This window comes from Pholis gunnellus, assembly GCF_910591455.1.
Source record: "Pholis gunnellus genome assembly, chromosome: 12".
NCBI classification, from domain to species: domain Eukaryota; kingdom Metazoa; phylum Chordata; class Actinopteri; order Perciformes; family Pholidae; genus Pholis; species Pholis gunnellus.
The window spans coordinates 11,092,086-11,334,042 of NC_136539.1; the positions used below are offsets into that span (position 1 = coordinate 11,092,086).

The 241,957-nt window shown below is 42.8% G+C and overlaps 17 protein-coding genes across 21 annotated transcripts; 11 read left to right on the top strand and 6 right to left on the bottom strand.

Moving 5' to 3' along the window:
- Nucleotides 1-17,679: 17,679 nt before the first annotated feature.
- Nucleotides 17,680-19,873, top strand: LOC306703808 (gap junction alpha-5 protein-like; the record flags this gene model as incomplete). Its single annotated transcript, XM_079169888.1, has 1 exon — nt 17,680-19,873. One exon carries the CDS (start codon nt 17,680-17,682, stop codon nt 18,817-18,819), a length of 1,140 nt encoding a protein of 379 aa, XP_079026014.1. The 3' UTR covers nt 18,820-19,873.
- Nucleotides 19,874-21,750: 1,877 nt separating this feature from the next.
- On the top strand, nt 21,751-27,597 carry acp6 (acid phosphatase 6, lysophosphatidic). Of its 2 annotated transcripts, none has more exons than XM_079169885.1 (11): nt 21,751-21,935; nt 23,394-23,604; nt 23,701-23,829; nt 24,531-24,661; nt 24,817-24,896; nt 24,988-25,075; nt 25,242-25,374; nt 26,064-26,164; nt 26,249-26,344; nt 26,450-26,615; nt 26,703-27,597. In XM_079169885.1, exons 2-11 carry the CDS (start codon nt 23,401-23,403, stop codon nt 26,835-26,837), a joined length of 1,263 nt encoding a protein of 420 aa, XP_079026011.1. In that variant the 5' UTR covers nt 21,751-21,935; nt 23,394-23,400; the 3' UTR covers nt 26,838-27,597. The 2 variants fall into 2 exon arrangements, with proteins under 2 accessions (XP_079026011.1, XP_079026012.1); XM_079169886.1 differs by having other exon boundaries at nt 21,751-21,843.
- A 406-nt stretch (nt 27,598-28,003) lies between these two features.
- On the bottom strand, nt 28,004-53,680 carry bcl9 (BCL9 transcription coactivator). Of its 2 annotated transcripts, none has more exons than XM_079170172.1 (10): nt 53,156-53,680; nt 51,421-51,590; nt 37,360-37,819; nt 35,387-35,700; nt 34,907-35,014; nt 34,574-34,760; nt 33,717-33,813; nt 31,395-33,615; nt 30,650-30,922; nt 28,004-30,537 (listed from the first exon to the last, which is right to left on the bottom strand). In XM_079170172.1, exons 3-10 carry the CDS (start codon nt 37,644-37,646, stop codon nt 29,393-29,395), a joined length of 4,632 nt encoding a protein of 1,543 aa, XP_079026298.1. In that variant the 5' UTR covers nt 37,647-37,819; nt 51,421-51,590; nt 53,156-53,680; the 3' UTR covers nt 28,004-29,392. The 2 variants fall into 2 exon arrangements, with proteins under 2 accessions (XP_079026298.1, XP_079026297.1); XM_079170171.1 differs by having other exon boundaries at nt 53,543-53,664.
- Nucleotides 53,681-70,681: 17,001 nt separating this feature from the next.
- LOC306703703 (uncharacterized protein) lies at nt 70,682-76,361 on the bottom strand. Of its 2 annotated transcripts, none has more exons than XM_079169757.1 (7): nt 75,952-76,361; nt 75,623-75,690; nt 75,219-75,447; nt 72,470-74,373; nt 72,089-72,301; nt 71,773-71,903; nt 70,682-71,626 (listed from the first exon to the last, which is right to left on the bottom strand). In XM_079169757.1, the coding sequence occupies exons 1-6, from the start codon at nt 76,295-76,297 to the stop codon at nt 71,799-71,801; spliced, it is 2,865 nt and encodes a 954-aa protein (XP_079025883.1). In that variant the 5' UTR covers nt 76,298-76,361; the 3' UTR covers nt 70,682-71,626; nt 71,773-71,798. The 2 variants fall into 2 exon arrangements, with proteins under 2 accessions (XP_079025883.1, XP_079025882.1); XM_079169756.1 differs by having other exon boundaries at nt 72,089-72,304.
- Nucleotides 76,362-78,975: 2,614 nt separating this feature from the next.
- chaf1b (chromatin assembly factor 1, subunit B) lies at nt 78,976-85,040 on the bottom strand. The gene is made up of 13 exons (XM_079170346.1): nt 84,900-85,040; nt 84,599-84,731; nt 84,334-84,454; nt 83,647-83,750; nt 83,429-83,525; nt 83,230-83,314; nt 82,936-83,029; nt 82,731-82,800; nt 82,565-82,656; nt 82,284-82,443; nt 81,564-82,151; nt 80,468-80,556; nt 78,976-79,528 (listed from the first exon to the last, which is right to left on the bottom strand). The coding sequence occupies exons 1-13, from the start codon at nt 85,023-85,025 to the stop codon at nt 79,428-79,430; spliced, it is 1,860 nt and encodes a 619-aa protein (XP_079026472.1). The 5' UTR covers nt 85,026-85,040; the 3' UTR covers nt 78,976-79,427.
- Nucleotides 85,041-87,376: 2,336 nt separating this feature from the next.
- On the bottom strand, nt 87,377-103,029 carry morc3a (MORC family CW-type zinc finger 3a). Its single transcript, XM_079169621.1, has 19 exons — nt 102,846-103,029; nt 94,842-94,914; nt 93,865-93,997; nt 93,455-93,681; nt 93,168-93,324; nt 92,564-92,708; nt 91,982-92,110; nt 91,773-91,892; nt 91,573-91,670; nt 91,307-91,411; nt 91,072-91,200; nt 90,703-90,777; nt 90,491-90,533; nt 90,267-90,344; nt 89,879-89,999; nt 89,685-89,754; nt 88,451-89,597; nt 87,883-88,085; nt 87,377-87,752 (listed from the first exon to the last, which is right to left on the bottom strand). Exons 1-19 carry the CDS (start codon nt 102,882-102,884, stop codon nt 87,578-87,580), a joined length of 3,267 nt encoding a protein of 1,088 aa, XP_079025747.1. The 5' UTR covers nt 102,885-103,029; the 3' UTR covers nt 87,377-87,577.
- Nucleotides 103,030-104,365: 1,336 nt separating this feature from the next.
- Nucleotides 104,366-125,208, bottom strand: dop1b (DOP1 leucine zipper like protein B). The gene is made up of 38 exons (XM_079170839.1): nt 125,044-125,208; nt 122,252-122,429; nt 121,573-121,754; nt 121,306-121,476; nt 120,414-120,603; nt 120,152-120,250; nt 119,709-119,832; nt 119,507-119,616; nt 118,681-118,792; nt 118,476-118,596; nt 118,231-118,350; nt 117,856-117,964; nt 117,278-117,514; nt 116,875-117,185; nt 116,375-116,778; nt 116,021-116,292; nt 115,775-115,927; nt 115,526-115,626; nt 114,849-115,039; nt 113,142-114,741; nt 112,661-112,760; nt 112,383-112,574; nt 112,085-112,207; nt 111,847-111,981; nt 111,686-111,741; nt 111,487-111,591; nt 110,759-110,825; nt 110,507-110,654; nt 109,636-109,718; nt 109,446-109,555; nt 109,216-109,365; nt 108,681-108,742; nt 108,159-108,287; nt 107,904-108,040; nt 107,758-107,813; nt 107,523-107,666; nt 107,261-107,393; nt 104,366-105,532 (listed from the first exon to the last, which is right to left on the bottom strand). Exons 2-38 carry the CDS (start codon nt 122,387-122,389, stop codon nt 105,275-105,277), a joined length of 6,933 nt encoding a protein of 2,310 aa, XP_079026965.1. The 5' UTR covers nt 122,390-122,429; nt 125,044-125,208; the 3' UTR covers nt 104,366-105,274.
- A 5,620-nt stretch (nt 125,209-130,828) lies between these two features.
- Nucleotides 130,829-137,625, top strand: slc5a3b (solute carrier family 5 member 3b). Its single transcript, XM_079169722.1, has 3 exons — nt 130,829-131,048; nt 133,047-133,102; nt 133,876-137,625. The coding sequence occupies exon 3, from the start codon at nt 134,152-134,154 to the stop codon at nt 136,282-136,284; it is 2,133 nt and encodes a 710-aa protein (XP_079025848.1). The 5' UTR covers nt 130,829-131,048; nt 133,047-133,102; nt 133,876-134,151; the 3' UTR covers nt 136,285-137,625.
- Nucleotides 137,626-145,508: 7,883 nt separating this feature from the next.
- casq2 (calsequestrin 2) lies at nt 145,509-151,621 on the top strand. Of its 2 annotated transcripts, none has more exons than XM_079170628.1 (11): nt 145,509-146,034; nt 147,866-147,950; nt 148,103-148,203; nt 148,303-148,414; nt 148,857-148,930; nt 149,003-149,133; nt 149,241-149,286; nt 149,387-149,441; nt 150,196-150,296; nt 150,389-150,463; nt 150,543-151,621. In XM_079170628.1, the coding sequence occupies exons 1-11, from the start codon at nt 145,798-145,800 to the stop codon at nt 150,816-150,818; spliced, it is 1,293 nt and encodes a 430-aa protein (XP_079026754.1). In that variant the 5' UTR covers nt 145,509-145,797; the 3' UTR covers nt 150,819-151,621. The 2 variants fall into 2 exon arrangements, with proteins under 2 accessions (XP_079026754.1, XP_079026753.1); XM_079170627.1 differs by having other exon boundaries at nt 145,509-146,033; nt 147,859-147,950.
- Nucleotides 151,622-154,289: 2,668 nt separating this feature from the next.
- On the bottom strand, nt 154,290-166,146 carry LOC306703679 (vang-like protein 1; the record flags this gene model as incomplete). Its single annotated transcript, XM_079169731.1, has 9 exons — nt 154,290-154,550; nt 154,719-154,953; nt 155,470-155,620; nt 157,116-157,151; nt 157,776-157,909; nt 158,689-158,864; nt 159,254-159,682; nt 165,079-165,250; nt 166,076-166,146. 9 exons carry the CDS (start codon nt 166,144-166,146, stop codon nt 154,290-154,292), a joined length of 1,665 nt encoding a protein of 554 aa, XP_079025857.1.
- Nucleotides 166,147-175,073: 8,927 nt separating this feature from the next.
- Nucleotides 175,074-179,849, top strand: LOC306704039 (NAD(P)H dehydrogenase [quinone] 1-like; the record flags this gene model as incomplete). Its single annotated transcript, XM_079170250.1, has 6 exons — nt 175,074-175,122; nt 178,456-178,623; nt 178,708-178,838; nt 178,920-179,033; nt 179,116-179,217; nt 179,550-179,849. 6 exons carry the CDS (start codon nt 175,074-175,076, stop codon nt 179,847-179,849), a joined length of 864 nt encoding a protein of 287 aa, XP_079026376.1.
- A 2,232-nt stretch (nt 179,850-182,081) lies between these two features.
- On the top strand, nt 182,082-183,631 carry LOC306704040 (NAD(P)H dehydrogenase [quinone] 1-like; the record flags this gene model as incomplete). The annotated part of the gene is made up of 6 exons (XM_079170251.1): nt 182,082-182,085; nt 182,235-182,402; nt 182,487-182,617; nt 182,695-182,808; nt 182,891-182,992; nt 183,332-183,631. The coding sequence occupies 6 exons, from the start codon at nt 182,082-182,084 to the stop codon at nt 183,629-183,631; spliced, it is 819 nt and encodes a 272-aa protein (XP_079026377.1).
- A 2,212-nt stretch (nt 183,632-185,843) lies between these two features.
- Nucleotides 185,844-187,453, top strand: LOC306704041 (NAD(P)H dehydrogenase [quinone] 1-like; the record flags this gene model as incomplete). Its single annotated transcript, XM_079170252.1, has 6 exons — nt 185,844-185,847; nt 185,985-186,152; nt 186,237-186,367; nt 186,439-186,552; nt 186,638-186,739; nt 187,154-187,453. The coding sequence occupies 6 exons, from the start codon at nt 185,844-185,846 to the stop codon at nt 187,451-187,453; spliced, it is 819 nt and encodes a 272-aa protein (XP_079026378.1).
- Nucleotides 187,454-189,637: 2,184 nt separating this feature from the next.
- Nucleotides 189,638-191,098, top strand: LOC306704042 (NAD(P)H dehydrogenase [quinone] 1-like; the record flags this gene model as incomplete). Its single annotated transcript, XM_079170253.1, has 6 exons — nt 189,638-189,641; nt 189,796-189,963; nt 190,044-190,174; nt 190,248-190,361; nt 190,447-190,548; nt 190,799-191,098. The coding sequence occupies 6 exons, from the start codon at nt 189,638-189,640 to the stop codon at nt 191,096-191,098; spliced, it is 819 nt and encodes a 272-aa protein (XP_079026379.1).
- A 9,644-nt stretch (nt 191,099-200,742) lies between these two features.
- Nucleotides 200,743-202,137, top strand: LOC306704043 (NAD(P)H dehydrogenase [quinone] 1-like; the record flags this gene model as incomplete). Its single annotated transcript, XM_079170254.1, has 6 exons — nt 200,743-200,746; nt 200,896-201,063; nt 201,147-201,277; nt 201,349-201,462; nt 201,548-201,649; nt 201,838-202,137. 6 exons carry the CDS (start codon nt 200,743-200,745, stop codon nt 202,135-202,137), a joined length of 819 nt encoding a protein of 272 aa, XP_079026380.1.
- A 4,218-nt stretch (nt 202,138-206,355) lies between these two features.
- On the top strand, nt 206,356-207,908 carry LOC306704044 (NAD(P)H dehydrogenase [quinone] 1-like; the record flags this gene model as incomplete). The annotated part of the gene is made up of 6 exons (XM_079170255.1): nt 206,356-206,359; nt 206,514-206,681; nt 206,770-206,900; nt 206,974-207,087; nt 207,173-207,274; nt 207,609-207,908. The coding sequence occupies 6 exons, from the start codon at nt 206,356-206,358 to the stop codon at nt 207,906-207,908; spliced, it is 819 nt and encodes a 272-aa protein (XP_079026381.1).
- A 10,356-nt stretch (nt 207,909-218,264) lies between these two features.
- On the top strand, nt 218,265-224,252 carry LOC306704136 (atypical chemokine receptor 3-like). Its single transcript, XM_079170352.1, has 2 exons — nt 218,265-218,389; nt 221,263-224,252. Exon 2 carries the CDS (start codon nt 221,332-221,334, stop codon nt 222,469-222,471), a length of 1,140 nt encoding a protein of 379 aa, XP_079026478.1. The 5' UTR covers nt 218,265-218,389; nt 221,263-221,331; the 3' UTR covers nt 222,472-224,252.
- The last annotated feature ends 17,705 nt before the right edge of the window (nt 224,253-241,957 follow it).

A 241,957-nucleotide genomic window follows, 5' to 3' on the forward strand; every position in this document is an offset into this window, starting at 1 on the left:
TTTGAAACTATTCTCAAAGGCATCCAAACTTTACTGAGTAAACAACGGTGACACTGCGGCCACTCGCTTCAGTATTAGCCAACGGAAAACTGGTGAGAAGATTGATAAAAAGCTGCAGTTTAGGACGTTGACCCTGTGATCTTAAACTGAGACAGAAAGCTACGCCGGTCATTCAGAATGAGTTTAAATACATGCTTAGACACGCATATGAGCTAAATGAATGCATATACACACACACACACACACACACTACATGTGTCACATCTGTTCCCCAGCCATAGCATGGTGTTCTTGCTACCCAGCTGGACTTGGGTTTGGTCATTGTGTTCCAGAGGTCACATTAGTTGAATTTGGTCCAGGCCACTGTCCCTCCTGTGCTGACCGGCTCACACGGACGCCAGTCTCATGAGCCAGGGTCGTTTGGAGCTTGGAAGTGCTTGGAAGTGTTAAACACACTTTACTACAGGAACTGGTGCACAAAAACACTCGCATACATACAATTTATGGAGAGCCAATAAAGTCAAATGCGTCATTATGAAGGAAAAGTGGTTTTCTTCATAAATTAAAGTTTATCCCTCCATAAATATTTTTCACCGGCTATTGTATGACAGTTTGTAGGAGAGTTAAATACAGATTGATCGCTGGTACGATTACAAAAGAGAGCGGTGTGTTTAAATGGTGAGAAGATTGGACTGTTTGGACTCACTACCTGCATTTGTGCTTAAGGTTTCCCCTTCCATGTCCTGTTACAACACCAGCGCACACCACCTCCTGTGTCTGTGAGGGGGCTCTGTTGTCTAAAGGGGCGACTATTGTCTTGTGCGTTCGCTTTGGGTGCGCGAGTCTCGTGTTCGCGTCTCAAATGCTTGGGATGATTCTCCAGGGAAGTTTGGTTATGTCTGTGAGGCTGTAAGCAAGACTAGCTGCCCCATCAATTGAGACCACCACATTTATTTTTAAAGTATCTGCCTCTCATTATTGTTATGGTGGAAAAGGTACATTAAAGAGCCTGATTTTCTGGTACACAAAATGTACAATAGCACTCCTAAATGTCAGATTCCAATTATTTGTCATAATATAATGTACTTTTATTTCCGTTAAAAAAAATAACAGAGCATAAAAAAGGGATTTGTCTCGTAAAATACTGGGGAGTTTAATCTATTGAAGCGTCTTTGGTTGAACTGAACTCAGTGTTTTATTTATTTTTGGGGGGTTTTGCTGTATGTTTTTGCGCTATGTTGTTTTGTCTGTCACTCATTGACATGTTCAGTGACTCGGGCAGCAGTCAATGTGATGATTTGTCAGGTCCCTCTTGATAATGACATGATGCATCTCAAACCTGGAAACAATACATTTGTTCAGTTTGATGGCTGATGTCTGACATCAGTCATAGTTTCTGAGCTGCATTATGTGTCAGTTGCGAGGCTTTACATTACACTCAGGAAAGAGCAATAAAAGAGAGTGTGTGTTTCAGACATGATATTTGTTGCTACCACAATATTTATGATAGTGCACCTTTCTCCTCAAATGTGATGCCCAGCTCACTATGTGAGGACATTTTGGGATTTGGTGGCACTTACAAGCACATTACCATCAGTGTCTTAAAATGCATTTTAGATTATTTCGTAGGGCCTCGTCGGGGATGAGGGGCCCTTAACCGCTCACATTACACCTGTTTTAAACACTGCACTGTTCATTTTAGAGCTGATTTTAAAATTGTATTGCTTCTTATATAGTATTGCATGAACTGGTACCTGGTTACATTACCAAACGTATCGCTCTCTATAATGCAAGAGTTGAGGCAAGACCAGAGTGACTGACCCAAAGACTCGGCTTCCACTTAGTGAAACTTAAATTCACTTTTTTTCCAACACTTTAATTTGATAACTTACTCTTATTTTAATAATTCTTTATACATGTTTAGCCAGTCATTTCTAACTGCTTTTGTCTTAAATATTGTCATGTGTTGTCATGTTTTCATGGTATTTCAATTGCTGTGTTTTTATGTTATAAAGGAACTTAATTCCCTTTGTAACTTTATAAGTATAGTGGATTAAAGTTATTAGTTTATTCATTAGTTTGTGTATGCGCCGAGACAGCTTTATAGAACAAAATAGGGGCAACAACACCTCTACGAACATGCTGGTCTCATTAAAGAAAGCCGCTTTATTTTACAATTTTTGTACACTTTCCCAGAACTATTTTGTCTCTTCTGGAGCCCTATGATGTATCGGATATGTCACACACAGCACTACATTTTTACAAGACCAGACCCTGCGTCAGAAAACCAAGTATCCTGGCAGCTTCATGCAGTCTGGGTTTAAGAGAGAGAGTGACAGGGTGAGACAAAAGGCATGAATTGTTCTCACCAGTGAAGAAGGAAGTGGAAGGGCAGCTTCCTCTCTGTGTAACGCCATGGGAGGGAGAGGAGAATCGATGTGCACACAATGGAGGAGGGCTGGGTGGAGGGCAGACGTGAGGCGTTAATGGAGAGAGGATGTAAGTGCTGCCTGGATACAAGAGGCTGGATGAGAGAGAGTGAAGTTCAGGATGACTAGTGAGGGATTGAGATGATGGTTGTAGACAGGCAGGAAGTTAAATGACCACCTCTCTCGGATTCCTGTAAATCAACATTGTTGTTTGTTTCTATGTTTTGTTTGTCGTTCCCACTTTCCCACAGCTTGACAAATCAACATATCAAGTGATTTCCTGGAAGTTTCATGACTCATGCCTTTTCCTCAAAGGTAAAACCACCAGACTATATGATACGATATGATGAATGTGGTGGATTTCCCCCTGTATGATTAATGAGAAATAAAAAGGTGATGATCCAAGAATGCTCCTAATAACCTAAGGGGTGATACATCATTGAAATACACTGATGTGTATATGAGCATTTAACTTTCCCATGGTGTCTTGACACACATAAGGCTGATGAAATCCCTTGTGTGAGATGACCTCATCAAAGAAAAACGTACTGGTTGTGTGCGTAGAAAGTAAGGAAGTAAGCGATTTAGAACTGTTGTGGGGATAGTTTGTTTTTTAGCACCTCATACCTTGATTTTATTGTTACCTGATGGTCAATTATGGTCCGGTTAGATGAGGCTAGAGAGAGACGTGCTCAGTGTTAGCAATTAAGCTGTATGAGAAATGCTACCAAACATGGAAATACTTTTCTTTAGTACGTGTGTAATTTCACCTAATTACTAAGAGTTGCTTCAGTCCATTTATCACTGCCAAAAAAGGCCTATTTCTATTTTTTTATTACATAAAAAGTTAAACTTCAAGAAATGCCACAAGAAATACAGATACAGACGATTAAAAAAAAAGTATTAGCAGTACCTTCGTTGTTATAGAAGGTTGTTTGACTGCATGGAAGTTCATGTGTTCTTTATTTATTATGTAAACTTGGGAGCCATAGAAACATGCTGTAAACACTCTGACATATTTTCACCTTTGTAAGTTGATATGGTGTACTTGTTAGCAAGTCGTTTACTTGTTTAAACATGCAGCAGACAGTAGTATTCAGTTGGATCTCTGCTTTTGTCTCCACCAACTTGTGAAGGAAATATCTGTCTGTGTAGCTGCTAAAAGCTCCGCTGTGTTCAACAGCTTGTCACTAGCGTTGTCTGTATGTGTCTGTGGTGCAGTAAAGTGACTAACATGCTCGATAGCACTGGGGGGAACTGCAGAGTTGCTTGTTGTCAACTGCGAAAGATTCTGTTTGAATTCTGCCAAGAATTACACATATAATGTTTGTCAGTTCAAAAGATAATTGTGCAAGTCAAGAAACATGGCCATTACCTTGGCTATCTAGAACAAACGAGGAAGACCCGTTGTTCTTGTAAGTGTTGTTCACAGCACCATTCAAATAGGATAAAAAAAATATTTTTCTCTCACCGTTAGCCACTGTACATATTTTTGGGTGAAATACGGTCCAATGGAGGCCCACTGTAAACGGACTCTCTATAAGTGACCCTTCACACATGCAAATAGTTACGATTTGAAGTTTTAAGGTGCTTTAATGTGATGCGCTTCATTACTCATTGATTCTCAGAACACTGGCCCTGGAAAGAATTCCGGTGTTAACAGACTTGTAAACATAAATACAATACACAAATAAAATAAAAGGAGGATGAAAGGAATTAAGATTTTTTAATTTATTATTTAGCTGCATGAAGGGTGATCAAATATCCTGAGAAATGCAGTGTAAGAGGGAGCACTGTGGGTGTGCATGTCGCTCAGGACAGGAAGAGCTGCCTGAAGGTCTGGAGGTAGATTTCAGTGAAGGTTAACACCCTCCTTGTCACTATCGGGGGAACACATGGCCCGACACAGGGTGATTTCATGCCTCCAGGTCCCCAAAGTCAGCCAGCCGCCCAACACAATGTTATCTACGGATAGGAGTGCCGGCACACACGGTCAACCATCCACTGGCGAACACCCAAAGGAGTTTCTCACACACGTTCAGTGGGTGAGAGAAATGATTTATAATTTAACGTTGCTTCCTCAAATGAAGCAGTCACTTTAACAATGACCAGGACCAACAGGAAGTCATAAAACATTGCCATAGTATAGTGTATAAGACAGAGAACATGCCAAGCTCCCCCCCCCCCAAAAATGCAAAAACGACCATTCATGATTTTATTTAATTTCTCAAATCGGCTGTAAATCCTTGACTTGTATTTATTTGATTTAGAATAATTCCAGTCAAAGGTTCAGCGCGGAGGAAGAGGCTGTATTGAAAGCCAGAATGGCTTTGTCGTTGCCCTTGGCCGCTGACTGCATGTTGCACGTCTGCTGGACCCGATGAACAATACCGTCCTTTCATTCACTTGTTTGTTTTCAGGGATGTATGGCGGGCACATAAACACACATACACCCCATGTCTGTCCTTCAATCATCGTACACACATAAAACATAAACGCTGGACAAAGTCAATCTGTTCACACACACACGCACACGCACACACATGACCCGTCTGTCTTCATGTCTGAGTTAGTTGGTTGTCTTGGGTGAAGGGTCTTGTAGATATCCCTCTTCCTGCATTTGTTTAGGCCGCTCCTTCTCCGCCGCTGCACACTGGGATGCTGTAACTCCACGGTGGTGATGGGTGGGGGGTGGGGGGGGGAAGTATGGCAGTAAGAGTCCATGTTTCCTCTGGCGCTCTCCATATCTTGATAACCTTGTTCTTAGTAGGGCGGAGGAGGAACATGCAAGGTTTTGTTTGCTCTCAGTTTGTTAAACCGTCGGTTACTGACCCTGCACAAAGAAACACAGTAATCTTATAAAAACGTTTGGAATAAAAACATCGATAGGTTTTATCTACAGCCCGACCGATACTGGATATTTGGGGCCAACAGGTTCTTTTCACAGCAGACATTTTGACTTGTCACACTAGGGAATGTGCAGGAGGTTCTAACTAAAATCAACAATGGCTCTGATGTGTCCCAATAAGCTGTGACAGTGAGTCAGCATGCATAATACCAAGACCTTGAAACTGATGCAGCTCAATGGAATTCATTCATCACCAGCCTTTTACTGAGCCTTTGGAGTAAGCAGAGTAAGCTCAACACTATAACAAAAATAGCAATCTGGGCATAAGAATATATATATATAACATAATACAGAATATTGAAACTTTAGATTAGCCATGCAATCATGTTTGAGTTTCTGTGGTGACCTGGAGGCCAACCATACTCATGTTTTCCAGAGTTGCACTTTACTAAAGCCTTTCTAATGCTGAGTTTACAGTTTTTGGAGATCGCAGACCAAAGCCGCAGATCGGAGGAAAATCGTCAGGTTGAATATCCAGATAGATACCTGGCATTATGTGGGTCATGCACAGTAATGCACGTGTGACCCGTATATGCCTTCATAAGCTCGTCATCATCAATGCTTCCAGTCTGGGACCGCCTTTCCATCAGCGGCAGGGTCAAAGAGGAGCTGGTCAGAATAGCATCAGTCTAAATCTGTAGACAGTGTTGGAAACAGATGGACAGAAGTCTAAAATACACAAAGAATGACACACGATCCCTCACCTGTTTTGTAAGCTTTGTCACTTTATAATAAGCAAACAGCACCAATATGCAATTGTTGCCCATGAACACGTGCTCGCTTCTCTGGGTCGGCTTGTCAACAGAGCAGCACTGGTTTTATTAATAAGTTGGCTTGAATGGTAAATATGTTGACTAGAAGAGAGAAGGGATTGATGGTGGTGTATGTTCTTTTACACCAAATAGACACTCGTACAGTTTGTGTCACTTGTCCTGTGCTGACCTGAGATATCTTACTCCTTTTGAATACTTCATTAAGGGTTTCTATATGGTCACAAATGGACTTATTCATTGTTAAATGATGTATTCATGCATTATTGATGAATGAGTAAAAATCCATGTGTAAGACATTTAATTGATCGCACTAACAATTATTGCCGGTGCAGTCAAAGCCTTATTCCTCTGGGTCATAGAACTCCATTGTTGTTCTAAAACATATCAATGGAGGCACACTGTGCAGGCACACTGTATCTACACGCAGAGCTGAAAATACTTCCCTTGGCCCTGAACCCATTTCATTCAGGGCCAAGTTCACAGACGTGGTAGGTAAGTTGAAAAGTATGGAGAAATATAGAACACCACCAGCCTCATCCCTCCTAATGTTTTAGGAAGACACCTCTACACTTTGTTCACGTTCCAGAAATCTATTAGTCAACAGTTTAAAATGTTAAAAAGTTGTAAATAATGTGGTCAACCTGTCCTCTAGAGATATTGATTCAGAGGGCTGAGACAAGGAAACTGTGCTGTAGGAAGATATCCACCAAGGAAATGAACTTTTAGATGACTTATTACTGCATAGAGGCATTCGATTTAGAAAGTATGCCTGATAAGAAAGTGATAACCTCGGTGCTTGAGCATTAGCACTTAAATTCATTTTAATGAAAGTAAAGTTTAAAAACGAAAAGAAAACCAGAATTTAAAGCTTCTGCAAAACACTTATGTATTCTGATGTACGTTTTTCCTTCTTTCCCACACAAGCGAGCATCAGCATTTCATTTATGCAAAAGATTAAATATTAATAAGGAAAATGTTAACAAGAAGACAATTGTGCAAAACAATAAAAGAAAAGAAGACGTAAAAAAAGATATATGTATATATTAATACAACTCAAAAGAACATATGAGGGAAGACAGAGACAGAAACAGGACGTTTTTGAATAATGACCACATGTCAACAGTCAACGCAAAGTACAGTAAATGTGTCGGATTGACAGGAAGTCTGCTATGACAACATGCTCGTGCTGTGGGTCAGGCCTGTCAGTGACTTAGTTTGTGTTGACGTCCACGAGCGAATATGTGTTCACCTCAGCTAAAATAAAATAATAGTTTCTCTCCTCAACCTTTCCCACTCTGGAGTTTCATACGACTGTCATATTAGCAGCCACCGGTGGATTACAGAGATGAGTTGGAGGGTTTACATGAGGTTGGGTTGGCCGTTCAGAAGCACATGTCCATCAGGCCTGGACTGAAATGAGTTTGTATCAGGAGCAGAATAGCAGGCAGGGGTCAGGCTGGTGGGCGGGTGGGGTGGGTTACACTAATGCATCCTGGCAGTGTGGGCTTTTTCCATCAAGTACACATCACACAGGGGCAAACACAAACACGTGCAGTTGTCCCTTTTTCTTGAGTTCTCCGTAACGCACACACAAACACACATTAATCAGACCTCATTCTGGCATCGCCGAGAAGCTGTAAGTGATGAGATTAAGTGAAGTCATGGAACATCACTTCTTTGTTACAAATCACTTCATGCTGTTCCTCTGTGTGAATGGTGTTCCACTTCTAAATCCAGTTTGATGAGCAGCACAATGGAAACGTCAGCGTGGACTTTAAACTGAGGATGGCTAAGTAATTAGGAATTAGCAACAGCTTTTCCATCCCTTCAAACACTCCATTAAACGGTGCCGCTGACTGAGAGGATGTTAGGTGCTCCATGCCACGGGCTTGTGTTTAAGGAAACTCGGAAATCACTGGCAATTCTTACCGACGCCTGGCAACCTTTTCAAGACGCAAAAGGGTGTTTGAGCATTAGTTCATGTAGACGGATCACTCTGACACAGTCTTCACAAAGAGGCTTCATTTAGTCTTTTAAGAGCAAGAACAGAGGGATACAGATGTAGCAGGGACATAGTTCCTGGCCAGAGATCTGGCAGGGCTGGTCATGAGATCCAGTTTGGTTTGGTTGCTCCTGATATTTGTACATGATAAAACATGTTCTCTGTTCCGTGGTCAAAGGCCCAGTTGTTGGAGAGGAGAATTTAGCCATTCAGATCACTGAGCGAGCCATTACATCAGCAGGAGGAAGACAAATTGAGTAAACAGCAAGCATGTGGGGCACATTTGACTTCACTGAAATAGCTTCATCATCAAAGGAATAGTTTGGGATTCATTTTGGGTAATGCACTTATTCACTTTTTTGCTGATAATTACATGTGAAAAACGACACCACTCTCATGTATGTTCATTACATACAGTTTACCTCCAGAAGTCGATTAGCCTAGCTTAGCACAGAGACTGGAAACAGGAAGAAACAGCTCACTTGACTCCCTCTCAAAAGCCCAACGAGCCTTCAACTTAAACAATGAGATAAATCATTCATTTCCTGATCTTACACCACTACACTGAAGGTTTGGTTAGGTTTAGATACAAAAACAACTTGGTTAAAATTTGGTGGTTTTTATTAGTTTTATTATTGTGGTTTGGATTAGTTTCCAAACGCATTAGCTATGCTAAGCTAACCAGCTTCTTCAAAATTCACCAGACAAGCATGCGAGTGGTAACATTCCTCTCTTAGCAAGACTATTCCTTTAAAGTCAAAACTTTAATGAAGCAATGGGAGGGAAGTCCAGAGAGTGAATTTGACACACCATCAGCAGAAGACAGATGTAACAATGGTCAAATCAAAGAACGATGCAATGTGGCTTTAAAGTTACATCATTTGTAAATGTCCATTAGAATTGTTTGTCCATGTGTGAGTGCCCATCCTGTGCCCTCGCCACATAATTAAAGCCATTTGACTGCACGTTGGCCCTTCAGCAAGGATAAATCTAACCTAAAAGATCCCCTTTATATAATGCAGTACGGATCTGCAGGCAGGCTGCGTTGCTGAGAGATTGTCCCGGGTTAAAACTCACACCCCATTCGGCACACAAGAAAACGGGGGGGAAGGACAGAACGAGGAGAAGGATGAGCTCTTTGAGTTTTGTCTGTGACTCTTTGTTCACATCCCACATTTCAGCAGACGGTTTCAGATCTGGCTGATCACCTGACTCTATGACTGTTTCTTCTGTTTCTATTGCTTTATTTTTAGACTGTGGAAATCCAGATTGGGGGATTTTTGGGTCTCCAAAATAAAGCTAAAAGCACATTTTTAAGAGATGTATCCCATTCTGTATCAGTTTGTCTTTGCATTAATTTGACATTTTATGAATATTGTTTTTTATATTTTATATTTGTATTCAAATCTTCCATTATAGGAATTTTGCCGCGCCTGGCACTGAACTGAACACAGCACAGACAACAGAGCTGTAAACCTGAAGGACCACGCAGTAAATAAGAGCACTCTGGAAGTTTACTCTGGGCGGAATTGCTATTGATCCCAGAAAACAATTCCACTTCCTTTCCCCGTTGCCGAAGAATGCTTCCCAGCAAAAAAATAGAGCACCAGGGATGTAAGAATAAAAGGTGGGGGGGAGGAGGAGGAGATGGAGGAGGAGAGACAGAAGGGAGGGCCGTTGGGGGAAACACTTGTGATGCCCCTGCCTTTCTTCTCTTGCCCCTTGAGTGGACTAACAGTTTGGTGTTGGGTCGACTCTCAGCTCAGACGCCGTCAACGAGAGCCAGATCTTGTTGATATTCACAAGAAGAAGAAGGCTGTCCCAACATCGCCGTCTGCTCATCTCTGCATCATCACCTGCCATTTGTCCACTGAGTTCAAGGAAGACTTGTCTCATCAGCGGACGGATAGAGAGCCGCTACTTGATCAGAAAAACAGCCTTCCAGACAGCAGCAGAGGAGCAGGTAAGCCATCAAGTTATCACAGAGCTACAACTCTTACTCAGGTGAAAGATTAGAAGGATGCAGACATTTAGATAAACACTGTGAGCATCCTACTACAAAACTACAGCAGCGGACACTTAGCGATGAAATCTGCGAGAAAGAGATGGAATGGGAAGCCTGGTGTTTGTTAGAGTCCCTGACCTCCACGGCAGGTACAGCTGTCGCCTTACTCGCTCTTACTCCCTTTCATCTCGCTCTGTCTCTCTCTCTCTCTCTCTCTCTCTCTCTCTCTCTCTCCATCCTCCACCAGCGATGTGTGCGTACTTTTTGAACACTTTGAGGAGTTGTTTGTTGTGTTAAACATTGTGAAGACATTGTCTCAAGAGCAAAAGTTGTTCATTACAAAATTTGTGAGCAAAAATGTTTTAACCAGTATGCCGAAATGTAAATGAATGCTGGAAAATGGATAAAGAGAACTGAAGGAAAATAAACACGTAAGGTGTGAAAGCCACACACTGACAAGTGTGTTTTACATTTTATAAACCAATGATGGAAGAAGTATTTACAATCTTTACTAAAGCAAAAGTATCAATATTACAGTGTCAAAGTCTTACAATGAAAATGTTGAAGTAGTGGAAGAATATTATCAGCAATAAGTAAAAGTATAGTATGCAGGTAATATGGCCTCGGTCAATGTTGTTTATTAATTATATCACTGGATTATTATTACCAATGCAACAATGGGTTTTATCTTATATCTTAACCTAAAAAGCAACAAGTAACTATAGCTATTAAATAAATATAGTATGGTTAGAAGCACAATATTTCCTACTGATATGCTGTGGAGTACAAGTAAAAAGTAGCAAAAACTTAAAAAACTCAAATAAAGTGGAAGTACCTCAGAACTGTACATTGGTTGAGTAAATTAGTTTAATTACTTTCCATATATAGCCTTCAGAAAACGGATACAACGAACTCGACAAATGAATCTAGACAAGATTACAAAAAGTCAATAAAGTGCCGCAACTCAAATGAGTTTCCACAACAAATCAAAGAGAAAGTAAATTCAGTCTGTTTTTTTTTGGTTTTTGTTTCAAACTACACACACACATCATCACTGAAAATTAACCAGCTCTGTGTCATCAGGGTGAATCCCACTTTGCCGCACAGTCATAAAAAAGACTTTATATTACAGAGGAATCAAAAACAAGAAGCGAAACAACAGGCGAGATTTGAGAAAAGATGCCTCACAACAAAAGATAAAAGATTACAGGCTCACTTATCAAATGATATTGTGTCCATTGCTAATAATTATTTTACATCACCTATTATAAAGATCTAAATAAAAGAAATCTAAATTAAAAAAAATCACAACAAGCCATGCACTTAATCTGTCACCCCCCCAGAAATAGCAGCTATCCAGGAGTTTCAGTCGGGAGAGTGTTAGTCAGAATTTTCCTCCATGAAACACCTTGCAGCTGTCTGGCCTGAGGGCTCCAGTGTAATGCCATATGCAGCTAAACAATACATCATAACAGGGCTGTGGGTCTGTGTACAGTAGTGGGCAGATGAAGAGCCAAGCAGCCATGTAAGGTAGCAGGCAGCACATCGGCCCGCTCGGCTTCTGCTGGTGAGACTGATATATGGCAGCCTGGATCCGTGCCGGCCCGAAAGCGGTGGCAACAGGTGACTCACATGAATGGGAAGCATTCTCCCCCTCATCCCGCATCGGATCCACTATCCCCAACTCACCCCTCCACCACGCCAATACTAAAACATGCCACGCTAAACTTAAACATGCTCATCTTTGATCGTAATCCCAGCACACATGGGAGAGATACGCACACCACCCCTGAAGTCCTGCAGCTAAACAGCTGCTGCAATATATACTGGGATTCACCCCATACACATTGTTATGGACAAGTTTAAAAGCTGTGTCACGTTTGTCTAATTAAAAAAATATATATTTCCATCAATCACTCCACTATATCCTAGATAAACTCATGAAGCTGCTTCAATCAACTTGAGAGTAAAAATAACAACAACTGAATCCTGGGTATGTTTGGCATCCTGTATGTCGGGTTTGTTGATGTCAGCTGAGACTGATGCAACCTCTGAATAAATGCGTTGGCCCAGAGCAGTTGTGTGGTAGGTCTGATGTGTTTTCTCTTACTCTGCCGTCGCTGTTCCACCGAAACGTTGCTGAGCTGTCACAACACTGCAAAGTGACCGGCAAAGATATTTTGGTTACATAGCTCCTGGCAGGGGCTTTTTGTTTGGGCTCATTTAATATGAGCTGAAATGTAGAGTTTATTTTACTGGGGAGTATCTTTTTCATGAGAGAATTTGGAACAAAAACACATTTGTATAGCCAGACAACCACACAACCTGCATACAAGAGAGACACTTGTCAGATAACCAATTATGGAGAAATAAAACAAAAAAATTATTTCAAGAGTGATAAAGAAAACTTCAGATAGTAAAGTTCTAACATCTCACCAAGGGAAATTGACAAATGTCGCTTGAGGGACGTTTATATTTCATTCCATTTGAAAGGTCCATAATACCTGAAACTACAGGAGGTTTATATGTACATATGGAACATCTAAGGTTAAGTAGTTCCCGGATCTGAACAATATTTCAATGAGACAATAGAAATAAGGTAGTTTTAAAGCTTTCATAGTAGACCGTATTCGATAAATAGCAATGGGAGCTTTAAATATCATATACCAGTAACGTATCATTTTTCTCAGCCATTACTACTGAGTTGGCAAATTCTACGACTTCTTTAGTCTTTTTAGTGCAGTCAAATAAACACTGAGGTGTTCGGCAGAGATGCAGTAAAATCATAATTAATGAAACTAAACAAAAACCCTCCCAGAGCATTAAGAGAGATCAAACTCCCGGCATGAGGGGTCGTATTGCGACATTAGCGGTGTTTAACAAAAACACACCTCAACACGAATGTCTCGGGTAATACATTTCTAAAGACTATTCATTTGTTGTTATTGTAATCCACTCACAGCAGAGACAATACAGCCATGAAGTCCAAGTATACAATTCTTTTCTTATCTGTAACAAACAATAGGTGTCGTGTAGTTATAAAGTCGTCCTACACCAGAATCTCCCGAGGCCAGCCGACCAAATTTGTCTCTGCACGTTTTTTTTAGTATCTAACTTCAGGCCCCTCCAGTGTGAGCCTGTGTGGCCCAATTAGTCCCTCTAGAATATGTCAAATACTGTAGACATTTTACTCTGAAATAAATGAGTTTCACTTTCTACTGAAAACTATTTCATTAGTTTGTCAGGGAATGGGTTTTTTAAGCCGGCGTTTCGAGATTGTTTGGGAGATTTGCTGAAAACATTTACTTCATCTCCAGCAAATCCTCTCGGACACTCATAATAACACTATTGTGCTTAATGCACAACACCGTGTCAATACTTTCCTGCACTGATGTTATTCTAAACATGCCCCATTAAAGGGAAGCTGGCCAAGAAAACGTATGCCCCGCCATCTAATTGTCCGTGTGTTTATGAGGACAGCGCAGAGGAGGCAGTGTATCCTGGTCCTCTATGAGGATGCAGAGTCTGTCAAACACGGCTCAGTGCTGAAAGGTCACTGATGGACTGTTTGAATCAACCCTGCCCCCTGTTGTTTCTGGCCTGTGGATACACTGCAGGCTGAGGGGGACCAGCTACTGTTGGCAGAGTTCAGTTTTTTAAACTCATCAACTCGATTCCAAAAGAGAAATTTAATCATCAGCAGTTTTTTTTATTTCGGTCTGAATATAAGTTTTTCTATCCTGAGCGTTAAAAACGACAACCTCGAACAGAGAAATAAGTGTCTCTCTCTGCACTCTTATGTTATGACTGAATTAGAAAAAAAAAACACTCAACGATTCTGTGCGAGACATAAATCTGAAATCATTGCTCCATGTGCCACCGTACAGCAATAAAAACATGGCTTAATGATCCTATAAAACCTCCATTCTGTCCAGAGGGTTTCTCCAGCCTGGTACACATCCCGACTGATTCTTGAAGCACAGTCACTGCCCTCTAAGGCAACACTGTGGCTGCTCCAACACACCAGAGGATTTATTGTTGTGTTGCAAGGGGGAGAAAACACACATAATTTATTCCTGTTGCTCCGCGGCGAGTCACAGCAGCAGCCGTCATTTCGTCAGTGATGCAGTTTAATAGCTGCTATTTCTCTCTTCTCTGAGCTGCCTGGCTGCTATCCAGACTAGCTCAATAACAGCATGCACTTCTGACTTGAAATTTAAATACACATTTCATTAGTCCAGTTTACGTTTTGAGATGACACTGAAGTGGTGAAATGACTGTAGTTCTTGGCTACAGTCGACTTTCATGCTCAGTTTGTCATAATACCTCTCGAACACTTTGTTTCCATGGAAATCTTTTAACTCAACAGCATTCTTCCTCTCTGCAGGACACACAAAGGCACAAGGAGACTCAGATATAATGTCAGACGGAGAATAACTCACAGGTGCATAATACCCCATTTGCGCAGTTCACCGCTTTGAATACCTTATAACCAGAATTTCCATTACTCTGCCACAGCGATTATCAAGAAATATGACAGCCATGATGGTCTACAGGCAAACCAGACCACTCAGCAAAGGGCACAATGTGTTCCAGTAAATTCATGGTTATTGTCAGAGGAACAACAGGACCACAGGTATGATAGACAACCAACAGCAAAAGGTGCTCTTTAGAGAAGAGAAATTGACTGGAACGTCTCGGCTGTAACCTCTCTGCCTCCCACTCCTTTTAATACCTTGTTACTTTTGTCCTTCGGAAATCATAATGTTTGAGATTGCTTCCTCTGACGACAGGAAGAAGCAGTCGAGGGAAGGAGACAGAGACTATGAGAATGTAGCCTCTCCCCAGTTGACCTAAGCACCACTTTGTCTAATATGTTATCATATATCGTATGTAGTATTATAATATTTTTGTGTATACAGTATGTATTATTTTATGTATGTTTCCAGATGACAAACCACAGTATTACCAATGGTGGAGAGTAACTATTTAAATACAGTGTTCAGGTCCTGGTTCCTTATTTTCACTTTATATCACTTGTGACTGTATTTCTACTTCTCTAAATTTGAGAGGGAAATGGTTTACTTCCTCTCAACTAAATGTATTTTGCAGCGGATGTTATTTGGTTGCATCAGCTTCTAAAATATGGTTATTTTTTGCAGCATGGCTCAGTCCACAGCTTTGGTCCATGGCTAAAATATCTGAACTACTGTTGAATGAATTGCAATGGAAATTTGTATCGGCATTCGTGGTTCCCAGAGGATGAATCCTGCTGACTTTGGTGTTCCCTTTAATGTTCATTCAGCTTCACCATAAGGTTTGCATGGTTTTCAAAGAAATGTTTGACTCTTGGATGGATGGGCCATGTCAATTGGTACAGACGTTCATGTTCAACTTGGGGTGAATTGTATAACTTCAGTGGTCCATACATTTTTACATAGTGAGATAGCTGTTAAATGTTCTGAAAATCATTGCACACCAGTGACAGATCAGTAAAACCGGACCTCTATTCAAGTTTTCACATTTTACCACTCACAGAATAGATGGCAAATAAACACATTGTAGTATAGGTTTGTTGTCTCCCACCTAGATCACTTGGATTTTCATTACAGAGTGTTGTACGTGATGCTAAATGAATAGTCATCATGATACAGATTCAAAACCATGTGATACTATCACAAAGGTGAACTTGAAATTAGTCCAGGGGGAGATGTATTGTTGTTAACAGGGTCTGCACGGGTGAGGAAAGCCTGTTGTCAGTGTTAGCTGATAAGAACATGGCTGTACCTCCTGCTATTGTGCTGGCAGGACTCTCACTCCCTTCCTCCTCCAGCTCTCTGCCTGTTTGTGATTTACTTCCAGCAAAGATCATCAGCTTCATCCGAGGAGGGCTTTAAGCCAGTTCCCTGAGTGGGACAGGGCCCGCTTCACTTACTCACAATCTCACTGGCCTCCAACTGTGACCAGTCAGACCTTTAGGTGCATGCTGGGAAACAAGTGTCAGACGATAAACTTTCCCATGCTATGTATTGGCCTATCAGCCTTGTCAATGGATAGAGATTGAACATTTCCTCTCCCACATTCTGATGGGGGTGTTTTGTTTCCCGCCTCTCCATGCTTCACACAGAACAAGAGCACAATGCTCTGATTTTCCATCTTATTGCCATATATATACTTCATAGAGACACGGAGGGAGGGGGAGAGACAGACTGAGGGTCATTTAGATCATCTATCTCTCACACATAACTACTGTCGGTGTCAGTGAGGCAAGTCAAAGCCCCGCACAGTGGACTATACAATGGGAGGAACTGCTTATGGAAGCAACTGCTTATGGATACCACTTGGAGGGAGTTGAGAGGTGGTAAGAGAGAATATTTAAATCTGTGTTTGGCTTTTGTGATTGTAGCGATTACGCTGTATATCCAACATGGCACATCTTTAAAATAACAGTTTGTTTTAACACCGCTTTTGAGGAATGTTTAGTATGTTTTCTGTAATCTTGCCAAGTAGGGCAGTAACTTCAGATGTGTGACGTGTCGGAAAAACCCGTCAAACTGTTACCTTCAGCCGTCGTAACAGTATGTTATAATGAATCTGGCTTTGATCTCTAATTGCTAAAGTAAGAGTTGACAGCAGGCAAAGGCACATAGTGCATTTAGATGTCAGAGGTCCCTCCTCAATGGAGTTTGATGGGTTTTCTTAACCCCTCAATGATGGGGGTCAGTTATTGCACTCATAAAGCTGTCTGGTCTACTGCCTTATAGGGTCATTCTTGGCTGAGGCTCGCCAGCCTGTCACTGCCATATTTGGGTCCTACCCAAACTCCCACCAACGCTGCAGGTGAAAGCGCACACGCACACACATTGGAAAGATGGAGAGATCTGATCGACGCTCTCAGATAGATCCAGAAAGTAGCGCGTAGGAGGTTTTCAGTATCGCAGAGAGGACAGGGGACATTAAAGCTGCTGTCGTTGTGAGTGAAGTCTGCTGGTCATGGGCCACAGGCAAGATAGAGACCGTGCAGCTCAGGCCGGGTCACGGCATTGAAAGGACAAAGTCTCCTAGCTTTGACTTGCCCTGTGGTGTCCTGTTACGCTCTCTGTCTCTCTGTCATACATAATTTGGAAATGGACATGGGGAATGTAAACCCACACATAATATATTTATTCAGTCATTTTTCTTAAAACAACCTCATTATTTACTTTTAAATGGCTCCCGAACTTCCTCTGCCCCCCGCTCTCTCTGGCTCATGGGAAAATGGTTGTTCTCATGCCACGGTATCCAGTACTCAAGCAATTCGCAGGCAGAGAAGCTATTTTTATGATGCCCCACAAACACTCAAAGTCATTTCATCCGCAGCAACATAGAGGACCTATCTGTCTATGACTGATTGTCTGTATTTCTCCTTTCTCCTTTTTTACCCTCCTCTCTGCTCAGCTCATCCTCCGACTCTCCCCCTCAGTGACTTCACCTTTTCACCTCTAGTGCACCTTCTTCTCTCACTTTCTCTCCTCCCGCTCCAGTCTTTGTGTCTCAGGTGCGTGTTCGGCCTGTGAGCAGTGATGGGGGACTGGAGTCTCCTGGGGAATTTCCTAGAGGAGGTCCAGGAACACTCTACCTCGGTCGGGAAGGTCTGGCTCACCGTCCTCTTCATCTTCCGCATCCTGGTGCTGGGCACGGCAGCCGAGTCGTCCTGGGGTGACGAGCAGAGCGATTTCCTGTGCGACACTAAGCAGCCCGGTTGCACCAACGTGTGCTATGACAACGCCTTCCCCATCGCTCACATCCGCTACTGGGTGTTGCAGATTGTTTTTGTCTCCACACCGTCCCTCATCTACATGGGCCACGCCATGCACATTGTGCGCAGGGAGGAGAAGCTGCGGAGGATGGAGCAGGACCAGAGGGAGGAGAGAGGGGAGGGCGGAGGAGACCTGGAGGGGGAGAAGGAATACCTTCAGCAGAAGGTGAGCGCAAGAATATTGGCATCTGACGGGACTGGCCGTTTTCGCCTGAGAGGAGCGCTGCTGCAGACATACATCCTGAGCATCCTGATCCGCACAGTGATGGAGGTGACATTTATCGTGGTGCAGTACATGATCTATGGGGTGTTCCTCAGGGCAATGTACCTGTGCAAGGCTTGGCCCTGCCCCAACCCCGTCAACTGCTACATGTCCCGGCCCACAGAGAAGAACGTCTTCATCATCTTCATGCTGGTGGTGGCCAGTGTGTCTCTGCTGCTCTCTGTGCTGGAGCTCTACCACCTTAGCTGGAAGAGCGCCAGGAGGTGTTTACACGACAGGAGGATGCAGAAGGGCAACCACAGAACCGTGACGGTGTCCGCGGCCTTGGAGCCCAACAGCCCACCTCGGCCCTCGGCCTCCTGCACCCCGCCTCCCGACTTCAGCCAGTGCCTGGCAGCTCCGAGCTCCATGAACCCCATGGCCTCTATGGCCTCTCATCCCTTCAACAACAGGATGGCGCTGCAGCAGAACTCAGTCAACTTGGCCACAGAGCGCCATCACAGCTGCGACAACCTGGAGGATGACTTCACGAGGATGAGATACGACCAAGTGCCCACAGAGCTGCCCAACAGCTGCTCCCCATCGCCGCTGCTGCACTCCAGCTACAGTAAGGACAAACGCCGCCTGAGCAAGACCAGTGGTACCAGCAGCCGGGCTCGTCCGGATGACCTGGCAGTATAGACTCACAACCAAGGAGAAGGGACAGAAAGATGAGTTTAGAAAGACCCAAAGAGGAGTTTTATTACTGAGTGAAGGGGTCAAAGCGTAAGGCTAATTATGCATCCTTTAGAAAGAGACACTGAGATCTGTAAGTGGACTGTGTGAACTTGACATGTGTGAGCTCTGTCAGCAGATAGAGTTTGTGAACCAATCTGCCCCAGAGCTCGAAAAAACTAACTGCAAAAGAAAAATATTTTCTAAATGAGAACAGGGTAACAGGTGTGATACCTGACTATTGCACATTTATGTTTTAGTAAAACAGTTAAAGCCAAAAACTAAGTGAGATTTTTTTTTAAAAAGACATGTAAGTGAAAATGACGTGACGCTTGGTGTGAGATGACAAACCATTTCTTTAGAAAGCAAAATACGGCTCAAATCTCAACTATTCCATGAATTACAATAGGTTTGTTCTGCCACTGCAAAAAAGATGAGAGATGAGAGATTTAGAGGAAACAGGGATTTAATATGCAATAAACTGTGAAGTTTGCCGGTATATAAATTAGTTTTTATGCAGTGAATCAAGGTAAAGTGCCTTAACAAGTGTGAAAATAAATCTCTTTACTATGACGTGTTTTTATACAGATTTTTCAAAAAGCCATTGCAAACACTGTACATTCAGATTAAGCCATGTGTTGACTTCCTAAACTGATTGCACTACACAGGTCGGCAAACATCAACTGTATCTCAAGAATAGTTACTGTACAATCTAAAAAAGAGGTGTGAGTAAAACTGTATTCATTAGTTATATATTTGACAGGAGTCTTGTGTGCAGAATGTAACCCGTTTTAGGACGTTCCTTATCAAGAGGGATTGAAGAGAAAAGAAGAAGAAGAGGTCCTGCTTGGATGCTGTTATGAGGAGACTCGGCCACTGGGTGGCAGCATTGCACTTGTGCTTTCAGTTTCTGTCCTGGAGCCATTGTTGTAAATAGTGAATTTCTCCCTATGCAATGTATGTTTCAGTTGATATCTTTGAATGTATGTTATTTCATTTCCGGTGTCTTGCAGAATCATTGAACAGGTTGTTTATGTTTATCTTACACAGCAAACATTCTTATAAAACCACAGAAATCTTTTTTTTGTTTGTTTTTTGGTTCTTTCACACAGACTTTTATGCAATAAATGTCATCACTAACTCATCACAAATAAATACATCTTCACCAGTACATTCTGCTCTGTTGTCCTCGAGGTGTGTGAATAATGTTCAATGTTAAAGTACTTCTTCGATCTTTATGAAACATCAGATGTGTGTTACTGATGTATTAAACGCACACTGAATAACACTGAGCTCAGAAAATCTTTTGGTTGATGCAGAAATGCTATGAACTAAATGATGAGTGGAAATAAACAAGATGATGTTGAACAGCAAACATATATGAAGGGTTTCCTGCATTTTTAGATCAGTATCCTCTCACCATTTGCATTTTCCAGTCTGTTCTCACCAGAAAGGACCTGCAGGGGACAGACTGCAGGGGATGTGCAGTATTTATACAAACAAAGACTGTCTCGCCATCACTGCCAGGAAGCTGAGCCCTAATATCCAACTTGGTCTGTCACAAGCTGAGTCGAAAGCAAAGCTACAGTAGATGCTGCCATTTTATTTGTTTGTTGCCGATCAGATTCACCTCTGCAGAGTTACCCGGATCTTATTATCATTGAATAAGATCATGCTATAAACAGCTTATATTTCAGAGCAGCAGCCAGAGTGATGACTTCACACTGCTGTCCAATAAAATCTTCTCTCTTTTAAATCACCCATGGGCAAAGCTGAGGCGATGCTTTTTATGATCTGATAGCGGTAAATATATTCAGTACAACCATTATCTCAGGATTTAGGCTGGTCGTCCACTGGTCGGAAGGTTGGTGGTTAAATCCCTGGCCCCTGTGGTCTACATGTCAACGTGTATTTGGGCAGGAGATCCCAAATTGTTGTGAGTATGCATGCGAATGTATATTACACAGGGGAAAACAGGCACCTTGCAGTCCATTTACCACCCCCATAGGTTTGGTTTTCCAAAAGCCTAACGTTACAACAATACGCAATAGTACAATAATATTCAGTGCTAACGCACCTTCTGTCACTTCTATATATAATTTCAATGTCCCTTCTCCGGGGATAAATGTTAGGTGAAAATATTTGCCACAGGGCTTTTAAATTAGAAGAATCTGCATTTAAGATGGAAGATTCAGGAGTGGAAGAAGTGATCATTACTTCATGAAAAGTAAATTTCACTCGAGTATAAGCGGTGAAATCTTGTCTCTGAGTTTTATATTAGACCTATTACAGATATGGTTGAACCATGATGCATTGACCTGTAGCAGCTATTTCTTACTATTTCATATACTGGGTAACTGGGTATGTAAACGTAAACGTATGGGTAACATGTATCTTATACGTATAATATGAATTGGAAATTTTAATCTGTAACATAGTAACTGTGGCTGTCAAAATCATGGTGTGGAGTAAAAACTACAATATTTCATTGTTGAATGTAGTGGAGTAAAAGTATAAATAAAAAAAACACAAGGGAGGATAAAATTTTAAATGATAAAGTTCAAAAGACATTACTCCCGAAGCAGCTTTCACATTCGATGTACACATGTGTTATTATTACTGTACCAAACAAAATTAAATGACGAATCATTTAAAAGCCTAGAATGATTAAGTCAAATAAAATTGTAAATGAACAGTTTTATATAATTCCTGGTTCTTATCTTAATAATGAAAATATTCTTTTGTCTTTGTTTGGGATTAGAAACTTTCACGCGCAATCAAATGGGGTGCAGACACACCTGTAGATGGCGTTAGCGCGCTTTGATGCACCTTTTCTACTTTTTTGTAGAAGAAGAAGAAGAAGAAGAAGAAGAAAGATCCCATTGTGGATACCGGGAAATGTAGTTACGTCCACATAGCTATCACCTTCACTTTCAACGTGCAGCGGCATTTGCCTCCCTGCAGTTCCCGACATGTCATTGACTTGAAGCGGTGAGAAGAGTTGCTTAATGTCAAGATAATCTGTTATTTACCGAGGGTTTTATTTTACTATCGAGAGGAGCGAAAGATCTTCGTTTCACAAAGTAAGTAGCTAGCTGTTAGCTTAGTTGGCTAACTCACAAGAGTGAGCTTCGTTGTCATGGTGCAGTTAGCTGGAGAGACTGTGGAGAGGTCAGACCTCATGTTGTCCCACTGTGGTGAAAGTAGCTAGCCGTGCGGTGGAAACGTGTTTTATTCACGTGCTTCAAGCAGCAACGGGGTTGTATTGAAACGAGTTAAGCAATGTTTGATGGGCAGCAAGAGACGGTGTGAATAGTCTTGATCTAGTTAACGTGTGAGTATAAATAGAAGCGTTAGAGCTCATCGTTTCATCCACGGCATCATTGGACTTGAGGGGATGTTACATGTCACATGTTCGTCCATCCATAACGCTGTTTTTAATAATTAAACAGAATTTGAGAAAATGTGATGAGCATTTCCAAACAAACTGTATATATGCTGCTATTCTATGCAATTATTGTAGTTATGTATGTAGTTGTACAACTTAACTTCCTGCTTTTGTAAGGGAGTTACATAACATCCGCTGTTAGTACCCAATGTGTGTGTCCGTGTTATATATATATATATATATATATATATATATATATATATATATATACAGACACACACGCACACACACACGATAACATAACTTTTATAGACAGTAAGACAATAGTGTGGACTTGTATGATAATGTAAACACGGAATGGTTAATGCAACAAGTTGCTAAATACATGAGGTAGGTGGATATGACTGTAGGATTTGTATTTGATGGTATTTACATGTTAAACAGAGTGTATTGGTATACAACAAAGTTAGTACTACTTATTATTATTATATATACCATTAAGTGCCTTCTGTGTGTATGTAAGTATTTAACTGGGGAGGTTTTACGCTGATGTGAATTATTTACCCTATTCACTTGTAGTGTATTGCAAAATGTACAATAGATATCTTTAAACGCTGTTTTCTTGAAAAAAAATGTTTTTAATACTTTAAGGCAGAAATCTCCTCGTCAGAAGCACTGACATACAGCAAACTTTACTCTTTCATTCTTGTCTATATTCTGAAGGTTTTTACAGAGGGGTTTGTTCAGATGTCATTAATATCTTGATTTATACAACATTGTAATACTTAAAACATGGTGAAAAACAAGTGTAAACCTTTTTTAATGCAGCGTATATAGTAGGAGTATATATATGATAAACTGCTCTAGCTGGTATTTGGAATAAGCATACTGTAGGTAAGAAAGCGACACTGTGGAAGGAGGACAAATCAACTTTGGTTCACCCAGATAAAGTGAGCTTAGGGAAAGAAACTAGTTCTACAAATCTGAGGACACGGTCAAGAGTTTTCTCAGCAAGGAATGTAACCGATTGTTCCTAACGCTGGATGTTCGTTGTGTCATTATAGAAGTCCTTCTTAATCTTCCTCTGAATATTAACCGTGATGCGTGTGTAGTTAATTCAGACGCTGATACAATACGTCTGTTTGTTTCACAGCTCGGCCATGAGGAATCTTTGGACCAAAGCAGGTGTTTTTGGTTCCGTGTCGGTGGCTTTCGGTTCAATGCTGTGGTCACAGAAGCAAGCTGAGGTGGCTTCCAGTTGCACCTCCGCTGATCCTAGTTCTCCCTACCAACTCAAATTGGTCCAAGTGCTGTTCCGACATGGTGCTCGAACGCCGCTAAAGTCAATACCCGGCGTTACGGAGGTAGAACTCTTTTTCTGTGTTTCCCCCGACTCGTTAAGTGTTCCGTGTACATTTTTAAAAAATGATCTCTGTATAACAATTATTTGTTGGTTCCAGGTCCAGTGGGTGCCGAAACTCTTGGAGCCTCCGGCACACACCCACATCAACTATGAAGTGACAGATCTTCATGGGGGCCCGAGACCTCCGGCTGCTATAGAAGACGGCTATCGGCAAAACGTCCTGAACGTAGGTGTGCTTTGTGGTGATCGAATGTGGTCTTATATGAACAGAGCGGAAGGAACAAATTCAGGTGCAGCAACTCGTTCCTTTGTGTGAGGATGCTTTAGAGGTGGAGCAGACATTTAAACGTGGTAACTGGAACAGTGGCTCTGACATTGAGCAAACTGGCATAGTTGAACCTTTTACTGGGCTTTTCCTGCTTTGACAAGTTTATACATGCTGTGGTAAAGGCCTGGTGTTTAAGGTTAGTTGATCTCTGCATATTTAGGTGTTCTTTTGCTTCATAGATGTGAAGCGCCTTGTGGATTCAGAAAGCTTCCCCCCTCTAGTGGCCTCTAGGACTCATTACAAAGCCTTACAGATGACGTGAAAGCGGCTTCATTCATTCAACAGCTCTCTGTAACGCTGCTGAACTGCGTGTAGAGCTTCCCAGTGAGATGTGTTTGCCAGCCTCTGTCCGTAGAGATGAGAGTTTTCTGCGCTGAGTTAGCTGCTTCGCTAAAGAGGTTTACTGTGCTGGATTTAGCTTAGAAAACCAAATCCCCACAATATGGACTCCCGCCATCCTCGTACCACATTCACTCTGGATTCCTGCACGCCATCGCAGGTGTGTGTGTGTGTGTGTGTGTGTGTGTGTGTGTTTGTTTGTTTGTTTGTTAGGCCACATGTGTGAGTATAACCGGATCCTGTTTTGTCGCCATTGGCAGGGTGGCACGTTCCCCGGTCAGCTGACCACATTGGGCATGCAGCAGCTGTATGAGCTGGGCGAGAAGCTACGGAGGAGATACGTTGAGGAGACCCATTTCCTCAGCGCCACCTTTAGCCCAGCTGAGGTCTAGTAAGTGTAGCATAGCAAGAGCCACTTGCCCTGTTTCTGCACACGACAGTTTTGATACATTGTGCTTATAAGCACAGTACAAAGGCTATCAGCCTAAATGCTTTACTTTTTTGAAGTTGGCTGCCTTCCATGACCTGTTTTTTCTCCATTTTTAGTGTGCGCTCCACAAACATCTTGAGGACCATTGAATCTGCCAAGTGCCTTGTAGCCGGGCTCTTCCTGCAAAAACAAACAGGTAGTTTAGAAAGCCACATGTGCACTATGTTGTTGTTCCTTTCTGGATCTCATCGAATCTGTTTTTTCGTAATCTTCTGTTCTATGTAAAGAAATTGTCCCCATATTAACAACGGAGTCAGCATCTGAAATCCTGTATCCTAACTTCCGTGGATGCAAGCTGCTCAAAATGCTTGGCAGGTATGTAAAGTACATTTTCATAGCAGGCCTCACAGCCTCCTTTGCACTCGCTACCCCCCCCCCCCCCCCAAAATAATAAAAACTGGAATCCAGAGTTGCGATGCCTCTGACAGGTTGTCACCGTGCGTCTGTGTTTCGTGGCTGACACTGTGTGTGTTCTGTGCAGCCACCTCTGGGCAGAGTCGTCCACTCTGCCAGACATTGCAGCAGACCTGCAGAGCATCCACAGCGCGCTGGGCATCGCCGCTCACCAGCACGTCGACTTCATCCTCATTAGGGACGACATGGTTGCCAGAGAGGTGACACCGCCGCATCATGATTCCTGTGACTTTTATTAGGTCTCACCACAAGCTATCAGAACACGTAGGATTATTGTGAGGACCTGGCTGGAGGCGGCCACCTGGCAAAGCTGCTAGTTATGCAAAATAAAAAAAACTCCACGACAGAGTTCATCAAGTTTCTAGACATTCGAGCAAGTTTAAACATTGAGGGAATTTACTTGTAATTCAAGATATCTTAAAATAAGTTATAATTCAGTGAGTGAAAGTAATTCATTACTGGATTGGAATATATCTGTTGTCATTATCAGACTACAGAGGGGCATTTTATGTCCAAATAACCGTCTTTTACTGTAAATGTCAATAATGGGGCCCCTACAAGTTCTGAAACAAAAATTCATAAATGTGCTGATTGCTTCCCCCAAACAAATACTGAAGCCCCACCCTAAAATTCTCTCTGATTGTGTTTGGATCCACCTGTTACAACTCATACAAACTAACAAACACATTGAAGCAATTACTGAAACCTTCGATACTGTAAGTTGCCCACAATAGACACCATTTTGGAAAATAACTATAATGAAGGGCAAACCTGTCAAACATATCTCATGACCAAAGACGGTGAGCAAATCTTCAGCCGTGTTGGTTTTACTTTTGAGGCTTGTGTGGCTCAGTGACACTGACTGTGTCGCGTGTCTGCACATTAACAGGCGCACGGCCTGGCCTGCCCATCAGCGCTGGACAACTGGAGGAACACCGTGGAGCAGAGAGCTGTGGAGATGATCTGCCACGTGTATGGATACAACAGCAGGTTGGATCAAACAGGAGGAGGGGCTTTTTTTTATTTGTATGTAAACCATTTGTTATGGGTTTAATTCGTCTGCTGTGTTTTTAGCACGGAGATCTTGCAGCTGTGTGTGGGAGCCCTGCTGCACTCATTCTTAACCAACATTGAGAAGAAACTTGAGGGCACCTTATCAGAGCCAGACAGGTGGGACCCCTCTGGATGGACTTACCCATTATTATTATTTTTGCACAAACTTCATTGTGTCTGGTCTTTTTAAACTGTCCACTGTTAATATTCTGTCTCCATCAGGAAGCTATTTTTGTACTCCGCACATGATACCACTTTGATCCCCTGTTTGATGGCTCTGGGGATTTTTGACATGAGATGGCCACCGTTTGCCGCCGATATCACTATGGAGCTGCACCAACACCAGGAGACCAAGAAGCCCTTCGTTAAAGTGTCCTACATAGGCCAGGTAGCGGATGACAATGTGTCTGTTCATTCGGTACGCGTTTGCATATTTCTTTTTGTGTTTTACTTTGAGTTGGTTATCTCTTTCTAGGATCAACTCATACCGGGTTGTAGTGGAGTCTACTGCCCCCTGGAGGAGTTCAAGCAGGTCCTCTCAGCATACTCCCTGAGCTTTGAAGCCTACCACTCACTTTGTACCAGCGGAGAGGGCCTGACCGAACCCTGAACCGTTAACTCACGTCTCACCGCAGTGCTATCCATGACGTTACACCCCGGCAGTCACCACACATCATGTTTCTGTTTCTTCTACATCCTCCTCCTCTCACGCCATCCAGCCACCGTCACCAGGGAAAGCTTTCTTGAGTGTGCAAGTCCTGGATTACAGCATCAGTTTACACAGACTCTCATTTCATAGTTCCTCATCTTCATGTAACATTTAGGTAGATGGATTTAATGGTTATGGCGTATTGACAAGTATGTGCAGAATAGTTTAGCCAAACAGTGTTTACGTGATATCAGATGCTTAGTGCGTATGTGTCTGTATGCAATTAACCCGTTTTGGCTCGATGATGAAGGCTCCATGTTTTTCTTATGGTCAACAAAACACCAAAACCAACAATGTCTGGCCTGTTTTAAAAGTAGATGAAAAATACATACTTTCATTTGTGGTGATACTTGTTTTAGGATAATGTGGCACCAATGCCGTAATCTGACTGCTGATGCAATTGTTCTGCCAATTTGGTTGTGTTCACAATCAAGTCTTTCACATTCAATCATTTTATTGCTCAAGAGACACTGATTAGTCCATGCACTGGATCTAATGTTCGGGGATTCAACTTTAGGTTGCCTTCTTGTGGGGATTTGTTGTCACCATCAGACCACAGTATAATGAATACATGAATATATAGAGCTGTGTTACAATAACACGCATTGTACCTCATCAGCGGGATTGTCCCGTGAGCTGCTGTTTAAAATACAAAGGTTTGCATTGGTGACTCATAAAGATTTCAAATCGATATTAAGTCTCTTTTTTTGGGGGGGGGGGGGTTCTCGTCGCGTGTACTATTCCTACCAGCCAAGTAAAACTTTAAGACATGGGTTACTAAAGCGCAACTAGTTCAGTTGAGTTCAACACGCTTACACCTATTTTGGAAGTGTGGTGTCCTCCGAAAGTAGCGCTTGCTAAATACCTCATGATAAAATGTCGACTTGGCAACGGCTGCTTTTCTGTATGACTTGCTCTCTTTGTTCTAGCTCAGTTTTTGGTAAACTGGTTTAACGTGTAGAATGAAAGACACCACCTGATCCACATGACTGACGAGATGTGAATAGTCGAGCCATGTGGACCTGTACATGCACACACGCGCACACACACACTCCATAGACAACATGTATGTACCAAAACAATATCTTTTATTTGTAGTCCATCACCACAGCCCTGGTAGGCTAATCTGCACCAAAGCCAATGGAGAAACACATGACAAGCTTATACAATAGAGAAAAGAGAGGAAGTCAGCTGGATGGTTGAGCAGTACGTGTTTACATTTTCGCGTGTCTCCCTCTGGACACCACACCTGCCTTTCTAAAAATTGTACCAGATCTACCTAACTCTAGTTCTATGATACCTGGCATACCTGCTGTGGCATGCAGCCACTCCTGTCCCATTCTGCTGACCATTGGGGGGGGAAGGGGGGAATTATTGCTGTGGGAATGATTATTACCCAGAGTCAACAAGAGAGTCAAAAGCAAAAACGGGAACAAGAAGAACACACAAAGCACATCTGGGTATTAGCGGTATTATTCACGCTGGCCAACGTTGAGTCCTGAAAGTTTTGGAGCACCGAGTCCAACGTTCATCTGGACCGGGGTTTATCGTTGTGCTGCAAAGCTGCCAGGACCCTCACTGTGTTGCTCTCAATGGTAAAAATAGAGAAAGAAGACGCTTTCTGCAGACGGTCCATGTTTGTGCTTTTTTAATAATACTATTATCTTAATGAGGTCATAGTTTGGTTTGTTATACACTGGAGTTACAAAGGAAATTAAAATAGACTAAAATTCGAATAGCCCACCAATGGTAAACAGTACAGTATTTTTAGGGGGCGTTCCTCCCCCCAATGAAAGTTGGGTAAGAGGAGTTGAGAGGTCACTGATAGAATGCCTATACATACAGACACATACATACCACACAAACATACAGTCTGTCAAGCACACGCACGCACTCTCACGTATATACTGTACAGAAACAGTCAAAACAATGGAGCGAGAGACAAGATGGAGTTCCACTAAAGTCTTCACAAAGCACAAATTCTTCTTATTCCTTTCTCTTGTTCCATACCACTTTCATGACAAATTTGTTTGTTTTTTTATTTGAAAAAAGTAGACATATACTGTAGCATCTCCACGCTGACTTTGAGTTAGGTTGATTCCTCTTTGATGTTGAAAGTCATCTTTATAGTCAGATAATCAAAAAAACACAAGAACAGTTTTTGCGAAATTGATGCACAACAATCCCATACATTCTGAAGTTCATGAGTCAAAATTAAATGTTCTTGTGGCAAAAGTACTCCAATCTGGGCCTGTCCCGAGTCTCCATTGGAAAAGTTCCCACAGGACATCACTCGGTGACTGGTTAGCTCCTTTCTGTTCGTTTCTGGGTACATCCTCTCTCCTGTATTATACTTCCTTTACTCGAGTTCATCAGAGTTTTCTGAACACACCATCACCTTTATTCCATCCTTGTGTATTGTCCAAGAACATTCTACATACAAGGTTTCTGTAGGATCAGAACATTCCAGGGCCCGGACTGAACCCCATGTCCATGTCACGTGGCCTCATCTGACCCCCCATCATCATTGTCTGCTGTGGAGGGCCGCCCATGCCCTGCAGTGACATCATCATGTTAGGTGAGCCACCGGGGCCTGGGTGGGCCATTTGTCTCCCCTGCATCATCCCTCCTGGACCCCCAGGAGACATCATCCGGTGCTGGGGGCCCATCATACCTTGGCCCATGAATCCTGGGGGCCGCATCGGGTTGTGGCCAGGGTTGCCCATTGGCATGTCTTGGGGGCCCATTCCCCCGCCGGGCCCCCCTGGCATCCCCCCCATCCCCTGCATGGACATCCCCATCCTCGGTGGACCATCGCCCATCATGCCCTGCATGGGGAAGCCGGAGGGGTGTGGTGGTTTCCCCCCAGGGTGTCCGGGGTGTCCGGGGTGCCCGGGGTGCCCGGGGTGTCCGGGATGCCCGGGATGTCCAGGATGTCCTGGGTGTCCGGGATGTCCGGGATGTCCGGGATGTCCAGGGTTGTCTCCCCCACCTCGGGGGAAGTAAGACAGAGTCTGGCTGGGCTTTTCTGATGGGATTATCCTGGACAGGTCAAATTCGGGAATGCCAGATGCTCCCGGCCGCATCACCTCATGAAGGTCCGCATCACTGAATCCACTTTGCATGTGGTTGAACTCCGGCCCTCCGGGGTTATTGGGCTTGCACATGCCTCCATCAACCCCTCCTCCGTGAGGCATGTTCCCCATCCGTCCTCCCATAGGCCCTTCTCCCTGGAAGCCCATGGGATGGCCAGGGAAACCTTGGGGACCAGGACCGTTGTGCGGGGAGAAAGGGCCCTGCTGGGAAGGGGACTGGGTGAGGGGGTATCCCTGGCCTCTGTGAGGGTAACCCATGCGTCCCTGGGACATCATCTGGGGGTTTCCCATACCAGGGTCCTGGGGGTTTGGCGGTATCATCATGCCATGAGGCATCATGCCTGGGCCCATATTAGGAGCATTGGGAGAGGGCATCTGTGGGGGCATGCCATGGGAGAGGGGCTGGGACGCCATTGGATTCATGCCCAGAGGGCTGAGGGCAGACATGGGTCCAGCATTTCCAGGTCCCATCATACGTGGGTTGACTTGGTGATTCATTGCCATACCTGCAAATGCACAACAAAAAGAAGTGATTATGTATTCTACACATGCACTAAGGTGGGTGCAATTGAAAGTTCAAATTCAACAACAAAGAAAAAGACATTTCAGATGTGTTACCGTTATTGTTTACTGAAGGCAGGTTAGGGGAGCGAGCTGGGGGCGAGTCGTCGTCAGAGCTAGCGACAGTCTTTATGGCATCGTGGTAGAGTGGGGTGGAGCTGGGCATTGCAAACTTGGACATGCGTGACATCATGATGGAGAGAGGGTTCTGGGATAGAGTTGGCTCAGGGGGGAGGGCGTACGGACTGCCAGACTGAACGTTGCCTGGTAGGGACATGGGGCCAGATGGAGCCCCTGATGAAGGAGGCGCTGAGGGAGGGCCGTTACCACCTAGAGGAGAGCATGGTGAGAAAGAGAAGACATGACAGAGATGATCAATCTTAGCAGTGGAGGCTTGAGATTGTTTTTTTTATCAGTAATGATAAAGTAGCAATAGTATTTGCTACTTCAGGCTCAGTGAGACTTAATTATGTGGCCACAAGAGGGAGCCACTGGACCATAACCCACCCAACCCCACCCCTCATACAGATGTGGTGACTTAAAGAGATGCACTTAATAAATAGCCTCCACATCTCTTTATTTGCATTTTCAGTATTGTAGACTAATTCTGACTAAAAGGGACAGATATTCTACATCATAAAAATAAACTCCAAACCATTTACAGAAGACATCCCAATATTAACTGTATTAAATGTAATAAAGATGCACTGAAAAGAGATGGGGAATAAAATCTATATTAACTATGAAGTAAGAAGAAGAAACAGGTGCTGCTTAACAGGAAATGGATGAAAGAGACTCGTACCTTGCTCCATGGCACCCATCATGTTTGGTGAGGTGATACTGAGGGGAGGTTTGCCACCCTGAGGTGGTACTCCGGGACTCTGCATGGGTGGCTTTGGTGAAGATGCCCATCCTGGAGAGGGGTTTGGAAGAGAAGGAGACCTCATGTGAACAGGAGAGGCACCAGCTGATCCCATCATGGAGTGGGGGGATTTCATTGGTGCTGAAGCTGGGGGAGGTGGAGGGACACTGGGGCCTGTGGGACCACTGAGCATGCCAGCCAGCTGGGACGGCGTCTGAGGGGATTTAAGGTTTCCAGAGGGAGAACCCATCATGGGGGACTGCACTTGCCTCAGAGGAGGGGACTTAAGCGGGTTGATACTGGGAGAGTTTCCTCCTCCTGCTTGGACATTCAGATCGGCTGGCTTGCGGCCCCTCTGAACTTGTGAAGGACCACCGGCAGGGGGGAGGTGGTTAATACGGCCATTGCCTCCTGTTGGTGTAGATCTGTGCTCTGGACCAAAAGCTTGGTCTACATGCGGACCCCTCATTCCGCCCGGACCCCCTGGGAAGGGCCGCCCAGGCCCCATAGGAAAGTCTCCTTGTTGTGACTGCTCAGGGAAGGGTGGACCCTGCATGGGCCGTCCTTGTGGACCCATGTTCTCCATTGGAGGTCCTCCACCTCCTCTCATTCTCATGATCTCCTCGGGACTCATATTCATGGAGGGATCTCGTAGCTTGGCAGGGTGCATATGAGGTCCAGGGCCAGGCCCCATGCCAAACTCAGGTCCCATTTCCCTTCCCCCCATCCCCTGGAGCCTAGAAGATGGACTCATAGGACCATCACCGGGCATTCTGGGAAACATGCCCATGCCATTACCAGGTTCCATTCCACCTCTTTGGTGCCCCATCATCCTTTGCATGTCCATCATCATCCCTGGAGGGATGCCCTTCTCTCCACCCATACCTTGGTGGAACATTGCTTCTTGGACTGACTGAGGATTTGGAAAACGCTCACCACGACCCCCTGGACCAGCAAACATCCCCCCAGGTCCGCCAGGGAAGCCTCGTGCATCTCCCATACGGGGAGGCATATCGTCAGGCCAGCCCATTCCGGGCCTTGGGGGCCCCTCCATCTCAGGATTCATCATACCAGAGAAGCCAGGCATTCTCTGCATATGTGGGGGCATACCCCTGGGGCCGGGGCCGGGGCCAGGGCCAGGGCCAGGGCCCATACCCATTCGCTCCTGGTAGTGCTCTGGTGGACCACCTGGTCCTCCCCACATCTCTCCTGGGCCCATCTGGTAGGGAGGCGGGGGGCCTCGCATCATGCCGCGTGGACCGTGGGGGTGCATCATCATGTCTGGAGGAAGTGGCCGGTGCTGCATTTCTTGTTTCTTCCGCTTCTCTTCATAAAACTCCTGCTGTAGCTTCAACCAAGCCACCTGTTCTGGAGTCATCTGATCTCCGTCTCCACAGCCCCCTGGACCCCCCATGTGTGCACCCATTTCATCTTGTGGAAACGGGGGCATGTCCCTGGGGCCGTGGGGCGGACCATGGGGTGGACCATGGGGTGGGCCAAAGGGTGGACCTTGTGGGCGAGGTCCTGGCCCACCTGGTGGTCCGAGACTCTGAGACTGTGCCATCATGGCCTGTAAGGGGCCCTGCTCAGACCTTCGGGGTGCACCATCAGGGCCTCCATCGTGGGGTCCACCGTGGGACTGTGGGGGCCCAGCTTGTGGGGCATCACGGTCATCGGGGAAAAGCATGCGCTGAATATCTCGCAAGGTCTGTAGGGAGCGCTGGCGATGCTCCAACTGTTCTTGGGACAGACCCTCCGTGTTGGCCTCCATGTTCAACAGCTCCTGGGCCAGCTGCTGCTGCTGTTGCTGCTGCTGGGGTGTCAGACCCGCTCCACCAGAGCCTCCACCCTGCCCTCCCTCAACTGCTGTTGGAGGGTTGAGGCCTGCCTCAGGTTGGGTGATAGGGGCCTGGTCAACTGGAGCAATAGCGTTGCTGGGGCTACCGCCGGGAAGATTTTTGGATTCCATGCCTGCAGAGGACGACCCTTCCTGCGGAAGAACACCAGACTGGCTCCCTTGGTTTGAAGGCTGGGGTGTGGTTGGCTCTGCCATGCCAGGTAAGGACGGCTTGGATCCAGGCTGGTGGCTCTGGTCTTGAGCATGGGACGGGGGCTGCTGAGGAGGCTTGGAGTCATTTCGAAGGGCGTTTGCTGCATTGTTCTTTAGCAGAAAGTGACAGAAAAAGGATTAAGTTATAGACACTCTCATGCGAGATGTTGGTGTATAAAAGTGCATACGTGTGCGTTAAAACGAGTCGTTACCAGGAGGAGGTGAGCTTTGTCCTTGCTGCTGGAGATGTTTTTCATGTGGAAGGCAATGATGTTTTCTGTATGGCCAGTTAGAACCGCATCAGCTGCCCTGTGGACGAGAAGGCAGACAGTCAGATATCCGTCATCAGACACAATACGTTTGTGTGTGTGTGTGTGTGTACGGGTCTATTTGAAGTGAGCTGGATGAACGAGTACTAAATGGGACTACGAAGGTAAAGCCAAGGTCAACAGACTAAGCAAACTATTTCACACACACTCACAACTTCCACTGTGCATCCACATCTTTGATCTCTAATTCCCGACAGAGTGTTAATCTAAGTGCACGCTCCCACTGAGAAACACACATGCTTGTGCAGATACACACAATGGATTTAGGCTATGACTGGGAACGTTGGAGGAAGGAAGAGAAGTGGTGGGAAGCAAGTATCTTAGTGCCATACACACAAACATCAAAGACAACAACCACCACTGATGACAGAGGCACAGAGATAAACTTCAGGCAATTGACATTGTTGGTAATTCCATTTAATTTTGAACTAAACTTCCTCAAAGGGGTTTTACTGTCTGTGGGTGTTTTGCTTGTGTGAAAAAAAAAAAAAGGGTTCAAAGTATTGAGATGATTTAATTAGCCTGTATAAACACATTCATATATAAAATGTGTAGAGATAAGCTTTAACTCACCAAACATAGCACCAAAACAGTGCATACGCTACACATACATGTACAATATGAGCACTAAAAATGTGAAAAGTGGCAAAATATGGCTAGAGAGAGCCGTTTCTGGGCTACAATATTATGGAAGACACAAGCCGTGACACACAATAAATGGTAACTCTTAGCTTTCTTACTTGTTGGCCATCTCCGTGGTGAAGACATAAACAAGTTTTGTGCCTGGTTTCTGGACACCCGCAGGTTCCGTTGTCGAGCCCTGGCCTCCCAGTGTATTGTGGGAAGGTGTGGAAGAGCGACTGAGTCCGGCATTGGAGGTAGAATGTGTGACGGAGTCCTGGGGCTTCACGTCACTGGAGTTACAGTCTGCAGAGAGACAAGAGGGAGGACAACGGCTTTAAGACCAGCGCAGGCCCATGGGTAACGTAGTTCTACGGAGGAGCTGCCATGAGTCAAGTTGATCAGCAGAGGGACTTCTAAGCATGCTCGAATGAACACGTTAACACACTTACTGAAGAATCCTTTGTCATCTTCGTCACTTTCTCCCCCAGAGCACCAGTCAGCTCCACTGTACGGCTGCCTCCTCTCTGCCACACACATCCTCTTCACCCTGCTGCTGTCTGTACACACATACACACACACATACACACACACACACACCCCCATCAGTGGGCTTCGGTTTATCTTTGCGAGTGACTGCAAAGTATCTTTTTTTCGAGATGTCCAACTGTTGCATTCTCTTGAGAACAAATATCTATACGTGCAGCACTTTTCATAATAAAGTCATGCGGTGGTGCAGGATAAAACGGTTTGGGAACAAAGCATGAAGGGATAGCTACTAAAGACGTCATCAAGTAACTCATGAGCCTTTGCGCGACTACCTTACTTCAACTCTTTTATCATTCTGGTGAGAATAAAAACATTTAACATAGTCTGAGATTTGAATCGACTGCCATTATAATGCGTACTGGGCTATAATGGTTGCTACTTACCCTTTTCCTCACTGGTGGGTGTGCCACCTTCTGGCTGCTCAAACGACTCCACCGAGGTGCTTCTCTCCCGTTTGACTTTGACCTTGGAGCTCGGGCCCGATGTCAGGCCCTGGCCGTTCTTCAGCCCCATGCCCCCGGTCACATTCTGAGCCCCTTTGGAGCCCAGGGTCTTGGGGTCGCAGGGTGAGGGCTGTGATTGGCTGCCAGTGCTCCCTGGTTTGCCCTGATTGGGCATTTTAGAGTCTATCTGGGTGGCAGTGGAGGGGGACATGACGGGAGGGGAGCGTACCATGGTCTCCGTCTTAGGTTTAGGGCTGACGGACAAGAGGAGGGAGAAAAAGACATAATTAATAGAGAAGACAGAAAGGAAAACATGCGTTCTTTTTACCTCTTTTTTGTCTTTGCAACTGGTAAACACAATGTCATTTGGTATGGATATCTATGAGCTCTATATTAAGCTATTGGTATTATAAATGACTTGTGCACAGTTAAACCTGAAGGAACAGACAGTAGAGACACAAGCCATCTATAAATGACTGCTGCTTACTGTTCTGAGAGCAGTTCAGTTCAGACAGGACACATCCAACTGGCAGAGGACACCCTTACCACACCCTAATCTGTCTCTCTCTCTCTCGCTCACTAATGTGCACGCACACACACACACACACACACGCACGCACACACGCACACACACGCACACACACCAGTAGCATGAAACAAATGCCAACATGTCCAAAAAGCACCGTTGCAGGCGAGCACACTTTCTGTACGTTCACACAGACACACAGCGAGCAGAATCTTGGCAGTCCAGACAGCTGTTTCCAGAGGCTCCAGAACCATGAGTCAGCAGGGAAAACTTCCAACCTCAGTGTACTCCCTGACCCTAGAACAGCTCTGGAGCATCAAGACCTTGCCGGTTTAAAGAATGATGTGCTGAAGCTGATCTTGGATCTGCATTACACCTGACCTACACCTGCTTGCTAAAAAGCACAGGTATGGCTAAAGTGCTCAGGTTTGTGTCAACTAAGACTTTCACTGCTGATCACATAGCATGTATACACCAACATCAAAAACATGTTCAGTGACATAGAGCCTTCCGCCACAGACCAAGCCCCTGGCTTTAGAGATGGTTGCTCGCTTACTCCACTTTAATAGTTGGGATGGGTTATATTTCCCCATAGGGATTTAGAAAGTATGACAGCTAATGCTGCTTTAGGGCCTTGGCTGCACAATGTGCACCTTGCAACGGTTAAGATATGAGTGAACATACCAAACACCGGCATCAGGGATGCACCAATCACTCTGCAACCAATCATATCAGCCAACAAGCGGCTTAACTTACCATCTGCTCTTGGCCAAACGGCACAAAATATATTTGTATTTTTACAGAAAATGGTTCCATACATTACAAGTAGCCTCTGTGAGTCGCTGTTTTACAGAGAACCGTTTCTTTCACTTCATTCTGTTTTGAACAGAGGGTTGAGTGTTTGTTCTCTCCTCCAAACTGTTAATAAACACTGACAGCTAATGTTTATTTATTTTTCAATAATGGGAGATGATTACTTGCAACAGGTTTATTTACTGGACAGAAGCGTGTGCTTGCCCAGTAAAGCGTTCTTTATGTTATTGATGTGGAAAGACACGACTGAGTACTTCAGTCATCGAGCTGTTAGAAGTACAAAACGACAACGGCGAGGATAAAAACGTGATTAAGTGTCACAACAATGTTATGCAGCCATAAAAATCATCTGTTTAACATAGTGCAGTTATAATTTTTAATTCTGCTAGTTGTGCAGTTGTTCATAGAAAGTCTGGATTAAATGCATAATCAACATTAATATCAGTGTTTGGCTGATTAGGCTGGTAAAACAATCATCAGGACCTCACACACACAAACACACGCACACACACAAACCAGTGCATGCTTATCATTACCACTGGCCCCACAGGTGGTCCAGTGTGCGTCCACTCACCTCTGCGTGTTGGTGGACGGGGAGTTCTTCAGCCTATTGGAGTGCATTGATGGGGCTCCCAGGACTACAGAACAGGGTGGAGTGATGAGCTGGTGAGGACTGCCGGTGTGCGTGAGCGGCGCTTTAGCGCGCACGTTCCTGGAGCCGGGCGCGGGATTCCCGATGTTGGAGAGGTTCCCACGACCGTCCTTGGCCTCCTCTCGCTCCTTCTTCCCTCGCTCCTTCTTGTTGAAGTGTGTCGCTGCTGTACCTGCCGCCGCTGGCCTCTCCTCTTGGACCTCCAACATTCTCTCTATGTCCTTGTCTGTGTGGGTGGTTTGTGCGCGAGAATGTATGTCTGTGTGTGTGTGTGTATGAGAGAAAGTGTGTAGAGATGATAACAATAGTCCAGAAGTCTTTTCTTGCTCGGTGTGTATTTATGAAACTCCCCCAAGGGGGCTTTCAACGGCCCTTGGGCACACTGTTGAGAGAGGAGAGAGGAAAAGGAACCGTTAACACAACTGGAAAAGAGGGCCACAGTCTGAACAAACTTAAAGTGACACACCACCCAAAATCTTTTTAGACTTGAAAGGTGGTTGTTAAAAGTTCATCATTATTCTTTCGTAGTGTCGTTGTTAAGCTTTAATTCACGTCAGCAGCAATGGATTAATATTTAATTTCCCGTATGATATGAATTTTTCACACACACCGTCATACCGGTGCATAGCCGAAACCACTGCTGTCACTCTTCAACAGGCAGCTAAATATATTATTCGCCGCTATGAGCGCTGCGGTTGGAGCTACTTGTCTTATGTGTATTGAGAGGGACCCCTAATCATGATTATAACTTTATAACACAACAATTAATAACCCACAACTAACGCTCTTTAACAGGGCAAAACACCACGGCATGCTGGGTACAGCTCGCTAGCTAACCCGCTAGCACAACAGTCTGTTAACAGACGGGAGAGGCTCCGTCGCTACAGTAACGTTACATTAAAGAACAGAAAAGAGCGATGCAGGATGAACAAAGACAGACCGGAGATGCACCGATAGTCTGTGCCCAAGAGAGGAGCTGTCTCCGCTGTCTGGAAGTGTTTTGGTTTTAAAGAATTCGACGTCCAAAAGACTATAAATTGCAAAGTGTGTCGAGCCGCTGTTGTTGATGCTGGTGGTAACACGAGCAACTTACTCCATCACCTCAGCAGAAAGCATGAGTTGGAATACCAAGAGTGTGATTACGGTCGTCAAACGGTAACGTTAGTGCGAGTGAAGCGGTGAAGCCAAAGGGTCAGACATCGCTTGAAGAGGCATTTGAGGCACTGCATATGACAAGAAAAGCAAGCGGTGGAGCGACATTATGAACGCAATAAGGATCCACCTCTGCAAGGACATGGTCCCGCTACAGACAGTCTAGAGACGGGCTCAGAGCAATGATTAAAACACTGGATTCAAGGTACGTCTTACCGGGGCGAAAATAATTCAGCCAAACTGCTATCCCAACATTATACGAACAAACAAGCACACCCTATAATAAGCAAAAGCCTTTGTACATGATGAAATTTAAATGTTTTTATATTCTATGTACTTCTGACAGTAGAGTAAGCCACTATAAACCTATATAAAAACACAGTCAAGGAAAAGAAAAAATACCGTGATACACATTTTTGGTCATACCGCCCAGCACTACTACTATATCACGTTAACTTTATAAATACTAAGTGTAGCAAAGGGTGAAGTGTGGTGATGGAGTGGGAGGACAGTATACTGGTCCAAACTAACCGCTGTGCATTTCTCTTTGTGTGCGTTTGGTACGAGAGTTGCATGAGAATCCTGTTCGAGGGAGCAGCCCAGTCAGTCAGATTACATTGTCATCCTGAAAATATTTAGGAGCTCTTCCAAAAACACTCAACATTGTAACTGGCTCCAGAGTTCCCCCTGGGGAGAAGGAGGTGGAGTGTTTGGGGGAGGGGGGGGGAGGGGTTAAGGGGGGGGGGGGGGGGGAGTGACTGGGAACCAGACAAATACACTTGACTCCTGCTACAGCAGCAACACTCATCACTCGCCGGTCTGAGGGGGGAAGTGATTTACAACCAGCAGGGCCCACATATCACTACTGCACGCGAGCAGAGGCCGGCTTCTCCACAGGGACAGAGGAGCCTTGTGTGTCCAAATTACACTGATTAGACGAACCTTTCTATCTTAACACACTCTGTGGTACAGGAGGGGGCGTTTCAGAGACGCCATGGGCAGTTTAATGACTGATGAACTTGCGATTTGTGCATTTACAACAGAACAGCTTGAAAGACCTCTATTATGGTGACATGACATGTATATATTTTTGCAACACAACAGGCTTTGATACATAACTGTGGAAATGATATTTTATATGAGAGTTATTCTGCAGTAGTGATGATACACAGCACACAGAAATTGACCGGAATTTCACACAAGGGCTTTGGCTCAAACTATAGTCGTCACAGTTTAAACTTTGTGTCTAAATAATTTAACAGCGTCAGTAAAACAGACGGTCTGCTCGTGTCGGATCAGTAGTTGTCGCTGGAGTTGGGTTTTGTTAGAGCAGACTTTTAAATATAAGTCAGAGAATGTGTGAGAGGATGAGAGCAGGAAGTGGCAGAAAACTGAGATGCCATTTGATTTTTCTGTTGACTGTAATGACTGACTTGGGTAAGTCACAGTGGTCCCCTGCCAGACAACCGCTCTGAACCAACACTGTCAATAACAACATCCAGGATTGTTTACTTGTGCCAAAGATGGGTAGACAAAAAAGGTCAGTGTGGACAAAAATCCTAATTCCTTACAAGACACGTTTGATGAATGGGGATTAAAACAGCACGCAGAAATCATAATCATACATGACATTAAAAGTGACTTACAATAAATGCTTTCAGTTTAGGTGGGAACAATAGGAATATACATATATACATTTATTTATTGCGTACGTTCCTCCAAAACAACTAAGAGTCGTCAGTGCTAATAAACAAGTGCTTAGAGTTTTGTTTTTAAGAAGAACATCGGTGAGTGTGGGTGCTAAGTGTGCATAAAGGCCACGTTATGCTTAAATAAGACTCGTTCAAACCACATGCTGTCCAATCACGTCTGAGGACAACAATGTGCAGAGCTATTCCAAGTGGCTACATTAGACGGTGGGGTGAAACGCCCGCCATCATAGAGACGGGCAAGAATTGCTCAAATATGGTGATACGGACACAAACTATTCAACAAAATGTTCTCATTTAATGCGTTTCCCTCAGTTGTACATTAAAATATATCAATTTAAACGGAGAGAGCTTGAGGGAGAAATTCAAATCCTGCTTACTTTTCCAGCTCTGCACACCTGGCCAATCCCTGCATGACGTAAGCGGGAATGTTGGATTTCTGATTTCAGCTATTTGCAAAAAATCGCCGCACGTAATCCTCTTATCCTGTTCCATCATAAGACCGAGAGGAAGGGGTTTAGATTCTGTTTTGACCATCTAAAAAGCACTTTGTTTGAAGCATTGTGTATAGGGTCAGTTTAAAAAAAAGGTGCGTTTCCGGCAAAATCTCATTTTACTAAAAATTAAAGCGGCACGCTCCCACCTCACTCAGCCCCAACTGGCGTTCTCTAAACCTAAACCCTAATCATACACAAATGTGCGCAATGTGAGCATGCACATGCATACTGACGCAAACAGCATGACCCGTCAATCACCCGCTCCTTCCAATCGCAAGCTAACAAGACACTAATTGGGGAGCTTGCTGACATGACTGTCATAAGGAACGCACACACACACACACACACACACACACACACACACACACACACACACACACACACACACACACACACACACACACACACACACACACACACACACACACACACACACACACACACGTGCACACTGCAGCCCACCATGCACAACAAAACACCGTAGAGGCAATCATAGAGATTTTTTTCTCTCTCTATCTCCAGTAAAGACGCTGAACTGTCTATCACAGCACACACGGAGAGCTGCCGTGAATGCAAGTCAATGGGAAACCAGTATAATGAGGCTATAAAGATGAGCTTCCTGCCTCTGATATAAATACGAGGTTCCACATGAAGAGAGGGCAGAAAATAGTTCAATTCAATTAGGTTTGGGTTTTTCGAATGCGGGTGGCATTAAAAGGGAGCATTTCATTTTTTGCTTATGTAACAGCCATCGTACGCCGGCTGAGCGCAGTGTAGACCTTCCCTGCTACGTCACCCAAATTCCTCTGAGGGGGAGATGAGAGGCTTTATACCAGTACAGGGTCCACTGGTATGGATTCGCTAGACCTAGACCAGTCCACTGGGTTGAATTTTTTACCCAACAATACTACAAAGGCATTATTTGAAAAAGATAGGGGGGAAAACACACACCGACTCTCAGCCCTGCTGCTGGCTGTAAAAGGGCCTGCTGATGTTTCAGCCTTATTTATGCAAATCCCATTTTGCAGTTCAGTCACAATGGAGTATTGCTCTCTCTTTCTCGCTCTCTAGCTCCTCTACGTGCTCTCCGTCTGCTCAGCCTCCATCTCGAGAATTTCTTTAGTCCATTATTTGTTTAGGCCAACATCAGACACATTATTTCCACCTCTCCTCTGGGTTTTTTTCTGCAAGAATATACAAATATGCACCAAGGAACCGTGCAGTCTGAAGAAGCATCTGCCAGCGCTCTTAAACAGAAACGCCTTTCAGTCTCTTTCTATAACTTACATGGACCCAATATGAATTAAAATCATATCACCACCGTATGAAGTCTCAAGTCAAAGTTTTGAAGCAGAAAAAAAAAAGAGCATGCGTAATAGGATCAAAAGCACGAGACAACAATCAAGTCTTCCCACGAGGTACGACGATGTGCGTTTGCTTTTGTGACATGAATCATTAATTTTATCTGATGAGGGTCTGAGAACTGAAACATCATAAATAAAGTATCGACAACTTAAATATTTTGCTTTTATTTAGAGAGTAAAATCATCAAGACTGGTTGTACCTGAACAAACACCATGAATTGATTTTTTATATTTAAACTTATTTGTACTTCTTTATTCTTCTTTAAAATGGGTAATGTATTTTATGTATACCAGTTTTAATTTCCCATATGATATGAACTTTTCACACACTGTCATACCGAAACAAAATAAATATATAAACAACTGCTGTCACTGCCTGTGACAGCAGTTGTTTATATATTTAGCTGCCTGTTCAACAGTATATATTGTTGAATAACAAATATATTGTTTGCCGCTGAGAGCACAACAGTCGGAGCTACTTGTCTTATGTGTATTGAGAGGGACCCCTAATCATGGTTATAACTTTATAACAACAATTAATAACCCACAACTAACGCTCTTTAACAGGGCAAAACACCACAGCTCACAACAGTTTGTGACACAAACAATTTGTAACACTAATAATTGTACATTTATAAAATTACACCACCGAACTGCATGCTGGGTACAGCTCGCTAGCCCGCTAGCACAACAGTTTGCTAACAGCTGGGAGAGGCTCCGTCGCAAAGTAACGACGTAACATTTTCTGGTAACGTTACCAGAAAAGAGCGATGCAGGATGAACAAAGACAGACCGGAGATGCACCAATAGTAACGGTAACAGTAACGTTAGCGCGAGTGAAAGATATTGAAGCCAAAGGGTCAGACATCGCTTGAAGAGGCATTTGCGCGAGGCAGCATATGGCATGAAAAGCAAGCGGTGGAGCGACATTACGAACGCAATAACGATCCAGCTCTGCAAGGACATGGTCCCGCTACAGACAGTCTAGAGACGGGCTCAGAGCAATGATTAAAACACTGGATTCAAGGTACGTCTTACCGGGGCGAAAATAATTCAGCCAAACTGCTATCCCAACATTATACGAACAAACAAGCAAACCCTCTAGTAAGCAAAGCCTTTATACATGATGACATTACAATGTTTTTATATACTATGTACTCCTGACAGTAGAGTAAGCCACTATATACCTATATAAAAACACAGTCAAGGAAAAGATAAAATACCGTGATACACATTTTTGGTCATACCGCCCAGCACTAGTTGAAATTCTCTTTAAATCAAATGCTCTGACAGGAATAAGCCCGCCCAGCTTCCTCCCTGCCTGTCCACTCATTCTGCATATCTTCTACAAGCTGCTAGCTTAAAAGCTATGACTACCAACAAAAGCTATGTTTGTTGTTTACATTCATTATGATATGTTAATGTTCATAATAATCATTTTGGGCCTGAAGGGACATGCTGTCCGTGTTGCTGACTTGGTGAAGGTCTCGTTAGATTTAGCGACTTTTGGAGCTAGCGCTGCTAGCTCCTTTCATTGGGAAATAGTTAGCATCACTATATATTTTCACCTTCAAGTCATGCTTGCTCTTGCTGGTTTCTACGACATCACGGACGGCAGCTTAGGAAGTAGTTTCACAAGATTTTTTTTGTTCTACCTTGGACACAACTAGTTCCCACACATACCTGTCTGGCTGCTAGTGAAGCAGTAACTAACCGCATACAGGACAAACAGTATTAACTCTACTTTAAGAAAGTACTCAAAAAAAAAAGGCAAGACTTCTGCTTTCCAAGCTAAGAGCGGTCGGACATCCCATAGTGACCTGGCTGAGGAAACACCTGTTGAGGTGGCTCCCTAAGAGAAACATGCCACACCCTGCAAGTTAGCAGTCACGGCTCACGCGTGGTTCTTACAGAATGTTAGGAATGCTAAGTGGCACTAAAGATAGCGCTGTGACGCCACAGAGTGAACATTTGACATAATGCATCTACCATGATGGGAACAAGGGCTGCCACACATGAACAACCCTCACATACAGTATGAATGAGCTACAAGCCACAGAAACATTTACAGTGAACATTTCCGCATTCTCCAAACTCTTAGCTGCTCCCGGAGTACAATAGCTACATATCTCCACCCAGGTTTTTTTTCTTCTGTGAGTGTTTTAGTCTTTACCCCTCACTGCTAGTGCCAGCTGTCTCTCTGCTGGTCTGACTGTCTGTCCTGCCTTTGTACGACAACTCCCGCTCCCTCGGTTCATCCTTTCCTGTGGTCTGCAGACGATGCCCCTCCATCCCCGGGGAGGCGACATGTGTGTAATGTCACATTCTGTCAAATCATATCACGGTGACAGAAGCCGAGCCGTGTCCATCACAATGATGGAAGTGGCAATGAAAGCAGAAGGGTAGGAAGAGGGTGGGATACAGATTTACCCGTAGCAGGGGGAGGGGGAGGGGGGGGGTATTACACAGGTCGCTCTCTTCACAGAGTGTGCGGGTGGGTGTCTGTGTCTGAAACACACACACACACGCACAGCTGACTCACTAGTGACACATCTGTTGGCGTAGCCTGGGCACCGTGCCATGTGTGGCAGCCAGCGCCAACAGCAGGACTGGCACTCAGCACTCCGGCCTGCTCTGATCTCCGTCTCACACACTTCACCCTGCACTTCCATCTCTGTCCATCTGCCCGGCGTCTCTGGATCTCTGGCTAAGTGGGTGTGTCTTGCTTACACACACACACCCACACACACACACACACCTTTCAACTCGATACAAGACAAAGAGACTGAGAAACCGGCAACAATGTGCCATTATTTCAAGCGTGGGTTCTAATTAAGGGGCGTGCCATTATCAAACGCTTACTAGTATCAAACGCTTAGAGTACAATGACTGTTGCCAAGATTGTAATGGTAAAATTAAGGTAAAAAACACATTTACTTTGGATTGTATTAGACAAACAGTAAAGCGTATATTGCAACTTTTGGACTCTGCAAAAACGTAAACATAACGCACACTATGCTGCTTGGTCAATTTCAAACAATTGAGTGGAAAATAACTTGAAATTCTCTCCTGCGCTAGTAGCGGATATGCGAGCAATAAAAGCCAAAATGAAAAATCCTGAACAGAGCTGAAGCAGACCTATGAAGATAAAAACCTATGCAATGTGTGCAGTCTACCTACCATTACAACTTTGCAATTCAAACTGTTAGCATAGCAGACCACGGCAGCAGTAGCTAGAACTAGATAGCGTCTGCTTGCTTTACTGTCCTACTGTGAAGCACAAGGGCATTTGTGGACTGTAATTGCAGTATAATTAGATCATTTACAGGTCTAACAAGTGAGACCCCACCCTGGACACAAGTTGGGACAGGTTCAGATTATGTTAAGTAAAATTGGGTCCAGGTAGGGTCTTGGGTCTCTGAATCAATATCTCTAATACACAAATGGACCCTAGCAAATTTGCAATCAGCTCTGATTATTTTGGTGCGTCAAACTGCATAATAAGAAGACTTATGAGATAAGATAAGACTTGTTAGGGTACAGCTACTTGTTGATATGGTCCTTATCATCCTCAGAGTATGAATCCTTTTGGGTTAAGTCCTTTTTTTGTATTATTTTATGCACATTAGGTTGAGGTAGGTTTACCTCAGGTTTGAAACACATGATGACCTCAAGCAGAGACGCTTTCTTCTCTCCGATTGATGGCTAACTGAGCAGCCAAACAGAAAGTCTGCTGCCCTCTGTGCAGACCCCTTCTTTGCTCCCTTCCCTTGACCATGCTCTCTGGTCCGTGACTCCCTCCCTCCATCCCGACGGTCGCTCCCACACTCAGGCCAAATTCCTCCCTTGTTCATGCTGGGAGGACGTCTCCCTGTGGCTAAATGCATTGTGGGAAATCCCAACGGCCAGGCCCCAAGCAGACCATTGAGGTAACGCGTAAAAGGAGGCTCATGGTCAAAAGGCTCTTTTTGCAACTTTATATTACACGAGTGTCAATGCGTTGATACGGAACCTCACAACAAACAAGCACAGAAACATCAAATGCCCACATTAGAAGCAGCCGTCAATGCAAGAGACACTGTGCAGAACCTCCATTTAGAACACTAAGAGCATTAGGCAAGAAACTAATGACATTTTAAGATTTTAAGAACTTTTTTTGGCACATTAAATCATTAAAGAAAGGGACTTCTCAACCTGTCAGACCTTGTTCAGGCGACGCCACTGACCTGGCAAGACAACAAACAAGCAGAGACGTGTTTCAGTCAAAGCAGAAAACTTCTCCCCCCGTACAACTAAATTAGCACTTTGGAGAGAATATGAGCCAGATTGTGTCCCTGAATTACCCCAGTTTGTGTGTGTGTGTGTGTGTGTGTGTGTGTGTGTGTCATTCCCGTGGAATTTTAAACACACTGGCTAAGACCTGCCCAATTAGATATACAGGCACAGAGCAATATACATGCACATACTCATACTGTTGCACATGGAAACACCCACATGCGGCAGTAGTTAGCCGTCCTAAAAATGGCTGAGACGCAGTGCAAACTGCTGTACGAGTTTATGGCAGCTGCTGCTCCCATGAGTCTGAGCTTGCGTGCCTCTGAAACTATGAACTGCTCTGGAACAAGACATGTCTGCCCAGCTATTACCCACATAATAACGTAGAAAGCATACACTATAGTGCCAGTGTAGCCCAAGTTTAAGTGGCTTAAAAAAATGCAATCTGCCCATTAATCAGAGACACATTGAACTTCCTCTCAACACCTAATCTTCTCAGTAAAGGAGGCGAGGATGTTGTCAGTCACACCTCTTGTACGGTTGTATAGTTCTTGGAGCTGCTCTCAAGACTTTCAACGGTGGCTAGGAGGGGGAATATACATTTAGGCTCTGTGTGTTTTGAGAAATATGATTGTTTTTCATTACGTTCGAGGTGTTTAAACCCCATTGAAAAGGCAAAGAAAATACATAAACTTCCTTTGTTTATGAGCATAAGGAGATGGTTCAAATTACTAGAAAACAAGCAAAAAGGTGTGGCACTATTTTGAAAGTCGCCGTGAATCTCGATAAGACTTCAGTTGTAACTATTGTAATTAAACAACTAACCAACCGGCAGCTCAACACCATCCACGACTAAACACTGCAGACGCAGAAAGGAGGGAATCTGCTCTCCATAATCCAATATTTAACCAGAAAACACCAAAAACAACAGAATTGGAGCACTCGAGGAACCACAACAGATGTTAGCTTGTTAGCATTAGTTCCTTAGGGATCAATATTGTATATTTTTGGGAGGTCCCTGCTGACTTACGAAGAAAACTACATGTAGCTTGTTCACGTCATATTGATCAGACTGTTATTACGTGCATGTGAGTGGGGAGCAGCGTTTGCGTCGGCTTCGTAGTTAGTTCTCTTAGCAAACAGAGCGACAGAGGTGTCAACAAACCGCTGGCAAAATGGCTGCAAAGCCAGAATCGTAAAATCGGATATAACCTAATTTAACTGTTTGTAGTAGTCTCGTTTATCAATAAACCACTGCTGCATACTGTGAACGCTTTGGGTTTTTTCTCTCACAAACTAATGTGACTTTCTGCAAAGCACAGCATTACATATCAGGGAAATAAAGGACTTGAACATACCAGAAGCTTCCTCTCACTTTACACCGGCAGTGTCGTCAAAGAACACTTGATAATGAGGATTTGTTGATGGATGCTCATCGCTGGTTTGTGAAATAAGCAAATTGATTTCAAATCAATCCTTGAATTGTGTGCCATGCACATAGTTTCATGGTACGTTGACAAATGGCAGAAAATCGGAAATCTTGTGTTCTAACTAATGGCGAGCACAACAGAAAATCCCAGGAGGTGTTGGAGGCAAAATCTCAATTCAAAACACTACAGCTTGACTGCAGTTTGCTCCCTCAACCTCTGCTGGTTACCACTACGTAATGGCGCTGCCTTACAGTGGGCTAACCAGCCGATCTGGCAGCTCTTAGATTTAGATAGTTGGGGTGACCGAGGGTCACCGTAGCCCCCGAGGTTCCACCTGAGAGCAGCGCGGTGTGAGAGGACCCCTCCCCTCAGGGCGGGAGGAGCAGCGTGTCTGTGCAGTAACTGTCAATCACAGCAGAGAAACATGAAAGCAGAATTATAGGTACACTCTGACTCAGCCAGACACGTCCCGGAGGATCCGGTACGGGCAGCTATCCCACCGCACATCCACACAGACTGAGACCTCCGCCTACACCGAGAGAGATATGAAAACATGTTCATATTTATAGCTGTAACTGTTTGGGGAAAGGCACAATAAGCTGTACAGACTTACTACTAAAAGGAGTCCTCAGAGTCCTAAAAGATTTGGTTTAAAAAGGACGTCCAGCAGCCAACTTCCTTTATTATTATAATAATGTATCCTTATAACACGTCCAAGTGATGACTGCTCAATCTTGGACAGCATAAGACTTGAACAAGTGAATAACTAAAGAAAACGACTGGCGCACTTATTGGTCGACTCGCTGAACATTTCGCACGGCACGGCTGTAAATGAAGTAATAGATATTTCTGTCATTTGATCTCTTCTAAAGCATTCAACACTAGTTTGGGTTTTACAGAACTGGCGTCCATGACCCTAAAAAAAACATGGCTTTACTTATTGAACACTTTGTGTTACTTTAATATAACCATAATATCCATCCATCATCTATCCATGGGTATGCTTTCTAAATTGTAATCACATTTTACTGTATTGCCTCCCATTTTATCTTATTGTGTTTGGTCCTGTGTTGCTTCTGCAATGTGAAGCTTGGTCCTTCACAAGTGCTATACATTTATTAATTGTTAGGGAACACGGATTCCCCCCTTTTTCTCTCTCTGCATACTAATTCTGATTCCTGAAATCAAGATATTGGCTGAGACGGAGAACCAACGCAACAACAGTTCACTTTTTTGGTTTCTCAATTGATTTTAAATATTTGGTGTTTAGAAGCTTTATAAAACTGTTTGGTCACAATGTTATACTAACGGTGATAGAAAGCAAATTGAATGTGGATTTGTCAAATCTGGCTGATTCATTTAACAAAGACACTATATGTACACACATAACAATGCTGATTTAATGTATTAGATAAGATCACCATTTAGCCTAATTTAAAGAAATGCCTATTTTGACTATTTGCAGAGAAAATGGATAATATTTGCAGCAATCAATAAATCAATAGACAGAAATCAACTCGTCAATATGTTCAGCCATACTTGCTTGGAACAGGGAAACAAATACACATTTTGCAAAACAAAAAGGGAGAAAGTTCCCTCCGTCCGTGTTTCATACTTACATATTTTCATGTCCTGCCGCCAAAGTAAACTGTACATAATTGTATTGTATTTACAGTAGTTCAGTAAAGTCACAGCAATATTTTAACGTCACTCTAAACTGCCAAACGAGTTGAATGTTAACGCGCAAACCCTCGATGGTTACAAAGCAAACAGTACTTTTGCTGCTACCTGGGGAATACCACAGAGTTACTGTACAATGGATGCCTGATTATTGTAGTCGTTCAGCTGACGAACTAAACTCCTTAAAATCAATTCTGAATGAACGTCTTACTCAAAACACTAAGCGCTAGTATTCACTTGCTGAATGTAGACTACTTAGTTTAGGTGATGAGACAGACTCTCCCTCCACGTCACACACAACACGAGCGTTGCGAGTTTTAATTAGAAAACCCATGAAGCAAACAAATGCATGGAAACATGAGAGGCCGATACACAAGAGGAGAAAGATAAATCCTCTGCCGCTTTACATCAATATCCATTTCCCTGCGCCCTTCACCTCACTGTGGTCTTTGGTTAACACGCGTTGGGATTAGATAGCAGATAAATAAACAGTGCGGACGGCGTTCTCAGGAAGAGCGGCCCTGACCGCGTGTTGTGTCCTCAGCGTGCGCAGATGTGAGAATGAGACCAAACATCGCACCGATAGACCAAAGCGGTGAGGTCATTTCCCCCTCCAAGCATGGAGAGAGCGGCTGTACAGGAGTAAAAGCTTCATATTCAAGGCCTCTCTCATCCGACTGCAGCCGTCAACGTGGGCACATCCACGGATACACGTCAAAGAGGTGGCGACGGACGTCAGGGGGGGGAGCCTGTGCTTGTTAATGCTCCATCAGAGCAGTGCTACGCTAACGAGTTATGGCACCAGCCAGTGAGAAAAGTTTGTCTTGGTTTTAGAAACATGATAGCGAGGAAGATGTGTGAACTGTTACAGTAGAAAACATGGCGGACGGATACATTTCAGTCCCTTTCATTCTGCTACACCGATTCCTACACATGGTGAAAACTGACTCTTGCTGTGGCTGTGTCCAAAATCACTCGTGTTCACTCGTTCACTACTCCCTTTGTGAGGTTTACTCTAGTGTGAAATGCTAAATAGAGATTTCAGATGGTAATAAATCATTGTCATTTTGCATCAAGCACTGACTGTCGCATATATTTGCATGCAAAATAATATATATATATATATATATATATATATATATATATATATATATATATATATATACACACACACTTATTGGTTTGGCGAAGCTAGGCAGTTTTAGAAACTATCGCTGCACTCAGTGTACTCCAGCTATAAAATGCACGACAGACTTCAAATTCTGTTTTAGTTATTATTATTTAGATATTATGCAAAAATGTATTGTTCTGGCAATAAGATTAGAAAACGTGGGCTAAAGCGTTGCCGTCCCGGGGAACAGCTGATTTTACAGCAAGCTGACAAGTGGTCCTCGTGTCATATCAGTTCATTTTCTCTTACAGATAATGCAGCCACGTAACTATCCATTCATGAAATTAAATCACACACTTTGGGATCCTCTTTACCCTGCGAATATGCATAAACATTAATGGTGAATAAGAGTGCCATTTAGCAATTTAACAGAAGTAATACCGGCTGGGTCAAAGGCCACAGAACAGTAAAGAAATAGAACATATTCCAACAATGCTAACGCAAGGCCGGAGCGTCGCCCGATTCGTGGCTATCGGCTTTCTTCCGTTACAAACTATGGTTATTATATCAGCCTTCGACCTGTGGTTATGAGAACTAAAGCAATGAAAAAATGGGGATGAGAGAACAGCATTTAGGTCCAGTCTGTCGTGGGTGTGCGCTTTGGAGAACAGGGTCGGTGTGTTTGTATGAAAGAAACTCTGTGATAAAAGTGAGAAGAGAAAAAAAAGAAGAAAAAAAAAGAGAGCATGAGTTGAGCTGGGTTACCTCAGAAGCCCCCCTGCCCTTTCAGCAGGGCCTCATATGGAGAACCAGGCCTCAGGTCCCCTGGGCACTGATGTCTGCTCTCCACTTGACTCCTCCCAGCAGTCAGGCTACTGAGGCTGTGCAGGAACCTGGCCCACTCACGACACCTTACAGCCACAAGTCATTCACACCTGGAACAGAGAGGAGACAACTTTGCTCATCGGGTGAAACGCAAAACAAGAAAAATGGCATGGAAAAGCACTCAGTCACTCGTGTTGACAAGACCAACATGTAGCAAACACGACCGGCGCAAAGCGTAGGTCATTAGGGGCTCACAGCAGTCGTGTCTAGTCGCCTTTCTTTAACCCGGACACTCATTTATACTTCAGTTATCGACCGCCGTGCACATAAGGGACTACAGAACAGCGTATGATACTCTACCGAGAGCTTCCTCGCGTCTTCGCATCAAAGAGGACTTCACTCCAAATATCCACCGTGGGAGTGAAAAGGAGACACCACGATATTTCAAAAGAAAATAAGAGTAGATGTAGTGGCCGTAGAAGAGAAATATAAAAAAAGAAACGTAGCGTTAAAGACTATGCAACAGATGCAACTCGGTGGCAGACAGCAGTGTCTGCCTAGCAATTGAAGAGACCAACCGGAGTCCTGGAACAGGAAGGTCTGCACTGCAATGTCAGCCACTGGCAGGTGAGCCTTAAGACGGCCCTCGGACATGACACCCTACCTGCTAACTCAGGGGGCCGCTCTGGACTAGAATGCAAACTGCAACAAAGCACAAAAGCCACTGGGGAAAAAAACACAGCATGGAGGCAAAATGATGCAGAATACACCTTTACCACGAGTTTATTTTTGAGTGCATGCAAAATGTTTTATTAAAAAAGGAAAAAAATAAATGACTTAGGGACACTTACTATCATCTGTTTGCCACCAGGTGTCATTTACTAAACCTTTTCACACTATAGGACCTGTGGATTGTGTTCCCTCGCAAGTCAATTACAAAAAAATAAAGAATAAGATTGGTAAAAACAAAAACACTCAAACACATTCTTTGCCATGTTTTGCTCTCTTGGTCTTGCCAAAGCAACACAGCACAAAGCCACACAAGTTACTCACAAACAGGCCTACTCGAGGAAGTCGTCCTAAAATACAGACATCTACGAACCTAAAACTCTGCAAATAAACCGTAAAGCAACAACTACTACACAGACTAGACTTCCCCCCCAGAAATCTCAGCGCCTCACTGGACAACTCTTGGCGGACAAAGTAATTCCATGGCGCTTGAAACTCCAGGAACTTTTTTTTTTTTTTTTTTTTTTCCTAAAAGAAGTTGTTCCTGTTTCGCCAGAGAAGTGGGGGGGAAGGGAGGACTTCAGCACTTGCATTCATGGAGCGTCGGCCAGCGCAAACAAAGTCTTCCCCGAAGAGGGAGGCACTGGACGGCGGCTGAGAGCGAGAACAACGACGTCGGCCACAAGCACACACACACACACGCACACACACACAAATCAAACACAAAATGAGATTCCTTTCATGGCTTTGTCCGCCAATAAAACAATTCAGGCCCTCCTTATGCAAACGTTCATTTTCAAGTTCTGCTAGCTCCGATAACAATGTAACAATTAAATCGCTCGGCAGATGATAGGGCTGGCCGACACAATCAGCAGCCGAGGCCTATAATGTCGCTACGCGTTTATAAATCATATCAAGCACATTTCTAATGAAGGAAATACAATACCAGCGGTGTGGTACGTCCCGAAGAATGCAGAACATGCATGCTGCATTGTATCCTTTTTTCATTTTCACGAAGCACGGGCGGTCCTCCAGTATAATGGGGTAAAAACCAATATTTCTCCGCGGCTTTTACACCATGCTGAAAACATCCTGAATAATCCGCTTTTGGTGCGCTGGGGGGGGAATCGGCATTTACGGTCGAAAGGATGCTCACTGTCTGCCACACCAGACACGACGTGGGTTCGCTAGCCAGCCTTCGGGGACAGAGGCAGGGAAGAACGGATACCGGAGTGAGATGTCCCCGGGAGGAGGACCCGCGTGTGCCCGTTGCCAGGAGGCGAGCTGTGGAACCGACACTTTCCACCTGAATTTGACAAAAAGGAAGACTCACCTGGAATGTTAGCTTAAATCCCGTTTTTCCTCGAACGACGGATTCATACCGTGCACTAATCAAATCACAACATTATCACGGGAACATTATAAAATAGAAATATGCCTCCCCCCTTTCGCCCGAGCTTTCCAGTGGTCCTACTCCATTACATCCCAGTCAAGATTTCCTGTCGTCTCTCCCCCTCCGTTCCAGCGCGATGGTTTAGCCCGAATTCTAAGTAGCAATTCTAGGTCAGGTCTGTGTGCCAGTGAGAACGTTACTGTCGGACAGCAGCGAGACGTCCACTCCATGTTACACGGTAAACACTATAGGCTAACATACAAATACACAAGAGGAGGGCTACAGACGTATACTGTAGTTTTAAAAAATTGCAAATGTTATTTGCGGAGTTGCACCATTGTCTTTGTGGAGATATCAAACTTCCCATCAAATAACTTTGCATTAGTTATAAGAATCAAACTTGAGGAAGTTCCCACATGACAATGTTTTTTAGTAAAGCAAATAAATAAATAAAGAGGTTTATCATTTTTCTTAAAGTTGATGATTTCCTTGTCATTTCATGTGATACCTTAAGGTTTCGACTGTTTGTCAAGACAGATGAAATGTCACCCGTTTTTAGGAATTTGTGATGGGCATTTTTCAGTGACCTCTGATAATAAAGATCAAATCATTAATCAAGAAAAAAAATGCAAGATTGATCTAAAATCCCTGCAGCGTTGCACTGTCACTGATGACATTTAGCCATTTTTAGAATTAACATTCTGGTTATTTTCTTTTCAGATGTTTTTCTCCATTAATGAAGCTTTCAATTTAGTCAGTGGTTAGTGTAAAGTTGTTTTTTTAAAGAAGTACTTACTGAGCTGTATTTGTATTAAAGGAGTCGTGCATACATCTAGTGTACTTCCAAGAAGCAAAAATCAAAGCAGCAAAGGTCGCAGTATCCAGTTTTTGTTTTTGCCCCACAGTATGGGTTCCAAAAACCCTTAATCCTACATTTCCCACAATGCAACCATTTTTTCATTGATCCTCCCTACCTGGCAAATGGCCATGTACTTCAAACTCCACCCCCAGTTTGTGACTTGTGTTTTCTTCTGTAAACCCTGATGAAACTAACCTTTAATGTGTAACATCACTTAGAGTTCCCCTTTAAGACACTCAGTATCAGTTTTTGTACTCTAACGAGTAACTTATCATTCATCATTTACTTGCTGGGTTTATAGCCCCAAAATCATAGTAGTGTTCAATATGATGCAAAATGTAATCATTCAAAGATAATTCACTTTTTTTTTTTAAATGGTGAAAGAAAGTATTTAATGCGTAAAAGCCCTGTAAGCATTTATAATTATAAACAATTGTTGTTGTGCTGTTGAATTGCATTGCATTGCAATGAGAGATGTTTGTTTGCATTTTGTCCCTCCTATTTATATCAATGAGAGGTGGAAGTCATTAATGATGCCAGTTTTACCCATTTAAGATGAAAAACAAATGTAAAAGACAAAAATCCTCATGATCATAGAGGATTCTCACGTTCCTTTTCTTCATGTGTCCGTTTTAAAAGTGTTATGATTAGCAAAGTACCTAAAGGCATGAAAAAATATATTGATCCTCCTTTGACAAATACAATAAAGTCTGGCTACAACACACACACACATACGCACACACACGCACACACACACACACACACACACACACACACACACACACACACACACACACACACATTCAGGCCAGCTAATATTGTGTGCAATTAAGCACAAATTCATTCAATCCCCAGTTGTCATGATTATACATTTGGGCTAGATTTGAAATGTATCTTGATTAAATATTGAGAAGGACCAATCTCACATTGCATGTTTTTAATGTTTCACTCTTCCTCTGAGGCTTGTGATAGTATAAGTGTGTGTGTGTGTGTGTGTGTGTGTGTGTGTGTGTTCCTGTACTTCTCTGAGAACTGATTCAGACTCTCAAAGTGAAGATGTATTTTCAAACTGAGACATTCTTCTTTAAGAGGCTGTTTGAGGGAGAGGGCTGGGTTTTATGTGTGAATAGCAAACTAACTGTACAAGGAGAGTGTATTATATCTTTTGACTTTTTGAGAGGAGTTGCATCACAAAATTTAAGTTCGCAACAGGGCTTCTTTTGCTCCCAATCTTCAAAAATAAGCCCAATGGCAGATTTCGACTGAACACATAAATAGGGGTGCCATGCTAAAAGTTGTTTGGGTTGCATGTTTTGTGCTCAATAATGTCATTCATCATTTAGGGCTCCAACCGACGATTATTTTCTTTACTTAAACAAGCAAATTCTTTTCTCTCGCTTGGTCAATAACATTTCAGACAATAAAATGATCCTCGCAATTTAAATTGCTTGTTTTGTCACACCAATGCATCCAAAATCCAAGACCGACTATAGACGTCAAAGACGACTATAACCCAACAAATACTCATTATAGCTGGCACCGCTTGATCTTTTGAATATTTAACTTGAAATCTTACATCATTATTACATAACTAGCTCCTTAATGAGTTCTTTGAGTCTTTGTTATCCTATTTAGTTATTTGGTTTGTTTGACAAACTTGTTAGGTGTGTTCACATCCCTCATGTCTCTCAGCAGATAACACACATGGCTGTAGAGCATCAGCAACGCGGGGGCCTTTTACGACAGTGAGCATTGTGGGATGACACACGGTACGTAGGACACAAAATAATGGGATGAGAGCCGCATATTTGTGACTTTTGACAAGCAGGCCATGGACGTGTTCGTGCATGCTAGCCGAGATCAGTGACACACCACAAAGCCCTGTTTCTCTTTCTGTCTTACACTCCCTCTCTCTCTGGTTCTGTGTGTGGGTTTGGGCATGTGTGTGTGTGTGTGTGTGTGTGTATGTGTGTGTGTGTGTGTGTGTGACAAACCCCACTGGTGGAGTAACAGTAGACTGGCAGTATTCCCAGACTGGGTTGCATTAGACATGCACACTAGCAAAGCTCTTCAGGTCGATGTTCTGGCTCTCCGGCCCTGAATCTCTCTGGTATGACTAACCCAGAATACTTTGGGCACGGGAAAACAAAATCCGAATTCTGCCCAGTGTTACATTAAAACAACTGGAGAAAAACCGAATCCTATTGATTGCGAATGGGAGCGTTATGTGTGGTTGTGTTTGCTCATCTGTCTGCCTGCCTGCATGTGTGGGGGTGTGTGCATCATCTGTGTGTGTGTATGTGTGTGTGTGTGTGTTTAAGCAGGACACCAACATTGACTGTTCACTCTTCATATTACCATCTGCATTATTTAAAGCTTCGATAAACAGTCTTGCGCGGTGGAGACACACTGTAGACACAGAGAGGAGGGGTGAGGTGGTGGGTTGGAGGTGCGATACATTTTATTGGTACAGACAGTGGCTCTGACAAGTTAACATGTAGATTATTAACAAATTACAGTAAAACACCTGGCTTCAGACCAGTGGCTGGAGGAAAACTAGGATCCCTGGTGGGTTTGAGTAACGGGGGCGTGTACTATATCTTTAGGGGCCCCCTGTGTGGGCCAACAACAGGCTACAGTTTATTCATCAACGGGTTTGGTGGCGGTGTGCTGCGTAGAACGCCAGGACCGGCTGGGTTATCAAAATACTGAGACAGTGAGCTCACTCACACAGCGGTGAGGTCACTTGCCAGAGTGTGGCAGCCTGACCAATCACCAGTCAGCCTATTATCATGGTATGCAGTGTTGCTATGAGTAACAGAGACAAGCACCGCCCTGCCTCCGGATCCTTAATGACGGTTGATGCACCGAGATGCTACCACTTGGCCTATCTTACTCTATTGTATTTCAACATAATTTCCTCCCTTTCTAACCTGCAGCCCCCCCCCCCCCCCCCCCCTACCCGTGTTTACTGTCCCCTGCAGCAGTGTTTTCTGACTTCCCCGTGGCAGGTGAGTGTAAACAAGCCGGAGGACTAAAACAATGTTAATTAACCGATCATTAACGAGTCAAGGCAGACCCCGGAGATCTAAGCAGTTGCCCACCCACCTGCGTCTCACCATTTCACTAACTGGACTGTTAATGACTAATCAGAGGCGAGAGTGATTAGATCGCCTCCTAACGAGAAGGATTTATGATTGCACGAGTCTGTTACACTTATACGGCTGAGGCCGGAAGTGAGCTCAGATCCCGTGGTGGAACAGTAATCAGGTCCTTTAATCCAGTAAAAGGAAAAAGAAAAAAAGGGAAAAAAGGGAAAAGTCCTGCATTTAAAATAAAGTGTTACAAGCTAAATATGCTTAAAGTATCAAACATGCAGACTGATATATTATGCATCTATGTGTTTGCATCATTCTGAAACACACTTTATGTACTGTTTGGTAGGTTAGTCCAGTGGTTCTCAACCTATAGGGGTTGGGCCCCTCCAAAGGGTCACAAGTTAAATCTGTGGGGTTGTGATTAAAAAGAAGGAAAGAAGAAAAGGCAGGCTAAGACCTCTTTGGGCCTCAAACAGTTAAGGGCAAAACTTCTCTTTGGTGTAACTGCTAATAACCCTATCTCTTAGAATTTTATACACAACGAATTTGCAGCAACAGATGTGTTTTGTAGAAAACATAATGCTACTATCGACATAATGAGGAAACGTTGTAAGTTGTTGATACTAAACGTATTAGTGACTACGGCACTAACTGGCTTCTATTAGATAAGATAGATAAATAGCTAGCTGCCAGGGATGGGCATAAGTAACCTTACTTGAGTACTTGAGTAGTCCTGATTGATTTAAACGTCAGTATTTGTTCAATGCAACATTATAGAGTAATCGTCACTTCAAAGTCAAAGTCAAACTTTCTGTCACATATTTCTGTCACACTGGTTGTTACAGAGGTAGTTACTAGCCGTGGCCAGTCCGGCCCTCCAGGGTGACTGATTGCAGTTAGCATGTGTTGGTACGCTGACGTTAGCACTAGTCGGGATCACTTCACCAGCTGTGTGTCTCAAACACTCGCTGCCTGGATAACCCAGCTGCACACGGACCACAGACAGATGTTCACGTCGCTAATGTTTAACTAGTAACTGGTTTCTTTTTTTATGTAGGCTAATCTCTACGATCAGTTTGTTTGCTTGCTTCAATAGCTGCGTTATTTTTGAATCGCACTTTTCTTGGCAAGACCCGCCCTGCGTAGAACTCAAGCGCTAGGATTGGCTCGGCGTGCTATGCGGGGCGGGTCTTGCCAAGATTCATCAATGGCATTTGTCTGCACCACATAATTGGAGACGCAGTTTAGTAATAAAACTGTTGTAACAAGGGGGCCCCAAGTAAACACAGTTGTTTGCTAGAGGTCACAAGCCATAAATGGCTGCAAACCACTGATTTAATATATAAAAACGCATTGCATATTTTATAATCATATCGTATGCTTTTTAATCGAACATCATCTGAAAGTAACCAAAAGGCCTGAATAAATGTGGTGGAGTAAAGTTGCACAATATCTTCCTTTGAATGTAGTGAAGTAGAAGTAGAAAGTAGCAGAAAATGGGAGTATACTCAAGTAAAGCTCAAGTATACCTCAATAATCAAACTGAAGCACAGTACCTGAGTAAACATACTTGTGTCTCTCAGGCAGACATCGGGGACACACAGATGACAATAGCTGTGAGTGTGTGCACCCACCTTCAAACGCCACCCAAACAGGAGGACGCCCTGGCTCGCTGAGCGTACGTTCCCTTCCTCTCGCCTATCGTTGTGTATGAATGCTTACAGAGAGGAAACGATAGATGCAGACATTCCACAACCCATATTCCCCCTCACTCTATCTTGTTGCCATGGGAACCAAAGCAGACGGGAGACAGGTTCATATCGGCCTCCCTCAGGTCTCCAGTCACAGTCTCCTTCTCTCTCTCTCTCTCTCTCTCTCTCTCTCTCTCTCTCCCTCTCTCTCTCTGTGTGTGTGCTGTCAGAGCCGGCTGCTCCTGTGTGGGCCACTGATACTCGCTGATTAAAGGAAGTTATAATTTGATTTTCTCAGCAGGCGCCGTTTAATAGAGCAGTTTAACTAAAGCTGTGCCATCCCCAGGGCTTATAGAAGGAGAGGGAGAGAAAGAAAAAGGGAGATATATATGGAGAGAGAGAGGGGGGGGGGAGAGGGAGTGTGGGTGAGAGAGTCACGCTAATCCCAAACACTGAGAAATCACCCCACCACTAAACTCTCCCACTCACTCTCCCTTTCTAATTCTGTTTGCCTATTTTACCGTCTCTCTCCCTCTCTCCCCCTCCATGCCTCCCTGTCTTTCTCTCTCTGTTTCTCTTGCTCTTCCTCCCCCTATTAATCTGTGCTTCCCTCTCCTCTCCTCTCCTCTCCCTCCCTCCCTCATTCCTTCCTCCCTCTTTTTAGCGAGGCAAACACGGGAGGGCTGGCTTCTCTATGTACGAGCTAGCTTTATTACTGGCCCATTGTGATAATCACGTTTAATTATCCTCCCAGCTAAAATCAGCCCCATCACTCTGCTTCTCCTTCCCTTACCACGCTTCCCTTCCCACTCCCCCCCCCCCCCCCCCCCCCCCCCCCCCCTCCACCTCTTCCCCCACCACCCGTCTGTGATGTGTCTAATACTTCCCCTTACAGCCCTCTCCCCCTCCGTGCATCTCTTCTTCTCTACCCTGCCGCCACCACCGCTCCCCCGCCCTGTTCTCCAGCTATTTCAGACCCATTTAGCGGGATAAGCATCTTGAGACAGACAGAGGGGTTTTTGCTCTCTTTCAGAGAGAAGCGAGGAGAGGATATGGAGACTGGCATCCTGGTGCCCGCCTCAGAATACCAAACAGGGGCCCGGGCATCTTAATATGCAGTGTGGGACAGAGGCTGAGATCAAAGAGAGCCACAGACAGACAGAGAGATGGGCTGGGGGGTGGGAGGGTGGGTGTTGGTGGGGATACAGAGACAGAGAGAGGAGGAGAGAGGCGGAGATGGAGAGAGAGGTGAGAAAGGGAGGGAGCGAGTCCTCTCGCTTCTCCTCATCTGAGCATCCTTTCCTTCACATCATCATTTCTGCCCTGCTCTCCTGCGTCACTCCCTTGACCCTAAGAAAAATCGACGACTTAATTACCACAAGCGTGCAAATCGGCATGTCTGCCCAATGCATTGGAGTGTTTTTGTTCAACTGCGTGGATGGCGGAGAGAGTGTATTTGTGCTCAAGTCTCCCTCCGTTTCATTCTCATATGCGTTTGATTGTGTACAGTGGGGGGTTGGCTGGTGGCTCTACCTCTGCCACCCTCCCAGCCCCTCTATCTCCTCAGTCAATTAAGATCGTGAGTAGCTGTCCCTGAAGCGGTGTAGACAGGCTAAATGAAAAGGCAGTGGATGTGAAATATGAATCATTAGAATACTGCAAGGACGGGCTGGGGGAAAGGCAGGAGGGGTGGGGTGGGGGTGGGGGGGGGAGGGAGGGAGGGAGGGTCTGTTAGAGAGATAAGGAGAAAAAGGAATGGAAGAGAAAGGGAGAGGAAGAATGAGAGAGCAGATAATAAAAGATTAACGTCACGCCTCTCAGAGTGGTGGAATTTCAAAACCCTCCAGATCAAATTATTTATCCCTGTCTATAAAGGCAGAGGAAGAGAGGGAAAAGAGGGGAAGATCAGGAAAAAAAAGGGGAGCCGGTAGAGGGGAACAGAAGGGAAAAACATGCGGGGAGAGGGAAATGGAGTAGAATGGAAGAATGGCGCGAAGATCTCTCTCACTCTCTTTGATGACGGTGCTGACAGCAAAACAAATACCCCGTGTGTGTGTGTGTGTGTGTGTGTGTGTGTGTGTGTGTGTGTGTGTGTGTGTGTGTGTGTGTGCATGTTTGTGTGTCAAGATAGAAAAAGAGTTAGAGAGACACAGAGAGAGAGAGAGAGAGAGAGAGAGAGAGAGAGAGTGTGCAGGCAGATGTCTGCATTCACTCTGTGGGAGGCTCAAGGCTGTTTGCCGAGGACGAAGAGACAAGAGAGGGAAAAGAGAAAAAGAAAGAAAGACGGAGAGAGACAGAGAGGGTAGGATTAAATGAAACCTGTTTCCCTTTGATTCTTCACTAATTTGCAGCGAGATGAAGAGCACAGAGAACAAACCACCTACGCATCACAGCGACACGCCAAACCACACACACGCATCACTTGCCTAAGTCTCAATAGAGTTCACTCTGCCACGCTGACACACAAACACACACACACACACACACACACACACACTGCCTCGCCGCCCTTCTCACCAATGACATTGACATTTCTCTACACGGGGCTGTGTAACCCCTGCTTGACTTCAGCTCTCTATTTTTAATTCCCCACTCATCCCTCCGCTCTCAAATGTTTTTTCTTTCCTCCGCTATCATCGTTTATATATTTCTTATTTTCCTGAGGTGTGAACCATTATACCACCAGTACTGGTGAGAATACCAGCAGACTGTGTTGCCCAGATACACATCGGCCAAACACGGGCGCGCACACACGCACGCGCAGGCGCAAAGTCCTTCCTCATTAGCCCTGATTCCCCCTGAGTGACATATTTAACAAAAGGATGCAGCCTCTGCCGCCATGGCAACAGCCTCCTCCATCTCTATGCGGTGCTTCAGACTGTTTACATGATGGGATCTCTTCTCCTCCATCTCTCTCTCTATCGGCGCCCTGCACTCTATCACTCCTCTCTTTGCCTCTTTTTTTCTTCTCTCTCTCTCTCTCTCTCACTCTATTTGTCTCTCTCTTGTCACAATTTCTCTACTCTTCTTCTCTACTTAGCTCCCTTATCTTTCTCTGGCTCTTCTTGCCTGCTGCCTTGCTGTTGGTGTTATCTTTACTAGGCCAGGTTTTTTTTCTTCTTCTTCTTTTTCCTGAACCCTTAAGGACATTAAGTAGAGCCCACCTGCTTGCCAATCAGACAGTGATATGTAGGAAGAGAGAGAGAGAGAGAGAGAGAGAGAGAGAGAGAGAGTGAGTGACACAGATGAGTTTGTACATGTGATTAAGTGTGTGTGTTTGTGTGTGTGACCATGCATGTGTGTGTGTGTGTGTGTGTGTGTGTGTGTGTGTGTGTGTGTGTGTGTGTGTGTGTGTGTGTGTGTGTGTGTGTGTGTGTGTGTGAAATAGAGTGTGAGGGGCTTCCAGGAGACTCTGATATCTAGGCCATGGGAGTCCAAGGCAGCCAGTGTGTCTGGTGTCACAGCAAATCAACTGTCAGCTGTACACCACCTGCCTGCCCACACATGCTCTCTCTCTCACACACACACACACACACACACACGTACACCCAAAGTCTGAGGAGAAGAGACTAAGAATAGAACACCCGGAGAGTGTTGCCGTTTCTCCTTCCACCTCCTCTTCCCTCACTCTCTCTCTCTCTCTCTCTCTCTCTCTCTGCTCTCCTCCTGCCACCGTCAGTGGCCTCCACCACGATAGGAATCATTTCTGTCTTCCACCCTTTTCCCCAGAGCTCGGCTCAGCCCAGCCCTCCTCTCCCACAGTGAAATGAGTCACCTGCACTCCTTCGCTCCTCTCGCCCGCTTCTGCAAGGTGTGCACAGTATAGCTGTTCGGGGGCCCCTCTTTTCTTAAAAGGGAAAAAGCAAAGCAAATCCATGGCCCCGCAGTGTGCTCTGCTTTTATTGACGGAACAGGAGGGAGGAAGGGGAACGCGAACGGTGAAAACACAGGAGAGACGCTTCTGAAGCGGGATTCGATCGGAGGCCAGCGGGGGTGCGTGGTGGTTTCGGGAGGCCTCAACCGCTAAATCATCCCTGGGGAGGATTGTCAGATTTTGTGTGCACATTATTTGTGTGCGACCCGGAGATATTAAGACAAGATGGAGCGCAATTGTCTCTGCTTTCAGCTCGAGGAATGGTTAGGCCCTCTGTAGCGTCTAAATCCACATAATACATACGCTCTGTGTGTGTGGGCACGTAGGCTACACAGAGGGATGTGTGAGTGTGTTTGTGTGTGTGTGTGTGTGTGTGTGTGTGTGTGTGTGTGCTGCTCTCAGTCTGGTCCCTCTGTTTCTCTGCTGTCTGTGGCCTCCTCTTCCCCATGAATACTAATGTGCTTCAAACCCCAGAGATCAACCCTCCTCCCTCTCCCTTCGCTCCCTCCCTCCCTCCCTCCCTCCCTCCTCCGCCAGCCTCCCTCCCTCCCTCCCTCCCTCTCTCCATCCCTGCCTTCCTCCACCACAGCCTTCATTCATTTCTCTGCCCCTTTTACCTTTCAACTTTCCCTCTCTTTCATGTATCCTTTTACTCCCCATCTTTTTCTCCTCCCCAAATGCCCTCCCCCTCTTCCTCTTTCCTTGTCTTATTTCCGCATCCTTCCCTCCCTCTTCCTTTTGCCTTTCCTCCCCTTCATTTTTATCTCTTACTCTGCTTCTTTTCATCCTCTCCTCTCCTCTCTCCTTTCCTGACCTCACCTCTCCTCACATCTCAGCCTTTCCTCCCCTTCATTTCACGTTACATTGCACAACTCTTCCTTTATCATCACCTCTTCAGTAACCTTTCTCTCCTCTCCTTTCCTCTCCTCTCCCCTTCTCCCCTCTGCTATCCTCGCTTCTCCACTCTCCTCCCGTTTCATTTCCTCCACTCTCTACCCTCTTTTTCTCTCTTCTCCTTTCCACACCTCTCTCCGTATCTCATCAAATCCCCTTTCTTCTTCTCTCCTTTTTTCTCCTTCTCTTCACTCCTCTCTTTTTCTTTTTCTCCACTCCATTCCTCTCATCTTCTCCACATCTTTCCTTTTCCTCCTCTCTTCTTTCCTCCCCTGCCTTTCTCTCTCACCACCTCTCCTTTCCCCTCCTTCTCCCTTTGTCTACTCTCTCCTCTCTGCCTTGTCCCCTCCGTTCTACGCCTCCTCAAGAGAGACATGTAAATGAGGTCAGCACTGTCGAGTTCATCAACCGCATCACTCAGGTGTGAGCGTAGGTGTGAACCAACACATACGTGCACAAATCAAACATGTGAGTCCACGGATGTGTGTGTACATTCATTAAGGGGTTGCTTGTGCGTGTGTGTGTGTGTGTGTGCGGTGCGTTTCAGTCCTAATAAAGAATTGCCTCTCTTAAGCTGCATACCAGTGAACCAAGTGCTCCAATTACATAAACGCCTTCACCCCAATACATTTTGACATCCTGAAAATTATTCACGGCCTAATTCATTTAAAATTGCATCCCGTTTCTTGGCTTCTTTTCTTCTTCTTTTTTTTTTACCACAAGGAAACAGATGATGAGCAGGGGTGAAGGGATGAGAGGAGCTTTCAGTTCCTTGTGTAACATAGAGGCTGCTGCCCTTTCGGTAGCCCGCTGCTGCTGCTGCTGCTGCTGCTGCTGCTGCTGCTGCTGCTGCTGACTGGACGTTCTGAAACTTTACTGCTTTTCCACACACAAAGGATGAGTGTGGAAATAAAACCCTGTGACTGCCAACAGCAGAGAGAGAGAGAGAGAGAGAGAAGAGAGACAGAGAGAGAGAGAGAGAGATGGGGGGGTGAAAGGGAAGAAAATGGGAGGCGATGAGGAGGAGAGTTTGTAGTTCAGTTATTTAGAGTAGAAAGAAAGTTTCTGGGAAGAAAAGAAGCCAACTGCTCGATGTGTGTTCGTCATCAATACCAGTCAGTTTAGATTGTAAAATATTCCTCTTTGTGTCAGAGAAGCAGCAGAAATGTGTGTGTGTGTGCGTGTGTGTGTGTGTGTGTGTGTGTGTGTGTGTGTGTGTGTGTGTGTGTGTGTGTGTGTTTGTTCAGCGGCAGCAGTGGGAATAAGGAAGCCAGAGAAGAGGAATCCTGCAGGAATCCATCTCAGTCTGCATTCCTCCTGATGCAGAGCTGAGAGCAGTCAGAAGCAGAAAGCAACAGGCTACTGGAGATTGACCCCATGCACAAGCGCGCACACACACACACACACACACACACACACACACACACACACACACACACACATATTCTTAGGACAATAACAGCCTCTACTGGGGAGAAAACACATAACATGACCACAGTCAAACACACAGAGACAATTGAATGCAGAAAGAAACCCACCCACAGACTGGGCTCAACACACACACACACACACACACACACACACAAATAGCACAGACAGGATACACACAGATTGTTAGTAAACAGATTAAATTGGAGAAGCTATTCACACTGGCATGCATGCAGAGACACACAAATATGTAGATGCAAACATGAGCATCCGTGTGTGTGTGTGTGTGTGTGTGTGTGTGTGTGTGTGTTCACACACACGCAATTCACACTGCAGGACCACTTCAGGTTTCATCATCTTCTTTTCCTTTTTTTTTGCTTTCTTTCTCTTGAGAGCTGGGGGGGGGGGGGGGGGGGGGCAAGGGGGGGTGTCTCATTCCCTCTCTTTTGTTGCTGCCGGGGAGAGAGAGCACATATCCATAGAGAACACTCTCTCCAGCCCCATTCACACCCACACACCGCTCCCTCCCTCTCACTACACACACACACACACACACACATCCACAAAGATACAACATCAAAGAGCCGCCACCGCCGAAGGATTACTTCAGCCACACATTGGCTCCTCAATCCGGGTCTGTTCCTCTCGCGGAACCCCCCTCTCGCCTGGCTACACTTGGTACAGCCCAAGCATTCCTGCCAAGTAGCTTTCACACATGGAGGGGAAGCTTGTCTCAAGCAATTGCTGACAAGCTACAAACAAGACAGCCTCCCTCTCTCCCTCTCTCTCCCTTTTTTCTCTCTCTTTCTCTCACCCCTTCAACCCAGGTCTGCTGTGCTCCCTACTTCTTACTCTTTCCACCCCCACCCCCCCCCACTCCCTCCCTTATTTTTCCTCATCTCTCCTTCTCCCCTATTCCTCCCTCCCCCCTCTTCCATCTCTCTCTCTCTGAGAATGTGGGGGCCCCACTAGCATAAATTGTCAGCTGTTCCTGGGCGTACTCTCCATGGCTCCCTAAACTCACATAAGCCCACATATGCAGTCGCTGGTGGGACAAGGGTAACCTAAGTAAGCCCTCTTGGTTATGAGTCTGAAAAAGTACACTGAGGCCCCTGAATACTGCTGCAGTGTGAAGGCACTGAGAGTTTTACTCTGTGGTGAGCTGCAACAGATACTCAGGCTAATGGTATTTTGGGGTTGACATCAACATATCTTCTTTTTGACCTTTTAAATTCATTTTTTGAAAACACCTCCACAATATTATTAGCCTTCGTGACATAAGGGCATTCTCACACGACGACTACCACTTCCTGAAAGTTTATTCAGCCACAAGGTCTCTCACGTTGACCCTATATGAGAGTCAAAAGTGCGTAAACCACAGTCATTTAACCTTTTTTCTGTGTTTTTATAATTATCAGTGTGATGCCCACTTGTATGGATAATTAAATGTAAGAACATGAAGGTAATTCATATTTGTACGCTTAGCCAGAAGTCGTGGAAGGGTTTCTGCTCAAAACATGACCACTTCCTGCGAGCCCTTTGGGTCAACTTGTTGTTTTTACTCGTGCCCCTCGCTCTCAGATACACCACACCAGAGGTAGGGGTTCATATGGATTGCATTTTAGTCTGATTGTTACCAAGCGGCCATTGTTATCCGCTAGTGCAGGCTGTCATCTAGTGTCAGGGTTAGGTACTGATGGTTTAAAGAAGCCACACCAAAGAGAGTCTTTAGATAAGCGCCAGTTCAAAACCATGTGCATTATAACAGCAAAAGGGCTGTTCATTCACTTCAGTCAGAGATAAGATAAGATAGAAAAACAATCATGTTTTTTGGTTTTAATGATGGACGAATTGGCAGTGAAACCTGAATAATCAAAGAAATGGGAAGTGATGCACTCAAAGGAGAGAGAAATGTGAACGCTTTTTGTAGAGTGTAACGCAGAGTGAACAAAGTAGTCCCTGCTTCCTCGGGTTTGACGAGCATTCTCATTACAGCAAATACGCCAGAGAGATTTCTCTGCTGAAATATTCTCTTTTGACGAGTATCTTTCGCAGCTTGTGAGAGCGAGATTCAGCTGCAGAGCAGTTTGGGTTTCAGCAACTTGCCTCAAAAAAACACTGATGAAGTTCCAACATGTGTCCTCAGCGATGCGCTCAAAGCGGGGTGGAAATAAAAGGAGGGAGAGAAATCTGTAGAAATGTGTGAAGACATTCTCACATCCACAAATACAACCCAACTTAAACCATTGGCAGGTATTCCTCGTACGTATCACCGGCCTGAAGCAGGTGCATTGAACAAAATGGGATTTTTACATTCTTCCCCATATATATGTCTAAAAAGCTTTTTTACATTTTGTTTACAAGTATTTACAGAGCCACCAGCACTTAAATGTAACTTTGTGGATCGCAGGATGTGAAAATGTCTAAATTCCAAACATTAGCAACCTGCCATGGGATTTGTGCATGCAGATCTAAAAATGGGTTTTTATTAGAGGAAAAATTTGATGAATTTGTATCCTGTTCTTTGCTGCCACAATACGTTGCTGTGCATGTAAGACTTCTCTTGCCTGATGAGGATGACATTGATCTAAACATTGCACGTCAACAGGGAATAAGCATGATTACAGAAACAACGAGCAGTCTGCAGATCCCAGTTTTGTATATGCACAAGAACCACATCAAAAGGAAATGCTGTTAGATTAATGGACTTCACATTGTAAATAAAATCCATGTTGAATACTTTATATTCAATCATTTATTGATCACAAATCTGTCATCAGTATTTAGATTTCACCGCATAGGGAGGCGGTTACTGAGGAAGGCAGCACCTTCAGAAGCTCTTCTCTCCAACCACACACAGTGTCTGTCAGCTTTACTTCACATTTATCTGAAATATATATTTTGTTATCCGTTCTTCTCTATATCCTCTCCATCCTTTAATGTTTTCTGATGCTAATATTAATGAGAACAGGGCAAGATGCAAATGTGTCTCGTCACTTTCTGTTTCTGTCCATTTACATCTGCTATTTTAATACATTTGATGTACACTCACCGGCCACTTTCTTAGGTACACCTTGCTGGTACCGGGCTGGACTCCCCCTTTTGCCTTCAGAACTGCCTTAATTCTTCGTAGCATAGATTCAACAAGGTGTTGGAAACATTCCTCACAGATTTTGCTCCATATTGACACGATAGCATCGCGCAGTTGCTGCAGATTTGTCGGCTGAAACATCCATGATGCTAATCTCCCGATCCAGCACATCCCTAAGCTGCTCTATTGGATTGAGATGTGGTGACTGTGGAGACTATTGGAGCACAGTGAACCCATCGTCATGTTCAAGAAAGCAGTTTGAGATGATTTGAGCTTTGTGACACGGTGCATTATCCTGCTGGAAGTAGCCATCAGGAGATGGGTACACCGTGGTCATAAAGGGATGGACATGGTCAGCAACAATACTCAGATAGGCCGTGGCGTTTTAAACGATGCTCAATTGGTACTAAGGGGCCCAAAGTGTGCCAAGAAAATATCCCCCGAACCATTAAACCACCACCACCAGCCTGAACCGTTGATACAAGGCAGGATGGATCCATGCTTTCATGTTGTTTATGTCAAATTCTGCCCCTACCATCTGAATGTCGCAGCTGAAATCGAGAGGCAACGTTTTTCCAATCTTCTATTGTCTAATGTTGGTGAGCCTGTGGGAATTGTAGCCTCGGTTTCCTGTTCTTAGCTGACAGGAGTGGCACCCGTTGTGGTCTTCCGCTGCTGTAGTCCGTCTGCTTCAAGGCTCCACGTGTTGTGCGTTCAGAGATGGTATTCTGCATTCCTTGGTTGTAACGAGTGGTTATTTGAGTTACTATTGCCTTTCTGTCATCTCCAACCACTCTGCCCATTCTCCTCTGACCTCTGACATCAACAAGGCATTTTCGTCCACACAACTGCTGCTCACTGGATATTTTCTGTTTTTCGGACCATTCTCTGTGAACCCTAGAGATGGTTGAGCGTGAAAATCACAGTAGATCAGCAGTTTTTGAAATACTCAGACCAGCCCGTCTGGCACCAACAACCCTGCTACGTTCAAAGTCACTTAAATCCCCTTTCTTCCCCATTCTGATGCTCGCTTTGAACTCCAGCGAGTCGTCTTCACCACGTCTAGAGGCCTAAATGCATTGAGTTGCTGCCATGTGATTGGCTGATTAGCTATTTGTGTTAACAAGCAATTTGGCCGGTGAGTGTATAATGCTGCACACCATACGTACTTCCCCCAAATTCATTATTATATGTGGACTCCCAGTATATTTTATTTCCATAATTTTCTCAAAATGCCTAATTGGAACTACTTTTATTTTGACTGTCCCATGTATCCAAATATTAGCTGCTCCTACCCGTCGGCGTACATTTTGTGTTCCAGCTTCTCGGTGTAACGACTAAACGCAGTCAGACGGCTCATCACGGGTTCTTCTTAAATTGGTTTAGCATGAGTCTGTACTTCAGCTCGTCTTGCTGCACACGTGATAACACAACAACCTTCATTTATGCTGCAGATGATAATCAGTCAGAAAGGATGCAAAGATGTGTGATTCATGTATAAAGCTCTTCCTCATTCCTCCTGGATCACGACGTCCACAGACAGAACTCCTCCTCCTCCTCCTCACGGGATAAATGTTCAGAGCTGAAGCCACTGCAGATTTATCAAACAACCCAGTGACTCGTTATCACCACCACTTTGTAACGGGAGTAGGTTTTTAATATTGTAGATGGAAATATTTTCACTCTAGGTTAAAAATTCTCTCTTGACATAATTATTTTCATGATCTATTAATGTGCTAGACCTTTTCTCAATTAATCGTTTGGTTTTTTAAATGATGAAACATTTCCTTAAGCTCAACGGACACCTTCTTGTGGCTTGTTTTGTCCAAACTAAATTAATTTAATATTAAGACAATGAAAAGCAGCTAATACGCCCATTTGAGAGGCTGGAACCACATGTTTTGCATTTTTGCTTGAAACCAATTAATTATCATAATAGACTAATAGCAGTTGATATTTTTTGGCAATAGAAATACAATCTCTACGTATGTATCTCTACATAATTTATCTCTATGGTTAGAATAATACAAATTGAATAAGTCAAGAATTGTGTCACACTGACTACACCGTCCTTTGTTCCCTTCAGTCACAGAAATAAAACATAAAACATGCAATTAAAGCCAGAACAACGAGATGTAAAAGGCAACAATTTATTCAGTCTTTTAACAGATAGCAATAGACAGCTCATTTATTTCTAAAATCAATTTGTGAAACTTAAATATCTCTTAATGTGACCATCATTCAGTAGGAGGGGGATTTTTAGTAGAACAAGACGACAAGGTTCTTTCTCTTGGATCAAAGTGGAAGAGATCAATAAAACATCTGTAATGACACAGCTGTGTTGATTACTAGCCAGAAATTCACATTAAAAACGACACACACATTTCCCTTTTTCAAAATTGGCAGCCTTAGAAAAGACAGTGGACCACAAACGGCCTGCGAATACACATGCAGTGGTGTCACCATACCGGCCCGGAGTCAAACCCCCGACCACGAGAGACGATGAGAGATAAATACGTAAGGAGGGGACAGACTGGTTAGCACACCAAGAGGACAAAAGACCCACTGAAGCACCCAAAGGACCGTCTCACTCCTAGGACCCCGCCCACTTCAAGTATTCCCTCCAGCTCTTTCATCACTTCAAGTTTTCCCGCCGCCGACTCCAAAACCTTCAATATCATCACCGCTTCTTAGGTTTACAACGTAAGCTATGACATAAGTGCACTCGAGATGCATCTATACATATAAAAATAATAACAATACGTAGCAGTAATAGTTATAACAATCACTTTACATTTCATTTTATACACAACCGTGACGTTAGATCACTTTATACCGTGGCACGACATTCCCCACCCCCTGAGTGTAATGTTCAAGTTTAACCCAAACAGGACCAGCAGCCTCGGTTTGGTTATTTAATTAACGTTAGCCATCGTTGGCGACAGCGATGATTAGAATCGGAGTAATTATGCCTTTCCACGGCCCCTTTGTGCTCGTGTGTGACAGATGCATTATGTACAAGCTGCTGATCGATCATGTGCCTCTGGCGTCAGCCGGGTCGCTGGTGTCACACAGCGAAAGCCTTCATCCTGGAAGACATAGTGTTAAGAAACAGACAAACAAACCTTTTAGGCAGCTCCACAAAAGACAACAGATGAGCGAGGCGAGCGTGAAGCACATTAGTGATTTGGTTAAGCGCAGCTCAGCCTTGAGAAGGTGTCAACTGTCCACTCACCTCAGTCTCGCTGCTGGAGCAGACCCTCAGGAACCGGCAGCAATGCAGCTCCGACATTTGTACAACTTGGGGTCGTGGGTGCGGATGTGGTTCCGTACGTTCCTCAGTCGAAAGAACGTCTTACTGCAGAGCTACGCAGCGGAGAGGGGAGGACGAAGGGTTAACGGCATGAACACGAAGGGAGAACTTATATTAAGGGCACACATGTGGCTGCTTTGTGCTAAGCTAACCGTCTCCTGGCTCCAGCTTCATATTTACAATACAGATATACATAGTGGAATAAATCTACTATAGTCTAACTCTACTTAGGTCTTACCAGACATGGCCAGTGTTTGCCCTCGATGTGCCTGAGGCGATGCATGATTAGAGCATCACAGTCCTTGTAGGAGGCCGGGCACTGCACACAGGCGTGGGCCGCTTTTGGGGCTTTGGGGACTTGACTCCGAGGCCCTCGGAGCCGCTTCAGCCTCGCCCGACGGACAGCGTCCGGCGTGACGCAGCTCCTTTTGCTCTGAGGGAGGTTACCTTGCTGCTGGTGATGCAGGAGAAAGGAAGGGATTTAAGCACATTTTGTAGATACATCATATACATTCAAAATCAAAAAGGTGACATTTTCTGCATCGTTCCCCTTTAACTGCTTTTTTCCCCTGGATGCTTTATGATCCCAAAATAAACCACTGCCCTCCCTTTCGTCTACCTTTGGCTTGGCCTTTGACCCGACAGGTTTGGCCAGGTGAGGAGTGCTGTGTCGGGAGTTTTGCCGGGGTCTCTGAGCCCTGCTTTGGCTCACGCTCCTCTCCTTCTTCACCACGGGCAGCCGGGTCGGCACTCTGGCTCTCAGCGCCCTGTGGGGGGACTCCTCCGCTCCAAATTTCTCCCCGACTTGTGACACGGAGCGCGTTAGGCAGATATCCACGCTCTCCTCCTCTTTCTTCAGGCCCACCATCGGGCCCCCTGCGGGCCGACAGAAGCTGAAAAGAAAGCCTGAGTCCAGTAGTTTGATGGGGGGCTTGCTCTGGCGCTTGCCCAGGTCCGACGAGGGAGACTCGGGGAAAGGTCCTCCCACTGGCACGGGGTCTGCGGGCTCCTCTTTGATGACTTTGTACAGAGGGTGGCTGTAGAGGGACGCCGGAGGTGCTCGCTCCGAAAACTGGAGCCCACCAGGTTCGTTGTCCATGACCCCGATCTTCCTGCCCTCCTCTCTGGTCTTCGTCTTCTCCAGCTCCACCGTAGAGCCCCGCCTAAGCTTGGCCTTGGGCGCCGGTCGGCTGCTGTTGTAACGCGGCGTTCTGACCGTCTCTACGGGGACCTGATTTTTGGCTTGTGTCCTGTGTGAAGGCGGCGATTTGTTGCATGAAAGAGGGAAGCCTGAGACGGAGTATTCAGTCGGCTCCGATTTGATCCTGACCGCGTTTCTCACGAGCGTTTTCTTGGTGTTGCGTTGCCGAGGCGGCTGGGCAGGAAGGCGGGCGCCGTCGCCCTTCCTCACCGACCGTCTGAGGTCCCTCCCACCATAGGGAGCCCTGCATGCGGGCTGGAACATGTCTGGCAACACACCTTGACTCCGCATGCTCCTGTCACTTGGAGGGATGCGTCGCGGGACGGCCTTTGGCCTCTTCGCCGTCATCTGCTCTTTGCTGACCGGACCCACGGGCCTGTTCTTCCCTGACTTGTTGAGGAGGTGGGTGTTAACGGGGTTACAGAGGGGAAGGGACAGTGTCAAAGGCCCGTACAGTAGTCCCGGGGAGGTGGGGCGTGGTTTCCGCCGATTTGTCAGTGAATAGTTGTTCGCCTTCAGCTTCCTCAGGCGTTTCTTCTGTCTCCAGCCAATCAGATCTTCCGGTCTAGGGAGGAGGGCGGTCCTCTGCAACCCGAGAACATTCATCAGCTCGTACTTCTCCTGTGCTCTCGCGTTATCCTGTTCATCCTCTCCGACCTCCTCCACTTCCTGCTTTATCCTCACGGGGCTGCGCACGGCGACCTTCTTAACCCTCGACATGGAGGTGCGGGAGAGCTGGGCGATAGAGTGAGCTTTTCGGTTTCGCCGAGGGCTCTCCGGCACGGGCAGCAACCTCAGAACCTCTTTGGCAGCCCCGGGAGTGGAGCGGAGGAGCCGGGTGTTCGGTGGCGATATGCGCGTGTAATTCTGCGGGTTGGTTGCGGTGTGTCGAGGCGTGGTGGCTTTCTTGAGTGAGGGAGATTTGAAGTCCATGAGCTTCATCCTGTGCGAGGGGCTAAGCGGGAGGCCGTTGTGGCCTTGGGCCTTCGGCATCCTACGCAAGTTTCGCCTCGGACTTCCTTCTATAGACTCATCGGATGCATCCAGCAGTCGACTGAAGCCGTTGTTCACATGGTTCTCCGATCCAAAAAGCCTTTTCCTTTTGCCTTCCCTCTGCTGGCAGCAACAGGCTGAGGCGAAGTCCTTGCGAGGGTGGAGTTTCTGCTCCTGCTCCTTCATGAGAGCGGAGCAGGCTTCCACCGCGGGCCACATGCCCAGGTGGCGGGCCATGGCGATGACTTCGGGTAGGTCCTGCTGGCGAACGCACAGAGTGGAGGAGTAGGAGAACTCCAGCAGAGACAGAAGGCTGTCCTCGCCAAAACCTGGAGGGGACAAAAAAATAAAAAAATAGGGGAGCAGCCTTTAAATTATACATGCTGCACCGCAGTCAATCAGTGAGTAAGATGAAAGTGACTGAGCAAACAGAGGATCAGAGAGACAGCAGGCAGAGTGGGAGCAGAGTGTAAACATGATGGTGGAGACAATATAACAACGGCTTTAATCAGGGCCACTTCTGCTCCTGTCTGACGGCACACATCAAAGACATGCGTAATGGAGAAGACAGACGATGGCTGTGTCCCAATTCAGGGTCTGGACCCTCCAACTCCGAATTTCTTGATTGAATTAAATCGTTGTCACGAACCGACAAGCCGGAAGCGCTTCAAAAGGACATTAAATACAGCCTCCTGTTGCCTGAAAGACCATTGTATGCATGCATCATCTGCAGCTCTCTGCTTCCTACAGACCATTGTTTGAATGATAATGAGAGATGAACCTCGTCAACAATTGTCATGTGACTTTATACAAAATGTCAGTCGTCACTGATAAATGCATCACATGAATCACTGGGTCGATGGGAAAGTCCCTGCACAAGCCAAATAAAGGAAACCATGCATAAACTATTCTGTTTGTACTAACCTGGACATGTTAATCACAGAAACATTGTTTATTATTATAATTCTCATCATTTCACAGAGAAAACGAAGATCAAATACTATGGAGATGAATTGATAACAGTCTGGTATCTTGAGGAACAGTGATGAACACTTCCTGGTGATGAACTTGACTTGAGTTAAAGAAGAACTTTTTTTTGGGGGGGGGGGGGTACATCTGGGGGCAATGAGAACTCAAGCAGCAGTGTTTTGTCAGTTGGGACCTCAAATCTTACCGGTGAGATCTATGTCTGCCTTCATGCTCGAGTCCATTTCCGTGAAGACTTCCTGGAAGTGATCGCTGACGGCCGCCAGGACGGCTCTGTGGGCCGAGTAGGACCTCCCGTTGGTCCGCAGCGTGATGTCACAGAACAGCCCCGCCTCCCGCTGACTCCTCAGCTTGCTCAGCATGTCGCCGCCGTGTGACACCATCGTCTTCGTGACACATCCTCTGCCACCCGGCTCCTGAGAGGCAGATAAGAGAGGCATCATTATAGGAATACAACGGTGCGAGACATCCGAGTGTGAGAGCACGACTAAGTGAGAATGAGAGTGTAAACTCAGAAGTGTGAGATGCAGACAAATTAGAAAAAGACTGAACGTTTGATGATTAAAATGAATACAGGATCTCATTACATACCTCTGTTTTCTTGATGCGCTGGCATTCTAGACAGCCCAGGACAAAATCTCTGATCTGGAAATACATCCCTGTGAAGAGAATACAGAGAACAATATTAACGGGTCCAAGCTAGTGAGAGCTTCAAGAGGAAATGTAGAAAAGCTGTCATTTATGTGTGAGTGCATGTCTTAATCTTTGATTGAGTTAATCACTAATGTGTGGACGTTTTAAATGCCATTCACTCCCCAACAATACAAACAGTCTCTAGATAAGATAACAGACAAGAAGCTGGTGTTCAGAGTCAGCTGTTCCTGGTATGTCAGACGTAAGGCCGGAAGGGAAGTCCTTACCTTCCCACCAGTAGTTTTCAGCCACGCATTTATACGTCTCCTCCAGGGAGAGGTGGCGCCGGCCGAGCCTCCGCCGGTGAAAGGTGGAGAGGGCCTCGGGTCTCCGATCCTCGTCCAAAACCTCCCGGTAGTTGACGAAGCCCCTTTCCAGCTTCTTGCGGTACAACAGCCCGTCTATCGTCTCGAAGTTGGGCGACCACCGTGCGGGAAGTCCACGCCCCTCAGAGTTCCCAGCGGACTCCATCCCTCCGGTTCCGACTCCGTCTCCGTCCGACCACGGCTTGGACGGACAAACCGTGTCTGCGTTCGCGTATCGGGCATTGGTGTGGGTGCAGTCGCCGGCCATTTTTTTTAATATTGTGATGTATAATTTAACTTTAGTAGGACCGCACCTGCCCACCCCCCCCCCCCCTCTCAAACACCCGGTAATGTTACACCGCCAAACTTTACACCACCGACCTGAAACAAAGTCCACGTGGATAGGGTGACAGTAGACAACAGCCCACCGACCCCAACACTAAGTGGCAACTATACACCCCGCTAACAGGCTGACATTTCCCGGTGGACGGCTACAAATTAGCCTGTTAGCTCAAACGCACCACAACGTCTCTCATTGCTTACAAAAGCTAGTTTTCCTCCAGTGGCGCTAACGAAGAAAGTCCCCACCAGGTGGGAGTGAGCAGCATTTCACTAGAGGGTCCTGCTTCGTAATGCACCCTAACTGTCAGTGAGAGCATCACTTCTCACTCTCCAAACAGTTGTGGCGAACATCCCTAAAACACGCATCCAGTTCCACTTTTCAGCGGTTGGTCATATTTTTTGTAAAAATTGCGCGTTTTTTTCTAACGCGACGCGAGACATCAATGGACGTCCATCCGATAGTGAACGTTAGGTAATAAATGCAGTATTATATAGTATATGTATATAACGCGCCAACAAAACGCTGAGCCAAGTGATGTAAAGTCACCAGTTTCACAGCGACACCGTAAGACCGGGTTTCACCGTGAGCCGCACACCAGCAGCTCGTCTTCCATCTATCTCAGGGGTCGGGAGTGGCCTCCGGCGGGGTGACGGCGGGCAGCCTCACCGCTGGCGTTAACTTGAGATTTCTTTTCGACAACTCGAGTCGGAAGCAACATGATGACGCAGCTATCGGCTCAGCATCGCCACTTGAAACGACCTGAACGCGAGGGGTTGTCTCCGCGATAAGCCCCCGAAATGTTGCGAAATCACCACCGGGGTTCCGCTCAAAAGCGACACAACAAGCTCCGGTTGGACATCCGACACAGTTAGCGCCGCTCTCGGTGCCGCAGAGACAGGCTGGCGGTCCAATTTCCCAATTTCTTAAACTCGTAACCTTTCTGTTTGTTGCTAATCAGCAGCCTAACCGAGACGAGTCCTCCCCGCCTTCACACAAAGGCCATTAGCAGAAGCGTTAAAGAGATTCTAGCAGACGACATGTGATTGGCTGACAGAGCTGCTACTCAAGTTAGTTTTCTTCCCGTTGCAGCAAGGTAGGTTGTTCGCACACGCCAGTAAACTAGTATTTGCTTCACTTGCTGCACAGTCAAGATAAATATATATGATCAATGTATTTTCCTCTCCACTGTCACGCAGATACTCTTAAAATACATGTGTCCAGTTTTTATCTTCCGAAATTGACCTGACGTTATTGAGCAAGAACAAACGGCATCCAATGAGCTCAGATTTTAAATTGTTGTCACTACCATCTTAAATCAGTTATAAATATTGAAATACAGCATTCATTTTACAATTACTTTTGGCTCAGTTTTCACAAAACTTTCAACACAAAATCTAACTCTCTGAGTTGTCCCCAATATTTGACATAAAACAGAAAATTAAAACATCTGTATCAAAATAATACATCACCCATTCGCCTATATGTCAACACCCAAACAATGTATGTTCAATAATTCATTTTAATCCCTGTAGCGTTTAAAAAAGAGGTTATTGAATACTGTTGTTGAACAGCAATTTTTGTTGATCGTTTGAAATGATCTAGAGTAACATTGACTTTCATTTGATGAATTGAATATTCTACATTCATAGAAGGCAAACATGACTGCGATGGTACTCCACTGCATCAGTTTACTGTTTGTATTTGCCACTAAGTTTGTCTTTAATTCAAGACACCAAATCTTATAATATATTCTAATCACATTTACAGTAATCACCTAAATTCATTAAACTAAAACCTTACTTTGGAAAGTGTATAACATTAAAACACCACCGCCACTAACAATTACCATGGTAAGAAAAGCTTGCAAACGTGCTGCAGTGAGTCAATAATCTGTACATTTGATTACAAGCACTGAACCATGGGCTACAATGAGACGTGTGCACTCTGAGCATTAGATGTGTTTTGTACTTTGCATGCATGAAGGTCATGTCTTCTGTGCTTTAGGGGTTTTAATGGAGTGGAATACATTCGACAAGGAAACAAACATGCATGTGCTCAATATGTTTAAAAATTACTTATTGTTGGACAATAAAGAAATATTCATTATTTATCCATCAGTTTTTCGACCTTCATGTAGATTAAATTCTATGAAAACAGTATATAGAACATTAACAGCTACATAAAAAAAAAACTAAGAAAGGAAAAAGTCTAGATCTTGTTGGTTTACAGTCAAAATCTTCCAACCTCAGAATAAGAAATAAAAATCCTGACCAGTCTTGAACATAAAGACAAATAGCCATGCATATCACGGCTGTACGTCTACTCAGCAAACGTTGCAGCATTATTTGTTTGCTGACAGTCGGTATTCTTCTTCTGTACGTCAGACTGGTTCTCACAAGGATTGAGTGCAAAAACAGCTTAATGACGCTTTTCCTAATAGACAATAACATGTTACGCAACAGTCAGCTGCTTGTAGCTAAGAAAGCATGAATCATCAGTTATTTTCTACAAACCACTCAAACACTCACTTTATATGAAACATCCTTTATTGGACAATATGACAAAAAGACAATTTTTTACTTTACACTCAAGTTGCCGGCCCACAGTCGGCATCAAATGAAGACTCGGGTTGTGTATTCAAAGCTCTCACAAGGCACTAAACCTGGAGGTTTTAGTTTCACAATCACATGTTTCTGAAAAAGAACGAGACAAACCATTCCTCTGGTGCAACCACACATAAGCATCTAAATGTAAATCAAATATAGTACAATTACCAGTTTACTGTACGATACAAAAACACACCAAAGACTAAAATAAGCATAAATCCAAGGACACTTACTGCAATGCTGTTTGTTGTATAACGACTACATTATGTGGGGTTAAAGCTTCACCGAGTTAAATCAATTACAGACCACATCCACACACACACGCACGCAATGCTGTTGCACGATGGCGTCGCATCCACGAGGAGCCGCAGTGGTTTTGTCGCTTCTGTAACGGTCACCCCTCTGCTGTATGGGCCGATATCACAGCACCACAATGTTCCGATGAGACACTAGGTCTGGGTGGCACTGGTCTTCACTGGGGGCTCACTGGTCTTCGGCCGTTTGGACTCTGGAGGCTTGCACACTGGATCAGAGGGAGGAGATGGACGTTCTGCGGGAATACAAGTGAACGGATCAGTGACGGCAGCGTTGCACATGGTAGCCGGGTTCTGTCGGTCTTCTGCTGAGATGTAAGAAACCGTATGTAGATATTCTGTCACATAGCAGATCAACTGACTAGTTAACACACTGGTAATGTGTCAGGACACAACTATAACTAAACGAACCCCCAGGTTAGCCAAATCTATTCCAAAGAAAACAAAAGCGAATGGCAGGTTTTATGCTCGCTGTAAACACTGATTACTGTTCACAGACTCCCTTCCTGGTTCAACTTTGACCTACTGTGCTTGCCATAGAAAAACAACTTTCCTGCACAATTAAGGACCATTACCAATGTTTCAGTTTGACCTCTGAACAAAGGGGTTTGGGTTATCAGAAATCAATGGTTAAAAACAAATGTAAACGGTAAAATATAAATGAAGAGTTTTTAAGCTCCTGCTTTTTGGCCAAGCTATAGAAATATATTCAAAGAGCAGAAAGTGTGGAATTATGTTTATCGAGGCACAAGTTCTCCGAATAATACACAGATTACAACCAGGGATGCACAAATCTGTTCTGCTGGATCTGTATTGGTCCCATTCTTCGGGACATGACTGTTTCCTTGCCAAGAGGTTGTTTCTATTGTTGGTCAGTTACATTCATTAGAAACACAAACCCCTGGCCTCATGCTACTTCTCATAACATGATTGTAAGGTGTTCGTTGCAGTTAGGAAAGAGAGAGTACTGGCATTGGATCACTGTTTTATTGTCAGATATCCTGCGTTGAGGTATTGGACTCAGCATCAGGAGAAAAACGTTGGACCGATACATCGTAACACAAATCAGACTGTGAGGGCGTCTATGAAGGATTATTGAGCGGTCTCACATTATTTTGTGTCTTTTGTGATATTTGCAACATGAAGGTCAACAGGAAGCAGTTGCACCCACTAACCATGTTTGGCCTTCTCGGTGGAGGAGGGAGTGCGGAAGAGTGAGCTAATAGCTGGAGACCGGGATGCAATGGGAGTCAGAGATACTCTCCTGTAAAGAAAACGGATGAGAGCATGAGAAAACACACAAGATAACACAATAACTTGTTCTCTTCTACACCGTTAATCACAGTTTGTTCCTCTGATTCAGTCTAAATGCAAACACTCCAAGCTACAGATATAAGGCAAACACAAACGCATGTGCAGACCTGCCATTGTCTAACGCTGTCTGTCAGTGATTATTGTTTTTATAGTCAGTGGGGGGTCCAACGGATCCCTCGTACCAGACAGGCTTTGTTCTCACTGCCAGTGCAGACAAAAACATCGCAAGCCCATTACGGCTATTTATATTTTTCCTGCTTCTTTAAAACATTCTGAATATCGCAGCTCTTTCTTGCGTTTAGTACTTTTAAACTGCATCTTTGGAGATAATCAGCTTAGTTACTTTAATCAGTCGGGGGAGGGAGGTGGACGCAGTGTGCTCTGAGTGTTACTTCCTCAGTCGGACGCCATTCAACACGCATTTGAAAAGTATTTCCATAAATAACCAGATGCAGTCCCGTAAGCGGCCGCTCCTGCATCCTTCACACCATCTACAGTGTTAAATACCCGGAGTGGATGAAAACGTTGAGGAAGATATTGCTGGTTCAGAAAATAAATGACATGAATTCTCCCGTGTGATCAATTAAATCACACAAATGACTTGAGTGCGTTGGGCAGTGTGCAGACTTATTTAAATGTGTGAGCGACTGAAACGGACAAAAACATCGCCGTCACTCGGGTGAATACCGACAATTATTGAAAACACATCAACGAACAATACATACAAAGAAAGCATGCTATGCACTCGTGCTTAAACGATTAATTGATTGGCAGTGAAGTCGCACATAGATCAAAGACTTTGAACAAAACATATATATATATATATATATATATATATATATTCAAAAGACTTTGAACAAAACATATATATATATATATATATATATATATATATATATAAATAAAATAAACTAATTCACTCTCACAGAATCAAATATAACTGTACTTTCGCATTACCGTGGGGTCGGCCCCTTTGGGGTGGTTGCACCCTTGGGAGTGGTGGAGCCAGCAGTATTACCACTGTTGCGGGCTTTCGGGGTGGAGGGAGTGAGGGGGGCGATGCGTGGCTGTGTCGTGGAGGAGGTGGTGGGGGGGGTGAGAGGGGTGACACAGGGTTGGGGAGTAGAGGGAGCGCTGCTGCTGCTTGCAGACGTTGGGGTCTGAGGTGCTGAAGGAGGAGCGGTGGTTTTAGCGGCGGAGGGCTTCCCCCAGCCCTCCAGGGTGTTCAGGGTGATCCTACGGGGCTGAGGTTTAGACTTGGCACTCGGGGTGCTCTTCTTCTCCTCTGGGGGGGTGACAGAGGGGACCTCTTTGCCGAGGCCGGTTTGGGATGTGGGAGTCTGTGCGGAGCTTGGCGTTTGGGTCAAAGGAGACGAGGTCTTGGCTGAGGACTTCTTGCCCCTTTTCTCCACACCAGTGCTTGGGACAAAGACCTCCAGGGTGGGGGGCTCCTTCAGGGGAGTGCCCAACTCCCCGGGAGAGAAGGACAGGAAGGAGCAGTAGCCGTCTGTGGAGGACACCGCCAGGAAGGAACCGTCTCGGGACCTAAAGGTGATACAAGACAAAAACGTGTCTAAAACAGAGGTCTACAACATCCTCCACAATTTATTCCTACAAATGAGGACTATTCGCTACGCGAGAAAGCACTACAGAAGAAGACGATAGAAGATAGTTCACCATGTAAGATCGCTGAGTGTGTGGTAGTGGATGTTAGACACCAGGCCGAACGGAATGGTCTGCTGCGTGTCATACAAGAAGATGGAGTCCTCGGATGCCACAGCAAACACCATGCGGTACGGCAGCTGGAATACGTTGGGAAGAACCTGAACCGAACCGTCTGTAGAGGAGAAACGGTAAAACAAACGGTAAGACAAACGGTGTAGACAATTAAAAAAAAAAAAGGGGGGAGGGCTTCATTATCCTTGTTGTCTGTTGACTAATGGGGCGTTTGTTCTTGCCTTCGTCCGTCTTGGTCCTCAGTTCAAAGTAGACGGGGCAGCAGCGCACAGCCAGCGTAGCTTTAGATGGACACGGCAAGTGGGCAATAGGCCTAAAACACAGTACATCAGTACATTACTACAGCCAAAAATGACTCGGAAAAACCAAACATGCAACAAAAGTTACCTCTTGAGGCTCTTCCTGGAAAAGATGTAGGTGGTATTTATGACGTTCTCCCCAAGCTCCACACATCCAGCTACGGTCACAAAGGGCGACAATGGAAGACGGAAATTAGTTTATATAAATGGCCTTAATTAGGATATTACAACAATCAAATGTTACCAGATAAATGGAAGCTGAAAGCCACACTTTGAGCAGGATGCGTATGTACCTGGGGCTAACAAGAAAGACCCATCAGGTGTGAAGGAAAGCCGTCGGAAAAACGACCTCATGCTGTCGTCGTGGAACATTCTGTACGGCTTGACCTGCAGCGACAAAGAGAAATGCAGCACTGAGAGAGTGTGTGTCACATGTCTCACTCTCTCTGAAGATATTACAGAGTAAATTCATAATTTAAGACCACATAAAGAAGACAAATATGTCTCGGTCAACAGAATTACTTTTTCAGAAACCTCAAAAAAAAATGATGATTTCAATCAGAACTATATACAAACATTCTACTGACCTCTCCTTCTGCGAGTGGCCCAGAGCTCATTTTACTGATACAGAAGGCTTTCTTTTTGGTGTGAGTGTTGTACACACGCATCACTCTGAAGGGGAGGGAAACACAGACATCTTAAGTATGAAGCTAAGCAACAGCAAACACATTCATTTAATGAAGATTAGATCCATCATGGGGCCATGAGGGACGACCAGGGTGCTACCTGTCACAGCTGAGAGTGGCTACGTATTGCCCCAGAGGATCCCAGGTCACTCCCTGCACGTAGCTCTTGTGGTCATTCAGGATGCACAGCTTCTGTCCTGAACACAAGAACCAAGATATTCAATTATATACTTTACAGTATGCTGTGGATTCATACGACTAAAATACAAATATAACAGATGGAACTGAATGGAATCAGATATCTGAGTCCTAACAAACCTTTGTTGATGTCCCACATAATAGCCGTGTTATCAACAGAGCCAGACACCATCATGTTTCCATCCCGGGTCCAGCAGACGTCATACACGTCCTCTATGTGTCCCCTGAAGACAAATTCAATAAGAAGAAATGTCTTTCTGTGACCACAGTATTGCAACACATTCACATCAAACAGATAGTACATTTTAAATGATTTTTGGGGTTAGCTGTGTGAAATAAGGTCTGTGGTTAAAACGCTTTTACGTGTCTTAAAAGAGGCGGTTGCTAACAAGTAGCTAAATGAGACCAAATGTCATCCCGCCTTCAAAGCCTCTTTTATGTTTATACTTGCGCTCATGCAGCCAGGGTGCAGTTCTTTTTAGAGGCTAACGTTAGCATTTCACCTCCGCCGATCGCATTTCACGCTTCAAAAAGTTAAAGTGGTTTTCATTTGTGAAGATTATCTTTCTGAACAAAACGTGTACGTATAATTAACTCAACGCAGCGTTACTGAATTGCGTTGTTAAGCCAGGTTTGAATACTTTCAGTTACTTGAACTATCAATGCCCGTCAAAAGGACTGGTGTTGGAAAACTAGAGTTACCTAAATATAAATCCACAGTACATCTGTCATTGTTTCTCTGTAAATAATATAGAATGAATAATAATAACAGTTTTGGGCCCCACAGTGCTTTTGACAGTTGTGTACCTTAACGTCTTGACCACAGACCAGCTCTCCTTGTTCAGCTGAGCATCTTCTTCCTCCTGGAACATGGGGGTCGGCTCCGGCTCCTTTGAGTCATTGAGCTTCCACAGCAGAATTGCTGCATCTGTACCAGATTAAAAAAAAACATTAATAAAAGGTCATTGTATTTGTAAATATCTGTTCTGTTTTGAGATTAACATCACCAGTGTGTTTCAGATACTGACATATTTCATCTAATGCATGTGTACTACTCCTACGTGTGACCTACCATCTCCTCCTGAGGCCAGCAGCTCTCCGTTGGGGCTAAAGCGCACGACGTTGACAGCCTTGGTGTGTCGAGCCAGATTAGACAGGAACTCCACCACCGCCTTCCCATCGGGGCCGCTGTCCACCCGCCACAGCTGCATGCACATCAGGGCAAAAAGTCATCAAGCACACAGTCTGTACATCAGCTGTGACCATATACAGCTGAACATAAACTATTCTTGTTTTGGTCAAAAGTGATCCTTGGTCTGACATGCATGTTTTCATACAACACTGTTTGCACTCATCCCTTCATCTCCACTCACTCTGACTGTAGTGTCCACTCCAGCTGTGGCCAGCCGATGAATACGTCCATCTGAGCCGTGCTGGAAGTCCAGACTATAGACCGGCTCCTTGTTGTGCCATGCGATCTCACACGTTACCACCTTCATCTTTTAATATCCAACACTGACCTCGGGAGGGGAAAAAGCACGTAAATGTGATAACGTTCCTACTGACGGTTTACAATGGACAGTCTGTGACACAGACTGTTATCTCCTCATGCTGGGACCATATGGAGCCCGTGTGGCAAGTTAAGATAGAAAATAATTGGACTTAACGACGTACTTGGCCACAAAGTCACTGGAAGCTAATGCTACAACTAGCTAACACCGTTAGCAATACATTTAGCGGGTTTGCTGGGATAAAGAAGCGCTGACATTACAAATGATAAAACCGGGTAAACATGTAACTCTACATTAGTTATTGTTTGCCAACAAACATGTTCGTTACAAACACCACCGACAAATATATGTGTTTATTCTTGGAACTGTATTTCTCTCGAAGTATATTATAGTGTCTTACCTCCACTGTTGACCAGCTGAAGCGCTTAGTAATTTCCCGCGTACAATTCGTTCTAAACTTCCGGCCGAGTAGAGTGCAGTGATTGGACGAAAACCCGGAAGAGGAGGGGCCTGTCTGACTTTACCGTGGATGTATTACTAACGTGTAAAACCCCCCACGGTCCCCTTTAGTTCATTCTCTCTTGCAAAACAGATACATAGATCTTTAGAAAGCGTTTAATTATGGTTACAAAGTAGAAAAGCTAAGCACGTGCTCTTTCACAAAACTATAATATAGTTACTCTGTTGTTTGTTTGGTTAAATCTTTGCGCTTGTTTAGTTAATTTAATATTATTCTATTTAATTGTATATATTGTGCATTTTTATATCTAATATTTTTACTGTTATTCTTATTGTATATATTGTGCATTTAATATTTTTACCGTTATTTTATTTACCTGTACCATAATTGCTGCTGTAGCGCAAAAATGTCCCCTTGCGTGATTAGTAAAGTAACTATCGATCTATCTTTTCTATGGGGAATATTCTATTCATAAATCAAGTATATTAAACAAAAATGTTTTCACGTATTAACCTGTAATATAGTTTATGCGATTCTTATTAAGCTGACAGTATCCTGTGCCATTTGAGACTTTTCAAAAATATAATTAACACATTAATTTCAGTTTTCGGTTAAATGTGATGGAAATGTGGTCTTCCGCATGTCAACTCACACTGTGTATTTTATTCTGAGCCCTTCCAAAGTCTTATTGAACTAGGCAGCTGGTATTTTATTACAAAGGATATTAAGATATCATGTATGAGTGGCATGTGATTTATTACCCAAGACAAAGGTCACACTCACCAGTGAGTTACATGAAAACGTACAATGGACCTTTCAGTGCGTCTGTGCATTTAATTTGCTCTCTCTTGCAAAATAAACAGATGAGCCTTCCTGAATAAATAATGCTCCAAAAATCTCCTCGTCACACATTGTGATTTGCAAACATGTCAAAATCTGACACCTGTAGTTTCTGTATGAAGAGGAATCCCCTCTCAGGGGAAGGAGTATTAGCCTGCAAGTACAACATGCTGATTGAGTCCTCTATCGCGGTCAGTGATGTAATGAAACTAAGTACGTTTACTCAAGTACTGTACTTGAAACCTTAGTAGTCAAGTATTTCCATTTTATGCTACTTTACTTCTACTCCACTAGACTACATCTTGGAAGGTAGTATTGTTCCTTTTACTCCACTACATATTTCACATTTGTTGCTATTTACTTTCCAGTTATCATTAATTATAAATCAACTGATACATTATGATGTATTATTATAGATTAAGACACCCAGAAGTAGATTAATTAGTTGAGATGAGCTCCTTAGTGATGCATCAATTGAACATTTCTATTCTGGGATTTAAGTATTGTTTCATGCTAAAACTTTTGTAGTTTTACTTAAGTCATATTTTGGATGTAGGACTTTTACTTGTAAGAGTAATTTTACACTGTGGTGTTAATATTATACTTAAGTAAAATATCCGATTCCTTCTTCAACCTGTGATCATGGTTGCCTATTAAACATCGCTCAAACAAGCCTGTTGAAAGACTTAGAGGGAGGTTCCTGATAACTCTTTCAGTTTACGTCACTCAGAAGACAGCCTCTTCTATGTTTGTCCTACCAGATGGGTTCACCAGGATACTAAGGATAATGTGCCATTGAGCATTTCATCACAGAGCAAAGACAGGAAATACAAAAATACATTTCATAGAAAACACATCAAATATGCTTAAATTCAAATCAAAGAGAAAACAGTTAGCTTTCATTGTGAAACAGAAACAAACATCAGATACAGAGCCTATTTTTTTCTGGAAAACATAAACAAAGGATTTGACTTCTATGATTCTACTAAAAATCTGATCAGCAAAGTGAATAAATAACATTTATTAATGTACACTGTGGTTGTATTGATATATATTTATTTCATAGCAGTTTTCATCTGTTGAGACAAAGAAAGATTGCAAAGCGGCTCATAATGTTGAATTGACTGTATATCAATAAGAAAACACCTTCAAATACATTTCATCACCCATGATTATAAAATTCTGGAGTTAATATTTACAGGTGGAATATGGTTCTTCATTCCAGGATCCTAGGAGCTGCTTAATCATTTATTGCGCTGTAGCTCTGCCCCACCCGTGCGATGGACTCCACATCAGAAAGAACCTGTTCGAGGATCTCATCAATTACATTGCACTCATAATTCACCTGTCCCAGGTCCAGAGCCGGCACGAAGGAGACGAGAAGACGCCCGATGTTGTGCCGCAGCTCGATCAAACTAAAGGGAGGAGAGAAAAGCGAAAATGTGATTTACGTCATCGTTTTTCTGGGTTGCCGAGTTCCTCGGTGGCTTTGTCAAATAGCAATAATTCAGTTACAATTCATTCAACGTGAAAGGGGAGGCCAACCTTTTTGATGTATCCGAGCTTGAATTTGTGCCAGACATCGCCGTCGCTCCTGCTTCCCCTGGATCCGTTTGTACCAGAGAGTCAGTGGTTCTGTGTGGAGCTTTACTTCCCCCTTGAGCACTTTCCCTCTCCTGCTGCTGGCTCGCCCTGAACTCTTCATACTCGGACACCAGGTTTGCCCTTTCGCCCTCCAGACGGTCCAACTGGTGGCGTAGCAGATCCCCAGGAGAAAATAAAAGGAATAAAAAGGAGGAAAGGTGAGCAGGTCAACATAATAAAATAAAAAAGGTGTATATTTAGAGAGTAAATTATGCAAAAGACAATAACAATATATACCCATACAACCTTTTACAACTCATTCTTTATGATTACTACCTATAAATAAAGTGCACAGTCAGATTCATGTTTGGATTTGAAAACTATTTGTTGGGTATATATGTGTGAGTCTGTCCAGAGGAACCAGACTTGGAAGCTGTTGGCTGTGGTCTTTTTATTTGTTGGCAATAAGAAAAATAAAGAGTATCACCGGTCTTGAACTTCAAGCTCTAAACACAGCGAGAACGCTGACCTGTGTGCGCAGTTCATCCCTCTCCTTGATTCTTTCTTCCAGGTCTCGCATCAGATTGTCAACTTGCAGTGCAATTTCATCAATGTCCATTTCTTCACATTGGGCCGCACCAGGCTTGGTCTCAGTAGCCGTCAGTGAAAGCTCTTTGTCCCGAATCAGTTCATCGACTTTCTGTTTGGCCCTCTCAAACAGAGCTTTGTAGTCCTTGCCCCCCTCAGTTTCCTCCGTCTGGCTGGCCTGGTGAGAACACTCCTTCTTCACATTGACCTGAGACAGCTCCTGCAGTTGGCCCTGCACGTCATGCAGTTGGCAGGTAAGTTTATGGACCTGCTCTTGAAAAGAGTCCCTCTGCACAGCTGTAGCCTGCATCAGCTCTAGGAGCTGGTCCTGCTGGTCCTGCTGCTCCTGTACCTGAGTGACACTGGGGTACGGAAGTGGAGAGTCTTCCACACCACAAGCAGTCGCACAGGGAGGTCCTGCAACTTTGTCGCTATCCAGGTGATGTGTCTCTCCGTTCTGCAAGGTCTGGTTTCCTTGATCGGCACTGTGAGTGTCTCCACTGTTCTCATTCTTCATTAATCTTTGCTCAGTAGTGCAGACACCGATGTCCACATATGAACTCTGTTCTCTCTCACTCGTAGTGGATGTACTCTGCCCGGCTCTCTCCTCCCCTTCAGTTTGAATTTGGACCTCCTCTTCCCTCTTCACTTTGGGTCCTGCTGTCTGGGTGGTGCTGCTGGCCACCTCTGCAGTGGGTGCCGGGGAGGGACTGGTTCCCACAGCTGCGGACCCTGAAGGGCCTGTTCCTGCAACATTTGTCTCCGGGGCGTCACCCACAGCCGCATCATCGCTGCACTCCAAAAGCATGCTGACATCAGCATCACTTTGCTCTTGCTCCGTCTTCACTAGACTCAAATCAAAGGCTGGCTTTTTTGGCTTGGGGGTACTGGTGATTTCAACGATGAAAATGTCATCATCAGTATCATCATCATCATCATCATCATCATCATCATCATCATTATTATCAATGAGCAGTGATGGGGAGGTCGGTGGGCCCACTTCCACTAATGTGGATGTATCCGCGTTGCCATTGATTTTAGGTCTTTTGGGCGTTGTTTGCGGAGTAGCAGGCTGTGTTCTTTTCCCCCTGCAATGCACACAAAGCACAATAAATATGCTTCTTAAACAAACTCAAATGGATATATTTAAGCTCACAAACAACACAACATCATACCTGGGGGTTGTTGACAGCGAGCGTACACTCGAAATAACTGGAAGGCCACTTTTACTGGAGGGGCTGCAAGCTAGAGAAAAATAAAAGAGACGTTTTTTTCTGTCTTTCTCACACACACACACACACACACACACACACACACACACACACACACACACACACACACACACACACACACACACACACGTTCTTACCAGCTTGTAACAGGGAAGGGGACCTACATGGAGAGGATTCAGCCCTCACAGCACCCCCTTGTGGTTTTGCAGTGTTAAACCTACTCCTTGAGGTAGTGGGGGTGGAGGGGGAATGGGCAGCCTGTCAACAAGCACAACAAAAAAGGAAGATTAGACTAGAAAGCTTTACTAATTCCCAATGGGGAAACTCACTTGCCACTAAATCAACTCATACAAACAATATAGACACTACATTCTGCATAAAAAGTGATTTAACAGCTAAAAGATCCACATCTAAATGGGTTCAAACATCGGGATATGTTTTTTTGTAATTACTAACAATCCTACAACATATCTACTTTCTGCTATTTATTTATTAAAACTTATTTTGACATAATAATTGTCGTACCTGCAGACGTCCACGGGCCTGTTTTTGCTTGACGAGAGTAGCCAGACGTTCTTCCTGGCGCTTTCTAGTCTCCTCCAACTAGAAAAATGAAAATTCCCAAACACACTGTTAATCACGTGTTAACCTTACTATCAGAAAAACAACTGTTTATTCTAAATCGTGCAGAAAAAACAAAAGCATGCAGAGAAACGGCAGGTGATTTACAGTATAGAAAGTGTTTTTACCTTTTGTCTTTTCTGCTCTTGAATCCGCCGCTCTTCCTTCTCTCTGTAAAATAAATAACCACAGGGGTAACGTAAGGCAAGTCCCTTCATTTATTATGCTCAGTTTAAGTATTAGTATTAATACAAAACATGCATTTCTTATTGAGTCCAAATATTCAATTACATTTGGGGGCCAAAGTTGTGTCAGTATCTTTAACTGAAATGGGACTCACTGTTGTTTATAGGTCTTGGAGTATGAAGGCTGCTCATTATCAGAGTCCTCAAGCTCCTCCTCCACCTGGCAGCTCCTGAGAGGGTAAAATAGATAAGAGATTGAAAAGATCCAGAGAGTCTTGAGCTGCGTTTGGGTTAAACTATTTTGGACCTTGATCTCAATAATGCGTATATGTGTTTTTGGCGCTTCCATTTATCAATACACAGAGAGAAAAGTGCCATTTTAGATGGAGTAACAGTAACGAATATATTGTAGACCTAGAAATACTTTTCCACAGTATAGTTTAGCATTTCCATTTTTAATTGGTTTATTTCATCACAGGAGATTACAATCATTGCAACAGGTGTTTTGATAACGCTCTAGTTACCTGAACTGAGGATCAGGGTTCATACGGCAGTACCATTGCTCTGGCAGCTTGTTGCGGTCGATCCCATCCGGGAGTTTGCGCCAGCGCAAACATTCATCACACTGCACCCAGTTCTGATCTGGGCTCTTCCTGAGGACATAGACAGAGACACGTTTTAGAGCATGCAGGAAGTCCACATGGTTAGACATATATGCGTGTAGAATACATGATGTCAGTCACTGCAAAATCTACTAACGTGGTATCTTCCATCGGTGTGGTGGCGTTTGGATCCTTTCTTTTTCTGTGGTGCATTTCATTCCAGTACTCCTCCAGTTTGGTCCCCAAATTGGTCATAGTTTTCCTGTACCAAGAAACCAGACCTCTGTATTACTGGCCCCGTGCTGAGAAATAATCCAGTAACATGATTGATACTGTACAAATATTGTTTGTGTGCAAGGTTCAAGCTGAAACCTTAATCAGACTGATGTGATCAAGATAGGAATTTGGCATTGGTGCCATTACCTGTACTTTTCCGTTTCATCAAAGCTCTGTTTGTTGTGGGTAGGTTCCAGAAAGTAACACTCTATGACCCCAATGACCCCAACACCTTTGTTGTTGGCCTGCAGAAGGCAACATTTCAGAAACATGGTTAATACAATTCATAAAAAAACCCTTGATATGTGTCCTAAACAAGCACACTCATCAAAACAAACACAACTCACCTTGAGCTGGCAGCCCACACGTTCGTAGGCTTTGATGAGCCGGTTCTTGTGATACATCATAATGCCATACTGGTCTTTACTTTTGGTGTTATAGCCAAAAGTAATAGGAATACGTTTGTTCTGAAATAATATTTAAGGAAAACTTCCTGCGCACATACCAAATGTCCCGAATTAAATGCATTTATCAATTCTCTGCGATGAAAGGATACCAGGAAAGTGGGCTTGTAGTGGTCCTTTTCGACGTAGGCAAGACTCTTAGCAATGAGCTGAGATTTCACCTTTTGACCACGAATGATGATCTGCATCCTTGGCTTCAGGTACAGAATACTGCAATAGGCCTGCATGCAGTAAAAAAAAAACAATTATCAAACATTTACTCATGCAAATGGGAAGTGATATCAACAGATTACCTATAAAAGTGATATGGACTCCACTAAAACAGCTGGCTCAGCTTCAACAACAACGCATGTTTTAAGATGTGCCTGACATGGTTTTTAAACAGAAAGTTACATTACTTGGTTAAAAGGTCTTAAAACTACATCTCCTATTTGAATAATACAGAATCTGTGAATCCAAAAGTTCAACTGCTGGACACAAGATGTCTCCTACTTATTATTTGTGACCTGGAGGCTTAAAGTCGGCACATGACTCTCGTGTAAGGCCTCAATTTCGTTGCTTGTACACTTAACATTACAGAATTCGTGACTGTGTGTGGATAAGGCACATACAATGATGGCTGAGGTATAACTCAATCACTACTGTTTGAAGACGTACACATTACTGCTCCTTACCCGCAGTGAGTACAAACTCTCAGGGATGTGTGACGTGACCCTGTTTGGATTCTGAGTGTCATTCATTTCCTCGTAGACGTCGGATGGAATTCGGATATCGTAACGATCCTTCTCAAAATCAAACTCTGTCTTTCTAGTAGATGTCCTGTTGAAAACATAAACATGTCTTACAGTCTTTGGATTATCTGGGCTCCCTAAGGCTAACATTGATTATTCTTGAATCACAGGGAAACAGCCCATCTGTAACAAACAGACAATCAAATGCAACACTGGTGTTATTGATTATTGATAACTAAGTTGAACAACCGCCCTGCTGTTTGTTGGAAGCACGGCCTAAAAGCCGGAGAGGACAAACGGTCGAGCAACAAACAATTTGTACAGTTTGATGCACACATGTAGCTGAATGCTGTTTATTACCTCTGACTGTAATTGTGTTCATGTTAGTTTGCTGTAGGAACGATGTCCTGAGCGTTCAATGGTTACTAGTTAGGGTGTCGACATATCTCCTTTATCTGATCGTTGTACAACTCTGAGGCACATACAGGCATTAGCACCTGGTTACTGAAATAAAACATGTGCTTGTATGTGGGAACTACAGACAGACCTGCGGAGATTCCAGATGATGATCCGTGTGCCAGTTTTGTTTGTGGACCAGTCGGGGCTGATGGCATTGATCTCAATAAGCAAGTCTTCCTGTGTCTTGAAAGGGGAATAGCGCAGGATGTCCTGCAGACTGGCTTTGTGCTCCTCTCTTACACTGAGTAAAGCCAAAGTTAAGGACAACTTACAACGAAAAATAAGGAGAAATGGGAAAATATGACAGTCGGGTGTAGGATTGAGAGAAAATGTGCTTCTCTAAAACATGTCTTAATGCAGTAGATTGAAGGATATACTCGTTTCCCTCTCTCTGTTCAAAGCACACAATAGGTACACTTATTTGCTCAGCACCAGTCTCTGTCAGGTAGGTTTGAGAGAGCATCCCGACGCACGAAGCCCTCTCCGACTTCGAAAACACGATGGTGTCCTTGCCAAGGCGCATGGATCCAGACTTGAAACCGTTGCCATACATACCAATCGGCTTTACACCCTTTATAGTAGGCTTGTCACTGTACCCAAAGCTGGAAGGGGAACATGGATATATCATTCAGTGAGTATACACACACCTCAATGCAGCATCATGTATGACATTCACCTGTAAAAGGTTTAAGCAATGGTCGTCATGTATGCCATTGTTGGCAGCGCAATGTCAATGTCCAGTGGGCCTTTACACATTTTCCAAATAAAATACCAAGTGACAGTACCTGAGCATCTTATGCAGTGTTTCAAGATCCAGACCGTTTCCATTATCCATGAAGCTGAGGCAATCTTGTCCTTGGACCACAATCCGATCAATCCAGAACTGTTTGGCACTGACATCTGGATCATAGGCATTGTCTGTTAAAAGAAACAATTCAGGGGCAAATTAATTTCACATAACAATCTCAACCTCGAGCATTTAAAGTTCACACTACTCTGCGTCTGACATTTAAGCAACTGCACAAACTGTATAATAGGTGGAGTACTACCTGCTACGGAAATCTAGTATATGCACCACATGTTTATGTTTTTCTACAGAGCTCTTGTTACAACAACAAAGGAGGCAACGAGTTGAGATTTGTATTGTGGTAAACTTAGGATTTGAACTACAGGCTAGCCACTGCACTCTTTTGATACCATATTTCATGACCTCATAGCTATTCAAAAGCGTTCACATACCAGTGAGAGAGGTGACTCAAGCAGGCAGTAAATGTTTCATTATAGTCAGAAATATGCAATTCAAGGGACATTTAATTTAACTAAATTCCTCCACATACATTAAAGTCCGGCTAAAATAAAATCAGAGAAAACATTTGCTGAAAACATGTGAAAAGACCGAAGTATATCGTACGGTATTAGAATCAGGCTCTTTTCAGAGTATTGTTAACTTCAAACCTATATGCTGCAGGCTAGTCGGTTGTTTGTTTGCTGGGAAAGAGATATTTAATACTTTAAATATCTTATGTAAATCTGTCCTGGTGGTGGAAAAAAAATGAATCTCAATTGCATTTTAATGCACTTAAACATCGCTGCTAGTTTAATTCCCTTAATAGGATTATCATTGTTTGTGTCATCCAAGACACCCAACTATGCAAATCAACTGGGGACATCACTAGTAAATAGAGACTCATAGAGGCAGCCTGAGAGACTCATAGAGGCAGCCTGTTTCACTTGCAAACACAACCACGTGACGATGACTCACCTATGAGCTCAGCTATAGCGCCGAAGGGCCAGGTGTGGCTGGTGGAGTTCGCATGAAGATACTTGGGACAAAGCTGCAAGGAAGAGGTACAGAATGGTTAGCCTGCATCAAAGTGGCCTTATTTCCATACATCAATCTATTTAAATTCAATCACTGTGTCCTTGACCCTAAAGCTACTACAAGGAACTACAAGGAACCTGTAGACGAAAGGTGTCGTGCTTTCTGAGTACTAGAGTCCCGTTTGAGACAATTTCATAACAAGTTTAACCATAACTTTAATCGATGCAGTCAAATGATGAGTAAACTCGCAGACACTGATTTTAGCACTTCATTAGCACTTCATTAGCACTTCACAAAGAACGGATTGAGTTCAAAGGGCCGCAACATTTAAAAGCTGAATCTGTTCTTCAAAAGGGTTTCGACACAACTCACTCCCCGATATGCTCAGACAATGTGTCTCCGTCTTCACCCACTTTTGCCACATGGCCCTGCTCTTAGCCAAATCAGGTATTGTGACAAGTAGCGCAGGGTTGTGCGGAGGTGTGAGAGTGTCACTTAAAAACGGCCATCTGGTGTTTTTTTACACCGCAACGTCTGGTTTGGTGCATTTAGTGCATTCACTTCTCAGAGCGTGTGCTGGGCAGCTTGCAGGAGTGTAATCTAATCTTTCATTAAGGTTGTTGAAGGTGCCCAACCTACGGAAGACTTCATGCCTTGTTCCACTGCCAAAGAAAGGACGTCTCGGCACTCTCAACGACTACAGACCTGTGGCACTCACGCCACATGTCAGGAAGACCTTTGAGAGGCTGGACCCAAATATACAACTATCTGTTCGTTGGGATTCGGTTTCTAATTTTGGGATTTGGATATTAACATGTATGAGCGGAAGCCTGGCTGCCTTGCACAGGTTTCTGTTTCAAACAGAATGAGGATTGTAGGATCGGCATACAAATCGACATGCAAATCTAGCATAAATATAGAATAATGTGTCATGTCTGTGTTTCTTATATGTCGTAGCTAGCCCTACCAACATAAGAATTCATGCACTTTTGACAATGTACATCGATGTGGATTGTAGTTAAGAGAAATTCTGGAGCTAATGATCTGGGAGCTGAGTCACAACACTTGTGTTTATGGTTGGAAAATGATTCGGTCTCCTTCATTGTTTTCTTCTTTTGACATTTGAAAGGGGGGAGAGAGCGAGAGAGAGAGAGAGAGAGAGAGAGAGAGACAGGAAATGTGGGAAGAGAGAGAAAGAGAGTGGGTCCTTTGTCAGAGGATGCCCCCACAAATACTTTTACTCTGAATGGCTTTATACAAACCAGCACATGTCTTAAGTAATCTGTGCTGATACACCTGAAAGTGTGTTTTGCTTTCACAAATGTGCTAACAGCAATATGCATTGAACGTGGTGTCTTAGATAAGAGAATGGGAGATAAGTACTGAAGAATGTAAGTACTGTTCATTTTGCATGAAGGTGAGACCAACACTGAATAACATGAATAAAAGATCAAAGAAGATAAACAATAGGGTTTAGCGATGAGGGAGTCTTTAGGAGGGTCTAAACAAATGGCATAACAGAGAATGTATTGCAGGATGAAGTTACGTGCTCCATGGACCAGCTGTGTTTACACACACTATGTTTATTTTGCAGTAAATAAATATCATGTTGAACAATACTTGTATGAATTATTTACTTATGGGTCTCTCGTGATGTCTCGTAATGACTCGAGATGACTCGTGATGTCCCACGGTGTAAACACAAATTGATGAACCTAAACTGTGAAAGTACTAAATGATTGGGAACTCTTTTTTTCCCCCCTTCCACATTACACATCTGTAATATTTGAAAAATACAGTTTGATTGATGTTTGTGAATTGATTTACAGGCTACGAGCAATAATATATTGTACATAGAGTACCGTTGGATGCTGACGCACCGTTTGCAACCATACATCGCTGTATAGAGTTTAAACTGTTACGCTAGAGAGGCTAACGTATTTATAAATAAGTCATAACGTAAATACGCGCGCTATTTTCTGTCAACAGGGCACTTGAAACAGCACGCGGGCGGTTTATGTAACCCCACTGATCACGTAAGCTATAGCCGCAGTAGTTGACCACATATTACAACGTTACATGTCAAAATATAAATAAAGATTAAAGCTGCAAGCAGCATTGACCGGGCCCTCGCACATTCACGCACGTCGAGGGTACTGGCAGGACTCTGGAGGACGCTGCCGTGCGTTTCTTTGACCATCAAACACTGCGTGCATGAGTTAGATGATATTTCCTGCGTCGACCAGCAGCGTAACAAGATCGCGTTGACAGGTCTTAAGCCTCAAATGTGTTGAGGGTACCTCCAATACAATCATAAATGAAAGCCTGTTAAGATCATCAAGAAAATGAATGTGCGTGAATGCGCTTCAGGGTTAGTAACATAACAGACTGTCACTTTACTGGGATGGGGTTCAACTCCCTGCAGTGTCCTGATTTTATTTGGACTTACATGAAAGTTAAGAAAACAGTAGTATCATTTGCTTTTACTTGAACACTTTAATTTAACACCGTTTTCTTTTTAAGCTTTTCTGTAACTTTAGACTGTTTTGTGAAGCATTCATTGTGACATTTAACCTGATTCTCGTGTAGACGCTCCGGACAGATCATTTATACTAATGTCGACTGATATGGTTTGGATAACCTACTGTTATCTAACTTTTGCTCTCCAAGCATCTTAGTTTGCACATATTTAGATCAGAGAAGTCTTTTTCTCATGGTGTGCCCACAAACCCTTTTAATAAGTTCAGTGTTTGGTCCGCTGTAATTATAGAATCCTGATTACGTCCGTGCTTATCAGTAGGTGGCGCTATGACTATGAGTTAATATTGGCATGCAGAAGTCCTAAAGTCATGACAGTCAACAACCATGTCAAGTTTGGGACAGTTTTGACAAAGTACAGTAGAGTTACAACAGCTTGATGGATGATGGTGAACCATGTAAAATGGCTGCCACACCAAATCCACGTCGTTTGATGAAACCTAAAGCTTTTAGTAACTTTTAATCACTAAGGTCTTGAGATTGTTCCAATCAAATTCTAAGTTGATCTGATTAATTCCCTAGGAGGAGTTCGTTAAAGTAGAGCGCCTGGAAATTGCACAAACGACGCTATAAATTCATACAAAATTAAAAATGGCTGACTTCTGGTGGGGTTTAGAGCTTAGAGCCCTAAGACCTTTTTTTAAGTCTATATGTGATACACCTACTTCCCAATTGATATACATCTAGGTGAGACGTACTGCGAGGGCTGCATCGGCGAAATATTGTAGGGGGCGCTATCGAGCCGACTTGTCACTCTGAAACATTAAAGTCATATCAGATAACTACATTCAGGATTGTAAATGTGTTTGACAAGTTTTGTTATGTTTTGAGCATTTTTAGCCACTCAAAAACACCTTCATTTTTCATGGCGAAGAATGCGTCGCTACGGCAACAGCTTTTCACGAAACAACAAGCTTTGAGTAACTTTTCATCACAAAGGTCTTTAGATTGTACTGACCAATTTTGAAGTTGATTCGATTATTTCCCTAGGAGGAGTTCGTTAAAGTGCAGCGCATGGAAATGACAAAAACGACACTAGAAATTCAAAATTAATTCAAAATGGGTGACTTCCGGTTGGGTTTAGAGCATGGTCCCAAGAGACTTTTATTTAAGTCCACATGTGATACATGTGCCCACCAAATTTTGTAAATCTATGTGAAACGTAGTGCGAGGGCTGCTTCGGCGAAATGTTGTAGGGGGCGCTATTGAGCCGATTTGCCACTCTGAACGAATAAAAGCATATTATATAACTACATTTTGGGATTGTAATCTGCGTACAGAGTTTGCTTATGTTTCGAGGTTTTTTAGCCTCTCAAAATGAGCTTCGTTTTTCACGGCGAAGACTGCGTTGCCACGGCAACGGCGTTTGACGAAACATCAAAAGCTTCATGAACTGGCATTATGAACTTCTTATATTTGTGTGGAAGTAGTTTGATGTTGATCTGATTTACCTACTAAGAGAAACAAGGCAAAGTATAAAGACTTTAACTTACTGTTACCAGTAGGTGGCGCTATGACTATGATTAAAAATTGGCCTGCAGATGTCTTCAGGCCTGGAGTCTAATCAAACATGTGAAACCTGGTAAAGATCTGATGATGTGGAGTCAAGTTACATCAGTTTATTCGTTCATGGCGAAGGATCGAAATTCGCCGAGCCGCCACGTCGCCGCCCTTCGACAACTTCTTACAATCTTCACAATGAAGCATGATCAAGGTCTTAAGGCTTACCTGGCAACATTTGAGAGGGATCTGATTAATCTGTGAGGAGCAGGATGTCAAAGTACAAAACGTACAACTTCCAGTTGCCAATAGGTGGCGCTCTTACTATGATTCAAAATTTTCATATAGATGTGCTCTGAGTCAGGATGATATGACATATGAGAGATTTGGAGCAGATTAGACAATGTACGGCCGAGTTACAACAACTTCCTTTTTCATGGCGAATGGTGTTTTTTTAACGCCACGCCACGGATACATAGTACGATAACTTTTTGATCTTTGAGTAACATTTCACTGCCAAGGTCTCAAGAGCATACTGACCAAGTCTGAAGTCGATCGGGTTCAATCTCTAGGAGGAGTTCGTTAAAGTATGATGCCTTGAAACGGTCCAAAAACGTCATACACTTCAAAATGGCCGACTTCCTGTTTGGTTTAGTGAAAAATTCCAAGAGGATTTTTTGTACGCCCCATCACGTTCCACATACCTACCAAATTTCATACAGCTAGGTGAAACCCAATGTTGGGGCTACTCAATAGGGGGCGCTAGCGAGCCAATATTTCATAACGCAGCTGGTCAACCCAATCAGATTGCAATTTTCACAAATTCTGGCTTGCATGCAAAATTTCAAATTTCTGCCATTATCCCAAGCACCTCCTTTTTACGAGGAAACACCAAAAATAATAATAAGAATAATTAAAGCTGCAAGCAGCATTGACCGGGCCCTCGCACATTCACGCACGTCGAGGGTACTGGCAGGACTCTGGAGGACGCTGCCGTGCGTTTCTTTGACCATCAAACACTGCGTGCATGAGTTAGATGATATTTCCTGCGTCGACCAGCAGCGTAACAAGATCGCGTTGACAGGTCTTAGGCCTCAAATGTGTTGAGGGTACCTCCAATACAATCATAAATGAAAGCCTGTTAAGATCATCAAGAAAATGAATGTGCGTGAATGCGCTTCAGTGTTAGTAACATAACAGACTGTCAGTTTACTGGGATGGGGTTCAACTCCCTGCAGTGTCCTGATTTTATTTGGACTTACATGAAAGTTAAGAAAACAGTAGTATCATTTGCTTTTACTTGAACACTTTAATTTAACACCGTTTTCATTTTAAGCTCTTCTGCAACATAAGATTGTAGTCTGAAGCATTCACTCTGACATTTAACCTGATTCTCAAGTAGAAGCTCTGGACAGATCATTTATATTAATGTCGACTGACATGGTTTGAAAACCCACTGTTATCTAACTTTTGCTCTCCAAGCATCTTAGTTTGCACATATTTAGATCAGAGAAGTCTTTTTCTCATGGTGTGCCCACAAACCCTTTTAATAAGTTCAGTGTTTGGTCCGCTGTAATTATAGAATCCTGCTTACGTCCGTGCTTATCAGTAGGTGGCGCTATGACTATGAGTTAATATTGGCATGCAGAAGTCCTAAAGTCATGACAGTCAACAACCATGTCAAGTTTGGGACAGTTTTGACAAAGTACAGTAGAGTTACAACAGCTTGATGGATGATGGTGAACCATGTAAAATGGCTGCCACACCAAATCCACGTCGTTTGATGAAACCTCAAGCTTTTAGTAACTTTTAATCACTAAGGTCTTGAGATAGTTCCGACGAAATTCTAAGTTGATCTGATTAATTCCCTAGGAGGAGTTCGTTAAAGTAGAGCGCCTGGAAATTGCACAAACGACACTATAAATTCATACAAAATTCAAAATGGCTGACTTCTGGTTGGGTTTAGAGCTTAGACCCCTAAGACCTTTTTTTAAGTCTATATGTGATACACCTACTTCCCAAATTTTATACATCTAGGTGAGACGTACTGCGAGGGCTGCATCGGCGAAATATTGTAGGGGGCGCTATTGAGCCGACTTGCCACTCTGACACATTAAAGTCATATCAGATAACTACATTCAGGATTGTAAATGTGTTTGACAAGTTTTGTTATGTTTTGAGCATTTTTAGCCACTCAAAAACACCTTCATTTTTCATGGCGAAGAATGCGTCGCTACGGCAACAGCTTTTCACGAAACAACAAGCTTTGAGTAACTTTTCATCACAAAGGTCTTTAGATTGTACTGACCAATTTTGAAGTTGATTCGATTATTTCCCTAGGAGGAGTTCGTTAAAGTGCAGCGCCTGGAAATGACAAAAACGACACTAGAAATTCAAAATAAATTGAAAATGGGTGACTTCCGGTTGGGTTTAGAGCATGGTCCCAAGAGACTTTTATTTAAGTCCACATGTGATACATGTGCCCACCAAATTTTGTAAATCTATGTGAAACGTAGTGCGAGGGCTGCTTCGGCGAAATGTTGTAGGGGGCGCTATTGAGCCGATTTGCCACTCTGACCGAATAAAAGCGTATTATATAACTACATTTTGGGATTGTAATCTGCGTACAGAGTTTGCTTATGTTTCGAGCTTTTTTAGCCTCTCAAAATGAGCTTTGTTTTTCACGGCGAAGAATGCGTTGCCACGGCAACGGCGTTTGACGAAACATCAAAAGCTTCATGAACTGGCATTATGAACTTCTTATATTTGTGTGGAAGTAGTTTGATGTTGATCTGATTTACCTACTAAGAGAAACAAGGCAAAGTATAAAGACTTTAACTTACTGTTACCAGTAGGTGGCGCTATGACTATGATTAAAAATTGGCCTGCAGATGTCTTCAGGCCTGGAGTCTAATCAAACATGTGAAACCTGGTAAAGATCTGATGATGTGGAGTCGAGTTACATCAGTTTATTCGTTCATGGCGAAGGATCGAAATTCGCCGAGCCACCACGTCGCCGCCCTTCGACAACTTCTTACAATCTTCACAATGAAGCATGATCAAGGTCTTAAGGCTTTCCTGGCAACATTTGAGAGGGATCTGATTAATCTGTGAGGAGCAGGATGTCAAAGTACAAAACGTACAACTTCCAGTTGCCAATAGGTGGCGCTCTTACTATGATTCTACATTTTCATATAGATGTGTTCTGAGTCAGGATGATATGACATATGAGAGATTTGGAGCAGATTAGACAATGTACGGCCGAGTTACAACTACTTCCTTTTTCATGGCGAATGGTGTTTTTTTGACGCCACGCCACGGATACATAGTACGATAACTTTTTGATCTTTGAGTAACATTTCACTGCCAAGGTCTCAAGAGCATACTGACCAAGTCTGAAGTCGATCGGGTTCAATCTCTAGGAGGAGTTCATTAAAGTATGATGCCTTGAAACGGTCCAAAAACGTCATACACTTCAAAATGGCCGACTTCCTGTTTGGTTTAGTGAAAAATTCCAAGAGGATTTTTTGTACGCCCCATCACGTTCCACATACCTACCAAATTTCATACAGCTAGGTGAAACCCAATGTTGGGGCTACTCAATAGGGGGCGCTAGCGAGCCAATATTTCAAAACGCAGCTGGACACCCCAATCAGACTGCAATTTTCAAAAATTCTGGCTTGCGTGCAAAATTTCAAAATGTTGCCAGAATCCCAAGCACCTCCTTTTTGCGACGAAACATGAAAAATAATCGGAAGAATAATAATAATAATAAACATTACGATTACAATAGGTCCTCCGCTCCGACTACGTCGGTGCTCGGGCCCTAATAATAAACATTAGAAAAACAATAGGTCCTCCGCTCCGACTACGTCGGTGCTCGGGCCCTAATTATATTCTACTCACCGTACTGAGCGGGACACCGCGGTCCGTCTGTGCCGCCATCTTTCAGTAAACATGGATGTCGGTAGGAGCGGTTACAAAGTGCAAAGCCAGGCGCGGCTTAGGTTTCGATTATTGTATCTTCCTCACTCATTTCTAAAAAAAAAGTTGCTCGGTAGTACGTCAATTTAAAAAAAAGTTGTCAACAGAGCCATTAAACGGATGTTCCGGCGCACTTCCGCATCCATGACAACTAGGCCTGTTAAATGAAGGCTGGGACAGCTGTGGGGTACGACGCATGCGCAGTTACAGTCCATACCAAACCATCCCTGAACCGTGGAAAGAAAATAACTTTGGATTTGGCGAATCGTGCATTTTACAACTGTTAGGACCCAATGATTTAAATAAGGTTTATGCAAGTGATCGTACTGAAAAAAACCTCAAATATTATCCATTGAGTTACAGGCGTCTCTTTCCCAATTTAAGTTTATGGTTAAAGGCAACTTTGGGCCCCATGGCATCACTTGACAAGCTTGAAAATTGTAATTCCAGCTTTTGGACACTGTAAAATGTGATTCAAAGCCTAGCGTTCTTCCTGCGGGCTCAGTCTATTCGTGGTGTTACGGTACAGGTGTAGGGCGCTGGAATGAGCGAGGTGGAGGAGGAGAGGATGGAGAAGGGAGTGAGCTGTGAGGTCAGACAGAGAGTATGGGTGGGAGGCCAAAATTAGAGGCAGCAATTGTACTCGCTCTCCTTTATTGTCAAATTTCACACTACAATATGAGACTAAATGTAAAAAAAGTTCTGTCAAAATGCCACTTCCCATTCTCATCTGCTCACATTGTGTGCTCAGTTTTATTCTGAATTCAACTAATATGCATTGTAATAGTTATTTTTCATAATACATTTGCTAATAGGATCACTTCTGGTTCAATATTGTCCAAATTAATAGCGCTACCTTTATAAATTACTAAACTATAAACACTTGACTAAAAAGTAATTAGCAGTACAAGCAATACGTTCTTTACAGTTTCTTGGTGCTGAATTGTACCCATCAACCTCATTTGTGCAGATATTTGTCTATTTTCTTTGGCTTTCACAGGTTCGTGTCATAGCTGATTAAAAAAAAGGTAGTCAAACACTTCCCCGCAGCTACGTCCTCCAGCCCTTCCTGGGGGTTTTCAAATTGTTGCAACATTTGTTGTACGGTGAACAGCTTTGTTATGGAAAAGACATGTTTCTGCCGGTGGTCGTCATTGAGCCATATGGACTAAAAGGTTCTGATGATTGTGTGCAGTGATGTGACTTTGAATTTTGTGTGAATGATGTGCATGAAAGGCAACGCTTTACCTGTTGGTAAAATGGTAACTACATGTAAGGCAGGAGGGTTTAGTGTTCGGTGTCTCGCCCGCGGACACTTCAGCATGTGGGCAGGAGGGATCGGGGATAATGTTTGTCCAATACAAACGCAGAGAAACAAGCAGCTGAAGCTGTAAAGTAAAAACACAGTATTTAAGCTTAATATTGATTTTTAATACGTCTTCTTTCTGTTCATTCATAAAACATGACATGGTCCTTTAAACATCCAAAAATAAATTACTTAAGCATTCAGCATTGTGGAAAAAAAAGACAACAGGCAGTTGTAAAAACTGATTTCCCTTGAACACCAGAAATGGCAAGCATGTATTTTAGCAGGGTACACCATAGAATACTTCAAAGGGTTTTCAAGGTGTACACAAATCACATCCAGTAACTTACTCATACAACTCTTAGCGTAAATCTTAGCGAAAGGGTTGTGAGGTCCCATAATGATGTATCCACTAACAATTAAAGAGAAAGTACTAACAGCAGCCATATACAGTAGATTCTACATTCTCAGAGTCACACAGACATTACGCACGCACCAGAAGGTGGTTATGTAAAAGTCAAAAGATCACATCAACAATACTTAATGAGGTTCTTCACAGGAATCCGCTATTTGTTGACAAACTTTAAAATATTTACTGGAACTTATATTATTATAAAGGTGCATGGCGCCTAATTAGAACATATTATACCTAAAAGCATATAAAATGAGAGTGTAGACACTGACACTAAATGTGTAAATATTTTTTAACCAAGATGATACTTGTCCTTGAGAGAGAAACAAGCATTCCACAGAAATGTGTAATTAATACTTCTACCATTTTTTCAGATAACCAAAACACCCACTGGAATAACTACAACAAAAGTCCCTTGGCTTTTCCAATACAGAGTCAGTGTGAGAGCACCTCAGAGGTACACGTATTTATGTAGAGATCAAGTTAAAACATAAAAAAAACTGAATTCCTAAACATTTCCTTTCTAGTTCACAATACACCGGCTGTGCTTATTTTAAGTATTCCAATTGTATGGCTGCAAGTCAAAGAGCTCGAGAAGAGGACTTATTCCATTAAACGCTTCAAGCTTGAGTTCTAACTCTCCATGGAGTCCAGGAACTCCTCTTCAGTGATGTGCTCCAGCCTCTTCAGGACCATGCCTGCACTGGCTGCTGGGTAGTCTGCTACGGGGAGGTGGGGCACGGGGGGGCTGTCGGGAGGAGGGCTCTGGAAAGAACAGCAAAGGGTGCCAAGGAAAGGCCACAGCTGGGTGATGGAGGACAGTGAGCGTTGGGTGAGGAGGGGGAACTCCAGGTGCTCTGTGGAAGATTCCTCACTCAGCTCATTCAGAGTCTGGAATATCAAGACAAGACTTCATCATCAGAACGAGATGTGGTCATTCACAAAACACAACTTGAATGAATGTGACTTTGTATGTTCATTTGTAAGACAATATTAACGGTGTTCAGTTTGGGCTGGAGTTTATCACAGACACTAGAATATAAATTAAAATGACGCAATTTCAATGATAACACATCAGGGTTTAAGGCCTGAAATCCCCAAAGACTTAAAGAAGTATTTCACTGATAGAAAGATGGTCTATGAAGTAGAAAGGCAAAATATGTTTTGAAATTGGTGCTACATGACCAGAGAAAACGGGCTGTGGTATGACCTCGCGCTCAAAATTGAGAAAACCAACAACACCCAGAATGCACTGGGCTTGTTGCTTAGATGTCACTTGGTAAATACTAGTAGAAAGCTTTAGAATTGGCTGGGACAGCACTTTGTGGTGAATTATCACGTTACCTTCCAGACTCCTGCCTTATGAGACAAGATTATCAAATAATGGGTTTCTGATTTAATGTGTTTTGATGTAACATTAAAAAATCCTTAGTGTTAATGCATCTGTTAAAACGCCTCCGGGTATCCCCTGGAACCCTGTGTTAAATCTCACACAGCTGTGAATTGTGGTGGGTAATTCCCTCAGGTAAAGTCTGCACAAATGTCTTTCAGAAAGTGTGCCTTAAGGGCTCAACATTTCTGCGAGAGAGTCCTCAAGAACTTCAACATTTGACAGCAGCACAGCCCTAAACCCTCAGGGACTTTGCAGGAATGGGCTTCCATGTCCCAGAGTGTCTACATTGCACTGTAACGAATTGCTGTAAATTGATGGTGGATATAACGGTATCTTACAGTATTTCATAATAACTGTAACATACAGTTAAATGTTCATCCCTCGAATATAAATTAACGGTTAATGCCGTAAATTAACCATAACAGCAGACTACTGTAATTTATCAGCATAATACAGTATTTTCTGTGAAGTGGTGGATACACGCTTCTCTGTACAACTTCAGTGAATCACAATCCAGCTACATCGTACTGTCTATTGTAGGTCAATGTATCTGTAATGACGATAGAATATTTGTATTATTCATTTTTGAGTGCCATGAAATTCAAAGTCTCCAGTATTGTTTTGTCTTCATGATTATTGAACTGTTAACATCTCAGATAATGTTTCACTTGGTCTGTTTCGTTACATCAGGTTGGCAATATTGGCGGAGCTAGCTCTGTAGCATTTGCTAGCTCAAGCTAAATTAGCCTTAGAAAGGTTAGCCAGCTAACAGCATAGCAAGTTAACATAAATAAAGTTAATCACCAAATACAGTGTTAAGCTGTAACGTTGTGATCCATTGTCAGCTTCATTTCTTCACCTAACGTAACCAGCTCATCACAAAGGCACGTCTGTTAATTTAAACTTTATGGTATTGTTGTATTAGCTTTTTGTAAAGACTTGCACCGATATGTTAACACATGTGAGAAACCCAAAGCTTCTTTTAAGTGCGTTTATCCTGGATGTCATAGAACTTTCCAGAGGTTCAGAACATTGTGTTTCTAAAGTTTTGAATTTGTTTGTTTTACAGTCACTCGTCATCAGAGATTGATGATACCAGCCAGACGCTGCAGTCAAGTCCTCTTTCAAGGTGTTCTCTCTCTCTATTGTTGTCATTCATGTGTAAGTTCATGCATTTCAAATTAACTATAAATGTGTATAAGACTTGTTAAGAGGTGTTATCTTACCCCATATCGCTGCTGTATCCTCTCCAGTACTCTGACAACATGGGGTGTGCATTCCTGTTCGCCCTCAATCAGCGCAGTGTCTGGGCCACTGTAGCGGTTCACGTCCACCTCAGGGACAAATGCCCAACGATACCTGTACATGGAACAGATAGTTACACAGATAGAAAATAGTCCACTGACAAAAATAACTCACACAACACCACAACTTAAACAAAGACGTGTGCTAGCATGTATTTAAGTCCTTTTGTTCTGAGCTTCTTACATCTGAAAGAGTGGCATCCTCTCTGGAGGGAAAGCCACGGAGGTGTCCAGAAACTTGCAGGCTGACAGGTACATGTCCAACTCTGCCTGAGAGAAATTCACTGGTCCGTTCCGGTCCTGGGCTCCCCGCACCGCTTTAGCCAGCCTAGGTGGTACACAGGACAAGTATTTTAAGTGAGAGCGCGTCAACAGAGTGTCAATAATATATGAATTTGTGAATAAAATAATCATCTCACTTTGAGACGTCTTTATCTAACTGCATAGCCTTCTCCAGACGAGCAAATATGCGAATCTGAAAAATAAAACAGGTTGAAAAATTTAACAATAAACAAAATAGATGATCGTGTGTATAAAGCCAGGCTCTCAGAAGATGGGATCCTACCAGTTCTGTGACCATGATTGGCCAAAGAGATGTGAGGTGCTGGGGTGAAATCCGCAACAGGAGAACACGAAACATCAGGAATATCTGGGCCGAAACACTCGGACTGGGGTTCATACGCAACGCCTCAGTGAGACGCTCTGGAAAGGAGGGAAGGAAATTTTATAATTGCAAAAGAACAGTCAATTTCAATGTCTGTTTCTACCACTAAATTAAACAGATTTACATAAAATCGACATAAATATCCAGTAGCTGCACCTTGAATGAGGGGCAGATACAGATGATACTGGTCGAGTTCTCCACTGAACATGGCGAATGCCTGGCGCTTCAGCAGCATGGGTTTCTGGTCCACATTAGCAAACAGTTTCAGGGAGCTGCTCTGCATGCCTACAGGATAAATAAATACAGGTTTGAAAACAGAAAAGAATCAAAAATGTTTCTTTAATTTCAATTTGACACACTACTTTCAGAACGCATGGCCAAAATCCAAAAAAAACTATCAGCTATCAGCTTTTTTTTTTTTTGGTTTAAAATTAGTATTTAAACTGGCTGCTTATGAAACAGTCCGGTCGGACACGTCATCTCTCAACTCTCAAGCTTATCCGCTGTCAGACCAATAGCCGAAGGGTTCCCAGATTGGTATGTATCTGTTCCCTGACATTTTATGATCTACAGTAGACATTAACAGTAAAAAAGTACCTTTTGTGACACAGATTAGGTCTCACCTTTAGATTACAATTGTATCTTTACAGCAATACATTTCCTAGAAGCTGTACTCACTCATGAGGTCTTTAAACATGGTCTTCTCATGAGTCAGCAGGTGGTCAACAATGGATTTCCAACTATAGAGAACAAAGAGAAGTCAAGAAAAGGACATTAGACATCGATGATCTCCAATTCATTTGTGTCATAATATTAAATACACCAAAGAGACAAAATACTTCTTTATAAATATGCAGCAAGATCATTTCAACATTCACCCGTTCATACATAGATGGCAGGCCGAAGGAAACTTCCATATGCGGAAGAGCCGGGGATCGAACTGCCCATCTTCCAATTAGTGGATGACCCATATCTTTGTGTATATATATATATATATATATATATACACTTCAATGTTTTATATTTTTATGTAATTGTCTTATTATTTAATTAATATTTGTATATATTTGTGTCCCTTATATCTGTTCTCTTTGTGCTGCTATTGCTTACCTGATTTTGTATGTTTGATTATTATGCTTTTGTCACTAAGAAATGCTAAATAAGTTATTATGAGTCCTCTGTGTGTATGTTTCTAACAAATACCCATACTAACCTGGGAGCACAGGAGACATCCATAGTGAAGAAGAGGGGGTCCATGAAGAGCTCAAAGACCTCTTTCCTCCAGGCCCTTTTGGTATAGGCATACCCACTCAGACTGCTCAGCAGCTGAGAACCCGCTTCAAAGCTGGGCATGTTGTAGGCACTAGCGGGAAGAAAGCACAAGTGAAAGGAAGTCCTCTGAGACCAAACAGACCAAAGCTGATAGCGCAGCACACTAGTTACCTGTGGTTCTTCAGGTAAGGGAAAACATAGTACGTGAGGCGAGAAATGAGAGGAACCGCTTTCTCCTTCTCATCACTGCGGTACACCATGTCCAGAAGTGGTGCCAAGACCTATACAGTGAGAGAACGTGTCAAACAATACAAACACAGAAAGAGTCTCTCATTCATTCTCTCACATCAGTAAAACCTACCTCAGCCAGGAGTACAAGAGCTTGGACGCTGTAAATGGAGGGAGCTGAAGAGGAAACCATGGTGCTCGCTTGAGCCACTGACTCTGACAAGGAAGTAAAGAGAATACAGAGTTCACTTGTGACCGTTACCAAGCGTGTAACAATTCTGGGAGTGAGCAACGTGTGCATATGCAATCAGGTGACAATTAGGATAGAAATGCTTCACCATAGAAGACAAATTTGAGTCTTTTTGAAAGAACCTCCTGCCATTCGAGCCCCATAAGGGTTGTATGACCCGTGTGCTATACCTACAACATTTCCACACCTTTACCTTGATGTCAGGCATTGTGTTACTTTGGGGTTTAAAGGGTGCACTTGGAGAATACATTCTTACTCACTCAGAGTGTAGTTCAAAAGCACTGTTTAAATGCATTAACTGTCTTTTCTTTGAACTCATCCTTTTTGGCTGACCACATGTTCTTAAGAAATACTGACTCAACCGTGAATGAGCGGACGCTTTATCTAGAGAGGTTGTTTGTAAGGGATACCATGAAGAAAGAATCCCTTGTATCAGCTGCGGTTTGAAGACAACTCCTATTATTTAAAGGACAGCCTGATAGGTCAATTAGACATGATGGATAACAGTGTAGTCCTGCCTGCTGATAGTGTATTACCTACAGTAGATGGCTGACTATGGAGTACCTCACACAACCCGGACACAAAAAAAATAAATCAGGACTATCCCTTTAAGTATTGATTTGTGAGCTCCATAATCTATCTGCCAGAGCGACATATTGATCCCCTGGGTTCATATCCTCAACCAGTAGATGGGAATTGCATATGAGGTCAATGGTCATGTCTGCACGTATCTGTCAAAGATATGAAAAGTTACCATCAAACTCCGTGTCATCAAGTTCGTCTGCTTCAGGGCACACCTGCGGCTGAACTTTGACCTCAAGGCTGCGACTGAGCCAACTGGTCTGCTCCAGAGACGACCCCGCGATCCCACCCACCGCCTCGAGGATCCGCTGAGTCACCTCCTGCATACGATAATGTCGCCATCAATCAATCAATCATCACCACAGCATCTCACATGCACTGCCTCACTATTTGAATAGCTGGCACAATACAACACGCATCATACCTGCAGATCTCTCGTGTCCTTTTTATTGTCCAGGTTAGGGAGCCTATTGACAATGTCATTGAGTATTCTGCAAGACAGAAACCCTTGATGAGGATCAGATTTTCCAAAAGAAAACCGGCAAATGTTAACAAACATGTTTGAGCAAATACAGATAGCAGTGCATTGGAGGCCCCGATGCCGTCTGTGTGAGAGTATTCTGTAGTACAATAGAACTACTGATCAGAGTAGTTTTGTTGCTGCTGTTTACATATCTTCTGATGCAAATTCCTAACAAATTATAAATAACAATAACTTCTTTTACTTCTCTTTTAAAAACAGAGTTTACAAAGTGCCTTGACAGACAAAGCAGCAAAAGCAAGGCAATAATAACAACAACAGAACGATAAACCCGGATATAACTGTACAATAGATGAAATGAAAAAACAAACAATCGATACGATAAAAATAAAATAATAAATAAATAAAATAAAATAATTTAGTAAAATCAACAAACAAAAGTAAAGCAGTAAAGCGACGACATCACATAAAAGCTAGTCTGTAAAAGTTTTATGAAGTGATTTAAAAGAGATTACTGATTTGGCGAGCCTTATCTGCACCACAGTAATGCACTACTGTTTTTGTTTTGTTTGTTGACTACAATTGCATTGGGTTGTGCAGCCCGGTATTGTACAATGACAACGAACAAATGAACCGTAAACCTTGAAGAAGTGAATGTGTTAAAAACTGACCCCAGCAACAAGAAGTGTCCAGGCGGGGCCAGGTTGAGCTGAACAGACTCCCGTAACAAACTGAGGAGAGGAGCCACGTTTTCCTGCATAGTCTGAGCTGAAATGCTACACAGAGAAACATTATTTAAAAAATAAATACAATTTGTAGAATGGTCTTATCAAACCTGAGGTGGAGACTCGCACTGTATTTCCTACTTACCTCTGGATATAGGCGTAGCTGAACTGCAACATGGGGATATCTACTAGGGTTGACTTCTGATGGAGAGAAAAGTACAGTGAAAAAATGGTACAACAATTTGGGAAAATTGACCTTATTGAAGTTTTGAGCAGCTGTGTATGTATGCATGTACATTTCTGTACCTGTTCTCCTTTGATCTGATGTGGTTTTTTCACCACCTCCTTGACCAGTTGTAGGACTGCATCTGTTTGCAAAGTGTGCAGGGATTTCACCAGAGCCACAATGGTTAGACGAGACTCACTGGCCACCGGTAAAACCTAAAGAAGACAGGGATGTGATGAATGCAAGCCGCTCTAAAGCCTTTCAGTGAGCTAGACGTGACTGACCTTTCTCAGTTTCCATAAACGCTGCTGTTCTTACTTTGTTTTTATGTCTCCTTTTACTCCTTCTGCTGCTCCACACCGCTCCCAGCGAAGCCATGAGCTGAATCCCATACGGCCCAGTTAGAGGGACCAGGAACTCCAGGATCCGCTGCCGTAAGATCTAAACATGCACACCGTGAATAGATGACATCTTCCATTATAACACATGCACATGGCTAAAAAAGGAGAAGATGTGTGAGTGCAGGATATAACAAACACCATAAATGATACAGATCTATTATTCCATTTGTGTTAAAACAAACAGACAATACGCACGTATGTAGCACACTACACACCTTGGTGCTTTTAAAGTAGACAGAAGTAGAAGTGTGTCTGCTGCTCTGGGCGGTGTCCGATGCCGGCCTCTGAAACTCTTCCCTCATGACCACGCCCCATAACAATGCCATGCTACTGAGCATGTGCGGCAGTGCCTCAATCACAGCGTTGCGTGCATTACGGACATCCACAGGATCACAGGCAACCAAGGACTAACGGAGAGAAAGAGAGAGCAAAATGGGATTGTACATTCTCATACAGATAAGAGGTAAATATCTGTGTGTGCTTCATTCCTCACCTTCTTGTTGTCCAGTAGACAATAGTGTGTAATGGTGGTCAGGCCTTCTAGCAGAGTCAGAGGGTAGTCAGGAGCAATGTTTTCCCTCCTACCACTCAGGCTGATCAGAGCACAGACACAGATATCAAATTAAAAGCACAATAATGTCCTCACTGTAAATTTGAGATGATATCAACTTAGATTCCAGCCATGACACACAGTGGCACATATAACTAATAACACTGCTTAACTTCTTGAATTACAAAAACTATTGTCTTTGTACCGTTTTATATTGCGCTTGTGAAGTGGGAAATACTTTTCCATGACTTTATTTACTTTTTTGGGCGGGGTTTTGTCATGGGTTCGTTGTGGGTTTGATTATTGGTTGACTAATCTTACATGTCAAAAGAGAGACCTGACTGGCACCCTAAACATTAAAAAGGACGGTCAAATCATTACAGCGTACAAAACTATGTCAGTTTTTCGGAGGTGCTCCGTCTACCTCTGATTCGTCTTTCCTCCATCGTGCTCGTAAAGCTTGACCAGCTCGTCCAAGTTCCTGCAGATCTGACTGATGAGTGGAGCCACAATGATGCCTAATGAGCGACCCAAGTACGGCAGGGAGGAGCACAACAGCGACACCCAGTGGGGGTGCATGGCATAGCCGTACTGCGGGTGCAGAGCCCTGGCCGCGGCAGAAACGAACATTCCTTGGGCTGTGATGGGGTGGCTTTGGACATACTGGGCTGCCTTGATCGACTGCTGGAAAAGAACTGCAGTTTGCCATTCGCGTGCAAGCGGGGTGGTGGCAGTCGGGGATTCGCGAGGCTCCCCAGGCTGGCCAGATGCTCCACTCGACACAGCTGCGGAGACGGCACCACCAGGCCCCACAAGGGACTCCAGGACGATGAGAGCCTGGAGGAGTCTCAATAGTTCCATTTGTAAGGGGTACTGCTCCTGTCCGCCTCCTGCTCCGAGATTCACCAGACTCTCCTCAGACAGGCCTCCCTGCTCCTCCAGCAGCTCCACACTCTTGGATGGTCCCTTATCCGTTACCCTCTGGCTGACGTACATGGACGCAGAAAGTGTCAGCAGAGCATATTGCTGCACTTTACATCCTGAGAGGAGTCTGCGGATGGGCTCCACGCCGGCCCCATTGCCCTCTTGTCCACGCGCCATGCAGCCAAGCTGGTTCACAATCCGGGTCAGCACCGCCACACTCTTCACCTGAACCTCCCTGTTCCCCTGCAGGTCAAGGGGACCCAGGCTCAGATAGGAAGGGTAATGAGAGCGCAGGAATCGCAGGCACAAGGACACCAGCAGTTCAATGAGCAAGGACGGGGGCACTGAGGGGGAGGAGGAAGGGGAGAGCAGGCAGCCGTAGAAGCCCTGACCGTCCTGGGCCTGTTGGTGGCGCTGCAGGAGGTTCGACACCAGGTTTAAATGTGCAGCAGAGCTCGTGTCCAGGGAAGTGTAGGAGAGGGCATTCACCAGAGGGCATTCAGCACTGCTTCGCAGCAGGCTGTCCAGCAGTGCCAAGCCTTGGAGCAGATGGCGCCAGCCGCCTGCCACAGGGTAAAGAAGCACATGGCGGAACAGAGAGTCGATGGCCTCTCTCTTCTCTCGCTCCTGTTTTAACAGGCGAGACCTGGCCATGGCCTCCAGCTCTAAATCCTCCTCATCCTCACTCGACAGTGAATCAGAGGCCTGCGTGTGCTCGGACTCGGCCCTCCGCAGGCCGTTGACCACACCTCCTTCCTCGACGCTGCGGTAGGGGACAGAGCCCGAGCTGGAGTTCTCAGTGGACACCTGGGCACCACTTGTGTCAGCCGACTCGGTGTGTTCACTCTCTGCCTCCTCCTCCTCCTCCCCCCCCTCTTCCTCCTGCTCTTCCTCCGTCTCTTCACTCTCACTCCTAGACACCACTAAAGTGTCCGGTGGTTTGACCAACTCTGGGCCACTGTCTAACTCTGCCCACAGGGATTCCCGGTCCACAATGTTCATGAGATTTAAGGTGGTGACCTCGGTTGACATGGAATCCGCAGATGTCCCGGAGGTTTTGGTGGCGCTTCGGCTTCTGTGGCTTAGAACCTTCAGGTTACCTTTAAGAAACAAAGCAAAACACATATACAGCCAAACCAAAGAAGTTCATCTAATAGGAATTTTAACTTACACAGCATACGGAAATTACGCTGACAAAAGCACTTACCAGCAGTGAGATTTTGCTTGATGCTCTGGATGGAGCAGCGCTGAGTGGACGGGTGAAGCAGCAACAACAGAATAGGCTCCAGGACCCGAATCACGTCATTAAGGGAAAGAGCCCTGACGAGCCAGCACTGAGCTGCTGCACTTATTGAGCCATCTGTACAGCTCAGACTGTCCACCACCACACACAGAGACCTGAGAGAGACACACACATTTCAACAGTCGGATTTGGTAAATAAAGAATCCTGACACAAAGAGAAACTCACGCCTTCATCAGTCTAATGGGAACAATACAAAGAAGGAGGCGATGTCTCAGATTTCACTCAAACTGCAGTTTTCGAACATGTTATTCGCATTATATTCAGATTTTACGTATTCAGAGCAGGCATTTGGGCAGTTTTTAACTGCTGCATATTTGTTGTGACACAAGTGCAATTGTATCACTCCGCACGCTGTTGGACATTTGCATGAAGTTCTCACTTTGCATCTTTGCACAGACACTAATGCCTCCTTGTGTAGCAGGTTCATCCACTATCAGAGGAGCACTGACACATATGTCGATGTTGTAAGCTTTATAAGACGAGTACTGAGACAGAATATACAGTATTCAGGTATTACAGTGATATACATGAATAAAGACACTACCCTCCATTTGTCAGCACTTTTCAAATATGTACTAACCGATCGAAGGAGTGATTGAGAGACATGGTCCTGTTGGTCTGGATCTCCCGGGTCAGGTGCCATAGAACTGTGAAGCGGTGTAGTGCTTCCAGCCTAACAGCCTGGGGCAGACAAACACAAGGCAAACATTGTTTTTTTTGCTTAACTTGTCACATTTCCTAGTAGCTCTGTTTGTGTGTGGCAAATAAAGTGACACATGCTGGGAGAACATTCAAATGTGTTCAGCGTGTGTGCGGGCCGATTACACACCTTGTCTTTGTGCAACAGCGCCTGGCAGATGATGTCTTCACAGATGGATGCCGATGGAGCCAAACAATGAAGCCTGTAAAAGAGTTCCACACAGGAAATGTGCTGCTCTCTCCGCTCTGTGTCCAGCTGGTTCCACAGTACCCGGGACACCCTCTGAGTCACAGCAGAAAGGGGAAAAAAAAAATGAATACTGCATTTACACTACAGCTCTGAGTTACACCAATATTTCCCCTTTAATAACCTGACCTGATAGAAATCTGTGCCTTCCTCTATGGCACGAAGCAGAGCAGGGTAGATGGGTGGCACAGTGACCATCTGCAGCCGCCCACTCAGAGGGTTACAGTCAGATCCTCGGTAGCGTCTGTGCTTGTCCTGGATGACCAGTGCTAGAGACTGCGAGTGGTTGATGAGTTCCAACAAGGCGGACACTGCAGTGTGCTGGATGTTGTAGTCCCTGGACAGGCAGCACAGTGTCATCAAGGACCTCAACCACACTGGCAAGCTGTCGACGTCACGATCTGTGGAAAACCAAAATGTAAAAAAAGTACGTAGCGGACAGTAGCAATAACTCAGCTCGATAAATAACATCAAGGTGCTGACCTGTGTGGTCAAACATGTCCGTGTGGAGAACCAGAGTTTCCTCTTCACTGAGGTAGACGGGGAAGGTGGTACACTCCAGCAGAAGGTGGCAGGTGGCGGTGAAGGCCTGTCGACAGGCTTCAGAGATCTCTGCCCTGCCACGGGGCATGTAGCCAGCCGCCCAGTCCAGACACCCTAAATGCTTACGCTCCTTTTTCTTCTCTGTGGGGGCTGCTAAGAGCTGGACGTCAGATATAGGGCAGGATTTAAGCTTGTGTGGAGTGAACAGTTCAGTCAGTTTGTCTTTAATTTCACGTCCCCCTAAGCCCGCCAATAATTTCTTCTCTTCCACAGAAGCCACAGTTAGGTCAGGCTGGGGTATTTCCTCCGGTTCCCCAACATCCTCCACTTGCACCAGCAGGTATCTATAACATGGAAGAAGTGAAAATATTTAGAAATCACACTTTATAAATGAGGTCCATGTAGGTTGTGGTTAATCTGATAATTGCTCATTAGTTTACCTTGTGGTTATGAAGGCCAGGATGTCCTGCAGACACCGGGTCATTGTGTCTACACTGCCTCCCTTCCTCCACACTCCTTCACCTTCTTTGGAAATTCCATTCTCCTCCTCCCTCTTCCCCATCCCTGGTGGGAGATGCTGCTCTGAAGCTGAGGCGCTGATGCCCAATCCGCTGTCTTCAGACCTGAGTGTTGGGTAAATGCCATCTGCAAGCTCTGCCTCGTCTCCTCTATCTCTGTTCATCTCTTCATCTCCACGGTCACCATTAAACTCACCAACAGTGCCATCTTTCTCTCCCTCCTTCTCTATATCCTAGATAGGGTATAATTGATATGATCACAGTCAAACATCAAAAACATAAATGAAAAATAAACCACATTGGCACAGACAGTAAAATGCCTAACCTGAGTCTTTTTGCTTTCCTCCTCTGGTGACTGTAACTTGATGTCCTCCGTCTGTGCCCCTGCCTCAACGTCCATATCAGCTACAGGCATCTGGATCTTGCTCAGCACCTTGAAGCATGCACGTAGACCCTGTGTGACATCTTCCAGGCTAACAAAGTCCATGTGGCTGTGCAGGGTCCCCAGCATGGTGCCCAACATCTCAGGGAGGAACTGGGACTGGATGTCAGCATGAAGCTCCTGTGGGACAACAAACAAACAAACAAACAAACAAACAAACAAACAAACAAACAAACAAACAAACAGGTAAAAGACACCGTTAGTGTATACAAATTTGTGTGTATGAATCAGACTTGAACGCTGAATGAAAGACAATATTTGCTTAGACATTGCTGTAACCGAGTATCAGGGGGTGCAAAAATGGTTAACCAAGTAAAAGCTTAAAATTGTTCTCTATTTTTTTTGTCAAAATAATAACAATTTGTCTACTTTTGTAGTATTTTCTTTATGTTTTATTAGCATGATTCACTGCATCAATTTAGTTTCACAATAGGGAAGTAAAGGTGTGCATGTGTGTGTACCAGAGGGAGAACGTCGAGCAGGAAAATGATGAGATTGGACATCTCTGTGACAGACGGAGCAGGTTGATTGCGCTCCTGTCGAGGAGGTGTTGGTGGGTCATCTTTGTCACTATTGGGTAAAGAAGGAGAATTAAAAACAGTGATCATTGTTGGTTGATATTCAAGGGTAAAAAAAAGAAAGCACGCACATTTTGCTTATGTTGTCAACATTGCTTATTTTGCACGGAAACAATATATTCAATTCAGCCATTGGCTTTCTTTCACATTATTGAGACTATATTGTTCACTGTGTGAATGTCGACTTTACCCGATAATCTTGCATGTCTCTGAGTCGGCACAAATAAGGATTCCATGTCACAGTCATTGCTGCCATACCTGAGAGAAGTGCAGAAGCGTCGGGTCACGTACTCCCACAGGTATTCTTTGTTCATGGAGGTGACGAGCATATTCACCGTCTTTATGATCTCCGCTGCATTTTTATTCTCTTTTATTGTACTGTTTCAGAAAACAAAAGGAAAACATTATTTTTTTTGTCTCATATCTGTCAGTTGCAATTTTGTCACATGTTCATTTGAATATGTATTCAACAACTAACATCCTTGTCATCTATCGCTCTTTACCTGGCGAGCTGGTTGCCTGAGAGACCTGAGCTGGCGATGTTTTCCTCCCCCAGCATCTCTCGACAGTAGCTGTAGAAGGCTCGGACCACCTCCAGCAACACACTGCTCAAGACCACCGGACCTGTGCAGAGACGTTGTCATGATCACAGTGAAACATGCTCAGAGTAAAGCGGCGACGTGTGCTGCAGGGCTCCGTGCTGCCTACCTATCTCCGGTTTATCCAGCAGACTGATGATGATGCGAAAGGGCCTGAGGTACCCAATCACACTCTCAGGGTCGCTCTCCACATCCTGCTGTTGTAGGATGTTAATAAGAGCCTGAAGTCACAGAAACAAACAAATGAGAATAAGAGAAACGGGTGAAAAGGATACATTGGTACACTTTTAGAACAGACACACCTGACCCAAGATTTGATGTATTATGCTTCTGCTCAAACACTGTCCAAGCTGAAATGTAGTCTGTTCATCGTTACAGGAATAGATTAGTTTAGACATTTTGTTAGTTTAGTTTTGGGGAATATGTTTATTCACTTTCTTTGTAGAGAGTTAGATAAAAGTCAAGTCAAGTCACTTCCTGGAGTCTTCCTCTGGTGGCCTGGAACCTCAATGTGACAACAAGATAAGTCACTGCTCCCGACCAGGAAATAGTGACAAACATAAACCCCCATCCATTCTCATTTTCACACTTCTTCTATTTTTATGGGTTAAACAAACAATATATAAAGTCTTAACCAATGAGCTTAAGAGGTACTTATAGATGGATTTTGTTTCCTTTGGACAGAGCCAGGAAAGCTGTTTCTCCCTGTTTCCAGTTAGTATGCTAAGCTAAGCTAACCTGCTACTGGCTGTAGCTTTATAATTACTGTACAACCATGAGAACGGCATCGATCTTCTCATCTAACTCTCAGCATGAAAATGAGTAAGTAATTCCCAAAATGTCAAACTTTAACAACATTGTCGAATCAGGTTATACTAAAAATAAACCCATATTTATGTATTTTGATGTTTTGATGTGTGCTATGAGTGAGTTACCTGCACAAGGAAATCTCTAGAGTATGTGCTGAAGTAAAAGGAGGTGTGTTCCTCTGTGGTGGTGGAGCGGGTGGGATGTGGTGCCACCATTCCTCCTTTTTTGTCTATCCCTGACAACACACACACAGAGACAAACAGTACTGAATTAACTGGGAAACTGAGTGGGTCATTCATTACTGAAATGTACTTCAATGATCAGCACCTAGGAGCCAGGCGTAGAGGCGTCTGTTGAGGGACATGTCTCTGCGGAGAAGTGTAAGTGCGGCTGCAGATACCATTGTTATCATGTCTTTACCACTCATGGCAATACTGGCTTCCGCTGGGTCCTAAACCAACAACACACAGAGTAATATTTGCCCGAGGAACAACAAGAAAGAACAGGAGAGCGATGACAGGACAGCCCGTATGTTTAATGGAAAAGAAGGTAAACAAAAGAAGGATTATCGGAGACAACTCACAAAAACAAATTCTCAATAGTTTCAAGCAGCAGTCACAGATATTTATATATCATTGTAATTACAGAGTAATTCCTTTTTTCCTCTCAATAACCTGAATCTAATGATTTTTGCATTTTACTTAGATCACATGGAACTAAAGATGTTGTCCAGAAAAACAGGAAGTGAGTGTGTTTATGCGTGTACCTACCAGGCACGCAGCAAAGGGGAAAAAGTAGAGCAGGATTTCAAGCATGTTCCTCTGCACCAGGACATTTGAATCTTGCAGAGAAAGACACACCGACTTCATCTGAAGACACACAGAAGCCGAGACGCTCAGAAGTTTAGACAAATGACAAAGGACGGTGATGGAGCAAATTGTTGAACTAAATTGAAACACTGAAATATGTCAAAAGTGACAAAAATATCCCCATAATGATCAAATGTGCTGTAAGACAAACACAGACACTCACCACCATTCGGTGGTCGTAGCCTAGCATGTGTGTTTGCTGGCGCAGAGAAGCCTTGCAGTCAAAATGTGTGACTATAAAGACCGAGGCAGGCAGTCGCACCATGGGGGTAACCAGCATACTGCCCCACAGCGCACCATAGAACACCTGCTGACCCACCAGCAGTGACAACTTGAGCAGCAAGGCATCAGTCCTGGATAGAGAGAGATGACAAAATAGAGAGACAACCCATTGACCTGTGTTCCAACAATACATCCACTAATAAATCTATATTTCCGAGAGGCAGGCTGACTTTGGTTGGTGATGTCACACCGATCAATTCTGATAAAATCCCTCTGTTGTTTCAGTACAGAAGTGCCTAAAGGCACAGCAAGCAGCTCCCGTTAGAAGGATTAAGGACTGCTCGTTTGCCATACTGTCATAAAGAAGGCTGTCAACAAAAACTTGAGAGAATTTACACTTTCACACCTCGTCTGTGGCTCTCAGCCCGCAAGCTGAGGCTTCTGTAGTGAGTCACTCATGTATACTTTCATTAAAGGAGAAAAAAGTATTTACGATAACAGGATCGTGTATGTGGGCTGGACTCAAAATAAACTAACGCGCCCATGTTCATCATAATGAAGGAACACCCAGTGCAACGGTGGGGGTATTTGATGTGTTTTAAATTATTTTTAGACAACAATGGAGCCCTACAGCACAGATGAATAAGGCTTTGGCTACAGAGACTATATCTTTGTAAGAGGGATCAATTAATTATAGGTTTCGGTCTTTTCATGGGATTTGTTGACAATAAGAGAAATATAAATATTGTCAGACGTATCATTTACATTTATAAATGAGAATAGAAGAACAGCTTGACAACATTTCCTCTGACTAAACAGTTTGCGCTATGTACCGGTCGTAAACCTCCAATCCCTCTTCCAGCCCTGGCAGTAGTCCTGTTATGAAGGCCTGAAGACTGGGCAGCAGAGCCCTCTGCAGTGGGAGATAGTAACGCTCGTACAGTGTCAGCAGTATAGGCTTCACTGCCATGGCTGCATGTCCCAAGAGTGGGAACAACCCTGAGCTGAAAACCAAAAAACACACACAAGTTATAACGTCAAAAGCTGCACACATAATCAGGCTAGCGCTCTCTTTAAACCAGTCACAGATTCATCTTTACCTGTAAATAAAGAGATCCTTGGCCAGCCATTTTGTTCCAATGATTTTAAAAATGACCTCGTAGGTCTCCAAAGCCTTGAGGTGTACTCCGCTGGGCAGAGCCGGGTGCAGGCACTGGGCGAGACGCTTCCCTATGATCAGCCTCTTGGGCAGGAGGGAGTAGCGAAGGTTACTCTGCAGGGCCTGAACGAAAGAGACAAAAAAAGGGAGAAGAAACTGGGTTGGCCACTGAACAAAAAGTTTACATATGAAGGTGAAATTTGGCTTAACCCTTTATTAAATAAAATTAACCTACAGAGGCACACTGGAAGAGATGTTGTGCATGTAGTTGTAGTAAAATATCATGTTCTCTTTGTACTTTAAGGACCAATGATTTTGCATCAACACACACAGACACTCCAAAACAAATAGCTAGAAGACTCGAGCATTAAGGGTGTATAACACAAAGAGAGAGAGAAGAAGAAACAAGAACTTCCTCATAAGTACAGAGAACTGAAACTTACAAGCTGTGAAGTTGACACCCGCAAAATGACGACAAAAAAACCTGCAAATGCTTCAGTGAATTCAGATCAATCAACATTAAAAATAGACCAAAGTTCTGTAGTTTTATTCTAAGAGCATCCAGATGAAGATATTAGCAGTTACAGGATTTCTCAGGCATCAAGCACAACACAACGTACCTTATTGAGCTTGCCCAAGGAGGAGATCAGATCTGCCCACTCAGTCGAAGACTCAAAGTTTCGCAGCGCCTTCTCGATGACCGCTGCATAGCTACGATAGCGGTAGTCGTTCTGCAGTTCCAACTCCTCGGGATCCATGATACGTCAGTCTGATCCCAGCATGTTCAGCACAATATTTCTGGGGGAGAGGGGAAACAAACAAGAGGGTTATTTATTGGCAAGAGAGTAGGTTTATCAAACTCACAAGAACAATCAGCTCTGCGGTACTATCGGTCTGTCTGCAGCCTCTTCGATGTCCCTCTGCCTCTGAGGCTGGTTTTTGGCAAATAGAATTAGCCAATTAGCTCTGTACTGATAAATAAAGGCTCGTAGACTACAAATGTCCTCATTCATGACCGGTCAGTGTTTATCTGACTGACCTGTCTCTCAGTCTGAGGGGGGGAGGAGTTCCAGATAACACAAACTGTGTGGTCATACACGCACTTCCAGAGAAAAACAAGTTATGGACTGGGCACAAAGCGACAGAGGGATACAGTTTGTTTCTCTCTTGTCTTCACGGTGACATTTAAAGTAGCGTTTATAGGGTTTGTTGGCCTCTTTGGGGGCCAACCTTGACATACGATCACCTTATGGTGTTGTCGTGGCACACATCCAGCCGAGCAACATTAGCATTCACTCTGAGCTGTGTTTCTGTTTACCTGATGAATACAAGTCTAATATTCACTCTCGCTATATTGATCTCCACCAACTCCTGTCTGGCACTTTAGCAGCTAAAAGCTCCATTATGTCCACTAGCGTATATTACCTTTGTCTGCTGTTTGGCTTTAAAAATGCATTTAGGTAGGAATTGGAAAATAATCTTATTTTAGCCTACATAGACAAAAAAAACACAACAAAGTGTCCAACAGTAAATATACTACATGATCTAGAAGGAGTAGCTTTCTCACTTTCAAGAACATGGCAAAGGCGCTGGTGTGCGTGTGTGTGTGTGTACATGGATGTAGTGGATTTGAATTAAGCAGAGAGATGGGTCGGAGAGTAGAGGCAGGATTAGAGGAGCACAGACATCTGGACTCCCTGAGCTGAGAGGAGCTTTACCATCGTGGACAAACCCACCAACACGTGCAGGGTGACTTTGTATTAGTGGTGAAAGTATCAAACTCTTGACAGGAAACTAATATTAATATTAGTCAATGAAAATTCAATTGATGATTAATCATCAGAGTCATTTATGAAATACAAATACCCAACATCTGTTGGTTTAAGTTGAGAAATGCTCCCCAAAAAACTGAATACAGAGCGTTCTTTGTTGCTCAATCAAAATAATGTGCAATGTGAAGACGTCACTTAAGTCTCTGTTAACTTGTAGTAGCCATTTTTCACATTTTACTGACTAAAGTATGTAATAAATATAAAACAACGAATATGTTGCAATGAAAATAAAAAGTGAAAAAAGCCAGCTAAGATCTTGACCTCCAGGAATAAGTCAGGTGTATTTCTTGTAGAAAAAAAAGGAGAGGGAAAATGAAACGTCCAAGTGATGAAGAGGGACGAATACTCAAGATTGTTTCAGTTCTCATCAGCCTTAAACATTGATAATTAGGTTTGGTAATGTTACGTTTCATTTTACCATGCTCTTTTCAGTATAATGTTTACATGCACCAATTACCATCTGTTGTTACGCATTTTACATTCAAGAAATGGCCATGTAGTCACTTTTTAAAATCAATTGTCTGGACGTAATCAAATCGTTAATATGAATGCCAAGTGGTTAGTTGTCTCTGACAAAAACAGACTAATGACATCAAAAAACGTCTTATACATAAAAGCCACATGCAATACTCGTGACACCAGTGGGTTTACCTTTTGATTTATTCCACATTGACAGCCATGATATAAAATTAGGAGTGGCTAAAGACAGAATATGTAAAAACAAGTCATGCTACATAGCAAACTACCCCCCGGATTAGATTGTGCTGTTCTACACAGACCCTGTTCAGATGCCTCTCCTCAGATGGACTACAATTCTTCCTGCAAAGAGACCATTTATCTGTTTGCACCCTTCAAGCTAATTATCATCCTTAAAATCCAGCCTAATCACAGGTGACAGCTGGAGGTTATGAAATCGTGTGGGCCAAGCAGAACTAAATGCACGTTCTCACTTCCTCATTGTGGAAGTCCAATAAAAAACATTTATACAAGCTGTTGTTGGGCAGGAGTGTGTGTGCGTTGAGGGCTGGACCCACGCACCATGGCACACAGCGAGCCCCGCTATAGACTGTGTCACCTGACTGACACCCCCACAGACTTTATTATGACGCTGTTAGACTTCAATGTGACGCTGATCGCTGCATCATGGCAGATGAAGAAGAACACATAAACTGTGGCTCAAATCAAATGACAGTAGGCTGCTGCTGCAGCTTTTGGCCTGTGAATATACTGTGGCATCACTAGAGTTGAGGATATTATGTAACTGCACGACTTCAGACTGCATCATAATATCACTGCTTCCTAGACTAGGAAACAAGGAAGATATATTTACAGTTAGTGAAATATAAAATGAATGTGTGCAGCTAGCATTTATGCACATTTTCGTCAATACTATAATTGAAACTAGGGGAATATATAAGATATTGCTAGTTAGCAAATAAAACAACGCGATATTTAAACATCAGCGTTTCCTGAAGAAATAATATGTTATTCTGGTTATAACAAGACACCATGTACCGTTCGTTCAACCCCCGTAAACAACAATTAGCTAACGTTAGCTATCAGGTGCATCAATGACTCACCAACTGACAAACAAGCCCAAGATGCACCGAGGCACCCTCGCTTCAGAGCAGTCCGACTCAAAGACGCGACAGCCCGGTCTTCATGGTGCATCCTCCACGCGTACGTACCTCAAAGAAAAGAGGTGGTAGACCTGTTGTTTGTGCTAAGGATGAGTACGTGTGTCACGAAACATCCCAAGAGTACCACGGAGCGACAGCCACAACGGGGCGGGATCGTCAAACTCAGCTGATTCAGAGCCGAACGCGGACGGAGAGGTTCACTTCCTGGTAGAGAAGGGGTGTTGTGGGGGGGGGGACCATCCCAATAGATGAGATGTTTGTCTTTAAACCGTCGCCAGAAAGTTAATTTACTTACATTTATTTGTTTTTCTCGCCTGGAGCGAAAATAAACCAGTTTCTGTACGTGCAGCTTTAAAATCGAGACGTGGACACCACCGTGCACTTCCCCTCAGGCTTTGGTATAATCCAGGATGTGCAGTGTTTACAAACCTCTCACCTTTACGTCAGATACTTGCATGACAGTGAACAGCACACGACACTGTAACCTCAAAACACAGCCTTAGCCAAACTTTATTTTTTATAAAACAAAAATACAGTCTTAATATTGACCAGTTTAGTGAAATATGTAATCAAGGGGTTATTTTATATGTTTATATAATTGGGCTTAGCTAATCAGTTCCATTCGTGCTTTTTTTACAGCATGCGTTTGACAGACAGCAATACTTGGGGGCTGATATTGGTATCTCTAATAATGTATATTGAAACAGATATAAGTTAACTCATTTTACATTTTTTTTTCCTTTGCTTTGGCTCAATTCTTGAATTGGAAATATTTTTGTCAAAACAATAACTTCAAATCCTTGAACAATTAGTTTGTTGTTCACATTCATTCATTCATTCATTGAAACAAAATGCAAGTGTTTAGGTGTGTTCTGACAATGTTTTTTTTTGGCAATGGCCAATTTACTGACACCTTTGAGGCATGGATGAAATCTTTTGGGTGAGTTAGTACCATTTGCAGAGATGCAATAGAGCTGTGACGTACCATGAAGCAGTTGTGATAATTGCACTTACAGTTTAGAAAACTCTAAGACTGTTTCAAAAAATGAGGCAAAGTTATTGAGAAAAACTGTAAAAATCTCTTGACTTCTTCCTCTATTTTTTAGGGGGGCTAAATTGATTCTGATTTTAATATGAACTGCTCTTTCTGCACCTTGAAAGCAACAACTCAACAAATCATAAGATCATTTAATAATGTTATTAGTTGCACCTGTGTTTTTTCCTGCTACAACAAGGCAACATGTCTGCATATATTATCTTCCCAATTTAAAATTAACTATAAATGTCAAGATATAGTTCAAACATTGTGATATTCCTGCTCTCAACACAAGTATCAGTATTTCTATTTTTAATTTCAGTGAAAGACTGAACATTATTTGTCACTGCTCTCACAGTTGTCACATTTTTACTTGTGACAACTCATGGAATATATTAAAACTGTCAGACAGGACTGAATATCTTACACTCTCATCTTATAATGAATGACCATGTTGTCCCTGTCAAATACTTTAGGACTCGTTCGGCTTTCCTGGTTAGTTCTTAATAACAATGTCATCATGACGAAATTCATTTGAATGTCACATTTTTAGTTTTTCTGAAAATAATACATTTTCACCTGAGGTTTTGGTTATACCTTTGTTAGTCATATGTCATGTTGTATGTACATGGACTGTCAAATACATGTTTACGTCTCTAGGTGGAGCTCCGGCATTATTTTAACCTGCCTGTACTGGAACTGTCAAAAGACAATGTGGCCACGTAGTGCTTAATGTTCAAAGTATCAATACCAATGAATCATTTTAAAGATTGCAACCTGGGACTATGTTTGTAATAAACGCTTGTATCGTTGACTATTTCCAACTTTTATGGCCTGCCCTATTGTATTTGTACAACATAGGCAGTCATGAACTGACAAATACTGGTCAATCTTCTCTTGTGACAACTCATGGAATATATTAAAACTGTCAGACAGGACTGAAGTCAAACAAAGATCAGACCACAAGTTCTATTTGAGAACATGTAAAGCTGTTTTTGCCTTTTATTTTTAACTTCAACATTGCCACTACTTTGTTTTTCTGTGTACATTTTAAAAAGTCCATTACACTTAGCTACACTAGCGCCAGTACTAATAATTGGTATGCGATGTTTTCTTTTGATAAGCTTACATTACACTATTTCACTGTTCCCTTTCACAAGTTTGAGTGTAATAAAAGTGACAAGAGGAAACCAGTGTTCGTTAGTTTCCTGTTTAATAATGAACTGCACAAAAGGGTCATATGGGGACATTTTTACAGACCAGCTGGTAAAACTTCTGACAATTTTACTTAATTCCACGAATGCCTTCCCAACTAAAACACAATCACTTTCCGAAATGTGTTTCACCTGTTGTAATTATTTATAATACTTTTCTTTCGTCTTTCCATTGATTATCTACAACTGATTCAAGTAAATTCTTGGAGGTATGGCCTATTGCGCAACATTATGTCCTTGAGTACCTGATCTCACTGGACTATTTGTCACAAATGTTGCTGGTTGTGAAATTCAGGGTTTGTGTTTGTGAATTCAGGCAACTCAAAGCTAGTCTAGCTATAAAGAAAACATGCTTTGTGAACCAAAAGGAGAGCTATGTTCATGTGTACTGTGAACATGGAGAGTGCTGTATAACAGTATACTGGTGTTTCTAATCAGCCACGACCAAGTTGAACAAAATCGAGGGGAATATGGGTTTATTGTAACCTCTGCCAAGATAGTTGTTTTTCTCCCCTTTTTTCTATTAGTTAAAGTGATATCTCATCCTCCTCGACAAAACTACCATGATTCTTAAATGCACTGTGTAATTTCAACAAAATCCAGATTACATCGGCACAAATAAACTTCCAAGAGATCCTTCAAAACTCTGTTGCATGCAGGTGACTCCACAGCAACATGATCAATCAACTCACCTCAAATTTTGCATGATTAATGCATGTGCAAAAACTCAGGGTTAATATCATGCCATTTCTATTTGGAGAAATAAAAGGATCCTGTGAAAGATAATATTTATTTTCTTCAATAAAAGTGTAGAAGATTGTGCAGCTTTTGTAGAGTCACTTCAATTGCTATTTGATTTCATTGCTCCTCGACAGCATACATTCATTGATAAACTCAATAAGACTGGTGCACCACAGTGGGTTTCAACCATGCCATTGGGGGAAAAGGGTTAACACAACAAATAAAAGAACAAAAAATAAAATATCTAGACTGTAAAACAATGATTTACAAATGTAACGATGGTTCTATGAGTTGTAGATCATTGCCAGAGGCAGATTGTTTCACTGGATATTGTGTCTCACATCGCTCACATGCGGGGTGACCTACAAGACAGAGAAGTACAGTCTTGTGCCGGTTCCTCCTTAAGTTTGTCCACACTACTGAATAGAAGTCACAGCCATAGAAAATGTAATTGATGGTTACCGATGAGAATCAAGCCCCCATTTTACAGAAAAAGCCGACAATGGTAAACATAATCTTAGACTTATCATCCCATTTTCCCCTTCTCCTGTTTCCTCTTTCCCACTATCTTTAAAGTGGAGGACATTTGTGCAGATAGCATCCACTACAATGTGACATGAGAGCAAGAGCACAGCAATCATTATCTTACCTTTTTAAGTTCCCAAAAAAACATGTGGCTGAGTAAGTTCTGTCAAAATGCAAAAAATATTTTATGATTCTGCATCTTGATATAACAATCGCATATTTGCAGTAGCTGCAACCACACATGCATGCATGCACTCAATTCACACACACACACACACACACACACACACACACACACACACACACACAGACACACACACACACACAACATCATAAACAATACACATTAATGGTGTGAGGGAATAAGTAAAACTTTGTTATTCAGTTCTGCTTTTAGCTGTAAGATGGAAGAGTACAGAAGACATTCTGACAGAGCAGAGCAATGTAAAACATGTTGACCTTTAGAGGTACAAAGTATGAAGCTGTGTAAACATTGTGAGTGAATGAGTAGATAAGCAGACGGAACAAACAATGTACCAATGGAGCCAATGCAAATACACGCTGATGTGGTGATTTATTTCAGCGACTGTCCTTAAAATGTAACATGTCACAACCAATCAGAGAATTGTACACTGTTTTCTGTAACCAATCATAATGTTCCAGCAGTGGGCGTATGTGTGTCTATCTATGTCGGAGACAGCTCTGTTGATGGTGTTTTTCCATTGTTTTTTAGTTATAAGGGGGCGGGTCTAAAGTGTAGGGGGCAGGGCAAAGCATCACTAATGAAAAAGGTACTCTGCTGAGTGCAATGAAGGGAAAGTAGTCACCCATTGGTTTGTGGACTGCCATTTTTCCCGTCGCCATCTTGGCTTTTTGGTCTCATCATCTTGTCTTTTTGCAACCAAGTACAACCCAAGGCTAAATAAGATATTTTAAGGAAATCAAAAAGGTTACAATGAACTTACATGAACTAAAAAACACACCGTAAAAGGGTTAAAAATGTAATACTAAAACACAGATAAACAAAAGTTTAAGGCCCTTCCACATTGCCTCCAGTTTTCTGAACCAGAGGTTGCCTCCTGGAAGCTTCCCACAAGAGTCTACAACAAAGGAAAGTTCTGCAACTTTTTACTATAGGTCAACATCACCACACCCCTTTTGTCAATTGGCACAAACACATACACACACCTTCACACCTTCACAAAAACAGCGGCCACCAAAGAAGAAATGCGAGAGATGTCTTTGCGAGGGATTGCAAATGCTTAAATAATCTTTCTGTGTCTCCTTCTTATAGTGAGCATGTAAAGGAGGGGTTAAGAAGTCAAAGGTTTGGTTCGCAAGTATACTTTCCACTGTCTGGTACTTTTGACCAGACTTTTGCCGCTCTGTGCATCACAGCTCTTGTGTCATTAAGCTGTCTGGTTGCTCTGTGTCACAGTTGTCATCCATGTGTAAGAATGGCGGTATTTGCTATGTTAAGTGGCCATATGGTTTTGTTAAATATCTGAGCAGAAATAACCACCGGGCTGACACGGATTTGACTACTGAGGCTGTTGATACAGACTTATGTGTTTAAAAATAAAGCTACATTTACAGTATTATGAATAGTTAGGATATATGGCTAATGATAACAAATATGTGTATTACTATTGTGTTATTGCAATGTTGTGGTATGTTTTTGTGTGTCACGTTGTGTTATGCTAAATCATTATTAGGTAGTAATACTAATAGAGGTGTTGCTTTCTCAATTGCAGTATTGGAGATTTGATATGATGTATACTATATTCCAAAGAATACTGTTGCTTCGTTTGTGTTGTAAAACAATACATGTGTGTTTTCAATATGACAAATATAAGTATGCATTACCTCTCTATCTCAAAATGGGGATTGTCCCAGATTATGAATGACATCTTAATTTCCAGTGAAATACTATAATGTTTAGAAGAGCTGCCATTGTTTAATCCCTATCAGTTGTATTCAATGAATAGAAGTCATTTATTAAGTTTAGTAAATTAACCCAGGTGGTAAATTATCGTCCCCAAATAAACAAGTTCAGTGGGCACTGTCATCCTTTCTTTGTTGTTGTTTAGTCTATGTCAACATGTAGGTCAAATAAATAGATAGGGCAATTCTCAGTTTTCGTCTTTGCACCCAAACGCATCATGGGTGTGAGCCACATGGTTTCACGTGTGGGATGTGGTCTGAACGAGCGCACATGAGGAGCAGAAGAAGAGCGGCGCAGCTTTGTTTAGGAGATTTTTTTGGTCGGCATAGCTGCTCCCGAGAAAACGGACCGTGCACGTTAAACGATCCTATCCTGTGGGGAGACCGACAGCCAGGAAGGAGTCACACTGCTGCACTCACGTCTACCTTCTGCAGCATGGAGGGTCGCTGTAGTACATGCTCGGTGCTAGCGGTAGCTAAACAAGGTACGTCTTCAGTATTTATCAGAGTTAAAAAACAATGGAGCCAGTGAGTCTGACTGTAACGACTAGCGTTACCTATGTATTTTAAAATACGTGATCATATGTCAGTGTTAGGGCTGCGACGCTGCGTTTACGGGTAGTGACGGTGAATGTACCACATTGCTTGTCTGCGTCCGTACAAATATTGTCTGGTGAGACATCTGGCCTATACTGACGCTCGTGTCTAGACGGAAACTGTTCACAGCACAAATTGCAGAAACTGCCCGAGACGGTTGAGTGACGGGACTGGTTCGGTTGTTTTGAAGTGGGGTCTTGTTCTGCAGTCAGTGGTGTCCTACAGTAGAGGGCAGTCGGCACGCCCACATTTTGGAGGAACCGGACCGGAGAACAGCGGTTATGTGTCAATCTACGCCAGAGGTATTCAATTCATGTTCAACGAGGTCCAGTTCGAGAGAATGTCCTCATGCAAAGGTCCGGAACATCACAATGATGTGTAACTCGCGCTGTGATTTAGTTCCATATATATTGAAGTAGCCTAGTAGTTGTATTAACGTCGGTATTTCAAATTTCAAATAAAGAAAGTTCAATTGAATAATATCTAAACAATATTTATCATCAGTTTTCAAATAGAACTGGATGAATTATAAATAATATATACTCTTAAGAAATACATAGAGTAAAATAAGGGATGCATTTAAGAATAAATTACAACGTGCATCTTAAAATATACTTTTTAGAAAAGTGAATTGTCCTGCAGCTTTAAATTCTGTTTATTCAGGTGTGAAGTGATGTCAACCAAGAAAACTATGATATTGTATTCTTCTCATCTTCTAAAAAGAGAAATTAGTGTACATGGACTTTATCTGTGGTTATACAAGAGTCTCCATTATTGGTGAAAGGCTCTGGTTAAGCTGTCCACATTTATTGTTTTGGAGAGCGTCATGTGAAATAACTTCTCTGACGTAATTCTTGTGTTGGGTCTCTCTCCCCTGTGTGTGTAAATCTCACTGGAGTTGCGATGCTTATCGGAATACACATATTTGATTGGCTGAGTAGCATCACGTCGAGATGATTTACAACCCATGTAACAGCTAGAAAAGCTGTGCCGGTTAAAATAGAAGCGCTCCGTCAAAAGTAGATCATTCTCAATCGGTTGTAGGTCCAGGGGCCAGATACAACGGCGTCTGTGTCCGGACCCTGACATCGGTCCGTCGTCCACCTATTGGGGACCCCTGGTCTGCGTTATATGGAAGTCGGTTCCCTCATGTTTCCCTCCTGCTAAAATGACAGCGCACCCCACCGGTGGTTAGGATTAGGGACAGTGTTGGTTTAGGTCTGGGGAAACTGTATTCGACCTGCACGGGAGCAAAGGAATCTAGCCCACGTGTCTGGAACAAGTGGCAACTTCCAAAACAGCAACAACTGCCGTGGCAGCTCCCCCAAAACAGTGGCAGCCTCTGTGGCACTGTCGTTGGCAACTCTCCAGGCAGCGGCAACTGCCGTGGCAGGTTGCGTCAGTCAATGGCAACTTCCCAAAACGTCAGTAGCTGCTGAGGCTGCCTCAAAGAAAAGTGCCGCTGTGTGAGCTTGCTGTTACTCTCCTGCGTAGCATTCAAGCACTAGGATTGGCCAGGCGTCCATGCCCGCCGGGTTACAGGTAACCTGGTTAGTTCAGGTGCTATGTTCGGAGCGTCCTGACCCTAACTCCTCGAGGGCAATGCTTAACGTTAACCAATCGTCTCTGCCTCAACCAGCTACACAGCGTGGGTCTTGCCAAGAAATGCAGTGGGATTCATAATCACGCGGCCTGGGGGCTTTGAATAGGGCATACATAAGTTTCACTTAGAAAAAAATAGATATGTTTCAGTTCAGTTCGACGTCTGAAAGAGCTGTCTGACGGCAAGATAAATCAGTGAAAATATGTAATAATAAACACGTTTGAATCACATATTATAATTTAGCAAATATATTACTCTATTTAATGACATTACTGTGTTTTAGAGTCTCCTGGGCAGTTTTCGGTGAACACATGGAGTGCAGCCCTTGATGGTGACATGGTAAGATGAAAACAAAGTCTTTTTATTGAGAGGGAGGGTTATGCATAAAGCCTGTGAGGAGGAATATACGGGGTTTCTTTCTACCATGCATGGACGGCTGCTACCTCAATGGATTTATGGATTTAATTTGATCAATCTCACTGTTAACTACACATATCGGTTGAATTTGAATTACAAAGCTATAACATTGTAATGCATCTTACATGTTACTGCATCAATAATAATAATAATCTAATATTATAAGGTAGTCTTTAGCATTTATATAAAAAATGCCAAAGACTACCTACACACGGGCATGTTTGTTATCTTATTAAAGAATTGCAAGATTTTGAAGATGATAAAAGTCAGGCCACATATGTAATGTAAGAACTGCATAGTCTTTGGCTCCATATTTTTTTTCCTTCTTGACTCCTGCTGATTTGTTACATAGTGTTATTAAGCTTTCTCTCAAGTTTTCACAACCTTGAGATCTTTATGTTAAAAAGATTAGGGAGGAAAGTCATAGGCAGGCTAAACCCACGTGGAAATTTACTGCAATGGCAAAACTGAGTTAAGTAGAAACTGCATTTTTTAAAAATCTTCATGTATTTTATAGAGCGCAATGCCATATTTGACCTTTTCATTAGATCAAATTATGTTATTGATTGTGATATGATGTTCAGTTTGACTTTGACGTCATTTTCAAACCTCACTTTGTGTTTTTATCCTGTTTTCAGAGAGGCTGTTTGGTGTTTTACTCTTCTCTTTTTTTCTTTCTCTTTGCTGTTTTTAAGACATTTGAACTCTAGGCTTTTGTAGACCTGAGGCATGCAACATCATCTTCCAAAACTAGAACGACCACCACAGTGCCGTTGGATAAACACCTAGGAATTTTGACCTACCGGTGGATACCACAGCTTCCAGACAGCGAACCAAAACAAAGCATTTCCATTCCTCCGTTTTAAACCGATAAATCAATAACTGACAATTTTGTATTCATTTTTTTAATAAGAATTTGTAAAGTTGTGAGCTCTACTTCCAAGACTTTACTTTTAGGTTAATCGGTAATAATGGCTCCTGGAATGGAGACCATGGACATAGCTGTGGTAGCCTTGTATTTTGTCGTGGTGCTAGCCATTGGTTTTTTTGCCATGCGTAAAGCCAATCGTAGCACTGTGAGTGGCTACTTCCTGGCTGGACGCTCCATGACGTGGATAGTGGTGGGTGCATCACTCTTCGTCAGCAACATTGGCAGTGAACACTTCATAGGCCTGGCTGGGTCAGGCGCAGCAAGTGGCTTTGCTGTTGGAGCATGGGAATTTAATGCACTTCTACTTCTGCAGCTGCTTGGTTGGGTGTTTGTCCCCGTGTATATACACTCGGGAGTCTACACCATGCCTGAGTACCTGTCGAAACGCTTCGGTGGCAACAGGCTAAAGGTTTACTTTGCTTTCTTGTCTTTATTACTATATATTTTTACCAAGCTGTCTGTGGACTTATTCGCTGGAGCTCTCTTCATTCAAGAGTCCCTGGGTTGGAACCTGTATGTGTCTATTGGCCTGCTCATTAGTATGACTGCACTGCTCACTGTCACTGGCGGATTGGTGGCAGTACTCTACACGGATTCCCTTCAGGCAGTGTTGATGATTGGTGGAGCCCTAACCTTAAGCATCCTTAGCCTAGTCAAAGTTGGTGGGCTAGAGGGTGTCAGAACTAAGTACATGCTGGCAGTTCCAAATGTTACTGCAATAATGGCCGCCGGAAACTTCACCTATTCTCCTTCCTGCCGTATTGAACCTAAACCAAATGCGCTACGTCTCCTTCGAGGTCCCCTGGATGAAGACATCCCATGGCCGGGCTTCTTTCTTGGCCAGACCCCTGCATCTATTTGGTACTGGTGTGCAGACCAGGTCATTGTCCAGAGAGTACTTGCGGCAAAGAACATTGTTCACGCTAAGGGCGCTACGCTCATGGCTGGATTTCTCAAGATCCTTCCCATGTTTCTAATAGTCATTCCTGGAATGATCTCCCGCATCTTGTTTGCGGACGAGCTCGCCTGCATTGGGCCAGAGCACTGCATGTCTGTGTGCGGTTCTCAGGCCGGCTGCTCAAACCTTGCCTACCCACGCCTGGTCATGGCAGTGATGCCCGTGGGACTCAGGGGTTTGATGATGGCAGTCATGATCGCCGCCTTGATGAGTGATCTAGACTCTATCTTTAACAGCGCGAGCACCATCTTCACACTGGACATATACAAAACTGTTCGAGCGGAGGCTTCTCAGCGCGAGCTGCTGATCATGGGCCGCTTGTTTGTCGTGCTCATGGTGGTAATCAGCATTGCCTGGGTCCCTGTTATTATTGAAATGCAAGGTGGACAGACGTACCTCTACATCCAGGAAGTTGCTGGCTACCTCACTCCACCAATTGCTGCCCTTTTCCTGTTGGGTGTGTTCTGGAAACGGTGCAATGAGAAAGGTGCATTTTGCGGCGGGATGACAGGTTTCACACTCGGCGTCGTGCGTCTGATCCTAGCTTTTATCTACCGCCAGCCTCGCTGTGACCAGCCAGATGATAGGCCTGCCTTCATCGTTAATATTCACTACATGTATTTTGCCACAGGGCTGTTCTGGATTACTGGGTTTGTGGCGGTGGTGGTCAGTCTCTGCACCTCGCCACCAGATGAGGAGCGGGTTCGTACCACCACATTCTGGGGGCTCCGCAACATTGAAAAGGTTCCTACAGAGGACAGGAAGGACACTTACAAGCTGACTGAAAAGATCCATTATAGTGCAGACGGAAGTCTCCAGGAAGAACTGCCCACAGATGTCAGAGAGGAGAAGTGTTTGGACGGGGCATATGTCATACCCCTGATCCCATCCACGGACTGTGACCCAGAAACCCCTAGTACGGAAACATCCCCTGTCGCCACCCCTCCAGAACAATTTGGTAGTGCAAGGAGGGAGATGATTAGAAAGGAAAGCTGCCATGTTGGTGGGGAGACCAGCAGGTGCATGCGTTTCCTGGAATGGTTTTTGGGATACAAGAAGGGAGCACAGAGCTCTGAGCAGAACGTTGTGCAGGAGGATGCAAGAGCCATTGCAAAGAGGCTGTACGAGCCGCCTAGAATCAAAACTCTCCTCAACGTGGGTCTGCTTATCAACGTTTGTTTGGCCATCTTCATGTATGTTTACTTCTCGCTGTAGTTGAGCTCTGCACTGAACCAATGTCAACTGGCCTGGCTGTTTTTTTTTTATTGAGGTGGAAACGAACAGTTCGAGTTTTCAAAGATTTGAGAAGCTCCGCCTATAATACAGTTGTCTTTTGCAGCTCTCTAACAAGGATCTAAGATTATGCTAATCATTTGTTTTGATTTTTAAACGAATACAACTTTGACACGTGAGAGCAATTGTACTCCTTAATGATGAAGCTTATTGGGCTAGTGCTTGTCCTTTTTGTGCTTGTATTACATTTAGAATATAGAATTGTTTTTTGTACTTGTACGTGAATTTAATATTTGCCTTATTTGACATATGCACTAGTTTTTTTTCTGTGAAAATTAAATGTATTCTGTGATTTATGCATTTTCTTCTATTTTAGTTGATGGCAACAGTAGGCTTAGTTGCTGGTGTAGCACCTTTATGTCTGTAGTACGCCTTTAAGGTTTTGTGCAAGCTTTTGCCGCTGAACGCTAAATTGTCACAGCATTATTTCAGTAAAAAAGTATTTGATACATTTTTATTGTGCCCTGGACTGTAAGTTCAAGTTTATCAGCAAATTACCTTATACATAACCATGTTGTTTTGCTGAAGACAATAGGTAGAAATGATGGCTTACCCTCTGTTTGTAAAGTGGACCATTAGGAAGTGTGTAAAACGAGTTAAGTGCCAAGAACCTCTGCTGCTATTACGTATGACCATGATGTGGTTTGATTTAACTGACTGGAGGTATTGCCAAGCGTACAGTAAATATCTGGTATTTATAATATGTGCGTGTTTTGCAGCACAGGAAATTAAGAGAAGAAGCACAATATTAGAAATTGTTAGGCTTTTTCAATTTATATTTATTTTCTTCTTGAGAAGAAATATCCTAACGTCTATCATAACAATAAGCCACTTCCAATACTGATTCAGTATCCATTTAGACTTTATGAATATCTCATTGTATGGTTCACATTGTTCAAAAGTGTTGAGTCTGTTACATTATGTTAACATTGTGTATAATTGGATCACCCACGATATACATGTATTTCTGTTGCTGGCTATCTGTTGTGTCTCTACTGTGTGTCAATGTACCTTTAGTGCGCTGCGGTGCAATTCATCTTGTTTCAAGTGCATCTTTCATAAACCTCTTTTACCAAATGTGTCTTAGTATGCAATGCTAAAATGAAAAAATAAAGAAGTCGGTTTTACTTCCTGAAATCAGTGGGCAGTGAATGAGTGATGATTTGCTGTATGGTAAAGTGCTTTAATATGATTTATTTCTCTCTGAGAGAATATACATTGTTATTTTTATGGATTTTATATTTTAGAGACTTGAATAAAATTCCCGTGGAGACAAAAAAAAAAGTGTATTCATTATTTATGTTGTGACAGAACAAAAATGAGAGGAGCAGTTGGAGAATTTACTTTCTTGAAACACTAATATATATAGTAAGTGCATTTACATTTTTTTTATTTTAAATTTCTTCTCGAGTCAGGTGATTTGTTGACTTGTGCTGCACGAAAAAATATTACAACACTTGAAATATTCCTGATTGATCTTGTGATTATCAGCTGTCTCGAAGTAATAGGAAGCCGAAGCATCTTAGTTGTGGACCCATTTTCCCAAGTTATCTCCTGGTTATGTTGGTAACGACACATCTTATAACAACTCCTGTACAACTGCATTATTTGATCTTCTGCAACTTCTTCCTTTTTACATGATGATTCTGATTCTGATGATTCTTGTGCTGGGGTTACATGAACCCCAGCACAACTTTATTAATCTTCTCAGAGCCAAAAGAGCATTGGATGGATCCAGGCTTCTTCACACAATATTCAGCCAATCAAAAAGCCAGTGGTTTATAAACATTACACCTCTGTAACTAGTGGATTAAAAGTTAACCTACAGACGTGTACTTTAAGATGTAACGCTACTTGTTACAAAGAGTCCAAAATGCAAAACTAAGCAATATCATAATGATTCATATGGTTAGATAATCTGTTGACGAGTACACTGTTTTTGAGAGTGACACAACCAACACCGTTGTTGCACTTAAAGACCTTGAAATGTCATGTCACTGATGTTCCATGACTCCCCATTGCATCAAAGTAAAATGTAGCATGCACATCTGAAGGCGAGTGTGTGGGTTGCAGTTATGGGAGCAAATTGAGAAATACTTTTCCTGACAGAATGGGCCTTGGCAACCTTGACCAAGGCAGCTGAATAAGTCAGTTTATCAGATATTTGCTAAATGTTTGTATCTCAGTTGCCCGGACAAAAATATTTCACAGGATTAGTGGTAACTTTGATCTACTGGTGTTAGGGGTAAAGTCAGTTAATCACAAAAGTCAATAGTGTTCGTCCTCTGGGCACCCTGGATATCTGTACCAAATGTTGCATCAATCAATGAAATAGTGGTTGAGATATTAAAGTAAAAGTGTCAAACTGCTAGTGGTGCTAAAGGAAAAGTCAGAGGATCATCAAACTACTTTTACTTAATAAATGACCTGAATACTTCTTCCACCACTGTTTAGTTACATTGTGCAGGTGGATAGCTCTCAGTTAAGCAATCATCTGATGAATACCTGTCCACAAAAACCTGTGCTTGTGGTTCCCCTCTTATTGAATAAAAACTGCAGGCCAGGAGCTCAGCTCTCTTGTGTTGTTGTCATTTTACAACACACACTTTGAGTTTGACATCGCTGTAAGATTCAAACAAAATTGAGTTTCCTTTGTCGCTTATCATTCCATGTATTTTACCTGCATTGCCTACTCCTCTACCAACCCCAACCCGATTCATACCCTCCCACTTTACTTGAGGAAATGAATGATATTGTCATTGTGGAAAAGTACTGGCATCAAGGCCATGCTTTGTTCATTATATGTTTGTGTTTTACTTACATCCTGTTGGTAACCCGTGTCAGTTCTAAATGTGGTTTACTTATTATTGCTGTTTGGAATCTTTGAGGGTGGTAATCTTCCTGACACACTGCCAACTGCTTCCAACAAGTTATAGGCATACCGAGGCATACTAATCAAATGGATCAGGATGAAGATGGTCGGGTTGAAGTCTTTAAAGTCGGGTAAGATTTAAAGCTGCCAGAGAGGTTCAACTCAGGACATGAAAATCATTTAGGCGTGGATGCCTGAGCCTGCAAACATGCCCCTGCGGGCCCACATGACTTGTTGCATTAATGAATAAACCAAATACTTTACCCCTGAAGGTCAGGTAAGGGCTCTTGTAAGTATATCTGCATTTGAAACACAGCTATACCAGTGCTTTCATGTTGTGCTTCGGTATTTGTATCATATCTTGATTTGAACTGGGTTTTTTTGTTTGTGCTTTCCCTTTTTGTTACAATGGTAATGCACTTTTTTTGTGATCCAGCAGCTGCATCCAAGGTTGTGCAGTGTGCACATTGACATGCAGCTCAGCTGAAATCCATTATTTTCTTTACCAGTAATTTACCAGGTTCCATAAAATGTACAGAACAGGCTGCATTTTTTTTTTTAAAGATCCAACCTCCATCTTCTTTAGGTGATTTTATGATAAGCATACTTGCATACTATGCTATAGGAGCTGGTGATCTCACTTCTTGAAGCCTTGTCAAAGGAAAACCTGCATTGCTGTTCATTCCCACAGAGATGGCTGCTAACCTCTGGCCTGTAGACGAAATGCAGAAGATGTTCTCAAGTCCACAAACCTTCCAGAGCTTCAGCACTTTGCATCTAGGAAAATCCTTAGAGCGATCAGCACATGTTGATGAATAGTATGAGTGAGTCCTACTGTATACAATTGAATTTGTTTTGTATATTCCTATGAATTACTAATGATCTCAAGAGTATCATTACAATTAAATAATGGAATCATGGTCATTAAGTCCATACTGCAACTGAAATGACTGTGACAGTTTTCTGCGAGTTTGTCTGCTAGTATTAGCAAGTTGTTCGCAAAATGCATTTTGCGTATAAATATCAGTTTGCTTGTCTGTTTTCCCGTCACATCAAATGTCATTTTGCTTTTCCTTTTTTGCTTTTTAGCCGTATTGAAAGTAATGTCTCTGTTATTCCTTCTTATTGGGGTGACAACAGAAGCAACCATGTAGGGAATGTGGAGTGACCTGTCAAATACACCACAATCAAATTCCTGTCATTCCCAATGCAACTGTGTCGGCATGCCTGTGTCGGCATGCCTGGTATTCAGGCATTAATCCGTGGAACAGAGCTTCAATGGCAAAAGAAAATATTTACCTCCCTTTAGTAATAACAGCGGAAAAAAACTGTGTCAAGGCCTCGACATAATGAACGAGAATCAATGAAAGAAACATACACGAGGCCTTTTCTTGTCTGGGTCAAACCAACCAATGAAAACATTGATTATTGACAAATTAACAGCACGGCCGCTGGAGTGTCAAGAGTAAACTGCTGATACCGAGTTTTATGGAAACAGTGACTTATTGATATGATTCAGAAAAATAGCAGCTTAGTTAATAAGTAATGAAGTAAACTTTATGTGATTAAACAGGAAGTCAATTATCATTCTAACTTTCAACCAATCATTTTTATTTTCACCTGTTTATATGCCGACTCCTGTGACTCACAGAACACTGGTCAATGTTTACGCTTTATGAATGACATAACTCCAATGAGCACAAGCGCACACATACACACACATAAACATAGACACTTAACACAAAACACACACCATATGAGCATGTTCCTGCCTATATGTGCATAAATAAGTAGGCAGAGCATATGTGGTCAATATGAATCTACATTTCAGAGTTTATGTAACATCTGGGCCTATCATGGGGTTATGGTCACTAGCTCCAGTGGCACTGGTCTCTCTTGCCTTTGGGTTTCTGTTGCTGTCCTGGTCCGTCTCTGACATTTGTGAAGCATTTATTGACAGTTAACTAATGCTTCATAGATTGGTTATACGCCTTTATTACAGCTTTTGGGTTGTCAGGTTATAACAAATGTGGTCGGACCATTTGACTACTTATTTGGACCAGAGGGCCCTTTAAAGGGCGGCTTACCAGAAAGTTTTAGAGAATGGTCCAGAATAATGCTTTGAATCTTGAATACTTTTACCTTCAACATGCAAGAGTGTTGCATCAAATGCATTTCAGGGTTAATTCTACTTTTGCCATTGTAAGAGATTTGGCTGCTTTCTTATGAAAAACAACAGATTTTCTGGTTCCCTGGTGTCAGTTCATTTCAACACACATTGTAATGTTATTTCATCACACTGAGCCATTTGAGAAATTGAGATATTTTTGAACCCTCCTGTTGTGTTCTTTCCATGTTAATCATGTCCGCCAGTGTGCCTCTATTTTTGTCCGAGGCTAATCTCGTGTTCTGCTGCAGCAAACTGCACAATATTTTGAATGACCAGTTATGGCTGCATGCTCAAGGACTAGCAGCAAAAGTACTTAAAAGTAGTGAAATAATGATTTTCCAGCGACCACAACAACTTTGACTATTTTACAAAGGTGCTAGTTAACTTTAGTTTCCACATTGTATCCTTAACATCAGGTCACTAAGGGTGTTTGTAAAAAGGCAGTGGGTAAGGATTTAGGATGGAGATAGTTAATAGCTGGAAGAATCACCTTCACATCAGTCTGTTTTGCTAGGAAACGTGTTCCGTGACTAAATAGGCAGGCTAATCTTTACCTCATTGCCTTGAGGGTTGGACTAAACTCTTGTATGCTCAAACACAAACACTTATTCCTGGCGTCTAACCAAAAACCCATCAACAACGAGACAAGGGAACCGTTGTTGACTCATTTCTGGGTTTTAGAACTCATTCCTGCAGCACTCTTATTGCAAGTTTTTTACAAACTCATTTCCAGCTCCACTTTTCTGTGTAGTGCACCTCATGTGTCTTTGTGGCGTCCATCCGCTGACCCCGCATTGCAAAACAAATGATCCAGGACTTACCAGGAGTGGTGTGAGCCATCTGCTCCGGCAGTGTGGCTCTGGGGAGGAGACACACCTCCCTCTCAAACACAAGACATGGTTTCAAGCATTCTTGTCAGCAAACAGATAACACGTTGAAGTATCCTTGAGCAAAACAATGGATCCTGAATGACTTCAGCGTGCTGCTTTGTGACTGATACTAATTGCTGTATTTTACTTCAGAATCCAGTTCAATTCCTTATTTAATCAAATAGTGCACTTTCCCTTTTTTTTTACAGAATAGGAGGAAAAGGAAGTGCATGTGAATACGAGTCTAACATGTGCTGCATTTTGCTGCCATCTGGGGAGATACAGTAAAATTACTATAGACTTGCAGTCAATGTCCCCCTTGTCGGGAGCTTCTACCGTGTGGGCAGATGAGGAATTACAGGTGAATAAACACACTCGCCAGCCAACAAGCCATCAAACCACTTGGGTCAATCTTGGATTTTTTTCATTTTCTGCATGTGTTTGTGCATGTGTGTGTGTGTGAGATTATAATGACTTTAACAATTTGTATGACTTACATTTTCAAGGTCAGCTCCCCCCCCCCCACACACACACACACGCACACTCAAACCCACTGTTCAGCCAAGGAGAAAAGATAAAAAAAATAAACAAAGACTGAGCAGTGGTGTGTTACTGTGAGCTGAAGACTTTGCTTCTTCCTGTGACCAGCTGTGCTCTCTGTCAGCGCCTCTTTGCTTTGTTCCATTTTCACTCCAAGGTGTCCAAGGTGACCAATTTCATGATTCGACCGTTGAAAACCTGGCAGAAGGTTGGTACAGTAAAGCTGTGAAGATACCATATTCTTAATTTCTGTTTAGTTGAGATGATAATATGACTGTAGGCTGCTGAACCGGTTTCTTGTTCTTTATATTACTTTGAAGCAGTTAAATATCAGTTTGGGCACTGATGATTTGGCTATTTTCAGAGCTCTATTACCAGCATGCTGCTTTAAAGAATCACATTTCCTACCACAGTAGTGATTTGTGGACCATAGCTGATGTTCCTTATTGGACTTCAAATGTAAAAATGCTTTGCAGCAATTCTTCTGCTACTAAATTACAACTCAGTTTTGCCAAGCATGTAAGAGAACGGTGGCCGATGCAAAAGACGCGAATGGCCCCATAAACTAGAGCCTGTTAGATTTGTCTGTGTGATCTACTGTAGAAACATGGCAGCCGACTCTGTAAAGAGGACCTGCTCCGTAAGTAGATATAAATATCAAGTAATTAACATAATTAATAATATTATATTCCAATTTCGCCAATAGATCCCCCTAAATGCAAAACACTTCCTTTTAGACGTTTTTCCAGTGAAATGAGTACGCACAAGTCTATCTGATTTTCCGATACACTCAATTTACTAAATAGAAAAGTGGAATTTATCTTCAATTTTTTGGAAATTGCAGAAAACCATCCTTTGTTTTCCCTCTAGATGAGTGCATCTGATTTTTCCAACCTGACCCTTCACCTGGAGGGGTCCCTGACCAGTGCTTTGGGTCATTACCAGGACAACTGGAGGCGTAACATGACGGCTGCAGCCAACGCTTTGGACAAGACTCTGGCTGAGGAGAACTTCAAGAACATCATCTGGTATCTGGCGGTGATGATTGGCCTGTTTGCCTTCATTGTTGTGGCCATCCTGGTAAGCACGGTCAAATCCAAGAGGAGAGAGCACTCTAATGACCCCTACCACCAATACATCAAGGAGGACTGGACTGCTCAGATACAACAGGGCGACGTTTTCACCAACTTTGCAGCTGGATAATGCAAGCAAAGACGCTCAACCCACAGCAGATTATCATTATCATCGATAGCAGTAGCAGCATAACAGGTTTTCTAATATCCTTTCTTTTTCAGTGAATTCTGCTCATGCTGGTCAAAGTTGTAATCAGTGTAATAGATAAGTTAAGTAGATATTGTGTATCTAACTAGGGGTTTTGCTTTTTAGTCCTCTAGATATTTAATCCATTAACATCAATAATGCATTCGGACAGTTTTGTCACAGCCCTGTCAGATGAAGTCAAGTATCACGTCACTGACAAATGTGTTCATTTTATTTGATTTTGAAGAGAATGTTATTCAACACTGGTTATTGTATAAATATACATGTTGTTACAATATGTTCATGCAAACCATGGTGAACCTGAAATAATGAAATAAAAACATGCTGGCTTGCTGTCACGCTGTCGTGACTTTCTGTGAAATTTAAATAGATCAGAACCACTTTAATGTTATTAGTGAAAACGCCTGTTCTTTTACTGCTTCTACAAGTCAACATGTCTGCTGTGAAAAGGGCTATTGACAATAAATATATTAATACATATACTAAAGATCAGCCTGACCCCAATTAATCCTTTTTGTGTGTTTATTTTTTTTGCAAAATTATAATATTGTATTATTTTCCAAAAAGCTGAGCTGCTCCATAATTCTTCCATACATTCCCTGGAAACGGTGGAAAATACCTGCTCGGATACAAGTACCTCTGGTTGAGAATCACTGCATAAGAATCTTAAACTTCAGCAGGTCATACTTGGTTTCCGCCTGCAGAGGGCAGACAAGGCTGCTACCCAAGCAGCCAGAGAGAACTATTGTACTTGAGGGTGGTGATGAAGAGGACTAAAGAGGTCGGCAAAAATAGAGGTGCAGCTGCTGCGGCTTTGTCAATAGTGTAATAATGGTGAATGTGAAGATTACACAAGAGTACAGTCAACGAGTAGGTTTGTGAAGAGCAAAATGGGGAAAACTGTTGAAAAATCCAGAAGGCACATTGAATTCTGACAAAAAAAACCCTAATATGCTGTTATATATAGATATGAATACATTCAGTTCATGGTCAGATTGCACATTGCACTCATGGGACCACATCTGCACAACAAGCACACAGATTATTTAAGTTGTCTATTGCACACCTGTTGGCAGATTGTCTCGTAAGCTGTTACTTAAAATACACCACTATTCCCTGCTCTAAACAGGTTCTCACGTAATTAAACGCCTTGAAATAACTGAACCCCCCAAATCTCTGGGGCTCAACTGTCTCCTCCCACATCACCGACATCACTGGGAGCAAGAACTGTACTCACTATTAAACCCCCCCCCCCGTGCTATCTCTCTTTCTCACTTGCAGCTTTATTTTTAGCATTCAAACAACTGGTCTCCTAAAAATGGGCCTGTCCTGCACAAGTAGTGGTAGAGGAGTGCAGCTATGTATGGTATCCACCCCCCCCACACACACACACCAGTACCTCACAGGCCCGGCAGTGCTCCTCATTCGTGTTTGTGGCCGCAGAGAGGAGGCGTGAAGGAGAGATCACATGGGGGAGAAACAGTTCTTGAAGATGTTTGAAGAACTTGGATTTGTCTGCACAGCTTGGGATGCTTGAGAACTGCGATTGACGGACCAACTTTTACCTCCGAAACTTACTGTAGCTTTTCCTACGTTTCCCTATCCACAGGGCTTGGGTGACCTTTTCGATTGGGCAGTTTTTATACTGTGAATCTCAAACCAAACTCCACCAGACTTTCTGGGGTGTGTGGTTGCTCTGGACCATGCTCTCCCTTTGCTTGTTCTTGCTCCCTTGTCTGAGCCTCGTGCCTTTGGCCCAGGCTGCAAAGGGCCTTGAGTTCCCACGGTATGACGGGAAAGACCGTGTCCAAGACATCGATGACAAGAATTACAAGAAAGCCTTGAAGAAGCACACCATGGTATGCATGTTCTACCATGGGCCCATATCAGACAGCAAGGAGCTGCAAAAACAACACAAGATGACTGAGTTGGTGCTGGAGGTAAAGTATAAGAAGAGGAGAACAAAGCAGTTAGAGAAGAGGTGCAGGGCCACATTTAAAGATAAAGATAAGCAGTGATCAAAAACAAAACAAAAGAGACAGTTGTTGCTAACAGACGTAGGACAGAAATATAAGAGAAAGAATGGTTTGTTAAGGGAGTGATATGAGGGAAAGGAACCATATAAAAGACTTGTGCACTGCCCAAATAATCGGACAGCCAACTAACCAAAAACTCCATCTTAATGTGTATGTGTGAGCTTTTTCAAGGTCAACCAGTATAGCATACACTCTATGGGTGCACAATAGTCCAGTGAGATGCAGAGCTGTCACTTCAGGTTACCTCTGTTGCTTTAATTCAATGTGTGCTTCAATCTCTTAGAATTATATCGCTCTGATTTTCCCTCTGGCTTTCCTCTGTTGGCAGAAATAGGCCAAGAGCTCATGTAGTTTCAGAGCAATACATGTGAAGGACACAACTAACTTCTCCTCTATTGTGGTATTTTTGTCGTCTTTGGTAGTCAGAGCAAAAATGACTTATTGAGTTATTTTGTATTCAGCCTCAGCTAACCAACTGGCTACAAGTTGATAGATTCAACGAATCTCTTTGGTTGAATCCCATACAGAAGGAAACAGTGTGCACTGTGTCCTGTCTCATGTTACACATGGCTGAGGGTTAGCTGCTCTCTGGTCAGTTGAGGGTAACCTGAGCCCAGCTGCACAGTCCTGATATTAGCACCGTTTATTTGACATAGCACAGGTGGGCCATGTTCCTATACAGTCATTCCCTCATGTCACAGTTAAAGTTGATATTACATATTTGTTAATTTGTTCCAAATATCTACTCACAGAAGGTTTTGCAGCCTTACAACATGTGTAAGATCTGGTTGCTGCTGTAAAAACACGATACCTTGAAGATGATCTGCTCTGTATGTAGATAGCGCTCATTCTTAGGTAAGGAAAACACAACAATTCTTATTTTCAGGAAGAAAAGAAAAAGCTTAATAATATTATATTACATTTCTGGCAATAGATCCCCCTAAGTGCTCCACACTGTTCCTTTAAAAGGTGCCCTGGGGAGTTTCCTTGTAAACACACAAATGGTAGCATTGTTTACATCCGTGTTTGCTTCCTAGAAATGTTCCCCTTCACTGCCGTTGTTGGTGCATTGCTACGTTTGTTTGCACGTTGCCACCACCAACTGTCAGTGGAATAGCTTGAAACTGATGGCAGGTTATAGAATCTCATGGTCTGCATGCTCACACGTGTGCATGAGAGTCTTTGTGCAGTATGCAAACAAAACAGGGTCCCACTTGTAAAAGACATTGCTTAATGCCGCTACTCGTGGTCAAAACTCTCCTTAATCTTAAATCTTTAACTTAATACGACCAGAGCTTTTCCCTGTGCACTGAAGACCATACATACATGAAAATCATAATTTAAATATGCTTGCTCTATTTTTGTAAACATGATTTATGGCAATAGAGTCTCCGTTTTCTAACCTACTGTACTTCACAGAACAATTACTGTAGCTTTGGCTATATTTAGATTCAGGCAGCTTGATGATGTAATTGTGTCTCCGTGGCCCCTGGTCAGCTTGAGTACCTCTGTCATATTACCAACTTTGGTATTATTATTTTCCCCGTTAGACCTTACCTAACACTGCAGTCACACTACCATTCATTTTTTTTATTCACAAAATCTGCCTCTGTGAATATTTCAATTAAACTGCGATTTTGTTCTCAGAACTCCAAATCCAAAATCAATAGAAGATAAACATCTTAGTCCTGTTCTTACCGTGTATTCCTTCATGCTCTCTTTCTTTCGGCTGCAGCTTGCAGCTCAGGTTATGGAGGAGAAGGACATTGGGTTTGGAATGGTCGACTCCCACAAAGATGCAAAAGTGGCAAAGAAACTGGGTGGGTATATAAATAGAACATAATCTCTATCCGATCGATATTTGCAAGTCCTGAGAGACGATTGCCTTTATCACAGATTTATTTAAGGGCCAAATAACTTCAGGTACAGTCTTTAAATGTATGTATTGATATGTAATTTCCTTCAATCACAGGCCTGGAGGAGGAGGGCAGCGTGTATGTTTTCAAGGCCGATCGGGTGATTGAGTTTGACGGCTTGCTCTCGGCAAACGTTCTGGTGGAGTTCTTGTTGGATGTGAGTAGACTGACTCTTAGCTGCTAGCACCAATCAACACCGGACTTTAAAAAAAAGTTACAAGCTTACCCCAGTACTTCTCTGTCTGTATGTCTCCAGCTGTTGGAGGAGCCAGTGGAGGTGATAGATAACGCTCCGGAGCTGAGAGCCTTTGATAGGATGGAGGAAGACATCCGCCTCATTGGTTTCTTCAAGAGCGAGGACTCTGAGCGTGAGTGTGTGAGCCAGTTGGCGTGAATGATACGTTTGTAAAATGTATGTTTTTTTTAATGTCTGAACACAGCTCTTGTTAGCTGGGTTTGCAATGGGCTCTCTGTGGCTCATGCCCTTCATAATGAATGCATTTTAACCCCCTTATCTCCACGGATTTACAGATCCATTTTTATCACACAGCTGTCACTGCCTGCTTCCATCTCACGTGCTGTGGGAGAACTGAGTCTAGAGTAGTTCACTTGCGGTGATGGGCTGGAGCCCACATCCCTTGTGACCGGTCAAAGTTCAGCTATTTCCACTCCCTAATGTGCATATGTCATGTATACAACAGCCAAAGAAAGCACAAACAGATGTGTGACTAGGAAAATCTTGATGCTCACAACATAATACAATCAGATAATGTTGTATACTCCTTTGTCCCTGTTCTCTTTCATCCACAGACTATGAAGCATTTAAAGAAGCTGCAGAGCAGTTCCAGCCCTACATCAAGTTCTTTGCCACATTTGAGAAATCTGTGAGTAACACACAAACAAACAAATAAATGGATGCATTTTTAGTCCTGAGGGATCCGTCTTTTTTGCCTCAGGTGGCCAAGGAGCTAACCTTAAAGTTGAATGAGGTGGATTTCTATGAACCCTTCATGGAGGAGCCGGTCACCATCCCGGGCAAGCCTCACTCTGAGGAGGATCTGGTGAAATTCATCACCGAACACAGACGGTAAACAACGTTGAATTAAATACTAATAATATTTAAGCAATTTCTTTCTTAAGGTCTGTTGTTATGAACACATACTTTAACATTCAATGTGTTTTCTGTGCCATCAGACCAACTCTGAGAAAGCTGCGTGCAGAAGATATGTTTGAGACCTGGGTGAGTGATGTTTGTCCGGCTGAAGATAACATTAGAAACTTTAGAATTTAGTTTACAATAACATGACATATATGACTTATGTTTGTCTTCTTCTCCTCAGGAGGATGACGTTAAGGGCATCCACATCGTGGCTTTTGCAGAGGAGGAAGACCCTGGTAAGGGAATGTTACATGCTATAAACTATTTGATTTAGACACTGGAGTTTTACAGCAATGATAAAAACGTAATAAGTTAAAATAATAAACCAGATGAAAGACAAAATAATTTGTAAAATAGATTGAAAGCAAGTAAAACATTTTAAAACAAGAAGATTAAAAATGTAAGAAAATGTAATTATTAAGACAGAAACTGACACAACTTAAGGCTTTAAAGCAATTGTTGAAAAGTAAAGTTATTAACTTACTTGGCGATCGAAACCATTATCATGTTTGTATGATATGAATATTGAGCCATCATGGAGATAGCTTAGCTTAGCATAAAGACTGGAAACAAGGAGAAAGACTTCACAAAGTCACTGTGGTAAGCCGAGATATAGATAACCACAATGAATGTGTTGGGTTTACATTTCTTCTTCTTTTTGTAACAGATAAAACAAACATGATATAAAGTGTTTATCAGTGAGCTTTATAGGCAGTTGTAGTTACCTTCGGACAAAGCAGGCTAGCTGTTTCCCTCTGTTTCCAGTCCTTATGCTAAGCTAAGCTAACTGGCTGTTGGTTTTAGCTTTATATTTAACTTACAGACACATACGAATGGTGTCAATCTTATCATTTAGCTCAGACTAAAAAAGCAACAAGAATCTTTCTTTAAATGTCAAAATGTTTCTTTATATTGGTTGATCTCTCCTTCTGGTCTGACTGAAGGCAGCAGAGCTTTGTATCAATTGATTTTGGGTGAAATTGCTTCCAGATGGTTTTGAGTTCTTGGACATCCTGAAGGAAGTTGCGAGAGACAACACCAACCTACCTGAGCTCAGCATCGTCTGGATTGACCCTGATGACTTTCCCCTGGTGAGCTGTCAAAACAAACAGAACATGGATATATTTAGCTGACACGCTGCAGGTCTGATGTGATCTCTTTTTTTGTCGGTGACCCCCTTCAGCTGATCCCCTACTGGGAGAAGACCTTCAAGGTGGACCTGTTCCGACCACAGATTGGAGTTGTCAACGTTACAGATGTGAGTCCCTGACGACCTGACATCCTGTCTGACGTGACATGAATGTTGTGATGAGTTTGACGTATCTGTCTGTGAGCAGGCCGACAGCTTGTGGATGGAGATGGACGACGAGGAGGATCTGCCCACCGCACAGGAGCTGGAGGACTGGATCGAGGACGTCCTCTCTGGCAAAGTCAACACTGAGGATGACGACGACAATGACGACGATGACGACGACGACGATGACGATGATGAAGATGATGAAGATAGCGATGATGAAGATAGCGATGATGAAGATAGCGATGATGATGATAATGATGATGATGATGACGATGATGATGACGATGATGACGATGATGATGATGATGATGAGTAATCCATAGCCTAATCCTAGTAAATGTTGATTTTTCTTCAGGATTAAAGTTTAACATGAATCTCAGACAAACGACTGTAAAACAACGTTTCCAAATTTAAACAATATAATTATTTATTATAATAATAATAATAATAATAATAATGATAATAATAATAATACATCTATTTAATATCCAAAAATGTTTGATGAAATAAGATGACAAAAGATTTTTCATATGTAAATAAGCCTGGAATGGGTTTTGTAAACTGGATGTCGGACCAGACATTTACCTCACATTACACATGAAAATCACTAATTCATCTATAAATAACTGTTAATAATAAAGGCCTGTCGATGTCAACCATCTGTCATCTTTCTAATTAATTTCTTCACTACATTGTGAAAAACTCAATCCTTGAGAGAAGCATTACTGACTTACTCCAACTGTTGAACAGCAGGTCTAAAACCAAAGCAGCACCAACGATGGAAAGTAACTGTACTTTAATACAGTACTTAAGTAGCCTATACATTTGAGGAACTTGTACTCCTTGAGTCTTTCCATTTTATTCCACTGTATACTTCCATTTGTATGGGTGTATTGTTAAAAATTAAATAAGTGGTTCCAAATCTTTTTGGTTTGTGACCCTACAAAAACCCCTCTATGTGATGTCACAAAAAGTAGTTTTAATAGTTGAATACTTTTTGCTTATGAAATGTTGAATGCAGGACTTTTATTTAAAATGGAGCATCTTTACATTATTGTATTGGCAATTTCACTTAAGTAAAGGATCCTTGTACTTCTTCCACCATAGAGCAGCACTTCAAAACGTAATTTCTTTGATTTATAATCTGTTCAATTACATTCTTGTAGCTCTTTTACCTTAGTGTCAATAAACCAAATTGGGTGGTAAACATGCATTTGCATTCCCGTTTGCTTATATTCACCATCCTCCTTGCAGGTAATACAATTTAAGATTCAATGTACGGTTTTCCTTAGGTGTATTTTCTGTCAATGAACCACATGCTGACAGTGTCCATTTACAATAGCAAACCTCTTCTCTCTTCTTTCATCGCTCACTACTTCCTCTTTCTCCATCAGCTTTATTTCTCACCTGAATTAATGAGGAAGGCAGCAGCTGCACAGGGAGATGTCATTATACCGCTGGATTGACTCTGGAAAGCTCATCCGAATGCTAATTCCTCTGGTTTCTCTTCCTCTATTGCATTCCTGCACTTTCATGTTGCTCTCTTCTTGTATCCCTTTGTGCACACACAATGAGAAAAAACACAATGTAAAACAACTGGGAAGGTTTCTTGATATACATCCATCTATTGATAGCGCTGTGCCACCAGGAAATATTCGTGCACCTTTATTGTACATGGTGGTTAACGTTATTCTGATCCAGAAAACACTAATACGCACATTTTTTCATTAAATATAGAATCCACACATGGTAGAGAAGCAATAAAGGACAACACAATAAGGGCATTTAGCCAGTAGGATGAACACCATGAGCAGCTCAACTGGTGAAACACAGTAGTCCACTCCCGAATGTAATTACTGCTAATAATCTCATGCTGCACCGCCATAACCTACCTGAACTAATCACAGCCTATGATGCATATCCACCCACAATAGATATCTTTCACATCATTGCTTAGTTGTCTGGAGAGCAATCAAGACTCCAATAAACTGCCTGTCAATGAGCTGATCCGTCCTACAGTAGTAAAGGATACCAAGTGACACACTCAATCACTACATACAAATACAGCAATCAAATGCCTTGAAAAGGTTGATACAAATATTTATTCTTTTTACAAATGTGACTTTGACACAGCTCCTGTGATTTTACATGTTCTGTTGTATAAAAGAAGACGAGGACAAAGCATTTGGAAAAGCAACCTCTTTTCTTCTTTATGCTCCCTTTCTTTCTCATTTCCTCATTCTCTCTCACTCTCTCTCTCTCTCTCTCTCACACACACACACACACACACACACACACACACACACACTCGACTGAACATGTATGCTGAGCACATCCTAACTGAGGCACATGTGTAGTCAAGAACTATTTGCAACCATCAACACTCTAAAAGCCTAAACAAAACTACACCGTCAGTGACCACAGTAACACTTGTGTGGATATAAATTGAACAACGTACCTGGCCCCATAAATACAAAGGGTTTTAAAAATACAGATCAAATACTCACACAAATTGGATTGATGCTCAGGACAGTGTTGCTCTTCCAGTAGCTGTAGATAGGTGGCAGCTGTGTGCCACCGAGACAAAATACTGGAAGCAGAAATACTGACGCTGGGTCGAGTTAATTTACACTTGATATAAACATTTGCCAGCATGAGATAAGTGACTATTAATTTTGGTGAGACATTAGGAGAGACTTACATCTCTCAATGTCCTAAATCTTTTGAAATTGTTGAAGTAATAATCCTTTAGGTTATGCATTGTCTTATGCTGCAGGATTTACATTATGTGGATGGTGCTGTAATAATACACCTCATGATGAATTAAGATGAAAAAAGGGGGATATGTTTTGAAATTAAACAGCACAAAGAGGCCAGTTTTGACAAGATATTAAAGGTCAAACACATGAATCTCAAAGCCGTCCAAACATCTCTCTACTAGCCTACAAATAGTTCAGTGTATACTGCACACACTCAACTGTACATACATAACAAGAAGTCACATGTGTTTGTTCACAATCTATTCCCTAGACCATCTATATTCAGCTGTACTGTGGTTGGCATTCAGTCCGAGAAATTCCAGTGATTTTGACATTTACAAACATGTCTTCATCTATTTACAGTCCATTTATCGCCACAAATACAGACAAGGTAAAAGAACTTTGACAAGGTAAAAAAAAAAAATCATTCAAGCAATGCAAAATTTTGATATAAAAGTCTGGAGAGATAAAGTATATTCACATATAAATACTGTACATACATTTGTAATACGGGACATTTAAATAATGAAAATGTGAAAATGCTTGCGGGTTATATCAAATATCCTGGTAGTAACTAGTAACGCTAAGGAGAAAGAAGAGACAGGTCGAGACAGATTTCCAAGTGTACACTACAGTCAATACACACACGTCTTTTCTTCCTAAATCAAACACACTCCTGCTAAATACCCCTCCCCCCACCCCCATAAAGGCTCACACTGGCACATGCAAATTACAAGGTAGTACATCTGTGAAGATCATCTGTCGTGCATAGAGGAATACCTGAACTGTGTTCTGCAAACGTCAGGACAAAAAAAATCCAAGGATATTCTCTCCCATGTTCTATCTTTTACTGCTTTCATATCGACCGGGACAAAGACAAGGACACAAAGATACTCTATGTGAGGAAATTACAAACACATAAGTAAAAAAAAAAAAAAAAAAACAGTACAAAAAGTTATTTTTGAAAAATTCCGTCAAAAAATTGTAACAGTCCCGTAAGTCCAGAGCAGCAGCACTGGTCCACTGTGTTAAACCGAGGTTTCTGATTGGAGCAGCAGTATAAACTTGTGAGACTTGGCGTCGACGTACTCCTCAGTCAGTCGAATGTACGGGATGCCCTTGATGGTCACAGCTAAGCTAAAGTCAAGACACTTCAGTAGGAAGTCTGACCCCTCCTTTATGCCGCCGGTGACAGAAGCCTCGCTGACCAACGTCCACTGGTCAGCCATCCAGCGCTCAGGGCCGTACTGCAGGGTCGGACCAGGGGCCAGGTAGGCCTCAAGGAAGGCCTGGACACACAGACAACGACACATGTTCAGCAGATACATTAGTGAGTACTAACCTGGGATTATCCTTTACATCCTGTTAAACATGTACTTCTGTGGCTTGAAATATTAACAACACATTGTATTCTGACATTACAATATATCTCGAGAGAGGTTCAAAGCCAAACTCACCTTAGGACTCATGTTGTTGACGAGGCAGAAAGCGAGGTGCTTCTGGATGCTCTCCATGCTGTGGGAGTGCTGCCTCCTGGTGGTGCGGAGGTACTTCTGCAGGGCCCGGGCCATGGAGGGAAATATAGCCAGAGCTGCTTCGCGCACATCCATGATGTCAGACGGTGTTGCATGCTCGTCCTCTTTCTTCATCCGTCGGACATGTGTGAAGGCCTCCTCCACAGCCACCACCAGCCTGACAAAGAGGGAACATACACACAGCAGTTAGCTTGCTGTAAAGTCGTTTTTAAGTCAGGACTGTTATGGAAAGAGCCAAAACATTTAGCTATTGTAGCAAACGTGAGTCTGATGGATGCTCGCTTCTCACTTGTACATTTTAGAATGCCATGCAGTGCATGAGCATAAAGTTGTGAATGGATATTTATATGTACACGTTTTACTTGTATGTCGTACAAGGGTTTTAACTCCTAACTGTGCTTTTGTGATAAGAGGAAAAACATATTTTTAAAGACTAATCTGCAGTAGAAGAATCCCTACAACGACTTTAAACTGGCAGATCACAATGTTTCTTGGTTTTCCCTGACTATTGCTTTAAGACAGATGTAAAAACATTGTGATGCCATCCTTAAAGGAGGCTAAACAAGACGTGCATTCAGACCGATCACATTTACGTACCGAGCTGCATGTCTGACGGAGTCTATAGATCAGTAAGCTGCCCTCCCACATGAAGACATTTGTTCCTGTGACTCACCTGGCTCTGCGTTTACGGACTCTTCTCTCGTAGTCAGCCTCTTCGTAGTAGAGCTCATTGTGGGCGCTGTCTTTGCGTTTGGCGGCAGCTGTAACCATGGCTCGTGACTGATTCCCATTACCCGGCTGCGCTCCTGCAGTGCTCCCCGGGGCTGCACCGAAAGGGGAGGACAGAGGCAAATTGGTTATACTAGTTTGAGCAGGAGAAAATAGCACCTGACCCCACCAGAGTCTCTGATTAATGGGCTGTATCTCAAACCGAATTGCGGACAGGAAAGGTCAGATGGGAGGATAGCTCAGCTCTTACACATCATTGGAGGTGTCCAACAACTATGAGTCAGCCTCTTCAGTGTTACGTCCATTGTATAGGTTGGACAAAATATTTGAGAGGAGTGTTTGTTACTTATCTGGGGCATCCTGCCAAATCATGTGTCTCAGTCACAAGAGAATGTTAATTATAGCACTGAGAAAAGAGGAAAATTCCATTGGAAGCCTCTACGTTTCTCTGATGCAGAAAGCTTTATATTACAGTGTAGATTAAATATTCATTCTTTTACACTTCAAAGACCATAGTTCTTGTCTGATCTGTGAATTCACTGGTTAGTGTGACGAACCCATAAAGCTAATGGAGCTTGAAAATTAGTATATTAGAGTTCCTGGGGTTTTATAGTGGGGGAGTAAGGTCTGGTACATATTAATGAAGATCAGAACAGTTTGGGGGAGGTTATAGAGCGTAAGCGCTGCAGGTCAGGTAAGGATATAAATCATTGATAATATGATCTGCATATGTGCGTTTGTAGTGTGTGTGTGTGTGCAGGTGAGAAAGAGATGCCGAAAGTTGCAATAAAACATGGATGACAAACTAGTCTAGTGTACACTGTGGAAAGAATGCAGTGAAAACATTTGAACTGGAAGAATTGTAAATATTTCCCATTGAAAATATGGGTAAACGCAAGGCTCTTTAAGTTCCTGGCCTACATATTAATGCAACGAGCAGAGCGACTTTGAGTAAGACTGTGAATAAGAAAGAGAGGGGTGGGTGGGTGGGGATTGAAGCGAGTGCAAAATGAAAAGAAAGAAGGGGGGGGGGGGGGGGGGGAGTGAGAGCGAGCCGAGCTGCAGACGGGCTGAGCGGGAGGAAGGAGAGATGTGGGAGTATGTGAGGAATGAGCGTTACTCTGATGAATTATTTAAGGGCTGAAATTCCACGGCCCCCTAGAGGCCTCTCCGCTGCACTTTGATAGGGAGGGGGGTGGGGTGGAGGGAAGGTGCGATGAGGACAACATATCCCACACTGCATCCCTGCCATAGATCATCAAATCCACTGTGCTGCGTAGCGGGAGGGGATTTATGGGTGGTGAGTAGAGGACCATTTTAACAGCAGGAAAGAGTGCAATGTGTGATATTACAAGGTGTGTGTATGTGGGTGCAGGGACAGCGTCACAGTTGGAGTTTGTGTGTGTCTGAGAGTGTGTGTGTGTGTTTGTGTGTAGTAGGAGTGCTTGCCGCGGATGCAATATGTACATTATGTCAGGGACGGAGGCTTCAGAGTGCAGTAAAGATGGTGGGAACTGAACCGTGAAATTAGTGGCTTCCTGTGATAAAGTGCTGGGTAGAGTGACGTTGAGGACTTTTATCTGTACTTACGGTCCAAAAGGTATTTTCTCAGTTTGTTTTTAAAAGCTGCACTCGTGGAAGAGATGGAGATGGAAAAGGAAAGATCACAAGAAGAAAGCAGAAGGAGCGGAAGTTGTAGTAAAACAGGGACTTGATATACAAAGACAAGACTTTGACTGTGGCTTAGATCCAACGAATAGTCAGACTTCAGATAGATGTCACAAAACTGTCTGGCTCTTGACTATTTTAAGTAACTCTTATTTGCTGTGACAGAGCAGCCGCAACAAACCGCTCGGCTCCCTTCCCTCCAGCAGAAAACAATGTTCCAAGGACTATTTAAATTCTATTTGAATTCAGTGTAACAAAACAAAACATTCCGGAAACATAAAATCTCGACACAGTGCAGCCCTGTAGCAGAGCTGAGATGTGGCTTGTGTGGCAAGTACTTCTGCTAACCCGTCAGTCAGACTGGCGACGTCCTGACTGCTGTATATTTCAAACTGTCCACCTTCTTATTCCACAATATGCAATATTGTTAGAAAACCATAAATTATGATTCATGCTTTCCCCGTATTTTGTCTTTTGGTCAGCAGGTGTCACTGAGTGTTACCATGTGGGAACCAATGAAACACTGAGAAGGTCATCTATAAAATATAGAAGGTACTTATTTGAAAATATGAGGCGACTAACCATCCACGTTGTAGACCTTCAACCCGGCCAGGTGTTTGGCAGCCCGGTGTTTGGAGGCAGAGAGAAGGGCTGGGTTATGGAGTGGGAAGTCTCTGTAGTAATACTCCAAAATGGACAGAGCAGCCTTTTGAATGCTGCATGAGATGAAAAAGAGACGGAGAACACACAAGATATGCAATTTACATCACGACTGACTTATATAAGAAACTGAATAATGCATTGAGATGTTTTTTTTTAGCCTGACGAAGCCTGATCAAGATCTCTGCGTTATTATATTGTTGCTTCATTTTAAAGAGTTCCTCACACATGTAGCATTGCACTTGTATAACACTGTCAGATGTGTTGGTGACTTGTCAATGTGTGAAATTGGTGGAGTTCTGGTTTGCATTATTGGAAGCTATTAATACAATATGTATCCTTAATCTGTTTCTGCCTCCTTTCAAGGTTTCAACCTTCATGCAAATAAACAAAACATGACATTTTTAGCTTCATCACACAAAGCTTATCTAATTACAGTTGTCTCATAGTCCTGTTGAAGTCATATACTCGATCCGAACAGAAACAAAATGAGCCAGCCATAGGACGAGCGCCTGTGTGCACTTTGTCATCCCTCCCCTCAACTCCTAGAATAGCTCGCCTTGAGCAAACTAGACGGGGAGGCTGATGGGTAACTCAATTACTGCCTGTGCCAGTCTTCCCTATGGATGATGGGATGTTACACACACTTCAACAGTGTATGACTGTGACCAAGTGCCTGTGTGTGTGTGTGTGTGTGTGTGTGTGTGTGTGTGTGTGTGCGTGTGTCTAAATGTGCACTGTACGGATGGGTCATATTCAAATGTACAGCTCTGATATGCTTGTATTTATAGATTCTTCTTTAATCCTCCTATTTCATGAGGAACTATATACGTACCTAAGCTGTCCTATGTTGTATTGACGTGTCTCTCCGTCTGTGGAGCGCATGACACACACGCTGTAGCAGGGCTGGAGGTGGCGGAGCTCCAGCAGCACCACGGCCAGGTAGTGGACAAACAGCTGGGAGTCCACGAGGGACACAGCAAACTGGACGATCCCGTGGTAGTCCTCATCCTGCTTAGACCACAAGACCGGTTTACTGAAAACATTTACTGCAGGATGAAAGACAATTCTTTAATCGTTTTCCATCTACATTTAAAATTAAGAATCTTGTTTTCAAGAGCAAGATAGGCAGCAACGACAAGTTAGAGACGGATAAAATACCATAAATGAATGATTAAATCTAGTCCGATTAGTTAGCATTATTGTCAGATAACCACACAGCTCTGATGCATGAGCCTCAACAATAAAAGCCTAATGTTAACCCCTTCAACTTCAATTTTCCACTTACCTTGAAGGACTAACATGAACATATATTCTGTGACTAAATGATAGAGCGTACTTATTATCTTTGAAGCCATATACACACTTTCATTGCTCTAATGGCACACTCTCTGACCCACCTGTGCATCAAGGATCCGGACCCCATAGAAGAGCCAATAAGACATGGTGAGCAGGAGTGTGAGTGTGGTGAGGAAGGCGCGGTACACACACACTCTGGGCAGGCTGGCACGGCCCGGCTTGAGAAACAAGGCCCACATGGCCATCAGGAGGACGAGGAGCTTGAAGGCGATGGAGAGGAATAGGCCCTCACAGGCTGCGCCACAAGCCTGCAGCCTGTCCGGCCACATTACAGCCGGAAGAAGCAGGAAGGCCAGGGGAGTGGCCAGCACCAGCAGCCCCACACATGAGCCCACAGCCAGGGGAAGATATCGTCGGAAGCTTTCGGTCCGATCATGCATTTCCTTCCCAAGTCCAACCACTTCCTCCTGGGAAATACTCAGCTCTGAGGTGCCTGTCACTGCGGTGGTGGTTTCCCCCCAGTTATCATCCTGAGGGAGGAAAGAAACAAAGGCGAAGGAAGGGTATGTTACAAGCCATGGATGTATATTTAGAGGTATTGGATTGTGTTGGCACTTTAACGGGTTGATTCACCCAAATTACACAAATAAAATGTAAAAAGCTGCATTAATTGAGGCTTTTGGCCCTGTGACATGTTATCTCGTCTTATTAATTGAACAAAACAGTTTCCTTTTCGTACATCCGGCTCTGTGCAACATTTACATTCATGTGAATGTCAGTTTGCTAAAAAAAAGCTGCCTGCTGCATCTGGATACACGGTGGAGGATAGCATGGTTTTAGAAAGTAAAGCAATGAGCTGAAATATGCTAAAAGACTCTGAAGAGCTGAGGGGCACACATTTGGGTAATAATTCTGTGAAAACATAAAAATAGTGGACAGTGCAACTTTAAATGTCAATGTTCACATTTTGGTATTGGGGTAGGGAAGAAAATCTCAGAGAGAGTTATCATATAGCATGGGCAACGGCAACCAAAACTATCTGCATTCCTAAATACCCCTAGAGGCAAGAGAGATGTGTTTCTTTGTCATTTTCAAATGGCCACTGACAAAATAGACAAAGCAGAGTGAGAAACTGGCAAATGAACTGATACAAATATAAACCTGTGTCTGACATTCAACAATTCCTCCATTATCCTATTTTACTCCCGTCTCTGCACGAGCAATCATGGACTTTATGCGCCGTTCACACAGCACATCCTTCATGCCATTTAGAGATGTTTCATTTTCTTGGAGTGTTGCCTCATTATGACAGGCCTTCAAAGTCCCATTGAAGTAATGTAAAATGACTGTAGCGTTCACGTTGGCAAGAAGATGCCAACATATGCGTGTAGACACACACACATACACACACACACACACACACACACACACACACACACACACACACACACACCACACACACACACACACACACACACACACACACACAAAAGCGGAAGCTTTCCAGGCCCATCATTGCAAATTAGAGTCATTTTTTTCCTTTTAGCCAGCAGGGTCATTTTTTGCATAAATATTTCCAAGAAAGAGTGACAGGGAGTATAAATTCATGACAAGTCTGCTCTAAAGAGGCATTTCTTTTTTTGTGTGCCTGTCATTAATTCAGGTAATTAGCCATTCATTGTTCCCCAGAGTGTCACTGCATTGTGTATCTCTCCAACTACAACCAATCACAGGAACAGCAGCTGCAGGGGCAGGGAAGAGAGATGGAAAAGAAGACAAGCTGAACAGACACACACCTATCACATCAAACAGTCTGCAAAGCCCCAAACTAGAGCCATATGGGCCTGATCAAGCTGCTGGGAAACCCGACAAGCTGCAGACAGAAGACGGTCGCATTGAATCTCACCAGTCTAGAGTGTGTATTCCCCTGTAAATTGCGCCTATTAAGGAGTTAATATGACTTTTGCAGATTAAAGTCAACCCTGCTGCTATTTGTGGAATGTGAAATATGAAATTGACTTGGCGTTGGCATATTTCCAATCAGGAAAATGCAGCATGAACACGGTGCATAAATGTGAATTCTGTCGTCCATTGCTGTTCACAGCTAATTAACTCCGCCATGCTGGAGGAGGGGATGCCAACAGGAGCCAGAAGATGAATGAGCATGAGAGGGAGGGAAAGTGAGAGAGGGAGGGTGGCAGTGGTTTAAGGTGTGGGATAGAGGTAAGAAGGGAGGTGGGGGGAGGATCCAGAAGCAGCATTTAATTCTGGGTATCTGCCTGCCAGACTAATGTGTGAGGCCAGAGGTCGGCTATGTAAGTGCAGTGTCAACTCCATTTAGTATCCAATCTCATTTATAGTCCTCTCACATCTCACCTCGTTCACTCTCTCTTTTACCAGGGTCCAAGGGAACAAGTGGGGAGTACAAAAACAATATCCCATTAAGCTTGACAGTTCATTCTTAACCGTGGAAACAACAGTTGACTAAACAATCTCCACTTCAGGTCCACTTATTCATCTGTTCTGATGAATGAATGCTGTTGACAGCATTACATATTCATCTGCAGATATAATTAGCTCAGTTGACGCTGTCTTTTAGATTAAGCAAAGTGGGCTTAAATTGTCTTTTTCGCTCGATTTTAGCGCTCTGTCCACAGAATGTTTTTATTTATCACACACAATAAATGTCCTGCTACATGTAATGATGTGGACAAGTTGGATTTTTGCTATCATAAAATAGCTCTTGGACTCTCTGATTGAAGCTGGAATTATTGTTTGTTGTTTTAACAGGTTGTATTTATGACCCAATATCAGATCAGAACTGTGTACCTGTTCTGTTGTCTGACAACATAAGCAGAAAAATATGCATTTAAGTGCCTAAACCTTGAGTTTGGCTGTACTTAAACACAGTGGGGGTGATTAAAGAGCTCAAGAGAAGCTGAGAGTCAACAGAGAGACCAGAATGTTTGTGTCGCTCATCACCAGATGTCAGCTCTGAGGCACAGATTTGCTCTTTGCCGGCTGAAAGCGAAGAAAGAGGAAATTTTATTTTCCTGTATTTTACAAAAATGACCAGAAAGTGCCGTAGGCTAAACTAGGTGCAATAAGTTTTTTTTTCAAGGAAGTCATTTTGACATGTCACAGTAGGGAAAGCACCGGTGTAAATAATAAAATGAACATCCCGCTGCTGTGCATGCTGGCTCGCTGACACGGTTATTCAAGACACTTGAATAGAAAAGAGTCATTGTCAATGCTATTGGTAACACCAGTACTTTTGCTACTGTGACAATGTTTGCTGTGAAAAGTCATACACATTCTTTGACAGTTCAGGTAAATTTGCACAGACGGTTTATACGGACAAGCTTTCATGCTCATGTCTTCCTCTCGTGAGAGAAACAGTGTATCACTTACTGAGCTAATACACTGTTAAAACCAGCCATTAAGTCTCAGGGGATTAATCCCGAAAGATTAACGCTTCACTAATCAGGCCTGATCTCTACATACAGTAAAGTGAGGAGAAAGAGTAGCTGAGAGAGAATGAAACAGAGAAGGGTTACAGAGGAGAGAGGGGGTCGCATGACTGCTGCTGCTTGCTTGGCAGTCTTTTCATCTGGCAGAGGGTGAATATGGATCATGGTTAGGCCTGTTCCACCGTCCCAAAGCACAACAACACAACAACATACTGATTAGCACACAAAAACACACACCAAACTGTCTGCCAGCTACAAAACACAATAGCAAAGCCCCAGCTGCGGAGGTTAAAATGACATTTACACATTGGTGTATTAGTGACACTGTGTTCAAGTGAGTCATAGGAGCTGCGGGACAAAAAGAAATGGCATTAGATTAAAATGCCTGGCAGGTTTCCTACAATTTACTCCATTCTTTTAATTGAGGTGGTTATTTCTTACACAAAAAGCTGCGAGCGTAGTAGCTATGAGTAGGTGTGTGCGTACAACTATTCATTCAAAAGGGCAAAGAAGCAAAATATGAAATGCTAAAACGAATGTACGCGCTTCTCCCCGTACGCTTTGGTATTCCTAGAGCTAACGTTGTGATTTGAATTCACTGCCTTCTGGCAAAAAGTCACAACGTCTCACAAAGCAGCATGGACAGTCTCAGTGACAGCCTTGTTGCTCTCTCTATGACTCACTCACACACACACACACACCCACACACACACACACACACACACACACACACACACACACACACACACACACACACACACACACACACACAGACAGAAGCTGTGGTCCAAGACCGTATCCTTATGTCATAGGCATCCGTGTAAACATGGAGGATTATTCATATCAGCTTTCCTCAACGTGGCGTTTGGCTGGATGCTAAAGCTAATCTCAGTCTGTGAGAATGTCTCTTCGCACTGGAGCCTGTTAGTGTTACCGCGGCTCTGCCATCTAACAGAGCTGCCCCCCAAAAAAGCACTGGCTGGGGCGGACTTTGGCGGTGGTAATGATGGTGCTGCCGCTGCGCCATTTGGACATATTTGTCTGAAGGGCTAATGCAACACAATGGCAGATTACCTTACACTGCGGACAATGGACGTAAGCTACAAGCTGACAATCACATGACATCGTGGAATGTGGCTGCCCAGCCGGAAGGGAATGCAAGAGCAGAGACGGCAAAATAGGTCAGACCTCTCCAGAATTCAGAAAGTCTGGCTGAAGGCTTGTCCACATCGTAATCACATTAAATAATACTCTATTGCTATACTATTAGGCAGCTTCAGACCTCAGCTTCTCCACATACACACACATTTCCTCCTTTTTTCTCTTACACGCAAACCAACAGTACATACACAATGACAAAATGCTCTCTTTTTACTATAGGTTTCAAGTAGGTCAGAGAGCCTGTGAAGGTAGCCTAAGGCAGAGTTCTTTCTAAACAGCAATAACTCTTTTCCCCTTCATTTGGTTGTTTTTTTTTTGCTTCTCATTCCGTTTTCTTTAACTTTCATTGCAATGTACTTGCTCATCTGCATTTAAAGGAATGAGGAAATAAGCCTTCTTGATAAGAGTTAGATGAGAAGATTGATACCAGTCTCCCATCTGTCTGCCGAATATGAAGCTGGAGCTCGGAGACAGTTAGCTTCCCATACAAACAGCGACTCCAGGAAGTCCAGCTTTTGGCAAAATAAATAGTCTGGCACATAACACCCTGTAACACTACGACTCTGTTTTTTGTGCAGATTATCAACAAGAAATGTTTAGTGGGTTTTGTATGTGCTGGTATGTGGATTTCTTTTCCTTTTGGACAGCGCCAGTCTAGCTGTTTCCCCCTGTTTCCAGTCTTTGAGCTAAGCTAAAAAGGTCTCGTCGATCTTCTTATCAAACTCAAAATAACAACTACTTTAAATAATGGTCACCATTTGAATGCATCTTTAATCTCTGCGGCATCGACTTAAATATCTATTCTGTCTTTGAGCTGCATTATTACAACATTGTGCTTCCCTGTGTCTACTTAAAAACCTTTTGCTTGCAGAGCTCAGCAAAATCAGCTTTATGGAATGACTGGTATCAATTTGCTCTGCTTTCAAAGCGATAAGGCATGACAGTTATACCCAGTATAACACACACACACACACACACACTCATACGAACACACACACACTATAACATAGCGTTGTCCGTACAAATCCGTACAGGCCTACAAGATGGATGCTAATGCTAATCCTCTGACCTATTTGATCCCTTGTCACCATTGTTATTATGTGTCAGGCGCTGTGGCAATGGGCAGCCAGCTGCTCTGAGGATGAGTTTAACAGGTCACGGTGCCGAGTTCATAGTGTAGATGGATTACTGGGCCTTCTGATTTTTTTTCTGAAGGAATAAATGACTTCTCTAAAAAAAACACAGCTCTATTTTGACGCGTGATCAGTTTCGTGGTACACTTCCATGTAAAATACCTGGGCCTCATCTCCCTGGTCTGCCGTTGGGGTGGGTTCTCCTGGCAGCGGCTCTCCATTGTGAACGGGGGAGTCCTGGGAGGGCGTGTCAGGGGGGTTGATGACCACGGACCTCTCAGAGCGAATGCTGTCTTTACTGCCGCTGGCCTTGTGCCGCTCGCGGCTTCGATCGCTGGAGTTGAAGAAACAAACACAAGAGGAATATAGACGCAGGGAGTTAAGATCATTAAAACATATTCTCATGCGCTTGTAAACTTATTATTGATAAATCTTGAGATTATTTCCTTGATTAATCGTTTTGTCTATAATAGAAATTCTCATAAATGCACAGCTCGAACCACCAAATGTTTGCTTGATGTATGACCAAAGAATCAATCATTAGAATATCTGCACATCTATTTTTTTAGCAATCAAAAAATATGAGTCGACCAATCCTTTCAGGCCTAAATTCATGCATACAAGCATAAAGTACTCAAACATAAATACACACACAAAACAAGAGCTGACACAAATGATTGATTAATCAACACATAAGGTAAATAACAGAGTATTCAATGGTGAAAATAATATCTAGCTGCAGCCCTACTGGGCAAAAAGCTGGTGGAAAGGGATAGAGATGAATACTGAGGAATGGACAGCACAGGAATCAAATGATTCTCTCATTTGCGGGATAGACCTTGTGAATTAGTGAAATAGGTTAGATTCACTCAGCTGTGACGGCCCTAATCCACAAGCTCTGTCTGTCTCAATCTCCAGCTTCTCACTTTTCTGTCTCTCTCTCTTAAGTCACCTTCATTTGGCTGCAACCAACACAAACTGAACTGAAGACAAACACAACAAACCTAAAGTGATCACATGAAGTACAATAGCAAAAGCATGCTGTGAGAGATGCAGCTTGTGATTTAGCAGGAACCCATGTAACAGGAAGGGAGCGATAGACAGATACAGTGGAGAAGGAGACAGTCAGGATGGAAAGGAGGCCAGACAGGAGACATACCCATGTCGGTTTGATCTCCCCGAGCGGCTGGAGTGATAGGAGTAGCCCGAGTGGGTCGACTCAGTGTCCATTCCAACGCGGTTCAGAGCCCGGCAATTGGCCAGGGGGGGTGTGGGGGGGGGTGATTGTTGTGTGGCAGAGAGGGTGAGTTGGCAGCAGTGCTCAGGAGGAGGAATGGGTTGCTATAGAGACGGGCCTCAGGAATCCACAGCGACTGACAACTACCCCGGATAGCTGCGTTAGTCGCCACATTGACCTGCGAGATGGAGAGATAAGAGGGTATGAGGCTTGCATCAAAACTTGCAGTGTTCGACAAATAATGCATTAGACATGTTAGCCAGGCCATACGGGCTCGTACTGATACGCATTCAATGCGTTTCAAATGAGAGCAGAACGACAGGTAAGCCAAATATTAGAGCCATCAGCCATTTTCATGATCTGTGCTGTAGCAGATAGAGACATAATATTATCTTTCCTGAATGTGCGGACCTGTCTTCAGAATCTGTTCTGAACTTCAAAACTACATGCTTGTACTTTTCACACTGGGCTTAGATTAATTTACAAGACACACTTTATTTGGAAACAGGCAAAACCAGGCAGTCAAATGCCACATTCGCAACATGTTTTATGAAGAATGTAACTGTTTTAAATAGCCAAGCTCGCTCCTTTATGCCTCGCAAATCAAGTGTGTGTGTGTCTTAATGATGCCATTTTGACCAGGTCTCTCTCGTAAAAGGAATAATGCATCTCGGGAGACTTGCTGGTTAAATATAGATTAAATAAACAATGACATCATAATCCTACAATCCTGCAGGCGCTTCAGGGAGAAAATGGAGACCAGTGCCACCAGTTTCAGAATGACAAGTAATCACAGTATATTGTAGAAGTCAAATAAATAACAAAAATCCACCAGAAAATAACTAGATGAATAAATAAAACAAGGATATAACCCACTTTAATACGGTAGCTATGGCCCGGCTGAAAGCATAAACAAAATGTTGTCCTTTTTCCGAATAATAAATTCTCAGTATATGTGAACTAACTCTCCATTCTGTCATTCCTGTTTATGTCATTATGAGGCTCAGACTCACTTCCTGGGCCTGAATGCATGCTTCACCATGCATGACCATTCATTTAGACCTCAATCTACTGCCTGTCTCATAGCTGTTGTCCCAATAATCATGTGCCAATCACCATCTTCAGCCCAGTCTCATTTTACTTACCGGGATTACTCCCCGCCCCCCGTCATTTACAGGCTATTTGTCGTCTCTGTAGCTAATAGTGAATATAAAGAGTAAAAACAGCCCATTCAGCATATTAGTGTGTGAATCCATGGAGCTCATGCTCTGAAAATAATACGATGGTAAGAAAAATGTCGCTGCAATTTTTTAGCTGATTTCAATTAAAGATGGGGTTGAACGTTTTTCTCTCTTTCCATAACCCATCATGGGAAATGTGGACGGTGCACATGAGGAACCACTGATTTTCCATTAAGGATTGTCACGCAATGCATAAATTATTTTTACCACTGTCCGGATTACATGTGCCAGACAAAAGCTAGAATTAGCAAATGATGGTGTGGTGACAAAAAATATATAGTTTCACTCAGAGTGAATAGAGCGTCAGTCTCCACTGGTACAGACGCGTATGCTATTGGAAGCAGGAGAGCAGGCAGAGCTGTGTATAGATGCAGGACTTCAATAAATATTGCACTTGAACATACCACTCACAACATCAAAGCTGATGTCGCAGCATCAATTTTTAAAAAGGCAAAACCAGAGTTTCGACAGAGGAAAGTCATATCTCTCATCTCCAACCCACATCTGGAGCGTCCACTGTTGCCTTGGCAACACCGGAGGCAGGAGGCCCCATCTAGGAGCAATAATCAATCACCCCTGCTGGGAGTAAATTTGTGTTATGTGTCTATGAGAGAGTGAGGGTGTGTGTGGGGTGGGGTGGGGGGGTGGGGGGGGGGGTGGGGGGGGGGGGGGGGGGGTGGCACAGTGAGAGGGCACAAAGAGCAAACAATGGCCTCTCATCGCACCCAGCGCCCATATGGTTAAATGAATAAGGCAATGGTTTGAATAAAAGCTGTTAACCCCCTGAGTGCTGATCTCTGAGCGCGTGGCAGTGGGTATGTGGGCCAGGATGATTCCTCTGAGAGGCCACTCATCCACGAGACGAGCCTGAAGAGGCATAGTGAACCAGGCCATGTGGAAAATCGCAGCCACGGGGTAAAAAAAACTATCAGTTACAAACCAACGGATAACTATGAATAAAGCATAACAATGTGCATCAGAGGCAAGCGACCTCGCGCTTGTTCTGAGTCGGTCTATCTAAAAACATCCAGTGGTCGTCCGTGAGGAGATTCTCTATGGAGACCTAGTTGCTGCTTCGCTGCAGACCATTCTGGTTGGCTGCACCGGGAAGAGGTTCACAAGGGCAGAAAGTGACACTAATGTAAAACCAACACTCATTAACGTGTTTGTTTAGTGGATGGAGGCTGTTGCACAGTGGGGGCTACTGTAACTACATAGGCTCAGATGTACAGACACATGTGGGGTAATGGACTCGTTTTTTTTATTTATATCCTAAAGAGAGAACGCAAACAGACTGCACTATTGCAAGAAATATGCGTCCATGGGGAGACCGGTAACATCTAAAAGATTAGTTTTTTTTGTGGCATTTGCCCCACTGATCCAACTCATCGATTAATAATAACACATAGAAATGACAGATTTTTTTGTTTAATGTCCTTGGCCGCACGGACTTTGGCAGAGACAGAGAGGTGTGGAATTTGAGATTTCAGTAAATACCCAATGCAATGCTGGCACCCTAAACGGCACAGATCAGCCTCGTAGCTCATCTAGAGCACATGATGAGGCCTGGTTACCATGGCATCTGTGCCCTCCTTCACACCCATTAGCCCTCGTGCCTTCCTTCATGTGCGCCCTGCACTGGTGGCATTATGCCATAATCTGCAGATGCAGCAGCCGGCAGTCTGCTGTGTTAGTTTATTTCCTTTATCATTTATTCGTTGGTATTAACTGGTAACCATGCAATATCATTTATAGTGACGGAGCACAAGGTGACATCTTGCCCAACCAACAATACTCAATTTACTATCACATGTTAGACCAAAAGTCACACAATTGTTGGCATTTTGACAAATCCTTTCAGCTTTATATTATTTAAAACACAGTCGAGTAAGCTGGGTAAGACTTTGAAATCAAACAATGGGTGACACAGTGTGTGCCAGTGTTATTTATAGTGATAACAATCTCCAATCCCTCCACGGACTTCGGATAACCCAGAGGAACAGCTGCTGATTAACACACTGTAACATCGCTGTTAACTCACTAAAATCACACAAACGGAGCCAAAGTTGCGGAGACATGAAACTCCCATGAAAAATGATTTTGTGGGCCTCACCACCGGGACATATGATGTCATTCGGAACTTATTTCATTAGTATTTCCCTTCCATTGTTTGCTGCATGACTCTGACATTTGATTCTCGGCACAATGGTATTCGTCAGATATGTGAAGAGAGTAAACCTGTGACCTTTGAGTGACTGGAGAGAGTCTCAGCCACTCCCACCCTGCTGTTCACACACACACACACAGACACACACACACACACACACACACACACACCTACGCACACCACAGTAAAAGGAGAACGTTAAGACCTGACACAGTACTCTGGAATGCAAACTTAGTCCCCCCCTCGGTCTGCTCATGCGTAACTAAATAAAAGTACAGTAGAAGGAGAGGGAGTGAGGCGGTGAGAGAGATAACTCAGCACCTTAAGAAAAGTGCTTTTGTGTCTGTAAATACACTTCTTCTGTACACTGCTCTAAAATGCACCATGCGTTACAGCGTGCTAGCCAAGCTTTGCTGGATCCTAACACTCCTTAGCAGCCTAAAGGTATAGCTCCACTTCTCATTACACTTGTGGCAGTCTGCCCTGCCGGCCAGAAGAAGAAAAAAAACATGGTTCAAAAGAGAGCAATGACAAAAGCCCTGCTGACAACACTTTTCTTTTGATAGTTCAAGGCGAGAATGGCTTCCAGGGGATGAGTCACCTATTCAAGGGGTTCCCATACCTCAGCGTGCCCTTCTACCTCTCTGCTCAGGACCTATCAGCACTTGATCAATAATAAATGGCTGCAGGTGCAGCACAGTTTCACTGCAGCATCATGACTCTACTGGGAGAGACAGCGCCGACGGTGTCAAGAGAAGGCACGTGAGGCGGCTTCAGTCATCGTAACACCTCATCCAGCTGTGCACAGTGTGCTCTTCAGGCAGCTGCTGGTGATGGCGATACGCACCATCACCCTGCAGCGGCGACTTAATACGCCCTTTATGTTACAGGCTCCTGGGTCTGAAAGAGAGAGCTAAGGATGTGATGTTACTTCTTCTATTACACAGATGCGGTTTCGGTTTACAACAGATCTGGTTTCAGTCACATTCGGAACACCATTAACCACAGCAGAATATAAACTATCACATACATTATGTTGGCTCTGATGCGTTTGCGGCGCTGGGCAGTGTCTAAATAAAAAGGCACATGTAGCCTGCGATTGTTGGGCTCAACATAGATATGGGTAAGGAGGACTAAAGGCTGTCTGATGAGAAGGAAACCATTTTTTCCCCCCACGACGGCAGCATTGAACTTCATCAGTAATTCCTGCGAGGGGTTTGCGTGTGTCTCGGGCGTTTGGCAAGGATAGGATATACCCAGTGCAATGAACGGCAGCGTCGCGATAATCAATTCGGTTACCTACCTTTTTTCGGTCTCAGACGTGTGCCATGTTCCTGTCGTGCGTCTCGGTATCAGTGTTTTCGGTGAGAATCTGGCGCTCCTGCGCTGCTGCTGCTGAGGCGCGTCTGTACCGCACTGACAGGGGCAGCTCCCTCACACGATCCTGGCCATTGTGGTCATCAGTACCAGAGAGGGAGGCAGCATGGAGGTGCACTTCAAGTGCACTGAAATCTGTATTTTCAGATGTAGCCCACAAGAGGTCGTCCTTTACGACAGACTGGGATCTGCTACAAGCAGGAAGTTAGTGCATGTTCCCAGTGACATTTAAAAAAAAATCACCCGTTCATTCCAAAAATGTGTTACTTCTCTTTGATGTTTGAGCTTCATTGTGCAGAATGATGTATGTACACAGTTTGACTAGAGGGTCATTAATGTGCTGAAAGAGGGAAGTGTATCTGTACTTAACCTAAACTCTGATTTAGATGATTGCCTCGCATCTACTGTGGAGGCCAATGTGGTCCAATAAAGTGTGATGTGGAAACATGAAACCACAGTTCACACACGCTGAAGATGGGCTTTTCTGTAAAGTAGGAGACAATTTGTATCCAGTCGTGAAATTTGTGAAATTTGCAGATTCACTGAATGTTTTTTTTTTTAAATGAGGGAGAACGAGTAGATGTAATTTGTTTTAGTTGGTAGGAATTTTCTTTGTCAAACCCTCCCCCATAAAAACATATTTTACATAAATGTATTGTACATGCTGTTGCGAGTGCACCGAGACCCAAGACCACCAGGTTCACTGTATTGTATCTGTTTTGTGGTGATTGTAATTTAATTTGGGAAAACGGATGTTTGCATGACTGTAACACAGTATCTGACGTGGTAAAGGCCTTGGGTCCAGCTTCAATACCTGATCTTGAGGCCCTGTCTTGAAAGGAAGGTCCCACCTATTTGTGATTACACACCTGATAAGTGTCATCCCAGAAATACAATTTCTAGACATTTTGGTGTCAAAGGCTTTACAGCAGCGCACTTCCAGGTTCGAGACAAGTCGCCTGGATTTTGTGAGACAGAAACAGAGTAAGTGTGGGGGGCATACATCTGCCACAAATCCCTTGGACATATTGGCTAATAAAAGATATTTCATCTCTGAACAGACAACAGAGACAAAATGTGAGGGAAAGAGGCAGTTTCCACTATATATGCGAAAAAAGGGCAAAGGAGGGTAAGAGCTGGTAGGATCAGTGATACACAATACAGCAACATTGAGTTTATTCTTGACATTCAAGACTGCAACTGACAAAATAATCTCACCCCATTTAGTAAATGTTCTAGAGCTTTTGATGATATCGACAGATCAACTCTATTAATTATTTTACTTTGAACTAGCTAACATGAACAATATGGACATTTCAACAACTACAATTTCATAACAACTGAACTCCATCTGCTGACGAATCTCATGTGATATGATCGAAAGCTCCAGAACAGCTAAAAGCAAACAAAGCGGGGTTTTCAATGGCTCAAGGCATAAACAAAACACACATTTTGAATATCATCAAAACATTTTAAGGCCTGTTCAGAATAGAATATGAACTTTTAACAGTTAAATCTCCCCCTATCTCCATCAGAGGGCAGTGCTGCTCCTTCCAAACAGTCTGTGGCGTGTGTTAGAGCTGTATGCGGACTTAACTTACAGTGCCTAGTTTTAGTATTCAACCCACTTTGGCAAAGACTACAGAATATAAATAACCATCTATGTATGGCCTGTACAGCTTCCACTGCCTCATTTATCTTAAAATCTGGTGTTAGGCTTGGCCTGTCCTCCTCTCCTCCCAACATACCTATTGTATCCAGTGTGTAGTCCAAGTGTGTAGTGTGTGAACTGTGCAGTGTTCAGACAAAGGGCTGTCACTCTTACTGCTGGAGTGGACATGAACAATACCTCAAGCCCCTCGGGCCACATTACACCAGAGACTCACATAAAGGGATGAGAGAGGGAGCACAGACGGCTTCTGACTAATGGAGAGAAAAGTCAAAGGGACGTACAAGAGTTTGTATCCACGGCCTGATCTCATAAGAAAACATAAAAGCCGTATTTTGGGAATTTGCAAAGCCGGGGCATAATGTAAAAAACACTCAGAATAACCTCAAATAACAGTACAACGGACTGTTTTGCTTTGATATTTGATATTTTGGGCTAAAGTTAGAAAAATCCAAGTCTTAATCAAATCATGTTGGCATTCATCCCAAAACATTGAGCAAAGAGTTACCACTTCTTCCTCTCTTGTCTTGGTATACGTTCACTTTACTCAATCATTTGTATGTATGTCCACTTGTGTGTGTGTGTGTGTGTGTGTGTGTGTGTGTCCCCAGAGAGGAAGGAGACAGATGGCGGTAGTATGGTTGTTTTGGTTTGTCTGGAGAAACACCTGCCCCATCCAGAGGGAAAGAAACCCCAACAAATACCAAGACCTCACCCATGTGGTAGAAGAACAGCTGTAATAGCTTCCCTTCGTGGCTTTACTTGAAATGAATAGAGCTACAAAAAAAAAAAGCTTTCAGAAGACACGTCGTAAGATGAAATCTATTAGTAAGGCCTTCAAATAAGAAACATCTGTGTTCAGAAATATTGTAAGATAACGGGGATAAACAGCATCTAAAATGTGTCTTTTATATTTTCAGGCTGTCCCAGTTTATTCTCAACATTATGGATTTAATTTCAACTGCAACTGAATCCCACACAGTGAAAGCACACAAACGTCCAGTAGAATATCTTTTGTGTAACTGAAATAAATATATTTACAAATTAGTGCACACAGAGAAGTCACATAACTAATTTAAGGTCAAGCATTGCAATGTTTCAGTAGTTTGGCTCCAACAATATAATATACAGCACCTTTCAAAATATGTCCATTCTTTGCATCCTGTTGATGACGCGCTCTCTGGTGGCGTGCACGGATCGATACTTAGCCGTCGCGCGCCTCTTCCGCCTCTTGTCCTCCCTGCTGAGAGCGGGCACGTGCACGGAGCGCTGCCTTGCCATTACCATCGTCGAGTTCGGCTGGCACGGAACCACACCGCACATTGAAAGTGTCCAGAAGAGTCACTGTGTCCGTTTGTCCCCAGGACAGGTCGGACTCCGGCTGACTGAGCACCATGCTTCTGTCCTCACACTGAAATTATCCTGAAGAAAATAGAAGTCAGTAGAAATTACATCCATGATTGGATGATGTTCTGTTTCAACGATTACAGTAACTGAGATAAATACAATGTCCACAATGTCCAAATACAATGTCCACATATTAGGCATGTGGACATTGTATAATGATATTATTCTTATGATATTGTTATAGTCAAATTGTAAAACTTGGCTAGAGATAAGGGACAAGGGACCCTGAACTATGAGGGACTCGTGGTGTCCCCTAGTGGAGGACTACTCTTGCAGAGACCAGCGCTGTCCGAGGTGCTGAAACAATGTCAAGATACAAAATCAAACGTGACTTATAAAGCCATGTAGTAAACTAACGATTATTTGAGATCCATTCTTGTCCTCAAGACATGAAGAATCGAAAAGCATTACACCATATTTTGACTTGTGAAATGTACTTTACCTGCACTGGAAATGGTTGGATTTGTAACACATTTGGCATTTTTCCTTATTTGTTTAAGGAAAAAAATAAATATATTTTTTAACACATTGCCAACTCAGAATATCTCTCTTTTCAGCGCTGAGCTTCTTTTTTCCTGCCTGTTTAGCACAAGCAGGAGTAACTTTAAGATTAGGTTTTCTGTTTATATAGTTTTTTTGTTTTAATAATTCCATTATGTTTTAGGTTTTAGCTTCTTTAAACTAAGACTATTTCAAGCTTGCAATCAGCTGAGCCGATATTAAGAACAGCTCAAACCTCTGAAACTGAACCTCTGAAATTGTCGAAGTGCAGGATAAGTAGCTACATGACATTTTAACTTACCTCGATCATTCAAAAACAACAGAGCCAACTGATTCAAGAGTCTCACATAACAAAGCAGCATCGCTAACCCAATATAGATGCAGCCCTCTTGTGTAACCAACACATTTATACATGCAAACAAGCTGAAGTAGTTTAATCTTAATTTCTCCCACCCCTCCCTCCCTCAGCTCTCCAATCTGTCTGGTTACCATCTGCTGTCCTATATTGTTTCTGCTGATTTGGAATCAGATGACATCTAATCAATCAGCTTTATCACCATGGCTACAGCAGTCAGGAGGAAGAGGCTGGAGGAGGAGAAGAAGAGAGGTGAGCTTAAAGCACATCATCTTTTCTAATTCAGTACTGAAGCAAGACGAGACACATCAGACACATTTTGCAAACTACAAAACAATTATATACACTGTTGATTATTTTGGTGATTCATTGAAAAAAATATATAGTTTTTCAAATAAAAGAATAACAAATAAATGCACATCGTGAGTTTGTTTTGTCCAATCAAGCATGAAAAAAAGGTACTCATTGAACAATGATACAAAACAAAGAAAGGTAGCAAATCCCTGTATTTAAAAAGCCGGAGACAGGAATGTTAAATCATGTTTGCTTGATGTCTAACTTCAATTAATAAACAGTTATATTAGTTAGCTGTTCATATTGACTAATTGAATAGTTTCAGCCCTAGACTGTGTGTCAGTTGGGAATACAGGACTAACATTAAAGGCATCTGATTGGAAGAAGAAAACACATAATGGCCAATGTTTCAATTGGGTGAACAGGGTGACGTTGTGCTGTTCATGGCAACACATTAAAGGTAGTGTGAGGAAAGGTATGACACTGTAGTCTACGATTCAACTATCAGGTAAAATAAATGATTGCAGTTTGCAGAAACACTTTATTTTAGTCAGCTAACCATTGTGCAAGTTGTCTACAGGCAAGTATACAACACATGTACATAATACAATTTCAAATAATACACTAAATGAATGATGAATACATATTTACATGGTTTAAATAGAGCTGTTCTTTCAAGGAAATTGAATGACGTGGTACCAAGTTTGTGCCATGCACTTTGCAAAGGTAAAGTAAAGGTAAGAGCTGTGCTATAATTTAAATGGAGTTGTATCCTGCTGATCTGTTTATTGACAACATAACAAACGACCTTAACAAGTTCTCATACATTTACTTACCAACCTGGCACTTAGTTCTGTTTGTTTTTTTAGGCCTGGGCACAAAATTCCCAACAGTAAATTAAGAGGAAGAGCTTCCCAGAGGAGCAGGATGAGGCAGTAAACAGACCATTTACAAAATATAATTGATTGTAGAGAAGCTTAAATGGAAAGGTAGATGGATTTGTTTCACACCTGAGAATAGCAGGGAAATGCCTGTATGAGGTTTTATGTGAGTTAAAATGTAAGTGTTATATCCTTCCGCCAATTCAGTAACAGACATTACAGAGGACACCTGTTTCTAACTCCTCAGGGGCAGTTAAGTGGAGAGGCGTAAGACATGTTAATGATAAAGAGGGAGACTTTCATTCAGTCAGAAAATTGACTCTGGAAGCAGTGACTCTTATCTCGGTGCATGCCTCTGCTGTGACATTAGATAGATATGCACAAGGTCTGTCTGTCGCCCACTCTATTAACGATGCAACTCCGTGTTTTGCTTCGAGACGCTGTCACAGTTCAGTGAACATCACTTCACCACGTTGCCTTCAGGGGCTTGGGCTCAGGAAACCCTCCTTGGCTGACAAAATATAATAAGGGATTTATTATCCCGACGAGGACAGAAGAGAAGAAAAACTGAGCATGAGGATTATGGGATTATAATATTTAGCTTTTTTTTTTACTGTATAGCAGCTAGCATACCATATATTAAAGGCCAAGTGTTGCCCTTAAAAAAACACAAAAACTACAATGCCAGGGAGCATTTAAAATACAATGAACAATAAAAAGCTGAAAAAAGACGGCGGACACAAAGTATTCAAAGTCACAAAGTCATGTCAATACGTGATTCTTTAATTTAAGTTGTCAATGTCTATTCCGCTCTGTTTCCTTTTCGGTTTTGAGGCAGAATAAGTGTGTATCTGTTGCATCGCCAGGAAACTCACAGCCACAGGTGTCAGCTATAGCAGACCGTGTGGCCCCATTATAACTGAACTGGGGGAAGTTTATTGGTCTGATATAAACAGCCAGGAATGCAAACTGATAAATATACCTGCAGTCACAAGTCAGGCCAGATGCAATATGTACGGTAATATCGTTTTATGAAAGTGATTTTGCCGCTGACCTGAAAGCATCCACAGTAATAACGAAAATATTGTGAGACGTTGACATTAATCCTAATGTGTGAAGAACTGAAGGTGAGTCTATATTGCACTTTTTTCTCTTGAGGCTTTCATTGTTGAATCCCTTGATATGTTTTGATCTTGTTTCAGTTTCTTCCCAACTTGTTTCACTATATTATTTAGAGAACTATTTCATTGGAGATTTCACAGTTTTCCACCGATCACATGGCTATTTGTTGCATGAACATTAACAGAAAATGAGAATAATCCACCTTGAGATCTACGCCATGCCTGACGTTGCATAACAGGTTTTGTACAAGCAGGTTCAGATGTTTTTAATTCATTAGGAACCAAAAAATAAAGAGGCCTCTTATTCATTCATGTTCTCTTTAGTCAGAAGATGAAATAGTTCAAGGAGGATGAATCAGCTCACTTCTAAGGTGATGCTAAAGCAATCTACAATTAAAAGTTGCAAAGGATTAGATACATGCAGTCCAATCCCATCCAATTATAATCCATCCATTGTCTACTTCCACTATTATTGTATAACTGAGAATCACACATTTTGATTACACCTTCAAATCGAACAATGACGCACCTGCTACCATGCCAATGTCATGAGAAATGGTGATTTCCTGACTGCAGGTGATACAACATGGCACTTACTGGTGCATGCTGCTCTCTGGTGGACTAGTATAACCACTTTACTCAAGAAAGGTAATTTCATGGGAGTTCTTTTTCTGTAATTCAATCTAAGTCACACACAATTTAACTTGTGATTATGAACTGTTGTTGAGAGGCAAGTAAAAGTTCTGAGTTTCAGGTGATTTGTCTCGGCTTCAGGGCTGGTGTTAACATTGAAAATGGGGTCAGGGAGAGTGATATTTTCTTAAAGACATTGACAAACCTACGCTCCGTCTCTTTCTGGGCAGGCTGAAATGGAGAAAACACACACTGCCTTGAAGTAGAAGATGTATGTCTAAGAGTATTATTGTAAGTTTGTCCTGTGTTTAAAACTGATAAAATGCCAGGTGATTGGTTAATGACCTTGATTGCTGATTGACAGCACCTGTGAGGAGGCTGTGTGTTGAGTCTTGTTGTGTATAAAACAGCATCTTGACTGTTGCTCTAGACTGACCTGCTCTTTCATTCAACACAGCAGCAGCTAGCTGTAAAGTTCCAGCTGACATCTTCATCCAGAATGGGTGAGTAATGATTATGTGTTCTTGTATTTGCTGAGGGATTTGGCAGTATGTGTCATGTTCTGAGTAATGTTGGATCTCATGAACTGTAGTGTTTCACTTGTGCGATTTCTGATCTGATGTGTGCTCATTTCCGATCTCTAATCTTTGGTTTAGCCGCGAAGAAAGTGTTGATCGTGTATGCCCACCAGAGCGCTGGCTCATTCAACGCTGCAGCCAAAGATGCTGCTGTGGAAGTTTTAGCCGGTCAGGGCTGCACAGTGGCAGTATCGGACCTGTACGCCATGAAGTTTAAAGCCACTGCTACTGCTGAGGACATCACTGGTATGTCAATATCTCCCTGGCATTAGAAGAAGTTTAGCTTTTTATTGAACTTCAGAATTAAATTAAATGTGTTTGCCTCGGCAGGAGAAGTCAAGAATGCCGATCACTTCCGTTATGCAGAGGAGACCAAACTGGCATGGGAGGAAGGAAAACTGTGTGCTGACATCACTGAGGAACAACGCAAACTCACTGAGGCGGACCTCATCATCTTTCAGGTAGAGGCTTGTTGACGTGTGTGTGTGTGTGTGTGTGTGTTAAGCCTCTCTATGCTCAAAGGTAACACTTTGCCTTCTCAGTTCCCCATGTACTGGTTCACTGTTCCTGCAATCATGAAGGGCTGGATGGACCGGGTGCTCACATTGGGCTATGCCTACACTCAAGAAAAGAGATACAGCCAGGGAATCTTCAAGGTAAAGGCTCAAATCAAGCGGTTTGCATTACTAGTCTGAAACTGTTCCATCTATTTTTCTAACCTGCATTCTTTCTGCACAGGACAAGAAAGCAATGCTGTCCTTCACCACTGGGTCTCATGAGTCCATGTTTAGTGCAGATGGTATTAATGGAGACATGAATGTCACACTGTGGCCACTACAGGTACTGAATCAGAATATTGCTTCAACGAAGTAAAGATCGTGAGTGTAGGATATATATTAATCCTGATGTTTTATCAGTCTATAATAAGCTAAAACTAAATTGTTTTGGCTAGCGTAGAATGACCTTCATATCTAAAGAGGGAGTTAGGCCTTAGATTTTGCTTTGCTTCTACTGTAGCCCAGAAGAGTCAAATCTAACACAGGTTTTAATCTGTAACCTCACCACTAAATGAACCCTTTGTTGTCCATTTTTTGTATATACATTGTTTTAATTTATATAAATAAGCTGTTAAACATAACATTTGTCTTTAAACAGTGTTTCTCTCTATCCAGAATGGCATCCTGCACTACTGTGGCTTCCAGGTTCTGGCCCCTCAGATCTTCTGGGCTCCATCTCACATTCCCTCTGAGGAGCGCAGCGCCATGCTGGAGGGCTGGCGTACCCGACTGCAAGGTGTCCTGGGCGAAAAACCACTTTCCTTCACTCCCTCGGACTGCTTTGATGGAGAGAAGGGTTTCCAGCTGAAGCCTGAGGTCCAAGAGAAAAATGCCACCAAGGAGTATGGACTGACAGTTGGGATCCACCTGGGAAAGGCGCTACCGCCCAACAACCAGATGAAAGCTGGAGTCTAAAGACATTGGGGCTTCTGTATTTCCTTGCATGACAGAAAAATAAAGGTTGACTTTAACTATATTGACGTCTATTACAAAAGTTTTTGATGAATATACAATGTCATGGTTCAAATATAAAGGGCAGGGTTCTTGTAATGAGTTTTCTTTACATGTACAAGTGGCAGAGCCAAGAAATAATGTAAAGGACTGTTGAGTGCCAGTTTCTGTCTTGCAAAGGTTCACTTTAAAAAGCTTTTGTCTTTAGGATTTCTGATAAAAGCAGATTTCTGTGTGTTCACTGGGTTATGATAGATGCCTGGTATGTATTTCAAAAACTAAAGCTAGAAACTCACAGTTCAGTGAACCTCACCATCTTGCCTTCAGGGGCTTTGGCTCAGGAAACCCTACTAGGCTGACTAAATATAGTAAAGACTCTTTATCCTGACAAGGACAGAAGAAATGAGGATTATAATTAGCGTTTTCTTTTTGTTACTGTACATATTTAAAAACATTGCAATATTTAAAAGCTAAAAATGGAATAAAAGTTGCGGTGCAGTTTAAGAAATAAAATGCAGGAAATTGTTTAATATCCTTCAATCTGGTTTAATTAAAGGCAGCAAACAAGTCTTCAATCTTGATTTAAAGGAGCTGAGGGTCTCAGCAGACCTGCAGCTTTCTGGGACTTTGTTCCAGATATTTGGAGCAGAAAAACTGAACGCTGCTTCTCCATGTTTAGTTCTGACTCTGAACAGAAAGTAGACCAGTCCCAGATGACCTAAGGGGTCGGGATGGTTCATAAGGTAGCAGATCAGAGATGTATTTTGGCTCAACCATTCAGTGCTTTATAAACCAACAGCAGGATTTTAAAGTCAATTCTTTGTTGGACAGGAAGCCAGTGTAAAGTCCTCAGAACTGGAGTGATGTGATCCACTTTCTTGGCCTTAGTGAGGACTCGAGCTGCAGCTTTCTGATTGACTTTTTACAAAGACCTATAAACACAGTTACAGTAGTCGAGTCTACTGAAGATAAATGCATGGACACGTTTTTCCAAATCCTGTTGAGACATAAGTCTTCTAATTCTTGATACATTCTTCAGGGGATAGTAGGCTGATTTTGTGATTGTCTTGATATGGCTGTTCAGGTTGAGGTCTGAATCCATAACTACACCTAGATTTCTGGCTCGGTTTGTGGTTTTTAACATCAGTGATTGAAGCTGAGCGCTGACTTTCAATCGTTCGTCCTTGGTACCAAAAACAATGACTTCTGTTTTATCTTTGTTTGATTGAAGAAAATTCTGGCACATCCAGTTGTTGATTTGTTCAATGTATTTACTCAGCCCTTGTATGGGATTATAGTCCCCTGGTGATTATGAAGATATATGTGACGTCTGCATAATTATAACACACTTTGTTGTTTACCCTTATCTGAGCAAGTGGAAGCACAGATGTTGAACAGAAGAGGCCCCAGTATTGAACCTTGGGAACACCACATGTCATTTTAGTCAGCTCTGATGTGTAATTAGCTACAGACACAAATTATTCTCGGTTCTTCAAGTAGGATTCAAACCAGGTAAGTGCTGTGCCATAGAGTCCCACCCAGATTTGTAGTCTGTCTAGTAGTATATCATGGTCGACTGTGTCGAATGCAGCACTGAGATCCACTAATAATCGAACAATGGCGCACCTGCTACCATGCCAATATCATGAGAAATGGTGATTTCCTGACTGCAGGTGATACAACATGAAACTTATTGGTGCATGCTGCTCTCTGGTGGACAGGGTCAAGGAGAGTGATGTTTTCTTAAAGACACAAAAAACAAAGACATTGACAAACCTACGCTCCGTCGCTTTCTGGGCAGGCTGAAATGGGGAAAACACACACTGAAGTAGAGGATGTATGTCAAAGAGAATCATTGTAAGTTTTTCCTGTGTTTAAAACAGGCAAAATCCATAGCTGGTTTCATTGATAAAAAACGACATATTTCTTGGCTTTTAGTGGTTCATAAATACCACTCCCCATTTAAAAATGCTGTCCAGGCTCAGTAAAAGATATGTTGCTATGTTGATGAGAGTTCTGAGAGATGCCAGGTGATTGGTTAATGACCTTGATTGCTGATTGACAGCACCTGTGAGGAGGCTGTGTGTTGAGTCTTGTTGTGTATAAAACAGCATCTTGACTGTTGCTCTAGACTGACCTGCTCTCTCATTCAACACAGCAGCTATCTGTAAAGTGGAGCTGACATCTTTATTCAGAATGGGTGAGTTATCAACTATGTTGTATTTGCTGAGGGATTTGGCAGTGTGTGTCATGTTCTGAGTAATGTTGGATCTCATGAACTGTAATGTTTCACTTGTGAGATTTCTGATCTGATGTGTGCTCATTTCCAATCTTTAATACTTGGTTTAGCCGCGAAGAAAGTGTTGATCGTGTATGCCCACCAGAGCGCTGGCTCATTCAACGCTGCAGCCAAAGATGCTGCTGTGGAAGTTTTAGCAGGTCAGGGCTGCACAGTGGCAGTATCGGACCTGTATGCCATGAAGTTTAAAGCTACTGCTACTGCTGAGGACATCACCGGTATGTCAATATCTCCCTGGCATTAGAAGAAGTATAGCTTTTTATTGAACTTCAGAATTAAATTAAATGTGTTTGCCTCGGCAGGAGAAGTCAAGAATGCCGATCACTTCCGTTATGCAGAGGAGACCAAACTGGCATGGGAGGAAGGAAAACTGTGTGCTGACATCACTGAGGAACAACGCAAACTCACTGAGGCGGACCTCATCATCTTTCAGGTAGAGGCTTGTTGACGTGTGTGTGTGTGTGTGTGTTAAGCCTCTCTATGCTCAAAGGTAACACTTTGCCTTCTCAGTTCCCCATGTACTGGTTCACTGTTCCTGCAATCATGAAGGGCTGGATGGACCGGGTGCTCACATTGGGCTATGCCTACACTCAAGAAAAGAGATACAGCCAGGGAATCTTCAAGGTAAAGGCTCAAATCAAGCGGTTTGCATTACTAGTCTGAAACTGTTCCATCTATTTTTCTAACCTGCATTCTTTCTGCACAGGACAAGAAAGCAATGCTGTCCTTCACCACTGGGTCTCATGAGTCCATGTTTAGTGCAGATGGTATTAATGGAGACATGAATGTCACACTGTGGCCACTACAGGTACTGAATCAGAATATTGCTTCAATGAAACATTAAAGATCGTGAGTGTAGGATATATATTAATCCTGATGTTTTATTAGTCTATAATATGCTAAAACTAAATTATTTTGGCTAGCGTAGAATGAGACCTTCATATCTAAAGAGGGAGTTAGGCCTTAGAGTTTGCTTTGCTTCTACTGTAGCCCAGAAGAGTCAAATCTAACACAGGTTTTAATCTGTAACCTCACCACTAAATGAACCCTTTGTTGTCCCTTTTTTTTGTATATACATTGTTTTAATTTATATAAATAAGCTGTTAAACATAACATTTGTCTTTAAACACGGTTTCTCTCTATCCAGAATGGCATCCTGCACTACTGTGGCTTCCAGGTTCTGGCCCCTCAGATCTTCTGGGCGCCATCTCACGTTCCCTCTGAGGAGCGCAGCGCCATGCTGGAGGGCTGGCGTACCCGACTGCAAGGTGTCCTGGGCGAAAAACCACTTTCCTTCACTCCCTCGGACTGCTTTGATGGCGAGAAGGGTTTCCAGCTGAAGCCTGAGGTCCAAGAGAAAAATGCCACCAAGGAGTATGGACTGACAGTTGGGATCCACCTGGGAAAGGCGCTACCGCCCAACAACCAGATGAAAGCTGGAGTCTAAAGACATTGGGGCTTCTGTATTTCCTTGCATGACAGAAAAATAAAGGCTGACTTGAACTATATTGACGTCTATTACAAGAGTTTTTGATGAATATACAATGTCATGGTTCAAATATGAAGGGCAGGGTTCTTGTAATGAGTTTTCTTTAAATGTGGCAGAGTCAAGAAATAATGTGAAGGACTGAGTGCTAGTTTCTGTCTTGCAAAGGTTCACTTTAAAAAGCTTTTGTCTTTAGGATTTCTGATTAAAGCAGATTTGTGTGTTCACTGGGTTATGATAGATGCCTGGTATGTAGTTCAAAAACTAAAGCTAGAAACTCACAGTTCAGTGAACCTCACCATCTTGCCTTCAGGGGCTTTGGCTCAGGAAACCCTACTTGGCTGACTAAATATAGTAAAGACTCTTTATCCTGACGAGGACAGAAGAAATGAGGATTATAATTAGCTTTTTCTTTTTGTTACTGTACATATTTAAAAACGTTGCAATATTAAAAATGGAATAAAAGTTGCGGTGCAGTTTAAGAAATAAAATGCAGGAAATTGTTTAATATCCTTGAATCTGGTTCAATTAAAGGCAGCAGCAAACAGAAGTCTTCAATCTTGATTTAATGGAGCTGAGGGTCTCAGCAGACCTGCAGCTTTCTGGGACTTTGTTCCAGATATTTGGAGCAGAAAAACTGAACGCTGCTTCTCCATGTTTAGTTCTGACTCTGAAAAGAAAGTAGACCAGTCCCAGATGACCTAAGGGGTCGGGATGGTTCATAAGGTAGCAGATCAGAGATGTATTTTGGCTCAACCATTCAGTGCTTTATAAACCAACAGCAGTATTTTAAAGTCAATTCTTTGTTGGACAGGAAGCCAGTGTAAAGTCCTCAGAACTGGAGTGATGTGATCCACTTTCTTGGTCTTAGTGAGGACTCGAGCTGCAGCTTTCTGATTGACTTTTTACAAAGACCTATAAACACAGTTACAGTAGTCGAGTCTACTGAAGATAAATGCATGGACACGTTTTTCCAAATCCTGTTGAGACATAAGTCTTCTAATTCTTGATACATTCTTCAGGGGATAGTAGGCTGATTTTGTAATTGTCTTGATATGGCTGTTCAGGTTGAGGTCTGAATCCATAACTACACCTAGATTTCTGGCTCGGTTTGTGGTTTTTAACAGTGATTGAAGCTGAGCGCTGACTTTCAATCGTTCGTCCTTGGTACCAAAAACAATGACTTCTGTTTTATCTTTGTTTGATTGAAGAAAATTCTGGCACATCCAGTTGATTTGTTCAATGTATTTACTCAGCCCTTGTATGGGATTATAGTCCCCTGGTGATTATGAAGATATATGTGACGTCTGCATAATTATAACACACTTTGTTGTTTACCATAATCTGAGCAAGTGGAAGCACAGATGTTGAACAGAAGAGGCCCCAGTATTGAACCTTGGGAACACCACATGTCATTTTAGTCAGCTCTGATGTGTATTTAGCTACAGACACAAATTATTCTCGGTTCTTCAAGTAGGATTCAAACCAGGTAAGTGCTGTGCCATAGAGTCCCACCCAGATTTGTAGTCTGTCTAGTAGTATATCATGGTCGACTGTGTCGAATGCAGCACTGAGATCCACTAATAATCGAACAATGGCGCACCTGCTACCATGCCAATATCATGAGAAATGGTGATTTCCTGACTGGAGGTGATACAACATGAAACTTATTGGTGCATGCTGCTCTCTGGTGGACAGGGTCAAGGAGAGTGATGTTTTCTTAAAGACACAAAAAACAAAGACATTGACAGACCTACGCTCCGTCTCTTTCTGGGCAGGCTGAAATGGGGAAAACACACACTGAAGTAGAGGATGTATGTCAAAGAGAATCATTGTAAGTTTTTCCTGTGTTTAAAACAGGCAAAATCTGTAGCTGGTTTCATTGATAAAAACCGACATATTTCTTGGCTTTTAGTGGTTCATAAATACCACTCCCCATTTAAAAATGCTGTCCAGGCTCAGTAAAAGATATGTTGCTATGTTGATGAGAGTTCTGAGGGATGCCAGGTGATTGGTTAATGACCTTGATTGCTGATTTACAGCACCTGTGAGGAGGCTGTGTGTTGAGTCTTGTTGTGTATAAAACAGCATCTTGACTGTTGCTCTAGACTGAACTGCTCTCTCATTCAACACAGCAGCTAGCTGTAAAGTGGAGCTGACATCTTTTTTCAGAATGGGTGAGTTATCAACTATGTTGTATTTGCTGAGGGATTTGGCAGTATGTGTAATGTTGGATCTCATGAACTGTAATGTTTCACTTGTAAGATTTCTGATCTGATGTGTGCTCATTTCCAATCTTTAATACTTGGTTTAGCCGCAAAGAAAGTGTTGATCGTGTATGCCCACCAGAGCGCTGGCTCATTCAACGCTGCAGCCAAAGATGCTGCTGTGGAAGTTTTAGCAGGTCAGAGCTGCACAGTGGCAGTATCGGACCTGTACGCCATGAAGTTTAAAGCCACTGCTACTGCTGAGGACATCACCGGTATGTCAATATCTCCCTGGCATTAGAAGAAGTTTGGCTTTTTATTGAGCTTCAAAATTAAATTAAATGGGTTTGTCTCGGCAGGGGAAGTCAAGAATGCTGATCACTTCCGTTATGCAGAGGAGACCAAACTGGCATGGGAGGAAGGAAAACTGTGTGCTGACATCACTGAGGAACAACGCAAACTCACTGAGGCGGACCTCATCATCTTTCAGGTAGAGGCTTGGTGACTGACATGTGTGAAGCCTCTCAATGCTCAAAGCTAACACTTTGCCTTACTACTCAGTTCCCCATGTACTGGTTCACTGTTCCTGCAATCATGAAGGGCTGGATGGACCGGGTGCTCACACTGGGCTATGCCTACACTCAAGAAAAGAGATACAGCCAGGGAATCTTCAAGGTAAAGGCTCAAATCAAGTGGTTTGCATTACTAGTCTGAATCTGTTGTATCAGGTTTTTTTCTAACTTGCTCTCTTTCTGCACAGGACAAGAAAGCAATGCTGTCCTTCACCACTGGGTCTCATGAGTCCATGTTTAGTGCAGATGGTATTAATGGAGACATGAATGTCACACTGTGGCCACTACAGGTACTGAATCAGAATATTGCATCAATGAAGTGTTAAAGCTCATGAGTGTAGGATATATATATATATATATATATATATATATATATATATATATATATATATATATATATATATATATATATATATATATTAATCCTGATGTTTTGTCAGTCTATAATAAGCTAAAACTAAATTATTTTGGCTAGCGTAGAATGAGACCTTCATATCTAAAGAGGGAGTTGGACCATAGTTTGCTTTGTTTCTACTGTAGCCCAGAAGGGACAAATCTAACACTGCTTCTACAGGTTTTAATCTGTAACCTTACTGATGGCTACCACTGAATGGAACCATTTTTGTATATAAATTTGTTTTAATTTATATAAATAAGCTGTTAAACATAACATTTGACTTTAAACACTGTTTCTCTCTATCCAGAATGGCATCCTGCACTACTGTGGCTTCCAGGTTCTGGCCCCTCAGTTCTTCTGGGCGCCATCTCACGTTCCCTCTGAGAAGCGCAGCACCATGCTGGAGGGCTGGCGTACCCGACTGCAAGGTGTCCTGGGCGAAAAACCACTTTCCTTCACTCCCTCGGACTGCTTTGATGGCGAGAAGGGTTTCCAGCTGAAGCCTGAGGTCCAAGAAAAAAATGCCACCAAGGAGTATGGACTGACAGTTGGGATCCACCTGGGAAAGGCGCTACCGCCCAACAACCAGATGAAAGCTGGAGTCTAAAGACATTGGGGCTTCTGTATTTCCTTGCATGACAGAAAAATAAAGGCTGACTTGAACTATATTGACGTCTATTACAAGAGTTTTTGATGAATATACAATGTCATGGTTCAAATATGAAGGGCAGGGTTCTTGTAATGAGTTTTCTTTGCATATACAAGTGGCAGAGTCAAGAAATAATGTAAAGGACTGAGTGCCAGTTTCTGTCTGGCAAAGGTTCACTTTAAAAAGCTTTTGTCTTTAGGATTTCTGATAAAAGCAGATTTCTGTGTGTTCACTGGTTATGATAGATGCCTGGTATGTATTTCAAAAACTAAAACTAGACTCATTCAGTTCAGTGAACCTCACCATGTTGCCTTCAGGGGCTTTGGCTCAGGAAACCCTACTTGGCTGACTAAATGACTCCTTATCCTGACAAGGATGGAAGAAATTAGGATTATAATTAGCTTGTTTGGTATATATTTAAAAGTTGCGGTGCAGTTTAAGAAATAAAATGCAGGAAATTGTTTAATATCCTTGAATCTGGTTTAATTAAAGGCAGCAGCAAACTAAAGTCTTCAATCTTGATTTAAAGGAGCTGAGGGTCTCGGCAGACCTGCAGCTTTCTGGGACTTTGATCCAGATATGTGTAGCAGAAAAACTGAACGCTGCTTCTGTTTAGTTCTGACTCTGGGAACAGAAAGTAGACCAGTCCCAGACGACCTAAGGGGTCGGGATGGTTCATAAGGTAACAGCAGATCAGAGAGGTATTTTGGCTCTAAACCATTCAGTGCTTTATAAACCAACAGCAGGATTTTAAAGTCAATTCTTTGTTGGACAGGAAGCCAGTGCAAAGACCTCAGAACTGGAGTTATGAGGACCTGAGCTGCAGCTTTCTGATTGACTTTTTAAAGAGACCTGTAAACGCACTGTTACAGTAGTCAAGTCTACTGAAGATAAATGCATGGACAAGTTTTTCCAAATCTTGTTGAGACATAGGTCCTCTAATCCTTGATATATTCTTCAGGGGATAGTAGGCTGATTTTGTAAATGTCTTGATATGGCTGTTCAGGTTGAGGTCTGAATCCATAACTACACCTAGATTTCTGGCTTGGTTTGTGGTTTTTAACATCAGTGAGCATGTAGATGTTGAACAGAAGAGGCCCCAGTATTGAACCTTGGGGAACACCACATGCAATTTTACTCAGCTCTGATGTGTAATTAGCTACAGACACAAAGTCCTTCAAGTAGGATTCAAACCAGTTAAGTGCTGTGCCATAGAGTCCCACCCAGATTTGTAGTCTGTCTAGTAGTATGTCATGGTCGACCGTGTCGAATGCAGCACTGAGATCCAGTAATACTAAGACTGAAATTCTGCCACTGTCTGTGTTTAAGTGGATGTCGTTGAAAACCTTAACAAGAGCAGTTTCACTACTGTGGTGCTGTCGAAAGCCTGACTGGAAGACATCAAAACAGTTATTTACGGCCAAGAAGTTGTTCAGCTACAGAAACGTAAAGTTTCTCTCCTGGCAGGGACTGTGATCCAATTATACTCCATCCATTGTTTACTTCCACTATTATTGTATCACTGAGATTCACACATTTTTATAACACCTTCAAATCGAACAATGGCGCACCTGCTACCATGCCAATGTCATGAGAAATGGTGATTTCATGACTGCAGGTGATACAACATGGCACTTACTGGTGCATGCTGCTCTCTGGTGGACAGGGTCAAGGAGAGTGATATTTTCCTAAAGATACAAAAAATGAAGACATTGACAAACCTACGCTCCGTCTCTTTCTGGGCAGGCTGAAAAGGGGAAAACACACACTGAAGTAGAGGATGTATGTCAAAGAGAATCATTGTAAGTTTTTCCTGTGTTTAAAACAGGCAAAATCCGTAGCTGGTTTCATTGATAAAAACCGACATATTTCTTGGCTTTTAGTGGTTCATAAATACCACTCCCCATTTAAAAATGCTGTCCAGGCTCAGTAAAAGATATGTTGCTATGTTGATGAGAGTTCTGAGAGATGCCAGGTGATTGGTTAATGACCTTGATTGCTGATTGACAGCACCTGTGAGGAGGCTGTGTGTTGAGTCTTGTTGTGTATAAAACAGCATCTTGACTGTTGCTCTAGACTGAACTGCTCTCTCATTCAACACAGCAGCTATCTGTAAAGTTGCAACTGACATCTTTATTCAGAATGGGTGAGTTATCAACTATGTGTTTTTGTATTTGCTGAGGGATTTGTCAGTATGTGTCATGTTCTGAGTAATGTTGGATCTTATGAACTGTAATGTTTCACTTGTGCGATTTCTGATCTGATGTGTGATCATTTCCAATTTCTAATCTTTGGTTTAGCTGCGAAGAAAGTGTTGATCGTGTATGCCCACCAGAGCGCTGGCTCATTCAATGCTGCAGCCAAAGATGCTGCTGTGGAAGTTTTAGCAGGTCAGAGCTGCACAGTGGCAGTATCGGACCTGTACGCCATGAAGTTTAAAGCCACTGCTACTGCTGAGGACATCACCGGTATGTCAATATCTCCCTGGCATTCGAAGTTCAGCTTTTTATTGAACTTCAGAATTAAATGAAATAATTTGTCTCGGCAGGAGAAGTGAAGAATGCTGATCACTTCCGTTATGCAGAGGAGACCAAACTGGCATGGGAGGAAGGAAAACTGTGTGCTGACATCACTGAGGAACAACGCAAACTCACTGAGGCGGACCTCATCATCTTTCAGGTAGAGGCTTGGTGACTGACATGTGTATTAAGCCTCTCAATGCTCAACGCTAACACTTTGCCTTACTACTCAGTTCCCCATGTACTGGTTCACCGTTCCTGCAATCATGAAGGGCTGGATGGACCGGGTGCTCACAATGGGCTATGCCTACACTCAAGAAAAGAGATACAGCCAGGGAATCTTCAAGGTAAAGGCTCAAATCAAACTGTTTGCATTACTAGTCTGAATCTGTTGTAACAGGTTTTTTTGTAACTTGCTCTCTTTCTGCACAGGACAAGAAAGCAATGCTGTCCTTCACCACTGGGTCTCATGAGTCCATGTTTAGTGCAGATGGTATTAATGGAGACATGAATGTCACACTGTGGCCACTACAGGTACTGAATCAGAATATTGCTTCAATGAAGCATTAAAGATTGTGAGTGTAGGAGATATCTATCTAGCTATCTATCTAGCTATCTATCGATCGTAGCCCAGAAGGGACAAATCTAACACAGGTTTTAATCTGTAACCTCACCACTAAATGAACCCTTTGTTGTCCCTTTTTTGTATATAAATTGTTTTAATTTATATAAATGAGCTCTTAAACATAACATTTGACTTTAAACACTGTTTCTCGCTATCCAGAATGGCATCCTGCACTACTGTGGCTTCCAGGTTCTGGCCCCTCAGATCTTCTGGGCGCCATCTCACGTTCCCTCTGAGGAGCGCAGCACCATGCTGGAGGGCTGGCGTACCCGACTGCAAGGTGTCCTGGGCGAAAAACCACTTTCCTTCACTCCCTCGGACTGCTTTGATGGCGAGAAGGGTTTCCAGCTGAAGCCTGAGGTCCAAGAGAAAAATGCCACCAAGGAGTATGGACTGACAGTTGGGATCCACCTGGGAAAGGCGCTACCGCCCAACAACCAGATGAAAGCTGGAGTCTAAAGACATTGGGGCTTCTGTATTTCCTTGCATGACAGAAAAATAAAGGCTGACTTGAACTATATTGTCGTCTATTACAAGAGTTTTTGATGAATATACAATGTCATGGTTCAAATATGAAGGGCAGGGTTCTTGTAATGAGTTTTCTTTGCATGTACAAGTGGCAGAGTCAAGAAATAATGTAAAGGACTGTTGAGTGCCAGTTTCTGTCTTGCAAAGGTTCACTTTAAAAATCAGCTTTTGTCTTTAGGATTTCTGATAAAAGCAGATTTCTGTGTTCACTGGGTTATGATAGATTCCTGTTATGTATTTCACAAACTAAAGCTAGACACTCTCAGTTCAGTGAACCTCACCATGTTGCCTTCAGGGGCTTTGGCTCAGGAAACCCTACTTGGCTGACAAAATATAGTAAGACTCCTTATCCTGACAAGGATAGAAGAAACTAGAAAATTTCGCAAGAAATTTTGACAGTGTGGCTTCTACTGCCCGAAGACGTCGCAATATATAGCTACACAGGCCGATGTTACCGGTAGTATCGTTGCGGTTCGATTGAGATATCGCTTCTCTCTTTTCTGCATTTAAGATCCATACGCTCCCATCATTTCTCTATTTGAGATAAATACATTTGTTTGAGAAGCCTTTGGAAATGATGGGAGCTAACGCTCCCATTTCTGTACGAACCTCATTCTGAGCATGTTAAGATACAGTTAATCTATGGGGCTTTTATTTTGAAAGGATGGGACTGGGTGGGTGAGAGAGGGGGAGAGGAGACATATTCATGTTTGACATAAACACAAAGGAAATTAAATGACAGGCTTCATCACAAGTATTCCAGTTAGGATTCACTCTGTGGGCCTTTTATTTTGAAATGGGAGGGGGGGGCGTGGGGAGACAGAAAGATAGAGAGAGACAGAGTGAGTGAGGCAGACAGACAGACAGACAGAGAGAGAGGACAGACAGTGTGTGGAGAGAGACAGAGAGAGAGTGAGACAGGCAGACAGACAGACAGAGAGAGAAAGGGACAGACAGAGAGAGACAGACAGTGTGTGGAGAGAGACAGAGAGTGAGACAGACAGACAGACAGAGAGAAAGAGGGACAGACAGAGAGAGACAGACAGTGTGTGGAGAGAGACAGAGAGAGGGAGTGAGACAGGCAGACAGACAGACAGAGAGAGAAGGACAGACAGAGAGAGACAGACAGTGTGTGGAGAGAGACAGAGAGAGAGAGTAACCAATACCTGGCTGTAAGGCATCAGTGCTAATCACCAATGGTGGTAGAAATAGACGGAAAGCGGTTCGACAACCTTGCTCTTCTAATAAGGTATCTGCAACTTGTTGCGTTCCAGCTTCTGTCTGACTAACCTGGTTTGATTTGTGCTGAAATGGAGTAGTTGTTCTCCATCTGTGCTGAAATAGAGTAGTTGTTCTCCATTAGGTTGAGCGCGGTAGCCGGAGTCCTCCACCCTATCAGGGACAGTGCCCACCCCAGCAGGGACAGAGTGTTTTCCTGCAAGTGCTCCAGACGGACAGTGGATCGGCGGGAGATCAACTTTGCTGTTCTCTACATGAGCTAGCTGCAACTTGTTGCTTTCCAGCTTCTGCCTGACTAACCTGGTTTTAGCTGTGCTGAAATAGGGAAGTTTTTCTCCAGTAAATTGATCACAGTAACTGGAGTCCTCCACTCTGCCCACCCCAGCAGGGACAGAGTGTTTTCCTGCAAGTGCTCCCTTTGTAGAAATAGACGGTAAGCGGGTCGGCAAGAGATCAACCTTGCTGTTCTCTACATAAGGTATCTGCACCTTGTTGCTTTCCAGCTTCTGCCTGACTAACCTGGTTTTAGCTGTGCTGAAATAGGGAAGTTTTTCTCCAGTAAATTGATCACAGTAACTGGAGTCCTCCACTCTGCCCACCCCAGCAGGGACAGAGTATTTTCCTGCAAGTGCTCCCTTTGTAGAAATAGACGGAAAGCGGGTCGGCAAGAGATCAACCTTGCTGTTCTCTACATAAGGTATCTGCACCTTGTTGCTTTCCAGCTTCTGCCTGACTAACCTGGTTTTAGCTGTGCTGAAATAGGGAAGTTTTTCTCCAGTAAATTGATCACAGTAACTGGAGTCCTCCACTCTGCCCACCCCAGCAGGGACAGAGTGTTTTCCTGCAAGTGCTCCCTTTGTAGAAATAGACGGTAAGCGGGTCGGCAAGAGATCAACCTTGCTGTTCTCTACATAAGGTATCTGCACCTTGTTGCTTTCCAGCTTCTGCCTGACTAACCTGGTTTTAGCTGTGCTGAAATAGGGAAGTTTTTCTCCAGTAAATTGATCACAGTAACTGGAGTCCTCCACTCTGCCCACCCCAGCAGGGACAGAGTATTTTCCTGCAAGTGCTCCCTTTGTAGAAATAGACGGAAAGCGGGTCGGCAAGAGATCAACCTTGCTGTTCTCTACATAAGGTATCTGCACCTTGTTGCTTTCCAGCTTCTGCCTGACTAACCTGGTTTTAGCTGTGCTGAAATAGGGAAGTTTTTCTCCAGTAAATTGATCACAGTAACTGGAGTCCTCCACTCTGCCCACCCCAGCAGGGACAGAGTGTTTTCCTGCAAGTGCTCCCTTTGTAGAAATAGACGGTAAGCGGGTCGGCAAGAGATCAACCTTGCTGTTCTCTACATAAGGTATCTGCACCTTGTTGATTTCCAGCTTCTGCCTGACTAACCTGGTTTTAGCTGTGCTGAAATAGGGAAGTTTTTCTCCAGTAAATTGATCACAGTAGCTGGAGTCCTCTAAGTACTCCTTTCCTGCAAGTGCTTCCTGTGTAGAAATTTTGTCCCCTATATAAGTTGGCTGCAGCTTGTTCAGTTTTTTGGCTCCCTCTTGCCTTTGATTACTTTCAATACGGGGTGCACTGTTATATTTTGTGAGGCCGATATCTCTCACCGACATCTTTAAATTGCTTGCATCAACAGCGTCTTTTAGCGGTCCGGTTTGGTGTCGTTTGTCGTCCTTTGTGGCGTGTTGGATTGTCTTATGTGACATGTAGACGCCGTTAACAGGACGACTGCTCCTTTTTCCAGGGGTGCCTAGCGCCTTTTCGTCAAGAGGTTTTCTGTCGTCCTGGTTCGGCATCTTACTAAAACCCTCCACCTGGCAGAGCCCTCGGCCAGTTATTAAGAGGTTGGGGAGCTGTGCGTATTCTTTAAAGTGAGACATATCCTTGTGTTTTTGTTGTGTAACTTGCTCTGTCGTGTAACTTGCTCTGTTAAGTAACGTGCTCTGTCCAGTAGACATTGTGCTATGAAATGAAAGAACCAGACGCTGGTGACATCCTGGCATTCTTTGTGACATCACTGCCTTTGATGTCTTCAAAGCACATACACTTTTTCCAGGGGTGCCTAGCGCCTTTTCGTCAAGAGGTTTTCTGTCGTCCTGGTTCGGCATCTTACTAAAACCCTCCACCTGGCAGAGCCCTCGGCCAGTTATTAAGAGGTTGGGGAGCTGTGCGTATTCTTTAAAGTGAGACATATCCTTGTGTTTTTGTTGTGTAACTTGCTCTGTCGTGTAACTTGCTCTGTTAAGTAACGTGCTCTGTCCAGTAGACATTGTGCTATGAAATGAAAGAACCAGACGCTGGTGACATCCTGGCATTCTTTGTGACATCACTGCCTTTGATGTCTTCAAAGCACATACACTATGCAAACATTCCCATGGCAACCGGATGACGTCACATCAGAGGGTCTGTGGCGGACATGTTTTTTCCCGAGGGTGGGGGTTTGGCTCGCGCACCACGGCAACCGGATGACGTCACATCAGAGGGTCTGTGGCGGACATGTTTTTGCCCGAGGGTGGGGGCTTGGCTCGCGCACCACGGCGGGGAAGGTGGTGAAACTCCGTGGACACGTTATAGTGACTCGCCGACCTGAAAACACGTTACAGTGAGTGCTATACCCGTTGTATTAAAGATAGTATTTCACAAACAAAACGTATTTTGACAGAGGTGACGTTCGTTCGCCTGCCCTAACTCCGTCACGAGCGGATATATTGACACAGCCACAGCTGTTTAACTGTTGAACGCATACGTGTAATCAAGGAGTCTAAAACCTAATTTCAGACGTGCACGCCCGTTCCTTCGGCGACTTTAAGTATATTTCTAACTTAAACGTATCAGTGCGGTAATATTAGGGGGAACAAAAACTAAAGTTAAATCTCGTTGATAAAGGTGCGTTGGCCGCTTTCTGCGTTTGGCGCCAAATGTGTTATTGTTACCGCAGCCATTCTGAGCAGTGAGCAGCACTGAGACACGGACATTGCTTTGCTGTTGAACACGAGTCAACTGCCCGCCCACTTGTGACCAGACCATAGTGATGTCCTGCCCACCAGTGAACGAGCTCATGGACCTCTGGCCTGCTCTCCAAATAGAGTCTGAGGTAATATGGATCAGCTCTCTCTTTTTAAGTGAAAATTGTGATTCTTACTCATTTGGCCGCTATTTTATGCTTTATAAATGTGGCCTAGATTTTTCAAATTGAACTGTTTTTTTAAGTGTTGCTGTATTCTCCTCCTGTTATTTCAATGTAGTTGTATGCAGAGTTCCAGCGGATTATGAATCAGAACCTGCCCAACAGATTCTATGCTGAGCTTGACCGCCATCTTCCTCGACTGACGAACTTATTCAGACGGAAGGCATCAAAAACTGGGAAGACAGCAGATGCTCTGGCTGACATTTTAAAAATCCACGATGAACAGGTAAATAGATTATTACACACTTCATAGGTTGAACCGGTGGAACTTCGAACAGGTTCAAATTGAGCTTTGTGAATTTTGCAATTAGTCCACTTTGTGTTTGCCATTTGTCTGATTGCATTAAAGATGTGAACAGGTTATTTGTGGACATATTTTCTGATTGGACTGTTTAAAATCAGCTTTGCTCACACCACATAGATTGTCTGGTAATTTGACTGATTCGTGTGTGCAGAACATGGATCTTATGTTTTTCACCTCTTACAATGAGACCCAGGTCTCCCTTGTAAAAGAGGTATTGGTTTTCAATGGGACTTGGTTAAAGAAAGATAAATTATATGTCATCTGTTCTGTTCCATGTGTTAGTTTGTGATTAGTATCTCTTTTTCATTCATTCAGGATGAGTCTGATGAGCCAGAGCTTGATGGTGTTTCAGTGGGCCTCCTTACTGTCATCAGTGACCATGACACAAGTCCAGTTCACTACCACCCTGTGAGAATCTCTGTCGTCATTGAAAGTGATGCCATGGTCAGCCTCCCCAGACTTGGCGATGCCTTCCTGGTAATATTTGGGCTGATTTATGCACTTTATACACCTCAGCTACCCCAAAGCACTGACCAACACTTTTGAATTCACTCAAAAGATTTTACTTGGTCTAGAAAGTGGTAAACTGTCACCCAGGTTGCAGACTGTCAAGAATGACTTGATGATGTAGAAACTCATCTGAAAGAAGGCTGCAGGGTAAAGCATTATAAAAGGCTAGTTCAAAGTTTTTAGTGAAAATGTTCTTAAACAGTCTATAGATTTTTTTGTAATTTCATCAAAATTTGGAGAGACGGCGAGTGCGCTTTCATGGCACTGGCAAGTTCCTGACGGTCAGTCGGTCGTCAGACAGTACCTGTCTGTGACATGTTAGTCTAAATGTATTTTGCCGTCACTGATTGACACTTTATGAAATTACATGTGCAATTGTTGATTAAAGAATAAACATTTCCTGGCAACACCCATTGTTGTTACGACAGGTCAGCTGCCGTAAATCATACACTCACACACACACACACACACGCACACACACACACACACACACACACACACACACACACACACACACACACACACACACACACACACACACACACACTCCTCCGCGAACCGCCACCTTAACGCGGTGGACGAGTTTGAGTGGCTCAGTGATCCTGGGAGCTATGTTGTCCGGGGACCCTGGTAGGGTCTCCCGAGGCAAACAGGTCTCAGGGGAGCGCCCAGACTAAGAGCGGTTCAAAAATGATTGCATAATAATAATAGCAGCCCACAGACTTCAGCCACCTCGCCCGGACCAGGGAAACCGGGGCACCCTCCTGGAGCCAGACCCAGGAGGGGAGCTCGTCAGCGAGTGTCTGGTGGCCGGACCTTCGCCCATGGGGCCCGGTCGGGCTCAGCCCGAAGAAACATCATGGAGCAGTCACCCTGTGGACCCACCAGCCGCAGGGACAAGCATCGGGGTCGGGTGCAATGTACTTTTTCTTTTAATAGCCTAATCTATTACAAATGTAGCCTACATTTTTTGGTCTATTATGTGTAAGAGAGCACATCAGCTGAACGCGTGAACGCCGCTCTGGGCATGCGCGCTCCCGAGAGGTGGAGGTTTGGCATCTAACGAGGCGCGGCTGTCACAGCGGCACACAGACAGAGGGGAAAGGTAAACTCCCGACTCAAGCAAAGGTAATAAAACGACCAACAGGGACTTTTCACCAGTGGTGGGCCGTCAGGGCCTGCAAGGCCTTCTCTGCTGGCCTTAACAGAATCACAAAGTTATATTTATTTTATAATTTCATAATTTTTCTTAAATACACTACATGTATTATAATTTATAAAAATATTTTTCCCATTATCTTATTTTCTCATTGCACAGCTACTGTGTTCCTCAGTTGCTCTGCTTCCAGTGCAGCTTGTTTTAAGTGGAGCTTTTATCCAATCAGATTTCACCTCTGTGTCTCTAGTAAGAAGAGAGGCCCGAGGCCTGCAGACTCACCAGTGCCTCCATGTGCAGTTTAAGTGAATGGAGACGATATTGTTGATTGTCATAGTCTTCAACCAATCAGATCTTTAGTTTGGCATGTTGGGTGTATTCTTTGACGTGCCAGAGCCTGCTAGCTGGCCTAGCCATTCGTGATTGGTGTCGTAGAATATTTCTATGTTAATCGGGAGGAGAGAGTGTTATTCGCAAATCAAAATAATACAAGTCTTCAAATCATTCAAAGTTGTCTCGTTCCATTTAATTTCTCTTGCAAGAGGGAGAATACCCAACACAGCTCTTCACAGAGTCTGCTGGAAGCATTCTTCAACATCAGTTCAAATCTTCACATACTATATACTAAAGCAGAAACAGTCTCCGCCTTTAGATAGGTCAAGGATGTCTTACGCTGGCTTATCAGTCTTCCATTTTCCCTTGATCTCATTGCCAGATACATTTACGTGACCCTAAACATCCCCAGAATAGGAAGAACCCCCTGTGTGAACCCTTGCTGACCTTCCTGTGTCTGTCTTCATGGCCCTCTAAAGTGAAACAGTAACACTCAGTATATGGTCTGTTTCTAAACCATGGTGGGATTTTCACTATTTTACATTTGATATATTTACAGACGATTCCACAATCACTTTTTAACGAGAAGACAGGATTAGCTACTGTATGAACTAAAAAATATATATGAAGAGTGTAAATTGTGGAGTCGAAGGCAAAAGACAAATATTTTTTTCACAAGAATCTGAAGCTGCTCTTCACTCTAGCGGTGACATCACGCACTCTAAGCTGCGCAATACACACCCATTATAAAGGCAGAAGAGGACTGAAAAAATCATAAAAGTTAAAATGGGACAGTTCAAAAAGTATAAAAGATATTAAAAAGATTATAACATACAATAATAGCTTAAGATTTTCTCTGTATTTTAAAGTTGAAATGGTGTCTGTAGCTGAAAGTATGAGGAAGTTGAAGGATTTGAAAGTTGAAGAATTATTTGAAATATTTGAAAATATTCTCCATAGAAACCCATTCAAAAAAAAAGTTGCAAAAAGCTTAATAATTCAAAAAGTTTAAATATTAGAAATATGAAGAGACATAGCACTTGTCTCCTGAAAGAGCTGAACATTTTGATATTTGAACGGTTTCTGTAGCTTAAAATATGAAGGAGCCTTAGCGTTTCAAAAAACGTACGGAAGAAATATAATATAAGGAAGAATAAAGAAAACAGGATAACAATACTTGGAATGCTTAAAAGCATTCCAACAATAAGCCCGCAGGATTACAGTCAGTGTGCTTTGGCACAGGCAGTTCTACTGCCTTTGTGCCACAAAGCCACACTGAATGAGGATTATAATTGGCTTGTTTTGTTACTGTATAGCAGCTAGTATACTGTGTATTAAAGGCCAAATGTTGCCCTTAAACAAACTACAATGCCTGGGAGCATATACAAATTACTAAAAAGAGGACAGTCGTGTCGATATGTGATATTAATTTCAAGTGTGCGTTTTGGTGCAGAATAGGTGTAACTCTTATTTTAAGACCATCTGTTGCCAGGAAACTCTCAGCCACAGGTGTCGGCTATAGCAGACCACGTGGCCTCATAACTGAACTGGGGAAATGTATTGGTCTGATTTTTATATATATAAAAACAGCCAGGAATGCTATTAATATACCTGGTCACAAGTCAGGCCAGATGCAATATGTACGGTAATATCATTTTATGAAAGATTTTGCCGCTGATCTGAAAGCATCCACAGTAATGAAAGTATTGTGAGACGTTGACATTAATCCAAATGTGTGAAGAACTGAAGGTGAGTCTATATTGCACGTTCCTCTCGAGGCGTTCATTGTTGAATCCCTTGATATGGAAAGAAAATGTTTTGATCTTTCATTTTTTTCTGAACTTATTTTATTTTACTATATTATTTAGAAAACTTTTATTGGAGATTTTTTCAGTCAGTCACTTTTCCACCGACCACATGGCTATTTGTTGCATGAACATTAACAGAAAATGAGAATAATCCACCTTGAGATCTACGCTATGCCTGATCATTAGGAACCAAAAAATAAAGAGGCCTCTTATTCATTCATGTTCTGAGTCAGAAGATGAAATAGTTCAAGGAGGATGAATCAGCCCACATCTGGGTGAGATGATGTTAAAGCAATCTACAATTAAAAGCTGCAACTGATTACATGCAGTGTTATGATCCATGAAAGTGACACACACTTGCTTGTTAGGCAAGGCAAGTTTATTTATACAGCACATTTCAAAAACACGCCAATTCAAAGTGATTCACATAAAACCATTAAAAGCATCAAAACATAAGGCAAAAGAAAAGGAGATTTAAAAACAATTAAGAACGTTGATTGAAACATTAAAAAGCTAAAAATAGAATAAAAGTTGCAGCGCAGTTTAAGAAATAAAATACAGTAGTAAAATGCAGAAATGCAGGAAATTGATATTTTCTTAAAGACATTGACAAACCTACGCTCTGTCTCTTTCTGGGCAGGCTGAAATGGGGAAAACACACACTGCCATGAAGTAGAAGATGTAGATATAAGAGTATTATTGTAAGTGTATCCTGTGTTTAAAACAGGCAAAAGCCGTAGCTGGTTTCATTGATAAAAACCCACATATTTCTTGGGGTTCAGTGATACAAAAATTCCACTCCCCATTTAAAATTGCTATCCAGGCTCAATAAAAGATATGATGAGAGTTCTGAGAGATGCCAGGTGATTGGTTAATGACCTTGATTGCTGATTGACAGCACCTGTGAGGAGGCTGTGTGTTGAGTCTTGTTGTGTATAAAACAGCATCTTGACTGTTGCTCTAGACTGACCTGCTCTTTCATTCAACACAGCAGCTATCTGTAAAGTGGAGCTGACATCTTTATTCAGAATGGGTGAGTTATCAACTATGTTGTATTTGCTCAGGGATTTGGCAGTATGTGTCATGTTCTGAGTAATGTTGGATCTCATGAACTGTAATGTTTCACTTGTGAGATTTTTGATCTGATGTGTGCTCATTTTGAATCTCTAATCCTTGGTTTAGCCGCGAAGAAAGTGTTGATCGTGTATGCCCACCAGAGCGCTGGCTCATTCAATGCTGCAGCCAAAGATGCTGCTGTGAAAGTTTTAGCAGGTCAGGGCTGCACAGTGGCAGTATCGGACCTGTACGCCATGAAGTTTAAAGCCACTGCTACTGCTGAGGACATCACTGGTATGTCAATATCTCCCTGGCATTAGAAGAAGTTTAGCTTTTTATTGAACTTTAGAATTAAATGACATAATTTGTCTCGGCAGGAGAAGTCAAGAATGCCGATCACTTCCGTTATGCAGAGGAGACCAAACTGGCATGGGAGGAAGGAAAACTGTGTGCTGACATCACTGAGGAACAACGCAAACTCACTGAGGCGGACCTCATCATCTTTCAGGTAGAGGCTTGGTGACTGACATGTGTGAAGCCTCTCAATGCTCAAAGCTAACACTTTGCCTTACTACTCAGTTCCCCATGTACTGGTTCACTGTTCCTGCAATCATGAAGGGCTGGATGGACCGGGTGCTCACACTGGGCTATGCCTACACTCAAGAAAAGAGATACAGCCAGGGAATCTTCAAGGTAAAGGCTCAAATCAAGCGGTTTGCATTACTAGTCTGAATCTGTTGTAACAGGTTTTTTTCTAACTTGCTCTCTTTCTGCACAGGACAAGAAAGCAATGCTGTCCTTCACCACTGGGTCTCATGAGTCCATGTTTAGTGCAGATGGTATTAATGGAGACATGAATGTCACACTGTGGCCACTACAGGTACTGAATCAGAATATTGCTTCAACTCGGCATTAAAGATCCAGAGTGTAGGATTTGGGAGTTGAATGGCATATATATATTAATCCTGATGTTTTTATCAGTCTATAATAACCTAAAACTAACTAGTTTTGGCTCGTGTAGAATGAGACCTTCATATTTGACTTTAAACACTGTTTCTCTCTATCCAGAATGGCATCCTGCACTACTGTGGCTTCCAGGTTCTGGCCCCTCAGATCTTCTGGGCTCCATCTCACGTTCCCTCTGAGGAGCGCAGCACCATGCTGGAGGGCTGGCGTACCCGACTGCAAGGTGTCCTGGGCGAAAAACCACTTTCCTTCACTCCCTCGGACTGCTTTGATGGAGAGAAGGGTTTCCAGCTGAAGCCTGAGGTCCAAGAGAAAAATGCCACCAAGGAGTATGGACTGACAGTTGGGATCCACCTGGGAAAGGCGCTACCGCCCAACAACCAGATGAAAGCTGGAGTCTAAAGACATTGGGGCTTCTGTATTTCCTTGCATGACAGAAAAATAAAGGCTGACTTGAACTATATTGTCTATTGCATGCGTTTTTGATGCATATACAATGTCATGGTTCAAATTGAAGGGCAGGGTACTTGTACAGAGTTTTCTTTGCATGTAAAAGTGGCAGAGTCAAGAAATGATGTAAAGGACTGTGGAGTGCCAGTTTTTCCGCCTTGCAAAGTGATTCACTTTAAAAATCTGCCTTTGTCATTAGAATTTCTGCTCGACAAATGCCTTGTATGCCAGGGCGTAGGTTTGGTCTCAGCATTGGTAGGGACACTGCCCCCCCCCCATATAAAAAAAACTTGGTTGATATTATGTTGAACAAAACTTTATTAATAAAATATATTAACATTTGTGTAACTTGGAACTGATTTAAACATAACAGTAAAAAAAATACAAAACTGTATTCTGCAGCTAATAAATGAATAAAAAACGTTCTGCTAAAATGCCAATATACAGTAACAGTATATTCTATATATAAAAACTTTTCAGTTGTGCAGGCAAAAAAAATAAATAAATCTATTCTGCAGCGCTTAATAGGTTATAAATGAAGTGCTTTCCTCCTTTATGCAATTATTAGTAGTGCTGGGCAACGATTAACATTTTTAATCATGGATTTTTTTGCGATTAATCGCATTGTTATGGCAAAGTTCAATAATTCAAAAGTAGTGTATTACGCACTTTTATTTTAAAGTACTGCTATATGAACAATATTTGGTTTGCACACTATAAACAAATAAGGTGCTTTTTAACAGCAGTATTCCCTTTACACTGTAGCAGTTATATTTCTTGCACTGTCTGTGCTCAGTGTGCTGACTGTATGTGAAACGTGTTCCACTGCTGTGCAACAGGAATAAAATGTTTCAATGTCAGAGCATGTGAATGCAGCTCTACTGTTGATCAATATAATTCTGTAACTCCGAGGTGATGATGGTTACCCAGCGATCAAAGAATAAAGACACTTTACGCACAATTTAGGTGTATTTTCCCTTTAACTCACGAGATGCAGGTAGCATGTTTTATACTTAATGTGAATATAATTCATACTTTGTTGGCATCTTATTCTGAAAACCGGATGTTAGTCTGAAGAAACCGGATGTTGTCTCACGTTAATCTTTCCGCTAACTTTCAAAGTTCTTCGCTCGCTCCCGATCTGTGCCGTTTGAATGCGTTTACCGTGAATTTCCAGCATAAAGGTGCACTAACATGTAAGTGTCTGCTGAGTTGAGCACGGAGATCTGAGTGTCTGCTGACTTTACCGCAGCGATGTCCAGTTGTCTCCATTCCTCCACCGCTGCCAGCGAGCAACGGACTTTCAAAATAAAAAGAAACGCGCTATAAATAATTGTCGGCGTTAATTAATGAATGCGTTGACGCGATAATAACGCGTTGACTTGCCCAGCACTAATAATAATACGAATGAGTTTGCAAATATATTGTGCAAAATATTTTTTTCTAACAGGCAATTCAAATTAACAAAATATTGGTGGGGACAATTCTTTCCCAAACGTTGGTCGTGACTAGTCCCTATGGACCATATGCAAACCTACGCCCTTGCTTGTATGTATTTCAAAGAAACACTTTGGTCTCTGCAAGCCCTTCCTCCAGCTGATGAACAACATGAATGCCTTTTAATTTGTAACCCTGTCAGGCAGCAGTGCAGAGATTGCGCCAGAAGTATCACAGTAAATCCCGGTGCTCTGTTTACTTTTGGTCATTCGAGTGATTAGATCGGTGACATTAATCTGTTAAAGGCTGCAGTTTGCATGCTTTACAACGATTCTGCTCTGCCAATAAACGGTACCACAATTCATGACTCACCATCTGGGCAGCTATTACTCACTTTCCCCCTCAAGCTCTTGGCAGATATTCAAAAACTGATAAAACCATAAACTGCATCAAATCAATCTCTTTATGAGAAAAGATACTGGGCACTGTTAACCTCCAGTGGTAAAACGTAGGACAAATTCTGTATGTAGGAAAATGGATTGACTTTCAAAAGGCTCCTCAGCACAGATGCCAAAAAGGCACTCGGCATGCACCCCATTGCCACCTTGCCTCTTTTCAGTGACATATCAGGTCAACCAAATGCTGCACCTCAAGTTCAGTATTCTGTCCATGCTGAAGATGAAGAGAACTATTCTCACAGGTATTATGCAAGAAACTATAGAATGCTGTACAAACTTTTGGAAAAGAACCATCTCAGGAAACCTGTTATGCTAATATTTCTGTTCAGTTATACATATGTTCTGCCTACAATATTTGAATGTATTTTGATCTAGGTCTTTTGCATCTTAAGTCTGCATAAAGCAGCTGCATGAGCCAAATAAACACAAAGAAAATGCAAAAGATCAGATGTATCCTAACTCGACTTAGATTCTTAGTATGAAAGGACTCCAGATGAGGAACAAAAAAGACAAGAATGGGATATCCCTACTTTTGAATGAGCCCAGTCTTTTTCCAACAAAAAATATTCACAAGACTCACAACGGACACCCTGGCATAGGGGCTTCTTGACCCGTTAGGCCCCTGGTAGGCCCCTGGTAATCCCTCTGTGGACAGGTTAGTGTTGTCCTTGTCAATGTTACAATAAACAATGTATTCTTTTACTTTGGTAGCATCTGCATACTGTTGCAACATATCCTATGGTGCAGTAAATATAAGCATTCTCTTTCAAATTTGTCGACATATATAAAGGATCAAATAATTGTATTTTCTCACATTGGCCATGTGATGGCACTGTAGGCTACATTTTCAAGTCATTACCCAGCATTTATCATACTTACAAACAAGCTAAAAGCCACTATTTGTATGTACCTTTTTAATGTCCCTATGTACTCCATAGCTGCAATTGTTGTGGTTTTGTGTAAAGGAGCTGCTAAAGGTGGGCTGCAGATGTTCTGTCAAACCTTTAGTAGCACACACCAAATATCTGACACATAAACAGAAAGTTTGAAACATACTTGGGAATACTTCATGCAATGTTGCGACAAATAACTCTGGGATCATGTTGGGATCGAGATAGATCGCAAACCATGAAAACAAACCTCATGGCAAAACTACATAATCCCTTCCCGTCACAACTGACGGAATACAGCCAGATGCTCAATATGAAACTCAACTAGTGTGATGATGGTAAAACAAAAAATAGAGAAGCCACAGAGACAAAATGAGGAGGCCTCTTAAAAATGTGGAATGCCTCAAAATTTCATGTTTGAAAAAATGCTTCTGTTGATGTGGCAAACACCTACCAACCCTTAAACCTCAATTTTAATGAGGCAGAAAAATGAGACAATGGGAAGAAAGTCAGCTGACAATGAGTATTATTATATGTCTTACTCATGCGGCATGCTTGCACGCATGTACGCCTACATGTAGCAGTGGTCCATTAACCCCTCATCCTCAAAGTGGCTGAAACTCAGGGCTGATGTTGGTCCCAGATGTGTGCCAGCTCATGTCTCATGCCTCTGATGTCCATCGCCGAGTCTTTTTTTTTTTTTAACGGGGCAACATTCGTGAGTGCGCTCCACCGCAGGCAACTTTTTCTTTAGAGGAAAGTAATGTTAAGGATAACAGAGCTGGAAACAGTAGAGTGAGAGGATCACTGAGCCACATCTGCTTCATGTGGTTCGAAGACATCAGGACTGGCACACCATTTTTAAACATCTTAAACATAGACAGACAAAGGCAGACATGCGCGTGCATGTATCAAATATCAACACGGTTACTGTGTAAAAGACACAAAAACGAAGACATTAACAAACCTATGCTCTGTCTCTTTCTGGCTAGGCTGAAACGGGGAAAACACACACTGCCATAGAAGATGTATGTCTAAGAGTATTATTGTAAGTTTTTCCTGTTTAAAAACAGGCAAAATCTGTAGCTGGTTTCACTGATAAAAAGCTATATTTCTTGGCTTTTAGTGATACATACATTTCACTCCCCATCTAAAAATGCTGTCCAGGCTCAGTAAAAGATATGTTGCTATGTTGATGAGAGTTCTGTGAGATGCCAGGTGATTGGTTAATGACCTTGATTGCTGATTGACAGTACCTGTGAGGAGGCTGTGTGTTGAGTCTTGTTGTGTATAAAACAGCATCTTGACTGTTGCTCTATACTGACCTGCTCTTTCATTCAACACAGCAGCGATCTGTAAAGTTGCAGCTGACATCTTTATTCAGAATGGGTGAGTTATCAACTATGTATTCTTGGTTTTGCTGAGGGTTTTGGCAGTATGTGTCATGTTCTGAGTAATGTTGGATCTCATGAACTGTAATGTTTCACTTGTGAGATTTCTGATCTGATGTGTGCTCTTCTCCAATTTCTAATCTTTGGTTTAGCTGCGACGAATGTGTTTATCGTGTATGCCCACCAGAGCGCTGGCTCATTCAACGCTGCAGCCAAAGATGCTGCTGTGGAAGTTTTAGCAGGTCAGGGCTGCACAGTGGCAGGATCGGACCTGTACGCCATGAAGTTTAAAGCCACTGCTACTGCTGAGGACATCACCGGTATGTCAATATCTCCCTGGCATTAGAAGAAGTTTAGCTTTTTATTGAACTTCAAAATTAAATGAAATGAAATAATTTGTCTCGGCAGGAGAAGTCAAGAATGCCGATCACTTCCGTTATGCAGAGGAGACCAAACTGGCATGGGAAGAAGGAAAACTGTGTGCTGACATCACTGAGGAACAACGCAAACTCACTGAGGCGGACCTCATCATCTTTCAGGTAGAGGCTTGGTGACTGACATGTGTGTTAAGCCTCTCAATGCTCAACGCTAACACTTTGCCTTACTACTCAGTTCCCCATGTACTGGTTCACTGTTCCTGCAATCATGAAGGGCTGGATGGACCGGGTGCTCACACTGGGCTATGCCTACACTCAAGAAAAGAGATACAGCCAGGGAATCTTCAAGGTAAAGGCTCAAATCAAACTGTTTGCATTACTAGTCTGAATCTGTTGTAACAGGTTTTTTTCTAACTTGCTCTCTTTCTGCACAGGACAAGAAAGCAATGCTGTCCTTCACCACTGGGTCTCATGAGTCCATGTTTAGTGCAGATGGTATTAATGGAGACATGAATGTCACACTGTGGCCACTGCAGGTACTGAATCAGAATATTGCTTCAACTCGGCATTAAAGATCCAGAGTGTAGGATTTGGGAGTTGAATGGAATATATATGAATCCTGATGTTTTATCAGTCTATAACATCTAAATAGTTTTGGCTAGCGTAGAATGAGACCTTCATGTCTAATGAGGGAGTTGGGCCTTAGAATTTGCTTTGTTTCTACTGTAGCCCAGAAGGGACAAATCTAACACAGATTCTACAGTTTTCAATATGTAACCTTACTGATGGCTACCACTAAATCAACCCTACGTATATAAATGAGCTGTTAAACATAACATTTGACTTTAAACACTGTTTCTCTCTATCCAGAATGGCATCCTGCACTACTGTGGCTTCCAGGTTCTGGCCCCTCAGATCTTCTGGGCTCCGGCTCACGTTCCCGCTGAGGAGCGCAGCACCATGCTGGAGGGCTGGCGTACCCGACTGCAAGGTGTCCTGGGCGAAAAACCACTTTCCTTCACTCCCTCGGACTGCTTTGATGGAGAGAAGGGTTTCCAGCTGAAGCCTGAGGTCCAAGAGAAAAATGCCACCAAGGAGTATGGCCTGACAGTTGGGATCCACCTGGGAAAGGCGCTACCGCCCAACAACCAGATGAAAGCTGGAGTCTAAAGACATTGGAGCTTCTGTATTTCCTTGCATGACAGAAAAATAAAGGCTGACTTGAATTATATTGACATCTAGTACATGAGTTTTTCTTTTTTTAATGCATATACAATGTCATGGTTCAAATATGAAGGGCAGGGTTCTTGTACTGGATTTTCTTTGCATTTACAAGTGGCAGAGCCAAGAAATAAAGTAAAGGACTCTGGAGTGCAAGTTTTTCTCTTTCAAAGTGATTCACCACTCTGTTGCCAGCTTTAATGGTGATGCAATAAATGTTACTCTGGCAACCAGAAGTGTTTATAGGCCATTTTCTGAACAAAAGGTAATTTGGCCATGATGTCCAAGCTCCTGCTGGGATCGTCTAAGCACAGAACACTACAGTATCTTTAGTCAATCAAAGAAATTTACTTTTTTTTTTTTTTTTGTTAACCTTTTTACAATCTAGTGTCAACCTTATATATCTTACTGGGCACAATATTATGATTAGAGTTTTGTACAAACTCTTAACCTAATGTTGCCTCAATCAAATCCTCCCCATGTAAAAACTCTTAAACCAATCACTTTTTTAGTTGCTTGACAATTCTGCATTTAAATCTATTATAGTGCCTGGTTGCTCTCTTTATGAGCCTCTGGGGGAAAACGCCCAGCTTCTTTCCCCTCTGACTTCTTTGATGGAAACGGTTTCCAGCTGAAATGTGCTTAAACGTTTTCCCTGACAGTGGGAACCCACCTGGGGAAACTTCTCCAACCAAAAAGCCAGATCAAAGGGAGAGGGTAGTGATGAACACTTAGTTTTGCACATTACTGTGGAATTGGAATGTTTGGGTGTGCTAAGTTGTGTACTGCTTATTTTGAATAAACCAATCCTCTCTCATACCGTCTGGTTGAAACTGAAGTGCTCTGTACCTTTTGTATACAGACATGCTGACGACAAGCGTCTGCAAGCAGGTTTGAGCTCTACACAGCAACACAAGTGGCCCAGCACTTTTCCCAGAGAAGCAGCTTTTGTTTGGGTATGGAGGAAATGAGATCGGGGAGGGGAGGGGAGGGGGAGCACACTTAAGGAAATGGCCTTGCACTCTGATGTCCAGACCACAGCCTGTGACATGTAGAAAATCAACAGGGTGCATATTGCACAGCTGAGGTTTCATAAGGTCACTATATTTGTTTGTGTTCAGTTGGGTCCCGTTTCATAATCACCTGTCCCTGCAGTTGGACCATCTTAAGATCTTTTCCTTATTTTGCTGTCAAAAAGCAGAACAAATTCAGTGACCTTGAGTTATCCAGTAACCAAAACGAGACATTTAATATTGTACTGAGCCCTTTCAGCTGAACACTCTGGTCCCACATGAGAGAAGTCCTAGATGACAGCGCGGTTAAATCACGCTTTCAAGTGTGAAGTGTTTGAAACGTCTGACTCAAGATGCACTAATTAGCTTCATCCTTATAATTAAAACAAACTATGCATCTGTAGATCTACACAGAAAAACAAATCCCTCTATTGTCAGTATGACGTGTTTGGAGTTTGATTTATATATGCATCATTGACCCAGACAGAAAACCATAGGTTGTGTTTGTATTGCTGGGTTTTGGGGCATTGAGTGTTTATGTATGTAAGGCTTTTACCACAGTCTCTGATCTGCTGTCCATCCGGCTTCCCCATTGTCCATCCCAGTTCTCCCACCCTGGCTGCAGAGAAGGCCATTTTTGTCCTGTTCAATGGGAGGAAGTGGGCACCGTTTTAAACCAGATACGGAACAGAGTCACCGGAAAAGCAGTCCTGCTCCACTGAAACACGTTCATTCAGATACAAAAATAGTAATGTAATTCAGGCTAAGCCTTTAGGTTGAGTGGACCTGGATATTTGTATTAACAATCTTTAATCTTAATCCAACTTTAAAGATGAGTTGCTCCAAGACGAAAAGCACCTTTAGATGAGAATATCTATACTATGTCTGTAAGCTTAGCTCAGCACAAAAACTGGAAATGGGGAAAAACTAGCCTGCTCTAAAAATATCTAAGCCAACGGTTGCTTAATATTTAGGCTACCGTACAGACATCTTCTCCTCTAACTCTTGGCAAGAAAACAAATGTTTTTTTCACAAAATGTCAAACTATTCCTTTCAAGGACTGTAATAAAGTTTAAAATATGAAAATGATATACATAACGGCATTATTCCTTCAACCTGATGTTGGCCGTGCGGGGCCAGATGTGACTGATTGTTCTTCGTTGACTTTTGGGTGTTTTGATTATAGGCCGTAAATGGGTCCCTGTGTTTGCACCAGATGTCATAGTGTTAACAACAGGCCAGCCATTAAACACTACAGAGAGAGAGAGAGAGAGAGAGAGAGAGAGAGAGAGAGAGAGAGAGAGAGATAGTGTGTGTGTGTGTGTGTGTGTGTGTGTGTGTGTGTGTGTGTGTGTGTGTGTGTGTGTGTGTGAGAGAGAGAGGAAAAAATGGCTAAACTGAGAAACGAGGCAAATAATTTATATCAACCATGCTCTCACTCTTTCAGAGGCTACATTAAAATCCAATCAATTATAACGAAACCTACAGCTTGTCGAACTTTGCCTGTGTGAGTGCGCATGAGAGTGGGTGAGAGAGTGAATCCATATGTGCACATGAGGAAAGTTCAAGGCATTTAGATTGAGATTGGCAGCAGGAAAGGTTTTTTTGAATAATGAAGAACTGCACTCGCGTTTCCCTTTATGAATTAACTGAAGTTCTAACTGCCCCCCTTTACCTTTACCCTTTTTTCGTATCACAGAGTGTCCATTGTACGTTCTCTCATCACTATGAAACCAAGGAATTCACTCTGACATCTGAGCACAATCATCCCCCGAACCAATTAGAGTAGGCTCTTAAATCAAGTTATTCTTGCAGAATATACTTTGTAGATAAGTTCCCACAATCTCTGTTAAGGAGAACAATGATAAGATTGATAGTCATACAAAACACCTCTTTACATTTTCATTCCTGAAACATTGTTTTAATAGTTTTACTTCAGGAAGTAACTTACCTGAGACATTATACAACATATCTTAGGTTGAACAGCCTTCGGCATGAGAATTTATTTTTATTTTCTCATAAATTCAGAGTTTAAACTACTTGCATGAGTATTTGAAAATGTGTGCGTGTGTATGCATCAAAGATAAATCTCCCACGGCCCTATGTTGGTGATCACAGCCTGAACAGCTGGTTAGATAAAATGATAAAAAAGGGTGGACTAAAACAGCTGTGGAGGAACACGACCACGGATAGAGCCAAGGAGCTCTTTATACAAGGTCCAAAGAAGGATAGAAAAACACGGGGGAAAAAATAATAACAATCACCGCCTCCTTCCTCTTTTCATGAACTTCTGCAGGATGTGTCTTTCATGCCTTGGCCTTTTCATTCTCATCTCCATCCTTCTTTTGTGTTAGTCCTCTCCTCTCACCACTGTGGAAATGCACAGGAAACTTTTATCACAATGGGACCTTGCACAGATCCTTTGCTCATTAGGGATTTGAACGTTCACTGGAGACGTATTCCTCCGGGGGAAACGGAATGTATTTCACCCCGTACAAGAAAACAAGAAAACACTTTCACAAATCATCTGTAATAGAAGTAATCTGCTAACAAATCACTGCTCATCACTTCACTCACCCAGTTAAAAATCAAAGGTCGTTGAGCATTTTCACTTGTTGGCCATTAATTGAGGAGTAGTTTGCCACTAATGATTATCCTCCCCCTCCATTGATGCCTTTAAAACTCATCTAAAGACCCATCTATCTTCTTTAGCCTCTTAATTATCATCACAAAGACATAATTGCACTAATTTGTAATTAGTTTACACTTTATTTTGTAGTTTGTTTTTTGATAAAGGCAATCTATGCTTTTTAAATTAACCTTTATTCTCTTATTTATGTCGTTTAAGAAAAAAAGCATTTGATCATTCCCGCATTTCATTTAATGTTTTTGCAAAGCACTTTGGGCAACGTTTGTCGTTTTTATATGTGTTCTGTAAATAAACGTGACTTGACAAATCAGGCTCCTGACACGCACTTCACTCAGCCCGCCTGGCAGTGACAGCCTGCGCTGTGCTACTTCAAAACACTCACACGGAAGGCAAGTCATCATAGTTTTGATGAATGAACGGACATCAGGCTATTGGCCTCCATTCAGGCTCTGAAGTATGGAGTGCCTGGTGCTGGGAACATGACGTGAGTGAGCAAAGCTGTTTCGTATTTACGAGGTTTGCGTGTGGCTGGGAGGTTCGGGGAAGGCTCTTGGTGGTTTGGGGCGTCAGAGTGACAGGGTTAAGACTGAAGTCAGCCATTATGCCCCTCTCTAAATCCTTTTCTATATTGTAATGAGAAGCAGATCTCGGCTATCTCCACAGCCTAGGGAGAGATAGGGGAAACAGAAACATGGTGAACACAGTACATCCTGTCCCTCACTTCTATTTGATCCCCCGTTCCCATGTTGACTCCTCTTCCCCTGCTACCTCCGATCCAATCTTCTTTCTGGCTTTTGTTTCATGCATCTTCCTTGGATATTCCTCCCACTGTCACACATCGGTAAGAACAATGAAAGACTACAAATGGCCTGTTATGTTTTTGTCTGTGAGTAATAGATGTAGCTGAAGCTCAGGGTTACAGATGAGACTATGAGGAAGGACTAGATGAATGGGAAAGCGGGTGCCCCTCACTCGGAGCTCCAGGCACGCAGGGCTCAACTCCAGATGCTGCCTGGGTTGCCACATCCTGCTCGTAATCCCCCTGAAGTGTCACATTCGCTTATTTGTGTGTATGTGTATGCAATCGATGGGGAGACCGTGAATGGGAACCACCCGGGATAGAGAAAAATGGCTTGAGGTCATTTTCCATCACATGTTGCTCTGGTGATTTTGATCATTTTTTGCCGTAGGGTCAGTTCTAAAGGACATGATATTTACAGTGTATCGCCATTTAGATCTTTTCCCATTAAAGCGAGACAGGCTTCATTCTGCTGTTTATCTACATTATGTATTCCTTCATCTTGTTTGAGTGGTGTGGAGTCGTGTTTACATCCAATAAAGCCTGCAGTGTTTAGTTTTCCCTCAGTGCTCACGCTCTTATAAAACTTGACATTTCTTGTTTGCAAATGGAACGTCACTTTGTCTATGTTAAACCGGCTTGTTTACCATTGACGCAAAGTTTCAAACTCAAGTGAAACCATGAACTTGATTCCACTTGGTTTTTTTTGCGTAGCCATGGGCTAGCAAGGCAACACCTACAGGTAATGTAGCCGGTGAAGCCGTGGCTGCAGGCTTTTCCAAAACACATTCCAGAAGTGCTGACGGTCCATTTTTCATTTAGCGTGACAGGACAATAGGGGTGAAAGTTAGCCACCTTATCTGTGAACTCCATGTCAGTAGCATGGAAAGGCAGCGTGTTGTGAAGCATACATCAGGATTGTCAGGGTAGGATTACTAGATTAGAGCTACAGCCCCCAGGGAGCACAGTGAGACGGACACCTTCTCGTGCAGCCTGTGGACAGATTCTGTCATTCACTAATCCATAGTGGACACTCACTGTCCCCTGGAGCAAGATGTTTATTCATCTTTTACCCATTTTATATGATCCCAATGACCTGTCAGCTGGCTCATGTTAATGAACATGGTGTGTTTTTGTGTGCAAGAGGGCTGAACGGGTGGGGCTGAACAGAAACCTGTAAGGCTTGGGGGAAGCAGAACCTGCATGTTTGAGTTATTGCTGCGTGCAGAGATGATAGACAAAGTTAATGGACTGTATGAGTCACGGCCGGTCATGGTCAACAGCTAAGCATGAATCCACTGACAGAGTCAGTGAGGCCAGCGAAAGAGAAGCGGAAAAGAAAAGAGCAAAGAGAGATAGAGCTCTGCAAGGCAGCGAGAGAAATATGTTTTGGGGGATGGCAATATCCACATTGGTCCAGACTGAAATATCTCTGGATTGCTATGAATGTTCAAGATCACCAATGGATGAATACTTCTAACTTTGGTGATCCCCTGACTTTAACTCCAGCACTACCATGAAGTTGACAGTTGTGGTTCAGAGTGAAATACGGTTGAGTTTTTTTGTTTCCTTTGTCAAAAAGTAGTTGATGCGCTTAATGGATTATGGAAATTAATTAATAAATTCTGACGTACAACATTTAACTCACATCACTTATGTGCCGTTTCTGTGGACTGTGTTTTCCTGGATATTCCCTTAACGTGCGAACCTTAAAGAACAATTCAAACTTAACCGTGGATCAAATGATTACAAAGGTGTTGCAAATCTAAAAGCCCACTGCTACCCGCACAGCACCAAATGGCAGAAAGACACAGCAACTAACTGAACATAGTGCATCATTTAGCAATGTCCGATATTTCCCTTTAGGAGTTGGTGTTGAACAAACAACGCAGATCTTAATGGAGAGTGAATATTGGATTTACATTTGTTTCACCATAGTTCACTATATCGATTTAAAAATCGCCCCCATGTGGCCAAAAGGTCTGGTTTAAGAAATATTTTATTTCACATTCCTGTTTAACACAAAGCTTTTTGGTATATTCTCACTTTTTTTCGTGTTTGACATTTGAGCAGTTCTCAGGTTTCACTGACATTGGAGGGGCTAGTGTGAGGGATGCTCTGTCAATGCGAGGAATGCCTTGGTTGCTACATTCCCCGGCAGGGAAGCGCTCTTTCTGCCAAACATGCACCTGCATGAACATATTCCTATGAGAAACAAAAGATCACCTCATCACAAGCTAGTAGATAATCTACAGTGACAAAACACTGGCTCAAAAACACCAAGACAAAGCCCAACGGAACAAGTAGCTGCCAATCTTTTGTCCTTTGAATTTATTTCACTTCCTGGTGTTCACACTCCATCACAAGCTCCATCGTCTCCTTGTGAGCACTGCTTTCAGCTTCACTCACACAGGCCCTCATCCAACTAAAAGATAATTATAAATGAATAAGTAATTAAGTGAAAGATGAGTGAGGTTAGAAGAGCAAGGGATAAGGAGGAATGTGAGGGAGTAGAGAAGCCTCAGAGCGGGAGGGAGGGCGACAATAAAGATGGTAAAGATGTGGTTGAGAATGAGGTTGGGAAGGACCCTCTGAATGGAGATTTGCACCAAAATAGATTGCGTCTGTCAGACCCCCCACCGTGACGCAGGGCTAGACTACAATAGAAACGGCAGTCATTAGGAATAACTCTCAATCTTTCTTCCTCTGTGTTCCTCAACTTTTCTCCCACAGCCCCTCTCTTAATTGTTTTACGTCTTTGCCACCCTTTTTCCTCTCTTGCAGTCACCGACCCTTTTCCATCTCCTTATCTCCTTATCGTTCTGTTTGTCCTCGGTGTGAAAATGTGTATGACGAACTTGGCCTTGTCTACAATCCTGCAGGAATATAGTTGACATGGGCCATACTGTTTAAATGCACTCTCCAAAAGACGAAGGACCCAAACTTGTGTTTGAGTAGTGGACAAATAAAACTCTGGATGTTGTTTTGAGCAAGAACACATGTAGAGCACAACTGTAGGTGTCCAATGTATAGCTTGGACACAAGTAGTATTACAGTATTGAAAATGTAATTAGAATGATTAAACCTGCATTAATTGTTTTTTTGGAATTTTCGGAAACAAGCGTGCTGTCAAATCAACATTAACCTTTGACCTTTTAAGTTGAAACAGCGAATGTTTCAGCAAACACATCCAGCAGACAGAGAGACATTGTCATTCATTTGGAGTCATGTTTCTGGCCAACAGATCTCTCTTCTAGCTCTGTTTTCATTCTCCACCAACTGTGGAAAAATAAATCTGTCTCTTTAGGCAAGTCTTTATCTGCTGCTTCGAGCTGCAGGTAGAATGAATTTATTAGAGCTTAAGTGAAAACAGCTGCCTGCTGCTTCTGGAAACAGCTCTGATTAGAGCGATGATAGTGAACCGGTTAAAAAACGCCATAAAACCAAAACATTTAAGCAATGAGAATGATCAAGAATATAAAGTAGCATACGATTTTTAATGAAAATGAACTTTGAACAGATTCAGGCAGAAGTGTGAAAGTGTTTGGTTTAATTATTGTTGTATGTTCATGTTTTTTATAGATCTATTGCATAATTCAAAATGCTTCTAATTTATCCTGTTTCCTCCAATTCTAATTAGATTTCTTACTATGAAGATATAATACCAGAAGGTGTACTGTGGCCGGATGGCCTTTTCTCAAACAACACACACACACACACACCCCTGCTGTTCCCAGTCCAGCCTCCCTGTGAATGAGGACTGCAGAACAGAGGTTGGCAGCGGTCTGCAGGGCTACGGATGCTTATCAGAAAGGCTTACAAATCCCCCCTGATGCTCCTGATATAGAGGACAATGGGTATGCGTGCGTAGTGGGAGCTCTCTTTAAAGCCTCATTGAAACTGACTTCATACTCTGCTCTTTAATGAGGTCAGAGTATGGCCTGCTGGCTGCATTTCATCACTGAATATAGGGCATGCAGTCATAATAAACTTCAGTGGGGTGACCTGTACGAGTAGCCTACACAATATGTTTGTCCTATGAAAACATGCTGGACATACTGTACCTGCAAGTCAAAACTTCAATAATTGTGCATGACATCAAAATAATTACTTTCACTTATGAGTTCTATCAAAGTATATTATCAACAAATCAAACATATGAATGTGTATATTTTTATAAATTCCACAGGGTCTTCCTTTTGTGATTCTGTCTTTGTATTGAACTTGGGGTTAATTGCCCTGGTGGGAGCAGCTGTGAGGCCACCAGAGTTGCAGGTGAGCTTTCAACGGCTTTCAGTAAACACATGAGCCTCCCACAATGCTTTGTGCTGCTTCCAGAGGATGTGCCTGAAATGAGACTGACTAAGGCTCAAACGACAATAACACAAAAAGTCTTCAGCAGCTGATGTTGTTGTTCATAGTTTTAAGACAACTATTGCATCAATGATAGAAGTACAAAAAATTTACCACATTAACCCCTTAATTTGGTCAAAATCATTCTAAATAACACAGGCTGTCATCGGATTAACATGTAGACTCAAACATGAATATAGCTGTTGGTGTAGTTCGTTATTCAGGGTGTTTTTTCAGTTACCTCGGTAGGGCTTGGTGTTGGGTTTAACCCGTTTGGTGGTTTTGGGTGGAAGCAGAAAACAGATGTGGTTTACTGACTGTCTGCATCTCTGGTTTCATATTTAGGTAACTGGGGCGGGGCACAAGGAGGTGCCCTTGTAATATGGTTTAATATGGTCAATGCGTATTGTGCATCATATTCATGATGCATTTATCATATATATTGTGGTTTAAAGGTTGAAATGATTTTATAGCAGTTGCTAGAATATAAATCCTATGCAATTTATAAAGCTATAAGATTTGAGGTAAAATGTACAGTGTCTCAATATAACATGATTATAGCCCCCTTTCTACTGATGTCATGCTTTACATGAATTATATAGTATAGATATAGCCCTTAATGCAATATAAAAACTGGAATCTGGAAATATACAGTTACATTTTACCAATCAGTCACTAAATCTTAACAAGAAATATCACAACAGACACAAAGCAGCATCTTCAAAATATACAGTTTCTGAAGTTTGCATGTTTGCATGTTATTGCATTCCAGTGCATGATTTTAATTAATAAATCAATAATAATATAAAATATTATGCCATACATAGCCTACTTTAAAATGAATGATAATGTATGCATGCCAGATTAAAAGGTGTGGCAACATACATTTTGACGATGAAATGAAACTATTTAAATATTTTATTGTGTGTGCCTGTAGCAAGTAAATCATATTTTTTGATCGATTGATTGATTTTAAGAGACTACTGCTGCAGAACATTTGTGCAGCATCTAAACAGGTGAGTATCATTTAAAATTGTTGGGGATTTCACGTTTTCTAAATTTGCATAATATTAGGTTATTGCATTTCTCTTACTTTGTAGTTTTTTTCTAAAATTGTCATTATATTACACCCATACGATACATTGATAATGAAATAGCCTATTGTCCTTTACTTATCGCATAGTGCATGCCGTAGGCTACATGTACAGACTTGTATTCCATAAAAACACTTGCATGAAGTAAGAAACACATATACTGTTCAGCAATGGGAAAATATGTTTTTATTTCAGGAGAGTTGTAAACAGGAAATTCCACGTGTTCTTTTTTATTTCCTTCTTGGCCGAAACTCGCCAGACTGCTTGCTGTTTATTGAACGCCCGAAGCGATGCCATGTCAATACGCATAGCAGTTAGGACCAGCCTTGGAGGCGTTTCTCCTCTGAGTTTCAGCAAGTGCAGAACAAGGAACAGGCTCATATTCATTTAAGGACGCGGAGGGTAGCGCACACACGATCACCCCAGTGGAGTTGAAGTTTCCCCTCAGCACCAAAGCTAAACAAAAACAAATCTGTTCTTCTGAAGAGAAAATTTCAGCGAGGGATCAGGAATCAAAACAGGTAAGCTGCCTATATGAGCTCATTTGGGAACAAGATCAGATTGTTCGTGTACAGGTAGTTTATCGGCTTTCTAACACTTAAAAAATAGCCCCAGAGATGCTCGATACCTACGATCATCTGTGCGTACTGCATACTTACAAATATACTTAATTTGTTTCCATTCAATACCTGTATTAACTCTTATTATTACAGATAGGCTACAAACATATATGCTCAATTGTGTTATTGAAATGAATAGTAATATACCATCATTTATCACATTTAAGTGACTTTTTTGTAGTTCTCCATCTTCCCAGCGTGCCTCTCCGCTGTTTATTTGCCTCGACGCTCAACCGCGGATTGAGGCTACTGTATACTAAGCGGACATCTGATAAGAGTTTGTTTCCAGCCTGATATAAATCAACAATGGCAACAATGACATTGTATGTGTTCGCCGTCAACAACAATCTGGGACCTTTCGCTGGATTCGGTTGTGCGTAATGACGCACAAGGCAACTCTTTTACTGGTAATCTATACGCGAAAACCCGAAGTCCTGTCTCAAAAAGGCAAAGATTTTATCCCTCCAAACTAAAGCCTGGAGAAACTTCTGACAAACACGTTGCACCTGCACCATTCATGTCGGCAGCATTAGCACATGAAAATCGCCTTCAATTGCTTTTATTTTCTGTGTATTGAGGAACAAAAGACGTTTTCAGCTACTTTGTAACTGGATGCTGTCGAGCTGAAAAGAGGAGAGAGAGAGAGAGAGAGAGAAAGAGAGAGAGAGAGAGAGAGAGAGAGAGAGAGAGAGATGGGCTACATGTGCCGTCTCTGTTATCTGACGGTGTGGGTGTTAAGAGGTTAATTAGCTTGAAGCCTCTGGGGCTACCTGGCACCTCCAGGTATTTTCCATATAATATTAGGGAATTAGACAGAGGCCATTGTGAGGGATTATCTCAGCATAGAAAATCCCTCGATTAGAATGAAAAGCACTTTCCAGTGTCTCAAAATAATTGAAAGTGGAATTAAATGTCAGGTTTCTGACATTTCTTAAGAAACTGCTTTATCAAAAGCAGTGGGAGAGCCGTTACTAAGCCGAGGTAGCAATACTTATTTATTAAGTATGTGAAAAATGAGCTAAATAATCCATTACAGAAAAGGGTCCTGCATTGAAATATAAATGCAGTTTTTTTTATCAAATGGATGCGGTCAAATTCAAATTCTTCATTGGCCAATGTTAGGAGCGGATGACAAGTATCTTCCATCACATGTATGTCATTTATATTGCAGTTCAATTTTAATGGATCAAAGACCAGATGCGCATGTTTGGGGCTAATCCAGTGAATCTAAAATCATACAAATCTAATATTTCTTTAAAGCGGTCCAACTCGATATTAAAAAAATATTCATTTTGATGTTGCAGCTGGTGGAGCTCATTTCTACAACTGTGCATACAGTACTTTTGGGTATTTCAATATGTGGCATTTCACCATATTCTACAAGATGATTATATGTTTTGTATATACAAACAATTTTAACCTGCAAAGCAACTGGTAAATGTAGCTGTCAAATACATGTTGTGGTTTAAAAAAGTATATTTGCCTCTGAAAGGCAGTGGAGTAGAAGTATAAAGTAGCACTAAATGAAAATACAAAAGTTAACTGACAACGGATAACAAAAGCAGACATAACACACGCTAGACAGCTGCACCTCTTAATAAGTTCCAGGTGTCCTTGTATACATTTTTACTTTGCCTTTTTCTTTTATCATACACTTCGTGCCAATTATCCTGCGTACAGCACAAAGTCTCCTACAAAGGCAGATGTGTGAAGCGGTCACATTTCACTGTTTTCCGCCGTGCTGTGTCACCCAGTGGTCGGTGACCCTCGTTTTAACCTTGGACGGACCATTTTGCAGGCGTCAAGACTCCCGCTGATTTCTGCACACAATTCACTCCGTGGGCGTACAAGTCATTCAGGGCCAACAGCGGGGTTAAGCCTCTCGTGTTCTGGTTTTGATCTATTACCTTTCACCTCTGATCTTTCACACTGTGGCAGGCTGCCAGTTAGGGGAGCTAAGAAAGACATCACAGCAGAAAACCCAGGGTTTCAGTGGTCCTTTAGGCTCAAACAAATCATGCCAGGTTATTAGCATGCCAAGCTGCTCCAGACTACCACCTCTGTGATCTTGCATATTGCTTCAGTCACCTTACTCATAGATTTAATGTATCCTGTATTTGAAATTGTGTGCATGTGTTCTTAAGTTATAAGACTCAGATGTTGTAAGATGACGTATTCGAGGTTATAGGCAGTCTTTACTTTGATCATCTGGGTGGTGACAGCTCCTCTCTCACCCTCTCCTTGACGAGCAGAAGAGAAACATCAGATTTATTTCTTACTATAACAAGCATGTTAAAGGAAAACATGGCATCAGGTTTCCCACCCTGACCAATGCTTTATCTTGGAATGCCCGGAACGCTCCGGAAATACACGTGTTTGGATTTCTCGAACCCACTTCCTCATGTCTAATCTGCACTCTGTGCTAGTGGAGCTAATGTAAACATTTATTGTACTGCCCCCTGACTGCACATCAATCACAGGGAACTAATATGTTTTTGACACGGCAACAGAGAGCTTCTATTAACTCATGAAAGCAGTATTTTGACAATTTAACCGCATTAAGATTCTTTCGGATCTGGTGGCACACCACAAGTAGCTTTATGTTTTATTAGCTCATGCACTTTGAGTCCACAGCGGTAAAATAAACCGTGCTTTATGAACAGAAAATTGCTTCTTAAATATGATAACAGAAGGTAGCATTTCGTGGTTGGATCTTTAGCAAGGTAAATAAGTAAAAGTGCAAGAAATGATGAGTTGATGTCTTGTTTTTACAGGATCCATCCCAGTCAGAAGTGCTGTGTATTCCCTCCCAGTGGTCTGTGGTCGTCTCCCAGTTCTGAAAAATGAGTCTGAGCACCAGTGAGCTGGAGGACCTGTGGGAGTCGTTTGGGGACCTCAACTTCTCCGAAGCCTTTAGCAACATATCGAGTGTGGATGCAACGGTGTGTGCCACGGCTTTCAACCGCAACGCTCTGCTCTACTCCATGTGTGTCCTCTACACGTTTATCTTCATCGTCGGTCTCGCTGCTAACGCTCTGGTCCTCTGGGTAAACATTCGTGCCCAAAGAGACTCCACCCCTCGCCATGAGACACACATGTACATCGCCCACCTGGCAGTCGCAGACCTATGCGTGTGCGCCACCCTGCCTGTGTGGGTGAGCTCGCTGGCCCAGCACGGCCACTGGCCCTTAGGTGAGGTGGCGTGTAAACTCACACACCTGCTGTTCTCCGTCAACCTCTTCGGCAGCATCTTCTTCCTGGCCTGCATGAGCGTGGACCGCTACCTGAATGTGACGAAGCACGGGGACCATGAGAGAGGCGCACGCAGGAAGCTAATCCGCAGCGGAGTGTGTGTAGGGGTGTGGCTTCTGGCTCTGGTCGCCTCGATACCAGACACCTACTTCCTGCGCACTGTGAAGTCAATGCATGGGGACACCATACTGTGCAGGCCTGTGTACCCAGAGGGAAACCCCAGGGAGTGGATGGTGGGCGTGCAGCTGAGCTTCATCCTGCTGGGCTTTGTTCTCCCCTTCCCCATCATTGCAGTGTTTTACGTGCTGCTAGCCCGCGCCTTTTCACGTTCCTCCTCTTCTTCTTCATCATCTTCCGCAGTGGAGCAAGAGCGTCGTGTGAGCCGCAGGGTGATCCTGGCCTACATTGTGGTGTTTCTGGGCTGCTGGGGGCCCTACCATGGCGTCCTCCTGGTTGATTCCCTGTCTCAGCTGGGCCTGGTGCCTCTGACCTGTGGCCTGGAGAATGTGATCTACGTGGCCTTGCACCTCACCCAGTGCCTGTCCTTGCTCCACTGCTGTTTCAACCCCATTCTCTACAACTTCATTAACAGAAACTACCGCTATGACCTCATGAAGGCCTTCATCTTTAAATACTCCACGAGGACGGGTTTGGCACGCCTCATTGACACTTCCAACATGTCTGAGACTGAGTACTCTGCTGTAGCTGTAGACAACCCACCACAGATCTGAGACGGCTTGTAAATCCAAATGACTACAAATGCAATATATGCGTATGTTACAACTGATTTGTTCTTATCAGAATCTGTCCACAGACAGCATCCTTTGTACAGAAATCTGCTTGAGTCATGTAGAAAAGCTTGAAGACAGGCTTATATCAACGTTGATGGATCAATTTCAAAGCACTTACAAAGCAGTTTTATTATAACAGCTGATACTGAAAGCATATATTTCACTCATTGTCACTCATTTGTAAAGCCAATACAGTGGCTGTATATGTGTAAAATCATTGCTTGTACTGTTGATGTAGGATTGTACTGTGTGTGTGTGTGTGTGTGTGTGGTGTGTATAATCTGACAGGCATTGAATATCGATAGTATCAGCAGAGTAATATTGTTAATCTTTTTTTTTATAAATTTGTATTTATATACTGTACATTTTAAATGTTTTGCGTCCCTCCTGTAAATCAAAGACATCACACACTGATGGCCGCTCAGTTCTCCACTTCATGTAATGCTGCTTCATCATTTTAGTCGAGCTACTGACTGGCTCAGTGTTTTATTCCTGCTGTCTCTGTTAATCATAACCTCATGTCACGTCAGTTGAATCCTTCAGGCACAAAAAACTGAAATTCATTTTCCTGCAACTAAGGTTTGTAAATGATCTAAAACGTGTGTTCCGAGTTGCATAGTTAGAGGAATAGTTCGACTTGTAGGAAATGTAGATGTCCGTGCACTAAATATGAAGCTACAGCCAGCTGCTGTTAAGCTTAGTATAAGAACTAGAAACAGCTCACTTGGCTCAGTCCGAAGGAAAAAACAAATCCCAAGAATTTGCTTACCAGCATCTCCAAAGTTGACTAATATTTGTTCATATTTGTTTGTTTAATTCATACTAAAAGCAACGCTCGGGGGAGAATTATGTGCTGGACTATTTCTTTGCTGGAGGTAGTCACTCTCTGTTGTCTTTCAGTCTTTGTGGCAAGCTGAGCTAAGGAAATCTCATGCTGGCTTTAGCTTTCTATTTGGCGTACAGACATAAGAGTGGCACTGTATCGACCCTCTCATCTAATGCAACTCTCTCTGCAAGAAAGCAATTAAACACATTTTCCTAAAATCGAAAATCTGAGGTCTTGCATGTGACAGACACGGCAAATCCTTAACTTCTCTGTTTTCTTTTGGTTCTAAATATTTCCAGTGTCTGGATGCTTCAACTGGGACTACTGAGCTTAAAGAGCAGATATAGATGTAGCTCCTTTGTATTCTGAAACGTACAGTATGATGTAAAATACTGTATGCTCGCTATATTTTGCATCAGTGCTAATAGTGGAAAGGATGCCCATGTGCACATCCATGTGGTATTAATCCTGCTGTGTCAGCACACAGGCCACAGATGGCTGAGAACTTTATGACCAAATAACATAAAAGAATAGCCTAACTACTTTTATGTAAGCAGCAGCTGTGGTGTGTAACAACCACGTGTTTATTAGGGACCAAAGAACAAAAAAAGCATATTTACTTTAGAGTTGTGTGTGTATGTGTGTTTGTGTCCCACAGCTTGACTCCTAGAAATGACGTTTTATGTATCATAAATATTGAGTTATACAGTTTGCTCACTGTCTGTTGTAGGAAGCAACATATTCTTTTGATGCGCTGACATAGAGCACATTGTGTCATGTGATTGGTTACACATGTATGCTTTTACACTGAGAAGAGTTCATTTTGCAATCAGAAAAGAGTGGGGACACAAACATGTGTCGAGAAGAACAGAGGCATTCTTTTGGTATTGTAATGTGTAACATGTGTTTTGTTATATATTAAATACAGAGAAAAAATGTTCCTCCATGTCTCAGTTTCTTTGGCTCTTGTCAAATTAAAGCTTTTGCCCCGAGATTCCTAAAATAATGGGTTTCAACTGAGAAGCTCCAATGACATTGGTTTTGGAAATGCTTTTACTGCCATTTTTTACTGCCATACCATTTGAGGCACTGAATAACAAACAAACAAACAAACTCATCCAGCGAAAACACAACATCACTTTGTGTGGTTTGTCCCAGCTGTCACGGTTCAGCTTGGCTTTAGTTTGACAGAGTATTTACGTTCTGTCTGTTTTCGTCACACCAACTGCCTTTCAGACTGCAAAAGAAGAAAGAGATGTCACTCCTGCCAACTTAAAGTCACAGTAGGACTTTTTCTTTTCACCATCAGGGTCAGAGGATACAATTTAATTGAGTTCATTCTCTTGCATTTTGTACATAATTTAGTACATTTAGTGGGAAAAGAATGAAACACGTTTGCTTCATCGAAGGTGCCAATATACCCCTAGCAATGCAGAAAGATATAGGCGCATGGTAATACCTCAACCCATCAGTGTTTTGCTCCTTTAACCCCAACACTTGACCTACTGTCCTGTGGGATGGACACCACCCTGCCACTGTTATCCTCAGGATTAGTGACGGCAATCCACAGTGCCTCCTTGCAATCAACTGCCATTTGTGAGTCGTTCAGCTTCTTCAGGCAGCCTCTTCCCCCGCTTTCTATGGGAGGATGAGCTCAATGAGAAAGACCACCTTGGAAGCCAAGGACCCCACCACTATGTCTGGGTGGAGGGATGTGGTGATCTCCCTGGGAGATCTCCCTAACCAAGGTCAACTATCTTTTTTTGTTTTGCCCCTGAGTGTAGATGCAGCTCACTCCACTGTTCCTTCCTATCCTGAGGAAATAGATATATTTTGTGTCCTCCTCGCACAAAAAATTAGAAATGTCTGCCTTATCACACTAAAGTCTGAAAACATTTTTGACATGCATACACCTCCTACTTCTTCTTTTCCTTCTTTTTCACCTCTTACCTACATTTTTCCAGTGTTTTGGCCTCCTATTTCACTATCTGCACACATCACCAGCTGTGGTGCCCTTGAGATAGTCTTGCTGACAGGATGTGTTGAAGGTTAGCATTGTTGAGAGAGGGCAGCTCAGCCCTCCTCTTTGCTGAACCACTGGTGCAGGCAGGCCAGGAGTGTCCTTGCCTAATCTGATGAGGAAGCTGTGCGGGGATTCACAAAGGTCAAACCAATTGATTGATCTGCTGATGAAACCTTCCTTCTCCCCTGTGAAACTGCCTTGATCTCACATCACTCCTGGTGTGTGGTGATCATCTCTGCCACAACCAGTCACTTCCTCTCCTTTCTTATTTTCCCCTCACAAGACATACTCGTTTGACCGGAAACCCATTCAATCTCTTCCTGATGTTGCAGCCTGCTGATGGCTTGCTCCAGGTCACTGAACCTCCACCAACTAACTCACCAAACAAGATGACATGTGTAAATGAAACAACTTTGTAGTCAGTGGAATGCAGATTGTTTTGGGTTTGACAAAGTGACGGCAAGATTACAAGGAGGCCCCAGGTAAGAAGTGAGCTGAGCCCCCGTTAAGCCTACTCCTTGTTCCCCAACTTACGTTTTGAGTTGATCAAATTAAAATGTAAGAATATTTTAGAATATGAACCATGCAACCATAATTTTAATAATAATGTAATTAAATGTATGAGACAGCCCCTCTATATGACAAAAGCAGCAATGCAGAACAACCAGATATCGTTTTTCCCACACATTCTTCTTCCAATGTCAAAAACCTGGTGCCTACTTTACGGACAACACAAATCCGTCAACTGCCGACATTTCCGTCAGAGATTCGGGTGTGTTATGCTAATGTAGCCGCGAGCGGCTAGCCTCAAGCAGAGATGAGGAGCGGCCTACAGGTCTGGTAAACTCACTTCTCATTAACTCTACACCTCCACCTCATTTTCAAACCTGTATTATGTAGCCCCAACTGACAACTCCAATATATCAGCTTTTGAGCAGCTCCCTGGAGCCACAAAAGGCTACAAATGTTCTCAAATATTCAGTAGCTTGTAAAATCAATAGAGTTCCCCTTTTAAACCCACCCCATTCCAGTTTATATTAATCAATAGATCAAGGTACCACAAAATAATTGCCAACCTAAGGGCTTTGGGGCCCTTGAGAGTCTGGGTCCTTGGAGCATTTTGCCAGCTTCCATTGGATAATCCACGCAGCCTCAGACAGCGCTTGTTTAATTCTTCATGCTACAAGAATAAAAACACCCTAAAGCGGTGGTTATATAGGGTACATGCAGACGGTACACACACACACACACACACACACACACACACACACACACACACACACACACTGAAAAAGCAGGTTTAGATGGGAGTCAATAGCAGTTTTAATTATAACTTGAGATCAGACCATTATTTCAAACTTTTACACCCATACAGTAGATGCTCAGGTGCTGCAGTCATGTCTGAATACTCACAGGGTGAACGTGTAACACACACTTATGCTGCTCCGTGACTGAACGGGTGTGTTTTACTTGGCACGCACATATGCTGTAAAGTGTCTCGCTTCCTTTTATGGTTTGCCACTTATGATTCTCCTCTGTTCCCGTTATGAGTTGCTTATACGCAACGTGTCAAACACACTTAGGAGCCAATCTTCTACTCAAACCCAAACACTGGTGTAAAATCTACGAACTCTGAACGCTTCCCAGTCTTACTTTTTGCAGTTTTCTGTTGTCACTACCTGGAAGGCATACAGAAATATAAATTTGTACAAGGAAAGATTTTGAGAGATTCATAAAAGCTCAGTGGTACAAAACCGGATACTGAAATCATCCAACATCCAGCTGAGTCCTGGCTTTTCGTACGGTTGGTACGTGCATGAGTTGCAGTGCATTCTAAATGGGGCTATCTGTTTTAGTTTGATGTAAAAAAGCGTAGGAAATGTGCCAGAGATGAAGTCGATTAGGGAGTGTTGTTTTACAGCACAATGATAATCTCTACCTTATGCTGAGGAGAGATAACATTAATTAATGATGAAACAGGGAGGGGTAGGTGGAGAGTAATTTAGAGCAACTGGACTTTTTATGTTATCTACTTGGGGAGCACACTTTAAAAATGTACTGAGCACACTCACATTGCAGGCTATATTTAGACATACTCTGCATGCATGTGTAGTTGTAATTATTTCTGGCCTATTTCCAAGTATTTAGAATAAGTTCAATTCCCAATCAAGCCTTTACTTGTTTCGCTCGGTCTGGCAGGAATTCCACACGAGGACTCACGCATGGCGAATAATGGGCCTTGAATTATAAATGAAGAAGAGGAAGGCAGCAGCTGCTTTTGCTCACAGGGAGTTTTTGGTGTGAATATAAAAAAAAAGTCTGAGGATAGGGTTAGTTAAGCACTTCATGACTCCACTCCCGTCAGGAGAGGAGGACAAGTGCGACGGCCAGATGTCGGCCAGATGTTCAGTCAAAGGGGAAAGGAAAAATTTGAGTTAATAGACCATCCTGAGTTTGGATCAAACAAAAGTGATGGCACATGCCAATTTACAAAGTCACGGCTTATTTAACCTTCCAAGCTCAGGCCTGATAACATTACGTTTACAGCTGATTCTTTGTGTGCACTGGAAAACATCAAGAGAAGCAGAGATGCTGCTGTGTTCAGGACTAATGGTGATACAGTTCGGGTCTTTTAGAGCAAATGAACCATGCGCAATATATTTTCTGTTTCAGACAAACAGAAACGGAGCAAAAAGTTCTACAGCTGAATTTACTACGATTTTAAAATAAATTTCTTCACTTACGTTTATTGGTATCTTGCCATACAGTTTACGTTTTATTTATCCAGGTTCTGTCTCTGAGATATCTGATCTGCATTAGTGTTAGCACCAAAAGCTAAATTCTGCTTGCATCATTTGTTTTGGTGCGGAGGTAGAAACATCAAAGAAGGTTATCTCATGAAGGGCAAAGAAAATCAAAACATGGCAAACAAACTCTAGAAGGACACTCGGTGGCTGAGTTTGGCAATAATTAACAATTGAGTGGGTTCATCACTTGCACATTATGCAATCATTTTTTTCCATAGATGTTACAAACATATTATATGTAGATTAGTGCAGCTTTAAAGATAATATGGCGTTTGTACAATGATCCTAGAAGTTACACCTGAGCAATTCATTTATAAAACATAACTTTTTATGCTTTAAGCTAGATGTTTCTTATAGTCAGAGGGCTTGGCTAAAATATCAAATATCCATCGTAGTGGGTTGCCTGTGGAATTCCTCTTATTTAAGGTCAAAAACAGATCAGACACAGAGTGCACCAAAATAAGCTTCACATGTGGATAATGGCGTGTGATGTTCTCTCCTGTTACCTACTACCACATGCCTGATAAGACTCAGCGCTTCATAAACCATCCTACGCTTCTTGCTAGTGCGAAAGCTCTAATCTCTTCCAGACCCACAAATTGTAACTGTATAGGCCGGACACATATAGCTGTGAAGGCTTGATATGTAGGGGGGCCTGATTTATGCCGCACTCCGTGCCCAAGCTACGGATCCGGTGTTTAGACATCACCTAATTCATCCACCATCGCGTCGACTTTAAGAGCTCAGCCTGATGTGCAACTTTAAGTTCACCCTCCACTCCATCAGCTCAGCAGCACGCTTGTGTCAGAGCCGCTGATGAAACTTCAACGACGTGTCAAAGAAGAGAAGGCAGCTGCTTTACGGCTTATGAAGGCACACAAATCCATTTAGACCATTTGACTGAATTATTATTCAAATATCTGTCATACATTTTATAAGCAACCAGTAATGTGTTTGGAGTTAGGAGGAGGTTGATTATAACTTCATGTGGAAGTATCACTTTACTTATATTCAGCCATTGTTTATTCAACTAATCGCTCTTCTTATCTTTTCATATTAAGTATTTTATGTTTCTAGTGTGTGGATAATGAGAATGGAATATAGACATAACATCATTACACAGAGAACCTACGCTACACCCAAAGAGCTATGATGTGTTGAGCTCACAACTCTTGCTTTAGTACACAGTCTGGTTCTGTGTATCATAGTGTATCACTCTGTCAAATCACTCCTTTTCCCCAGATGGATAATGAATGACTTACCCAGAGCACTTCGAGACTGGCTGTAGGTAATGATAGCTTATTTTGGTTCCTGGGAGAGAATGATAGAATGAAGCTGTTGACACACTTTAATCTCAACAGAGTGTCTTAACAGGGACAACTCAAATCAAAAGTAGGATTTATGTGCTCCTCTAAAGTGACAAAAAAAACAGCTTTTGGCTGCGTGTGATGTTTTGTCTGTGATGGTGTTTGAGCAGATGAATGTCCTCCTTTGGTTCCTGTCTGGGGTCAGACTCTGGCATTCGGCTGAAAAAACAAGCCTGTTTACTCAAACCGAAGCAGGGCGTCCCAGTCAAGCCAACATGACATCACTGCACCAGCACCCAGTTTAATAAGCTTCATAAACTTGCAGTTGCCTCCTCAGTCTTCCTTCTTTACGAGACATGCCACATTCACAAGATGTGTCCTGAGAAATAGGCTTTGTTCAACAATGCAGCATGAAACTCTACACCTAAGATCAAAACATGGAAATCCCCAAAACTAGAATTAGCTGGCTTTACCTTCACAAATGAATGCAGCACATACAATAGAAATTCTGTTTGTCTGCCTTCTGATATTCTCATTATTAACACTGAATGTTTCTTATGCACAATTTGAACACATGCCAACACCCTCTTATTCACCATAGAATACAAAATTACACAGAGCACACTGCATGTTGCCAAAGATGTAATTCATCTTATTTGGGTTTTGCCTGGAAATTATTAAATGTCAATAGAACCTGGGAATTCTGAAAATGATTACTCCATGTAAAGCAATATCCCCGGGTCAGCATGCTCCCAACAAAATCATGAGGGAAACAAAGAAAAAGAGATGGCATGCATTAATAATTGTAATTTGACTGTATATGCTCATTCTCTACACCTGCTGACTCCATTATGGGTCATAGGGGTGAGCATACACTGTTCTTGTACAATGCTTTGTGACTTTTCAGTTCATACAAAAATAACATCTTGCCAACAGTCTCCTAGAAATAACAATACATATTGCCTAGTATGAATTTGTTTTCTCAATTTACTTTAGTAGGGAAACATCATTTCTGCCTGGACTATGCTATTTTGTATTCTAGTGTGGGAAGCCTGAAGGACTTTTCACACAAAAGGCGACAACAGCACCACTGCACTCTGACACCCATTATTTTCAATGGTTTGCTCGGGGTCACAACAGCTTTTTGCTGTGGTGAGCAAAGCATGGGTGGAGTGCGCTGCTTGGGAAAGGCGCCTAATGACAGAAGCACTTTGATTAAAGGTCCTCTAAACGGAACTTGGAGCATATTTATTGCCTCCACGCTGCTCTCAACATGGAGACGGCTGAGCTGGCGGCTAGCTGCTAAAAAGGCTAACAGTGCTAACAGTGTTTATCTGAGGCGGAATCGGAGTCTGGGCGTTACACTTCCGTGACGACGCCGTGGATCGGGAAGCTGTTATCACCGGTAACCGTCCCGTGAGGCAGTGCAGAGTGGCGACCATTAGCTATCCAGCGGGGCACATCAGAGACTCACATGCACTATAATGCACAACCGGCCAGCCCGGCTATGTAAACAAAGCACAGAGAAGCAACACACAGAGAGGGAGACAGGTAGACTACTAAATCTTTACATTGATAATAGTTGTTTGCTGCCCAATGCTCTGAATTTCAAATTACATTTGACTATTTCAATATCTAAGATGATCTTTCCCTAACTTTATCCAAGAACTTTTGCCCAAAGATAACCATAAAAAGATTGATTCGTGCTTTTCTACAAATGGGTATTGTATTGTAAGAGAAGATATGATGTGGGGAAAATGTATATGTTCTTAAACAACCAAAACCTTTTTGTGTTAAAACATTATAGCTGGAGTTGTGGTTACATTGCATTTAACCATCATTACCCATCGGCAATTCACATAGCTGGTCACAGACACTCTAACACTATATATTACATTTTTGCAGCGCGTATCAACAATAATTGTCACTAATGGTGTGTCAGTGTCTATTCCTGTCTGTCATTGAAAAGAAAGCATCTCTGACTCTCTCCTCTGCTTTATTTTTCTTCTTTTCCAGATAGCAGGACAGATAGAGTTCTGCACAGTATCAGTTTTCAGGGAGTTTCTCTCACCATGACACACACACACACACACAATTCACACCCCGAGGTGAAAACGAATGTCTGTCATTCAGCAATCACCTATAGCATGTTGGCTTTAACAAGAGGTACTCGTCATCCTCCATAACACCCCACTTACTCCCCCCGCAGGCGTGAAACTTCAACTGCTTCCCTGGAACTCACTCAACTCTTCTTCCATCATGCTGTCCTGGTTGCAGGTTCACTCTACCCTGATGTACGTCATGCGTCCATACTGCGATAAGAAGGAATTCACAATGAGCGTGCATGAACACACCCACACAAACAAGATGAATTACATTTCACTGTTTCCAATATAAACCAACTTTGAACCTGAAACTGAAACTGCTGTATCTCATTGTGGACGAGGTTTATTGCAGTTGGCCTCAATACAATAACCCCAAAACCTTTCTGATTGAGGTTTCTGAAATCCTTCTCTGTGTATACAAAGGAGAGTTTCCTTGCCACTGTTTTCCCAAGCTTGGTTTCAGGGTGCTCAATAAACTTTTGTGTGGCTTGACAAATGGGTTTGTAAAACAGCTCCTGAGAAATAAAACAAAATCTCAGCGAGATGAATGGGGGAGGAAGTTGTCGTTTCCGGGTGGGGATGAGGGTAGTTTGGGTGGGGAAGCTGAGAGCTGACCCGCCCAATGTCTGTGTGTGTGACACCAAATCTCAACATTCACCCTCACAATTGACAAAATGAAAACATGTCACGGATTGTATTTCCCTCTGGCCTTTAGTTATGAACAGAAGATTTTCTTCTGTCCCCTTTTCATCCCGGCAGTGGTTTTGAGTCGCTCTCATGTATCAATTACTAACAGTTTTATTGTCTTCAAGTCGTCATGTTGTCACAGCTGCAGCTATTTAATTTTTCAGAAACGCTAAAATACACAATGTAGCAATTAGCACCACCTAGCACCACTTTAGGCCGTTTATCTGAAGTGGTGGTAACTCAGATTGATTCTCTGTACAGTATTAAGACCTCCTTTTTTAACTGTGTATGTCTAATTTGGTGATTGTCCAGAAATGAGGCGCAGTGGATCAACAAGTTCAATTTTTGCTCAAAAAATAATCATGATCATCAGCAGCAGAGTACAGGAAAGAGATTTACTCAACGACATGGAAGACATGGAAAAACAACACTGCAGCGGAGATTCTTTTGTAGCATCTTGTCTCACGAAACAAAATGATCATTTGATCATTTGCAGCACTGTCCAATTAAGTTACCATAGATACCTGGAACATCAAAAGACAATCATTTTGGGCTGAGGGCCAGAAAATGCCAGAAAGATGACAGGAGAGGTAGGGGGAGTGAGCAAAAGATGCAATGTAAGTCCTTCGTGCCAGATTTTCTAATTTAAGTGGGAACTCCCTCAATTAAAATGAAGACCCTTTGAAAGAAGCCAAAGAACATGAAAGGAAGGAAAAATACGGAGGAACATCATTTATTTTTGAGCACTTTCAGTTGGAGGTCTTAACATGATCACATGCAACAGGCACGCCAACCTTACACACTGGACAACAATCCAAATAAAGATTCAAACTTCAAAACGTACGGGTGCAAAATAAGACAATTAACCTTGTTCATCTTTTATCTGTTGACATAGAAAAAGAAAGAGAATATAGCATTTAGATGTTAGCATTTAGCTCAAAGGGCCGCTGTGCCTGAGAGTACAACCTCACAGAGCCGTAGACCATAAGGCTATAGTTTCAACATTGCTCTCAGATGGGTTTGAAGCTTGATACTTCTTAAAAGTTACCAAATATTCTTCAATTCCTCTAGAGTGGGCTGTACAGAAGAAGAGGAAGAATATCAATAAAACAATGGTCAAGACCTGTATAAAACAATGACTAATTGTTGAGCTTTATGCAGAAGTATTCTCAGTAAACAGACAAATCACCTTCCATACATCATGTACCTATTTCAACAGATGATTTTTAGTCTGGTCTGTAAACTCCTCTGTGTTGTAGATTGATGGATGAACATTTTCATTGAGGTCAATATGTCACAAGTAAAGGCTGCAACCCAAACTGGGCTTTCCATCCTAGCCTTACACTTGGTATATGGGTTGTAATTCTATAGGAGAAGTGGGGGGTTTGAACAAACACTAGTTTTTGGGAGGAGGCGTGCGTAGGTGTGTGTTTCACCACTCTCTGCTACAGTATTAAATAGCTTTCCTTCACATACCTGTCACCTTGTAATCAATAATGCTAGAATAACACCCGGAACACAACAGCCATCCGTAACCTGCCACTCATTCACACCTGAACTTATCCACACATGCACACAAACTCAAAAGCATCTATCATCCATAAATGTCTGGTAGCTGCTCAGACAGGCACTCAGAAGAACACTCGGCAGCTCCAGAGCTTCCAGGCATCATCCATCACCTCGGCCCACCAGAGGGGGTCCATGGCAGGGACACACACAGGCAGCGAACCTGATCCACACCAGGCCACTGACTGGTCACACACAGACCTTCCTCTGGGGATGGAGAAATGCAAACACACATAAAACACAGGTCGCCCACGAGCGCGCACACAGGTGCCCTTTTACATTGCTCCAAGCTCTACAAACACGTCACTGTCATTACGCCGAGTAATTATTTTCAGCCCTTAATCAACATTCTTAATTAAATCCTCCTTTTTTCGCTACTTTCCACCCATTCTCGCCAGGCTCTTACCCTCCTCCTGCTTCTCCCGCTATGCGGCTTATGTTTGCAGTGCTGTGTAAAAATAGTGCTGAGTAGGTGGCCTTGTAATGGAAACACAGATATACAAATATCAAAGGTTCAGTCCCCATCTTTCAAATTCTCAACACATTAATCAAGACTTCTGTTCAACAGATGTTTCTAAGCACATGTGTTGGCTGCTTTCTGCGTATGTGCGGCTGCAAATGTGCAGTGTGCACCCGTGCATGTCATGCCAGCGCGCTGGCTCAGTAAAAGCCTCAGGTAGGCTTAACGATGTTGAAAGAAATAGCTCAACGAACTCGCAGATGTGTGCTTCCATGCAACATCTTTAGCCTGCTTCATTCACAAGCTGAGGTGTAATGACTGAAAGAAATGAGAATGCAACCCAGTACAGAGGTAACGGTGTTCATGACATACAGTCCCGAGAAACATTATCAACTCTGCTCTTCCATTAGCGTCAGTCATGAGACGCTTAGTGTGCTTCAGTGTACATTTGGTCCCTCTTTCCTGATCCAGTTCCCATGACCTGGTTCTTCTCAAATGCCAAAATACATGGTCTTATCTTGTTGAGAAAACAGCCTCAGTTTCTCTTAATATCGTCATAAAGGTTTTTGTTTTTAAAGATGAAGGACAAACTTAAGTTTATATAAACCAAAATGTATTTAGTACATATACTCTTCTATTTGCTTCATCGGCTTGAACATTTTATAATGTTTATTTACTGTTCTTGTGGTTCACCATGTTCTTTGTTGTGCTGTAAAATTGTTAGAGAGCATTCTAGGGAATAATAGTGCCCATCAAGCCCACAGCAAAGATGAAATCAGTCAGTAAAATGCAGCCACGTTCACTTACCAGGCCAGCTCTCCCCTTTCAACCAAGTCTTTTACAACATTGTGTTCAGCTTCTGTCTCTTATCTTACTTCCAGGGCTTGTTGAAGGCTCTAACATTTTGTGTAGGGTGCTGGAAAGGAGGCTCCAATCGATTGTCAAACCTCAGATCCAGGAGGAGCATTGCGGATTTGAGGTCCCAGGGTAGACCCTCGCTGGAGAGACTAAACATCTCGTCTGTCCTGGGAATACCTCGGGGTTCCCCAGGAACAGCTGGAAAGCATTGCTGTGGAGCATGACGTCTAGAATACCTGTGACCCGGCACAATAAGCGTGAAGAAAATGGATGGGTGGATGATTGATAGGTGGATGATCTTGTATCAAAGAGTGTCCCTGTTTCGGTGTCAGCATGGTGACGGTGAGATAAAGTGTTTTGGTTCAGGAATAAATAAGGCACCATTGTTATGTTTTCAGGATTACCTCATTTAATTTACAGTCAGGGAGTCAGTAAGCTCCTGCCACATGCTGCTTGAAGAAAAACTCCCTCCTCTCAGCAGTAATACACGAGTATCATCATTTTACAAATAAGAATTTATCACATAAACGTCACTGTTGAGGATGTTTACATTTTTGCGTGGTTACATCATGTTTTGTGATTTAGTTACTGTGTAGTTTTCCATCACGAGTCAGAGTCGAGTGAGGAAGTAACAGTTGCAGCTATAAATGGGTCTTCACTTGAATGCTGTGGTGATGGAAATGGTGTCAAGGAATTGTGGTACTGTTGGTGGTCGTTCTGCTGGGACACAATGCTGAAAAAATAGAAACAGAAGCAGAACTGTGAAAATAACCCGAATAGGCCTCTGGAGCAGGATAAAGTCAAACCAATAAGTAAAAGGACACCAACACAGTCAAAGGACAGCCAACACATTGCTCACACACATGCAGGCCTCACAGAGGATTTCACATGTGAAATGTATATTCCTTGATTTGTAATGTTTTATTCACACAGTGAGAGTGAACCAAAAAAGTAAAGTTGCATGCCGGAAAAACCCGATTGCAGTCGGGTTTTTATTTCTCAGTCGGTTTTGTCACAAGCGACACATTTCACAGTGCACATTCACAGTACACATAGTCATTTAATCCTTTGTTATTTGAAAAAATATTCCTCGTAGCAGCTTTAATTAAAGATCTTTTTATCTTTTGTTGTCAAATGAATCAATTTGTCTGCACAGATAGCAGGAAAGTTGTTAAGCAAAGAGAGGAAATATCCCAGTGTCCACTATAACCTGCAAAAAAACATCTGGACATGATTTATCGCCGCTACTCAAGAATGACGCAGAAGGAAAACCAAGAGTCCCACCCTTGCAACCCATGTCTCCATTCTCCTGATCTCTGCCATCACTGAATATGTCAAACCCTCAATGGAACATTTTACACAAACTTATGCAGTGAAGGTGATATTGGTCCAGGTTTACCCATAAATCACTCGGGGAACACAGCTCGGAGACAGCTCTGGACAGAAAGATGACAATTGGACCCTCATGGCATCAAACTGCTGCTGCTAAAAGAAAACTTCCTCCACAGAACACTGGGATGTTGCCAAGGCAATGACATGAATCACTTCTTGTTTTTCTGGTATTATTTTAAGATGCTATTCACGGGTGTCTCATATCCTTTGTCTGCAAGTAATGTGATTCTCCCACCGGTCACTAGCATAATCATTGCAACAATCATCCTATTCCTTTCTGTATTCATGGGTTTGTTGAACATTATGGGTTATTCTGCCTTTGTATTACACAGAGGATTTGATATGGATCTGAGTACACTGTGAAACAGATCCACACATGCAGGCACACTGAAAAAAAACACACATATTATTTAAACTTTCATTATGAATTAAGGAACCTGCCCGAACAAATCTTAAGAATTAGAATCTCATAGTGAGATGGAATGTTTTTCCTTAAATAGTGCAGAGAAACACTCAAAATAAAAATAAAGATGCCCTTTCAGATTCCAGATTTGGTGTGGTTGAACTTTCCCTCACCTCCAGCAGCAGGGCAGGGACACAGCAGAAAAAACAGAGAGCGGGCCAGGGGAAATTCCTACCAGGGACGCACTAGTGTCTTAATACCACAGGAATGCACAAGTGAAATCTACATGACTGTCATGACAACTGCAGATACGCATTGAGATAAACCGAGGCCATCCCAAGCAGGTTGTTATTGCCGCTGTTGCTATTGGTTGTTATTTGTTAGAGAAAAGCTGCAGACACATCAGCACATTGTGTTTGTTTTCAGCTTTATCGCATTGTTAGATAAAAACCGTAAACTTATGAATGTTGTTTGTTTACAGCGATCAAGCTTTTAATGAATCATCACAGAGTGTGTGTGGTCTCGTAACAAGATTATGTTGACATATGTAGAACCATAAAACAAAATTGTAATAATTTGAATTTTATCGTCTATCTTAAGACAGCAAAAAAGCATAATTTCTTTAGATAACAAACTTTATATCATAAGGAATATTTCAGTCATTTAAGTTCAAACAAGAATAATATTAGTGCTGCATATTATAATGCAAATTTGGCATGTCTACCTTTAATTTATATATAAATAATAGTTTAACATTTTGGAAAATATGCTTTCTTGCCAATGGTTAGAGAGTTAGTTAGAAACAAACAGAACATAATGAGAGCAAATCAGTGAGCTTTTGAAGTGCTGGATGGCAAATTCTGTTACCTCTGGAAAGAGAGGCAGGCCTTCATGCTAAGCTAAGATAAGCTGCATCCAGGTGGCAAACTCTGGGTCTGAAAAGTGAAGCAAATTAATGTGGAAGTGCCTTAAACTTGCATTCTTTCTCATGGCCATACCGGTGCGACTCCTCTGGTTGCTAAAAACAAGACAGATTGTATAGAAGTCTATGAGAAAATGACCTTACTTTTCACTTGACTTATTACCTCAATAAACATTGTAAACATGAGTTTATGGTCTCAATCACTAGTTTCAAGTCTTCTTCAATGCAGCATGATGATCATTTAGTAAATGATGGTCCAATTCTGAGTAGAATAAACAATAAAGCAAGGTAACAGGTTTGCAGTTCCCCAGTGCTAGATCTTACATAACGCAGTGAGGGAACACCCTGTCACAGCCAGAAAAACAACATTGATTCGTTCCATTGCTGTACTTTATTGCTGGGTGGATCACCTTCAATACTGCCAGCGTTTCTATTTGTCTCTCGAATAGTTTCTAAATTAGTGAGAAAAAGATTTGTCATGGCTGGTGTGGATCTGTGGTTTACTTTTGTGCTGCACGACTCCCTATCGGGCCTCCATTCCTGTTGATGGAGTAGCTCGTGAAATCTGTTGGCAGAGGGCCCATTGATCCTTGCTCCTCAATTGTGATCCATATTTTCTGTATTCTCTTCTTCTCTCTCAATGCCGTGGGGTGTTTCCTGGCAAAGACGATAAAACATAAGTACCTTCCTCTTAGGAGCTGCTCTGGCTTTAGGAAACTATCAGGGGCCAGGTTAAATGCTCTATTTATCTCTGAAATCTGTCGAACTCTTTTCTTTGCCGTTGATGGATATCACTGTGGATAACACTATAACTTTGTCACATTTAATGCCATGCATAAACAGTAACCTAACCCAAATTACAGTGGCTTGTACCAATAAAGCTGTTTCTTTCCACTCCATCTTCTCCCATCTGATGAGCAGAGCAGTACTGTATAGCGGAGTCCATTATTAGCTGCTTTCTCATGCTGGCTATCTGCCAGAACCCTGTAGAAAGCCACTCAAGGAGGCCAGCACCAGCCGAAGCCTGAAGCGTTCCCATGCCAAACAAAAACACATCCCTAAAGTCAATATTGGGCTTTAATGTAGCCAAGCAGCAGGAAAAAGCAGAATACCACAAGCAAAAATACCTCACAGGATATCTAAAGGCTGAATGAAAACTCTCAGATAGAAGGATAAGTGAAGTGCTCTTGTAGGTCTGTGTGTCTCTGGAGGGCTATAACCCATCACACTTGTGCTCTCACTTCCGTCCATGCTCTGTGTGAGGTTAATTGGACGGTGGGACACTTTGTCAGGATGTGTGTGTAAGTCTTTACAGTCATTCACACTGGCCTTTTTTTTTTTTTTAATGGAAAGAGCTATTTCCCCTGACAAAGGCGCTCACGTGTTTTACTGAAGACTCAGATGGAGTACAAAGTTGACTTAAATCCAAGCTATGATTCTCGTACAGTGACTACCACTATTTATGTATTGTTTCGTGCTTTTAAAGAGTTGTTTTATGACATTTCCAATAACTGTCCTTCTGTGCTGTTCATAAACAAAGAGAGTACACAACAACTCACATGCAAGCTGTGGCTTGATTGCGTCACAAAATATTGAGCCTTGAGTGTTTTTGGAATGACGTCGATTTTCTTTGTTGAATTTTGTGTTGTTGTTATAGCAAGGCTCCTCTTTCAAAAGAGATCTTGATCTTAAAGAGATTACCTGATTAATTAAAGGTTATAATAAACAAAGATGAATCTGGAGAGAAAGCCACTGCCCTTTTATTTTGAAAGCCTTACATTTAGTGTCAATGACTGAAGTGCCCGAGCATCAGATGCATCAGAAATACCCCGTTATGCTCGTATGGTGAGTCATCCGTCATCTCAGAAAAATGCACCACCGAACAACAAGATTAGAAAGAGTAAGGTTTTTTCAAACTTCCTTATACACCCGCCTTTTAGCTGCACTACCAATACATCTGCACTCACTCACTCATGGATGACGATGCTACTCCAACATGCAGAACATTGTTGCGATAAATGATTACACACAGACACACATTGGTATATTTGACAAATGATTAATACATTTAATGAGCTGTAGGTTTGAGCTTTTAGTTGTGTTCATCATCAGTAATGACAATCCTGTGTAACTATTTATCCTCAAGTATTGTAAAATTGTCTGATTTTGTTAGCAACTGCTTTGATAGTTAACTGTGTCAAAGACAGGAAGAGAGAATGTCACAAAGAGCTATTTTGTTAGTTCAACTTCTATGTAAGTAACTGCATCTGTGTGCATCCCAGATACCAGTGTCCTGGTGCTGAAATCCCTAAACTCCTCTTCACTGAGGAGAAGGATTTTGGAGAATTTCTTGCTCGATTCTGAAGCACTCTCCACGGTGGGTCCAACAGCTGTTGGAAACACCAGATGGGGTCAGGATTCATATTTCCACTTGCAACATGTGATAGTGATATTTCTCACTTTTTCTTTCAAAATAAAGTTGTTTCCAAATGCGATCAATGCTCAGTGCCAAATAATTTGCTACATGTTATTTTTTTCCACAGCTGAGTAATGCTCTGCAGCTGATGTTTGTGTTGTATTCTTAGCACTGACAGCGTGTTAACTCTTCCCAGCAGATGAGGGAATCCTCATGATTCACAGTTCAACCTGCACATGGATATCGACCAGGCTGCTCTCTGAAGAGTTTGGACAAATGATCTCATTTGTTTCCAGGTTTGGTTTAGCTTTGTAAGAATGTATGACTGTATATCATGTCTGTGTGTTTGAATATATTAAAGCAAAAAAAGCATCAGAGAAACTTTAGATTTTGTTTGGCTGATACTAGCTAAATCTAAAAACACAGTTTAAAAGCAATTCAGGATTACACCAGTTTGAATAAAATAAAGGAGCAATAAAATAGATGATCAATAAAAATCGCTCTATGATCTCATCAGGCAATTTAATTAGAACTGGATTTTCTGTTTTCATAAACCAAACTCCTGTACTCTAAGAGTTCATGTTGTGAGACATTATTAAACCCTGCTGTGTTTTCTCAGCAGCCTCCTTACATCCACAATCTTCAAATATTAAAGATTAAATCAGGTGGATTAGATGTTTTATGAAGTCGGGAGGAAAGCTTCGCGCCCATAAACCTACTCGGGGACTACTGCTATTAAATCACAAAAAAATAAATCAGAATAAATCTTATTTTATTCTTCACAAGCTCATGTTGTCATTTTGAAATGTCACCGGTGTCCCCCGTGGTCACATTTTTGGCCCTTTCAAGTGACACTTTGTCACCTATAAAGCACTAAATTATGACATTTGGAAAGGTCCATTTCTCCCTAGAGGGGGTTTTCACATGCAATTACTGTTGTATGCTGACCAGTCCTGCTCTGAAGTGTTCTGTGGTCAGGGTACAGTTGAGGTCATGTCAGAGAGTATGCACCATGACATAAATTGATTAAATGCTGTTTAGATAACGGACAAAGCTAGTTATTTTGATGACACGAAACAGATTTGGACATGTAGCAAGACAACATCTAAGCACCTGAATGTTGTCGAAGCACTTCACTGATTTAAATTGTGTTCCTAATGGTGTGATATACACTAAAATAAATCCTGCAATCACAGGTCAAGCAGCACAAATAAAGACTTTGTTTTCCTGTTTCCAAAGTCTCAGTTCAATGTGGTTAATGATTACAGGTCTGGGGCCCACAGCGAGTCTTTGCAGCTACCGCATTCCCTGTGAGTGCATCATCATAATGAAAAGCCCTTTCACAACATCCAAAGAGCACCCTTTATCCGGCAGGAAAACAAACTTGATTGGGAGCATTAATCTAGCGAAGGGAGGCAGCACCCCACCCCACCCTTCCCTTTACAGTTATGGACCCCGACAGAGCGACATAAAGCCCAGGAAGGGAGAGGCTGCAAGGACACATGTTCCACACGTTCCTTCAGACCATCACAAGAAACTAGTTTATCGCTATCTGTTTGCTCAGGAGTCTAGAGTCAACTGCTGGGGGGAAGCGGCAGGAAGGTTTCAATCAAGATAATACATGAAAGTTTGGAGTTGTACCAAGTCCTTGATA

Bases quoted from the DNA above. Each gene is read 5' to 3' on its own strand.
- acp6 (XM_079169885.1), top strand. From the start codon at position 23,401: ATGAGGAATCTTTGGACCAAAGCAGGTGTTTTTGGTTCCGTGTCGGTG. The intron at 24,897-24,987 runs GTAGTTTAGAAA...TTCTATGTAAAG, and splicing joins CTTCCTGCAAAAACAAACAG to AAATTGTCCCCATATTAACA. The intron at 26,616-26,702 runs GTAGCGGATGAC...ATCTCTTTCTAG, and splicing joins AAGTGTCCTACATAGGCCAG to GATCAACTCATACCGGGTTG.
- bcl9 (XM_079170172.1), bottom strand. From the start codon at position 37,646: ATGTTGGAGGTCCAAGAGGAGAGGCCAGCGGCGGCAGGTACAGCAGCG. The intron at 34,761-34,906 runs GTAAGTGTGTTA...GTCTCTCTGCAG, and splicing joins AGATGACAAAGGATTCTTCA to ACTGTAACTCCAGTGACGTG. The intron at 33,616-33,716 runs GTAACGACTCGT...TTTCTGCTAAAG, and splicing joins ACAAAGCTCACCTCCTCCTG to AACAATGCAGCAAACGCCCT.
- LOC306703703 (XM_079169756.1), bottom strand. From the start codon at position 76,297: ATGGCCGGCGACTGCACCCACACCAATGCCCGATACGCGAACGCAGAC. The intron at 75,691-75,951 runs GTAAGGACTTCC...TTCTCTTCACAG, and splicing joins TGAAAACTACTGGTGGGAAG to GGATGTATTTCCAGATCAGA. The intron at 72,305-72,469 runs GTAGACGAAAGG...CTGCATCACCAG, and splicing joins GGTCAAAGGCCAAGCCAAAG to CAGCAAGGTAACCTCCCTCA.
- chaf1b (XM_079170346.1), bottom strand. From the start codon at position 85,025: ATGAAGGTGGTAACGTGTGAGATCGCATGGCACAACAAGGAGCCGGTC. The intron at 84,732-84,899 runs GTGAGTGGAGAT...ATGTGCATGCAG, and splicing joins GAGTGGACACTACAGTCAGA to CTGTGGCGGGTGGACAGCGG. The intron at 82,657-82,730 runs GTAACTTTTGTT...ACTGTGTTTTAG, and splicing joins TCCAGGAAGAGCCTCAAGAG to GCCTATTGCCCACTTGCCGT.
- morc3a (XM_079169621.1), bottom strand. From the start codon at position 102,884: ATGGCGGCACAGACGGACCGCGGTGTCCCGCTCAGTACG. The intron at 91,412-91,572 runs GTAATGGCACCA...TTCTTGGTACAG, and splicing joins GATGAAACGGAAAAGTACAG to GAAAACTATGACCAATTTGG. The intron at 87,753-87,882 runs GTTGGCCTCCCC...TCCTCCCTTTAG, and splicing joins AGCTCGGATACATCAAAAAG to TTTGATCGAGCTGCGGCACA.
- dop1b (XM_079170839.1), bottom strand. From the start codon at position 122,389: ATGGATCCCGAGGAGTTGGAACTGCAGAACGACTACCGCTATCGTAGC. The intron at 118,351-118,475 runs GTAAAGAGCGAT...TTTCTGAAACAG, and splicing joins TCAGGCAACCAGCTCGCCAG to TACAATAAAAGAGAATAAAA. The intron at 109,366-109,445 runs GTAACTAGTGTG...TCTTCCCGCTAG, and splicing joins CCTTACCTGAAGAACCACAG to TGCCTACAACATGCCCAGCT.
- slc5a3b (XM_079169722.1), top strand. From the start codon at position 134,152: ATGGCTCCTGGAATGGAGACCATGGACATAGCTGTGGTAGCCTTGTAT.
- casq2 (XM_079170627.1), top strand. From the start codon at position 145,798: ATGCTCTCCCTTTGCTTGTTCTTGCTCCCTTGTCTGAGCCTCGTGCCT. The intron at 148,204-148,302 runs GTGAGTAGACTG...GTATGTCTCCAG, and splicing joins TGGTGGAGTTCTTGTTGGAT to CTGTTGGAGGAGCCAGTGGA. The intron at 149,442-150,195 runs GTAAGGGAATGT...AATTGCTTCCAG, and splicing joins TGCAGAGGAGGAAGACCCTG to ATGGTTTTGAGTTCTTGGAC.
- LOC306704136 (XM_079170352.1), top strand. From the start codon at position 221,332: ATGAGTCTGAGCACCAGTGAGCTGGAGGACCTGTGGGAGTCGTTTGGG.